The sequence below is a fragment of the Rhinichthys klamathensis genome, unplaced genomic scaffold, assembly GCF_029890125.1.
Source record: "Rhinichthys klamathensis goyatoka isolate OS25496 unplaced genomic scaffold, OSU_Roscu_1.1 h1tg000040l_1, whole genome shotgun sequence".
Lineage (NCBI taxonomy): Eukaryota > Metazoa > Chordata > Actinopteri > Cypriniformes > Leuciscidae > Rhinichthys > Rhinichthys klamathensis.
The window spans coordinates 10,689,169-10,925,001 of NW_026606587.1; the positions used below are offsets into that span (position 1 = coordinate 10,689,169).

A 235,833-nucleotide genomic window follows, 5' to 3' on the forward strand; every position below is an offset into this window, starting at 1 on the left:
CAGTATTTTCTTCAGTTATTGTGTGTTATTGTATGCATTATATGTTATGTTATTAAAAGTTCAATGTTGTGCACTGGCCGTGTCATGGTTGTCCAAGACAAATTTCCCACAAATGGGACAATAAAGTCTATTCTATTCTATAATAATAAACAAAAAAGATCACAAAATAAAGTGCATTACTTAAAAGTTGGGGGTTGTTAAGATTGTTAAATGTTTTTCAAAGAAGTCTCACCAAGGCTGCATTTACCTGATCAAAAATACAGTAAAATTAAGGAAAATTATTATTATTTTAATATTTTAAATATATATATATTTTATTATTATCAATATATTAATAACCACAATAATTGTTGCAAATAAAATTAGCATAGATTAAGCAAATACCATCATTACTAAAATTTTACAAATTGATTTATAATTTCAATAATATACAATCATTTTTTTTGCATTACTGAAGACTACTATTAATTCTTTTGACTTTTAGGATTTTCCAATATAATGCGGACATGTTTTTGACTTGCCATCAATCGTGCACCCATTTTGTTGTTATTTTGTAAAATTATTTGACCAAATACCCATGTACATGTGCTTAATCAATTCTCACATGTAGCCAAGTTTGGCCGGCAGCAAAATTGGTGGCTGTTGTTTGTACTAAATATTTTGTCTCCATCTAGTGTTTCAGGCTTTAAACTGCATAGGCAGTTTTCACAGTACTTTGCTAGGGTTTTACCTTGCATAAAGAGCTGGCTGGTCGAACACTGTGAAGATGTTGCATGTTATTGCTGAAAACAGAGATGAATTTAAAGGGTTAGTTCACCCAAAAATGAAAATGTTCCCATAATGTACTCACCCTGAAGCCATCCTAAGATTTTATATATATATATATATATATATATATATATATATAGTCATATGACTTTCTTATTTCAGCCAAACACAATCTAAATTATATATATAAAAAAAAAATCCTGGCTCTTCCCAGCTTTATAATGGTACCATTTTTTTTAAGCCCAAAAAAGTGCATCCATCCATCATAAAAGTAATCCATATGACTCCTAAAGGCCTTCTGAGACGAAGCCATGCGTTTTTAAAATATCATTATTTATAACTTTATAAACTATGATCACTGGCTTCCAGTAACGGCCGTACGTGAGTCTAGTTCCGGCAGAAGAGTGACTTCTGACCCGACGTATAACATATTGATGAATGCGGAAGTGCAGATGATAGAGCAAAACAAAACACCAGTCACGAATTAGAAGCCTAAAAAGAGAAATGATGGAGGAGCTTGAGTTTGTTGCTCAGCTCTATCTGTTTGAGCCGTGAGAGGCATCTACTCTCACCTAACCTTACGCTACCCCTACATCCTAGTCATGCATCGGGTCAGAGGTCACTCTTCCACTGGAACTAGACTCGCGTACGGCCGTTACTGGAAGCCAGTGGTTATAGTTTATGAAGTTATAATTTCGGATATTTTTCTTACAAAAATGCATCGCTTCGCTTCAGAAGGACTTTATTGATCCCTGATCAATAAATTGATCAGGTATGGATTACTTTTATGATGGATGTATGTGCTTTTTTGGGCTTCAAAATCTCTGAATAGTTAGGCTACTATTCACTCCCATTATAAAGCTTGGAAGAGCTAGGATATTTTTTTAATATAACTCTGATTGTGTTTGGCTGAAAGAAGAAAGTCTTATACACCTAGGATGGCTTCAAGGTGAGTAAATTATGGGATCATTTTAATTTTTGGGGTGAATCTCTCTGAGCACTTCATTTAAGCAGCTGCACATTATGTTTCTATCCTCTTTCAATCCTTATTCTGAGACAAAGGCATCAATTAAAAAGACTACAATGAATATAATAAACTTATATAATGTTTGCTTATTGCCATAAAAAAAACATTTTTAAAAACTGTAAGCTATTTCTAGTTTCTACATGTCGAAAATATTGGTAACAGGGTTAGGCCTAAAGTTAATCTAAAGTTACTGCTAATGTTAACCTCATTTTACTGATACTTCGATCAAAAAGAGTGAGAAAAAGACTTAATTCTTTAAGTTTTCGTGATTGTTTTTGTTTCCAACCCTTTTCGTGTAAAGTGTAAAAAAGGGAAAACTAAAAAGGCCTACTATTTACATTCCGTTGTTGTGGAATACATCGGGCAATTATTAGTGTGTCATCCAGTAGTAAAATGCTAAATATGAGTGTCTTGTACTGTAAACAATATTCTATTATAGTATTAGTTAATAACCCTGTTTTGTAAATTCCTCGTGACGAGCCGCGGCAAACTAAACGCCTCAAAGTTGAGAGGGTTTGTTTATTCAGCGCAGTTTGTGTAAGGGGCGTTTACTTCACTCACCGAACTCAAATTGTCAATGTACAAGCAAGATACCACAAGGTCTACTCACGTTGAAAAGTCACTCATAATGTTTGCTAAATAACATCTCTCTAGAGCAGCCATGGGGTCTGACGCGCAAAAGGAGAGACTCCTCGAGCTCTTCCACGCCTGTGATGTGGATCACTCCGGGCGCATTGAGAAATGGGAGTTTGTGAAAATATGTTCCGAGCTGAAGGTCCGACCCACCGAGATAGATGACATTTTCTCCAAACTTGACACCGACAAAGACGGCACGATCAATCTGGAAGAATTTATGGACGGGTTTCAAGAGTCACACTTGTTGAAAGACGAGGAGATGAGCAGCGAACCCGCCGGGGAAAGTTCCTCTGTCGCCTTGGAGGATTTTAAATCCCGTCTGGGGGATCAGCTCAAATTCATCCCCAGGTAAAACACACCTGGCTGTGCCATAAAGCTGTCAAATTACCTCAGTCAACCAAATCCTGAAGAATGCGTTGAGAAAATTCTACAGTATTCCTTTTTTTTTTTTTTTTTTTTTTTTATAATTAAAATGTATTCTTAAAGTTCCTATATGGAAAATATTTAGCCTAATAGGACTACAACATAACACAAAACCAAGTTAACAAAGCTAAATGTTTTTCTTGGTTATATGACTTTCCATAATATTTCTGATTACAAATCTCATAGGAGTTTAACTAAGTTTAAAGAACAGGGTTTTAAAACTCATCTATACTATACCCCTCTATGATTGCCTTCAGCTGTTTCTCTTTTCTTTTTCTAGTGTTAATGATATTAGTATAAAGGAATAAGACATTTTTGTGGGATTCCTCCCAGCAAGCAATTTTGCGTTTAAAAGACGTCTAATAGCCGTCCAAACACAACCCAGACGTCTAGGCTAAAACAAGGCAAAATTTGGGCTGTCAGTGAAAATTGAATAGACGTCTAACCATCGCCTAAGAATAGACTAATCATCAATTAGATAACCAAGAAATTAAATGAGTGAAGAAATGAAACCAAACACCTTGTAATCACTGTTGACTTTGCTTACATGATGGAATCTCTCGTAAGTTATTTTGGCAAAAACGACATGTAACCAAATTCAAGGTTATTTTGGCTAGAAGTGGGTTACTCATAGCCGGACTATATTGGGTCTATAGTTAACCTAGACGGTGAAATGATTGCTATTGCCTGTTTGCTAAAGGATTTTGTAATTGGAGTCTTAAAATATCCTAAAGGAAATTTTCTTAAAGGAAGTCCTTACGTTTTTTTTTCTAACATAACACAAAACCTGGTAAAAACCCACACAACATATTTAGGCACACAAGGCAAGGAAAGTTTATTTATATATCACATTTCATACAAAGTGCAATTCAAAGTCCTTTACAGAAAAATTATTTAAAAAAAATAGCAATCATAAAAACTTTCATAAGAAATATAAAATATTAGGCTACAATAAAAGTAAAAAGAAAAGAAATCATTTAAAATGAAATACGATTACATTAAAAAGGAATATGAGGGACATTAAAGGAAAAGAGGATTAAAGAACTATTCAGTGCGATTGGTACAGCACAGAAACAGTGTGATGTGTTTTAACAGATGTGTTTTAATCTGGACTTAAAGGAAGCTACTGACGGGACATATCTGACATCCTCTGGAAGCTGGTTCCAGTTGCGAGTGGTTTAATAGCTAAACGCCATCTCACCATGTTTTAAATTTACCCTAGGTGTAACTGGCTTGATCTTTCCGATCTGAGAGCTCTGTTTGGTTTGTATTCTACCAGGTTCCAAAGGTTCCAAAAGGGGGTTTTCGCTGCGATGACATAAGAACCTAAAAAACATAAAAGAATCTTTTTTTTACTTAGTGTAATGAACATTTAAATAACCCAAAGAAAAAAATTTCCACTATAAAGAACTTTTTGTGCAATGGAAAGGTTTCATGGATGTTAAAGGTTCTTCATGAAACCATCAATGCCAATAAATATATATATATATATATATTTAAGAGTTTTGATGTTAAAGTTTCTTCGTAGAACCATATATGCCAATAAAGAACCTTTATTTGCACCTTTAAGTGTGTAATCGGTGATGCAGCTACACTGCTTTTGCCAAACACTGTTTGGTAGACTGAAACTAAACTAATTAAACATATCTTTATTGTGGGCTGAAATGTTAAAATAAAAAAGTATCACATATCAAAATGAAAGGGACAATTACACTATATGCACTACAATAACTAAATATATCTGACCTAGTTTTGGTTATCAGCCTGTGCAAATATCCAAACAGGTACACTGCCACCCATTTACCACAATGTACTCCATATGTATGTAGAAATATGTGAAATTATTCCCCTAAATGTGGCTGATAAAATGATGAAAACATCCTTGTTTTATTGTAACTTTTTTAGGGAGATTTTATTTGTTTCATATTTGTGGCGAAAGCTGATGTTCTAAATCATGAAATCTTTCCCAAGTCTATTAATTGTACAACTTTAATTGTTCAAGTCATGAGAGTTTGAGCTTTTGTGTGGTTGATGTCGGTCCATGTCAGGACGGTGGAGTTGAAGCCAGAGGCTTGACATGAGACACATCACCGTCATGCCCCGCTAATGTCGACAGAACATCGGTTAGTTGTGGACTATCAATACCTCTCTTATTTCACTCATCAGCCATAGCATCTGACACCACAAGTGTTACTTCATAAAAGAGAACCGCAAAGTCATGAGGCTCAAAAACATGCAGTTATGAACAACCTGGCACCAATTTATTAGACTCCATTGGGTTGAATATTGCCTGAAAAACACATGATTGACCTTAAGTTTTTCCAATCTACATTTATGTAAGTTTTAATGGCTTGGTGTTGTTTTTATGTGTGTAGGATTGAGCCGGTATCAACTCTGTACCAGAACATCAGTTTGACGGAGCCCAGAATGGTCCCTCAGTATGAAAGAGTTCTCCTCAGTTTTATCAAAGAGATCCGAATACTGAACACTGAAATGGAACATCTGGCACTTGCTGTAAAGAGGTACACACTCTCATGCACATAGGCTACACACTCTTGTGGCCAGTTGTCTTATCCATTAGGAGCAATGTTGCATATGGTATAATCATGAATGGAGTTGTTTGTCTCTCTATGGACTCTTTCAGCCAAGCTGACAGTCTCCTTTCTTTTCTATATGGACTTCTTATTCTATTTGTTGGTTTCAGCCTATACCCTAGACTTGCTATATAGCCTAAACTATGGCACGGGCACAATAAAGCTGACTTTGAGTGAACTGCACTTCTGTGTTTGTGTCATTCTTGGTCCCCAGATCTGGTGTTTCCCAGATCCCCAGATCTCTGCTCTGCATTGATCGTTGACTTCGTTCTGATATCCAATTTTATCTAACACTCACTGAAATACTTCTGCTGATCAGCTGTGGGCCACTATTACCTAAAATTGTGTCCATTAATGCAGATTTTCTGTTGTTCTTACTACTTTAAGTAAAGATAAAGGATGGAGCAAGATTTGTTTTACAAACGTTTGTTACATCAGTCATTCACGTTAGTGCTCGGCCAACATATGCTGTTATTGATACAGTCAAAGTCCTTTTAGGCAAGTCATGCCACTCGGCCGCCATCTTGGCAACGCCTCCGGGCAGCTATTTCGGACTAACAAGACCAGGCTCCTATCTAAATGAATGGGCAGAGACCCAGAACTGCACTTTCACTGGTCACCGGGACATAAAAACTGCATGTATACAAACACTAATAAAATATGATAAAAATCGCTGAAAAAGTGTGATGACTTTGCCCCAAAATAAGGTTTAAAACGCCTTTTTCCCCACAGGTTATACTCTTACTGCGCATGCGCAAGGGTTCTCTCGGTCTCTGTCGTGCGCGCGCTACTGCTCGCTCGCTCTAGATTCCGGGAGATTTGAACTAATTTGCGGTCATCAGGGAGCCGCTATCAATCTGCGGGAGACTCCCGGAACTTCCGGGAGACTTGGGATGTCTGATATTTACACAACTAACACATCAAATCTGCCGCCTTTTCAAACAGTAACATATTTTCCGCTGTCGCAAACCTCAACTGTGCGCATGTGTCGGTGGAACCAGACGATAGGCTTAAATGTTTTACGGCTTGACTGTTAAAAGCAGACGATTGGCTTTCCAGCGGGAGGGGCGGGGCATGTGCATACAACTGCCATCTTTGGCGTTACGGGTTTTCCCTATATAGTTGTATTAAGGATTGGGGAAGTGGCATGTCTCTATATAAATAGTCTCTGATACAGTTCAATGAATTAGAAATATACAAATCAGTTTGTTGATGGACATACTCTTGTTAATGCTGACGTAGTCTCAGCCTCAGACGTAACGCCCACGGAACGTTGGCTAAACGTCTGCATATGGTACACTTAACTGGAAACACTTCAGGAATGTCGAAGTCGTCATCTGATTGGTTGAATTTTATCGGATTTCCGGGGGGCGCGAGTGTCACGTTTATTTTCGGTCCGCCGGGAAACAAAGCGCAGACGTGTGATTGCGGAAGAAAAACTGTTGTGTTTACATGAGTGACAATGAGCATTTATCAAGATCAGCTAAACGTAGGATTCTCAAAAGTATGCGAGGTTCACGGCATAGACTCTTTAAGAGATGTCCAGGAGTTTTGTTTGAGGCACTTAGTGGAGACAAAAAGAGATATTTTAGCCTGTTTGCCGACGGGATTTGGGAAGAGTATTATTTTCCAAGCCTGGCCGACCCTTTGTCAGCATTTAGAAGGATTCCCAGCAGATCCAATTTTACTAGTTGTGTGTCCCCTCCTATCTATTATGCATAGACATACACAGATACTGCTTGTTTTCTTCTCCTTCTTTGATTTTCTATGCTGACTGACTTGTTGCACGCCGGTCTGTTGGTGTGGGGACATTTCCACGCCCCGAAACGTGACGCTGAACGAAACGAACTGTAATTGGTTGTTTGACATGTCGGTCAAACGGCCTTATGGGCGGGCCTTGGCCAAAGAAAGCTGCTATGAATTCCAGACCTTCAGCCGTCAGTCTGAAGGTCTGGCTACGCGAGACTAATGCTGACGTAGAGGAATTACAGGTGCAACATCTCATGATGAACGTCAAACTGAGCAGCGTATCACTGAGAAACGTCCTGCTCAAGTCGTCCTTGTGAGGTTCGGGTTCAATAACTAGTTCTTCCAATGTTTCATCATCGGACTTGCGTTCGGACTAATATGGTAAAATCATGATAATGTAAACGATAGACCAATCACAACAGACTGGGCCATCTGGCCAATCAGAGCAGAGTAGGCTGCACAAAGAGGGATTTAGAGAGACTGATTCGTCCGTTGAGTTATTTGAGAATCATTGAAAAATGTGGTGATGGGCAATGTATATTATGAGAAAAAGAAACTGTTGTTTGACCTTTGATGCATGTAAACCTCTAAAACAATATGGCGTGATAATAAGGACACTTTAAAAAAAGAAAATTCGGTAAACACTTTATTTGAAAGTGTCCTTGTTACACGTTACATGTAGTTACTATTCTGTCATCATTTGCTGACCCTCATGTCATTCCAAAACTGTGTAACTGTCTTTCTTATGTGGAACAATTTTTTTGTTCATACAATGGAGGTCTGTGATAACCAAACGTTTTTGGTTACCAACATTCTTCAAAAAAATAATCTTCTTTTGTGTTCCACAGAAGAAAGAAAGTTTGGGTGAACTATTTTGTTAAGAGTATTGGATATTATTACATATGTGATGGCTAATGTTTGATATGTGGGTGTTTGTTCAGAGCTCAGGATCAGTCGGCTATACAGTTGAGTGAGATGGAGGAAGAGATGGATCACCGCATCCACACTGCAGAGAGAAACACACGTCTACAGGTGAGGAGACAAACACAAGACCTGGCTGATCCAACCTCAGGACTAATATATACTTTTAAAGGAAAAGGTCCTATATAGAACCTTAAAGGGTTTTGTCTGGCGCTTCATTTATAGACAGTTTAAGGCGTTCCCATAGTTTTATGGATTTAGTTTTATTTCATTTAGTTTTATTTCATTTTTAATTTAATCAGTTACATTTTTTGCCTAATTATTTTTATTTTCAAGAGCAACTGTGATTGTAGATAAGTTAAAGGATCAGGGAAGAAGAAGGTGGGAACCGGCAAACGTTTCAAACACACTTTAATAAATAAACAAACACAAAACGAAAGTAAAGAGGCAGCCCCGCACGTACGACTGCCGCACACACATAAACAAAACACAATGTAAAATCCAGGCCTGGTCCTCTCTCGTCCTTCACTGTCGTCGCTCCTCCTTTTATGCTCCCGAAGCTCCTCCGTTGGCGCCATTGTGCCTTTTCTCTTTTTACATTTTCAATCCCACACCAACAAACCCAGAACAGACCGCCTGAGAAAAATAATAATGATATGTGAAAATAAGGATATATTGATGTGTGTATGTATACACACACACACGCATACATTATATAAAGACAAACTTTTATGTTAGATGCAATTAATCACAATGAATCGAATTGACAGCACTAATTATAATATAATATATAACTTAAAATTATCAAAAGAATGGTTCCTTTTCATTTTTAAATGTTGATTTGTAATGATCGCTTATCTTAAAGGAACTGATTAGGCTGATATGTAACCAAACATTTGAATGTTTTTTGCAAGCAATCTATAGTCCAGAAATATTCTGCATTTTCTTTTTCATCATCACTGTAATCAAGCATTGAAGTAATATATAATCAATCACAATTTTTAGTGTTGGTATTTGTATTGTTTCTATGGATACAGTGCTCTGTTTATTGTGAGTTAGGAGTTGACATACACGACTCAAAAAGAATTGGCACAGGTGTTTGCTGTGATCTGGGTTCCAACCAAATCATGTGAGTGTCTTGGATCACTTTCAAGGCTTAATTTATCCACGACGTCACATTTTAGTTCAGACAATCTTCGACAGTCCTGTGTTTGTTCGTGTTCCTTATCTTAGAGCCATGTTCCGCGACTTCTTACGTTATGTAATGTAAAATGAACTGACTGTTTGTTTAACTGCACCTGTTCAAGTTCCTGTAAAAAGAGACAAGCATTTGTACCTATGAATGCATTCTGCAGCCTTTTGTTCCCTTAATTGTCTTGATCTAATGTTTTACTTTATGGAGCCTTTTAGGTCTTTAGGTTTTTTTTTTTCAATCCAACACATTTTACTGAGTGTATAATTTTTTTTTGTCCTTATAATGTTATAACATTGTATTATTTTTAACCCCAGCATATGGTTTCTGTCATTTTCCCCCCAGGAGTGTAAAAAAGCAGAGACGACTCTGAGCAGCATGAAACACCAGTACGAGTCTCAGATATGTGAACTTCAGCAGAAGATACAGACTCTGCAGATGGTGACTGATTCCTACTAACAACACGCTTATATAGTTTTAGCAGTATAAAAGTTGGTTTTAAAAAGTTGGGGTTTAATAGACAATTAATATTGAGTTATATTCAGACACTATCAGATGAGAACTGAAGACCGAATTAAGCTGGGAAACGACTCCATTGTTTTTTGTAGAGCTGCTTATAGCTGAAAATGAATTTGATGAAATGACGAGTTTTGCAGCATTAACACTGTTATTTTCCTGTTAATTACTGTGATGCTGCTTTGAAACAATCTCTTTTTTAGATGGAAAACCAGAACAGGAGTACCAGCCTCAAAGAGGAAACCTCAGCACTGAAACGACAGAACAATGAGCTAATGCTGGTATGGCTCCTATTTATCGAAGCTTGTTTCCACCACAGAATAAAACATAAAAAAGGTAATTGCGACTTTTTGTCTCACAATTCTGACTTCTTTTCTTGAAATTGCGAGTTTACATCTCACAATTCAGAATTGCATGATATAAACTTGCAATTGCGAGTTATACAGTCAGAACCGCGAGATATAAACTCACAATTGCAAGTTATAAAGTCAGAATTGCGTGATATAAACTCGCAGTTGCGTGTTTATATCTCACAATTCTGAGAAAAGAAGTCAGAATTGCGAGATATGGCAATTGCTAGAAAAAACGGAAACATTTCAGTTTATATCTCGCAATTCAGACTTTTTTTCTCACAATTGCGAGTTCATATCTCGCAATTCTGTATTGCAAGATATAAACGATCAATTGTGAGTTATAAAGTCAGAACTGCGAGATATAAACTCACAATTGCGAGTTATAAAGTCAGAATTGCGTGATATAAAGTCACAATTGCAAGTTAAAAAAGTCACTCTTTTTTCCCTCCGAATTGGACTATTTCTCCCAATTGCGAGTTTATATCTCGCATTTCAGACTTTTTTTATCTCACAATTTGGACTTTATATTTCACAATTCTGAATTGTGAGATGTAAACTTGCAATTGTGAGATAAAAAGTCGCAATTATCTTTTAAATAGGGCTGTCAAACGATTAATCGCGATTAATCGCATCCAAAATAAAAGTTTGTGTTAACATAATATATTTGTGTGTACTGTGTATAATTATTTTTAATACATAAATACCCACACATGCATGTGTATTTAAGAAATATTTGCATGTATATACTGTATATAGACTGAATGTAGCCTATATATAATGTATATTTTATGTAAATATAAACATTTTATATATAAATAACATATTTTTCTTAAAGATATACATGTGTGCATTTATATACAAAATAATTATACACAGTACACACACATATATTATGTAAACACAAACTTTTATTTTGGATGTGATTAATCGTGATTAATTGTTTGACAGCCCTACTTTTAAATAGTTTTCTTCCGTGCCAAAAAACAAGCTTTCCTACTTATTCAAATCTTAACAAAAATGATGTATGATATTATATAATGTGTTTTTGTCTTGTTTCTCTTTTTCAGCAAAACCAGAAGTTGAAACAGGAGCTTTTGGAGTCCCACACTAATGTTGCGTTCTTGCAGAGTGAGCTGGACTCTCTGAAGAGTGATCTCACAGACCAAAGCATCAACTTTGAACGGTACTGAGCATCTCTCTCTCTCTCTCTCTGTGTGTGTTGACTTAGTTATTGATGAATATGTAATAAACCCTTTGGATTCTGATCTTCAGACCAGGAATTTTTAAGAACCCCATCAAATATGTATTCTGAAGTAACCCAGACTATCTCTTCTGATTCTAACCCTCCCTACTGGATACGTCAGTGTCAATAATGAAAGAACATAATCATTCCCCCGCATGAGCAGCTGTAAACTGGTTTTGTGACTGTTTGCAGTGCTGAAATCGTCAGAGCAGGATATCCTGGTGTCACACATTACACTGCACAGGAATGTCTGAACCTTGTCACCTAGTAACGACAAAACAGAGCGCAGTTAACTTGTGTGTGAGTGTCCCGGCGTTAGTATAAGGAGTATTATAGTGTAAAAAACGTTGTCAGGTAACCCAAATATTGAATGACTAAATCAACCTGACTACATTAGGTTAAACCAACGAACAGCCAGACCTGAAAAAGCTCCTTAAGATAACAGTTGCAATTTGTTTTACAGTATAAAATTAAGAAGTGGTGTTTGCTAAGGCAGCCATTACCATTTCTTTTGTTTGTGCTTACTGTGTACATATGAATTTGAACAAACCTCAAACAATGAGTATTAAAGTTTGTTGATTTGTGTGCAGAGATGAGGCTCTTATGAAGTGCTTTTCTGAGGAGAGAGATAACCTGGAGAGACAGATCGAGGTGCTTCAGTGAGTTGAACACACACAACACTACATGAAACTGCTACCAATGACACTCCAGCACAGCTAGAAACATGTCAGGCTAACAGCAGAAGCTGTTAAACAGTTAAAGCTGTTTCTAAGCCACTTTTGGGATTAATTTGCAGGTTCTTTGTGAAAATGGAAAACAAGCCCAAACACTGTAAATTCAAACTGGAGATGCAGTTCAGCTAGTAGAAAAAGTCAAAAATTAAAGTCGAAAAAATCTTTAATCCCAATCTTTAATCTTTAATCCCAAACATCTTTAAAGTCTGCATGAAACGGAAGTTCAGTCATGACAACTCTTGGAGTGTTTGACATGGTAATGGATACGACAATGTTGATATACTACACAGCCCCCCCCCCCCCCCCAAAAAAAAAGTTTAAAAAGATAAATAAATGTTGTGATGTGTTTCCATCAAGAGGTGCATCAGTTTTTGGTCAAGATACTGTGAGCTCATTGGTTCCACTCCAACCAATCAGCTGTGCCCTACAGAGAATGATGTGTTAAGGACCTATCATCTCCTCCATCTACAGTTTCATGACAGAACTTTGTATTTGTGATAGTCTTTTCTTCCCTATTGTGATGTATATTCGAGTGAAACAGCTTCTTGAACAAGAAAAAATGTGGGGTGGGACTTGAACTTTAGTAAAGTTGTGAAGTTAGTTCTTGGTCGAGTATATTTTGTTTAGTTTTGGTTTGTAGCTTTATTGTTTTTGTTGTTATTGTTTTCCATATCCAGGGCTGCAAACAGAAAACTCCATGACAGTAATGACAGTTTGCGTACGGCCTTGGAGAACAGTCAGAGTAAGAGTAAGACTCAGGTAAGAAATTCTCCTAAACCCCTTGTGTCCAGAGCCTTTCTTTAATGTAAATGATGTTGTAAAATGGATTAAGCTATTTGAGAGCAATGCTTGCTAAACAGGGTAATGCTTTGATGGCTGTGTGTGTTTTTTAAGAGGTATGGATTAGGGTTCAAGTTAACTGTATTTACATTTCTGCTTATCCACTAGGACAGAACGATTTTTGTTATAGACATTTTTTTTTCTCTTACAGCGTGTTAGTGGACTCTCACCTGGAGTTTACGTGACCACGAGAAAGAATTCCTCTCATTTTGATCGGTAAGATATTTGCATTGGTATTTGCAGATAACATTAGAGTTTTTTGCTACATGCTGTAATATGTAGAACCCTATTGCAATGTATTGATATTGATCACACATTCTAAACCCTAAACCTTAGTATTAAACCACTGCATTTATTCAGCACAAACACATGTTTCTTGCACAAACTTTGTTTTGTGCATTTAGAAAAAGCGAATATAGATTCTTATAACTGTGATGTTGTCACAATGAAAACTTGCTTAGATGCTGGAACACATGTGCGGACGAGGACTATGATCCTCATTTTCGGCTGATGACTGATGATCCGAGCTGTGAGTCTCTGGCCCTGGCTCTTTGCGACCCCATGCGCAGACGCAGCTTTGAGGAAGACAGCCTCCCCGACAGCTGTGTGGACAGTGGCATGTCTACCCTGCGCTCAAATATGGGCTACGATTATGAGCATGGGAGATCTTCCTTGAACCTTCTCATGAACTTCCAAGCAGATGGCAACATCACCACTGTGTCTGGAGACACATCAGATACAGAGGTATGATGTCAGTAAATGTGCCCAACCAACCATTCAAACACTATGTTCTCCATCATGCACTATTAGAAGTACATACTTTTAAAAAGAGATTACGGAAATAATAAACCCCAAAAGAATATAGTTAAGTATGAACTGAATGTAATGGTTTCAGACACTTAGTTACATGTTAACTGCAAATCAATATATATATTTTTTAACTTATATTAAACGCAATTAGCTGTACATTGCTTTTTGCTTAAATACATCTTTTTATGTAATTTTAAAATTACTTCCATTGTCTCTGACATAGTTAAAGTGTACTGCTAAATGTACTGACAAGGATTTATGGTAAACTAAAATATACTTATACTTATAATACAGAATTATTTCTTTGCACAAAAGGTACAAGAGGATTACTAAAGCAATGTTTTACGTGTGAAAATATAGCAAAAGTAAAAAAACTCCCTGAAACAATCAGGCCTTCACTTTAACGGGTTAGTTCACCCAAAAAATAAAAATTCTGTCATCATTTACTCACCCTCATGTCGTACCAAATCTGTAAGACTTCATCTTCGGAACACAAATGAAGATCTTTTTAATGAAATCTGAGAGATTTCTGACCCTCCATTGACAGCTTCGCAACTACCACTTTGACGCTTCAAAAAGTTCATGAAGAGACGGTAAAACTAATCTATATGAATTAAGTGGACTTAGTCCAAATTTTCGGCTTTTAAAATGCAGTTAAATGTAAAACTTTCAATTTAAGTGTACTTATTCAAACAGTCGTGAATATGTACTCTCTTTAAGTACACTTAAAGGGATACTTCACCTCTTGAAAGATGAATATGTATTTAAAATGGGTCATTTATGTAGAAGAAATGTGAAATTATTTTTGAATTTGGAGCTTTCTAGACTGAGAAAAGCCAGAAAATGTATTTTTGGCTTATGTGGATGAAAGACAACAACTCCCAGAATGCACTTGCTTCGCTGCCCTAGTAGGCCACGCCTACCGGTAATGGAGCACAGTAGTTAAACAACAAGTCTAGGCTACTAGTGAGTCTCCGTGATGAGTCTGCCCGGGATTTCCAACGCATTCTCATCCTTTGGCGTCATATAGGTGACGCCATATGACATTTCGTCGAAATCTTACGCACATGGCATCCTTTAGCGTCAATATAACACACACTGTTATGGGTAGGTTTAGGTCTGGGGTAGGGTACGGTTATGACGCCTTGGGATCTGCGTCTCATATTGACGCTAAACGATGCCATGTGCGTTGGATTTAGACGAGCGTCACCTGTATGACGCCTTGGGTTCTGCGTCTCATATTGACGCTAAAGGATGCCATGTGCGTTGGATTTAGACGAGCGTCACCTGTATGACGCCTTGGGTTCTGCGTCTCATATTGACGCTAAAGGATGCCATGTGCGTTGGATTTAGACGAGCGTCACCTGTATGACGCCTTGGGTTCTGCGTCTCATATTGACGCTAAAGGATGCCATGTGCGTTGGATTTAGACGAGCGTCACCTGTATGACGCCTTGGGTTCTGCGTCTCATATTGATGCTAAAGGATGCCATGTGCGTAAGATTTCGACGAAATGTCCAAAGCGTCACATGTATGATGCCAAAGGATGAGAACGGGCTGGGATTTCGAGATCGCCCAAAATGTCCGGGATTCGGCTTTTGCGTTCTACAGTCGCCATTCATTATGTTTACTGTGGCGAGCAGGACGAGGCCGGTGGCGTGATTACCGATGAGAGACACCTGTGAGACGCACCGGTCTCTTACGGAGGAGCGGGAATTTTCTTAGCAATGTTAAAACGCACATCAACCGATCACTTGTTTAGCGTTCATGTAAACACTACATTCAGATTCACCAATCGGATTGAATTCAGTTAGATTGAAACAAAAGGTGTCCATGTAAACAATGAATGGCGACTGCAGAAAGCAAAAGCTGAATCCCGGACATTTTGTACGATCTCGACGGCCGGACATGTCCGGGAAAAAGAGGATGAATGGTAACCCCTACTACTCAGCTTTCTCCTACTAAGTTACTCAGCTTTCTCCACAGAACAAGAGCCTGCTAGCTTAGCTTCCAAAAAAAGATGTCTGACACTATGTGTACAATTTGTGAGTGAGATCCCACCCTCTATGGGCAGCTCCTTCTACTGACTGTAGTCTTTAGCCTCTGGCCAAAAAATCGTAATTTTGCGTCATCGGAGGATTTTTTCCAGACATAAAATACATAAATCTCTCGTCTCAGGGGGATATGAGGGTGGAAAGCACGGTCATTTGAAAATACTACTAGTTTTCCACTAATACAAAGCTTAATGCTAAATCCTGAAGTATCCCTTTAAGTGGCTTTTTATTTCATTTAAGTATCTTGTATCAAAATATCCAAAAACCACGTGCACAGTGTTATATATTTCTTTCAATTGTGTACTTACATTATACTAAATGTTTCCAAGAATTTGGAAATTCAGAGAAATTCACAATTTTAAATAGTGCCCATCCCTTGTCACTTGTCGCCTGTCAATGACGTAATATGGTACTGTAGGTTGCCATCTGTGAAATTTCCTCACTACTAAATATTCCACGGTCAACTGTTAGTGGTATTTTTACAAAGTGGAAGCAATTGGGAACAACTGCATCCCAGAGCAGGGTCAGCGGATGCTGAGGTGCACAGAAGTCGCCAACTCTCTGCAGAGTCAATAGCTACAGACCTCCAAACTTCGTGTGGCCTTCAGATTAGCTGAACACCAGTGCGCAGAGCTTCATGGAATGGATTTCCATGGCTGAACAGCTGCATCCAAGCCTTACATCAACAAGTGCAATGCAAAGCGTGGGATGCAGTGGTGTAAAGCACGCCGCCACTGGACTCTAGAGAAGAGTGTTCTCTGGAGTGACGAATCACTGGCAATCTGATGGACGAGTCTGGGTTTGGCGATTGCCAGGACAATTGTACTTGCCTGACTGCATTGTGACAAGTGTAAAGTTTTGTGAAGGGGGGATTATGGTGTGTGGTTGTTTTTCAGGGGTTGAGTTTGGCCCCTTAGTTCCAGTGAAAGGAACTCCTAATGCTTCAGCATACCAAGACATTTTGGACAATGTCATGCTCCCAACTTTGTGGGAACAGTTGGTTCCTTTCTGTTGGTGTCACTTTGTTGACTTTGGGTGTTCCTGTGTACCCAGGATCCCTGCATCTTCCCTTCTTGTAACACATTATTTGCCATTGTAAAGTATTGTTCAAGACATCCTTGAAAGGTACCCCTTATCGCACAACGTTGCCCTGAGGCAACAAAAAGAAAAACTGAATTTGTGAACATGCAAAATAAAAAAAACTTCATAAAACCTGCCAGAAGGCTTCTCTACACCTTCATACACACACACATATTTTTGTATGTACAGTTAATGTCATTTTAAATAAGATCACTAAGCACAAAATCTTGCTTTCAACAACATGTGCTCCTGTGACCATGTGCCAGAAAAGGACGTCCCACCTTCAAATGGTGCTTGATGGTGACTCCCAAACCTTATTGGACTGTTCTTTGATACTTTTTCAAACATTCTAATTGGTTGCAATCAATTAAAGAAACATTTACTGAACATAGGGCTTAAGAAAACTTTCTGTTGCCTGAGGGCAATACTATGTTGTAGAGGGTTAGCTCTCATTTAACTCTGCTTTAAAAAAAACTTTTTATTCTAGCTTAATGCATTCTTTTTTTATCAACACTTGAACGTGGGTAGTACTTGAAAGTTTTTGTCAAAGACTATACGTCTGGATGGGATTCAGAATGATGATCAAAACACAGATGGAGTAGATCGAGTCCATCAACACCCTCAAAGCTTCACAGTCCTATAGCTCGTCCTGGGTCGACATTTCATTCAGTAACATTAGGCAGTTTTGATTTAAATGCTGTTTAATGCTGATGATCGCGTTAATTTACATATGCATCTGCTTTTTTCCTTCTGTGTTTTGATCAGGAGATTCAGTTCTCTTTCAGAAGATTCCGCCCCTACCGTATAACATTGAAAACACGAAAAGCCGGAAAATTACACCAATGGCATGTTAATAAATAGTGAATATTATTAAGCACACTTCTTTTTCACAAGGGCAGAATGTCATGAATGTCGTAGTGAAGGAGAATAATAGTATTTTAAGACCTATTTAAAAAGCTAGAGACTTTCGACATGTTCCAGGTCTTATTGTGACTGATTCACTGGTGCATATTCATACAAAACCAGTCCAATCAACTCAAAAATTATCCCTAACAAGCAATATTTGCTTGTTTATTTGCAAAATCTGCTCAGGCAGCTGTTGTTATAAAAAAATTATGTTCTTAAACTGATGAAATAAATGGAAACAGTCCCACACGCTGTTGTGGCTATAAATCTTCATTTTCCAACAGTCAGATTCATTCTTCAGGTAATTGTTCTGTATGATTGTGATTATATGATCGCATTTTTATTTGTTTAAACATTGGCTCAATAATAAAAAACTTTTTGAGAATAAAAAAGACAACCAAGCATACTAAGTATGAACCGCTAATGAATAAATCAAAGGCATCTCCCTGTGTGTTCTTAACTTGCTGTCATTTCTGGATCAGTCAGATTCCTGTTTTAAAATATGCTGTTCGCTCAGGTTGTGGAAGTGCAAGAAGAGGCTGCGTTTGGGTCGGACAGCGAATCCGATCTGAGCTGGACTCTGTCAAAGCCTGTTGAGAAAGATGAAGTTACTGCTTCAGGGAAGAAATGCCTCTCTGCCATCTTCACCGAGGTACTGGATTCACCTGCCAGAAGTATCATAAAGGCTTAAATTTGACCGACGGCATTCTAGATCCTGAACTCAAACAAATCCCAGTCCTGAGACTCAAAGTCTAAAGCCCAAATGTGTGTGCATCTGTGCAGAGAGAGCAGGATGATTTGGCAGTGACTCAGCCTCCATCTGAGAAGGCTTACAGGATTGTGCTGGCAGGAGACGCCGCTGTGGGAAAGTCTAGTTTCCTCCTTCGCCTCTGTAAGAACGAGTTCAAAGGCAACACTAGTGCCACACTGGGTAAGACTTTCTAACACTTAACCCCACTTGAATTTAATTTTTAACTGTCACGAATATTGTAAAACGATGTTCATTTGTGTCTTTTTCCTGCAGGGGTTGATTTCCAGATGAAAACTTTGGTGGTGGACGGTGTTCCAACAGTGCTGCAGTTATGGGACACAGCTGGACAGGAAAGGTAAGATCCCAGTGCCCAAAGTCAAGTTAAATCTCCCCAAAACATATCTATACCCCTTGGTATAAACTCTAAAGGTTGTGACACACCAAACCGACATCATAGAACTAGCGGCCGGTGACACAAGCCGACTGTGATGCCATTTCGTGTCACCTGTGTCTGGTTCAAAAAATTGCGCTTGAACACACTGCAAAGACTACAGCGAACGAGCACGCACATTCTTCGCCTGTGTGAGAGGAAATAACTATCTATACCAGCTGGTGGCAGTAGTAATTCGTGACCAGGGCTTGACATTAACACCCGCCAACCCGCCAAATGGGGGTGTATTTCTGCAGTGGCATCTGAAATAATAAACTAAGTGCAATGTAGTGTCGTCAAAAATATTTTCGATACATATCGATACTGAAATATCTGGAATAGATAGACTATATCAGCTTGCACGTTCTTGCTCTCTCATCTCTCCAACAGCGAGTGACACACAAACCCGTCTCTCCTCACTCACTCGTTTCATTTGCTCTGGATGAATATTGTTGGTGTTACAGGGCTTGAATTTCGGCATGGGATTGCACCCATTGCACATAATTGTACTAATTTCCACAGATTTGGTGCCCACACCCAAAGTTTGCGCACATAAAAAAAATTTATTTATTAAAAAGTCAAATACACACAAAATAATGTAAAAATTCCGGTCTTGGCGAGTATTCATGTAAACACAGTCAGTTATGTTTTAAGTGAACAAACAGTTGAGAAAGAAAATGCATGTGTAACAGTATAATGCATCAGGTCTTAAAGTGACAGCAGCCTAATATACCATCTGTATAGTATACCAAATTATGAGATAATATTAAAAATATCTACAGTATATGGCAGTTTTTGCCCATGGTATCGATGTCAAAATTGTGGCTAGTAACTTTGGAAAAACACAAGCCACAGTGGCAGATGAGAAAAATAAGTTAATGTCAACCCCTGTTCGTGATTCAAAATGGGTAACCAAAACAAGGACTGCAGATATACAAACCGTAAACAAGGCAGTGCTTGCTTACCATTTTGAATATGAATCATGTTTTCAGCTGGTCTTCACTTTCTTCATTCCAGACGACCATGTCGTTATGAAGATATTTGTGTATTGGAATGCTCGGGTAAGATTATGAATAGACTCTGTGTGCACTCTTGACTATTCCTTTTTTTTTTCATCCACTGGTTATTCTTTTTGTGCACATCAAAGCTGAACTGCCAATCAGAGTGATCTTTCTCACCGACTGCCCAATGGCATTTCAATATACTCAATCAGCTTGTTGCAAGGGTGTGGAACACATCACAAAAACCGACAGTTGCGACTTTAAACTCTAAACTAGTCGACCTGTTCTTCTAGATCCAGGATTCTTCTTACATGAATGACCTCCTGAGATTTCTAGTTTTTCAATAAATACAATTATTAATATATGATATTATGATATGCATACCCTAGCATATGTAACGGACGTAGGCCAGTAAGAGCTGTGCATGTAAACCTCACTCCCCTGGCCTCAAGAGGCGTGCTAGCGACTGATGCTAGAGGCTGCGGTCTTTAGCGTCCTTGTTAGCACACTCGTCTCCCATGCCTGAGACCCCGGTTCGAATCCCGCTCGGAGCAGGTTGAGTAGGACTGGTTACACGTACAAGTAAAAACTGAAGTATAATTTGGGCTAAAGGCTAATTATTCTGGTGTCCCTTTTACAGGTTTCGGAGCATTGCTAAGTCTTACTTCAGGAGAGCTGATGGGGTCCTTCTACTGTATGACGTCACTTGCGAGAAGAGCTTTCTAAATGTGCGCGAATGGGTCGACATCATTGAGGTATTTTCTCGACGCTGTCCTGTCTAGCATATTTTTTTACCACAGTAATTGTAAACTTATAATGTTAGTTAAGGTTTCATACAAAACAGTCATAATTTAGTTGACTTGACCAACTTTCCAAATTCTCTAGGAATGAAATGTTTGTACCTAGCCTGGGAAAACCCAGACAACTTCCAGCAAATTTAGATTTGCTCTGAAAGTTAGTCTGGCAAAGAGCTCATTCAAGCTCATTTCCAATCCGTCGAAATCGCAGCACCAATCAGAAACGTTGGGGCGGGCTTTACACGATGACGACAGCGCTGGGATTTTGAAGCAGATTTTGTAGCCTACATTACAAAGATGGATGCCGCCGTCGAACATCACTCGTTCCAATCAGCTATCGCGTCTGTTTTAAGCCATTTGAACGTTTCCTTTTAGTTAAAAACCGAGCAAAGAACAACACGCGGAGATGTTTCTCCGCCGCTCTGCATACGTCATCTCCTTCATCGCTCTGATTGGGTTTAGGTCTATCCGCGACGTCCGTTGGTGACGCGCCTCTGGAAATGATTTGTCTATGACGCTTTGCCAGACCATAACTCAGTTACAACTGAGAATGGTCTGGTTTTAACCAGGCTAGTTTGTACCTGGCGCCAGGGGCGTCACTAGGATTTTCATTTTAGGGGGGCTAAGCCCCCAATATGATTTTTAAACAAATTATAAAAAAAGGTAACACTTTAGTTTAGGATCTAAAGATCACTATTAACCATTTTCATTACGATGCAAATGCACGGTTTTATAATAACTGTGGTCCCAAATGTGAGGCAGGGCAAATAGGGGGGTTCGGGGTCTCCCCGAGAAAATTTTGATTTCTCTGATCTACATATGTGCATTTTAAGATGTTCTGAAGGCCAAAAAACTTGGATAGTGGGCAGCTGACAATTTTTCTCTCCTCATCAGCAGCATCACTTTTTTTCTCTTTGTTTTTCTCTTGCCCTGTCTCTTCCCCTCCTAAAGCTGAGCTTTGACTGATATAGGCTTTTCATTTTGTCAGTGAAGAAAGTAAACATAGGGTCAACTGATAGGTTGATTTTGCCTATGAATCATTTTCTCAGACGCGTTTATTTACTGAAAGCTACTAAAGGTAATTAAGTTTATTAAATGCATTCACAATATGTAGGCTACACATTTATTATTGATCTTATGCCTAATACAGGGCCGTAGACAGGGCTTTATAATCACAGAGGTCCTAAATTTGAGATTGGTAGGGGGTTCAATTTTTTTATTTCTGATATGTGCATTTCAAGACGTTTGAAGACCAAAAAAAAGGATAAGAAATAGCTTTAAAACCATGTCAGTGGGCAGATTATTTGTCAATACCTCCTCTCTTCTCATCTCCATCACTCTTCCTTTTTTTCTCAGTCTCTTCCTCCCTTTCTCTTCCCCTCCTAAAGCTGAGCTTTTTTAATTTACTAAAGGCTACAATTTGTATTATATTCTCAATATGTACACATTCATTATTAATCTTGTGCCTAACATGATGAAAACGGCTTTGTTAATGTTTCTTGTAAACTAATTATTACATTACATGAGTTACATGAGTGTATAGGCCTATTTTCAGTTCAAAATGGCGAAATTAGACAAAACTATATTAGTTTGCCTGATTATTTTTTGTCATTCGTTTAACATTTATGACCTAAAAAAAGTAAAATATGAAATGTTAAGTTTAGCTACTTACATCTTATCTCGCACTTGACCGTACGCGTCGAGTCCATAGACTGTAAAAAATGGTCGAGTCGCACTGTTAAAATTCGCGCTCAGCAGCGTCTGTGAACATAAAGCCCGCCTACTTTGATTTGATTGGTCGTCTCTGACATTGACGAGCAGTGACAGACCAATGAGGCTCAGATGAACACACAAATGAACACACACACCCTGTCCTCTGTTTCTGACGTGCTCTCTGCACGGCGCAGCTGTGGATTGAGAATGTGCTGAATCTGATTATAACAAGACTGAAGCGAACACGAATTTGTGTAGCCTACATTAATCTCACATTTTTAGGGGGGCTTGGCAGAAGTTTAGGGGGGCTGAAGCCCCCCTAAAAAGGGCCTAGTGACGCCCCTGCCTGGCGCGACTGTAAAATTTTAACTCTCTCTGTTCCAAACCAGTAAGACTTTCGTTTTTTTCTTCAAAACACAAAGATATTTTAAATGAAATCTTATCTTATGAATCAAGCAGTTTAATCCAAGTCTTCTGAAGAGACTCGATCACTTTATATGATGAACATTTAATTTAGTATTTATGTATTTAGTATTAATGTTTATATTTACATATAAACATTGATCAGCAAACATAAACATAAGCTCAACTGTACTTTCTTCATGCACGAAAACAAACCTCATTGGTTCTTGCCGAAGCACAAAATGCTGCGTAACACAAGAGAATGAACCTCATTGGTTCTTGCGCATCAAGCAAGCATGCTGTTCCGAATATGAACAAAAGTCTTATGGTTTTAGAATTACATGATAGTGAGAGAATTATGTTTTTTTTTTTTGGGCGAACTGTCCCTTTAAGACAAGTGGGACAAGCCTAGTTGCTGAACAGTCATATGCAAACGTGTTCATGTGATTTCTGAATGAAGCGTTTTTATAGCTTTGTTTCCATTAATGTTCTTGGTGAACTTAAGAGGAATCTTCTGAACATGTCTAAACAGATTTTTCTTGATCTTTTGATTGACCCTACATTTTGAATATACACCTAAAGTTAAAAGATACTGATATATGGAATGTTGCTGGGTTAGATATAATAAGATAATTAGATGAATAAGATACTGATTGATATTCTTTTCTGATGCAGGATGTGTCCCAGGATGACATTCCCATCATGCTTGTGGGTAATAAGACAGACCTGAGAAAGGAAGCTCTTCTGGATGGAGTCACCTGTATTCCAACCAGCTACGGAGAGAAACTGGCCATGGTTCGTACCCAGACATCACTTACTGTGATTTACCATTGCTTTTTTACAGGGATTGTTCACCCAAAAATGAAAATTATAATTATTTACTCACCCTCATACAAACCGTTTGACTTTGATTCTCCCCTGAAACACAAAAGGAGAAAAACACACTACTGGCTGCTCTTTTCCATGCAGTTTACCATGAACAGAGACTGAAACTTTCAAGCAGCAAAATAGACACAAAACACCATGAACACCATAAAAATAGTCTATAGACAATAAACTATCATATGCTTCAGTAGACTGGACTTTTTGAACTTAAAGGGATAGGTCACCCTAAAATGAAAATTAAATCATAATTTACTCACCCTGGTGTTGTTCTAATGACGTATGCCCTTCTTTCTTTTATGGACCACAAAAGGAGATTTTTTTTTTTTTAAATGTTCCGCTCAAGCTCCTCTATTTAAAGGGGTCATATAATGCCATTTTTGTACAAGCTAATATGATTCTTTAGGGTCTAAATTAAAAGTTTGTAATATACTTTAATTAAAAATTCTCATTAGTATTGTAAGAAAACATTTTACTTGGTCAAAAACAGCTCTGTTTTCAGCACGCCGTTTCAGTGCATATGACTTTAAATGATAATGAGCTTTGCTCACTCCGACTCTCTGTTCTGTGCGTACACCGTTTGTAACACAATAACACAATAACCATAACGCGTTGTTCAGTATAAACGTGGGATTATGAATTATATTGAGAACATCATAGAAAACATGCCGTAATAAAACCTTAGACGCATTCATTGTGAAGCGTGCAGCTAGCGATTTGCAAAGATTAATATAAATATTAATATAAAGTTTAGTAAAACGTTACACTCACTTCAGTTGTTCTAGAGGTTCAGCAGGAACACGAATATCTGGTTCCGATCCTTTTTTCATGAGCAGCTTCTTAGCAAAACCAGCTTTATACTGACCCTCGTTTATAAGCAGTCTGGTGAGAAATGATTCGCGCAAACATGAGAGCATTGACGTTGCTCGTGGGGAATATTCCCTTCGAAAACAAACTCAGCCACTGCGTCTTCAGCGGTTCGGATTTAGGAACATTAAAATGACTCTGTTCGTTATTACACCCAAGAACAGAACACCACAATCGCTTAGACGCCATTCTGCTCATAGACAGTGCTCCAGCATATCAACAATGACCGCGCCGGTCCGCGCAGACTATGATTGACAGCTCGCTCACGAGTCACGAGCGAGGGCGGGTCTGTGTTGAAACGATGCTGTCAATCAACAATCGCGGGAGGGGCGTCCGACCGTGTGACGTCACAAAATCGAACGGCTCGATTTGAGGCAGGGGAAAACATATAAGGAGATTAAAACAAAAACACTGGATAGATTTTTATCATTTTATGATGGTTGTGTACAGGCACTGCCAACACACATTTCAGTACAATCAACTTGTAAAAGTGCATGTACCATTATATGACCCCTTTAATGGTAGTGAATTGCGACCAGCATCATAAAGACGCAAAAGTATCACAGAATTGTCCAATGTGACGTGTCGTATATTCCATGTGTTCTGGGGGTATACGATAGGGTTTGGTAAAACAAAACAAAAAAAACCTGAAATTCTATGTTTAATTTAATGTAAATCCTGAACTTGGCCATTGGTCTTCTGTGTTTTTATCGCTGTAAGTGTAACTGTGGCTGCTCTCTCCGTTCAGACATACAGTGCCTTATTCTGCGAGACGAGTGCAAAGGATGGATCCAACATCATTGAGGCTGTTCTTCATTTAGCCCGGTAAGCCCAGTCCACGATTCAAAATGAAATCACATTCTGTAAATACAATACTTCTGTCTGGTATACATTTTAAAGTCAACGTCTGACTCCCAAAAATGATACCCAAATAGACTAAAGGTGAAAGGTGCATTTTTACAAATACATGTCCAAATCACATTTCTCCCTGTATTCAATAGACCAAGTTATACATACATATTTTCCCCCAAAGACAGTTTATTTTATTTAAACATATTATTTGTTTTTGTATTTTCATGACAGTAATTTAATTTTATTCAATTGAAAAAATAAATGTGTAAAGCAGTGATACAATTCATGTAATAAAATACAGGAAAAAACGTTAAAATAATATTTTGGAGACATATTCTTGATAGGTTTTGTGAGATTCACCCATAAAGCGCTTTCAGAGGAACTGACTGCATACTGTAACATTTGTAATATTAACACAAAACACAAGAGGGCAGCAGATTTGAGGTTTATTGAGATTAATAATCTGAGCATAATGCGTTGATGAACCTTTGTGAAGTGAACGAAAACACATTATTCTGACAGTCAAGTCTCCTTGTGTAATGTTTTGCAGCAAATTTCAGCATTCAGTTCACATCCGAAAATGAGAACCTAGGGCTGCCCGATTATATATATATTTTTGAATGCCATTACTTTGCTTTCATAATCATTGGAAGCCAAAATCAAATTTGATTAATCGCCCAGCTCTACTGTTACCAAATTCACTTCCCAGCATGATACTTTCATAATAGCCTAATATTACATTTAAAACTCAAGACTTAAAAGGTTAAATGTTTTCTCTTTCCTGCACTTTAGAGAGGTGACCAAGCATGCTGATGAGTTCAAGAAGCCCGTATCAGTGGCCAAACTGTCTGTAAAACCTAACAAAAAGATGCCAAGCCCAAACTGCTGCATGGGCTGATGCGTGCGCACGTCACATGACCCGGCGACAGCCCGTGTGCAGGTGCGACGCGATGCTTCGACATAGAGCTAATCAAATATTTAATCATTCAACTATTTATTCAAGTCACAATACATGGGAGATGCCGGTTTGCGATTGTCCAAGTTGTTTTTACTGTGCTAAACGTGTTCAAGTATTGTCCTCAGGACTGTCTCATAGCTGTGTGTCATGGGTTGCCTTTAACAGCCCTGCATTTCACAGCTTTTATATTACAGCCGATTATTAATAGCTTATGAAGTGAACATACACTACGTCAGGAATTTAGTACGCTGCACTTTGCCTTTATTTATTTCATGAAAACTTCCTTTAGCTAAGAGAGAAGGAATATATCATAATAGTTCTGTAAGTGTGTGTGGTAGTGTGTGAAAGTTGAAATAATGTGAAAAGTTCTGTTTATGTTCTAAGAAGTTTTTTTTTTTAAAGAACTGGAAGTTGATGCCTGATCCAAAGCCTTCATTTTTGGCTTGTAGCTTTAAATTATAAAAAATACATTTAAGTGTTTTTTTTTTCTTCTTCCTTTATTTGCTCAGTGCTGAAACCATTTTAAAACAGATTTTATCTTTATACATTCATTGCTTTATGGATTTCTCAAGAGCACAGCTCATATATGTAACATTATATTGTGTAATAAACAGTGCACACTTTAAAAAAAAACATTTTCTTGCAGTAAAACATTTATTATATGTTAAATGTATTCACAATTATATGAATGACATGCTAATGTCTTATCTGTAATTCTTATTTCATGCTTATTCCACTGTATTTAATTTGCATTTATAATTGAGTGAATGTTGGTTTAAATGTGAAATTTGTAATACGCAAAAATAAAGACTGCAATGTTTTCACTCCAGTTTTATTGTGGCAGTACTAACATATAAAACAATTCAATTTTTTTGAACATATAAACAATCAAAAATCACTTTACAAATTTAATAAGGCGATTCCCAGTGAATCTGGGAACTGATTTCTTCTTTTTTTTTCTCCCAGAGTTGCATTTTTGGAATTAAGTGACAGACTGTTTTAAACTGAAACATTTATATTAATGCTGCTAAACATGCAAACAAAACACATTTCACATACGCTATGAAATCACCAAACACTGAAAAGATTTCAAACCTCTAAAGAAAAAAGTAAAGTTGAACACGCATTTCCAGATGTTCAGTTCATTTGCATATTTTCTTGCTTTGATGTATAATTATCATGTTTTTTTTAAAGGGCAACAGGTTGGGTTTATGTTTAGCCATGTTATGTAAGAATCATCTGGGTTTTGTTTTGTTTTTTTTGCCACAAAGCTCTGATCAAGATCTAGATCTTGAACAAGAATTGGTCAATGTTTTCTTTTTTTTAATCAGTGTAAAGAAATAACCAGGCCAGTCAACTCTATACTCTATACACCATCCAAAGAGGTGAATTTCACTTTTTTCAGATCATATTTCATCCTGGAAACATATGAAAAAGAAAAAAATATACATATATTTTACATAGTCTATTTAAAGGACCATTAAGATTTTGCATTGTGCCATTATGCTCATAATTAAGGACATTTCCCTTCCAAATCCTCATTACGGGAATGCATCCGGATGATTTAATTTGAGTTTGTTTGTAATTCTCATTATTCTCAATGATGATTCTCATTACTGTAATGAGAGCAATGAAAAACAATATTTTTGTTGTTTGATCACAAACACTGCCATGATGTAGAAATACTATACAATTTCATTCTTCTTTTCACAATGTTTAATACATGTAATTTTCTTAATACTTTCTTAATATATATATAAATATTTTAAATCTTTTGATTTTGGGGTAAATTATGACCCTGATATGATGTTCTTGACAGGCTTTGTAAAAATGATCCAAAATCATTACATTTAACAAACGCAATTCTGCAATTAATTTATTAATAAATAAATAAAGCTGAATATTTGAAAACATTGAAATAATTGCAATATTTTGCCTTTTGAATTTCCATTTCCATTCCTATCAATGTTCAGTGTTGTGGACAGTATTGTCCACTGGCAAATAAAATCACTTCCATCAAACATGACGAAACGAAGGGTTCCCTTGAAATCTTGGTGTCCCATCATGCAACAGAAATAGCAAGGCTACAAAAACAATAAACAGCAAATTCCAGTGCATGACATTTCTGAATGCTGTATGAAATAGGTTTACCCTCTGGCCAATTAAAATGAGTTTGGACATCTATATTTTGCCACACTACAATATACGATAGGAGATGTTCAGGATAATAGGCAAATTCAGTCAACCTGCTATTGCCTGCCTTAAAACGAATGAAGTTGGCTTTGTCTAGCAGTTTGACTGAACGTGGCCACTGGTTCTCTGGTTTCATTGGACATGGTAACACACATTAAAGCACAAAGCATGACTATCTATTATGTACATATTACACATACTCTATGTGATGGTTTTTTTTAATACAATGAGAACAACAACTTTCACAGCAGCATCAGAACAAAGTATTAATGTTGTATTTATATTATGGTCTGTTTCATGAACCCATTAATATGACTCAACCCTGAGCTGAAAGTCCAGAGAAACCTGAACACAGGTAGAAAAAAAGCCTTCATGTCTTTTCATAGTCCTATGATCATATACAAATAAGACTTAGATGAGCTAGCTGAATACACAAGGTCAGACACTTGAAATGAGAATGATATTTTCTTTTCACAGTATTTACAGAGGTATACATGCAGAGCGACAAAGAGTCAGCGGTTTAATGTACAGTGTATGTAGACACTACCGGTGAAAAGTTTGGACACACCTTTTCTTTTCAATTATTTTAAAATGTGGATAATAATAATCATTACCACTATGAAATAACAAATGGAATTATGTATTGACCAAATCAAATTTAAATTATTTCCTTAACCCAAATTTAAATTTGTGATTCCTTCTCTAGATTCAGACTCCAGATCAGAAGGTTTTGTGTTAAAATCATGTCGGGGTCAATCATTCTCTAAGTTTAGCGCAAGTCTTTAATACAATTCAGTAATCCTTGTTGCTAGACCCTATAACTAGCTCAGCAATTTGACAGAAGCGCAGGGCCTCGTGGTGCAACGGTAGCGCGTCTGACTCCAGATCAGAAGGTTGTGTGTTCAAATCACGTCGGGGTCAATCAATCTCTAATTTTAGCGCAAGTCTTTAATAAAATTCAGGAATCCTTGTTGCTAGACCCTATAACTAGCTCAGCAATTTGACAGGCGTGAAGGGCCTCGTGGCGCAACGGTAGCGCGTCTGACTCCAGATCAGAAGGTTTTGTGTTAAAATCATGTCGGGGTAATCATTCTCTAAGTTTAGCGCAAGTCTTTAATACAATTCAGTAATCCTTGTTGCTAGACCCTATAACTAGCTCAGCAATTTGACAGAAGCGCAGGGCCTCATGGCGCAACGGTAGCGCGTCTGACTCCAAATCAGAAGGTTGCGTGTTCAAATCACGTCGGGGTCAATCAATCTCTAATTTTAGCGCAAGTCTTTAATACAATTCAGGAATCCTTGTTGCTAGACCCTATAACTAGCTCAGCAATTTGTCAGAAGCGCAGGGCCTCGTGGCGCAACGGTAGCGCGTCTGACTCCAGATCAGAAGGTTGCGTGTTCAAATCACGTCGGGGTCAATCAATCTCTAATTTTAGCGCAAGTCTTTAATACAATTCAGGAATCCTTGTTGCTAGACCCTATAACTAGCTCAGTAATTTGACAGAAGCGCAGGGCCTCGTGGTGCAAGGGTAGCGCGTCTGACTCCAGATCAGAAGGTTGCGTGTTCAAATCACGTCGGGGTCAATCAATCTCTAATTTTAGCGCAAGTCTTTAATAAAATTCAGGAATCCTTGTTGCTAGACCCTATAACTAGCTCAGCAATTTGACAGGCGTGAAGGGCCTCGTGGCGCAACGGTAGCGCGTCTGACTCCAGATCAGAAGGTTTTGTGTTAAAATCATGTCGGGGTCAATCATTCTCTAAGTTTAGCGCAAGTCTTTAATACAATTCAGTAATCCTTGTTGCTAGACCCTATAACTAGCTCAGCAATTTGACAGAAGCGCAGGGCCTCGTGGTGCAACGGTAGCGCGTCTGACTCCAGATCAGAAGGTTGCGTGTTCAAATCACGTCGGGGTCGATCAATCTCTAATTTTAGCGCAAGTCTTTAATACAATTCAGGAATCCTTGTTGCTAGACCCTATAACTAGCTCAGCAATTTGACAGAAGCGCAGGGCCTGGTTGCGCAAGGGTAGCGCGTCTGACTCCAGATCAGAAGGATGCGTGTTCAAATCACGTCGGGGTCAATCAATCTCTAATTTTAGCGCAAGTCTTTAATACAATTCAGGAATCCTTGTTGCTAGACCCTATAACTAGCTCAGCAATTTGTCAGAAGCGCAGGGCCTCGTGGCGCAACGGTAGCGCGTCTGACTCCAGATCAGAAGGTTGCGTGTTCAAATCACGTCGGGGTCAATCAATCTCTAATTTTAGCGCAAGTCTTTAATAAAATTCAGGAATCCTTGTTGCTAGACCCTATAACTAGCTCAGCAATTTGTCAGAAGCGCAGGGCCTCGTGGCGCAACGGTAGCGCGTCTGACTCCAGATCAGAAGGATGCGTGTTCAAATCACGTCGGGGTCAATCAATCTCTAATTTTAGCGCAAGTCTTTAATACAATTCAGGAATCCTTGTTGCTAGACCCTATAACTAGCTCAGCAATTTGACAGATGTGAAGGGCCTCGTGGCGCAACGGTAGCGCGTCTGACTCCAGATCAGAAGGTTGCGTGTTCAAATCACGTCGGGGTCAATCAATCTCTTATTTTAGCGCAAGTCTTTAATACAATTCAGGAATCCTTGTTGCTAGACCCTATAACTAGCTCAGCAATTTGACAGATGTGAAGGGCCTCGTGGCGCAACGGTAGCGCGTCTGACTCCAGATCAGAAGGTTGCGTGTTCAAATCACGTCGGGGTCAATCAATCTCTTATTTTAGCGCAAGTCTTTAATACAATTCAGGAATCCTTGTTGCTAGACCCTATAACTAGCTCAGCAATTTGACAGACGGAAGGGCCTCGTGGCGCAACGGTAGCGCGTCTGACTCCAGATCAGAAGGATGCGTGTTCAAATCACGTCGGGGTCAATCAATCTCTAATTTTAGCGCAAGTCTTTAATACAATTCAGGAATCCTTGTTGCTAGACCCTATAACTAGCTCAGCAATTTGTCAGAAGCGCAGGGCCTCGTGGCGCAACGGTAGCGCGTCTGACTCCAGATCAGAAGGATGCGTGTTCAAATCACGTCGGGGTCAATCAATCTCTAATTTTAGCGCAAGTCTTTAATACAATTCAGGAATCCTTGTTGCTAGACCCTATAACTAGCTCAGCAATTTGACAGATGTGAAGGGCCTCGTGGCGCAACGGTAGCGCGTCTGACTCCAGATCAGAAGGTTGCGTGTTCAAATCACGTCGGGGTCAATCAATCTCTTATTTTAGCGCAAGTCTTTAATACAATTCAGGAATCCTTGTTGCTAGACCCTATAACTAGCTCAGCAATTTGACAGATGTGAAGGGCCTCGTGGCGCAACGGTAGCGCGTCTGACTCCAGATCAGAAGGTTGCGTGTTCAAATCACGTCGGGGTCAATCAATCTCTTATTTTAGCGCAAGTCTTTAATACAATTCAGGAATCCTTGTTGCTAGACCCTATAACTAGCTCAGCAATTTGACAGACGGAAGGGCCTCGTGGCGCAACGGTAGCGCGTCTGACTCCAGATCAGAAGGTTGCGTGTTCAAATCACGTCGGGGTCAATCAATCTCTAATTTAGCGCAAGTCTTTAATAAAATTCAGGAATCCTTGTTGCTAAACCCTATAACTAGCTCAGCAATTTGTCAGAAGCGCAGGGCCTCGTGGCGCAACGGTAGCGCGTCTGACTCCAAATCAGAGGGTTGCGTGTTCAAATCACGTCGGGGTCAATCAATCTCTAATTTTAGCGCAAGTCTTTAATACAATTCAGGAATCCTTGTTGCTAGACCCTATAACTAGCTCAGCAATTTGACAGAAGCGCAGGGCCTCGTGGCGCAAGGGTAGCGCGTCTGACTCCAGATCAGAAGGTTGCGTGTTCAAATCACGTCGGGGTCAATCAATCTCTAAATTTAGCGCAAGTCTTTAATAAAATTCAGGAATCCTTGTTGCTAGACCCTATAACTAGCTCAGCAATTTGACAGATGTGAAGGGCCTCGTGGCGCACCGGTAGCGTGTCTGACTCCAGATCAGAAGGTTACGTGTTCAAATCACGTCGGGTTCAATCAATCTCTAATTTTAGCGCAAGTCTTTAATTAACATTTTACTGCACATTTATCCATAGGCCATTAGATAATAAATGTAAATGTTTAACAGGGCTATATGTAAGAATGTTCATGTATTAATCGCTTTTTAATTGCCAAAGTGTGAACAGCTTGTAACGAAACTTGCAAAAAAACGAGACCAGCCACCAGAGCTTTCGCACCCGAGAAACTTTTTTATAGTTCCCAGAACTAATCGCGGAAGTACCCGTTTTTTGGTGTGTTCGCACCGCAGGAACTAGGAATGATTTTAGTTCTAGGAACTTTTTGGAGGAACTAATTTACCTCCTACTTTAGAGTAGGATCTAACCCAGCACTATTGGAACTACCAGTGACGTTAGTGTACGCTGATTGGCTGAACGCACCCGAAACACCACCACCCGCCATTTTGAAAAAAGTTGTGTAAACCATAGATATACATAATACATATCTATGGTGTAAACACACACAGATTAGTCTATATATTTACTCTATATTTAATACCTCATGATGGTATTAATACCACAACATGACGCCAGTGAATTGCAGAGCTGGTGCAAACATATCCACATCGCTAACATAAGATGCTTTCTTAACTGCTGCTTTCTCACCGCTGTCATTTTTGTGCGTTTATTTTGTTATTGAGAGTAAAGCGTACAGCACATATTTACATATTCATCTAAACATCGCTCTCAGCAGCGTGGGCGGCGTATGGATGTTCACTAACAGTGTATCGCTGCAAAGATATTTCCAACTTCTAATTAAATTTTTTTTTATATCGTGGCCTTGAATCACGTTCAGTCTCTTGTATGTTATGTGTGAATGAGTACGAGCAATAAGCTGCTGGCTGCAGTTCACTGAATGGCCACCGGTGTCGCTAATAACAAGGGTTTCTGAATTTTACATATAGCCCCTTTAAAATTAATAAAACATAAGGTCCCACTTTATATTAGGTCTCTTTAACTACTGTGCACTTATTTGTAAAAACTATTTGTACTTATTGTGTCCGTGTTGTTTTAAAAACTCTTTTGCTGCTATGGAGGGTAACAGTGTAATTATAGATGTAAGGTATTTTTAAATGTAAGTACAATGTAAAAACAGAAAGTGCCTTGGATCAAAGGATTTGTTTAAATATTAGTGCGTAGTAGCCAAAGACACTTAATATAAAGTGGGTGTGGGTCCAAATATTTTATTTTTTTATTTTAATATTAATATGAATTAATATTTATGAAATATCAGAATAAATTAATGTTAATAAATTATATTACATAAGATTAACTAATGATATTAATATTATGAAAAATTCTGTCAAGTGTGTCCAAGATTTGACTTGTAGTGTATACAGTATGTCATTTAATAAAAAAAAATTAAAAAGAAATTTACATTGATGAATAATGACTAAATCACAACCTTATGCATTATGTAGGTGTTACGTTATTCTGATATTGATTTGATGATGCACATATTGTAATGGTAATATATTGATTAAATATGAGCCGGTAGGAATATCAACCACACAATGAGCCCCAAATAACATACAATAGCAATCAAATATTTTCTCTGCGATAGCGTATCCATATAAATGCCTGTCTGCTAATATGCATATTTGTTTTCTTTACTTTTCTTTTTTATCAGAAAATAAACCGCTTTTTAAAGATCCTTCAGTATTTGACATGCGTTCCTGAGAGAGCCACCTGCTGTTAGACAGTAAATATCAGCGATCAGCGTTTTGTTTTTTTATATAGAACTCAATATAGTTGACAGAAATGTGTCATTAGCCCTTTTGCTATCACCTCAGCAACAGATGTGACATCACATCAGATTTGCATCACAAGTAGCCGTGTTAATTTGATTAGTTGATGTGGATGTGGTCAAAGCCCTGTGTCAGGCAGATCAACGTCAGTCTGATCCTGGAGCGCTGAAGGAAACACTAACATAATCATGCTATGTATTGTCATCTACTTAAAGGGATAGTTCACCCAAAAATGAAAATGATCTCATCAGTTACTCACCCTCATGCCATCTCCGATGTATATGACTTTCTGTCCTCAGATAAACACACTCATTTTTTAGGAAAATAATCCATCTCTGTGAGTCCATATGATGCAAGTGAATGGGTGAAAGCCAAGCGATAGGTGTAAGAAAAAGACTAATATTTTAAACTCTTTTAACTGTCAATCATTGCTTCCGGTCTACTTTCATACGAGCGATCATGAGAGAGACGTTGACACACTTACAGTCATGGTTGGAATTATTGGCACCCTTGGTAAATATGAACAAAGAAGCCTGTGAAAATAACATCTTCTTTGTTAATCCTTTTGATCTTTAATTGAAAAAATTCACAAAAATATAACCTTTCATTGAAGTAAAAGAATTAAAAATGGGAGGGGAACTCTATGAAATAAACATTTTTCTCCAATACACGCTGGCCACAATTAATGGCACCCTTTTATTCAATACCTTTGGCAACCTCCTTTTGCCAAGAAAACAGCTCTGAGTCTTCTCATATAATGCCTGGTGAGTTTGGAGATAAGAGACTATTCCTCCGTACAGAATCTCTCCAGGTCCTTCAGATTCCCAGCTCCATGTTGGTGCATCTCCTCTTCAGTTTGGCCCACTCATTTTCTATAGGGTTCAGGTCAAGGGATTGGAGTGGTCATGGCTTAATTTTGTGCTCAGTGACCCATTTTTGTGTTGATTTTGATGTTTGTTTTGTATCATTGTCCTGGAAGATCTAAACACGGCCCATTATAAGATTTCTAGCAGAGGACGTCAGGTTTTGATATTTTACTTATAATAATTTCTAAACATTTATTTCAATATGTGATTTTCCCCCCACTTTCAATTGTTTTACTTTAATGAAAGGTTAGATTTTTTTGCAAATATTTTGATAAAAAAGATCAACAGGATAAACAATGCAGATTTATTTTTACAGCCATCTTTCATCATATTTACCAAGAATGCCAATCATACCTAATAGTGTACTCTAATGAAAGTTATGTTGACATGTAGTTGCAAAGTTACTTATAGTAAGTAGAATGTCTGAATTGGACCATCGATATAAAGTGTAACCGATTCATCCACTGGAGTCATATGGATTATCGTCACGATCGCTGTGTGTGGTTTTTCAAGCGTCGACCGAGTGGCACCCATTCACTTGTATTATATGGACTCACAGAGATGAATTATTTTTAAAAAATCTTCATTTAAGTTTATCTGAAGAAAGAAAGGCATGTACATCGGGGATGGCATGAGGGCAAGAAATTGGTGAGGGAATTTTCATTTTTGGGTGAACTTAAATGATTCTCTTTAATAACATATAAAAAAAAGCCATCACAGGGTTTTTTTTCTGGTTTGGCATGCATGGGGATATAACAATAAATAAACAGAAAAACAAACTTCAAATCTATTTGCCAAACAAGTTATCCAAAGGGAAGTTAATCAGGGACAAAAATACATTTCATGATTCGATCAATTCCCAAGGAATAAAATCAAGTTGTGTGCTGCACGAGTGACTGAAACCCTTCACTGATACAATTTACACAATCAATACGGCCTGAAATGAAAAAAAGATATATAAAGATAACTATAAAGAAGAGCCAACTGTGCAAATGAAATGTAGATAAGATTTCACAACTTTTTTGGGGCCAAATGGACCATTTGTAAAGGAAATTTTATTAGCTGCACTTTCATTGTTTCAATACGTTCAATCTTTGGAGTTCCCCATAATGATATTGACACAACACATTTTCTTTAATAGGTGAATTTATGGCATTTCATGCAATTTGGTTATGTATTTTGTGTGATTACAGTGATCCGTTTCATAAGAGCCTCTCAAATGTACTAGCAACCTGCTGTTACATCTGCTCATGACATCTGAAAATGTGAAAAAACAAAATTAAAATCTGTTTTAAAGTTTGTGCTATTCTATATAAAAAACACAGCACAGCATTTTAAGGTAAACTATTGGTGATAATAAAAATATTTCACTTCTATACCACCTACTTTTTAGTGTAAATCAGTTTAAATAAGATAACTTAGGTTGTTTTTTTTTGCTGAAAAATATAACTAACTGTAAGCGTCACATAAAAATGTATAAAATTTTAAAAACAGATATTAAGTTTTAGCATGTATAGCTTGCCCTCGCTCTCATATCCGTGTGTGTGTGTGTGTTGCTCTGTGAGAGGCTGAGAACGTTTAATCCAATACAGTGTTATGAGGTCAAAATCTGCTTGTCTTTAATAGCTGATTTGATTTTTAAGAAAAATAAGTCGATTTAGGGAAGCGGGACCGAGCTCATTTCCTGCCTGTGCCTCTTCTACATTTTGACTTGCATTATTTGTGTTGTTATGGAGGTTGATTGAGTCAAAGACATCAAATCATTTGATATGGACTCTTCATATGAGTGTACAGGATTTCACTTGGAAACTGCTATAAGGGTCCAAAATGAACTTAAGCGTCAAATGTGAATAGAAAAATTGTCTTTGATGAAGGAGTGTTTAACTGGCCAGTTTGGCTAACCTTACGCATCGTTTAACAGTGACCTTCTTATGAAAGCTTGTTTCCGCCACGGAATAAAACATTTAAAAAGGTGATTGCAACTTTTTATCTCACAATTCTGACTTTTTTCTTGCAGTTGCGAGTTAATATCACACAATTTAAACTTTGTAACTTGCAATTCTGAGTTTATATGAGCCATAAAAAAGCCAGAATTGTGAGTTTATTCAAGACTTCGCAATTCAGACATTTTTATTCTCAGAATTTTGAGATATAAACTCAGAATTGCATGAAAAAAAGTGTAAGATAAAAAGTCGGAATTACCTTTATTTTTATTTTTTATTGCATGGCGGAAACAAGCTTCCATACCTTCCGACCCTCACTGATATAAGCGAATCAAAGAGATATACAAACTGACTACAGAAAAGAAGAGATTTAGCCTCTTCTAACAAATTTGCCATCAGAAATCAAACTAGGATGCCATGGTGCGTCACATTCCTGCCGTTAAGCCAGCAAAACAGAAATATGAGGAACAAAGTCGTAATGGGTCTAGATTTTTTGGTGAGAGCTGGCTTACAAAGAGATTCACTAGTATGTGATGCTTGAGCTGATGGGGAGTCAACTCAAAAGAGTCTAGGATAAGAATTGATTCTTTTTGTAAAATCATTGATTCCTCCAGTCTTCAGTGTCAAGAAACATTTCTTATTATTACCAATGTTGAAAACAGTTGTGCTGCTTAATATTTTTGTGGAAACAGGGATTCAGTATTCTTTTCCATTGAAGATTTCAGAATCCCACTATTGACAGCTAAGGCAAAAAGTTAATTTTGGACAAAAAGTTAATTTTGGACCCTTGATTGATACGTTTTTTTTTAACAGGCATATGAAATGAATGGAAAATATTGAAAAGGCATACATATCCACTATCAATGTTGAAATGTAAGATGCATTTCTTTTCGAGCTGTGCTTTTCGTTCGCCCTTCATGAAGTTGACTGAACTATCTGAGAATAGGCACATGCTGTTCTCTAATGCTACTTATAAAACTACAGCCGGGACACTGCCTCAGTTGCCGCTATGAAAACGTATTGGCATGATTTGCAAAAGATGTGAATGAATAAATCATGTAATGTAGGAGAGCAAACCTGCCCATTCCATTTCATTCCCGCCCCCGTTCCCTGTAGTTCCTGTAGGACGGTGAGCCTCAGTCGCCCCATAGCCGCTCCGTTATGAGTTCGAGTTTGCAGAGGAACCAGCGTCGCATGGGGCAGTAGTACTCGTAGTGGAACTGCTCGAACTCGGGCGTCTGGCGGATGTCATGCAAGAAGGAGATGTCCAGATCCGACTCCAGCAGGACGAGGAGGAGGGGAAGAAGAATCACGAGGAGACCGATGGCCATCACCACCAAACGTGCGGCACTGCTCAGACAGGCCTGGATCTGGTGCCGCCCGCTCGACGGGTTACACAGCGACTGCCGAAACGCCTCTCTGGCGAGTTCCCTCTCCCTCTCCGCCCGGAGCTCCACCTGCATCTCTGGATCCGCGTGCAGCTCCTTCAGCAAGCGCGCGGGACTCTGGAACAGCAGGTCTAGGCCGCCCTGACCCTCCTCCACCGGCGTCGGGACCATGCTGGCACACGGGCTGTACGCCGTGTCAGATATGGTGAGGGTGCTGCACCCATCCTCTTCGCTGTCTACACGGATCTCTCTCCTTTCCTCATCTGCTCTCGTCCTATTGGCTGCCTCGTCTTCTCGTCTGCCCTGACCGTGGTTTTCCCTCTCCTCTACCTCTGCTTCCTCAGGAGTGACCGACGCTTTCAGTGGGGACAGATGGACAGATTCTTTCAAAGCCGAGAGTCCTGCGGAGTGAACAATTGGTTGTGTTAGTCACTAAAAATTCACAGCATTCCGACGACATTTCCTGAAGGACATACGGGTCATTGTCAGGAGAGCTATTATTATAGCTAGATCTAAAATCGTGAGGATCACTTGTTAATAATAATAATTCATTACATTTACATAGTGCTTTTCTCAAAGCGTTTTACATGGAAAGGGGGGGATCTCCTTAACCACCACCAATGTGCAGCATCCACCTGGATGATGCGACGGCAGCCATATTGCCCCGGAACGCCCACCACACACCAGCTTATTGGTGGAGAGGAGACAGAGTGATGAAGACGATCAGTATATATGGGGATGATTAGGAGGCCATGAGGATGGACAGAGGCCAATGGGCAAATTTTGCCAGGACTTGCCAAAAAAAAATTCGAAGGACATCCTGGGATTTTTAATGACCACAGAGAGTCAGGATCTTGGTTTTAACGTCTTATCCGAAGGACAGATGTTGTATCGTCATTTTATATTGTCATATCGCCCAGCCCTAGCTTGCTCCATGGTAAAGCACTAAGGCATTCTTGAAATAACAGCTTTCCATATTGTGAAAAACGCTATAAAAGCAAAGAGAACGAAAAAGAAACACTGTTGACTTGAACATAGTCACATTATTTGATAGATTTGCAACTATTTTAAGAGTGGAATGCAAAAGAACTTTTCAAATAAAACATTTTATTTTTAAATATATTTATTCCTATATATATAAAATTCATCATATCCATTCATCATCGTTAAAATGAATAGAGTTTTAAAAAAATTACCAAGAATTTGTTTCTGTTTAGATTAATGAATTTCTATTTTCTATTTCAAGGCTGTTACCGCATAGTAATATGGATAATAGCTAGAATCTGACATTGGAAAACCTTTATATATATATACACAGAAATGACCCAAGAATGACACACATTCATAACATTCACTGTACACAACATCCTTTGAGCTAACTAAAATGTTATTATGTCATTGTGGCTTGCAAACTATTCCACAGTTTAAAGCTTTTGCTCTTGTAGTGTGCATGTCGTATGTGTTTATACAGCAGTTTAAAGGCACGGCTGCAGCCTGTGTTCTTTAGACAAGTCCCGTCTAAATATAGACCCAGCTGCCTGGGTAGTGTGGATTAAGACAAGTCTCCCGGCTAAGTTACCACTGACGTCGATGCTTCTCCATGCAACTATTCTCTAACACACACAGACCTCTGTAATGCCATCTAACATATCTTCTCATTTCCAAATGATATTTTAACTGCTATTGAAAAATAATTCATGTCTCTTCACATAGAAACTAGATCGTTGGATTGAAAGCATTAATTCCACAATTAGTAATTAAATGATCTATAATTGATAGGGCGTACTAGATTTCAGGGCATCAGCATTGACAGCCACTTAACAGTGCCTGAAATGTAATATTTGTCAAACTAATAGGATAATCATGAGTTATCTATTGAACACCTTATACAGAAACACACTTAAGCAAGTAGATGCAGGCATGGGCAAAAAGAAGATGTCACCATGGCGACATAGAGAGCCATTTAGCCCAGGAGGATGTAACAGTCATCACTAGCAACAGGCCATCATGGCTACCATGGCAACAGAAAGATGCAACAATAACTTAATATGAGGGTGATTTTTGTAAAGAATGTGAAAGATGTTAAAAAAGAAAAGAAAACGATGTCATTTTGCACAAAATGAGACATCCCCTGCCCTCCACTCAAATGACAAAGAACTAGATTTTTCCATTTTCTGAAGAAAATTGTTAATTGCCTGTGCAAAATGATTGCAACCTAGCTTTTATTTGAAAAAAAAAAAACCCAACTGTTAATTCATAAGCCACAGAGTTTAATTTGAACTAACCCTACCCCCATAACGCTTAATCATTTAATTTGGACCCAATCACTCAGGTTTACATCTAAAATTTTCCCCAGCAGTGTCATAGATTTTGTCTTTAGATAAAATATCCTTTAAATTAAGTCAGATTATATTTTAGTCAATTATACTCTAATGTAAATCTAAAATAATATCCGCGAAATGGAAATGAATACCTGAAAAATATTTGAATAAACATTTAACAAAAAATCCCAACATTTAACAAAAGCTCCTGAAATAACATTATAATGACCACACTATTGTACTACAATGTTGTGAATTCCTTTGGTTTAGTTATTCATTTTCTATGTTTTAGTGTTGGCTTAATCAGGCTTAATACGTGCATTTTTGTCAACCCTTTGGTCATTATTTTATTATATTATATTATTGGCAAGTTAAACCAAAGTAGGATCAAGACTTTTCAGCTGCCATTAAAGAATAATCTTCTATGTTATGTTCAAAAAGACAACATTGTATTTTGGGGTGACCGATTCCTTTAATTTTTAAGAATGATGCAAGGTTGCTAGTCAATGAAGAAATCAAGTAGGAATCATCATTTTAACCATATTTTGGAAGCTTCCGTACCGGTTCCTGAGATGCGGTTTCCATGGCCAAGCAACCGCACATATACGTCTCGTGCTGTGTAGTTGGCCATGCGGAGCTGCAAGTTGTGACGCGTGGTGATCTTCACCTGACAGCGAATGGCATCCGCCCGCTCTTCCAAACCTTCATCCAAAACCGCATTCAGAACCTCCTCTGCATCCTCTTGTAGACATTCCTCAGCAACAACTTCACAACCCACCACACTGTGAACACCGCTTCCACGCTCCCCCTGCTCTCCGAGAACCTCCATATCTGACCCCCTCCACACCTCCCTCTCAATCCCAACCTCACTGCACAATGACCTTCTCACAGCTTCTGTCTGGTTGAATGATGTCAAACACTCTCCCTAACTCTTCTGTCTGGGTTAATGCTGTAATAAATCACACACACCCACAGGATGGGGTCCTGCCGGCCCCTTTTCTTCACCGGATAGCGGGCATGTCGACAGTGTTAACAAAGTCGGGGCATTAGGGGTCGGATCAGCCCAAATGCAGGATGAGCTATTTATACAGCATCAGTCATAGCACAAGGCTTTGCTAATCACAGGGGCTGATTATGGTGCGAAGATCCACTCCGGAGTACAGTACAGCTAGCATACATCACACTCATCCTGATCTGAGGTGTCATGCTGTAGTCCCTGAACAATCTCTTTTTAATACTTTATTAAAGAGGCATGAACCCCCCTGTTTCAGCACCAGTTAGTTCTCACCACCGTTTTAAAAATGCTACAAAAGTGGGCGTGGCAAACTGCAGAGTCGAGAGGGAAGAGGGGAGACTGACAACACAACAATAACTTCTGATTCAGACATAGGGCTGGATTATAACAATATTTTTCATATAATATGATAGCGAGATTTATTACGATAATCATTTACCATTAATGGGAAAGGAAATGCTTTCCACATATTAGTTAGAGCTTGAAAATGAATGTGAACATGTAAACTTGTTTGTTCACAATTAAACTCCACAGAGTAGCTACCTGTCACGGGTGGCTGTAGTCACAATTTGCACCACGAAGGAGATTAAGGAATTAATAGTCTTTAATAATGAATGCAACTCAGGAGAACACAACCAAGGAATAAAGGATAACGCAGGGCTTATAAACACAAGAGGTAATCAGAGTAGAAACAGAACAGCTGTGGCAAACTAATTAACAACCAATGAGACTAATTAGTGAACTAAGGAAAACAGAATCACAGAAACTGAGCAGAGACAGAACATACATGTTACAGTAGGAGGTGGGTGTGGAGCTGGTGATGGACAGGAGTCGGTGGAGACAGAGAAGTCAGTGGAGAGAGACACCATGGTGGAGCCAACAGTGGGAGGAGCATGGACTGAAGGCCTGGCTGGAACCCAGGGACTGATTGACGAAGGTGGAACCAGGGTGCATGTAGTATGGAGAGGATGAAGGATCACAGTGATATCCACGGCCCAGAAGCCCAAGGTGGAGCTGCTGGCATATGGGACCGAGGCGGAGACAGGAGCTCAGCAGAATGTGGCTACGACAGCGGGAGTGAGGATGACAGGGAAGCCGGAAGAGCCTGGTGGAGCCGAAAGGGTAAAGGGTGGTAAAGGGTCGCCTCGAGATTATAGTCGGCGACTGACTGAGCCAGAACTATGAGGAAGCCTGGAGGAGTCCTTGGGCTGACAGACCACGGTGGAGTCGAGGGGGCGCAGAGCCAATGGGCTGACAGACCGAGGTGAAGACATGGGCCTAGAGCCTTGAGGTGAAGTCGGGGAATCCTCATACTAATGCCGAGCTGTTGATCGGGAGGCCCGAGGCGAATCCGATGGGCCACACAGAGTAAGGCGCAGGTAGAGCCGAGGAGAAGGGCGACACCGGTGGAGCCGACAGAACCAGCGAAGATGATGGGACCAGGAATCGGGTGGGAACATTAGAGGAGGAAGATTTCCAGTTTATTTGTATAGCACATTTAAAAACAACTGGTGTTGACCAAAGTGCTTATCAAAGCAGTAAAAAGGGTAGACAATACATGCACAAGACCAACAAGTACACATCAAAGAGAGAAAGACGGACTCATCAGGGTATATTAAAAGCTAGTGAGAAAAGGTGCGTTTTCAAAGAGGTTTTAAAAAGTGTCAGAGTTTGGGCAAATCTGATATTTGAGGGTAGGCTATTCCATAGCTTGGGTCCATAAGCTGCGAAAGCACGGTCACCCCTATTTTTTAATCTGGTCCTGGGGACAGAAAGGAAGTTCGAATCCCCCGATCTTAGTGATCTTGACTTAATTTCTGGGTGAAGCAATTCAGATAGGTACTGGGGAGATAAATTCTGTAATGATTTAAAAACAAAAAGCAAAACTTTAAAATCTATTCGAAACTTAATTGGTAGCCAATGAAGCGAGATCAGAACCAGTGTAATATGTTCAAACTTACGTTTTCCTTTGAGGAGGCGTGCAGCTGCATTTTGGACATTGTAGACGGGTGATATGTTTCTGAGGAACTCCAATATATAAAGAATTACAATAGTCCAATCTGGATGTTATGAAAGCATGCATAGCTATCAAAATGCTTACCAGACAAAAATGGCTTAACTTTAGCTAAGAGACGAAGGTGAAAGACGCAGGATTTTACCACAGCACTGATCTGCTTTTCAAGGTTAAGGTTGTTATCAATCCAGACCCCCAGATTTCGAATACAGGTGGTACTGTAAGCTGACAACATTTGAAGGTCATAAGCATGAGTACTGCGATCACTGGGGCCAAACAGGATAATTTCCGTCTTGTTTTCATTCAGACTCAAAAAGTTACCAGTAAGCCATAGTTTCAGTTCATTTATACAGTCCAGTAATAGCTCTAGGGCAAACTTATCATCACGTTTTAGGGGCAAGTAAATTTGGGTATCATCAGCATATAGGTGGAAAGAAACCCCATGTTTAGTTAAAATAGAACCCAAAGGTAACATATACAGATTAAACAGTTCTGGCCCAAGGATAGAACCCTGCGGAACGCCAGACCCAAGTTTCATTTTAGATGAACACTGTTTCCCGATGCGAACAGAGTAGCTTCTGTTAGACAAATATGAGCGGAACCATTCCAACACCATGCCCCTAAAACCTGTACATACTTCAAGACGAGAAATTAAAATATCATGGTCGACCAGGTCAAAAGCAGAGCTGAGGTCCAACATGACCAGAGCCACAGATTGCCCGGTATCAGTGCTGAGCAAAATGTCATTCATGACTCGTAAAAGTGCAGATTCTGTACTATGATGTGATTTAAAACCAGACTGAAAGTTCTCGTAAATCTGACTATCATTTAAAAAAAACTTGAGTTGGCTCAAAACCACTTTTTCTACGATTTTTGAAATAAAGGGTAAGTTTGAAATTGGGCGATAGTTGCTTAGAATTGATGGATCCAAGCTAGGTCTTTTAAGTTTCGGCAAGACCGAGGCATGTTTCAGACTGTTAGGAACAACCCCGGTGCAGAGACATTTGTTGATAAAAAACAACAAATCCGAACCGATAGCACATAGAACCTGCTTAAAAAATTTAGTAGGAATCACATCTTGAAAGAAGCTAGTGGTTTTTAGAGTTGAAACAATCTCAACTAAAGAGTCAAGGGAAACAGGTTCAAAGACAGACCATGTAGAAGAACATATAGGAACTTCAAGTGGCATATAAATAGACAACGACATTTGGGATCTGATCATTGAGATCTTCTCATTGAAGTATATTGCGAAATCTTCGCAGAGAGAATCAGAAATCTCTAGGAGCAGATTAATAGTGGGATTTAGAGCAGAGTCAATTATTGAAAATAAAACATTGGGCCTGTTACTGTTGATTCTAATCAGCTCAGAAAAGTAGTGGTTTTTAGCAACTTTAGCAGCTTGCTGAAATGCAGCAAGAGAATCCATTAAAATTTCATAAGAAACATGTAGTCTGTCCTTACTCCACCTGCGTTCAGCCCTTCTACGGGTCTGTCTAAGTGAATGAACATTATCATTAAGCCATGGTTGTGAAACATGATTAAAATTATTTTTCTTTACCCTGATTGGAGCAACAGCATTTAAAACATTAGAGCAGACAGAGTTAAAAAAGTTCAAGTGATCTTCAGCATCCAAGGAACTCAGTAATGGAACAGTGGCTTGTTCCGTAGCTAAACCTGGGTATAGTGCCACAAAGTCCTCCTTAGCACATTCATTAAAGATTCGAGTTGTCTGTGTGCAAGTATGAAGTTTATGTCTGGTATCATTGATAGGTAAAGAAAACAGAATCGGAAAGTGATCGGATATACCAGTATTACTGATACTAATATCTGATACCTGTAGACCACGTGATAGAATTAAATCTAGAGTATGTCCCTGGATATGAGTGTGACCAGACACCCATTGATCCAGGTCAAAAGAGACAATAAGATTCCGAAACTCTTTAGAGAGTGGCTTAGTATCACAGCACACATAAATATTAAAATCACCCAGGATTAGAATTTTGTCAAATCTGGTAACCAAATCCCCCACAAACTCAGCAAATTAATTAAAAAAATCCTTATTCAGTTGAGGCGGACGATAAACCAAGGCAAATACCTGAGAAATAGTTGATGTAGGTTGGACCAGTTGTACTTAAAAAGTACGGCAAGGGCTAGTTGTTAGACCACGGCAGGGATATTGTTTTAATAAGGCGGGGACCACGCCATTATTGGTCCCCCGCGGGGACCACGCGGGGACCACGCCAAGAACTAGACCACGGCAGGGATATTGATAGTGTCGCTAGTCCCCCTCCACGGCCAGATAGCCGCGGTGAATTTAGGAAAGCACAGTCCTGTGGAACTAATTCAGTGAAAGGACTTAGCTCATCCGGTTTAATCCATGTCTCAGTGATGAATAAGATATCCAAGTCCTGCATCGTGAAGAAATTGTTTATTAAAAATGTCTTGTTTACCACTGACCGGGCGTTAATCAGGGCCACTTTGAGAGATGGTGCAGCTATCTCCAGCTGTGTTGTTCGAGTTAGCGAGCGTAGATTGTGGTGTTTCACTCCACGACGTCGAAAGCTGGGGGGGATGATGCACGAAAGGTCGGATGAAAAACATCCAACAGCGGGTCGAAGCCACCAATAAGAGGGGAAGGACCATGCAAAAGCACCAGCGAGACGGCGCTCTTTGGTGAGCACAGGACCAACACACACAGCCGAAGACCGTGCCAGAAACTTCAAGCGAGCTGCAAATCCGCCCCGCTTTCCACGCTTTCTCCGACATATTGCAGTCCGAAGTTAGTAGCGACAAACATAAAAACAAACATAAAATCACGAATTTTAGGAGTGAGAAGGAGGGCAATAGACGGCAAGCCACATACAACGGCGCCATTTTGGTACCTCTTAATACTCTGAATACATTCAGAATCAGAAATGCAACTCAGGAGAACACAACCACATCAAACATAGACGATAAAGGACAAGGAACTAAGGATAACTCAGGGCTTATAAACAGAGTTAAAAAGAGGCAATTAGAGTAGAAATAGAACAGGTGAGGGGAACTATTTAACAACCAACTAGACTAATTAGTGAACTAAGGCAAATAATTTATTAGTGACATGCACTGACTGTGTCACGATACAGAAGGAGACAACACTGGTATCTCAAGTTCACAGAAGTTTATTAGCAGGTAGCAGACAGCAAGCAGAATAATTCTTGTACATAAAATAGATGAATAAGCAGACTTAGATTAACTGGTAATAGTCTCTGTCCTTTGTAGGTGCTGTGATGGTGACGGCAGTAGATAAATTGGTGGATCAGAAGACAAGAAGATGAAGGTAGATGACAGGCGGGAATCTCAATAGGTGAGTAGTTCAGATAAGGAGTCAGGTAAGCTGTACGGGTGGAGACAACACTGTCTTTCCATAAGGATTGACGAAACCTTACACCGGTACTGTGTGAAGTGCAGGCTTTTGTAGAGAGGTGCTAATGAGTAATAGATGGCGGGTGCAGGTGATTGTGGAGCGTGTACAGTTGGAGAGCAGGAAGGATTCTGGGAAGTGTAGTGCTGAGATTAAATGAGCTGGTGACTGTGACAGTACATTCCCCTCGCAGAAAACGCAACCTCGCGCAAAATGGATTCCAGCCGAGGTGGGAGGGTGGGCGTCCTGGAGCTGTGTCAGGTGACAGGCAGGAAACTATCTCCAGGACGACACTGGCAACCCAGGGAGGCGCTGGCAGCTCAGGAAGGCATGGCGGTGGAGATACTGTAGCTCAGGGGCCCATGGCGGTGCAGGTCGTTTAGGAAGCCATGGCGGTGCAGATAGCTCAGGGGCCCATGAGTCCGAAACAGGTGTCAAAAAAATCAACTAAAAGTGATTCCATCGGCCTCCGTGGCCATGACGAGGAGACTGGTGAAGGTCACCGTGACCGTAACGAAGGAGCAGGGTGAACAGAAGGTCAGATAATTTGTTTTGTCAGTACTCTCCGGGCTGAGTTCTGGTGCGTGAGCGGGCTCCTTGGTGTGCTCTGGGACGAGTGCGAGCTCAAGGCTGAACTTTGGTGCTGGAGCGAGCACTGGGCTTAGTTGAGACAAGCACTGGGCTGAGCTGAGCTCTAAAGCAGGTGCGGGCTCTGAGGCGGAAGCAGGAATAGCACTGAGTTCAGGGACTGGGGCGGACTCAGGGATTGGAGCCTTCACTGGACGACAGTCAGGGACTGGAGCCATCACCGGACTCTGGACAGAGACTGGAGCCACCACCGGACTCTGGACATGGACTGCTTGCATGACAGGTGTGAGGTGGGGCTGGACGATGGTGATTGTGTCTTCCTCCGCTCTGTCAACGAGGAATGAGGACCCATCTATCCATAGCACGAAGTTGATGTAATTCTCCAGCGTCCAGGATAGGACTCCTCGCGGCATCACAAAGCGGGTATCTCTGTCCAGCCCGCACCAAAATTCTCCATCAGGGTGAGGTCACTGCAGGTGGCTCAGTGGCTGATGTCAACAAACTCCTTTACATATTCCTCTAGGCATCTGCCACCCTGGAAAACAAAAACTGTCACTCCCTCCATGAGTTCCTTGCCATTCAAGGGGGCAACATTGATGGACGCAATTACCATGCTCCTTCTCATGTCTATGGTCTGGTCTTCTGTCACAATACAGAAGGAGACAACACAGGTAACTCAAGTTCACAGAAGTTTATTAGCAGATAGCAGAGAGCAAGCAGGATATTACGGTGAGTGTTCATCAAATAGATGAATAAGCAGACTTAGATTAACTTGTAATAGTCTCTCATTGCAGGGGCTGAGATGGTGGTAGATTAACCGGTGGATCAGAAGACAAGAAGATAAAGGACAATGATGGGCAGGAATCTCAACAGGTGAGTAGTTCAGGTAAGGAGTCATGTAATGAGTCAGGTCATTTGTATGGGTGGTAACAACACTGTCTTTGCATAAGGATTGACGAAACCAGACACCGGTACTGTGAGAAGTGCAGGCTTTTGTAGAGAGATTCTAATGAAGGTAATAGACAGGTGATTGTGGAGTGTAAGCAGTTGGTGAGCAGGAAGGATTTTTGGAAGTCTAGTGCTGAGAGTAACTGAGCTGGTGTTTGTGACAGACTAGTCTTGCGTAGCCAGACCTTCAGACTGACGGCAGAAGGTCTGGACTCTATCGCAGCTTTTCTTGGCCAAAGACCGTCCAAGAGGACGTTTGACTGACATGTAACGCAACCAATCACAGTTCGTTTTGTTCCGCGTCATGTTTAGGAGCGTGCCAGTATAATCTCGATGTCCCTACAATAACAGACCAGCGTGGATCTAATAAATTATTAATTCAAGAACGTTGTGCAAGTTTACTGCAACAATGGAGTGGCGAACTTCACATACTTTTGAAAATCCAGCGTTTAGTTGATCCTGGTAAGCCCTTAATGTCACAGTTGTAAACACAATGGCTTTTTTATTCCACGAGGGGTTTTGGAGTCACAGCATTTGTTTCCAAAAAAATGGACCGATAAAGAATGCGACACACACGTCTCCCGGACATCCTGTAAAATTCAACCAATCAGATTGCGAAACTCCTGAAGTGTTTCCAGAAAAGTGTGCCATATGCATCAGACGCTCACCCAATGGTCCGTGGGCGTGACGTCTGAGGCTGAGACTAGTGACAGACTGGCTGTTGTCATGTTTATTTTTTGGTGTGTGATAGGCTGTTAGATTAATCCATATCGAGAAAAAATGTCCAGAGGTTTTTCCAGAGTAAATTTTATCGCCATTTCGATATGATATAGTTTATCACCCAGCCCTATTTAGACAGTTTTATTTCACTCTCAAAATAATCAAAGCTGCAGAACACAACAAAACGAACATATATTATACATGGTTTTGTAAGCTCACTGTAAATTACACAAGTACTGTAGCGTAGCCTACATTTCCTGTGACAGCTATAATTTAATGCACAAATAAATGCACAGCTGTTCACATTTGTACTCTGCATCGAAAATATATATAAAAGTACTGTCGCAGCATTAATAACTTTTGGTGCTTATTTTGCGGCGTTTTTATAAGCCATTTGATTGGTAATATCGGTAAAACAATGTTGATGAATCTCGCTTGTGTCGAAGACTCAGAATCTATTTATGAGAGCTTACTGTGTGATGCAGAAACTCTTATAAAGCAAAAACAAACACTCATTTCTGATCCATAAATGCATTTCTCACTTAATGTATGCAATCTTACAGTTTGAAGGACGTCATAGGAAATCATGCTGTAGTGAATAATTAAGCAAAGAATCTTCTCATAGGATAAGGACACACACACAGTCTCATGAATAATTATGAGTCATCAATGTACTATGGTACAAAAACGTAGACATGAAAACGAATTAAACTAGGAAGGTAAAAATAGTGCCAAAAAAAGCTTAAAATAGACTAGTTTTCTCCTACAATTAAAATAATGGATGATAACATTATCTTCTATGTTGCTCAACACGCACACAACTCTGTTGAAATCTCAGAGAAATTTAGTTTAGGGTTTCATGACCCTTTGATATTTCATGAACAGATATTAAAGGAATAAAACATTTAGGTTAAGTAAGTTAAGATCAATTGTTAACATTTGTGGCATTATGTTGATTACCACAAAAACATTTTAACTCATCCATCCTTTTCTACAAAAAAAGAAATGGCAGTACTAAATGGGAGTACCAAGCTGAACTTCAGAGAGCTTTTTGACCCACTTAAGTAGGACTTAAGTACATCTTTATATGTACTACTACTTCTATTGTCTTTGAAATATGGCTATAGTGAACTTTAATTGTATGTTATGTATATCATATTTGTAATTACACATTTGTAATAATGTTGTAGTTAAGTTTAAACAAAAATTAAACTTATTATGCTTTTTTAACATTTTCAACTTTCTATAGAGTGTAATGTTGTTATTCTCTATATCAGTGCACACCATTTCTGAACTCCCTGAAACGCCTCCATTATAGTCTTGAGTTTTCTTCTGGGAACGAACACTTCGTAATATTCCTCATTTAAATTATTTCCACCCAAGGCAAACGCAAAAAAGCGGCAAGGCCGGTTTATTTAAGTTAGAAGTGTGTTGAAACCCGCGTTTGTAAGTGGTGTGACATTTCCCAAACACGCTCAAAGCAGTTGACCAATCACAACACACTGGTCCAGCCGACCAATCATTACACTTTTCTGAAGGAGGGGCTTCATAGAGACGGGAACTAAACAGAATGTTTCTGACAGACTTGCAAGAGAGGAGCTGCAACAATATCAAATATGTGAAAAATAAGGTGTTTTTTTAACATTCAACATTCAAAACCTGTTCTAGAATAGCCCAAAAAGAAAATCAGTAAAAAAATAAAGTAGGTAAATAGGTTTATAATGCATTTCGTTTTAGCATGTTAAAGTTTAGTGAAATAAACTAGTTTATTCCAATCTCTATATCTGTCTTAGCAAGCACATTATTTTAATACAGGATGAACAGGGAACTTCTGAGAAGGGCCAGTGTGACATCCAGTTGTTAAAACCTTGTCCTCTCCTCCGGTAACTTGATCTTTAAGGGGCTTAGTATTGATGAACCAGCTTCAGGACTCCTCACATGGACTACACGGCTTTATCTCCCCAGACTCGCGTGACTAAACCCTTACATGAAACACTCTGATCATGCTCCTCCTTCACTCTGTTCCGAATGATCTGAGTTTAAACAGCTAAGTGATTCAATCCAAGGACATCATTAAACCAGCAGCTTCTAACTCCGTAAGCATGTGTACTTGAGTGTCATTGCTTTAATGCACACCTCTAATAGCACAAGCCCGAGCAGGCCTCTTATCTAATCACTGCTAACATGCTGTCTGCTGGGAAATTCACAAGTATTTTTAAAGCTCTGATTGGAGTCTCCACAGATACCAGCACCTGATCGGCTCACTTTAAACGTTTCCCTTGAGAATGGGGGGTGTTATATCTGGCAATATAACGTCTGCACTAGGTCAGTTTTTCATGCAAAATATACAATGGGCGATACAAAAGTGGTCTTGGACTTTATAATAATACTTATTGGTGTGAAAAAAGCATCACGTGAGATTACAAAAGTCTATTTCACGCTGTGCGCTGCACGTTTGGTTTTTTTTTCTGGTTGCCGAGAGTTAAACAATGTTCAACTTTGGGTTAAACGCAGTGCTCATCACTGTAACTTTTTACCCAGTCGTCCAATCACAGTGTAGGAGGGGTGGGATAAATACACATACTGCTTGTACAACAACAACAGATGGCAAAAAGACAGAACAAAATCATTTAAAACAGAGGCCAGAGCAAGTACTTCAGTACAAGCACAAGTACAAGTACAAGTACACATTTTTATATTCAGAAACAAACTATGAAATCAGATACTACAAACAATCCCATGAATATTTCATATCATAGCAACCAAATGCTATGAAATGGAATACTATACTAGTCATGTTAACTGAAAAAAAAAAACCCTGCTTGGCTGCCTGGCGTTTTCAGCTGGAAAAAAATGCTTTGGTGGATACACAGCATTTCTAAAATAAGACTAAATTAAGTCATTTTTATCAAAGGTCAGTGAAAAGCAGTGCTTAAACCTTCAGATGTTGTTCATCCACACCTGACTTAGCTATTTCTCTCAAAAGTGATGATCTACGCATTCAGTCGTATCTGACTCTCGGCGACCTTATGGACAAGCATTCTCCATGCCATTGAGCTCTGCTTTTTTCAACTGTTTAATGTTCATATTGGTGTCCGATTTGATGGTGTCGAGCCAGCATGTTTGTTGCCGTCCCCTTCTTCTGATACTACTGACCATTCCCAACTTTACTGACTTCTAAGTTTGCACCCGTATGTGGCCAAAGTCAGTCAGTTTGTTTTCCTGGCTATCCATGGTATTCGTAACAATTTCCACCAGCTCCACATTTCGAATGCATTGATTTTCCTTTTATCGGCCTTTCTTAATGTCCAACTCTCTCACCCAAAGACGAAGGTTCTGACTGATCTGCTTTTGGTACGTCATATCTTTGCTCTTCATTATACCAGATCAATCAATCACCCTCTTGTAGAATAAAAACATATTTTTCTAGTATATTAATATGGCCAGCTCATGTGAATGAACAACATTTTAATCAGAAGTCATAATCATAAATGATCATAATCATTTGTTAGTTTTTTTTATTCATTTTCATTTCAGGGGTCCAAGTTTTTTACAGTTGGAGGGGTTTATCTTTAAAGGGATACTCCACCAGTTTTTCTTATTAAACTATGTTATTCCCTTAACTAAGACGAGTTGATACATACCTCTCTCGTCTCAGTGCGTGCACTATATCGCTCTGTATTGCCGCAATGTCACGTGTCTGTCCTGTCCTGTGTGACACTTGGGTGTTTGTTATGTTGGGCCATGTGCTCATGTCATTGTCTGATCCCTCCCCCTCGTTACCTGATTATTGTTTGAGTTCAACCACCTGTTTCCCTCTTGATTTGTTCCCTTTATAAGTCTCCCCTTGTATGCAGTCTTTGTCGGATCTTTGCTTTATGTTTCCCCGGTTTTCCTTGTCATGCTTATGTTGTTCCTTGTCAGGTTGGTTTTTTAGTTTGGTTCTGTTTTATGCTTTATCTTTTATGTTTTCCCGCTCGTGGGTTTTTGTTTTGTGTTTTGTTAATAAATATACCCCTTATGCTGCACTTGAGTCCTCTCCTTCACTTTTGGTAACCGTACCGTGACAGAAAGATCCGACCACTAAGGGACTCAGCAGCATGGAGGACGAGGAGTCTTACTGGGCGAATCTGGTTGATCATCACATGGATGACGAGTATTTGGATTGCCCGGACTACTTCATCGCTACGTTTTGCTCAACCAAATTTTCATCGGTCCATGGGGACAATTCGAGACCTGCTTCTCGCCGTCGCGGACGGAGAAGGAGGAAAGGCCCGTCTGCCCAGCAAGAGACTGTTCACGTCCCGTCTGCCCAGCGAGTGACTGTTCCCGTTCCGTCTGCCCAGCGAGAGACTGTTCACGTCCCGTCTGCCCAGGGAGAGACCGTTCACGTCCCGTCTGCCCAGCGAGAGACTGTTCACGTCCCGTCTGCCCAGCGAGAGACTGTTCCCGTCCCGTCTGCCCAGCGAGAGACTGTTCCCGTCCCGACTGCCCAGCGAGAGACCGTTCCCATCCCGTCTGCCCAGCGAGAGACTGTTCCCGTCCCGTCTGCCCAGCGAGAGACTGTTCACGTCCCGTCTGCCCAGCGAGAGACTGTCCCCGTCCCGTCTGCACAGCGAGAGACTGTCCCTGTTTCCTCTGCCTTCCTGAACGGGGACTACCTGGAGCGTCTGGCTCGGATATTGGATATGCCAGTCTCAGCCGTTCCTGAGCCGGAGGCAGAGCCAGTGTCTGCGGGTTCTGACCCGGAGGCAAAGCCAGTGCCCGTTTCCGAGCCGGAGGCTGAGCCAGTGGAACAGTCAGTGCCCGTTCCTGAGCCGGAGCCGGAGCCGGTGCCCGTTCCTGAGCCGGTGCCCGTTCCTGAGCCGGAGGCGGAGCCGGTGCTCGTTCCAGAGCCGGAGGCAGAGCCAGTGCCTGTTCCTGAGCCTGACCCAGTTTTTGTGTCTGTGTTTGTGTCTGTCTTTGCGACTGTGTTTGTTCTAGTGTCTGTTCCCGAGCCGGTGTCTGTTCCCGAGCCGGTGTCTGTTCCCGAGCCGGTGTCTGTTCCCGAGCCGGTGTCTGTTCCCGAGCCGGTGTCTGTTCCCGAGCCGGTGTCTGTTCCCGAGCCGGTGTCTGTTCCCGAGCCGGTGTCTGTTCCCGAGCCGGTGTCTGTTCCCGAGCCGGTGTCTGTTCCCGAGCCGGTGTCTGTTCCCGAGCCGGTGTCTGTTCCCGAGCCGGTGTCTGTTCCCGAGCCGGTGTCTGTTCCCGAGCCGGTGTCTGTTCCCGAGCCGGTGTCTGTTCCCGAGCCGGTGTCTGTTCCCGAGCCGGTGTCTGTTCCCGAGCTGGTGCCTGTTGCTGCTCCCGAGCCGGTGCCTGTTGCTGCTCCCGAGCCGGTGCCTGTTGCTGCTCCCGAGCCGGTGCCTGCTGCTGCTCCCGAGCCGGTGCCTGCTGCTGCTCCCGAGCCGGTGCCTGCTGCTGCTCCCGAGCCGGTGCCTGCTGCTGCTCCCGAGCCGGTGCCTGCTGCTGCTCCCGAGCCGGTGCCTGCTGCTGCTCCCGAGCCGGTGCCTGCTGCTGCTCCCGAGCCGGTGCCTGCTGCTGCTCCCGAGCCGGTGCCTGCTGCTGCTCCCGAGCCGGTGCCTGCTGCTGCTCCCGAGCCGGTGCCTGCTGCTGCTCCCGAGCCGGTGCCTGCTGCTGCTCCCGAGCCGGTGCCTGCTGCTGCTCCCGAGCCGGTGCCTGCTGCAGTTCCCGAGGCGGTGCCTGCTGCAGTTCCCGAGCCGGTGCCTGCTGCAGTTCCCGAGCCGGTGCCTGCTGCAGTTCCCGAGCCGGTGCCTGCTGCAGTTCCCGAGCCGGTGCCTGCTGCAGTTCCTGAGCCGGTGCCTGCTGCAGTTCCTGAGCCGGTGCCTGCTGCAGTTCCTGAGCCGGTGGTTGCTCCTGTTCCACCGCCCTGGCCGCCCGATGGGCCGTCTCCGCCCTGGCCGCCCGAGGGCTCTTCACCGCCCTGGCCGCCCGAGGGCTCTTCACCGCCCTGGCCGCCCGAGGGCTCTTCACCGCCCTGGCCGCCCGAGGGCTCTTCACCGCCCTGGCCGCCCGAGGGCTCTTCACCGCCCTGGCCGCCCGAGGGCTCTTCACCGCCCTGGCCGCCCTATGTTCCTGTCTCTCCCGTGCCCCCCTGGTGTGTCCCTCCCGTGCCACCGGATGGAGCGTCTGGTAGCCGCTCCGTAGAGAGGGGGTAGTGTCACGTGTCTGTCCTGTCCTGTGTGACACTTGGGTGTTTGTTATGTTGGGCCATGTGCTCATGTCATTGTCTGATCCCTCCCCCTCGTTACCTGATTATTGTTTGAGTTCAACCACCTGTTTCCCTCTTGATTTGTTCCCTTTATAAGTCTCCCCTTGTATGCAGTCTTTGTCGGATCTTTGCTTTATGTTTCCCCGGTTTTCCTTGTCATGCTTATGTTGTTCCTTGTCAGGTTGGTTTTCTAGTTTGGTTCTGTTTTATGCTTTATCTTTTATGTTTTCCCGCTCGTGGGTTTTTGTTTTGTGTTTTGTTAATAAATATACCCCTTATGCTGCACTTGAGTCCTCTCCTTCACTTTTGGTAACCGTACCGTGACACGCAAAACTATGTTAGCACTTAGCTTAGCCCATGCATTAAATATGGGCCAAGCAGAGAAGCGACCAAACACTTCCACGTTTTCCCTATGTAAACACAGTTACTCGAGTAGTGTAACTTGACCTGGGCTGGTGACACAAAATAAACCGTTGCGCTTTTCTAAGCGTTTAAAATTGATGACTATATTGTATGGCGGAATACCATAACAAGTGCTTTTGAGCACTTCGACTTGGCGCAATAACATCTTCACTTGTGAAAAGTCCTCTTACCGGCTCCCGCTTCCTCTCCCCCTCCCTCTGACATTTCCGTCAATACAACCAACGTGACATGCGCCGGTAGTAGTAGTTCGAGCGGAGTTGACGAAGTAACAGGTTTTTGGAAGCTAGTTTGTGTACAATAATGGTTAAAGCGTGCATCGTAAAGGGTTGTGAAAATAAGGAGAATGTATTGCTGTCATTTTTCACCGAATTCCAACACACCACATACAGCGGAGAGCTTGGTTAGCTGCTTTGAACAAGAATCCCAAAACACCATTGATGACTCTGAAGAAGTGGCGTGTTTGCTCCGAACATTTCACAAAGGAGGACTATACCTGCACAGGAACACGCCTAAAGGATGAGGCTACACCAACAATATTCAGATCACTTACAGAAAGCCCGTGGTCTTTCGCCAGCTCCGGTCTGTTCTGGATCATATCTTTCTTGCCTCTCACGGTCCATAAGAGCTAATTCCTCCTCCGTGTACTCGGGTTCAAACAGATATGGCTCTGGCCTGGGTCTTCTACAAAGAAGTCATAATCATCTACAAAGTCCGCCATTGCAAATGATCTGCAGTTTGCTAATAGCACAGGTAGTAAAAGTCACGATGGTTGTATTGACGGAAATGTCAGAGGGAGGGGGAGAGGAAGCGGGAGCCGGTAAGAGGACTTTTCACAAGTGAAGATATTATTGCGCCAAGTCGAAGTGCTCAAAAGCACTTGTTATGGTATTCCGCCATACAATATAGTCATCAATTTTAAACGCTTAGAAAAGCGCAACGGTTTATTTTGTGTCACCAGCCCAGGTCAAGTTACACTACTCGAGTAACTGTGTTTACATAGGGAAAACGTGGAAGTGTTTGGTCGCTTCTCTGCTTGGCCCATATTTAATGCATGGGCTAAGCTAAGTGCTAACATAGTTTTGCGGCAATACAGAGCGATATAGTGCACGCACTGAGACGAGAGAGGTATGTATCAACTCGTCTTAGTTAAGGGAATAACATAGTTTAATAAGAAAAACTGGTGGAGTATCCCTTTAAGGTGTGTATGCATGCAGGTGTGTGTGTGTGTGTGTGTGTGTGTGTGTGTGTTACCAATGTCTGCTGAGGAGTCTCTGTTTTCCCTGCTGGAGCTCAGTGCTGGTAGGAGGGGCTCCATGTTCATTATGAGCTGTTTATGACTGAGTGAAGTAAAGCTTCTGCTTTGGCCAAACTGAGATCTGAAACACCCACAGAAGCAGACACAGAAAGACAACATTTCATAAAACATAGTTTTTTAAATAAAATAGTTTGACTATACATGTCATGTTCAAAATTCAAGGCATCATAAGCATCATGAGCATCGTAAGCCTAAGTAGATTGTTGCCACCATTAGTCTCTATGATTAACTTATCACGATGCTTTTGAGAAATGCAGGGCAGATCAATCAGAAATCAACATAGCCAATTAACTAATACAAATATTTTTGTAGTGCTTTATTTCCATAACTTATTTTAAATATAACACTTGAGAAGTGTACTTAATTGTATTAAATTTACACTCGTATGTATTTAAAATCTTAAAAGTATATTTTTAAAACTGTACTTGCAGATAGTATAGTAAAATACTACTGAAATAAAGGACTACTTAAACTTTTAAAAGGTGCACTTTGTAATAATGTCAAATTAACAGTTTTAGCTTCAAATCATACAAATTTTAACATTTTAATTTACAATTAAAGTTAATATTTTAAATATACCAAATTGTAAGTTTATCATTACAAATGTATGATTACAGTTTTATTTAAAATGACTTATAAATTATTAAATACATCTTAATACATTTTAATTTAATTGCAAATAACATGCAATAAAATGTCCAAAAACATAACATTTAGTTCGAACCTAAGTAATATTATTTCCATATTAAGTGCTAAATGTAAACAAAAAAAAAATCCACAAGGGAAAAGAGGTCATTACATACATACGTCTCAAAAACACAGTATCCAAAATATAATTTGTTTAATTGTGAGGGTCAGCGTGAGGATGGAAAATGGTCAAAGAAAGCATGGATTATACAGTAAGTGGACTTTATACAAAAAAAGCTAAGTGTATATTATGACCCTTTAAACCCATATAACCCCCAAACCATCTAACCTACAAACAGTATGTCTGAGTGAAGTGTCATCAGATACAGTAAGAAAAGTATTGAAAATGGATGCTGACCTGTGTACAACAGGAGGTTCTCTCTGGATCTTTGAACTGGCTTCAATCACTTCTTTAGCCACCCGACCACTGGAATCAAACCAGAAACAATCATTTGATCCACTTAAATAATGTGAAATAAGATTAAACAATAGTCATATTAGCATGTCTGACTTATGATTTACTCTTATCAGGTAAGAGGTTGATAGCGCATGCAGGCAAATCATCTCACCTGTAGCGAAATCGGCTTCCCTTGAAAAATATACTGCTGCTGGACACAGTCTTTATCTGACTTGACTTTGCACATCTAAATCACATAAATCAGAGAAATGCAATAACATTTAGTTATGACTGAAATTGCGTTGCTTAAACTCGAAATTGTGAGAAAAAAAGTCCGAATTGTGAGATAAAAAGTCACAAAGTATGTGTTTATTATCTTCCACTCTTACAAGTTTTCTCCTTAAGTTGAGACCTTTATACTGTCTTAAAACCTATTTTTGTAGTTTGGAGCAATGAAAATGGTGTTGTTAATGCATCTTATTGAATGTATGTATGCGGTGTAAAAGTATGTATTATGTTTGGTAACATATTTTTTGATAGTCCACTTTAGACATTCTACTAGCTATTTGCAACATGTCAACTAACTCTCATTAGAGTATTAGTAAATTATCTTCTTAATATCTGCTAACACTTTATTTTGATGCTCCTCAACTGTTCTACTGACTAACAATTCTACTGACTATAACCAAAACCTAACAGTCTACTAATACTCTAATGAAAGTTAGTTGAAATGTAGTTGCAAATTAATGAAAGTCAGTCCCGAGCCGGCCGTGTTGTTGCAAAGTTACTTATAGTTAGCAGAATGTCTAAAGTGGACTATTAAAATGTAACCTTATTTGGTAAAGCACTTTAGACTTTCTGTTTTTAAATGTACTTTAGAAATAAATGTGTATTGCATTTTTTTTGTAATGTGTGTATCTTTGTTACCAGCTTATCTTACATTGCATGTCCTGTAAGCAGGACCATACGGAGTCTGTGCCTGCTGTTTCTTCCAGCTAACAGACTGCAGTATTCTCATTTCCATTTAACAGTTTTTGCTATATATAAATCCATTCAGCATAATTCAGCAGATTTTCGAGCAGATAATCAGTGTAGAAAGTGTACTGATACTGTGTGGCCTGCTCATGAGAGCAGTTTGTCATTGATTGACTGATGTGTGTGTTGTTAATATGAAGACAGGGATAACTGCCAGTGTACTGGTTTGATATGTGCAGGCCTGCTGTCATTAAAGCTCTTAATTAAAGGGCTTTCTACAGTAATGTGACACCACTCACACATAGTAACCAGAGACAGAGAAAGAGACAGAGGCACTTATATGAGGGTCATTCTCAGGAAGCGGCGCCATTCGTGTGCTGCGTTTGTCCTCATGACCTCATACTGATATAATCACCAGGATCTAGAACTTAGTCACATTATATGCAAAATCTATTTTCAAAAATGTATATTTATAGGTTTCATTGAATTTTAACTCATGGTTTCACAATGTATTTTTTTTCTTCTAAAATGCTTTATGCACTTTCTGTTCAACTCTGTTATGTTGTGACATTCTTTAAAAGAAATATTGATTTGAGGAGTGAAATCATGAAAAACAAACCAAGGTAAGTTTAAATTACATTCCATATTTCATTAAGTAACTTACATTGTCACAGAAGTCCATCAAAGTGAAACATTTTTACTAAAAATATCACTAAAATAATAACTGTAAATTATGTGGTGTACTATATCAGACATTTTTTTCACTGATCTAAAAACTCCCAAAGACTTTGTATTTAACAGGGTTGGCATGAAGAGAAAAGTCATGGGTTACACATATACATACATACTGTACATAGATACATACATACATATAATTATTTTAGCATTACATTAGAACTATTTTCAGAGATTGACCCATACACCACTGTTCCAAAGTTTTTAAGATTTTAAAAGTCTCTTATGCTACAGTAAAACGAGTAATATAGTAAAAAAAAAATGCTATTTAAAATAATTGTTTTAATTTTGAATATATTTAAAACGTAATTTATTCCCGTGATTCAAAGCTGAATTTTCAGTATCATGATTACTCAGTCTTCAGTGTCACATGATCCTTCAGAAATCATTCTAATATGATGATGATTTTCTGCTCAAGAATTATTTTTTATATTATCAATTTTGAAATTTTTAAAGTTATGCTGCTTAATATTTTTATGGAAACCATTTTTTTCCAGGATTGTTTATTGAACAGAAAGAGAGAGAGAAAAAAAAAACTTTGAATAGTGCTGTATAAAAACACCAAACCACAAGCAAATGCTAGAGAGACACACATACGAAGTGTGAAGAAGAGAGAGAGAGAGTGAGTAAGAGAGAGAGAGGGAGAGATAAAAGGACGGCTCTCACTTGTAAAATGCCTGATTTTCCACAGCACATTTCCACAGATGTTTACAGGCTGCTGGTGTGGAGGTGTGGAATGTCAGAACCAGTTTCTTCTGCAGAGAGATGAAAAGACAGAATGAATAACTTAAGCGTGGATTCTTAGCAAAGGTGACAACAATCAACTTAAGTGAACGGGGAGGAAAAAAGGACATAAAAAGATCTATAAATTACACGGAGATGGAATCTGAGCACAATGTCATAAATAATGAGAGCTGAACAAAATGCTGACCCAAATCTGTGTGCATGTTAGTGAGAGTGATGGCTACTGAGTGCAGGACGGCTTTACCGGGAAGAGTGCAGGGAACATGAGAGTGTGGATCAATATAACACGTCATAACGGCACAGTCGGTTAACCGGTTAGCAGCACATTGACTGGAACGAACATAATGTACAATACAATTATTAACCTTCATTTACACTACAGATACTGCAATATGTTTTACAAGGACATATATTAGTGTAATAAAGGAGTAAATCACAAGGAGCCGTGCACCACCATGATTTTACAAAGATTGTGGGTTAGTCACAACAAATAATGAAAGTCTCAAATGACCAATAAATAATTATATTTATTATGATTTATAATCTAAATAAACAATTGTCATAAGTGATAAAGCTGCAAGCAGCAATTATCGGGGTTCAAGCGCTTTAAGGCCTTTAATCACATTTGTAAAAAGGTATAATGTTTTATTTAGCAAACATGTAACCACTTAGATCATGCATGGAAAAGACCATTTACAGCTAATACGGGCAATTTACTAAGGAAATATAGTAGTTTTAAAGCTTTTTAACAGTTATCGAGGTTGAGCCTAGTTCGTGAAAGTAGATTTTTAAAATAATCTCCGATATTTCACAAACAGTTCCATTGACAGCGGTGGTCCTAGAGTCAAAGTTGCTCAGAATGAGTTCTACCATATGGTATGAATGTCACGGGTATGTATGAAAAACCGTGTGATATATAATACTTTACGCATGACAAAAAAGTGAAGGCGCCCCCCGGAGGGCCGATTTCTTTCGGATTCCTCACAAGCCTCTAGGGCCTTGAGTCAAACAGGCCCAGCGAATTTCGTTCCGATCAGCCTCCGTTAACCTCGTCTGACAGCTGCTCAAAATTCATGGGCCGACGGAGTCCGTGTTTTTCGAGATACGTGAATGTCCTCGAAGACCATGGTGGCACCTTGGACAAAGACACCGCATGCCGGTTTTCAAGTCAATTGGACTGACTGTTGCATAAAGCCGTTTTCGTGGGGGATTTTTTTCACTCTATTGCGCCACCATGTGGCCAATCACCACGATTTTTTTCACGTGACAAATTTTTTTGCCCATAAACATGAGTACAGAGTCTAAAGAAATTATCTCATACTGGAAAATCCAAAATACCCAAATATTCCGCCAAGGTGACAATCGAATCAGAGACATTGTTTGTTAAGGATTCCAATGATACAAGACACTTGAGTTTGCGACAAATGGTGTAGGAGTTATGAGCCATTTTTGTTCGCTGCAGCGCCCCCTATCAGGCTGATCGGGGTGAGCCTTGGTAACGTTGCATGTGAGTACTACAATCCTTCAAAGTTTTAAGTCTCTACGACTTACGACTTATCTGCCTGATCACTTTTATGGGAGAATGCTGATCCTTTGAAATTCTAACAATTACAATAGAGTTTCAGCGCGTTCATTTGCCTGTTAATTGTGTGTTTACATCAGTTTAATGGTTAGTAAAAATAAATGTACGTCATAACTGACAAACTGGGGATCTCGCTTGAGAGACTACTTTGAGCGTAAACTAAACGAGCCAATGCACATTGGCATGCAATAATTGCACCAGCTGCTGCGTCACATCTTTGTTTTTCCGCTGAGGAGCTGGTCTTGTGACTCGGCTGTATAGTGGAAGCTCAGCAACTGTCGCGACGGGACATACGTCTCCGTTCCCTCCTCGGGGAACAAGGCTTACCATACGTAAACGAGACGTTCCCCTTTGTCAGTTCACTATGCCATACGTCATAACTGACGAATTGGGGATATCTACCAACACGCCACGGCTGCTGGCCCTTCCAGCACTCCGCTTGAGACTCCTGGCCTGACCGTAGTGTTGGGTAGAAAGTAGGAGCTCTAAGCAGAGAAGGTCAGTCACTGCTGTTCCGCAAGACCCACTCAGTGTGACTTGTTGGATAACGCTGGGAAAGCGTGCCCTTGGGGAAGGGGACGCTGCGGAAGCCACATCCTACCCCGGAGGGAGGCACTGTTACGGTACACATATGGACTAGCCAAGCAGGGTAGTACAACATATGGCAGTCTCTGGGGTGGTTCCAGCCTAGTTCTAGGGGGGAAAGAACACCAGCAGAGACGACAGAGCGGACTCTGTCGAGGGGAAAGACACGGGCTCGTCCGCAGAGGAGCTGATTGTGGAGGAATATACATATGGGGTCGCCGCAGGGACCACTATATATGGACACCCAGCCTAGCACAGGTTCCACAATGCATACGAGTGTAGGCCTGGCGTCAGACACTACTGCCGCAGGGGTGATGGAGGAACTCAACAGGGTTAGCCATTTCTGGGGAACACTACTGGAGCAATAGACGTATGTATCCGGCCCAGCGGGGCGGGAGTGGGGAGTAGAATCTAGCGAACTTGTTGGGTGTCGCCCATCCCGCAGCTCTACATATATCTGTCAGCGAGGCACCTTGAGCCAGTGCCCAGGAAGACGCAACACTTCTACTTGAGTGTGCTCGCAACCCGAACGGGCAAGGTATGTCTTGGGACTGGTATGCCAAGACAATAGCATCCACTATCCAGTGGGCTAACCTCTGCTTGGAGACAGCCTTTCCCTTCTGCTGGCCTCCGTAACAGACAAGAGCTGGTCTGAGGTCCTAAAGCTTTGCGTTCTGTCCACGTATAACCGCAAGAAGCGGACAGGACAGAGAAAAGCCAGGGCTGGGTCTGCCTCCTCCGAAGGCAGCTTTTGCAGGTTCACTACCTGGTCCCTGAAGGGAGTGGTAGGAACCTTGGGCACGTATCCAGGCCGGGGTCTCAGGACAACGTAAGAGTTGGCCGGCCCGAATTCTAGGCACAATTCATCGACCGAACCTGACGATCAGTTCATGCTTTCCCAATGATTTACCTTCAACTGTATCGTGATGTGCGGCGATAGCAGCAACATACACTTTGAGGGTGGAGGGAGACAGCCTTCGCTCCAACCCATCTAGCAGGAAAGAAAGCAAGACTCTGATCGGACATCTTCGGGGGTCTTACCGGTGGGAAGAACACCATCCAACTAACAGGTTCCACTTCAGTGCATAGAGGCACCTCATTGAGGGGGCAGTTCCTTGTTCTGTATAAATAGAGGTTATTGTTAAGACCTTTATCTTTAACTATATTCACAGGATAGCACAGATTTATGTTCCTTCTTGCTTTTGTAATACAGTTACTTAATAATAAATAATCAAGCATTTAAATTTACATCAAAGGGTTTATAGGCAGTTTAATGTTCCAAGGCTGATTTTTATTAAAACAAACCTTTTTTCTTTTTGTTATTTAAGGATCTCATTAAAAATTTCTTGGAGTGAATCATATGTCTTCAGAAATCATACTGATTTGCTGCCCAAGAAACATTTTCTATTATTATTAATATTGAAAACAGTTCCTGTTTAATATTTTTGTGAGAACCAGGATAAAGGTTTTCAGGATTCTTTGAATAGAAACTATGAATAGAAACTTCAAAAAGCAGCATTTATTTAAAAGAGAACAGAATGCAAAAGTCTGTGACTTTTGATTAATATAATGCATCCTTGTGGAATAAAAGTATTTACTTTCAAAAGAAAATCTTACTGACCTCAAACATTTGAACGGTAGTTTACGCAATGGCTAATGAAAATGTGTTTCACATCATAAATGTTTCTATATTGTGTTTTATCACCACTAGACTGCTGCATTAACCGCTCAGGAGGACAAGAACTGGTTCGTAATGATAATTATGTTAGATGAATCATCATGCATGAGAGGACGAAAGCTATATCAGTGTTGCAATGAAAGTGTATAGCGGTATTGGCTTTCTTCTGGATCGATATGCATCAGATTCCTGGTTCTCTCGTTAACACGATGAGATTACAGTGGAGTGAATGTGCTAATCTGGCAACCGAACTATGTGACACACTGACCCCATCAAATATATGTGCTGGATTATACGACCAGGTCTGTAGCGGAGGTGAATATGTATGTTTAAGGCCAGTGTGACAGAGATATATATAATGTCTGAAAAAGTGCTGTGAAAAACAGAACTGTCAGGAGAATAAGTTCCATTAACCCTACGCGTGTGTAATCTGAGCCAGGGATCAATAGATGGAGTACTAAGCAGAACAGTGAATCCAGGCAGAAATCAATACAAACCACTTCCAGGCCGTTTAGCATCAAACTGACGCCCCCAGCAATTCACTGCTGTACGCTCAGACTGAGCTTAGAGTCACGTCATAAAAACAAAACTAAATGTCAGAGCGCTCCCCCATCCAATGCTCAGAGAGATCTGAATTTGACAGTCAACTACTCATTTGAGCTTAGAGCGGGAATCCTGCAGTAAATTAACTGTGATTACAAACGGTGTTCTCAAACTGGGGTTCGCAGAGTACCCTCAGGTGGTATAGCACAAACCTAAAATTAACACTAAAAGATTATAAAAATACAAAATAGATTTGATTTAAATTGTTATTTTTTCATGTTTCATTTCTAATGGCTGATTAATTTTAATAAATCTTTATAGATATGTAAGTGTTAGGGTTATGTTGATTTGTCATGGACTCTTAGTTTGCTTTTTCTTGTTTCCTGTGTTTTTGTTCCTGTTTCCTTTTTTCCATATGTTTCCCGACACTCATTTGTTACAATGGTTACAGGTTATATTCACCTCCCCCTCCTCGTTATTTCCTTTTTATTTATTAAGCCATCAGTTTGATTCTAGTTTTGGTAACACTTTATTTTGATGGCTTCCACTTTAGACATTCTACTAACTATAAGTAACTTTGCAACTACATGTCAACAAACTCTCATTAGAGTATTAGTAGACTGTCTGCTTAATATCTGCTAACACTTTAGCTTAATATTCTGATTGTTCCAATCCAATCTGACTTCTGACCTATAATGCTCCCTGAATCATAATCATACACTGTTTGTTCGTTGGCCAGATGAGAACTACCCCCAAGAAACAATCTGTATTCTAAAAAGCGCTATATAAATAAATGTGACTTGACCTGACTTTATTTTGATGCTCCCCAAACAGACATTCTACTGACTATAAGTAACTTTGCAACTACATGTCAACTTATTCTACTAACCCTAAACTAACAGTCTACTAATACTCTAATGAGAGTTAGTTGGCATGTAGTTGCAAAGTTACTTATAGTTAATAGAATTTCTAAAGTGGACTGTTGAAATAAAGTGTAACTAAAGCGTAACCCTAGTTTTCGTCCAGTATTGTCTTTCCCACTGTTTGTAAAGCTGTTGTGTTTGTTCCTATTATCCTGGATTATTGTCTTTGTTTTGGTTTTTGAGCAATACATTTAACACAGCTGTGATTATATCCACCTCGCCTGCACATAACAATAAGACACATGGATAGCCCACATTTTTACATTGCAATGAATAACCTGTGGGAAAACACTGTAAAAAAAATAATAATAATCTTTTAACCGCAACATTAAAAAAAAAAATCTAAAAATACGAGAATAAAGTCGAAATATTTCTAGAATAAAGTCGAAATATTTCTAGAATAAAGTCGAAATTTAACGAGAATAAAGTAGAAATATTTCTAGAATAAAGTCGAAATATTTGAAAATTAAAGTTGAAAAATTTCAAGAATAAAGTCGTAATATTTTGAGAATAAAGTCAAAATTACGAGAATATAGTCTTCCGTAGAAGTCCCCCATCAGTCGCTCACGTTTGACGTTACGTCAACGTGACGACGTAATTGGGATCACACTCTGTGTGTGTGTGTGTGTCAGTTTCGGTGGGCGTTTCCCTGAGTGTGTATACATTACACCGTGGCTATCCCTGGGTGCCTCAGTTTTTTTATTTTCTCTTTTTTTTATTTTCTAACTGAATGAGCAACACAAGCATGACCCTGCGTCCTTTTCAGGATGTCATTCCACTTGTGCGTTTCTGGATGCGGTCGTTCCCTGGCGCCAGCAGACGGCAATAGCTGCCTCTCGTGTTTGGGCATTCAACACGCTGAGGCAGCCTTTGTGAATAGCTCATGTTCCCATTGTGGGAATATGACTATGGCACCGTCAAAATCGAGACTCCCTTACCTCAAAATCGAGACTCGCTTACCTCAAGGAAGGTGCAGTCCCCTCGCCTATGCCCCGATCTAGTGCTTATTCTGGACCTCAGAATAGGCCTACTTCGGTGCTTAGCCAGGAGCTCCTTCTGACGATCAGATGTCGGTTGCAGCATCGGAGGCGGAGCTTCAGTCCTCTGGAGATGAGGATTCGGCAGCGTTAGTGTAGCGTTGCCCGAATCCGATCCAGAATGCTTCCCCTATGCTCCCCTATGATCCCCTATGCTTTCCTGGGCCGCCGAGAAGGTTGGGCTTGCGTGGAACCCTCCACCACGTCCCGAACCTTCCCGGTTGCACGATTGGTTTCTCGGGGCAGGCCGCGCTGAGAACCAGCACGGTGCCCCGGTACCATTCTTTCCGGAAGTGCATGAGGAGCTCACTAGGACATGGACGGCGCCGTATAGTGCCAGAAGCCGTCCGAGTGGCTCCTTCCTCCTCACCACCTTCGATGGCGGAGCAGCTAAGGGGAATGTGGATGTCCCACCAGTGGAACGTGCCGTTGCGATGCAGCTGTGTCCAGTGTCCGCTTCCTCTTGGCAGGGTAATCCACGCCTCCCGTCCAAGGCATGCAAGTTTTGTCCGGTCTTATGGCGAAGGCTTACAGAGCCTGTGGACAGGCTGCTTCCGCCCTCTATGCCATGGCACTTCTGCAGGTCCACCAGGCCTATGCGCTCATGGACATGCACAAGGGTGGTTCTGACCCAGAGCTCCTCCGGGAGCTCCGTGAAGCAACTGACCACGCCCTCCGGGCGACGAAAGAAGCCGCACGTTCTATCGGTCAGGCGATGTCCACCTTGGTGGTCCAGGAACGCCACCTTTGGCTCAACCTGGCGGAAATGAGGGACACTGATAAATATCGGTTCCTGGATGCCCATCTTTCCCAGGTTGGGATATTCGACGATGCGGTTGAGGACTTTGCCCAGCAGTTCTCGGCCGCCCAGAAGCAGACGGAGGCCATCCGCCACATCCTGCCCCGGCGGACCGCTGCTGCCTCCACCCGTCCGCCGGCCGCAAACCCTCTGTCTGCTCGTCACCGTGGTCGACCTCCTCCCCGGGCCAGTGGTACCCACAATTTCAATAAAAGAGCAGTTTCTGAAACCTCTGCAGCCGCAGTAACGCCGCTCGGATTGCTTCATGTTCGGCCGCTCCAACACTGGCTCCACGATCGAGTCCCGAGATGAGCATGGCAGAGCGGCTCGTGCCGGATCCAAGTTACCCCGCACTGTCGCCAAAATCTCAGCCCATGGTCGGACCCTTTGTTCTTGCGGGCAGGTGTTCCCCTAGAACAAGTGGACTGTGGACAGGGCCTCAACTGCATTGGCACATCAACTGCTTTGAGTTGTGAGCAGTACATCTTGAGCTGGGCCGCTTCAAAACACCGCTACTAGGCAAGCATGTACTGGTCCGTACGGACAGCACTGTGACCGTTGCGTATATCATCCATCAGGGTGGTCTACGCTCCCGCCGCATGTCACAACTCGCCCACCATCTCCTCCTTTGGTCGCTTCGTGCCATTTATATTCCGGCCCTGCTCAACCGTGCAGCCGACGAGCTCTCACCGCAACAGGTGCTACCGGGAGAATGGCGACTCCATCCCCAGGTGGTCCAGCTGACATGGAGGTGCACAGGTAGATATATTTTCTGCCCCTGACACGTCCCACTGCCAGTTGTTCTTCTCCCTGACCGAGGGCACCCTCGGCACGGACACACTGGCACACAGCAAGTATGCGTTTCCCCCAGTGAGCCTTCTTGCACAGACCCTGTGCAAAGTCAGGGAGGACGAGGAGCAGGTCTTGCTTGTTGCGCCGTATTGGCCCAACCGGACCTGGTTCCCGGAACTGGTGCGACTCGCGACAGCCCCTCCCTGGCCCATTCCTCTGAGAGAGGACCTGCTCTCTCAGAGACAGGGCACCCTATGGCACCCGCGTCCAGACCTATGGAAACTCCATGTCTGGTCCCTGGACGGGACGCGGAGGTTCTAGGTGACCTACCCCAGGAGGTAGTCGACACCATCACTTCCGCTAGAGCCCCCTCTACGAGGCGCCTCTATGTGTTGAAGTGGAACCTGTTCTCGAACTTGCTCGATCAGAGCAAGTAGAGTTCCTCCGCAACCCTTCGGCAGTCGGACGTTGTGGAGCGTCCGACGCCAGGCCTAGTGCTCGTATGCTTATATAACTTGTGCTAGGCTGGGTTCCATATGTGGTGATCCCAGCGGCGATCCCATATGGGTATTCTTCCATGACCAGCTCCCTGGGGTGAGCCCGTGTCTTTCAATTGGCAGAGTCCGCTTTGCCGTCATTGTCCGGTGTAGCCTCCCCCTTCTCAGGCTGGAGCCACACCAGTGACATTCCATATGTTGTACTGCCCCTAACCGGCCAGTCCATTCGTATATTCTCCACATGGTACCCCTCTTCGGGCAGAATGTTGCTTCCGCAGCGTCCCTCTCCCCTGGAAAGGCACGCTTTCCCAGTGTTATCCAAGAGTCCCACTGTGTGGGGTATAACGGAACAGCAGTTTGAACTCTCTACTCAGGCCTTCCGCCTCAGTCAGTTGGGGGTCTGAGAGTCTTGCGTAGGGCGCTGGATGTGGCAGCAACCGTGACATTAGTAACCGAGACATTCTTATTTATTTATTTTTTTGTAAAGAAATGCGCTCGTGAAGTCGAACTGCTTCTGACATGGATCTAAATATAATAGTAGCTTTTTACTTTTATGGGGGCTTTCAACAAAAGGAAATTCTACAGGTGCTAATCTACCAACATGGCATTACCAATTTGTCTTAGGACGCCTATGAACGAGCACGAAGACTCCGCCGGAGTAGGTACTTGCAGGAGGGGGGGCTTCTGTTACATGTATGTCCTGTGTTTCCCCCTGCTTAGTGTTTTTGGTTTAGTCCTGTCAGTTTTCCTGCTCCTCGTTAGTGTTCAGTTCATTCACCTGTGTTTAGTTAATTTGCCCCAGCTATGCCTTGTTTCCATAATCTGTTCTCTGTGTATTTAAACCCTGTGTTCTCCCTCACTCCTTGTCCGTTCTCGTTTATGTAAAGTGTGGTTCCTGAGTTCTTTGTAATAAATTCCTGTTTTCAGTTATTCCTCTTCTCCTCATGCTTCCTGGTTACCACGTACGATTACACACACACACACACACACACACACACATTATTCTCGAAATATTCAGACTTTATTTTTTTAGGGATTTTTTTTTTTTTACGTTGCGGTTCAGGGCTTCCATAGGAAAGACTGTAAAAATTATACAAATAAAAACTTGTTAATTGATTAATTCTAAGTTACTTTCAGGATTATGTTAGATTTGATTGTGTTTTCATTTATATGCCTGTGTTTCTTGTGTTTCCTTGCAGTTTAGTCTTGTTAATACCCTTGTTAGTTTCCTTGGTTTCTGATTATTACACCTGTGTCTCATATAGTCCCATTTGTTTGCTTCTGTGTATATATACTTCCTGTTTTGTCAAGTCAAGTCACCTTTTTTTATAAAGCGCTTTATACAATACCGATTGTTTCAAAGCAGCTTTACAGTGATAACAGGAAAATGATTCAATGATGCAAACAGTTCATTTGGGCTGTACAGTAGATCTAAAAGAAAATAGTGTCATTTTTCAGCTGAGGTCAATTCGGTGTTGATTCAGTGTTAATTTCAATTGTAAAATTAGTTAGCAGTTCTGCAGAAAAACAGTAATGTCGTAATCCAGTTCAGTTCAGTTCTCATCCAATAGTATCAATGCAGTCAAGTCAATAATATTGTCAATATAATATTAATTGTCCCCAACAAAGTGTCATGATGTGGGTTTTTGTGTCTTGTCTTTTCGTGTTCAGTGGTTCCCTGTCCTGTCTTTTAGTTCTCCCAGGTGTTTCTCGTTATTCCCGACGCCCCCTTGTTATCTTGTTAGCTCGTTTGTCCATGATTATTTAAGCCCTGTGTTTCTGCCCCATCTTTGTGTGTTGTTGAATGTATGTTAGATGTTAACGTTGGTTATTTCTGAATCCTTGAATCCTGTTTCTAAGTCCTTGTATCCTGTTCCTGTCTAAGTTTGTAATTTGTTAATAAAGACACACTGCGTCTGGATCCAGCCTCATCGCTATTTCTACCGCAGTACGTTACACTAAGCAAGCCAGAGGTGACAGTTAGGCTACACACATTAATAATTGATTAAAATGAAAAGGACCTTCCCAGACAGCAAGACAGTGTCTGCCCAAATCCGGGCCACATCCGGTACACATGGATTCCAGGAGGAATCCAGGGCTTTTCAGAGATACCAAATGTTTGGAGGTATTTTTGGAATAATACTCAGTACTTAAATGTATATTTACAGTCTAACAAAAACACCTTAAAATAAAGTGTAACCATAAAAACTCATAATTTTGTAATTATAAATGTTAAACACAATGCTAGGATGCTCTAGGTGGTTGCATAATATAGAGTTCACCCCTAGTCTTTAGAATATTCAGTGTAATATTACATGTTGTAATATTATGTTATAATATTACAATGTAAGTCTATGTGATTTTTTGCTAACTTTATTGTCCACAAGCAAAAAAAAAAGTAATAGCACAAATCTACTCAATAAGCCACAGGTATTATTATTATTCACGTCAGTGCTGCACAAGGTCTTTAAGGTCTGGTTAAATGCCTGACTCTAAGTATGAGCAATAAAACAGAAATCCTTCTGTGAGATTTGAGTAGCAGAACAGGTCAGCCATTGCTCAACCTCTTAGAATAGTGAACGGTCTGCACTCCAACACTTCTGAGTGGAATAGTGAATATAACAGACGTGTGCTTGTGTGAAACACATTCACATGTCCAGTATAAGTAAACACACACACACACACACACACACACACATCTGTTCGAGTGTGTGTGAACATGCAGATAGGAGCAGACTTCCAGCATACAATGGTTCTTACTGTTCACACACATACAGTATCAACCCAGAAACTTTCAGACTTGCATGTGTGGTGAACCAGACAGGCGATGACATGGTGTACAGAATTAACACACACAGGTTTAGACATCGAACGACACTTTAGTTTCATACCCATCATATAATATGCATAACTTCAGAAGCAACCTAACAAATATGAAATACTTTTAAACAAATGGTTTTCAATCTTTTTGACTCAAGGGCCTAATAACTTTTGCAATTTAATGAATAAGGATTATAAGGATTTTTAAAAACACGTACCACTGTAATATTCAGTTTATAATATCTATAAACGTGATACATTTTTTATTTATCCCTAAAAAAAAAGCTTTTAGGAATTATTTATGATTTGCTAGCATTAACATAACTAATTATATGAGATTATTCTGAATTGTGCAGTATCATTGCTTAAATTTCATTAAAAAAATGTATTCCATTAATCCATATTATTAAAAATATTTATATAATATATAATACTAAACATATTTGAGAATATAGTAATAAAGATTATGAGTAATAAATACATTTAGGAAAATCACCAATTACTTTTTACAGCCTAATAATATGATGTGTCTGCCTAACACAAAATAATTACTTTTATCAACGTAAATTCTAAATTAATCATTTTAATTAGAAAATCCAGTGAAATACTTGATAATTATGATGTTTATCACAATTATGCAGGTCCTGACCGTGTTGCTCATGAAATTCCTATGAATACTCTATGTTGGGCACAAGAACTAAAGTCTTATTAAAATCAGGACAGATATGTGGGTGAGGAACTGTAAGGCTGTATAATAATAATAATTCATAAGTTAATCAATGGCCATGATGTATATGTTTACTCACCAGCAATGGAAAAGTTCACACAGAGAAAAGAAGACAGAAGCACATGTAAAACTAGATTTAAAGCGTGACACAAACAGAATGACAGGCACAGGACGCTGAATAAAGGCTCGTTCCACCAAGGATGATAATAATAACTAAACCGCTTTAAATGCTCAAGTTTTTTAAAGTCTGATGAATTCTAATTGGCTTTTTATTATTCATCAGCTATAGGGGAAAAATTGTTCTGAAAGTTATTTCAATGATATTGTTCCTCTGTGCAGTTATCGTTATAGATGTGGTGTGGGCTCTATTATTATATAATTACAATGATTTAAATTGTATACTTATAGTTATCCTTATAATTATTGTCCTTGGTGTGAATGGGCCTTATATCTGTTCTAATCGGAAATCTGTGTCAAAATGTTGAGTTGAAAGAGCCATTTAATAGGTTTTATTATGTATAAATCTTTTAAAAAATCTTTTCAGCTATGTATAATGAAGAATAGGGACACGGGAATGTTAATACATATATAAAAGACAATGCGAGTGAGTTTACCTAAGGTCATAAATGAATGTAAGATAACATAAGATTGTGTTTATAACATCCTCATGATGTAATGCACAACATAAAAAAAAAAAGCCAGAATGGTTTTAAGTCAAAGTAAATTGCCGTTGCATGGTGGGAAAATGCATTATGAACCATATGACTACAGTGAACGTGAGCTTTAAAAGAAAAACAGTTTACAAGATATTATATCCTACCTCTCTTTGCACACCAATCACATAGAATGTTTTGCCTTCGAACTTAAATTTGCTGACATCTGCCCTGCAAGAGTGAGACATTACAAATGAAATGTTACAAGCGAGACATTCAATGCAAAAACTTCATGTCAACAGTCAGACATAAGAGAGAGAGATTAATAGACATAAAACTCTTCAAACGTCTAGCCTAGAGTGCATTTATCTGCTTGTTGACTGTGGGCAGGTGTTAACAACACTACAAAACCTTATGTCAAAGACCATGAGCACTCACAGAACACTCATTGATCAGCTGATGTATACTCCATCTGATCGACTGGCCTTACATAATGTCTGTGAGTCAGCGCGCACAGGCTTTAAACTGTGTCGGGAAACAGTTTGGTTTACAAGCTCAGGCTGATTTTGAGGACGAACAGCTAGTTGCAGTTCAATGTGCAAGGTTCATGGCAACAAATCTTTGAAAGATATTCAAGTTGCAAGATATCCTTAAGCACTATGTACATTCCTCTTTGTTTCTGTTCACACCAACGATGATAACTACAACAATAACGATAACTATAGTTTTAATCATTCTTAGCATTTAAAATGGCAGACAGTAAAACTGCAGCGCATCCCTACAATAAACAGAACGTTATCAAGAATGGTTATATACCACACTCAGATAGGCATAAAGTATGCATGTTACCGGCCAATGTTTTATTCTACTCGCATCAAATTCAAAATACATTATTTATGGATGTACTGGATATTATTCAGCGCCGTGCTGGACATCGCAGTGCCGGGTTTGCCTACGCTGCCGTCGCGTTCTTTGCTCCGTCTGGATGTGTTGACAGAGTTTTAGTTTAAAAATTTCAGAATAATGACCTGGAATTCATTCATGAATGTGTGTGAACAACACACGGCATCCGTCTATGTCCGAGCACATGCGCACTTTGGTCAGAGCAGTAATAATGTGATTAAGGTGTTTACATGCCTGTTCATTGTGCTTAAAATCAGCATACGCCACATAGTTTAATGCGATTATGGTTACTACGATTATGAGCTTAATCACATTAGTTTGATCAAAGTATTGCGTTAATAATCCCATTATAAGGGTGCATGTAAACGCACTCATTGACGATAATGACACCAAACCATGAACAGAAAGATCTGAGGGCTTAAATACACAGAGATGATCATTAAAGGGACAAGAAACAGGTGCGGGACTTAATTACTATGGCAACAAACTAGAAATGAGAATTAGGCCAACAGAAACAGGGAAAACCATGAAAACTAAACTAAAGAGAACCTGACTATGACCTTACACTCCAGCAGAGGAAGGAGGGAGGGGTTCTGGAGATGGGCGAGGAACCGAAGGATGAGCCTTGGATGGGCTGGCAGAAGGGAACACCAAGGTGGGACAATAGAGGGAGGAGCTAGGGCAGAGATGGGAGGAGCCAGAGGATGACCCAGAGCAGAGCCAGGACGAAGGCCCATGGCAATACTGATGGAGGGAGGAGCCAAGATGGAGCCAGGAGCCCTGACTGAGGTGAAGTTGTGATTAGAGACCCAGGAGTAATCAAGGAGACATGGGCCCAGGGTGAAGCTGAAGATCTGGGGGGCCAAGGTGGAGCCGCAGGTGTGCATTACTGAGGTGACGGCGTGGGCTTGGCAGACTTGTCGGAGTCAGTGCGACCAAAGGATAATAGTGGAACCGGAGGGAAGGAGGAGCCTGGCTGAGCCAGAAGGGTGAAAGGTCGAGGTACAGCAGGAGATCCGCAAGTCCAAACCAGAACCAGAGTGACAAAAGTCCAAGGAGAGCCAGAGGGACGAAAGAGCCCGGTTGAACCTGAGGGATGACAGACCAAGGTGGAGCCGATGGGTCGGAGGGCTGAGATGAAGTCCGGGGCTCGGAGGCTTGAGATGGAGCTGAGGGCGGAACTGGACCAAGGTGGAACTGATGTCTGGGAAGCCCAAGGTGGATCCGCGCAGCTGGGCGGAACCACAGAAGGAGAAGCCGAGGGGCTGAAGGGAGACAGTGGAGGCAAGGCCTAGGAACTGGAGGGATAGGCAGAGGAGGAGGGAGAGGGAGGCTGGGCAGGACCATCCGTGTCGAAGGATACTTGGAGCTGGTAAGAGCCTATGGTGATTAAGGAGACCTGTAGCTAGGCAGAGCCAACAATGATGAAGCAGACTTTGAGCTAGTCTGATTTAATGACACTGATGGTTCAGTCCAGTCCCAAGTCATATTCAGAGATGAAGATGACTTGTAAATGAAAGCCTTAGCATAAGTTCTGCCAGTAAGACTTAATTACTACGTCACTTATTACCTTCACATCTATCCAATCATGTCCTAATACTTGCTGTATAAAGGATCGGCACTTACACATGTTTGAGTTCGCAGATGCTGACGCAACAATTACCTGCACCCTCCCCACCACCACCAGGATGGTCCTGTCCATGCCTCCCCGGGGGTCGGCTGCACCCCTGCCTTCATCTTCAGGCAGGAAATGCAGATCCGCAGCTCTCGGATTATGCACTACGGACGGGGCCTTTATAAATAATTGCTTGCTGGGCTGTCAATAAATTAATGCTTTGTACATTATTCTATCTCACGAGTCTTTCTGGTAGAACTGGGCTGAACCAGCAGAGATGAAGATGACTTGGAACTGGGCTGAACCAGCAGATACAAAGACAATTTGGGACTAGACAGGACCAGCGGAGACTGGGGACCTTGAAACATTTCATTATCCAGCTCATCAAATTATAATTCCTTGGGAACCCACCTCATTGATTGCCTCTCAGCAACGGGAGTGTGGGTGGGGCTCCAATCCATCCCCTCAATGGAAACTAATATTTACTCAGTGATGGATGCTGTTTCCAGCTCACACACCTGTTCAGACTCTGTAATAGGCTCGGGCTCCAGGACGAACGTGGCCTCTGGCAATCACTCTGGCTCTATCTTCGTAGCGTGATACAGCATGGCTGAAGGCTGGCTGGGCTCTGGGTCCGGAGTGGGACTGGCGATGTCTTCATCAGCGAGGCAGACAGTGAATAGTGAATTAGTCGCATCTGACAAGTACCCACTCCACATATTCGCCAAAACTCCCTCAAGGACCTTACATGGGCAGGCATGTCTTGGACCACTTGTTGAGGCTGGTGTGTTATAAAACTGCAGAGCGAGTGGTCCTGATATTGAGTCAGGCATGGCAGATCTAAAAAATCCCTTGTGTGGTCCTCGAGGGAACGATCCTCTTGTTCAAGGAGAAGCAGGTGTACAGCTGGAATATCCATTCCTTTTTTCCATTTAAATCCTTTATTCTGTCATGGTTGCATGCAGCGAGTCGAATAAAGATGATGCGTGATGCAGAATACACAAATAAATACACTTTTAATAAACACCAGAGAAAGAGAAACACACTACACTTAAACATTCTTTAAATTTGGGTGGATTCTGATTGGCTGTCAATGTTTGTATTCATGCCTTTTATGCCTTTTTAGTGATTCCAACTATATTGTACCTCAGTTTCATTTTTGTTATAGTTGTGATGTGGACGCCTCTATTCTCAAAGAATTAGAACGAAAGAAACTTTACAGTGATAGTTATCATTGTAGTTATCATGTGAACAGTCTATAACTGGGTGTTTCTTTCCAGAAAAAACTGGAAAGTGGACACTAGACTTTTTGCAGAATTTTTGCAGGTGAAATCCAGTCAATTCAATAGGAATCCACGTGATTGGGAATTTCACAACAGGGGGATTTGCCACGTTGACCAACAGAAAGCTTCTTGTTTTAAAAGTGGCTTCTGTGTGAGCTGTGCTACATCACTACACAACTGACAATAGACAATGGACCTTTTTGACATTTTTGTGACCGCACCTTACACTAAACTACACTGAGTAGGATGAGGTGGAGATGGAGAGTGAATCTGAGAGTGCAGCTAATGATAAGATGTTTTTTAAAGTTACCATTTTAAAAGATGTATCCTCTTATTTCCCTGGAAAACTACAAACCCTCTTGCAGTGAATCCCAGGAAAGCTGTGGATCCTGTGAAATCCTGAAACAAATTAAATCAAAGATCAGATTTATGATGTTTTAGCTATATATATTGTATTTTATATGTATTTAATACTAGATATTTCGTAGATACTAGATGCAGTATATAATAGATATTTTGTACGTTTCTGAGGTGAGTCAGTACCTTGCACGGGTGTGGGTCCACTCCATATGTGTCTAGTGTGTAGGCCCTCTGAAGAAGGTTTAACTCGGCGAGTGCAGGACACTGTCCCCTACAGAAACAATGGTAATTTTACAATCTAAGATCTCCAACTACATAAACCCCTGGTTTCACAGACAAGGCTTAAGCCAAGGTCCAGACTAAAATGCATGTTTAAGTTGTTTTAACTGAAAGCATTTTAAAATGTAATAATATTTCACAATATTACTGTTTTTGCTGTATTTATGATCAAATAAAGGCAGCATTGGTGAGCATAAGAGACTACTTTCAAACATGAAATAATCATACTGACCTCAAACTTTTGAACAGTTGTATAGCACAAATAAATGTAGAACTCCAATTGGCAGACAGCTTAATTTTTGTTCTCTCACCTCAGCTCATTTTGGTGGATCTCTATGATTTTGCGCTCTAGTTTGAGGGACTGTTTGGGGAAGAGCTTGAAGTCGCTGATGTAGTCAACAGGATGTTCCTCAGGATCATAGTCCCCAAGTTCAGCTAGAACAAGACAAACAGCCTTAAAAATCATCAAATAACCACATGAAAAAGCTAAAGAGCCTATTAAGATACCTGTGTATCTAGAACAAGAGACTCTCATCTGTTCCTGGTCTAAATGAGGTTCATATTCATTAGAAACTCTCTTTGTTGTTCACTTTGAGCAAGAAAATATGGAAAGAGGTTTGAAATATGACTGCTCATTAGTTAAAAAGCTTCCAGAAGAAAATTGCTCAGGAACACCATGCTACTGGTGCTATCAATCAAATAATATTCAAGCTTTGGTTGCAGAACACAATGTAATGAAATGTGTGATTGGTTGTAGATGAAGTTGTATTCTTACCCTGCACTATACAGGCTCCAAGATACGCAGCATCGGCGAACGGACATAAAAGCCTACCGTGGTACACGTCTCTCTTCAACTGTAGGTACAGAAGGTACCTGACAGAGAAACAACAAGAGAGGAGATATTTCAAAAGAGTCTTAGTGTTATTTCAACATGAATCATTCACCATGGATTCTTTCTCTTTGGCTGCATTCACACTAAAAGCCTTGTGAAAAAGAAGTCCTTTACTTCACTTTAGCATTCTTTCAAAAAGAGCACTTATTACGTAAACAATAAAGTTTCAAAGAATATACTTAAGTGCAAACTTTATGTTTTTGCAACGTCATACAGTTCAATTCATAAATAATTTTATTATTAAGGGCAAATCATGTGCACGGTAATGATTGTCAACTTAGAATGACGTAAAAAAAAATAGAATTGAACATAGTTGAAAACGTCAGGTTCAGTGTGATTTTTGCTGTTCACACTTGGATCTAAAAAAAACCAATGTGAAGGACATAATGATTTCCATTACACGAGAGTAGATGTTAAAAATTCATGCTGGTTTGTACTCGGCTTTCGCCAAGATCAGCACAAACTAAGACGTAGCTTTACAGTAACCTATGCTTCTCCATCCATTTACGCTTCTTTCCATATGGTGATGTGAATCTCCTTCTGTCCGGCGTTAACGACTGCAGTGTACTTGGCGCGTCAGCACACACGACGGCTGCAACTACAGTGTGGTCTCCCCAGTGGACCAGCACGACAACCGTCTGGATTGAGCCGAGTAGGGGACATTTCTCTGGGCACCTTCCGTCCTCAGTGTTTCGTCGACTAGCCCACAACACCTCAAGAGGGCTCGACAGTGACTCTGGCGTCCCAGAGTCACCCCCCTCCGTCCCCCACTCAACTCAGCCCAGCTTACTGACCTCTACATCCCTCCTGCTGCTGAGGTTGCTCCTTCCTCGTAGTTCACATGTGACCTAACCACAATCTCACAATCCAACTATACGCGCCAACCCGTTTGACTAAGGCTGTCGAGCCCCACTGTCTTCGTTAAAGTAGGTTCAGTGGCAACGGTTCCGTATGGCATACTACCTACCGCAAAACACAATATCTGCCCAAACACCAACCCTCATTCACGCAATATACACAGGAACGTAATAACTGTACTTACTATGCAAACTATACAAATAAACCAACAGACTCTTTGAGTTTTTCAAGAATTCTACGAAACCGTAGCGTGGCGGCCTGTACACAGCCAGCCAGAATATTTCCGTCTCAACCACAGCCAGTTGCTGCTCCTCTCTGCTGCTTCAGATAAGTTCTTTACTGTGCGACGCAACTCTTGGCCACTGAATCCGACGTCTCTGAGGAACCGGGTTGTAGAGTGTGCCACAAAACCTCGACAACCCACTTCCACTGGGTAAACCTGGACTCTCCATCCTCGCTGTTCTGCTTCAGTGGCCAGATGAGCATACCGCAGTTTCTTCCTCTCATATGCCTCATCTACCGCATCCTCCCATGGCACTGTTAACTCTATCAGTTGAACAATGTGTGCTGATCCAGACCACAAAACAATATCTGGTCGTAGGTTAGTGGTGGCAATCTCAGGTGGAAAAATAAGCCGTTGATCAAGATCAGCCAGCATTTTCCAGTCCCCAGCAGCTTCCAGTTGTCCTGGGCAAGAATTGTTTTTAACACCTTTTCTTGGTGGTTGCTCGCCTGGGCGGAGGAGTATTGTCTTCTGTGTGTAATGTTTTGCTAGAACAGGCGGCAACTTGTTGGTCATGTTACGCTTGCCTTCCGATGCTAAAGCCAAACATCGCAGTACTTGGTCATGGCGCCAAGTAAACCGACCCTGGCTAAGAGCCACCTTACATCCTGTCAAAATGTGCCTTAATGTGGCAGGTGATCTGTCCTGCAGAGTAATAAGCACAAACACACCAGTAACAATAACAGCACCCCAAAATCCTACTGAAATGTGTGGAACATCTAAAACAGCAGTTTACTGAACAGGATGCTATGTCTCAAAGTTTGACAGCTGTAGAATGACCTTCTAGTTTCGCAATTGGCTGGTATTTAATAAAAATAACATTTTGATACCATTCAGTTCTGGCATCCTCTTCTGATTTTCAGAGCAGAGAAGTCTACCAGATGGTCTGTGCTCACTGGCAAACTAGCCCTGCTTTAGTACACTAACATAACTGAGCACTCAACACTACTGTTTCCTTTAAGAAATGTTACGTTTGTAAGGCCTAAAAATAAGTGCACATGACACACCTCACAGAGGTAAGTCTGAACTGACAATGACATTTAAGACGGAATACGGACATGCACTTATAACATAAGTACAGCATGATATAAATAGAACATAATCCCAATGAGAATCTGTACTTCATTTTTAACAAAGTACCAAAAAAGTGCATTTGGTTGTGTTCTACGTATGTACAGTAGGAGCTCAATATACAGTATATGTATTTTTTTTGAATTATGGTCAAACTTTAAAATGCACAATGGCTCTACATTATTTAAGAGAGGACAAGTGCAAACGGAATTTAAAATCTATTTCACTTCCCTTTGAAAAAAAAGAAGTGCACTTTAGCATACATTAAAAAAAGAGTACTTGTTATGAAAATAATCTACATTAAACGAATATACAGTACTTAAATGCAAACTGAATACAAAGCTTTTAGACACTTAATTACATGTTAATTGCAATTAAATTAAATTGTATTATAATTTAGCGTTTTAATAAATGCAATTAGTTGAATTTTGTAGTAACCCAAATAGAACTTAAGTAGATCTTCTTCATATGTAATTCTATGATAACTTCTATTGTTTTTAAAACATGGTTAAAGTGTGAATGTACTGACAAGCAATCATGGCAAACTATATACTTAAATGTCTACTGAAACTTCTAAGTCATGTATTTCAATATATTTGTAACTACACATTTGTAAATATGAATTTGCAATTTAGTACATTTTAAAATATGTTAACTTTAAATTTAATATTTAATAACAAACTAGAGATAAAATTATAATTAAGTACTAATGTGCTTTAGTATGTTTGTCAACACATCAAAATAAGTGTACTTTTTAAAGCATGAGAAAAATATTAAAACATTATGATTGAAAAAATACTTTAAAGTAAAAATTTTAATTGTACATTATTACAAAGTGCACTTTTTTTCAAGTGTGAAAACATTATTTCATTAAAATGACATTATCTGCAAGTACAGGTTTTTTTTTTTTAAACAAGGACATTTGAAATACAAGTGCACATTCAATACAATTAAGTGCACTTCTTGGCAAGGTGATGAGACACATTTCCAAGTGAAACATGATATTCAAGGAAAAAATAATTAGGTCAATAGAGGGGCTTGATATTATCCAGTGAAGTAATTTCAGAGGTGGAAGCAAGTTCTTTAACTAAACTTTTTTTTAGCATTGGAATAATGTGCACTGACCATATATTAATCATTCACAATAAAAATAACAGGGTCCATTTGGATTTCATGGTGATTTCTAAAGTTTGTATGACGGAACTGCAATGCATTTGCCAAACGTTTGCATCATGCTTTTGTGCACTTGCATGTGTCTTCTCCATTCTCGCTCTGTGTAACCCACTGCTCTCAAATCCATTCTTTATATTAAATATTAAAGAGAGAGAGAGCGGTAGGACAAATATATATAGTTGTTTTCTGTGTCAAGCAGCTTTAACAGGAAAAACTCTAGTATGGAGCGGAAAATAGCATGAACTGGCACATTAATGCATCTCTTGTCCATCTCAAACCCTTGCTTTCTCTTTCACAGGATGAAACCATTTAAACTCAGACCACCTGGGCTCCCTCTCACACACATACGCCTCGCTCTCTCTAAAGCTTCTGTCTGGCCACAGGAACATTCTCGTTTTCCAGCGCACAGAGAAACCGTGGAAGATCGAGAAAGACAAACACATTTATCTTGACAGTTCAGATGGTGTACATACACTGAGCACCATGTTGTGAGACCAGCACTAATGATTTAGTCACACCAACAATCTGTGAGTGTGTGTTTGTGTATGTGTGCAGATGTCTGTGCGCGCACGTGTGTGTGTGTTTGAGAGAATTAGTGAGATGGAATCAAAGCTCGTGCTTGGAACGTCGCTCTCTGATAATGTGAGAGGAATATGTGACACACATTGACACTGACAATCTATTCAGAATATTTTTTTGCTTCCTTTTGAGGAAAAAAAATCCTATTAACATAAAAATTGAGGAGCAAACATTTTTCATATTAATTTATGGAAAAATAAGGATGTCTGAAATGATGAAAAGAAAAATCTTTTACAAATCTAGCTAAAAACAAGTTCTTGACTAATTAAAAATTAAACTTGGTGTTGGAACTTTATTCATTTTCTTCGTCTGTTTAGCTGCACCCACCTGTGACAATATACACACACATATACACTCACCTAAAGGATTATTAGGAACACCATACTAATACTGTGTTTGACCCCCTTTCGCCTTCAGAACTGCCTTAATTCTACGTGGCATTGATTCAACAAGGTGCTGAAAGCATTCTTTAGAAATGTTGGCCCATATTGATAGGATAGCATCTTGCAGTTGATGGAGATTTGTGGGATGCACATCCAGGGCACAAAGCTCCCGTTCCACCACATCCCAAAGATGCTCTTTTGGGTTGAGATCTGGTGACTGTGGGGGCCATTTTAGTACAGTGAACTCATTGTCATGTTCAAGAAACCAATTTGAAATGATTCGAGCTTTGTGACATGGTGCATTATCCTGCTGGAAGTAGCCATCAGAGGATGGGTACATGGTGGCCATAAAGGGATGGACATGGTCAGAAACAGTGCTCAGGTAGGCCGTGGCATTTAAACGATGCCCAATTGGCACTAAGGGGCCTAAAGTGTGCCAAGAAAACATCCCCCACACCATTACACCACCACCACCAGCCTGCACAGTGGTAACAAAGCATGATGGATCCATGTTCTCATTCTGTTTACGCCAAATTCTGACTCTACCATCTGAATGTCTCAACAGAAATCGAGACTCATCAGACCAGGCAACATTTTTCCAGTCTTCAACTGTCCAATTTTGGTGAGCTCTTGCAAATTGTAGCCTCTTTTTCCTATTTGTAGTGGAGATGAGTGGTACCCGGTGGGGTCTTCTGCTGTTGTAGCCCATCCGCCACAAGGTTGTGCGTGTTGTGGCTTCACAAATGCTTTGCTGCATACCTCGGTTGTAACGAGTGGTTATTTCAGTCAAAGTTGCTCTTCTATCAGCTTGAATAAGTCGGCCCATTCTCCTCTGACCTCTTGCATCAACAAGGCATTTTCGCCCACAGGACTGCCGCATACTGGATGTTTTTCCCTTTTCACACCATTCTTTGTAAACCCTAGAAATGGTTGTGCGTGAAAATCCCAGTAACTGAGCAGATTGTGAAATACTCAGACCGGCCCATCTGGCACCAACAACCATGCCACGCTTAAAATTGCTTAAATCACCTTTCTTTCCCATTCTGACATTCAGTTTGGAGTTCAGGAGATTGTCTTGACCAGGACCACACCCCTAAATGCATTGAAGCAACTGCCATGTGATTGGTTGATTAGATAATTGCATTAATGAGAAATTGAACAGGTGTTCCTAATAATCCTTTAGGTGAGTGTATATGTACATATAAATGCATACATACACATATACAGTATATATATATATATATATAAATATCTCACGAATAATCGATTTAACAGCACTAATTTAAATACACGATATACAGTGTCTGTATAGAGAATACATTTTCATTTCAAATGACAATAGATTATAGCTGTTATATAATAGTTATATACAGTAGCTGTTATATATTAGTCTATGTGCGTAAAATTTATGAAAAAAGCTTTGTAAATTTTTTTTAACAAAATATATTTTCGCATTTCTTCTGATTTTGGAGTGAAATATGAATGTACATGTTCTTGACAGGTTTCGTGAGATGCACTGTAATGAGATCACATTGGTTACTTTGACATGAAAGAAGCCACCGATCAGCCGTTCTGGCTTCAGCTACAAAGTAAACATGCTCTTTCAAATGAAACTGGAACAATCTGCTCAGGAGGCGTTTTAAAAATGCAAATCTCTTCCAGAAAATCCTCAATCTCATATACTTGACTTGAGCGATTCAGGGCTGTTTATACTGTGACTGGCCGGGCTTGTTTTTATGTCCTTCCAATGCAATTTGAACATTAGATCAGAGAACTGTTACCTTGTCAGCTCTTCCTTGATCTTGATTGGCTCCTGAGGGTAGAACTTCACCCTGAAGCACATAGTGTATGGCTGGTGACCTGAAAACAGCACAACATCAACAAACAGATGAGGGGAGAGAGAGACAACTTGAGCGTAAGCCAGTAAGTGTGAGACAGATTATGCAGAGAACTGTAACCAAGGGCATGAGGAGAGCTAAAATGATTATATTAATCCATGAGATGAGGGAAACCCCTCTGGTGAAGAATGAAATGAAGCCTTCAAAGATAAACGTAATGACTCTGAGAAGTTTAGAGCTCAAAGGGAAAGATTGACTTCATTGACGTCACTTTGTCTACGATCTCTCTCTGTCACTTGTCTGCTACGTGTTCATTCACCTCCCTTCTGTAATTCGACATAAAACATCTCTGAATGCGAGTGATGTTTTACCTATGTAAAGACGCGGTCACATTGGCAAAAAAGTCCATTGTTTATTCTAAATAGCAATGAGAGATGCACAGTTTAAGTCACTTTCAAACCAAGCAGCTTAATATTGGTCAAAGCAACCATGTGACCAACTTGAACCCTTTGTGAAATATGCATTGGAAAATGTTTCCACCTTATGCAAAATTCCTATTGAAACTGGTTTCACCGTCAAAAATTCACGAACAACAGTAAGTAAATGTGACTTGCTGCCACCTTGAGGGCAAGAACGAAATAAATGAAACTTACATTTCATCTGTTTCACTACTGGTTTGCTCGGGTCCAACCAATGCTGTATAAAATGACAAGAGAAAGAAATTATTCACTTCTGTGCACTGACGAGTAAAGATGGTGACAAATCAAAAATGTTTATGGTAAGCACTTTGGATAAGCATCCTGCTCGGGAAATGATCGTAAACAACATTCCCACTGATGAACGATCCCTTTTTTCTATAGCGAGCATTAATATTACAACATAAATGACTGTAAATAATTCACTACAGTTCTGCTGGGAGGTTTTCTGCTCGACTGAAGAAACATTGTCGTGCATACAGTAGGGTAAAACCCCTTGGTTGGTTGTCATGGTAACTTTTATCAGAATTTAAAGCCAGTATGATAGGCTACTTAAGGATACAATATCTGGTGATAGTACAGAAATAAGTACATGTAAGATTTGCGAGTGTTTATATTACTGTTCAAAAGTTTGGGGTGAGAAAGATTTTTAGATGTTAAATTGATCAAAAGTGTCAGTAAAAACTTTTACATTACTTTTACAATTTTTAAAAATGTTTTCAAATATAAAATTTCACAGTGTTACTGTTTTTTCTGTATTTTTGAAAAAATAAATGCAGCCTTGGTGAGCATAAGAGACTTTGGTAACACTTTAGTTTAAGGTGTAATTAAAGGTTACATATACTTAACAACAGTAAATTCTGCATAATTATAAGTAACTAACCCTAAACCAAACCCTAAACCTAATCTTAACCCTAAAGTAAGTAGGCATACATGTAGTATGCACTTATTTGTGTAATTACACTATAACAATGTCACCTTAAAATAAAATGTAACCAAGACCTCTTTCAAAAACAAAATCTTACGGACCACAAATTTTTTAACCGTGTTGTACTTGCCACTCAGGAAACAGGATTTTAAGTTGTATGTATGTTTGAGGTTTAGTTATTGTAAAAGCTTGTGCAGAATTTTATTGCGGATTCCACTTGATTCCACAGATTCAAACATGAATTGGGGCCCAGGTCAGGAAGCAGACAGACTGGCTAAACCGACCGTCTGCTAGCTGTCTCACGTCACTGAGGTCAGATAAATCCCATCACATAGACTCTTTCACCTAGATATCATCATATAGACACTGTGTCTGTTCCCCGAAATAGGAAATACAAAAAACTCCCATACCCATTTAAGGGTAAAAATGTAATTGATGTTAAACAAATAAAAACAGATATAATACAAATGAACAAATGATAAAGCTCGGGTTACTGAATATTCTATCCCTATATATTACTTCAAAAGCACTTATTGTTAATTATATGATTACAGATTATAACCTAGGTGTGCTGTGTTTGACAGAAACCTGGCTAAAACCAGACGATTACATTACTTTAAATTAGTCCACCCCGCAGGGTTACTGTTATAAACATGAGCCTCGTCTGAAAGGCAAAGGGGGAGGTGTAGCTGTAATTTATAGTAATATCTTCAGAATTACTGAGAAGTCTTGTTTCAGATATAATTCATTTGAAATGTTGGTGCTTAATGTAACACTATCTAATGTAAATGATAAATCACATTTAGAATTTGAGCTGGCTACTGTATACAGGCCACCATACAGACTTTATCAAATAATTTACTATTTTTCTATCAGAGTTAGTACTGGCTGCAGATAAAGTCCTAATTGTTGGTGATTTTAATATACATGTAGATAACGAAAAATATGCATTGGGGACCTACTCATTGTCGTAATCATACTCTAGATCTAATATTATCACATGGAATCAATGTTGATGCCGTTGAAGTTCTGCAGCAGAGCGATGACATCTCAGATCATTATCTAGTCTTGTGTATACTTCATTTAGCCAAGGCTGCAAAGCCGACTCCGTGTTACAAATATGTTAGACCTATCACTTCTGCTACTAAAGATAGCTTTATTAATAACATTCCTCATCAGTTTCATCTCCAAAGCATCCCAGATAGCTAAAAAGAACTCAATATTGCGACAGAAACGTTTGACTCTCTCTTTTCCAGCACTTTAGTTGCTCCTTTGCGCTTAAAGAAGATTAAAGAAAATAATCCAACGCCGTGGTACACCCTCAGGCCCTTAAGAGAGCAGCCAGAAAAATGGAGCGCAACTGGAAGTTTTTTTGCATTTCATGGAAAGAGAGCACGATTGCGTACAGAACACTTAAACACTGCTAGATCTGCTTATTGTTCATCCCTATTAGAAGAAAATAAACATGTATTTATTTGAAACAGTGGCTAAATTAAGGTTAAATAAAGCTTCAACCCCAGACATTTCCAAGCAGCACAGCAGTAATGACTTTATGAACTTCTTACAAGATTGATAATATCAGGGAGAAAATTATAACTATGCAACCGTCTACTACAGTTTTGCATCAGCCAGTGCATTGCAGTCTCCCTGATGAAAAATTCGATTCATTCATTGCTATAGGAGAGGAAGAATTTTCTAAACTTGTTAAATCATCTAAATCGACAACATGTATGTTAGACCCTATTCCGACTAAGCTATTGAAAGAGATGCTTCCAGAGGTCATAGATCCTCTTCTTGATATCATTCATTCATCTTTGTCATTAGGATACGTACCAGAAACTTTTAAGCTGGCTATGATTAAACCACTTGTTAAAAAACGCAACTTGATCCTACAGAATTAATCAATTACAGGCCGATCTCGAATCAACCTTTTCTGTCGAAGATCCTAGAAAAGGCAGTATCCTCACAACTGTGTTCCTTTTTAGAAAGAAATGGTATCTGCGAGGATTTTCAGTCAGGATTTAGACCGTACCATAGTACTGAGACAGCTCTCATTAGAGTCACAAATGATTTGCTCTTATCATCCGATCATGGCTGTATCTCTCTATTAGTGTTACTCGATCTTATTTGATACCATTGACCACAACATTCTTTTAAATAGACTCGAAAATTATGTTGGCATTAGTGGAATTGCATTAGCATGGTTTAAATCATACTTATCTGACCATTATCAGTTTGTAGCAGTAAATGAAGAGATGTCTTGAGTACCAGTATGGAGTACCACAAGGCTCAGTACTAGGACCGTTGCTATTCACTCAGTACATGCTACCCTTGGGAGATATCATTAGGAAGGATGGCATTAGTTTTCACTGTTATGCTGATGACACTCAGCTCTATATTTCTTCACGCCCTGACGAAACTTACCAATTCACAAAATTAACGAAATGCATAGCCGATATAAAAAATTGGATGACTAGTAATTTCCTACTACTTAATTCTGAAAAAACAGAGATTCTAATCATTGGACAAAAAACGTCCTTACGTACTAACCTAGAATACTGTATAACACTTGATGGCTTCCTTGTCAAACCTTTGTCGTCGGTTAGGAACCTGGATGTGCTCTTTGATACCAATCTTTCATTTGAAAGTCACGTTTCTAGTATCTGTAAAACCGCATTCTTCCATCTTAAAAATATATCTAAATTACGTCAAATGCTCTCAATGACAAATGCGGAACAATTCGTTCATGGGTTCATGACATCAAGGCTAGATTATTGTAATGCACTACTGGGTGGTTGCCCTGCACGCTTAATAAATAAACTACAGCTAGTTCAAAACGCAGCCGCTAGAGTTCTTACCAGAACCAGGAAGTATGACCATATTAGCCCAGTTCTTTCAACACTGCATTGGCTCCCTATTAAACATATACATTTTAAAATATTGCTGATTACTTAAAAAGCACTAAATGGTTTGGCTCCCCAGTACTTGAGCGAGCTCTTAACACATTATAGTCCTTCGCGTCTATTGCGATCTCAAAATTCTGGCCAGTTGATAATACCTAGAATATCTAAATCGACTGCTGGCGGTAGATCCTTTTCCTATTTAGCACCAAACCTCTGGAACAATCTTCCTAACATTGTCCGAGAAGCAGACACACTCTGTCAGTTTAAATCTAGACTAAAAACACATCTCTTTGACCTAGCATACACATAACACATTATAAACTTCTATAATTCAATGTTAGGCTGCATAGATTAGGTCAGCCGGATCCGGGAACTCTCCCCATAAATCCTGATGTACTCATTACATCATAAGAAGAATGGCATCTAGGCTAATATTAGTCTCTCTGTTTATCCCGAGGTTTACCGCAGTCCGCCGGATCCAGGCCGCATCCAGATCTGATGAAGGACCTGCGCCTGGACACGACGACAACTCAGCCCTGAAGTTTCAACTAGTCTCTCCCCTGTGAAGGAGAGACTTCTCCACTTCTCCTTCCCTTTACCTCTGTACAGATAAAACGTTGTCAAAATAGTTCTGGTTCACATGGCTACTCGGAAGCGATAAATAATTTGGTATTATAAATTTTTAGAGCCAGAAAAGTAATTTGTTGAGGACAATTTGTAAAGAAAGACTACACGCCTGTGCACATATATATTCAAACGCGCATACCTATAGACTAAACACGTAATATGCATGTGCACGCCATCAGCGTTTTCACAGGTTTGAAAAAACTTTTTTTAAAGCTTGCGCAGAGATAAAATATATATATATATATATATATATATATATATATATATATAGACAGTATATATGTATATACAGGTCCTTCTCAAAAAATTAGCATATTGTGATAAAGTTAATTATTTTCCATAATGTAATGATAAAAATTAAACTTTCATATATTTTAGATTCATTGCACACCAACTGAAATATTTCAGGTCATTTATTGTTTTAATACTGATGATTTTGGCATACAGCTCATGAAAACCCAAAATTCCTGTCTAAAAAAAATTAGCATATTTCATCCGACCAATAAAATAAGTGTTTTTAATACAAAAAAAAAAGTCAACCTTCAAATAATTATGTTCAGTTATGCACTCAATAGTCAATACTTGGTCGGGAATCCTTTTGCAGAAATGACTGCTTCAATGTGGCGTGGCATGGAGGCAATCAGCCTGTGGCACTGCTGAGGTGTTATGGAGGCCCAGGATGCTTCGATAGCGGCCTTAAGCTCATCCAGAGTGTTGGGTCTTGCGTCTCTCAACTTTCTCTTCACAATATCCCACAGATTCTCTATGGGGTTCAGGTCAGGAGAGTAGGCAGGCCAATTGAGCACAGTAATACCATGGTCAGTAAACCATTTACCAGTGGTTTTGGCACTGTGAGCAGGTGCCAGGTCGTGCTGAAAAATGAAATCTTCATCTCCATAAAGTTTTTCAGCAGATGGAAGCATGAAGTGCTCCAAAATCTCCTGATAGCTAGCTGCATTGACCCTGCCCTTGATAAAACACAGTGGACCAACACCAGCATCTGACATGGCACCCCAGACCATCACTGACTGTGGGTACTTGACACTGGACTTCAGGTATTTTGGCATTTCCTTCTCCCCAGTCTTCCTCCAGACTCTGGCACCTTGATTTCCGAATGACATGCAAAACTGAGCAACAGTCCAGTGCTGCTTCTCTGTAGCCCAGCTCAGGCGCTTCTGCCGCTGTTTCTGGTTTAAAAGTGGCTTGACCTGGGGAATGTGGCACCTGTAGCCCATTTCCTGCACACGCCTGTGCACGGTGGCTCTGGATGTTTCTACTCCAGACTCAGTCCACTGCTTCCGCAGGTCCCCCAAGGTCTGGAATCGGTCCTTCTCCACAATCTTCCTCAGGGTCCGGTCACCTCTTCTCGTTGTGCAGCGTTTTTTGCCACACTTTTTCCTTCCCACAGACTTCCCACTGAGGTGCCTAGATACAGCACTCAGGGAACAGCCTATTTGTTCAGAAATTTCTTTCTGTGTCTTACCCTCTTGCTTGAGGGTGTCAATGATGGCCTTCTGGACAGCAGTCAGGTCGGCAGTCTTACCCATGATTGCGGTTTTGAGTAATGAAACAGGCTGGGAGTTTTTAAAAGCCTCAGGAATCTTTTGCAGGTATTTAGAGTTAATTAGTTGATTCAGATGATTAGGTTAATAGCTCGTTTAGAGACCCTTTTCATGATATGCTAATTTTTTGAGACAGGAATTTTGGGTTTTCATGAGCTGTATGCCAAAATCATCATCATTAAAACAATAAAAGACCTGAAATATTTCAGTTGGTGTGCAATGAATCTAAAATATATGAAAGTTTAATTTGTATCATTACAGTATGGAAAATAATGAACTTTATCACAATATGCTATTTTTTTGAGAAGGACCTGTATATATATATATATATATATATATATATACTGTATATATAATTTATTTATTTTTTCTTTAAGGCTTGCACTTTGGAACCTATTTCAAGGTTTGCGCTCTCGAGCCACCAGGCACTGTTGTTATGCGGATGAGCGGGCCGGAGCACGTTAAGGGTTTCTGTTAGAACTGTGACGTGTAAGCGGCCCCTAAGTTAATAACTAATGATCTTTGCATCGGAAGGGAATCGATCAAAACTAACTTTAGCTGGACAATAACTTTATTCTAGAGCTGCTGTAAAGCCAAAACAATCTCTGTTACTTTAATTTCCTATTATCAATGTAAAGCTGCTTTGAAACAGTCCATATTGTTTAAAGCGCTATATAAATGAAGGTGACTTGACTTGTTTTGATGCGTTTTATGTTGGAGCCACAGTATATCTGCTGAAGTTATAATGAACTTTTAGGTCAGAATTTATTTAATGAATATTGGGCCCCCGAGTGGTGAATGTGTAGTTACCCTTTGTTTCTCTGGATCCACATATCTGATGCCAAAGTAATCTTTCTCCAGCAGGCTGTAGTAGTTACACACATGATCCAAGAGAAACTGCCCTTTAGTGTCTCTCTGTGGAGGAAAGAAAAATCAAAGGAATAAAAATCAAAACCAAATCACATGATTACAGCAGAGATTTAAGATAAAATATAATAGTGAGCCAGCTAGTTCTCGTGAATATATTGACAGTATCATAATATTGACCGTTGTGTGTAAAATAAGTTCATTGATTTACAAGAGGGGAAAAAATACACTAATATACAGGGGGAAAACCAGAAAAAAAATTTTTTATATGACAGGTCAATATTTCTTAATATACTAAATATGATTGTTATGAAAAACATTTAACTACAGCACAATAAAAAGCACAATGCTTCAACCAATGTAGTCCGATTAATGAAAAAATGACTTACGAGCAGGTTCTTTTATTGAACAGCACAAAAGACTCACTTTATTGGTTTGAATCAGTCTGACAAATCCTTTACTGAATGAACTCAATGAATCCACCAGAGGCTCTGGTCCAGAGCTGCTACTGAATCAACATCTGACTCTCTCACTGAACCACAAGTATTTATTTTCAGCAATGACTGACTGACCTCAAATGAAGCTAGAAATGCTTTATGTTCATAAAGTCCAAATGAATTCAAAAATGAAGATTTTAGGCTTTTATTATGTTATCTATAAGCTAGTATTCTATAAACTTACAGTCTCTCACTTACGCCAATATGGATCAATGATTCGAAATGCTCTCTAGAATATGAAGCTCCGCCCCCTACATTATAAATAGGCATTGAAGCTGTGGCGAAAATCATCACTTGTTCACACATTTACTATTTTCTACATGGTGAATGGCACATAGTGCTCTATAGGGAATGATTCAAACATTGTGCTTTCCATTGGGGCGAATGAAGTCTGGTTTCACGTTATTGTCAAGCGAACAGCCGCAGCTCCGGTCCGGAGACATGATAGCACAGAGCGCATCATATGTGGTGCAGACCACAAAACGTATCGGACCCATTTAAATTCTGCACAGAATGCTGTATTTTAAAGCGATGGAGGAGAAACGATTAGACATACTCGATAAGTAGAAGAGATAACACCAACATAAATTACACTTTTCAAACAGCACATTCTTGATTATGTTCACTGTTTTGCTTTACTAACAGTTTCATATTAAATATTAAAGGGGAATCTATTAGACTGTGGCTATCATACGCAGTCAAATGCGGCTTTACTGAGATCAACAGCTCTTGGTCAAGCTGTGATATAAACGAAACGCTATTGGCTATTTTAAAAAAGGAGGAGATGCCTTCCTGTCTTCCTGTTTCAGTGGAAATTACCTCAACACATGGAATAATACTGCACGTTTCAAGGCACTTCAGTGGGCCTTTAATGTTTGGGAATCTCATGTTGGAAAATGTGTAACTGAAAATACATTTACAATTTTTGCAATACATTTTATATAATTATAATTTAAAATTACATGTTTAAAACATTAATATGGTTTAGATTTAGATCCAATCAAGGGGTTGCAGGGTCAGGACAGGCAGCTCCCCTGCTCCAAACACATCATTCTGCAGTGAGTGATGATGGGCTTATGGTCTCATACAGGACAGTGTCTCTGTGTGCTCGACTGAGCAGCTCTGGTTCAGCTCTGATGACCATCAGCTTTTGACCTTGCTGTTATTACCTGTGACGCAGGCTGCTATAGCACACTTCAATTTAAAATGCACATTTTAAAATGTGAAATGTGGATCAAGCATTACACTGGATCGAATTAAGAAGAGAATGTCTCATATCATTACAATATTTCTTCTCTTACAATGACAGAAAGAACTACATTTGGTAACACTTTATAGTAACACTTTATTTTAAGGTGTCATTGTTACAATGTAATTATATATTTAAGTACTGAGTAATATTAATTAAATACATACTTACTGAAGAAGGGTTAGGGTAGGATTAGGATTTGGTGGAGGGTTAGTTGCATGTAATTATGCATAATTTACTGTTATTACTATGGTAAGTACTCTCTTAAGAAAAATAGTTCTAAACAGTACCAAATTAGGGTTCTTCGAAGAGCAGAAACATTTGTGGTGCTAAATAGAACCCTTTTTTATAAGGTTCCATAAAGAACCATGATTTGAAAGTGCAATATCAGACCTTAATGGTTTTATATTTATAAATAAACCTTTCAATTATATTTATTTTCATTAATATTAGTATATTAGAATCTTCATATTATTAATATTTTAGCCCTCTATCTGCCTGGTCTTATATCTTGTTGCCTCTACTTGGGTTTTACATTTGAAAAAAAAACAAAAAAAAACAGCATGTTGTGTCAATTAGGTACTTTTATTTTTCATTGGCAGTGCTCTAACAACAGAGGTTAGCTGAATACATTAATAAATAACAGTTGACATTGAACACGATATAGATGTAATGAAGACCAAGTTCCAGTGAAATATCTTCACAATCGCATATGATGTCTTTACGTCCTTCATTATGTGTGTACTTTCTCTCTGCAGATGATGAGGTTATGATACGTGACAGCATCTGAAATGCACAATTGAGTTTAGTTACATTGTGTCTCTTCTTTTTGATCATGTAAAAACAATTATGTTAATGAAGGCCAAAATTTGCAAATATTGACAGTATGAGCCCTTTACCATGTTAAAAGGAAAAAGTGATATAAAGTCATCATGGTATAGCTTTAATGTTTTTTTTTTGTAACTGGGTATGTTTAGGCATAAAGTCGTAATTAAAAAAATCAAACAATATGGATCATAAATTCATTGTTCAAATTATAATTAAGTTATAATTTATAGACATTTTAAGAAAGGAATAATTTACCTGTTGAGAGTATGTTGACAGTCTGTGTAGTTGTATAGCTGAGCTCCAGAAAATCTGTGACAGTTACAGATTTAATAATAAAGAATAAAGAACCCTAAACTCAAACACAAAGAATCATTTCAGCATATAAAGGGTTCTTCAGGACGATACGGTACTAAATAGAACTGTTACTACTTGTATGAACCTTTAAAGAACCATCTTTTTTTAGAGTGTACATGTAACATATGTAATAAGGACACTGTAAAATAGTGTTACCCACTTTATTTTACAGTGTCTTTGTTACAAATGTTACATGTAGTTACTACAGTAATAACAGTAAATTATGCATTACAAGCAACTAACCCTAAAAACTCTACTCCTAACTCTAACCTAAAATCTAGTTAATTAATATCACTATACTTACAAGGACACCTTAAAATAGTGTAACCCTACATTTTTACATTGAAAGAACTAGTTTATACATCTGCATCCTTAGAAATATGAGTGGTGTTTGCCTGTGGAAAACCTACTGCCCACAATGATATGGTGGTATTTGCGGTTTCTAGGGTGTTGCTATGTGCTTGTTATGTTTTTCTGAGTGACTGTTAGTGTCGCCACAATAAATGTGCTATTTGTGGTTGCTAATGTGTTTTGAGTGGTTGCTAGTGTGTTGCTATAATGCTAAGCTGTTATTTGAGGTTTCTATGATGTTGCTATGTGGTTGCTAAGGTGTTCGGAGTCATTTTTGGTGTGTTTCCACAATGCTAGGATGTGATTTGTTGTTGCTAGAGCGTTGTTATATGGTTGCTACGGTGTTCTGAGTGATTTTTGGTGTGTTGCCACTATAGGGTGTTATTTGTGGTTGGTAGAGCGTTGATATATAGTTGCTAAGGTGTTCTGAGGGATTGTTTGTGTGTTGCCACCAGGCCAAGGTTTGATTTGTAGTTGCTAGGGTGTTGCTATGTGGTTACTAAGGTGTTCTGAGTTGTAGTTAGTGTAGCCATAATGTTAGGGTGTTATTTCTGGTTGCTGGGGTGTTGCTAAGGAGTTCTGAGTGATTTGTTAGTGTGTTTCCACAATGCAAGGGTGTTATCTGTGGTTGCTAGAGTGTTGCTATGTGGTTGCTAATTGGTTCTGAGTGATTTGTTGGTGTGTTGTCACAATGCTAGGGTGTTATTTGTGGTTGCTAGGGTGTTGTTATATGGTTGCTAAGGTGTTCTGAATGATTGTTGGTGTGTTTCCGCCATGCTACGGTTTTATTTGTGGTTGCTAAATAGTTGCTAAGGTGTGATTATTGGTGTTTTGCCACCATGCAAAGGTTTTATTTGTGGTCGCTAGAGCGTTGCCATAATGCTAAGGTGTTATTTGAGGTTTCTATGGTGTTGCTATGTGGTTGCTAAGGTGTTCTGAGTGATTGTTAGTGTTTTGCCACCATGCTGGAGTGTTATTTGAGGTTGCTTGAGCGCTGATATATGGTTGCTAAGGTGTTCTGAGTGATTGTTGGTGTGCTGTCACCATGCAAGGATGTTATTTGTGGTTGCTAGGGTGTTGCTATGTCCCTATAATACTCGGAGGTGCGTTTTAAGTACCGTGATGGACCACCACACAGGTGGTGGAGCAAAATACTTCTGATTATTTATCGATTTGATTTTTTTGTCAGATTTTTATCTTATGCCAGATTATTGATGTAAATCAACGAAAACTATCAGTCTTCCTCCGTAAGAGAGAACCAACCACAACTTTCAGGCGCCATCTTTATTTTCTAGCTCAACTGTCACAAATGGAAAGCACAGGATTGTGGGATATCAAACGCAGCGACAGAAACATCTATTATAAAATCGATCAGATGATGGTATCTCAGGAGACAGGAAGTGAAGCTAACATTGGGTTCGGACGTGCCTTGATGCCTTCCTACCATGGAATGCGTCCTCCGAACGCAGCATTTATAAGCTTTTGGACGCAACCCATGTCATACTAGCAAGAAACTATGAGAGCTGTAGTTCCAACCACACAACTTTGTGATGCTGGTAACACAGTATTGTTAAACTATGTTGCTAACAAGAGAACTTGCAACCATAGTTGACAAATAATGTTTTTAGGAAATGGAAAACGCACCCCATGTCTCTATGGTTCAGGTCCCTTTCTTCAATGTAAATCTGTTTAAATGTTTGGCCCGTTTTATCATCAAGGTGAAAATTGCACATCTTTGCTCTTTGTTGAGCTTCGCTTCATGTCTGTGATACAACTGCTCTAAATAATACAAAGACTTTGTTCAAATGACTATGTATGTGCAATAGAAGGCAAATAGTGATGCTTGCTTTAGCAAACACTTATAATGAATAAGCATGCATGCATGATAGAGAGAGGGAGGAAGTATGGGGGAGAGATTATCAATTATTAAGGAGTCTAACAAGATGACAAGTTTTAACAACACAACCACACTGCATTGCTGCTCTTTCTTTAACTCTCAACCTTCCAAAATCCCTCCAAGATTCACTTAGCAATGCTTCGGTCGGCCACTCTAGTCGGAACAAGCAGAGTTTAGGACCGTGAAAGCTTTGCCCTAGATAAAATGTTCAGTAATTAATACCCATGCCATATCAATTATGACTGCGTCTTCCTTAGAACTAAACACAAAATGTTTGCTAATCCAGAGGTCACAAGGCAGATTCATATCATAAACAGGGGAGAGGGAAAATTAATGAGATTTATGTGAGCAAGTAAATCAGAGGACACTTTCTTTATGCACTTTCTTTATTATCAAAGTTAAAGTAAAAAAGTTAATAAGATGACACTGGAAAAGGCAGATGTTAGCATTCTACAGCATGCATACTTGCCTTATTTAAGCATCTGACCATGTGTGAAAGACGAACCCCTTGTCGATTCCCATTAACCCCTAATTTTCTCAAAATCGTTTAGTCTGTCCTTGGCCCAAATACATAAGGACTGGTCAATGTTAAAGACTTGAGGGTATATGGTGACATATATACGTGTAAATAGCAAATCTTAAAGGACCCAAATCATTCAGGATTCACTAAACTTCCGCAGTGCGACAAGAATCAGACCTAATCGGTGAGGATGCCGTTTAGAAGACTGAACATGGAATAAAGTCTCATATTGTCTCCAATATGTTATGTCTGTGTCAACTAAATGTTAAAATAGTGTGATTAATATGCACACAAAAAAATTAAATGGATAGATCACTCTCATCCAGAAAACACATTTAAAGGTATTTTGAAGAAAGATTTCTAGTTCCAAAAAGGACAAAACTCCAGCGGTTTAATACAAGTTTTCAGGTGCGGTCAAATTAGCGAAATTTTGTGAGTATAAAAAGTATATTTTTCAATAGTGTAGTGTGAAGCACAGCTTTTAAACAAGCTTTCTGTTGGTCAATGATGTACATTCACTTGAACAACCCATTGTGAAATCTGCTTTGGGAAATTCACTTGGAATACTGTTGAAATATCTGGATTTCGCCATTGAACACTAAAGGTAAATGTGACCACATTTTTCAGAATACAATCATTTTGTATGATTTGTATGCCGAGCAAAGTTTAAGTGGAATCAAATCATTGATTCCACAAACCTATGCAAAATCCAAATATGGTGAACTTCATTCATTTTTGCATTTCACATGACTTAAAGTAATTGTGTCATGACACAAACACTAAGGTAAAATACTTTTGTCTTTTTTTGGAGCTTGAAACTTTTGGACCCGATTGACTTTCATTGTATGGACAAAATTAGGTAAGTTCTTCAAATATCTTCTTTTGAGTGAACTATTCATTTAATTAAGCTGACCTGTATGTAAATTCCTCAATAAGGAATTGTCCAAAAATAAAAGATATTCAAGATTTAAGTACCACCATGAACTATTTTTAAATGGACATATTATCTAAAAAACAAGGTCCTCATTACGCGAGACACTGAAAAATAATTATTTTTGCAATTTTGTTTAGTGACGCCAATGTTCATATTTCATACTGCAGTTTCAGAATCCATTTAACAGTCCTCCAATATTGGTGTTGACCTGACCCTTATGACCCGCACAACGTGTATGCGTATAATGAGAGCAATCTTGAAACCATAGAAGCATTTCTCTGTTCGCCCTTTAAGCCTGAGTACAGGAAAGTGGATTATGCTGATGTGAAACTGATCTGGTGCGGTATGACGATGCCTTTGTCCAAGTCTTTCTTCTGTTACCGTTTATATCTCATGCTCAATTTATAATTAAAGATCTAAACATATTCTAAATATGACAGCTTAATTTCATCATTAACTCCTACAGCTGTCTTACGTGTTGGAAGGAAAAGTGGACTTTGATGCATTCAATGAATTTGTCCTTTTTGCATGATTTACTGTGCAACATAAATTGTGCCATGTGCAATGATTAACTTTACAGTTCAGTTGGCAATGCTGTTTTGAAGTCTACCATGTGACTTGATGTATGTAGACCTGTAGTCTTTATATATCATTGTGGCTGCATATGAAAAATTTGTGAGAGCATAACGCAATTACATAAGAAAAGATCAAAATGATTAGTGTGCACAAATCTGGATGGGATGTGATTGGTTCTGATGTGACTGATGTGAAGATGGCTTGATGTCACAACTTCAATAATCACAGTGTTATTATGGATGTTAAAAAGGTCGATTTGAATACAGAAACTAATCAGCAGAGGAACATTTAGGAGGACTTATTTAAGACAAATCAGAAAAATGTCCGAAAAATGTCCAACAGATGTCTTATTTTAACTATTTATTGTGAATCTTCAAAGATTAAATTGATTGATTATACCAATTAATGATTACAGTTTGCATTTTAAGAGTAAATGATCCTTAATACTTCTTATTAAGCCGACAGGATGGTGAAGATTGCAAATGTGGTACTTTTGTTCTTAGAGTGAATGAAACTGTACCGATCACAAATGTTTGTGGTTGGATCATAAAACATTTATTCATTTTACACTGACAGCTTAAGTGAAATTTCCTGTTGTTTTCTTTTGTTCCCTTGTGAAAAAGAAGCACACTTTAGCATATGTTTATAGAGAGCACTTATTACAGAAATAATATGCTTTAAAAATATACTAAGATGAATTAAAACGCATAATTATGGAAGCTTGTTTCAGCAACAGAATAAAACATTTAAAAGATAATTGGGAGTTTATTCCTCAGAATTGCGAGATATATAAAGTCAGAATTGCGAGATATAGGCCTAAACATGCAATTGCGAGATATAAACGCTTTATATCACGCAATTCTAACTTTATAACTCGCAATGGCGACTTTACACTCACCTAAAGGATTATTAGGAACACCATACTAATACTGTGTTTGACCCCCTTTCGCCTTCAGAACTGCCTTAGGTGGCATTGATTCAACAAGGTGCTGAAAACATTCTTTAGAAATGTTGGCCCATATTGATAGGATAGCATCTTGCAGTTGATAGAGAATTGTGGGATGCACATCCAGGGCACGAAGCTCCCGTTCCACCACATCCCAAAGATGCTCTATTGGGTTGAGATCTGGTGACTGTGGGGGCATTTTAGTACAGTGAACTCATTGTCATGTTCAAGAAACCAATTTGAAATGATTCGAGCTTTGTGACATGGTGCATTATCCTGCTGGAAGTAGCCATCAGAGGATGGGTACATGGTGGCCATAAAGGGATGGACATGGTCAGAAACAATGCTCAGGTAGGCCGTGGCATTTAAACGATGCCCAATTGGCACTAAGGGGCCTAAAGTGTGCCAAGAAAACATCCCCCACACCATTACACCACCACCACCAGCCTGCACAGTGGTAACAAGGCATGATGGATCCATGTTCTCATTCTGTTTACGCCAAATTCTGACTCTACCATCTGAATGTCTCAACAGAAATCGAGACTCATCAGACCAGGCAACATTTTTCCAGTCTTCAACTGTCCAATTTTGGTGAGCTCTTGCAAATTGTAGCCTCTTTTTCCTATTTGTAGTGGAGATGAGTGGTACCCGGTGGGGTCTTCTGCTGTTGTAGCCCATCCGCCTCAAGGTTGTGCGTATTGTGGCTTCACAAATGCTTTGCTGCATATCTCGGTTGTAACGAGTGGTTATTTCAGTCAAAGTTGCTCTTCTATCAGCTTGAATCAGTCGGCCCATTCTCCTCTGACCTCTAGCATCAACAAGGCATTTTCGCCCACAGGACTGCCGCATACTGGATGTTTTTCCCTTTTCACACCATTCTTTGTAAACCCTAGAAATGGTTGTGCGTGAAAATCCCAGTAACTGAGCAGATTGTGAAATACTCAGACCGGGCCGTCTGGCACCAACAACCATGCCACGCTCAAAATTGCTTAAATCACCTTTCTTTCCCATTCTGACATTCAGTTTGGAGTTCAGGAGATTGTCTTGACCAGGACCACACCCCTAAATGCATTGAAGCAACTGCCATGTGATTGGTTGATTAGATAATTGCATTAATGAGAAATTGAACAGGTGTTCCTAATAATCCTTTAGGTGAGTGTATATCACGCAATTCTGAGATAAAATGTCAGAATTGCGAGATGTCAACTCGCAATTGTGATAAAAAAAAATCTGAATGGCGGAAACAAGCTTCCAAACATTGGAATTGTTAATTGCATGTTATGGCATGTTAATTGCAGTTAAATCGAAATTTATTATAGTTATATACTATAACTTTTACTGACAATTATTTATGGTAAAAATATACTTTTGGCAACAAAAAAAAAATCTTTTAGGACAATGTAAAGTGACTAGTTAGGGAAATGGGGAAGGACATGGTAACCCAGGCCGGAACTGAACATATACAGGAGGTGTTGTGGGCAAGTGTGATACCCTCTGCACCACTGAGCTCAAATAAATGAAAATAATGCAGCTGAAATGTAGTACATTTAAAATATTACAACCTTAAATGTAATATTAAATTACACACTACATTTAAATCAGAGTCAAGTCATGTGCTTTAGTATGTTAGTCAACAAAGAAAAACGTTTAATTTTACACTACAAAGTGCGTTAAGAAAAATAGTCATGAAAGCTGATTTGTTTCACAAGTGCTTTATTTGCACATGGAAGCATCTAGTAAATAATACTTACGATGTAGAGCATCAGAAAATAGCTGAATGACTGAATGAGTTCTGAGCTGCTGTGAGTGACAGATTTAAGTGTGTATCAGTGTGTGTTTGTGTGTTTAACAGGTCATTTATCCCCAATGGCCAAACATGCTTTTGTCTCTTAAAATATCTATCACACACCACACACTGTCACTGCACTGCCTCCGGCTAGTGGTGTACAAACAGAACGGGAGGACACTTCATCTCACACACACACACATGCGCACATACACACACACTCGAAAAATAAGTACAATGTACTTATTGTGTTCAGGTTGTATTGTAAAACACTTTTGCTGCTATTGAGGTGTGATACGGGTAAGGTTAGGGTCAGGTGTGTGTGGTATGAGTAGGTATAAGGGTGGGTTAAGGTCAACTGTGGGTCAACATAAATTAAAAGGGTCAACATAAATGAATTACAGCTGTAATTACATGCTGGTATTTTTAAAATATAAAGTATAATGTAAAAACATGAATACACAATAAGTCCACTGTATCAAATGATTAAATTTCAATGTAAGTACATAGTACTTAAAGCCACTTAATATAAAGTGGGACCAATAATATAATGATAATAGCTATAGAATATTGACTGTCCCTTTTTTAAATGAAAAACAGATTATTTTATGTGTGACTACATTTTTCAATATCCCAAAAATGTCACATTTCCACAAAGAAATGTTTCTGAGCAAAAGAACAGGACCAGTTTGTGAAATAAAAAGTGTTGCAGTCTCGGCACAGACACACACACACTGTCTTTGAACCGCAGCGGTTAAACATATGCACTGCACATCACTGAGACATCATTCAACACGAGTCCAATGACGTCATTCATTTACACCCCCCCTTTCTCTCTCTCTCCTCCTGTTTTATTATCTCTTTTTTCTTTCTTCAGTCATTCTTACAAAAAAAAAGCTCATCAAAGGCATGGAGGAGAAGGATAAGAATAGCATGAGACTATTTATAGTGCCCATCACAACAGCACCTTCTCTCCTTCTTGCTCGCCGGACATTTATTGATTAAAAGAGGGAATGAGAGGAGATGAGAGATATATTTCTGCAGATGGGGCGATTTGCATTTGGTGTATTACAAAAATAGAAATGTTTAATCGATGATGACATTGCTGCATTTTTAAGAATAGCAAAGACAGTGAGTGGAGAATTTTTAATGTGACTAAAGCTACGGCACACTGGCATCTTAATAACCATTACGAAACAGTACTGTGATGGTAAAACCATGGTATTTTTATATATCATGGTACTGAATGATAATGATTTTCATACTCCAAAAAAGCATTCAAATGACACCATGGTGTGTCCAAAAGTGGTGTTTCTTGTTAGTGACTATATCTGGGCTCCTTTTCTTCTGTTTTAATTGGTAGATTTAAACTTTCATTTATATTTTAAGTATTACTTTTTAATTGTTTTCTTTGAACTTTTCTGATAAAGGTCTGAGTAGCCAAAATACTTCAATAAAGTTTAAATTCTTTAATCAACAAGTGTTTCTGGTTTACCTTCTCTATAATGGCTTCCAATTTCTTTCCATCCATATACATCCATCCTTGTTTGATAGTGTTATTTTAGTATCATTTATATACTATTATAGTACTTTTGACATTTTTATTCGTTTTTTTAAATATTTTTTTTTTATTTACTTCCTGCTAGTAACTAGTGCTTCAACTAATCCATTGACTTAAACATGACATTTTGTAGTGGAAAGACTGTGCTCCAATAATCCAATAAACATACTCCAATAATCTTAGATTACAATTTATTATATAAATAATAATCACCCTTGGTGGTTTGATAGTGAAGTTGCACCTGAAAAACCTAGTGAAGACTATAGTCAAGATAAAATAAATAAAAGTCCATTAAGACAGCTACGCATAAATACATACGTATTATCAAGAAAATCAATATGTAATATTTTTATATGTAAACAATTTTTTAATTGTAGTCTTTTAAAAAGCATCTGAAATAATAAACTAAGTGCAATCTAGTGTTGTCAAAATATAGATTTTTCAATATCGATACTGAATTATCTGAAATACGCAGAATAGATACACGATACCAGCTGCACTTTCTCTCTCTCTCTCCTCTCTCCGCCAGCGAGTGACACACAAACCCGTCTCTCCTCACTCACTCGTTTCATTTGCTCCAGATGAATATTGTTGGTATTACAGGGCTTGAATTTCAGCGTGTTATTGTACGTACCTTTACTCATTCTCGTTCACACCCAAAGTGTGCGCACATAAAGCCGCCTCTCAGCACTAAATTTAGTTATTTTTCGCTGCTTATTGCACTTAAACTAAATAATGTCAAAATGCCGGTCTTGGCGAGTATTCACGTAAAGTGAACGTAAACAGTTGAGAAAGAAAACGCATGTGTAACAGTATAATGGATCCGTGCGTCAGGTCTTAAAGTGACAGCAGCCTAATAAACCTGCTGCTAAATTATGAGATAATATTAAAAACATCTACATGGTTTTTCCCCATGGTATCAATGTCAAAATTGTGGTTAGTGAAAATGCTGAGTGGCTAGTAACTCCCACAGGGGCTGGTGAGCTGGTGAGCTGGTGAGCTGGTGAGCTGGTGAGCCAATCAGCATTAGGGGGCATATGATGGTGGAGGAGAGAGAACCATAGACAGTATAAGAAGTGGACAGAGCCATCTCATTGGAACTCAGTTGAGACAGTTGAAGCCCATTTTTAGCGATTTTTTAGCACTTCCGTTCCTGACGCGCAGACTCAAACCGACTCAAACTAAGCTTGATGACGTGAGCAACCTGTCTGACAGACGTTAATCTTCTAGTAGCTGTGCGTGAAAATTGCCAACGTTAATCTTGCAGAGACGGGGAACTTGAGCAAAGAGTTATTTGGCGTGAGTGAGCAGGAGTAAGTATTCCGTTGCTTTTATGGACTCTTTATCTATGGGATTCTCCCTTGACGGGACGTCCCCCCGATTGCCTGCGAGCTTCTCCTCCTGTCTGTACGGTAATTTCTGTACAGCGCGACAGAGAGTCGAGTGGTTATGACGCAATCGTTAGCCTATTTTCACTAAATCTGTTTCTACGGGGCCATAATGTAACATAGAAGGTAATGGAGCCCTTTATACATTGTCGTGTTTCTTTAGAAATAAATAATGGACAAATGGAGTCTTTAAACGCCTCAGATGTAAAGTTATTCGCTGTCAAAGTGACGCCAAAATGAATGGGAGTCAATGGAAATGCTAACGCAAGTGAAGTTCTGCTACAAGATGGAAGCTTCAACTTCCGGTTGATGGATTACCCCCTTGGAGAGAACGAGCAAGAGGGAGATCTGAAGAAAGACTGCAGAAATAGAGATGAGACTCAATACAAAAGAGAAAAGCTCAGAAGAAATCCCTGGAAAATGAAGGGTTATGCCTGGGCAAGAGCTTAGGACGCAGGTTAATAGAAGAAAAGCTTTCCAGCGCTGGAGAGAGATAAGCGGGAAGAGATTTTCTTGAAGCAGTATTTTGTTACGCTTCTGCTATGATAAACAGACATCCACTCTTGGATTGATTGCATAACGGAGGACAGCTAGTGAGAGTCGCACTGACGACTGCTTGTGTTTAGCATCATTGTTAGAGCACTCGCCTCGCATGCCGGTGGTCGGGGTTCGAGACCGACTCTGAGCAGGGCGGTTAGGATTGGAGGGTGAGCTTTGGAGGCGGAGCAATGAAGAAGGGGTGTGTTTGTTTGGGTTGATTTCAAATATCAACAATGTCCAACAGCGTTTTTGAAATATCGCTTACCCCACCTTTAATCAGTCAATGCATTTCTCTCTTCTTTTTATTCAGCTACAGAGATAGCTGGATGCCTTTGTCCAAATCAGGGATTTCCTGTAACATCAAGTTATAGTCCTTCTGTGAGGCATATTTGGAGTTTATGCACGAGGGCGCTCTCTAGCTTCCAGTATGAATGAAACAGACATTACGTGTTTATAGTGCTCAATAATGCTCACTCCATCCTATTTTGGATAAAGGTACGAAAAATAATAAGGCTCATGTTTATATTAAAGGCAGGGACTACCTCTAAAATAACTGCCCCCGTTTTTTTTTTGGTTTGGGCCACTGCCCCTCAAAATGTATGTGCACGGCCCTGACCATATTCATATAACACATTTAAAAGGTACTTCAAAGAAAACCATGGTGTTGCCATGGTGCATGTTTAAAATGGCTATACCATACTACTCCATTTACTTATTACTGAAAGCCATTAAAACAGTTGGCTTTTGAAATTCTGAAGTTCCAGCTTGGGAAAGGCTCACATTAAAAGGCACCTCAAATGTTCTACGTGACTTAATTCTGTCCAGTTTGGCCTACACGGGGAAGTTTAGCAGCAGAATCTGAGCGCAGCATCAGTAGCACATGAGTGATGCAGCAGTCACACTGAAGAGCATGATCTGCCTTAATAATGCATGGCCTATCTGTCCTTCAGACACTGAGAAGACACTCGGTACGCCTGAGCCAACGCTGAGAAATGACCCAGAGAAAACACACACACATCCCATTTACTTTAAGATAGAAATATGCTGGTAACGTTATCACTGATCCAAACTGGGCATAACTTGACATGGTTTCAGTCAGTCCAAAACAGGGAGACACAAACGACTTATTTCTCATGACTTATAACTTAAATACACTGCCCCAAAGATCTATGACAATCGAAATTTTTTAAATGATTTCATGGCAAACAGATCAGATTTTTGAAAAACATTCATTTTTCTTCTATTTCTGAACACAAAAAGAAACTAGATTTTTTACTTTTTTCAGTGGTGACTAGGGTGTTGTGAGTGGTTGCTAGGGTTTTCCTCTGTTGATAAGGTATATTTAATATACTTTTTTGCAGTTGCTAAGGTGTTTAGGGGATGTTAGGTGGTTGTGTCGCAAGTGTTGCTATGATATGATAAAAAAAAACCTAACATTTCAACCCATTTCTGAACCCATTTCAACCCATTATTTCTGGAATAACGTGACTACGGAGCCCCGCATATGACATGCGAGAAAAAAAAGTCAATCGTGTGCGCGAAGGTCAATTGAAGTTTTCAAAAGTCAAGGTATATGGTCATTCACCATGTTTTCTTCCTATGTTTCATGACTCACATGAGATTTTGTTCACTGCAGGTGATTACAGCCATGCTAATATTAAGACCAACGGCATGATTGTGATATGACATTGCTTTTATACAAAAGTTTAATAAACCAGAAGTTAAAGGTACAATATGTAGGAATTTTGTAATAAAATATCCAAAAATCACTTTCACAGTGTGATATGTTTCCTGCAGTTGTGTACTTACAATATCCCAAAAGTCTCCAAAGATTTTTTATTTCAGAGAAATTCCAATTTTAAATAAGTGGCCGTCCCGGAAAAAAATGTCGCCTGTCAATGACGCAATATCCGCGCTATCCTCGGTTTCCGCTCGTACTGCCATAGCCATGACGTAACCATGGCGACAGACGCGGACAACTGCATAGTGCGTAACGTTTAGCTGCACGCTGTTGTTGTTTCGTTCAATCATTATGGACCATGGCAAGCAGACTTTGGGACAAAAAAAAGGAGAACTAAAATGAGGATCAATATCGGCGTGGCGTTTTCGAGATGCTGAGAGCTCCACGTCCGCGACTAACTTGGAGCAACACCGCTCTTGCATATACTTTATTAGACAGGTGAGCAAATGTACATAAAACAAAAGGATGTATCTGTGTTTCCTTGCAACACATGCAACTGTCAATAATATCACTTATAAACAATGCGAGATACATAGTGTCAGGTGTGGTGGAGGTGAAAGGAGCGAGGACTCAGGTGCAGAGATGATGGGTTCTTTAATGATAATAACAAAACAAAAATACAAACAAAACTACCCCGTAGGGGAAAACAAATGACTTGACTGACTTGACCCTGGCTGACTTGACACAAGGGGTAACACACCAGGTATATACGACAACGAAACAGCACAGGACTGCAAACACAGGGAGAATAAATAGGGAGACCAAACAAAGGAGGTAACGAGGGAGGACAGGTGGGGCAGATGATTCAATAATCAGGTAACAAGATGGGAGGGGCTAGACAATCAACAGGAGAGCACATGGCACAAGGAAACATGCATGACAAGCCATGTGCTCACACCAAACGTGACCTGAACACAAGCACATGGCCAGTAAAACCAATCACCAGCCATGTGCTCACACAAAACTAGACATGAACACGCAGCTAATGAAAACACTCAGAAACCACGTGTTCACACAAAACATGACAACAAAAGCACACAGCTAGTGTAAAACACAAGCTGTGTGCTACACAGCACAAGACATGAAAGCACATGAAACAAGGCACAGACAAGATAAAACAGGTGTGTCAGGGCTCTGTCACAAAACCAAGAAATAGACTAGACAGAAGTGACAGAACCCTGACACATAGGCCTTTATGACGTGACAGATCAACCATTATGCATATGTTGATTCACCTCAAAAACTATCAAGTAATTGTTATGCTGATGAAAATTCACCGTTATGATGCGCTTTGTACTTGGGTAATGCTTTTTATCACTTGTGTTTTGACCGAGATTATGGCAGTGCAATTAAATACAATCGGATATGTGTTGTTAAACAATATTTAGCCATTACTTGCAAATGTTCGTTCAAATTTACTCTGAGTACGATTGGTTTGAACACGTAAAACAACACGGCATTAACGATAAACACGTAAAACTGCGCAGCATTAACCCAACAAATAATTTGACAAATAGCTGTAACAGGATAATATAGTAGAATTTCGCGTTCCTTGCAGTTAATTCATTATGGTGACATAAAATATTGCGATAAGACGATAAGTACCTCATCCGTGATCATGATTCATTAATTCCATAACATCTCTGGATGGTGAAAAGACATCTCCCATCGTTCAACTCTCCCTCATGGCGTCACCAAGCTTCGCCTTTGTTATTGTTGGTAACTGCGCCCTCTTGTGGCGAAAAATTCCTACATATTGTACCTTTAATATCGACAAAATTACATTTTTACCTTGTCTGTGTTTGCCAATAAAAACAGTTCTAAACTAAGTCAAAGCAGCAACACACAGTAGTTCCTAATTGAATAAGTGTTATGAAAGAATCAGTGAATAATTCAATGACTCACTCAAAAAGACAGTCCTACTGCATCAACTTCCATTTTTCTTAGTGATTATTATCGCCGATTTTGTTCTCTTCGACTGACTGGATGAAATGGTGCTTTATTTGCAAATATTTTATGCGATATGCGCATGAGTTAAATTCGCAACTTTGGATGGAAACATAGCTAATGTAACCTGCTAAAAGAGTCCTTGAAACATCCCCAATAATTCACACATTGACAAACGCACTTTCATAGCAATTAGAAACTATTTACGTTTTGGCAAATTGGTGTTAATTCATATGAATTTTTTTGTAAAAATTTTTACATTTTCAACTGATCCCAGCACTGAGAGTTAGGTTAAGGGATGTGGTTAGGGGTGGACCTTCACGCTAACTTTTTCCGAAATCGACACCTCGTCAATCAGTTACGTTTTCTCATGAGATTGGGTTGGACTGACAGTCTATCTGGAATGCGGAAACACAGTGAAAAGTCAAAGGTCTGTACATCAGCACTCTGTAGGCCAATCAAATCCAAGCCCCAGAACTAACTGCTGACCTGCACTGTACACGACACAGCAAACATAAACTCAGCATTTAACTCCTCGTGTAGCTGATAAAAAAGTAAGAGCTGAGTGCTTATAACATGTACAAGTGCACCGATGGAGGTGCAGCCTCTGTCTATGAGGATAGTCATTAAATATGCAGGAGAAAGCCATCACAGAACAAGAAGCCATTAGAACCTCGTGGCTTTCTAAAATATTCATAAGACCAAACAGAACGTTCCATCCTTAGCTCAAAAGTTTATAAACACAACACCGGAGAGAGATACGATGTATCCGGGATGCACGTCACTCTTTCTGTCATCTCTTTCTTACACTTGACCTCTTTCACTTTGTTCCATTAGTGCAGATATACATAAATGGACCATCAGAAAATAACTCAACAGATACTTTAAAAGTTGGTAGAAACTTTTGAGCCCTTTTCACTGATCTAGGATGAGCTTGAACCACCATAAGAGGACAGTTTCCTGACTTCAACATCATAGTGGTGTTTTCTCAGAAGTAAAGAGAGGAAATGGTGGTTGATTCCATTAGACTGCATATACATTAGTGTGTAAGGTGGGTACTAAAGCGATACTGTAAAGAGCTGGACTACACATCCACATCATCATCAGTTATCATCAAACACTTAAGCGTGCAGTGGAGCTGAAGGACAATAACCGCATTAAGGCTGCCTCATGACCTTTATAGATTCAATTATATTTATATTAGCAAAACTACAAAGCAGATTTTTATAGTTTCCAAGAATGTTTTGAAAGAAAATGCATTGTCAAGAGTATTTCCCAGAAATGGGTTTGCTCATTTATCTTGACTGGAACATAGAGAGCACGATGGGAAGAAATCCATTGGCTGCGTCTCAAAATTTTGCGAGCTGCCTATACCCAGACAGGATTTTTGGCCATCATCAACACATTCAGACATTATGAGGTGTTTCCATTAGCTTTCCAGAGATCTCAAAAAGTGGCATGGCAATGCCAAAGTCTTGGTGATGAAGTGAGCAAGTCACTATCCGCATATTCACGTCTTAAGTGCTATCTAACATCCGTCCTGCATTTATTTGATCAAAACTCCAGAAAAAAAACCCCAGTAATATTGTGAAATATTATTACAATTTAAAATAATGGTTTTCTATTTTAATATACTTTAAAATATAATTTATTCCTGTGATGCAAAGCTACATTTTCAGCATCATTCCTCCAGTCTTCAGTGTCACATGATCCTTCAGAAAAAGATTTCTATTTTAAATAAATGCTGTTCTTTTTTAACTTTTTTTCATCAAAGAATCCTGACAAAAGTATCACAGGTTATAAAAAAAATAATATTAAGAAGCACAACTGTTTCCAACACTGATAATAAATCAACATATTAGACTGATTTCTGAAGGATCATGTGACAATGAAGACTGGAATAATGATGCTAAAAATACAGCTTTGATCAAAGGAATACATTTTATTTTAAAGTATATTAAAATAGAAAACTACCATTTCAAATAGTAATAATATTTCTTCTGTATTTTGGTCAAATAAATGCAGGCTTAATGAGCAGAAGAGACGTCTTTCAAAACCTTTATTTTATGTAATGTTTCCAAACTTTTGACCGGTACTGTATATAGAAGTACTTCTGTCAAAAAGTTCAACTAATTACATTTAATGTAAATTTAAACTATAATAGATTTTCATGTAGCCTAAGTAATCATAAATAACACGCAATTGAGTGTCCGAAAAAAAAATACATCACGTTCACGCTTATATTAAGTAGCCTACTGTTTTTGTAAGTATGCTGAAGTGTACTTCGATTTCACATGTGCTAAAGCTGCTGTCAAACCATGTGTGTTGTGAAATGAGCTATTCAAATAAAAGTGACTTGACTTTACTGATGAAACATCCTTCCCATAGCAAATAGTTTTCCATCAAAGACTTTTTCAGTAATCCTCCATCACTTTGGAAAGAGAGATGAGACATATATGCCATTACCTTACATCATGTTTATGTTCACAAACACTGCAAATTAAATTACACAGCAAAAAAATATCCAACAGTTATAGGCTATGTTCAGTAATTCTATTAGGCCTAACGTTATTTATAAATGAAACACGTTTTGCACATTAATCTTTCTCTAGTAGGCTACAAAGAAAGTCAAGGGCGTAACTGTTTAACAGTCAACCCAGTGACGGCAATAATGAAACGAGCAAACCATAACCAAAGCGTCATCACTCCCTAGGCGTCTTCCACCTAAACAAACACGAGTATACAACTCAAAGAGGCCAGTAAACAAGAAATTGTCAATTCAACACGTTTAATAAGCATTTTGTCCTCTCGGCATGTTTATAATCGCAGTAAAGAGCATCGCATCACTGAGCGCGCGCACACCGGAGCACACGCTCGCGCCTACCTGGATGCAGCACGAGATCTCGGAGTCGTCGAGCAGGCGAACCGTGCACTGGACCTCCTGCGCGAGGGAGGACATGCTCGGACTCCGAAATCGAAGCATTTTCATGGCTCTTGGTTCCGCATAGCAAAGCAAAAAAAGCGCCTTTGGTTTCAGTGAGGACGGCGTGTCGGTTACGCGTCGCTTATGTCGCCAGCGAAGAGGAGGATATGAGATGTCGCGTTATATGACCGGGAGAACGATCCCCCTTTTCTTTCTCACCCCTCCCTCCTGAACGCGCGCGCCTCTCTCCATCAGTTCAATCACATCAGCGATATCAGCGGGCATCACCTGTAATGAACAACTACACACAATGTGTTGCCATAACAACGGGAGTTACAGGACAGTTTCCGCCTGCAAATTAATAGTTACCACTACTAGGCTATATTGTCCTAGCCTACAGCAAACCCATATGGGAAAATAAATTCACATGTGATCGAGCTTTTAAAATTATTTCTATATTTCACCGCGTGGTTTATAGGGAACAGGGGTCTCAAACTCAACTTAACTGGGGGCCGCTGGAGGTAGAGTCTGGGTCAGGATGGGCCGCATCAAGTATTCCACAAAAAATAGTATTCAAGTATTCCAAAAAAGGAGCACAACTGATCCAATCTTCTCAATCTTTATTATTAACGTTTCTTCTGAACTGTTCCTCTGAATTTGAACATTCCTTTCTGTACATGATTGGTTCTTCATGAGCTGTCCTTCTGACAGTTGAAGTTAATTTTACAAACTTTCTTTGTCTATAACACATATTTGTAATATTTATATTTGCTTATGTCCTTTTTATTTTCTTTATACAACACATTAATGATATTGAATGTTTTTTTTGGAAGGCACATTTCCTTTTATTATATACTTAGAAAAACAATTATTGCTTTTGAAATACAAATATTTGCAGTCATGTCTGCCCGTCTTATTGAATTCTTTCTACACATGTATAGTGTCTCAGGCAAATTACTGACTGCACAAATCAAAGCAAACCTTCTTATCAACCTGTTAGACACATATTACAAGCTCAAAATGATTATTCTCACATTGTTTTAAAGCAGGGTCTCTCTCCAACACGTCGCTCGCGAGCTACCAGTAGCTCGCGGCCTGGTTGGTGGTAGCTCGACAAGGGGCCGTTCACATATCGCGCTCACATATTTTGCGAGCTCAAGTTCGTTATTTCAAATGTAGGTGCGCGTGCGCGGCAAGCGCGCTCATAATTGAAGCCACGCGCTCATTTTTTCCAGGCGCGCAGTATTTAGCGGTTGTCTATGGCAACTATTGACAACAAACCCACCGTATGGTAGCCCATTTAAAACGCGGCATACGCAACGACGGGCCGCACTAACATTACACTTTAATGTCAAGTAGGGGGCCACAAAATATCACCCCGCGGGCCGCAAATGGCCCGCGGGCCGCGAGTTTGAGACCCCTGAAAGGCAGTAGGCTACCTTAAGAAAAATGGTGTATGATTGCAGAAAAAAATATACAGTAGCCTATAATAATGTTTGTATTGCACATTGATGGAGCGACAGATTTTGTATGACAATAAATCATAAAAGGGGTTGATTTTGTTTAAAATATGATAAATGTACGAGCTCATGGGGCAAAAGGCACACGTTATTGATACAAATACTTTGTCTATTTACAAAAACCTCTGACTCCTCTCGCAAAATGAAACTTTCGCCTCAAAACAGTTTTACCTGTGTTCAAAATTCAACACTGCTCTCAAACAAAGTGATCAAAATGATATACACTATCAAGCAGTCAGTAATACACCAAAAAAAATTGAAAACACATTGTTCAAAACATAGTTCTCAGGGAGAAGTACATTTTTTATCTCAAAACAAATTTTATATGTTTCCGTCATTGTCTTTTGATGAACGAAAACATGTTCTATAGTAGCTCAAAATTGATCAGAAATTACTAGGTAGGCCTACTCTGCTGTGCTCTTTGCAATTTTTTTTTGTTCTTCCTCCTCCTTGTACCCCTATTTTTACAGTAACCTACTGTATACCCTGCATCTCACAAACTTGTCCTTTGTCTCTGTGATACTGTAGGCTAATTCTTGTTCTTTGTTGATATGAACCTGCAACCAGTCAAAATCTATTGAGCAGTCAGTACTGTCAACAAATGGAAAGCACAATGTTCAGGGTCATACAATTTTTTTCTTGTACAGTATACAGCCTACAATGCACTGTACTACAGTATACAATACTAAAAGGGACAAAAATCAAAGGAGTAAACATGTGATCGATGTGCTTCTTCTTGTCTTTGGGCTGACTCAGGCCAGAGCATTTCGTCAACATCACAAGCAATATTGTCCCTGAGGCAACGGGGGAAGAAGCCTCTTGTGTGCCGTATCCATCCCTGACATGATTCCTCACCTATATCACCACAGGCTAAATCCATGCTTGCAGCAGATTTACTCTGGTGTAGGGTTGTCTATCATATACTTTCCATCTCCAAGAGGAGAAAAACTCCTCAATCGGATTCAGGAAAGGAGAGTATGGAGGTACAAGTTCATTGATGTTAAACCCCCTTGAGCAGCTCGGTGGAAACTGACATTGTCCCACACCATGGGAATGGGATTCTCATTTAGCTCTTGACCCTGCTGCTCTTGAACCTGCTGCTCAAATAAAATATCTCTGAGATTGGCAATAAATCTTAGAAGGTGCTGGGTGTTATATGGCCTGAGTGTAACATGGTGATGTAGAACACCATGGTTGCTGATAGCAGCACAGATTGTGACGTTGCCATCTCGTTGACCAGGGACTTCAACAATGGCCCGCATGTTTCGGCCTCACCTTCTCCTCCTCCTCCAAATGATATTTTATTATATGATAATATGGTTAATTACTGTGCCTTTCACCCCAACAGCAGGGGCTCCTTTTACCCAAAATACTTTTACATAACCTTCCGTTATTGAAAAACTGTTGCTTACCTTGAAAAAACTGAAAATCATTTGTCTCAAAATATATCGTCAATCACTTTAGCGATTCTCATTTGCTACTTCCACAATATTTTAAAAGACATCAAATATTAGATCATTAGCAAAGAATCTGATTTCTGCCGTTGCCCGCGATCGGATCAAGGATCAGACAAATTTCCACGTGCATCTTGAAAAGCAGAGGTTTTAGAAAGTGCTGCGGCAAGTTTTTGTGCCATCTAGTGATTTAGATGAAAATAAAACCATGTGCTTTTTTACCCCAGTGTGCCTTTAGCCCCGTTGTACCCTACTATAAAGTCACAGGTTTTACTGTGGTAATAAACTCTGTAGTATGCAATTTTGGTGGGAAATATTGTGTAAAAATAGTACAGTTCTTAGTATGGCTGTAAAATACGGTAAAAAATATTTTAACTATTAAAATGTAAATTGCTGCATATTATGGTATTTCCCAGCTAACAGGAAACGTTCTCAGAACTATGAATAACGTTCTGCCAAGGTCTCTCAAAGTTATGAACAAATGTTCTTCCAGTAACGTTAATGGAATGTGTGTTCATACTTATACTTCAATAATGTCCTCAGAACATTAGCATAAAAACTTTTAAAGGTTTTAGTTGAATGTTCATCTAACGTTTTTTAAATGTTACTCGTTTCAAAACATTCAAAAAGTAATCCCATGATGTTTGTAAAATGATAAAATGGAATGTTCCCTTATTAATGTTTTTGCTAGCCTTCGCATAAACAAGAAAAAACCTTTTTTAAACATTCTGAAAACATCCATTAATGACATTTCCACAACTTAATTGGAACATCATCAAAGTGTTCTTAGAACATATTTTTGTTAGCTTGGTTAATACTGAGTAACTTACATTTTAGACACAAATATTTAGTCCAAATATGCCTCCTTTTCTATATTACATGTGAAAAGCAGTACATGAAATATGACAAAATGGTTAAATGAATAATTCAATGACTCATTCATAGACATATAAAGATTGATTAAGACTTGTCGCCACCTCCTGGCGCAGTGATGTAACCTGCAGAAAGAGTCACTGAAAAATGCCCAACGCTGATGCACAGACTGAGTGTCTAGAACACTGTATTTACACACTACATGAGTACATTTTGAGAAAGACTAATGAACATGTAATATATAGCCTACTTATTACCTGTACTATATATATATATATATATATACAATATTGGCCATTTAGGATACATTTATATAAGATCCCCGTCAAACAGATGCTGTTAGAATCATGCTTTTAAACCAATATTAAATATACATTTAAACAAATATCAATAAACAATTTCCAAAAAAGAATATACCTTCAATGTACCTTAATAATCCCAAGCACACATATAAACATAAAATATCTGAATATACTGTATATCAAATTAGATCACATGTACAGTGATTAAATGTGTCAATTTCAATGTTCTCTTAATTTTTATTATGTGATTGTCTTAAAGTATATCCCACTGATCATTATGGATTTATTGAGCGAAGTAAACGGGCTGAAGACATTCATTACACAACAATACTTAGTAAGAACGGAATAACAGATTATTTCATGCATAAACAACTAACACACTATGAAAAATAAGATGAACATCTTTATTCAAAAGAATTCAAGAGTGTATGCCTTTCTTTGTTAGTGCACAGAAGTAGATTTATTCTACAGTGAAGAACACATGAGAAGATCATCTTCTGTTGCTATCATAAGCTACTGTGACCAGGCTAACAGAACTATGCAGCAATAAGCAGGAATACAAAATGCCTGTATGATGGTGGAAGTTTGGTTAAGAGTGTATGTGGTGTTTTTGAACAGATATTAAAAGAAATTAGCAGCTTGACAAAAGGAGGTGGAACATTCAAGCTGTCCTTTAACATGCCTCTTCATACATCCCCTTCTGATGCTTTTTTACCCTTCCGGTTCCCCTGTAAAACAAGAAAATGCAAACATTGTCAATTAAAATATTGGTGATGTCATGGTTTTTTTCTAGAATGTGACAGTCATTGCCGGTTTGGATGCATCATACCTGATGTTTCGGTTGCTCTGACTGTAAGCCCTTCACTTTTGACCTCTCTTGCTCCAGGGCTGTGTGTAACTGTGTCACCTTAAAAAGGGGGAAGCAAATTTAGGTATGCACAAACCATCACAACACTAAGATTAAGGCTCAACCTCCAGGGTACAGCACGCACCTGCGAGGACAACTCCTCTTTAATGTTCATGAGCTCCTCCACCTGCAGCAGGATTTCAGCTTTGTCCTTCACTGAATATAAAGAAAGTTATATAAATAACAAGAATAAATGCTTCAGTCTGTCAGGTGCGTTTGCTGTTCTGCACTCACTCTCCCCCTGTTGAAGCATTTTAAGCAGCTGACCGTTTCTGGCCTTCACTTCCTTGTATCTTTCCTAAGGAAGACAGCAAATAATCAGTAAACAGACAGATACTCTTAATCACACTGAAATCGTCAGCTGTTAATTTAGCATTAGTCAAAACGACAAGCCACAAACACATTTCACAGACAGGAGAACATCAAAATCTTCAGAACAGTTATTTACTAACGTAATATTCCTAATTCACCCAAAACGTCTCATGTCGATTATTGCCCTTGAGATTGTACTGGTCATTATTTATGTCAACTAAAATAATTCACATTAAAATATAACGTACGCAAGGCCGTAACCAGGGTTTGAAAATTAGTGAGGTCCGGGGTGTTGTGTAAAGAATTGTGCTATAATAATGGTTAGGCCATTGGACCCATTCCCCCATGGACATTAAGCTGTGACCCTTTTTTTTTTTTTTTTTTTAGGAATTTGCCATATATATATATATATATATATACAGGGGTTAAATTTGGATTTAATTATGTGTGGGGTAGTCTCTCACTAGGGTGGTCCGGGGGTATGCCCCCCCCCCCCCGGGATTTTTTTTGGAAAAATAAACCATTAAATGGCACTTTCTGGAGAGTTTTGTGCAAAGAAATATAGAAAAAAAGTAGGTCTAGCAAGTCTTATATTTCTGTAATTCACACAGATCAAAACACAAATATGCTGGCTGAATAGATTGCTAGTTACTGCTTTAATTAATGTTTTTATGATGACTTTGTGAAAGGTTAACTAAACAGCATGAGCCGTCTTCCAGATGGCCAGTAAGTTATTTGGCAGATTTAATTCTGTAACATATAGATCTGTATTATGCTATTGTTTTTGATAGTGTTATACATTTCTTACAGATAATCACGATGATCATTGCGTTTGTTTTACCGAATGTGGTAGCTTTATGCAATTACAGTTTGTCTATAAGCTTTTTTTTTATTATTAATGCCGACAGTAAAATGTTGCCAGATATTGCTACGAAAAACAAGCAAAACAAAACAAAACAAAATAATAATAATAGTAATCCGAAATAAATCCAAAGCTTGTGTTTTGGAAATAAGATTAATATATCACTAACCCTAACACACAACTTTCCACTTTAATAACTTCCTAAAGTGTCACATTAAATCAGAAAAACAGGTCCAGAAGACTACTGCCACCTTTCCATTAGTGGATCTGGCAACATGGAGGCTGCACTCGCGCCCTCACTCACAACGCGCTCTCAAGCCCCGTTCACTGCGCTAGCTTCTCGCAGCAACATGAATTGCAAACACTCATATGAGGTGGTTTAAACACAGCTAATTAATCATTCAGAGAGCTTGACATTTTATTTTTGAATGTAAAGAAATGACCGAGGTCCAGACCTCGGTGACCTCATAGCTGGCTACGGCCATGCGTGCGTGGCAAATGCAGGCCAAATTATTTATGTTAATCACTTTAGTTCAACATGAGTTCTGCACTCAAAATCAGTTTTTTGAGCTTGTGACGTCACAACATGCAACAAACCCTGGGGTCATAGTGCACAGAACGCGATTACGTCTTTACGTGATTCATTTGTGCAGACTCAGAGTGTGAAAACAACGCAACAAGAGCATGTTGGAGGCTTTATCTGAACGTGTAACGTCTAATTATTGAGCTAGCCATTTGGGTATCAGTTTCTATCGGCTCTTAAACAGAGACACGCAAAGGGTTAAGATCCGAATATGCCAATGAGAATAAAAATCATGCCACACTGCATCTCTCATCACAACTTCTTACCTCCCATTGTGAAATTGTCTTTTTCAACTTTCCAATTTCCAGGTCTTTCTTTTCCAGTTCATATTTTAACTGCTCAGTTCTCACATCCTGAGAGTTTTGAGAAAGAAAACAAGAGCAACAGTTTTGGTGTTGTACTGAGCTACATTCTACATTATGGTACATCGGACGACAAATTCTGCACAGGTTTTTCTCCTTTATCTGGGTGAAAGACTGAGTGAGGTCTGACCTGCTCCTGCTCTGAGGAGCTGTTGACCTCGTGACCGGCGCTGTTGCTGTACTGCTCTCTGCGTTTGTCACGTTGGACGATCTTGCTCACATCATCCTCTAGCTGGTTAAAAAACTTCTCATCACGCAGTGCAGGATTCACAGGCTGAAAAAATAAACAGGAAGAAGTCAGTATCACTAAGTCAAGTGTTCACTAATATCATATAACACACTTTATGATAATTTATCAGAAGTGGAAATCATGAAGAGTTTACAAACAAAGCACCCCAAATAAGCCAATCCCCTTGCGAGGGACCCACATCATAAAATATAAGGACAGCTGTATATTTCCATATATATAAATACATTTACACCAGTGTTGGTATTGTTGTCTAATACCAAAACTATATAAAAAATAAAATAAAAAAAAAGCTAAAATAAAATTAAACAAATATTAGATGAAAATCTTAAAAAACTTAAATGATAATTAGAAATGCTGCCTTGGCAACAAACTGAAATTAAGTGCGTTTAAGTTCAAAAAAGAAGTACAAAACTTGCTAAAACTGAAATAAAAATATAGAGCCAGTGTTATTTTTGTATTATTGAGATTATATATATATATATATTATCTATTTATTTTTTGTCAATGTTTTTGTCATTTTGAATAGTTTTTTTAAACGCCTATATAATTTTATTTTTTTTATTACAATTTATTTTTAGTTATTTTAGTTCAAGTTAAATTAAATGAACATGAGAAATCTAGTTTAAGTTTTATTTTATTTTATTGTATTTCAGTTAATGTTTATTTTACCTGAATTAACGTTTTTTTTATGATTTTAGTTTCAGTTTTATTAAGCACATAAAATGAAACTACAATTTAAATAAACTGAAAATATACCAATAAAAGCTCATTCAAAAATATGAATAAATACTACAATTACATAATAAAAGATGTATACTGTATGAGAAAAACATTAAGTGTGATATTACGAAGACAACATTTTTCTAAAATTAAGCTATTATAAATAATTCTAAGTAATTAATGTCGTCATTGGACCAAAGTCAAAGAAAGTTAATTTATAATTAGAATATTATCTGGAGAACCTTTATTTTGTATTAAATTGACACTATATTTTTCTACTCGGAGTAATATAAGATTTATAAACTCATTTATGACCAGTTTTTGTTAATGCATTAAATATATTTAATTAATATCTTAAGGTAACACACAACTTTGACAGCCCTAAAAATACATGCAGTAAAATTCGTTTTCTCTCATGTTTCCTGTGGAGTCCCCTAGTGGCCCTCTGGCTGTCCCAGACCCTCGGTTAAAAAACTCCTGATCTAAATTACACCGAGAATTAAGTGTTTATTTGCAAACGGTGTTTGCTTCAAATATATAAAACTTTATATTCAGGGTATATAATTACTCATCAGTCCCATCGTGCTTCAGAACCGGAGTAACCCACTCTCCCCTAAGCTTGTGTGTTTCATACAGACACTCACCTCTTTGTCAGGCTTCTTACTCTGCTGATCTGCAATAGAGACAGTGAGTTAGAGCGGACACACAGCAGTGTAGTAACAGTGGTCTCTCTCGATAAGAATATGGCGTTCTCACCCTCATGCTGGAAGTCTTTGAGAGATACAGTGACTCGTTTGTCCTTCCCCTGCTGATTCTTCTTCCTGTCCTTCTTTCCTCCCGCCTTTGTCTTCGGTGACGCAGTCTCTGTTTTTTCAGGATCCTTGAGAAATTATAATATTAAAAATTAAGAATCTCGCAAACGATGAAAATGATCAAATAAGTAGGGCAATAGTTTCCATTAATAGTTTCATAATCAATTGCAGTTATATTCTATTATACAAGGTATTATTGACCATTTAACTTCTAATATACCACTGTAACCACAAGAGGGAGTAGTTACACTTGTCACTACATTTTAAAGAGCTAGAAATGAACCTCCACAAGAATGAACATGTAGGAGACTGGTGTTTCCACTCGGTTCCTCAAAATACTGTATGACATTAACCCTGTAAAGCCTGACAAAGGAAATGATAGTCAGAAAAAAAAGATTGTATGTGTTTTATGAGTATCATATTTGAAACCTCAGTCTTTTATGGCTCATATAATATGATATAGGAGAATACAAAGCTCATCCTCTGAATGAAACTTTTTTAGTTTTTAGTTAGGTAGGTGCTGATATTTATATTTCACTTTAAAAAGTAAAGTGAAATTCTGATACCTTGTCATGTAAATCAATGAAATCTTTCTAACATTATATCAGACTACTTACATAAAATGTTTATAATAAAACTTTTCAGTGTCAAAAAGCTGTCACTTTATATCTCCCAATAATATGTCTTAGTAAGATATTATTTAAATGCTTAGTTTTATGATCAAAGTTCTGTAGTTGTTATTGTAGAGGGCAAAACATTTAATATAATGCAATATAACTATGATTGAGAGATGAACAAATATGTTCCTCAAAAGCCTGTTGTATCAGATTTGATATTCACATTTTAACATGATTTTTCTAAAAAAAGAAAATGACATGGATAATCAAGTAAACCTAAGTTGCTTCAGTCCAGTAAATGTTCTTCTTGAAATATCACTAACAATATAAGTTATTATTAATATACAATAATATATATAAGTTATTTTTACATTTACTTACTAAAAATCAGTAAAGATTTCACATTAAAATATCACAAGCTGAAGGGGGGAGTGTTTACAATTATATTAAAAAACTTTTACTTGCTAAAAACGTATAAACTATCAATCAGACAACAGAAGAAATGTAGAAGATTGAGTGCAAAGGGTTTTTCCTCAAAGTTTGACCTATGATGATACATTTGGAGGCCTTTGATTGTATAGAATATTTGATTGCATACTTCTAGTAGTTTTGCATGGCTATGTCCATCCCCACTCATTTTGATATCACGGAGAGGACCCCCGCAGATTCTGTGTCAAGTTCATTAAAGTTGTGTCCCGATTCACATACTTATGCACTATTCTAAGCTTTTGTAGTATAAATAGTGCGAGTAGTGTGTTCACACTGACAAATTACAACAAGAAAAAGTGCACTTTAAATCTGTGAAAGACACACTTATTTAACAATTTTTTTTATAATAATCAGTGTGGAATGTTGGACACTTCATGCACTCAAATGTCCCAGCTTTAATCACGTAGCGGAAGAGAAAGGGCGACCAGACCCCGATGTTAGATGAGTACATCATAGACTACACTAGATACGGGGTTCCCAACCACGTTCACAACCTTTGAACTAAACCGCTCAATTCATATGGATTAGTTTTACGATCTCTTTATGGACATTTAGAAGCGTCAAGAGTGGTAGTTGCGTAGCTGTCAATGGAGGGACAGAATTCTCTCAGATTTCATCAAAAAGATCTTCATTTGTGTTCTGAAGATGAACAATAGTATTATATGTTTGGAACGGCATAAGGGTGAGTAATTAATGACAGAATTAAACATTTTGGGTGAACTATCACTTTAATAATTATTTGAAACTTAGCAAACTGGCAGCTCCAGTAATAAGATTTAAAGATTTATCTTGAACTCTGTCATGTAAACTATATATAAACCTTAATTAAACAATTTAATAATCAATTAAAAAGGAATTTATACCTGTGCCGTAAGGTGCCAGTGCCATATTGGGACATTGGCGACTTAACTTTTTTCTACAATGGAAGAGAGTGAATGTGCGTCGTCCATCTTTTTTTTACAGTCTATGGCGTTGAGTGTACATCAGTTGTACACTCGTTATTGCGGTGCATTGTGGGATTGAATGATTGGACTCGATAATGTCCACAATGGTTTAGGACACCACTACTAATGGCTGAAATGCCATTTCGGACACAGCCCAGCAAAAGCAGTGTTGGGGGGGGGGGGCTCCAGGTACGTGATGCGCCTGCTGCACTCATGGTACGGCAGTAAAGTTTCTTGATTATTACGCAGGAATGAGAGTAGAGTTCCTAGCCATATCAGCCTATAAGATCCCAACTTTACATTTTCCGTCGGTCTTAGTGCACGATGTAACTACAGAATAGTCAAGTTTTAAATAGGAAAAATATCGAAACACTTTGGTCATTTTTTTTTTAGAAATGCTAATGGTCTTGTCCACTTCAATGATGTATGCTAAGCTATGCTAAAAGTGGTACCGCCAGAACCGGAGATCGGCTGAATGGATTCAAAAACGGTAAAACTCAACAGTTTACCTCTGGGGGAGTTGTAAAATGAGCCTATTTCCAAAAAAAGTGGAGTATCCCTTTAAGTCTTATCCTGTTTATACAGTCAATTCAATAGAATTAATTCTTTTTCGCATCTTTTGGCGCTTTTCCATTACCAGTACCAGCTCGACTCGCCTTGGCTCGCCTCGGCTCGCTTTTCGCTCCGTTTTCCATTGCAGAAAGTACCGCCACAAATAGTACCCGGTCGTCATAGCGACGCCTTTCGTTCCTCGTTGCCCCATCAAGCTCTCGCTGGATCCTCTCTTCAGCAACCAAACAAAGGAATGTCTGCACCTCCTCGTTTGACCACGGCGTATTCTTCCGAGTTGCCATAATAATAGTAGTAAGTTTAGTAACTATCTCTGGCCAAACTATTTAAAAATGACGGGGTTATTCTGGATACTCCGTCTGGCGCGTGCAATGATGACGCAGTGAATAGTGACGATTCTCTCTGACCAATCAGCAGTCGGGATTGTTTTCACGTCACATTTTAGTATCGCCTTAGCTCGCTTAGAACCTCGCCGGAGGTGGTACGAAAAAAAGTACCCGAAAGCAGGTACAGGTACAACTTTTACACAGTGGAAAACCAAACAAAGGCGAGTCGAGTCGAGCCGAGCCGAGCTGGTACTGTGTAGTGGAAAAGCGCCATTACTGTGCTTCTGCACACTTATATGCACACAAAGTTATGTCAAAACGCCTGTCTCAGTGAGTATTGTTGGGAGGTGTCAGTATATTGGATCTGAGCATTACATCTTAAAGTGACAGCAGCCTAATAAACCTGCTGCTGTCTGTGTCCTTAATGATAATTAAACTACAAAAGAAAAAGAGAGAATGATTCATTGCTCTTGACTGAGTAACTTTAATAATAATCATTAATATTTAATGCATACAGTGAAGATTTTTTTTTTTACATGTATTACTTTATTAAATGTCTGTAGTATGCTATTTTCTGTAGTGTACTGTATAGACTTGAATGAAAACGGTTTATTTCATTGCATTTTTGATTAATATATTTGTCCTTTAGCTTGTAATAGACTGTTAGACGTTTACCTGCATTCAGTAAGCTTGAGAAATTTTTACTTTTACTAATTAGTTTTTGCTGTTGTAATAAAATTATTATTTTTTAAACATGGTGGCAGCTTCTAGTTTCAAAGAAAAATAATGTTTCTAACATCTTTAAAGCAGTAGTTCACATGGGTCAAAATTCAAAAACAACAATAATAAAAAAAAATCCTTAGTGTTTCATATACTAATTCCTATAGCATTTAACTATGATAAATATGGAAATATACAGTAATTATATGCAGGCGTAGCTCATGTATATAGACAGGCAGGACAAAGCCCTGTTCTGTTCTCAACTTGAAAACAGAACTATACAATAAACTTCCAATAATGTAATTTGTTAACCAAACAGTTTTGATTTGGCCCCGAGTTATGGAAATTACATGTAGGACCTTTATACACAATGCATGCCATTATAAAGACTGTAGGTTTTTCCTCTCACAGCCTCATTTTCATCCACCAACCCTGACTAAGTTCTAACCACCTGTCAAATAAAACCCACACAAAATACACAGCCTCAAACAGAGAGAAAAGATGTGCATTTTCAACTCTTCAGGCCCCAATGAGCTGTTCCAATTCACCAAGTGACCACCCACTGCCTTGAATTCATACATTTGGAAAAGTCAAGTCCCACCTGTGGCGAGCAGGACAGGGCTGAGAGCAGTGAGAACGGTGCGAGGCCAGTGGAGCGATTGCTAATGAGCGTCACACACCGGTCTCGAGTGTCTCACGGAGGAGCGACAACGGTGAAGGACGTTGTGTTTAGTTTATGTTTGTGCGACAGTCATCCGTGACGGGCTGCCTCTTTACTTTCGTTTTGTGTTTCTTATTTAAGTGTTTGAACGTTCCCTGGTTCCCGCCGCCTCCTTCCCTGAACACTAACCTCGTTACACCGTCCTATAGCTTTTTACATTCGAAAAGCTGTTTCACACAGAAATATGTCACAACACAGAAATCAGTCAGGTCATAACTTCCATTACATGACTAAGTTTGCTGAACAGGATCCTAATTATGAGATGACGTGAAATCAAAAATCAAAATGGCAATATGCAATAGAGGTTTGCTTTTGTTACATTTAAAATTGTTGTTAGGGTTTTTTTTAGATATTGACTTAATGAAATACAATTGTTTAGTTGGACTCAGACTGCCACTTTTGGACTCTATTCGACTAAGGTGGACTTAGTTATTAGTTTTATCTTGATGGTTGCATGAGATGACATTTTTAGAGTCAGTAAAAATGTACCTTTTTATGTTCCTCAAATTCCAATTTACTCAGCATCAAGGCCTTCTCCAGATCTGCCTCATACAGGTCACTGGTCAGCTGTGACGAACACAAACATGAACATGTTTGCATAAAGCAAAGAGAGAAATGGGCTGTAGGAAAGTCAAATTCAGTTGTTGTTTTTTTGTGAGAAAAGTGTACCTGTTCATCTCTCTGTTTCCACTCCTGCCAGTTCTCCTGGGGCTTGGCGCCACGCTGGACAGCTGCCGGGCTGATCAGATCATTCGCTAAATCCTGCAGCGTGAGGGAGGGAGGTGCCGTACACTTCTGAGGGATCTTCTTAAAAGCAAGACTCCTGAGCTACAGCGTGTGACGACAAAGACTCTTTGTAAGTAGACATTTTGCTGAAGGTGACTTCAGCCCAAAACATACCCACTACTACACCACCCTCTTCACATATAAGGATGTTAGAAATGTCAACACTGACTCATCATCATTGTTGTTTTCAGAAACAAACGTGGGGCCCAACAGCCTTTTTAGAAAAACAGACAAATGGACAGACAGATAGATAGAAAAACAGACAGACAAGTCAAGTCAAGTCAAATATATTTATATAGCGCTTTTCACAATACAGATTGTATCAAAGCTGCTTCACAGTATCAATCAAAACAACCTAAGAGTGTTTGTTTATTACTGGAAAAAAGACATCCAAGTTTGGTAGAGCTAGTCAATGGTATGATGGGTCATTTAATTTGAAAATCCCCAAACTGAGCAAGCCAAAGGCAACAGTGGCAAGGAACCGAAAAACTCCGTCAAGTGACCTGATGGTGTCCTAAAACTCCATCAGATGACCCGACAGAGAAAAAAAAAAACCTTGGGAGAACCCCGACTCAGTCGGGGCCAGTTCTCCTCTGGCGTTTATGAAGTAGAGGCCGAATTTACAGTAACTGTAAGATAAAAAATGTATATGAATGCCTGACTAAAAAGATGGGTCTTTAGTCTAGTTTTAAACTGGGAGAGCGAGTCTGAGCAACGAACAATATCAGGAAGGCTATTCCAGAGTTTTGGAGCTAAATGTGAAAATGCTCTCCCTCCTTTGGTGGATCTGGATATCCTAGGAATGACCAGAAGCCTCGAATTTAGTGATCTTAAAGAGCGCGATGGATTATAGGGCGATAGAAGATCCGTTAAATAGACTGGAGCTAAACCATTTAGAGCTTTATAGGTCAAAAGCAATACCTTGTAATTAATACGGAACTTTATAGGTAACCAATGAAGTGACGATAAAATCGGTGTTATATGATCATATTTTCTTGATCTAGTAAGAACTCTAGCGGCTGCATTTTGGACTAAATGTAGCTTATTTATTGAGGATGCAGTAAGACAGAGAGATGACAGACAGATAGAAAAACAGATAGATAGATAGATAGATAGATAGATAGATAGATAGATAGACAGATAGACAGATAGACAGATAGACAGATAGACAGATAGACAGACAGATAGATAGATAGATAGATAGATAGATAGATAGATAGATAGATAGATAGATAGATAGATAGATAAACAGACAGAAATGACAGACAGATAGATAGATAGATAGATAGATAGATAGATAGATAGATAGATAGATAGATAGATAGATAGATAGATAGATAGATAGATAGATAGATAGATAGATAGATAGATAGATAGATAAACAGACAGATAGATAAACAGACAGAAAAACAGATAGATAGATAGATAGATAGATAGATAGATAGATAGATAGATAGATAGATAGATAGATAGAAAAACATAATAAAACAGATAGACAGATAGACAGATAGAAAAACAGACACAGAGAGATGACAGACAGATAGACAAACAGATAGATAGATAGATAGATAGATAGATAGATAGATAGATAGATAGATAGATAGATAGATAGATAAACAGACAGATAGATAAACAGACAGAAAAACAGATAGATAGATAGATAGATAGATAGATAGATAGATAGATAGATAGATAGATAGATAGATAGATAGAAAAATATAATAAAACAGATAGACAGATAGACAGATAGAAAAACAGACACAGAGAGATGACAGACAGATAGACAAACAGATAGATAGATAGATAGATAGATAGATAGATAGATAGATAGATAGATAGATAGATAGATAGATAGATAGATAGACAGAAAGAGAGATAGATAAACAGACAGAGAGATAGATAAACAGACAGATAGATAGATAAACAGACAGATAAACAGACAGATAGATAGATAAACAGACAGAGAGATAGATAAACATAAACAGACAGAGAGATAGATAAACAGACAGAGAGATAGATAAACAGACAGATAGATAGATAAACAGACAGATAGATAGATAAACAGACAGATAGATAGATAAACAGACAGATAAATAGATAAACAGACAGATAAACAGACAGATAGATAGATAAACAGACAGAGAGATAGATAAACATAAACAGACAGAGAGATAGATAAACAGACAGAGAGATAGATAAACAGACAGAGATAGATAAACAGACAGATAGATAGATAAACAGACAGATAAACAGACAGATAGATAGATAAACAGACAGAGAGATAGATAAACATAAACAGACAGAGAGATAGATAAACAGACAGAGAGATAGATAAACAGACAGAGAGATAGATAAACAGACAGAAAAACAGATAGATAGATAGATAGATAGATAGATAGATAGATAGATAGATAGATAGATAGATAGATAGATAGATAGATAGATAGATAGATAGATAGATAGATAGATAGATAGATAGATAGATAGATAGATAGATAGAAAAACAGATAATAAAACAGATAGACAGATAGATAGAAAAACAGACAGAGAGATGACAGACAGATAGACAAACAGATAGATAGATAGATAGATAGATAGATAGATAGATAGATAGATAGATAGATAGATAGATAGATAGATAGATAGATAGATAGATAGATAGATAGATAAACAGACACAGAGAGATGACAGACAGATAGACAAACAGATAGATAGATAGATAGATAGATAGATAGATAGATAGATAGATAGATAGATAGATAGATAGATAGTTAGTTAGAGACAGACAGATAGATAGACAGATAGACAGAAAGATAGATAGATAAACAGACAGATAGATAGATAAACAGACAGATAGATAGATAAACAGACAGATAGATAGATAAACAGACACAGAGAGATGACAGACAGATAGACAAACAGATAGATAGATAGATAGATAGATAGATAGATAGATAGATAGATAGATAGATAGATAGATAGATAGATAGATAGATAGATAGATAGATAGATAGATAGATAGAAAAACAGATAATAAAACAGATAGACAGATAGATAGAAAAACAGACAGAGAGATGACAGACAGATAGACAAACAGATAGATAGATAGATAGATAGATAGATAGATAGATAGATAGATAGGTAGATAGATAGATAGATAGATAGATAGATAGATAGATAGATAGATAGATAGATAGATAGGTAGATAGATAGATAGATAGATAGATAGATAGATAGATAGATAGATAGATAGATAGATAGATAGATAGATAGATAGATAGATAAACAGACACAGAGAGATGACAGACAGATAGACAAACAGATAGATAGATAGATAGATAGATAGATAGATAGATAGATAGATAGATAGATAGATAGATAGATAGATAGATAGATAGTTAGTTAGAGACAGACAGATAGATAGACAGATAGACAGAAAGATAGATAGATAAACAGACAGATAGATAGATAAACAGACAGATAGATAGATAAACAGACACAGAGAGATGACAGACAGATAGACAAACAGATAGATAGATAGATAGATAGATAGATAGATAGATAGATAGATAGATAGATAGATAGATAGATAGATAGATAGATAGATAGATAGATAGATAGATAGATAGATAGATAGATAGATAGACCTCATTGGCTTCACTCTGCTGCTGTTCCTTCTTTCGTCTTCTCTTCTCTTTCTTTTTGTCTGTATTTTGGTTGGTCTTCCCGCTGGGAGATTTCCCCGAGCGAGGCTTCCCTGCTCCACGACCTGCCTTTGTCTTTCCTGCATCCGAATCAGTGTCCGAATCCGAGTCGACCTGCAGCAGAGCGAAGCGTGACGCCGTGGTGGGCACTGAGATCACTGTTGATGCCATCCTGAACCTGCCAACGGGACAACCAACACATGATGCCTGTATATTAGTGTGAGACAGTTCAGTTCAGTGCTGCTGGGCTCTGGGACCAAGACAGAGAAACATTGATATATCATGTTCTTATTTGTAACTGTTTATTTTAAGTTATGTTATAATATCTTCTTCTATTATTTTGATGTCTTTACTATTATTATTATTATTGTCATATATTCCAAGCTTTTGCAATACTCCATTATCTACAATTATGCCAATAAAGCAATTTTGAATTTTAAATATCATAAATAGCATTCAAGAATCAGTGCAATGTAACAGTTAACACACTGAGAATAACTCTTTACGCACAATATATGAACCTGTTAATATAATACACTCAAATACACAAAGCCATCTTTAATCTGTAGGCTATTGCTCATTGAAAAACATAAATCTGTTTGCTGCAGTTAATAGCACTTATCAATTAACGTTATAAGGCGTAGTAAGTCGGTTGGTGCTGGATTCGTGAATATAGCGCTCGATATTTATTCGTTGTTATATATATTTTAGTCTATTCAAAATGAACTGCCTAGATAGACTGCAGATTTGGTTATTACATCATTTGACACCTAAAATGTCGCTAGCTTAGACTTTTTTTTTTTAGCTCGCCAGTGCTGAACACACAAGTAACAAACGAGCCCCTCATTTTTCCTGAACATGTTTCACCCAGTCTAACATGTCTTGTGTAACTTAAACCTGCCGGACTTTTGAGAGGAGGCGCCGTTAAAATGAACTAAACAAACTTTCACCTGGTTAAGAGGACTGTCGGTCTCTTCGTCTTCGTGCTGTAAACTGCAAACACAGACGAGTGTATGGCGGCCTGAACGGACACAAAAGCTTCAATGCTACCATGCATTGAGTGGAAAACTGTTAATAACCGGTGATATAGTAGTACTGACTCCAGAGGGCGCTCTGCGGCTCGGCGAGCAGAAACTCCTTTAAAACGCGTTCAGATATCAGGATTGTTTGTGTCACTGCGACATTTGTATCCTAAAACGTATTTAAATATATGAATGTATATGCCTGACACATAGTAGTACCTGCCACAGCAATCTATAGAATTATTTAATAAACGTTTTATCCTGTAATCACAAATTACTGTGAAAAAAAGTCTATCCTAATCAACGATGAGAAAAGCCATGCATATCACGTGACAACGCCAAATGATAATTCAGCAGAGGTCTCGAAAATAATTTAAACCTGAATAATGACACAGGGTAACTTTTAAACATCCAAATTAAATGACACAAGAAGTCAAAAACTCAAAACAGATTCCTGACCCAGAAACACCGTCCACAGCCAAGCCCCAAAATCTTATTTTGTTTAATGAAATACTACAGTATTATAATTATAATTTAAGCCTATTTATCTGTGCAGATTTCCCCCCTCTTTTTTTATTAATGTGCCTCATAATCTTTGATAAACATAACTTCCCCTCTGCAGCAACATCTCTTGCATCTCTTTACTGACGCAAGGGCGGGACAACCTGTCACTCACATGAGATCTATTTTAGTGTCACTCCTTCGTTGCTGTAATCAATTTGCAACCTCAAACCCCAGCCAAGAAGGTGGAGTTGATGGAGAAATGCCAAAGAACTGTCATAGGACAGATGTAGGCAGTGGAACCCTTATTCTGGCACTGATTGGTCCGATTAAATGAACATGATCCCCACAAACTTTTGTTAAGAACTCCATTACATCTTTTGAGTGAGTTGTTGAATTATTCAATCAATAGATTAATTGAAACCAATGATTCATTCAGGAATAAAGCGACGTTATTGTGTATTGCTCTGAGGTTCTCAACATGATTATTCTGATGACAGTAATGTTTCAAATCTACGTTACTCAATACTTCTTGTTGAAAATGTAGTATTGACTGTTGTGTTGATATATAGGCATAATGACTGTTTCCCCTCTATTCTCTTGTTAACAAAAGGATTTATACCAAATGTAAATCACCACCTCTTCATAACTTTATTTAAAGGTATAAACAGAACGATACAAAAAAGAACGTGGAAAAAGATGATGATGCTGTCAATAGTAGATGCAGCGAGTGTGATGTATTGGAATATGTGCCATTTCTTTGTGGTGTTTTTTAGCATATGGCCACAGGTAAAAATCAATAAGAGCAGAGTTGATGTGACAGCTCTTCCCATCTCTCTCCTCCACAAGCTTCCACAGATGGTGTCGGATTCTCTCCACACACCAGATGGAGCAACCCCGGATCTCCACCTCTCGTCTCTCACCGGAGCTCAACAATTCACCTGTGAAACAACTAATCATCACTACAACAATACTGCCAAGAGCATCTGTCTATCATGTAAGGATTCATCTCACAAAACCTGCCTGAGCAAAACTAAAGATATTTTTTTGTGAAATTCACTCATAATCACATGGATGTTGGAGTCTTTCAAACTGGACAAAGGTGTGTTAAAGATTTAACAAAAAATGTCCAGACTAAATAAGTAGGACTACTATAATAAAGGCACAACAAACCGTTTTTCAGTGTCTTCATTAGGGCATCAGAGTAGCGTAAAGCCCCAAGGTACACGAGGCCTTGTGGTACCCTGTAGTCAGCAAACATGGTCAGGTAGTCAAGGTTCGGGATGTTCCCCTCCCCTCGGGCCTCCATGATGCCCCACACGTCCGCCACAAGGATTTGAGCCCTCTTGTGAAACGAGATCCTCTTACCCTACAACAACAACAAAATATGACATATGTCATGACGTGGTACACCTTACTTTTAAAAAGAGCGCTTATTACAGAAATAATATACTTTATTATAGTTCCCCTATTATGCTTCTTTTCAGATATTAGCTTTCATAAAGCGTGTTATAGCTGTCTGTGAATGTAAAAGTTCAAAGTGAACGACAAATAAAGCTATTTTCTCCTAAAAGAAAGAATCGATTCTGAACTGCCGAAATGAGTCATGAGTAATTCAGTTCTTACTTCCCGTAGGTTTGTAACATTTGAGTAATGCCAGCCTATGGTCTTTATTGGCTGCCCACAAACTATTAATCTACTTTGACCCGGCATCAAACACTAGTTGTGGCTGGAAAGATGGAGAAGATGCTGTTTGCTGCACTTCTAAAGGACGAGGACTCCCGCTGGAATGGATACGGTAAAGCCAACACCATCGTTACTGTTCGACGTATCAGTGTATCAAGCGCTGAGAAACATCCAGAGCTGAAATTCAGATATGGTAATGGAGGTTTCGTTTCCGACATGTGCTGTAAGCGATGGACCAATCACAACAGACTGGGCCATTTGACCAATCAGAGTAGAGCAGCTCTCAGAAGGGAGGGGTTAGAGAGACTGAATCTTCAAACAAACCGTTTTCAGAAATGAGGCTATGTGCAATGTATTATGAGAACAATGAAGTGTTGTTTGATCTTGGGTGCATGTAATGTAAACCTATTTTAGGACACCCTTAAAAAATAAAATGAGGAGCCTTTAAAATAGCATAAGGGACACTTTAAAAAAGAATATACTTCAGTACAAAGACTAAATGTAATATTTCCAGACTCTTAATTGCATATTGTTTGCAATTTATTGAAAATGTATTGTAGTTTACATTTATATTAAATGCAATTAGTTGAACTTAAGAGTGCTTTTTTGAAGTAGGACTTCAGTACTTTATGTCATTCCATAACCACTTCTATTGTTTTTGAAATATGGATAATGCCAAATGTACCGACAATCATTTGATCCCAACTAAATGTAAAGTAATTTCTATTTAAACTGTATTTTCATACATATTTGAAATTTACACATTTATAATGATAGAGTTAAAAAAATAAAGTACTTTACATTTTCTATAGTTTGTTAGTAAACACATAAGTGTACATATTTAAAGAGGACTTGTGCTTTTTAACTTTATTATGTAATGTTGCTGTTTGAGCATGAAAAACGTCTGCAAATTTAGAAAGCACAAAGTCACTAGTTATTCTCTATATCAGTGTCCCTGTTTCTGAACTCCTTGAAACGCCTCCATTGTAGTCTTGTAGTAGTTTTTTTCTGGGAACGAACACAATATCCCTCATTTAAATAATTCCCGTCCAAGGCATAAGCAAAAAAGGGGTGAGGCCTGATTGAGTTAGTTAGTAGTGTGTTGAAACTCACGCAAGGAGGAGCTTCATAGAGACAGGAACTAAACAGGGGTGCGTTTCCTAAAGCCAACTATGGTCGCAAGTTCCGTCGTTACCAATAGAGTTCAATGGAAATTGCGATCATAGTTGGATAACGATGCTTTCGGGAAACGCACTCCAGAGTGTTACTGACAGACTTGGAAGAGAGGAGCTGCAACAATGTCAAACATGTGAAAAATAAGTTGAACATTCAAACATGAAAATCTATTCTTAGTAGACTGCAAAAACCAAATCAAGACTTTTGAAAAGGGGTCTTCTTTAAAGCACAACAAAAGTTTGTGAAAAGTGTACATCAGGTACACTTAAGTGACCTTTTATTTCATTAAAATTATATTTGAAAGGACAGTTTTTCTTAAATACACTTTTAAGATTTGAAGTACACTACAAGTGCACATTCAACACACTTATTTTTCACAAGGCATCTAACATGCAAGTGAAAGCTAAGCAAGTTTAACTAAAGTTCTTCGAAAGCCATGCTTTAAATGGCTAAACTGAAATTGTACTATTGATTTCAAATGTTTGATGTGAATATTTTTACCTCATACGTGGCTTCATCTCTGTATGACGGTATATTCTGAACAATATACTTCACCATCCTCTCTGCATCATTCTCACAATGACTCATGAACATCTGGAAGGATCCACCATTCTCCATGAGCACTCGTCCGGCCTCTGTTAGCGCCTGGTGACGCTCTTTCAGCATGGGCATGCTAGCAGCGCTGTCTGAACGCAGGACTTTCGCCAGCTGGGCCTCACTGATCTGAGAGAAGTAGGCAGGGCTTGTAATGGGCACTCCTAAATAAAGATATCACATACACATATCATAGAGTTGAACTTTCACAGTCCATAAAAAGTATTCTTATAAAATGAACAGGATGTAAATTCAGAGAGATACACTATATTGCTAAAAGTTTTGGGACGTCTGCCTTTACATGCACATAACCTTTAAAGACATCCCATTCTTAATCTTAATCTTAATCTTAATATGGAGTTGGCGCACCCTTTGGAGCTATAGCAGCTTCAACTCTTCTGGGAAGGCTTTCCACAAGGTTTAGGAGTGTGTTTATGGGAATTTTCGACCATTCTGCTAGATGCGCATTGGTGAGGTCAGGCGCTGATGTTGGACGAGAAGACCTGGCTCACAGTCTCCCCTCTAATTCATCCTAAAGGTGTTCTGTCGGGTTGAGCTCAGGACTCTGTGCCAGTCAAGTTCCTCCACACCAAACTCGCTCATCCATGTCTTTATGGACCTTGCTTTGTGCACTAACCCCTGAAAAACCATAGATATCCATAATAAAGGCTAGATGTCTCGTCCGCGCTGCTGGCCAATGGAGGTCGACGTCCGCACCTGGCGGCCATCTTGTCACAGGCAGCTCGCTCACTCGTAACATTGTGTTTTAATGGTGCATGTACTTTTTAAATAACCATAACTTGCTCAATTTTCTACCGATTTTCAAACGGTTTGGTTTGTTATAAACGTCAAAAACGTAAATCATCCAGAATTATAGCCACGTTAATAACGTTTGTAAGAAACCAAACCGTTTGTAAACCCGTCAAGATTTCAACGAGATAAGAGTATTTGTGTTCGTGCTGATCACTCATCTTACATCAGGCACCACAGAGCCCGCCAGAAAGCTTGCCTGTGACAAGATGGCCGCCGGTGATGACGATAGAGACTCTGCCGTAAGACATCTAGCCTTTATTATGGATATCTATGTGAAAAACAACCCCACACCATAATCCCCCCTACACTTTGCACAATGCAGTCAGGCAAGTACCGTTCTCCTGGCAACCGCCAAACCCAGACTCGCCCACCGGATTGCCAGACAGAGAAGCGTGATTCGTCACTCCACGTCTCTAGAACACGTCTCCACTGCTCTAGAGTCCAGTGGCGGCGTGCTTTACACCACTGCATCCCATGCTTTGCATTGTACTTGGTGATGTAAGGCTTGGATGCAGCTGCTCGGCCATGGAAACCCATTCCATGAAGCTCTACGCACTGGTGTTCAGCTAATCTGAAGGCCACACGAAGTTTGGAGGTCTGTAGCTATTGACTCTGCAGAGAGTTGGCGACTTCTGCTCACTGTGCGCCTCAGCTTGCGCTGACCCCGCTCTGTGAATTTACGTGGCCTGTCATTCCTAATTGCTTCCACTTTGTTATAATACCATTAACAGTTGATCGTGGAATATTTAGTAGTGAGGAAATTTCACGAATGGACGTATTGCCCAGGTGGCAACCTATCAACCGCTTGAATTCACTGAGCGGTTGACATCTTTCACAAATGTTTATAGAAGCGTCTGCATGCATAGGTGCTTCATTTTATACAACTGTGGCCATGGAAGTGATTGGAACACCTGAATTCAATGATTTGGAGGGGTGTCCCAATACTTTTGGCAATATAGTGTACATATTCAGTCACCTTCATCCATAGCCCTGGTCACAGCAGCACAGAGAGACATGTACCCTCGATAGGTGTTTCCCCTACACGTGACCTCACACTGTTCCTCCTCCTTCTCAGGCCAGAAGGAGAAGTTCAAGGTGTCTGTCACAAACACCCAGTTGATGGCATCATCTGAGTCTGGTGAAGGTGCCAGCGGATTCATCTTTTTCCAGCCGCTGGCTGTGAATTCTTCACTTTCACGGAGCTCATAAATCATCTGCGCCACACGTTTAACACCATCTTCATCCACAAACACATCTCGACTCCGCTCGGCCACAAACTGACCAGACTCTCGAGGGGACAGTGGCTCCTCCATTGTTTTCTGTTTTGGGAAGAAACATTTTGAGACTCTATGTTCACAACTGAATACTTAAAGCTGAACTGAATTGTGTTGGATAATGAAACCACTGTACTTCTGCAGTGCTGCTTTACAGCCAATTCAACATTGTTTCATAATTGACAAATTTTGCAACATCGACACTGTTATTGAACTTAGGTGAATCAACATTGAACTGACTCAAACTGAATAACAACACTATTGTCTTCTGTAGAGCTGCTCATAGCCAGTGCTGGATGGATTACTTCTAGATTCCTAATTACATGACAAAAATCCATTACATTGCACATTTTAGGTAATATAATCTGACTACGTTTTAGATTACTTTTGACCTAACTCGTTTATCACATTTAATTGAATAGGTTAATATTGTACCAAATTGATATAAAAATACAAGGAGAAAGAAAATACATTCCATTCTTTGTTATCAACAATATAAAGTGCACTAAAAATTACTTTATGTCAGGGTTTCCCAGACTGGGGTTCGTGATGGAACTGCAGGAGGTTTGTGAATTTAATAAAAAGCTATTTATTAATTACATTTTAAAATTAAAAAAGTAAACTGTAGTCTGAATACAAGTATTTTAAATTTGTATATAATCTAATTACAAGTACTTAATTTTTGGAATCTGATTAAGTAATTCGGATTACATGTATTCAGTTACTACCTGCACTGCTTATAGCTGAATCAAACTCATTTCATAATTGATGAACTTTACACAGTTATTGAACTGAACTGAATCAACACTGAATAATTACACTATTGTCTTTTTTAGAGCTGATTCACTGCAGAATTGAACTCTGTTTGCAGCGTTCATAATTTTCCTGTTTATCCCTGTAAAGTTGATTTGAAAAAATCTGTATTGTATAAAGCACTATATATAAATAAAGGTGACTTGACTTTTGCCAAGTAGGGAAAAAATAGTATGGAAGTCAATGGGTGCCGTCAACTGTCTGGTTTCCAACATTCTTCAAAATATCTTCTTTTGTGTTCAGCAGAAGAAAGAAACTCATACAGATTTGGAACAACTTGAGGGTGAGTAAATGATGACAACATTTTCATGTTTGGGTGAACTATCCCTTTAATGCACAGGTCATCTGAATATTCCATGCATACAGGAAAGTTATACTACTGCAGAAATTGAGTAGTAGCCTATGCTATTCCATCTTTGTGTTATTAAAAAAATTAATCATTAGCAATTGAATCGTTCTTTTAAAATGTTTCAGATGTCTCAATCCTTATTTTATGACCATTTTGCAACAGTTGTAATATTTATCATAATTCTAAAATTCTAATTTCTAGAAACTTGCATTCTGTGCCTCTTTAAATTGTACTTACTGAAAAGCCCGTGTCCAAAAATCGTCCTTTTTAAATCGTGTAATCGAGCAATTTTCAGACCTGCTGGAATACAAGTTAACGTTACAGTATTAGTGAGGAGAGAGAGAAGGAGGGTCTGTGTGAGAATGTCTCTTGGTAACGTACAAAGTACATAATGCTGTTTATTTACTGCAGATTTACTGCCTTTTCTCCTCGCAAGTAAACCTATTGCACATAGTAACAATTTGAATTTGGAAATAAACCCGCTGTAGCTTTTAATTTCCATGTTCGCCAAGCAAACGTTAGTTACCTCTTACCTCTTGTTTTAATGCTAGAACTCGAGCTATCAGTTTCTTCCCAGTTCCCACTTCTGAAATCGTGATTTGAGCTCATCGCATTCAAATTTTGACTTGAGAGGGCGTTCATGTCCTGTTTTTTTAACTAGGAAACTATAGTTCCGATAGCACGTGAAGGCAGCAACATCATGCGGATTTTGTCTGGCCGTTCTGGCTTCAAGCTGATTATAGATGCGCAAAAATGCGCAAACATATTATTTCGGGTAACGTTAGTTGGAATGTTGCTATAAAACAAAACAAATTTAGTTTGCCATCTATACAGAGTAGTTTTTGTACAATGTGTAAAATTACTGTTTGTTCCTTACTGTTATTGTGAAGCGTCCACCTTGAGCTTGGGAAATATGCTATATAACGTTAAATACATATAATAATAGTTACACAACTTTGTAAAACAATATCTAAACTTTAGCACAAACAAGGTGTGAAGCCATCAAGATTACTGTCGACCAAAGTGCAAAAGTGTCTGAGGCAACCATTTAACTTCACATTTTGCAAGGCCTGCATAAATGTTAAGAGAAAATGGAGTAAGAACACAGGACAACATTTTTAATGTAGCTACTGCAATAGGTTAAATATTGTTTTTGAGTAATATAGCTTACTACCACTACATATTAGGCACATATGTGAATATATATTTTAAATATAATATACAACATACTATTAAAATAAAACAGCCAGTTATATATTTATTTTAGAATTAAGTAGTCTGTAAATCAGTCTCATTTAGATTTCTGAAAATACACACACATGTTGGTATTTTTATTTTATTTTTTTAAATGTTTGTCCAGGCATGATCATTTTAATTTTATATAAGGGATTGGACATTAACTGTACTACTGACACGGTTTAATAATCAAACCACACTGAAAAAAAACGGCAATTCCTTTATTATTTCAGACAAATGACAAACTCTACAAATGTGCCTGGTTGAAGAACTTCAGAGAAAATTTGAGTAAAAAAATAAAGATAAGAAAAATAAAACAAAGAAAGGGAGAGTGAGAATTACCATCCTGCTCTGACACAAATATAGTCTAAAACTTCTAATCCACTTGTGTTTTCTTTTCTTATTAAAAAGAAAAACACACACAATGATTGTGAGCCTTCTTTTAGGATGGCAGACCTACAAAAAATTCCAGAGGTAGAGTACTTTTTTTATTTTATTTTTAAAACACTAGATTTTAAAAACCCAGCAACAGACAGGAGACAAGACATAAAAAAAAAAAAAAAAAAAAGTACTGCAAGCCTTCAGTACCTGGTGAAAATATCTGTATTTCTGAGGAAACCATCACACGAATGAAACAGTGTAAAGGATATATTCATATGTCCATAGTAATCATTGGATATTTACATTTTATTTTCTATCAAATGCAGTTAGAACACTCAGAAGTAAAAAAAAAAAAAAAAAAAAAGGCGGTAAGTTTGCGGGGTGTGAATGCGTACATTCTGGATCAAGCTTTTGGAATAGTGGAACATTTTCCTTACCCATAAAACCTTCACTCCAAAAGGGAAAATACAACAACAACGTCCTGTTGAAAAGCAGCTATCTGCTCATCCAAGATTTCTGAGAAGCGATAGTTGGCCCGTATAAAATTAATATAAAAACAACCAAAAGAAAGAACAATCCCACAAAATCCACAATCAAGGACAACCAGAGGGCTCGGGCTCGTATGATTCTATGAGGGATTAATATAAAGGTGGCAGACAGGGATGTGTCAGGCCATCACGCGGGGACGAGGACTTCAGCTGCAGTTGGATGGATATCCTGAGAAGGGCTGGTTAGTTCTGGCGTCCCAAGAGGTGTAGAGCGCTGAAGAACAGAGAGAAGATCAGTCAGCAACATAATGCTTCAGTCCACTGTGACGTGATCATCATTCTGTGACATACCTGTTCTGTAACAGGTACTGGGCGTTCTGGATCTGGTCTTGGGTTCCTGTGATGGTGATGATGCGGTCCTCTGAACCCTGTAGGGGCTCGTCGATTTTGATAGACGCTCCAGACTCGTGACGAATCTGCTTGATCCTCTGACCCCCTTTACCGATGATGGATCCGGCCAGCTGAGAATCACAGCAGGGGTTAAATACACGTTTCATGTGTAAATCGTATCGTTTCAGGAGTGCTTTACTCACATCTTTAGGAATAGTCACTTGTGTGGTGATCACAGGCCCTTCACTGTAACTACTCCTTCCACCTGAGCATAAGGAGAGAGTGAAATGTATCATAATGGGAGATTTATGAAGGAGTCTATATGAATTATGGCCTCTATAGCCTGGGACACACCAAGCCGATGGTCGGCCAATGACGGCTTGTTTTTGAGCGTTGGTCTGCGTAGTTTTCTTTCAGTGTTCAGCACCGTTGGCTCTAGTCGGACACCGCTGGTGGTTTTACGCCCAATTCTGCGTGTCAAATCAGCGGCAGAGCTTGTAGGTGAGAGCGATCACTCTGATTGGCTGTTCAGCTTAGTGAATTAGCAAACAAAAAAATAAAATGGAACTGACAAAAGCAAATAAACGACGGAGGAAAGAGGGAACACTCCAGACACTTGCCATTTCATCTCATTTGAACAGTGAATTATTTTAATAATAACATGGCTTTGTGGAATCAAGACGTTGAAGCTATACTGGTGTAAACTGGTAAATTGCTGCTTGCTTTGTATTTCCACAGTTCTTGCTCGTCCAGTTTCCCTTTTCGAACACAGACTACTTCCACAAGCTGCTATGGGAGAGTGTGTCCTCTCACGCAGGTGCCTATTCTGTGCAGTGTTCAAGCGCAACCTTTTTGCCCCGACGCCAGTCGGCTTTCATCAGCGCTAGTTCTTTGCCATGGGTTTGGTGTGTCCCTATCTTATTATAACAGGGTGCCGTACTTACCAGACTGATAGGAGGAATCCCAAGATGAATTATTGTCTGATTTGAGAAACACAAAAAGAAAAAGTAAATTATCAGTGGTTCCCAGCCTTTCCCAACTCACGGCCCACTGCAAGAATTTTAACGGACATGAAAAACTCTGCTGTTTTGAACGGTTAGTGGATTCTGGCTAACTTAAACACCTCTGATTGGCCATTGCGTTCCAGAAATTAACATTGCTCAACACTGCAAAAAAATGTCCTGCACTGTATGTCGGGCTAAAAAGAAAAATGTTTCAAACAGAGATCAGGCTTGACTTCAAGCCTATTCCGGTCAAATAATGTGTAAAGTAAAACTAAAATAAGCTAAATAATGTAAATCTTCATTGCTGCTTGTTCTCCGCTAACACACATGTGAAGACTGCGCTAGGTAGTCGCTACTGTATTTTCTTCGCTCAGCTATATTTTTAGTATTTTTGATGTCAGGCGTTGCTGCAGATTTATCCTTACTTGTAGACGGAGAAACATCTGCATTTGTCCTTTTCAGCGACCCTGTTGATAACCATTTATCCATGTTTAAAACGGTTGTAGCCTACAGTAACTATATGCAGCAAAATTATGGTAGATAAGCTGGTGGTTTATTCTTAACCAAACAGTGAGCTTAAATATTGAACACACAGTGAAAGTTTAATGTTTGTTATTTCATTTTATATTGAATCATATTTAATAAGACATTTTTACATGTATTAAAATTTTTTTTTTTTTATTAATAGTCAATGGCAGCCCACTGCATTATTAAAAACCACCCCTGTACAGTAAGATATGTAAATTGGGCCACTCTTTTGATAGTCTTGAATGTCAAAAAGTGTCCCGGTTTACTTGAATTAACTCAGTAAATATTTAAATATACAGAGCCCCTAAAAGGACATGGTGATGGTTAAAAAAAAAACACGTATACATATGTATTTTTTTTTTCAATGCTTTTGCATTCAATCAAAAAAAACATTTTCCTATCTCCAAGAAACTTTGTTCACTCGCAAAACTTTTGTGATGGAAATATGTCGTGGAAGAAAAAATATATATATCAGTGAATGCAGAGTTTCTAAGGGGAATGCAAGTTTCTCAACAGAAAAACTAGCATCATTAAGAGATGATGATTCATGATGATGATTAAGAGAATGCTTTTTTTTTTTTTGGTGAGAGAAAGGAAAAGCAGTGAAATATAATTTCCCCTTCAATCTAATTCAAACAGCATGCAACACATAAAATTGTGGTTAGTTGCTTCACACACAGTCAGATACTCTTGTCTAAGTGTGCAGTACTCAGCCAGAAGTCAGATAGTTAGTCAGATAGTTTCTAAAACGTTTCAAAGACTTTGGTGAGACTGAAAGGTGACAAAAGGGTGAAACATTTTCCAAAAAAAAATATATATATATTTCAAATGCAAAGAAATGAAACACATTTAAAGAAAAACTTACCATATCCATCATTCTGTAAAGCAAGAGAGACAGAACAGAAGGGTTAGAATCAAAAACCTCAAACACAAATGTTTGAAGGCAACTTACAGAAAACAATGTGTCCCTCTCTTTATTTCCAAGGCACCTAGCTACTCAAACATCATCTGCTACCAGGCAACAGTTGAGCTGCTGTTTTAGATGCTATTGTTAAGGAAAATTAAAGTCAGCATGAAACGGAAATTGTGATGTACATAAGATATGTATATGTATTTTGGCTTCTCAAAAGATAAAAGATGTGTAGGGCAGTATTTGATTTTGTCAATCTGGAATTTATTAGATCACTGTAGTTTACTAATTGCTGCAAATGTTTTATGCAAGTCTGACCGAAAAAATTATTGCTGGAGAATTGAAACTCATCTGTCCATTTGACAACCTCATTGAAGAGATGTGGCAGCAAGCAGGTGGGCATGTTAATGTTTTTGATTAAGTATTACAAGGGCAATTTTTTTTAATTAAAACTATGTGCACAGATTTTAATTAACTTTTAGTAATAATAATCATAATATAATACATTTTTAAAGGGGGGGGGGGGGGGGGGGGGGTTGAGAATTGGCCATTTTTCATTGTGAATAATTGGCATGGCCTTTGGTTTTTAAAATGTAGATTGAGTCATTTCTTGAAACTGAACCATCAGAAATTGCAAAAAACTGAATACTGACCATGCTTCCTCCATAACGATCATTGCGTCCTCGTCTTTCCCCACTGGAGAAAAAAAAGAAAAACGGCAAATATGGTATACAATGATTAACTACACATCACAAGCAAGCATTATAGCTGATAACGAGGGAAATCTTGAACAGCACTGATCCAAATAAAGAACTTACTGCCGTCTTTCTTCCATGTGGCCACGCTGGGAACTGTAGGAGTACTGGTCATCGCTGTAAAGTTAGAAACACAGCATCCAAAAACTTATTCAGCAAGAAGACAAATAAATTCTTAACGATAAACCAAAATTAAAACTCTTGGCAGAAACCAAACAAACATTCTAAAGCTTTTTAGACCCTATTTATGTTAAGGCTGGAATACACTACACAACTACACTCACCGGCCACTTTATTAGGTACACCTGTCCAACTGCTCGTTAACACTTAATTTCTAAGCAGCCAATCACATGGCGGCAACTCAGTGCATTTAGGCATGTAGACATGGTCAAGACAATCTCCTGCAGTTCAAACCAAGCATCAGTATGGGGAAAAAAGTTGATTTGAGTGACTTTGAACGTGGCATGATTGTTGGTGCCAGAAGGGCTGGTCTGAGTATTTCAGAAACTGCTAATCTACTGGGATTTTCACGCACAACCATCTCTAGGGTTTACAGAGAATGGTCCGAAAAAGAAAAAACATCCAGTGAGCGGCAGTTCTGTGGGCGGAAATGCCTTGTTGATGCCAGAGGTCAGAGGAGAATGGCCAGACTGGTTCGAGCTGATAGAAGGGCAACAGTGACTGAAATAACCACTCGTTACAACCGAGGTATGCAGCAAAGCATTTGTGAAGCCACAACACGCACAACCTTGAGGCGGATGGGCTACAACAGCAGAAGACTCCACCGGGTACCACTCATCTCCACTACAAATAGGAAAAAGAGGCTACAATTTGCAAGAGTTTACCAAAATTGAACAGTTGAAGACTGGAAAAATGTTGCCTGGTCTGATGAGTCTCGATTTCTGTCTAGACATTCAGATGTTAGAGTCAGAATTTGGCGTAAACAGAATGAGAACATGGAACCATCATGCCTTGTTACCACTGTGCAGGCTGGTGGTGGTGGTGTAATGGTGTGGGGGATGTTTTCCTGGCACACTTTAGGCCCCTTAGTGCCAATTGGGCATCGTTTAAATGCCACGGCCTACCTGAGCATTGTTTCTGACCATGTCCATCCCTTTATGGCCACCATGTACCCATCCTCTGATGGCTACTTCCACCATGTCACAAAGCTCTAATCATTTCAAATTGGTTTCTTGAACATGACAATGAGTTCACTGTACTAAAATGGCCTCCACAGTCACCAGATCTCAACCCAATAGAGCATCTTTGGGATGTGGTGGAACGGGAGATTCGCATCATGGATGTGCAGCCGACAAATCTGCGGCAACTGTGTGATGCCATCATGTCAATATGGACCAAAGTCCCTGAGGAATGCTTCCAGCACCTTGTTGAATCTATGCCACGAAGAATTGAGGCAGTTCTGAAGGCAAAAGGGGGTCCAACCCGTTACTAGCATGGGGTACCTAATAAAGTGGCCGGTGAGTGTATAAAGTAACAGTTATTGAAAAACTGGACATCACACAAAACAACTGAGGATTACAAACTAACAGACTTTCACGTCAAAGTTGCTCAGACTTTGAACTAGTTTAAAGTTGTTCCGAACATAAACTTGCGCCTCAATGCACGAATGTTCTATAATCGGCTAAAAATATCAAAGATGTGTGATATCCTATGACACTCTGTGCCCATCATACACTACGCGGTTTTCTGTGAAGTCTGTCAACGCCGACTGCCCAAAATCTGCAGACTGGCTCTGACTTTCAGCAACTAGCGTTGACTTGTCCAGACTGCAAATAAGGGGAAAATCAAGGCAAAAGGCATGTAGTGTATTCCAGTCTTTATATTTCAACGGAAAAAATATATAGATAGATTGAAGTGACTCACCCTCTCCTGTGGTGTGGGGGTCCCATGGGCATGTTTCGTGGGGGACGGCCCCCTCCTCTTCCCCCTCTCTGGGGTGGAGGGGGGCCCCTGCGTGGGCTCATGTCATCATAGTCTCTCCTGTTCTGCATGTGGTGGCCACCACGACCTCCACTGGGGGGCATTCGATCAAAGCCTCCTCCGCTGCCACGGCCCCGAGAAGAGAAGCCTCCCATTGGCCGACGGCCCCGCTCTTCATACATCGTACTGAAGCCACCATAGTCGTAGGTCTCATCATAAAAGTTAGGGTCATACTGCTGTGCTCTACCTTTAATGGGAGCCTAGAGAGAGAGAGAGTGGTAATGAGAAACATGTCTAACAACACCGTGACAAACAGCACTGTCAATTTGAAGTGTCAATCTGACCTCCACAATGAGCTCTAGCATGGTCCGAATGCACTGCACCACCCGCTCTGCTTTGCCCCCCACTAGCACCACACGGTCAGTGGACTGAGGACAGCACTCCTGAAAGAGCTTGATGGTGGTCTGGGTGCTCTAGAACAGAAGTTTTTTGATCAGCGCTATAAAATTCATATTTTATAGTTTAAATTCTCATCTTAGTGTCTTACTTCACGAAGTTCCTTGATCTTGGCACCCTTCACGCCGATGATGCTTCCAGCTAGACTCTGATGGATGAGCAGCCTCAGCTCACAGTCAAAGTCCACCCCCTTATGATGTTGATACTGCTCCAACCAATCAGAGAATCAGAGGTGCCATTTAAGTATACAGTAACAGCTTCAGTGAATGTGCAACTTCTCATCCAGGGGTGGCTGATATAAATGACAATATTTTTTTAAATACGTTGGTCAAAAAAAAAATTATACATGGGTGTAAATCGGACAGTTCATCACGATATGATATTGATTCTCATAGCCAGCGGTACGATATTTGCTGATACCTCAAAACATTATGTGAAACGATTACGTTTCGGGGGTATATCGATTGATATATCTATATTATGATATTACATGCCAATTTTACACAACCAGTAACATTTTTATTAACTTACAAATGCAACCAAAATATGTAACATGAACATCTATCTAAAAATTGCACATCCAATAATGCGAAGAAAATCAAGTCACACATGAGTTCAGTAATGATGAAAGCTTATATGACATGACAAGTCATTCAGGCTTCTGTGCTATTTTTTTTGTTTTGTTTGTTTTTTGGCTGCTAGTACATCACAGTCTGTGGCACACGCAGGGCTCAAAAATAAATGTATCACCCACCCCTACTCCCATCTCATATGAATTGCGAAAAAACCCTGAAAAAAACACTCACCTCTTCTAGAGTAGGTATGATCTTGAGCAAGATCTCAGCTACCGTGGGAATATCAGCACTGACGCTTAGGATTCTGTCAATGTAATGAATTGCATTCCACAAGAGAAGGAGAAGAGAGCGTATATTAGACACACAAACAGCCTGAAGAAAACGGTCAGTGCTTTTTTTTTAGCACATTTAAATGCGAGGGGGAACAGACCCCAAAGAGAGTCATGCACTCCTTTGTCAAAAGGGAGTGAAGAACACAGGAAAACAAAGAAAAACAAACTGAAGCTCCTTCCCGTTGCTGAAACGTGAAGATACAGGGAAGGTCAGATATGAAACGGATAGAGGGGTGAAAAAGTGCAGAGAGAATGGCACAGATGAACATGAATGAAGCAGGTCCCAGATCCAGTAGAGAAGGGAGAGAGAGAGAAATAGCAGAGATAGATAAGGGGGGGAGGCAGAAGAGCAAAGTTCAAAAGTCAAATGCCACAGTAAACCAATGCAACAGACAAAAGGGAGAAATATATTTTGCACTGCCCCTTCACCATAAATAACTAAATTCAGCCTTGTATTAGCAAGAAACCTTTAAAATGAAAACTGTGGAAGGAGGACATTTCCCAGTCGGAGAGGGAAACAGGGTGGGAAAGGGCTTTCTTACATGACAGAAAAGGCATTTGAATATAGCACAACAGCATTTTAAATTCATATTGCTCGTCATGGCAGCATCATACTCATGTTTCATGGCAGAAAGGGAGCAGTTTGTACATTAAGGATGTTAAAACAGTTCTGATATTGGCAGTAACAGAGCTGATATGACTTGGAGGTTGGAGTATCTGAGTGGCACGTACCGCTCGGGCCCACTGCTGTCTGGGACTGACACAGTGGCATTGTACTGCAGGGGGCGGGGCCAAGTACCCAGAGCAATCAAGCACACGGATGTCAATCAAGTAAGCCGCCCAATAGGAAGGGCGCGATTATGGGTGTGGCCAACCAGGGAGTCAGGAGGTCAGGCGGCAACGCAGGTGGGCGGTACGAGTCGATCCGGAATATGGGAATTGGCCAAAAATGAACAGAAAAATAAAAACAAAAAACAAGGAAAAGGGGAGAGGGAGTGGAAGAGGAATACATTTTTTAATTGGAAACACTTTCAGTGTGACTTTCAATTCTCATAATGTTGGAGGAGAATGGAGAACAGGAGAGGAACAGATTATGAGAATATCTACTAGGCCAAATACTATTTTAGCCAGTATCAAAGATTCATATACTCTTCAATCAACTAAAGAGTACAGTAGAATGTGGGGTGTTTATAACACAGCACTGTTTTTGTAACACAAACTGCCTTGGCTCCACAAAATCTATCTTTTTTTCTTGGATGATGAAATTGGATTTTTATACATACTAGCATTAGCATATTATAACCCAGTTCTACAGACATCTGAGCTCCATCTACCACAGTTTGTGTGTGTGGAAAGAGTGAGAATGTGCAAGCTAAACAAACGAGTACTCACATCGGTGCGCAGAGCTTTAATATTCTTCCCACCCTTTCCGATCACCGCTCCGGCATTCTGCAGAGAAGACCCAATGAGCATTGAGGTACAAGAGGAGAAACGAAACTCAGAAGTGATGGGAAACTCAGGGACTTACTTTGCTCTGTAGCAGAATTCTGAGCTCCACCATGTCGTCAGAATTTCGTGATCGCTTATGGGGCATGTCCTCCTCAGTATCCTCAGCAGAACGCTTACCTGAAATGGCATTCGCAAACACGTACATTTATCACATAAAAGTTGCAATGATCCGGAACTATCGACAGATCTTTTCTTCTGTATTGTGACATTAGATTGTGTTTCCCAACCCTGTTCCTGGAGGCACATCAACACTGCACATTTTGGATGTCTCTCTTATCTGACCCATATATTTCTGGTCTTGGAATCTCTACTATTGAGCTGATGGGTTGAATCAGGTTGTGTTTGATAATGTGTAGTGTTGGTGTGCCTCCAGGAACAGGATTAAGAAACACTGCATTAAGGCCTGTTCACACCGGGACGAATTTTGCGCGCGTTATTCGCTGACGTTTAACGCCTCGTGACTAAAAGGGCGCCTATGTGAGTGCACACCGACGCGAAAAACGCCACGCGTAAAAGCGTAATTTTTTAAAAAACGCCTCGGGTTCGTTTTTTTGGTTTGACGCGCTACGTCAAAAACTATCCGACCAATGAGATTGGCGCTTTTGCTCACGTGTCTGGAGCTTCTGAAGTTACAGTAAAACACAACTTGGGGGCGCTCAAACACAAAACGGTCTTGCCGAGCACACAAACGTAACGGCGAAGAATATGCGCCAAGTAGCGTCTACACACCATAGATATCCATAATAAAGGCTAGATGTTTCGTCCGCGCTGCTGGCCAATGGCCTTTATTATGGATATCTATGGTCTACACTGCCGGGAAGAAATAAGACTAGGAAGATGCAAGGCAAGATGAATGTAGAGCTGCTGGTCTCGTTAATGTGTCGGAACATAAAGAACTATATGACAAACGCGACAGCGACTACAAAATAGGACTATTTCTGTTTTACATTAAGCACCATCTAATGTCAGGGAATGAATTTGCATGTTCACTCGGCTCAACGTCAGCGAAAATCGCTTGGGTGTGAACACAAAAAACGCGTTGAAAAACGCCGACGAATAACGCGCGCCGATATTCGTCCCGGTGTGTACGAGCCTTTAGAGTGCAACATTATCGGAAAAAGAAAAATGTTGGTTGGGGAAATGTAGGGTATGCATTGGTTGTTAATTGGATCTTGAGATGTGGGCGTGGCACTCAATAGGCACTTTCAAACTGGGTTGTTCTAGGAACTTAAGCTGCGTTTCCACCGCAGGAACTTTAGGCTGGTACTCCGTGTGTTTCGACTGCAGGAACCAAGTTTTAACAAAAATGTGCCCCTCTGAAAAGGTACTACCTCGTCAGCATGGACTTTCTACGTTTAGGAACTTTCAGGGGTGGGACTTGGGTGCTGAACATGCCGATTGGTTGAGTTCACCCAGCATTTCATTTCAACCACCATTTTTTAAAAGTCTGTTGCGGTGGCGTGCAGTAAGAGTTGTTTGCCATTCGAATCAACAATGTTAAAAAAATACGACCAATGGACAGATGACGAGGTTCAGGCTTTATTAAGCTTGAGTTCAGAGAATGAAATCCAGCGGGAACTAGAAAGTAGTACGCAGTCTTACGTCACCGGACTAATTTGCCTAATCTTTACGGTACTTTAGATCACAATGGAAATGCAGACAGCAACAGGTCTGGGGGGGGGAAAAAACGTTCCTGTGACCAATTATTCTGGGAAATTTCAATGGAAACGTGGCTTTAGTTATAGGAACTAGCCACCAGGGTGGTTACCCAATAACTAAATGTTGCCCTAGGGCCATTTTCCTGGTTGCATTCACACCGCCAGTAGAAACTCTGAAGTGACTTATGACTTGTTGTTGTGACTTTTATTTTGACAGTGCGACAGACGTTTATTTTGACGGCGCTAAGAATGCCAAAGCCTGAACACACAGCGTTCCCATTCGCCATCGTCATTAGTTTACGACCTGTTTAACAGTCCTGTCAAATAAGTTATTAGATAGAACTTGTTATACAAATAAAGTAGACAGTATATAAAAAGTATTACTTTTTGCCATGTGGTTGATGCCCAACGTCGCAGAAATACATAATGTTTCATTTGGTGTCCGCAAAGTTGCATTGGATTTTCTCCTTAGCCTAAAGGTATAGAGGTCTATCTATCAGATTTCCTTGTTAGTAGAGTTCGTTCATGGAGTAAATATAGGCTATAAACTGTGTACACGTTTTGGTTTGGTTAAATGACAGGTGCTGGTGTTTGCGCGTGCGTTCGGCCCATCGGTGTACACTTACGTACACCTCCGGTGCGAAAGCCCCTAATAGTGCAGGCCAGAGGTCTTCAACCCTGCTCCTGGAGGCTCACTGCCCTGCAAAGTTTATATTCAACCTGCTTCAGTTTGTGATTTTCAAGCAATCCGCAATCCTGAAGACCTTGATAAGCTGGTTGAGCCTGGTTCAGGTGTGTTTGATTAGGGTTGGAGCGAAACTCTACAGGACAGTGGGCCTCCAGGAGCAGGGTACCTAGTACTAAAATACCTATTGTAAACGCAGATGAACATGAATTTGCAGGTTTAAGGGGACTAAATGACTGGAGAATTTGGCATATGTTACCAAAGAGAAGTCCGCCATTTCACTGAAAGATCCAGTTAAGACACTTTGATTAATTTACGAGATCAAAACAATGTTTTAAAAATTAAACCTATACATGAATGAACCGTTTATAATAAGATCTATAACATGCATTTAGAAAATAGATGGGGAAAAAAATATCCTGAAAAACATGTTGTACAGCATCTACTGCATGCCTTCTGTTGTCCCACTTTAGGTTGTGGTTCACATGTCTTTTTGCTGTGAAATTTTTACAGATTTTTATAAAGTAAACAAAGATATATGTTATATTGTCAGCAATATTTCAAGATGGACACTTAAGGCCCGTTCACACCAATAAAGATAACTATATTAGCGTCCACACCAGTGGACGATATCATTCTGTTTATTCTAAGCACGTGTTTGTCTGTCACTTTAAATGCTCAAGCATTTATAAATGCCTGATTGGTTTTAAAATATTTGGTCTAAAGGTCAAATAGACAACTCCATTACAGAAATTTGATTACCGTATCAGAAACAAATAAACTTTATTTCAGAATCTTTAGTAAATTACATGTTATTTTGTTTAGTTGTCTATTCAGAATTCCTATTAAAAAAAAAAAGAGATCCTCAATTTATCCAGAAACGTGCAGCTCTAGAGTGAGAACATGAACACAATGATCAGTGGTGGAATCGGTTTGCGATGCAATAGGCACCAGGTAAAATCTTGCAAATTGGTCCGGGGTGGCCCTGTGTCTGGCTTTAAAATGTTAACCAGATACTGCACAAGATAAAAGCAGGATTTTATCCGTTGGGAAGTGGATGGTGAAAATCGGATGAAGATTTACCTTTTTTTTTTCTTTGAAAAGAGTACACAATTTTCAAATCCAAATTTTGGTTCCATTTTAATTTTACGCTGCTTTTAAAAATCACTGGATCTTACCGTTACTCTCATTGTTGCTGTAAGTGTCCTCTTCCTGCGGGTCGTTTTCTGGCTCCATTATCTATCTACAACAAGCGGAGATGAACAGCTCTCTCTTTTCTAACGGATGCCTAAAGGAAAATACAAATAGTACATGAAAGAAAATGTTATATGATCTAATAGGATGCTAGTCCCAACTCTAAACTACTTTTTAATAACCATTCTATGAATCTCATCAGAATGAACACTTATCTTTGTCAATGGAGTATGATTTAGCGAAAAACACATTATTTTAAGTGAAATTATAATTAAAAAAAATTAAGTATATGTATATACATATATGTGTGTGTAAGCAGAACTGAAACTAAATGTTCTAGCAGCTATTCTCCAGTATTGAAAAAAAAACCCTGAAACATAATGTATTGCAATATACCTAAAATTAGCAAGAAAATATTAAGAACATTAAAAACAAACCTACAATTGGGTTGTGTGTCTCAAAAAGTATTAGGCTGCCTAGTGCCTACCTAGACAGCATTGTGCGCAACACAAGGGCTTATGAACGGTAGAACGCGCCTGTGTTGCTAACGAACTATTCGCCAAATGATTCCTAGCGATGTTGTTTAGACATGCAACTTACAGTGCTTTGAAACACAGGATTACTGTTAAATGAATTGATTAGCCGCCATCTTCTTGTACGGAATCAGCTGCCTGCCTGGCTAATTAACAATAGATAGTTTCAGGGAGCTAACGAGCTAGCTAACTACCATAAAGTATTTTTTCACTAGCAGTGCTCGTAGATACTACGCATTCTGCTGAAAAAAACAATAAAATAAATAAATACAACGCCAACACTTTCTTCAACGCATGTCAAACTGGAAATTACAGTAGAGGAAATAGCTTATTAGGACTGCTAGCTTCCTTTAGCTAACACAGAAGAGGCTAGTTATCTAGCAAGAAAAAAATAATGCAAACTGCGACAATAATCCGTGTGCACGAAAACGTATATCGACCATTTAAAACTGTGAACCTGTTTAACACTATTATGTATTGGTTTATTGTGTAAAACCGATAATAAAATGATTTTTGTATCAGGAAATGTACCTACCGACCTGTTCCTGTCTTACTCCCCCTTCGTAAAAACAATGACGCACTAACGTTAAATCTATCTTTCTACGGCGATGTAGCGCCGACCAATGAAAGCACCTCCCTCCACAAAAGAAACGCGCTCTGATTGGTCCATAACCCAGCATACCCGAACTCCAGCAGCGTCACGGACAATCATTGGTCAACTGAAACGCCAATCATTTATGACCGCTTTCATGATTAGCACGACTAGTTAGTCATAGAAAGTAGTTGTGTTGTGTTTTGAAATGAGATAAGTCTACTTGCGATATTTCTTAGTACTTTATGAAATATCAAAACTTAATTTAGTCGCTGTAAGGGAGTCACAAGAAGATCCGTATAGGCAACGACGCTATAGGTTATGTTCGCAACACATTTATCAGAGCAAACCATGCAGCCTGCACAGGAATAAAGGTGGAATTACTCATTTTCTGGTAAGGTATCTACTTTAACTGAACACAAAAATGTTGTACATAGTATAGTGTAGTGTTATACAGTTTAGTAAGTTGCAAATTATGTGTTTTTTATTTCGAAACAATATTTAAAAATAATAATAATTCAACACACACACACACACACACACAGGTGAGAGATGTATTATGCTAATGAAGCCTGCATTTATTTGATCAAAAATACAGAAAAAACAGTAATATTGTGTAATGTTACATTTTGAATGTACTATATAATGTATTATTTATTTCTGTGATGCAAAGCTGAATGTTCAGCATCTTTACTCATTCTAATATGCTGATTTATTATCAATGCTGGAAGCAGTTGTGCTGCTTTTTTTATAACCTGTGATACTTTTTTCAGGATTCTTTAATGAATAAAAAGGTAAAAGAAAATCAGCATTTATTTCAAATAGAAATCTTTTGTAACAATATACTACCGTTCAAATGTTTGGGGTCAGTATTGTTCTTTCTTTTTTTGTAAAGCAAGGCAAGGATGTGTTAAATTGATTTTAAAAAAAAAGTGATAGTAAATATTTATATTGTAAGAAAAGATTTCTATTTCGAATCAATGCTGTTCTTTTAAACTTTTTATTCATCAATGAATCCTGTTTCCAAAACTGTTTCCAAGATTGATAATAAATCAGCATATTAGAATGATTTATGAAGGATCGTGTGATCGTGTCGAGTAATGATGCTGAAAATTTAGCTTTGCATCACAGAAATAAATTCTATTTTAAAGTATACTCAAATAGAAAACCATTCATTTACATTGTAATAATATTTTTTTCTGTATTTTTTAATAAATAAATGCAGGCTTGAAGATCATAAGAGACTTCTTTCAAAAACATAAAAAATAGTAATGTTTCCAAATCTTTGGAACTATATATCATAATTTGAATGTGGGTTTTTTTAATCATACAATGACATTTTTAAGATAAATGTATTATTTAATCATAATTGGATGTGGAAATGAAAATATTTTAATAAATGCGTTCATTTAAAAAGTCTAAATCTTTACTACACATTTGCCTCTTTCCATGTTTAAAAGGTAAAGCTCTAGTGTTTGGGACAGTGAGAGGATGTCAGTGGGTGAAGTCCAGGTTACCCAGGCTTGGCTGCGCTCCGAATGCCACGTCCAAGTCCCTCATGCCTGGCTGGACGCTTGTGTGAACTGGATAAAGGAGGAGGCGGATAGAGAATCCGTGCCTCAGTCGCAGCTGAATCAGCGTGTCTTGGAGCAATGGCTGCTGACTGACCTGCGAGATCTGGCCCACCCGGTTCTCCCCGAAAGGATTTCGGAGGTGGTGAAGACAGAACTGGACAGCTGTTACTGTGTTCAGGTGGACTCTCTGCTAGACATCAGCCAGCCCGCCTACACTCAACTACAGCGTATTCGGGGCACCGACCGCTCCAACGATCAAGTGTCGGCTGTTACGCAGGAAACGCAGAGGCCGTGGGAGGCCAAGCCCACGCGTGTGTTGATGTTGCAGCTCACGGATGGAGTGCAAAGTCTGGAGGGTATGGAATACCGGCCCATCCCGGCTCTGAGTACAAACCTGGCTCCCGGCACGAAGCTACAGCTAGTCGGGCCGATCGTCGTACGTCTAGGGGTGTTGCTCTTGAAACCTGAGAACATGAAGGTGTTGGGTGGGGAGGTGGAACAGCTTTTGGAGATGTACTCTCAAGGCAGAGTGCTTTGTGGGACACTTGGCTTGCCTGAGGAGAACCATCCACGAGGCGAGGAACCGGATGACCGGGAGCTTCTGGCTGTGGTAGATCATCAGGTAGCTGACAGTGGTTATGGCAGCGTGACTTCAGAAGCCTCAATCAGACCGACTCCCCTTCACTCGCAACCCCGTCCGCAAGCGACGCCCATATCCAGGGAAGACAACTGGGATAACATGGATGAAATCCCAGATGATGACTTCAGAAGTATTCCAGACAATTTTGACGATGTCCCGCAAAACGCCGCTGATGATATGATGGACTACGTTCCTGAGGACTTTGATGACATCCCGTTAGAGGAGCTGGACAGTGTGATGAGCCCGATAGATTCGCAAGTCTTGCCAAGTAATCGGGAACACTCTGAAATCAAGCAACCTGACTCCAAGACACCAACCCATCCCAAAACGAAAGAACTTAACCCTCTGAGTTTTCGGTCCAGGACTCCTCACCAAAGCAGACCCTCACCCTTACATCCAGAAGCTCTGGATACATTTGGTGCAAGTTCCTCTACAAACACAGGTGGATCTTCTGGTTGCGAACGAGACGCTCCAGTTCCCTTGTACCTCTGCACACTACAGGCATGCAGTTGGCCGCCCGTCAGTGTTCAGGTTTTACGACTACAAGCTTTCATTGTCACACTTCTGGGAAATTTGCGCGTCAGTGGCGGTGCGTGGAAACTGGGAGCCACCATATCAGATGGAACCGGGTACTTGGACGTGGATCTGTCTGACGCCATGCTGACCAATCTCATCGGCTTCTCGGCAACAGAGGTCCGAGAACTGCGGAAAGACCCGGCGAGACGCAGCGAGGCCGACAGTGGGATCCTGCACTGTCAGAGAGAGCTGGTGGATATGTGCTGTATGATGAGTGTGCAGGTGGATCCGACGGGAAGAGGAGTCGTGTTGAGTGCCAGTCCGATCTCGGACCGAGAATGCTCTGAACTACAGAAAAGAGTAAAAGAGAGAAGGAAGTAAGCGCTACTTATTCTCTTAACCTAACCTGACAGTGTTTGTACTGATTCAGTCTGTGGTTTCAACGAGATTTGAGTGGAATAAATTGTTTCGGTTCACTCGGTCTCAAGAAAATGGCTTCAAAATGCATACCACATTACATTTCAGAATTCATTGTATTCTTTTTTTTAAATACTTTTGTTCGATTTTTGTGGGTTTTACATGTTAATGTTTTCTGTGATTTTAGTAATTTACAAAATAATAAAGCATTTCAACATCAATTTTTTTTTTTTTTTTTGCTGTGTTCTGAGAGGTTTTAACGTGTTTCTTAGCAAACTATTCCCCAATAAACCAGATGATTTGAGGTATTACTATATTAAGTAACAGGGTGCTGGAGTAACTCAGGAAATCTTTCCAACTTTTTACATGAGATCCTTCCAGAAGATGTTTTAGAATTTTTATTTATGTATAACGTCGTCTTATGTTATTTTAATCTATTGTATTTTTCTATTTCATTTTGATTGGTTTATTTTTGTGTTTATACATGATATTACATTTTTTTACTACCTACCCAGAAATCTGTCCTTCTCATGCAATTTAAAACTCTCGTCATCTGTGTGCACGTTCACATTAGCATCTTCTCTTTGCAAGGAGCATTTGAAGCATGTGGACCATATTCCTGCGAATGTGGGTAAGTTTCTTGCATTATTCCTGTCTGCCTTGCAGGGGTAAAAAAAAAATCCCAGCTAAAACCAGCCTAAGCTGTTTAGCTGGGGCCTATACCATGGAGCCGGTTTAGGTGGCTAGCCCGATATGTTTCAGTTTAATTTGCGCCAACCCTGGGTTTTAGGCACCATGAAAGTGGTAACTTGCCATAGTAACTTGCGCTCCACGGCTAACCTGGGGCCTGTACCATGATGGTAGTTGAACAAACTCAGGGTTACAGGATTAGTTTCGAGTTGACCAAACCAATACAACCAGGCTTAGTTGGTACCATGATGCTGATCATCAACTTTCTCTGTCAACTTAGGCTTTGATCCTAAGTTTAGGAGTGACATCAGTAGCCAACAGCCAATCACATGCGGAGAAAGAGTGAAACTGCGATTCATTTCTCGTGAGAAGCAGCGAGATTCACTTCTCTTCTGCAGAACATTACAAGATTGAAACATATCAAGTATTTAAACAAATTTACACAGCAAGAAGAAAATAGCTGTCTTATGATGAAACACGACAACTAAAAGAAAAAGTCTTGCTATATCGGTGCAAGTAAAAGTGAAGCTAATTTGTACAGTTGATAAAGGTATAGAGAGAATTGAACATTTAAGCTCACATGTAGTCATTCTATAGCTTTATCTATTGATTCTAAAGCGTATTTAAATTACCTTTATATACTTATTCATTTAAACGGCATAATAATTGATAAACTAAAATTGTACGTGCGATCGATTTAACGGTATAATAATTACATAATATCTAAATCATACAAAATTATTATTCTAAATAAGCATTACTAAAAGTCAGACAATTTTGTCTTTAAAAATCATTTGATTTGTAGTGATCTTTAATTTGGTGTAGAAACAGGTGGAGTGACTTTATCGCGTCAGACATGTGTCACTTTGCTCACAGCTGATTGGCCCAAGTTCAGTTTGCAACCTCTTACCTGGAACATAACCTGTCTTGGTCCAAGTTACTATGGCGATGAACACTGCTAAAAGCCAAACCACTTTCATGGTGCCTAAACCCCAGGATTGGCGCAAACTTAACTGAAACATACCTGGCTATCCACCGAAACCGGCTTCATGGTACCGGCCCCTGGTCACTTATCCTGTTTCCACTCTAAATTAAAGATCACTACACAGCAAATGATTTTTAAAGACAAAATCGGCCGGCTTTTTGTAATTTAGTAATGATTTAGTATGATTTAGATATTATTTATGTAATTATTGTACCCTTAATCGCACACATGTACAATTTTTGTTTAAGTATTATTACACACTAGCCTGGTTAAAACCTACTGTCTATGGCTAAAACCAGACCATTCTCAGTTGTAACTGAGTTATGGTCTGGCAAAGCGTCATAGACAAATCATTTCCAGAGGGGCGTCACCAACGGACGTCGCGGATAGACCTAAACCCAATCAGAGCGATGAAGGAGATGACGTATGCAGAGCGGCGGAGAAACATCTCCGAGTGTTGTTCTTTGCTTGGTTTTTAACAAAAAGGAAACGTTCAAATCGCTTAAAACAGACGCGATAGCTGATTCGAACGAGTGATGTTCGACGGCGGCATCCATCTTTGTAATGTAGGCTACAAAATCTGCTTCAAAATCCCAGTGCTGTCGTCATCATGTAAAGCCCGCCCCAACGTTTCTGATTGGTGCCGCGATTTCGGCGGATTGGAAATGGGCTTGAATGAGCTCTTTGCCAGACTAACTTTCAGAGCAAATCTAAATTTGCCGGAAGTTGTCTGGGTTTTCCCATGCTAGTTACACACAGTTTAATTGAATAAATATGGTAAATACGCTTCAGAATCATAATAAAGCTAAAAAATGACTACATGTGAGCTTAAATGTTCAATTTTCTCTAACTTCACAACTTGGACTGATATAGCAAGACTTTTTATTTTAGTTGTCCTCTTTCATAGACAGCTATTTTCTTCTTGTGGTGTACATTTTTTTTAAATTCTTTATATTTTTCAATCTCATAATATTCTGTAGGCTAGTGAATCTCGCTGCTTCTCTCGCGAGAAAAGCAGTTTCACTCTTTCTCCGCATGTGATTGGCTGTTGGCTACTGATGTCACTCCTAAACTCAGGATCAAAGCCTGAGTTGACAGAGAAAGTTGATGACCAGCATCATGGTACCAACAAAGCCTGGTTGGATTGGTTTGGTTTTGTCAACTCGAAACTAATCCTGTAACCCTGAGTTTGTTCAACTACCATACGGGCCCCAGGTCTTCCAGCCCGATCACAGCTGGATTAGCAGGCTGGTTTTAAATCAAATCAAAATGTATTTATAAAGCACAATAAAAACAACAGTAGTTGACCACTGCTGTATAATACCAAACTAAAATAAACATAAAAAGTAAATATGAACAATAAAGACCGTAATGCAATGAGGAAAAATGAGAACATCAAAACACCAATGCGATGAGGCCTCAACTCTAGGAACAGTTCTATACCTGGGAGAAAATATAGGGTTTTAACCTTGATTTAAATTAAGATTCTGATTAAACTAATCTGAGGGAAACAGGAAGACTATTCCACAGTTTTGGCCCAACAACAAAAAGCACGGTCGCCTCTCAACTTTAATCTAGATCTCGGGACCATCAACAATCTTTGTTCAGAAGACCTCAGAGATCTAACAGATGGATTTGGATTTACAAGTCCACAGATCTATAAAGGAGCTGACCCGGTCAGAGCTTTAAAAGTTTTTGAGGGGGGGTTTAAGACCAGACTTTCAGGAAGGTGATCATGAAAACAAGCTGTGCCTGTTGGAATTACTGCTTTGTCTTTCTCAAACGATTGTTTTTGGGAAATTTTTCTCCCCGGTTTCACAGACAAGGCTTCAGTCTAGTCTCAGTCTAAAGTGCATGTTTGAGCTGTTTTAACTGAAAGCAACTTGCACTGACATATCTTAAAATAGATCAGTCATTGTTTTGTCTCAAAATGCACTACTGTTTTTTTTCCTAAGGCACGTTTATAAAAGTTAAAAATGTCCTAATTTAACTAAGGTTTAATCCTGGCTTTATCTAAATCCTGTCTGTCAAACCAGGCCATTAGAAAATCAAGCAAACGTCCAACATAGTCAGCGGTAACAGCACTGATGGTGGCATAATGTATCGGTGAAATGAAGTCACAAAAATACTGAACTAATACATATACATACATGCACACACAAACACGCACACATTGAAAACCCTTTAAAACAATCAGATTATAAACCCTGTCAGTATTAAATAGGCCTACCACATTAAAATCAGTGTAGTATAGTAGGCTAATACTAAATCAATTAATTATGGACAATAGGAAATATGTAGCTTTTGACTTTATTTTGTTAGTACACAGATTTCAGGCATTTAATGGGAAAAAAAACACCTCCATAATAATAGTCTTTGTGCATAGCAAAAAGCAACAAATGCTACAACTGTACTCAATCTACACACACATTCATGTCTAGCACAAACGACTGCGACTTTCAAATACGTCATCCTAAATATAAGAAACAATAGCTTAATTGTGATGTGTGCCTTTAGCATAGACTGCTTAAAAGTCCTTAAACAAATACCAATGTGTACCGGTAGATGGCAGCAGTGGAATGTAATTCTGCATTTCTACATCCCAAATGGACCATTTAATGAACCAGCTTAGATGTTCTTCTTTCTGCTGGTTACAGGTGCAAAAAAATAAAACATTCTCTGTAGTGGAAATTAAGTATGCACTATTCAAGACCACAACAAGGCAGGGCTTTCATAATGAAGTAGCATATCTGGTGTAAAGTAGCCTAATCCCAAACTCCATCTGTTACATTCGGTCCTGGCTTTATTCACAAAGCCTACATTCTACAGCTTTATCTTTATGGTTTATGCGTTTATGGTCCTGGGGCCTGCCCTAAAAATACTTGAGTGTCATTAACTGAGTGCACGTAAACTGCACACTTGTGCGCTCATCTAATTCTCCTTTGATTTATTTTCCCGCGTCGTGCGTCAGTCTTGACGTCATTAGAATGATGCTTGACCCGGGCAACGAGCTGCTTTTCTGAATCGGTTCATTAAAAACGATTCGTTCAATCACCAGGTGGCGACATGTGAGTGCCCTTTTGTGTTATGAGCGAGTCATCATTCGATTAGTTAAAGTCCCCATGTAGTCAATAGTTTCATCCCTTAAAGGGATACTCCACTTTTTTTGGAAATAGGCTCATTTTACAACTCCCCCAACTGTTGAGTTTTACCGTTTTTGAATCCATTCAGCCGATCTCCGGTTCTGGCGGTACCACTTTTAGCATAGCTTAGCATACATCATTGGAGTGGACAAGACCATTAGCATTTCTAAAAAAAAAAATGACCAAAGAGTTTCGATATTTTTCCTATTTAAAACTTGACTCTTCTGTAGTTACATCGTGCACTAAGACCGACGGAAAATGTAAAGTTGCGATTTTCTAGGCTGATATGGCTTGGAACTATACTTTCATTCCTGCGTAATAATCAAGAAACGTTACTGCCGTGCAGCAGGCGTAATGATATGACGCAGCGCCTGAAAATAGGCCACCTTCCTTCAACACAATGGAACTATTTTCAGGCGCTGCGTCATATCATTACGCCTGCTGCTCTTATGGTACGGCAGTGAAGTTTCTTGATTATTACGCAGGAATGAGAGTATAGTTCCTAGCCATATCAGCCTAGAAAATCGCAACTTTACATTTTCCGTCGGTCTTAGTGCACGATGTAACTACAGAAGAGTCAAGTTTTAAATAGGAAAAATATCGAAACTCTTTGGTCATTTTTTTTTTGAGAAATGCTAATGGTCTTGTCCACTTCAGTGATGTATGCTAAGCTATGCTAAAAGTGGTACCGCCAGAACCGGAGATCGGCTGAATGGATTCAAAAACGGTAAAACTCAACAGTTTAACTCTGGGGGAGTTGTAAAATGAGCCTATTTCCAAAAAAAGTGGAGTATCCCTTTAAAACTCATTTTTTGATGAGCAAAATTACATATTTAAATGTTTTTTTCCCTTGGAAAAAATCTCTTCGTGCCTTAAAATAGCTTGAATGTAGGCTACTACACCCTTGCTTCATTTAGTATACTCGGTTCTATGAATATGCTAATTAGCCCCGCCTCCACTCATTCACAGCAGCTCAGAGATCAACTCTTTGACGATCACACGTTGACCTGATTGGTTGCAAGGTAGTTTGTGACGTCAGAAACACCAGCGATTTCAAACCGTGTTTTTGAGACTGTCTTTTGAGAAAATACTCAGCAATGGTGTTGACTTATGAATTTACACATGGTTTGTTCATATTTAAAACACACCACATAGACATAAATAAGCAATTAGCCTATAAATTTGCAACTAATGCCGCCAACACTACACAATTTTAGCCCTGATTTTCTGCTCGCTGACAGTTAAAGACTAAAAACATCATCTGAGTGACGATCAGTGTTTGAAATATCAAAGACATGAGCCGCTGATACAAGAGAGAAATTTATATCAAGTTTAATATCTAGACTAGACAACAAAGCATAGGCCTATCGTCCATTGAATCATCATCATCATCATCATCATCATCAAACAGATAATAGCATAAAATCCATTATGATTCAGCCTACAGTAGGCTAGCCTGACACTTTAATTGTGTATGGTCGTTATTTTATCACAATTCTTGTAACACAATTCTGAACAAATCGTGTCATTGCAGGTTTCTATGTTACATTATTACGCTATTTTTCCTGCTCAATTTATTGTGTTAGATCATTTTTAAGGTGTATTATTTTTAATCAATTAACATACTTATTTTGTCCGTTTTATGTGTTGCATTCAATTAATTTAGAAATAATTTATTTAGTTTAATCGAATTTTTTATATATATATTTTTTACACTGCTTTCTTTAGACTTTCCCACGGACACCCTAGCACCCCTTGTGGCCCCATACACTCAAAAAAGATTGAGCCTTTTTTCAAGATTTATCAATTAATAGTAAAATTCCATCAAATTGAATTGAATAATCCTTACATATTATTCCTACTATAAATTAAGAACATAACATGAGTAAAAACAACTAAAGCTTAATTAAACATTTTGTATAAATCTTGAACTTACATTTAAACATAGGCTATGAATACGAATCACATTCCCCATTCCATTACGATTTATACAAAATGTTTTATCAAGCTCTAGTTTTTTATTTTATTTTATTTTTACTCATTTAAAATTCTTAATATGAATAATATGTAAGGATTATTCAATTCGATTAGATGGAATTTTACTATTAACTGAAATGAGTAAATCTTGAAAAAAGGTTCTCTTTTTTGTGTGAGTAGAGATCCCGGCCGGACCCCAGTTTGAAAACGCGCTTCAAAAGAGAAATACTTCTTCAGGGGATGAGTCGAAAACTATAGTGAGCAATTCGTTCATTTAAAAATACATTCCAAAAACGGATTCATTCACCGATCACGAAACGGTGCTATAGATTTCCCTCTTGTCTCAGCGGCTCCTGATGTCACTCAGATGATGACGTAGCTCCGATTTGCCTCCCTTTTTAGTCTTTCAGGAATCGTCCTGTGCTAATTAGTGGCTGTCATTACCATAATCTGAGCAACATTCCTGGAAGGAGATAAAACAACTGTCCTGACTTGCATTGACATGATGATATAGGCCTAACGGAATCACAACATGGGCTACGTATGCGATTTATCCATACGCCTTAACTTAAACTCTCAAGTCTGGATCGGTGTAAGGATGTCACACGTTGTCAATAATCAATAAAGTGTCTTAATGACCTGTTCTCCTCCTCTCCTCTCCTCGTCTCCTCCCCTCAGATGCGCATCATCCAGCGCTCGCGCTCCCTCACTTCAGCACTCGCGTTTCTCAAGTGCGCGTCTTCTGCATTTAACGCCAGCATCATTCGAGGTAGAGCGACACACACAGAGGCGAGAGGGAGAGAGGAATACGGACACTTCGAGTAGATAGACGCCCGAGACAAGGTCGACTGAGTCTCGCGATCCGTTCTGCGTGTCTCGCGCTCGGACGCTCCAGACGCGGGCGCGTGTGTTTTGCGCTGTCTCCTCTCCACGCGTCGGTTTCCAGGGGTCTTAAATCTGGAGGCGAGGACCCGGGGATGAGCCTGCTGTCGAGGGGCTTCGGCATGGCGGGCTGGGGGTTCCGTTGGGTTCTGGTTCTGGTGCTGCTCGCGCTCTGGAGGCCCGGGACCGCTTGTCCGGAGCTCTGCACGTGCACGGGCGTGCGGATCTCGTGCGTGGATGCGGAGCGCAGTATTATGGCTTTTCCAATGTTGCAGTCCGAGGCAGAGATGGAGAATATCACAGACATGTAAGTCATACAGGAGATGCCAGGGGTCACTGAAGGTGGTCATGCATGTTGTGTCAACTCTTTAAAACAGCCAGCCAATGAATCACAGCGTCATTAACTTGCATAATCGTGTCTATGATTTAGTCAATTTGATTTATTGTACTTGAATTACTGTGCCAAAGTAATTTTATAAGTGCAAACCACATTATTATTGTCATTATATTCTCTTCAGTGCTGGTTCTTGGTATGTTCACACAACATGTTTGCAAAAATAATGATATGAGCCAGATGCCAATGAAGACATTTTGATGGACTTTAGGTTACAAATCACACTGGATGATCTTTTTTAAAGAGAATGTTCTTGTTGCTGTTTACAGATACATTGCAAATCAAAGCAGTTTCACATCCATTAATGAAAAAGATCTCAACTTGTACCGCAACCTCAGAAACTTGTGAGTACTAAAAATGTGGAACAACTTGTATGTTCTTTATATGCGGTGAGATGGAAATGACATCGGTGTTTGTCTTATCCCTCAGAACTGTAACAAACACGAAACTCACATATATTTCGAGGCAGGCCTTTCAGAGCAACCTGAAACTACAATATCTGTGAGTGTTTTGGTTTTGGACGAGCTGGAGGTTCAATTTAGCATGTTTCGATTGTTTGCAAAGTTACAATTATCTGATATTGTGGGGATTTAGTATGTGTCTTTATCAGTGCTGATCATTGCCTCCTTTTTCAGGAATCTCAAAGAGAACAATCTGTCGTATCTATCCTGGAGGACTTTTCATCATTTAAACATTTCATCCCTGTGAGTCTCGGAGTGTTTGTTGAAGATATATTACAGTTAGCATGCTGTGTCTCCAGTGTGACGTTTTGGTGATTTAAAATATTTCATTTTCTATGACAGCAAATGATGCTTGCACACATTATACAATTGAATAATATACTCCAAAACTATTCAAAAGTATTAAAAAAAAATTGAAAACAAAAATAGTCAATTTTCAAGGTTGTTGGTAAGTTTGATAATTTTTGGAATCAGTCAAACAGGACTGGTTGCCAGCCACTCTTGAAAATATTGTCTGATAAACTGGACTTGCCAGTTTTGCTTTTCGGTATGGTTGAATCGGATCAGGGAGGTCAGCAGAAAAGACATCGGTAAATAAAGTGAGATTAAATGCATAAAGTATATCAATGTGATTTAACATTTAATTATTGCAGGTTTGCGTAATATTCTGAGTTTGCATGTCGCTGTTTTTATTCATTTTGAGGAATACTGAATCTGCTTTTCTGCAAGTGAGATGAGTAAATGCATGTTCACATTTACAATACCCATCATGTTCACACACACACAACGCACTCACTCCCGATTTCTCTCACATGAGGACAGGAGAGCTGTCAGTCAATACAGGTGAAAAAAAGTATCTCAGATATTTGTTGCAAATTTAAAAGTAATGCATTACTTTACTAGTTACTTTGAAAAGTAATCTGATTACATAACTCGTGTTACTTGTAATGTGTTACCCTTAACACTGTCCATATCCTTATGATACATCATTCGGATTATGATGCAGTCTAACCAGGTTGCATGCAGAGTTATTTGTGTGAATACTGCATGTTTCAGGGCACTGTTATGATACACTTGTATGCATTGGTATGTGGCAGGTTGCTGGCAGGCAATACTTTGCAGTGCTCGTGTGAAAACGTGTGGTTGAAGCAGTGGAGAGGAGAGGAGTCCGAGGAGCTGATGTGTGTGGAGGAGGGAGGGAAGAGGAGAGCTCTGGCTATGCTCACACTGCCCAACTGTGGTAAGAATGGCTTGATAAAGAAAACATATGGACAACACAGTCTAGACTTTCCTTTTACAGGGGTCATATCACGAGCAATCAAATCATCCTTGATCTTTTAAGTAAGATATACAATAGGAGCTCTATGAAAATGTACTGTAACTTTAAGAACTCACATTTTTAGGCCATTTATTGAAACAATGTTGAAAAAAACCAAACATTCCACGAGTCCCCAACGTTCTGATGTAAGATAGTCACAGTCCTGCCCAGACACAGTGAGATAAGACGAAGCTGGTTAGATTATTGTTAGACGGTAATTCCTAAATGAATGATAAGCGAGTGAAATAAGCAAAAGTTGGTTCTCTGCAAATAGTTCTGAAGGATCCTGATGTTTGAAACCAGTGGCTGAATTAGATTTTTAACAAGAACCGTGATCGTTCCAGTCTGATTTTAACTGTGTTTACTGTTCATTTCTGTCATACTGGACTATATTATAGACAAAGATGGGACAGTTAAAACCTGGAACCAGCATTAACCCTTAGCTTGTGAGCGCAGGGCTGTATCGTGTTTCACGTGTGAGAGGGCGTCAACATTGAATTATGAAAAAGGACCGCAGCAAAAATGCTACTTTATTTGAAGAATCAGAAAGAAAAAAAAGAAGGGGAAAAAAAACGATCAGGAAAAAATGTGATTGTGGCTGTTTTGGTGAGAACATGAGTACACCTGAGGGGGTAAAAATAATGATAATAAATCATATCTATGGATCATTTGATTGATAAGAGGCACTCAAGTGTGTCTTTATCAGTGCTAGTTTAGTATTGTTTACTATTTTAGTATTTATTAATAGTAATTTATTAATATTAAGTTTAGTACATTGCTTTTGTCATTTGCTGGGTCAAAAATGCTGGGTTGTTTCAACCCACGTTTGGGTAAAATGTGGACAAACCCAACCGTTTGATTTATAATGAAATTTAAAAAATGTAAAGCAATGGTTGGGTTTGTCCGTACAGTATTTGACCCAAACGTGGGTTGAAACAAGGTGTCTAGCTTTAATTTATTTTTATTTCATTTTCAATGTTAGTAATTTTATTACTATTACTATTATTAACTTAATTTATTTCAGCTAGTTGCAAAGGCAACAATTCTAAATATCATTTAATTGATTTACATATAAAAAGAATTATATAATATTTATATTCTGTTTTATTTCAGCATTATTTCAATGACCAAAAATGATTTATAACAGGTTTAATTTTACCTAACAACACCAACACTGGCAACCTTTATTACAAGATTGTAAGAATTGAATGGATCCCCTAAAACTGATTGTCAACCAAGAAGTATTTCTGCGATGAAGCCAGTTGAAAGAATTAACTAAGACATTCCACTATGGCCTGGATAACAGAGAATCCGCATATTTGAAAGGAAACTTGCGGTTTCACTCATATGATATTCCAGACTGAAGTTTAGGTGTGTTTGTTTGGTAAGATGTGATTTGTCCAGGCTGTAGTTTTATGGCTGCGGCTTGAGACGCGGATCATTATTGATCCAAAGATCAGCCTTCAGCCAGGCCTATTTTAAGCCATACCACAGCAGAAGGGCCTCGAGGGAGGAAGAGAGGACAAGAGAGAGAGGGAGGAAAAGGGAAAAATAGAGACAGACGGGGGGGATCCCCAGAATGCAAAAACACTGAGACATTTAGACTCTGCTGCGAGCGTCTGCTGGCCTGTGGCCAAATGCTGCCTTTCTTTTCCGTTTTTTTGTGCCATGAAAGAAAATAAGCTGCTCCACTGACTCGTTTTAACTTGCCATCGTTTTTGGAACATCTCGAGTGCCAGATGTACATTAGAGATGTTTCGCCAATACAATTAAGAGAAACTTGATGCCTTTGAATCCCAAAAAATGATTCACTTGCCCTTATGTCGTTCCAAACCAGGGTGAATTTCCCATACGACGCCGTACCTCGCTGCTTCACTTCCATAGTATGATGCATCGTTGAAGAAATCAAGCTTTCGGGAAACGCACCCCTGTATGACTGAACACAAAAGAAGATATTTTGAAAAATTTATCTTTTTTCTAAAGTCAATGGGGTCCAGTGACATTTTAGACTCCACTGACTTTCATTGTACGGACAAAAACAATTCTTCAAAATATCTTTTTTTTTGTTTTCCGCAGAAAGTCACTGAGGTTTGGATCGACGTGAGCATGAGTAAATGATGAAAGAATTAAAATTTTTGGGTGAACTCCTTTTTGAGATAGGAGCTGCTATGGGAAGATCCAGTCGGAACAGACTGAAGGTGTGTGTTATTGTGTTTGGTGGATATTTAAAAAAAGTATACAGTCTTGAAATGATCATAGCTGCGTGACCTGCAGTGTCCGGGAGCAGGAAGAGGTTCCCGGGACGCGGTGATAAGGATGTAACCTGCGGCCGCCTGGTAGATAGAGATCTGATTTGGCTGTCCATTCATGACAGAGACAGTCTGAGCTGTCTGCACTCGATGGCCTTGAGTTTAGTGGGAGCGCCTGGCGGGTTAGAACGGTGCTCCTGTGATGCCGATGGAGAAGTACGAGTTATCGGATATCTGAGCTAAATTCACTTTAAAAATAATTGGCTGTTAGAAAATAAGAATTTTTTAAGACTATTTTTATATAATAATATAACATAACATAACAATATAATATCAAAAATGATTGTTTTTGAGAATTGGTCAAATGTTTAAAAAAATTAAGTTACTTTAATTTAATTTATTTAAAGTGAACACATTTCTGAACTAAAATATCAAATACATATCTCAGTGCCCCTTTAACTATACGCGGAAAATGTCCAAATATTTGAAATACAATTAAAGATTTCTTTAAAAGTTATTCAAAACAATACATAAAATTAAATATACACACAGTAGTGGCCAAAAGTGATGTCCGAAAGGGTATATTTATTTTTAATGACCTTACAAGTTCAATTAAACCATCAAAATATAAGGTAAAATATTTTATATACATATTTTGTAATATTTTGAATACGAGGGAAGAATAAAAATGGTTAAGGTGTTTATCTGACAAAATGATTTGATTAAAAAAGGCAACATATAGCTAGGTTTTATTTTACTATTCAACAAATGCATAGAAATACAAAACGCTCACAGGAAAAAAGCAAACATTGACTACAACAAGCAACATAATCAGTTATTAATATTTCGTTGGTTCTCTCTTACGTGTTCTTAATATCTTTGTATGACAGCCTGCCCAAGTTTGACATATTTCATTGCGTTATCACACGACTCCAAGCACAGTGCAAATTTTTAATAATACTTGAATAAAGGGTGAAGATTTAAATTTTCTTATAGATCACTAAAAGGATTTGGTTTGTTTTTGAGAATTTGAAAAAAAAATTGTAAACCCTATTAATGTTAAAACTAATTTACTTTGATTACATTTATTTAAAGTGATTCAATTAAAAATAAATCGAATAAATGTATACATTTTAAAAGCTTTTAAAAGGATCAAATACATATGTGTCCCTGGACCACAAAACCAGTCACATGGGTCAATTGTCTAAAAAATAAATGGTTTATATATTTACGATAGGAAATTTACAAAATATCTTCATGGAACATGATCTTGATATCCTAATGATTTTTGACATAAAAGAAAAAATTATAATTGTGTGACTTGTGACTGGTTTTGTGATCCAGGGTCACATATCTCTGTGTAACTTTAAATATAACCTGAAAATGGCTAAAAAAAAATGAGTCATTTGAAACGATATAATATACAGATATATATATAAATATATGGAAAACTGGAAAGTTCACTCGCTCACTCAAAGATTCAGACACAGATACAGATAATATTGTTCCTTTTTTATGTTGTTATAAGTGTAATGTCCTGAATGGCAAACTACTGCCAATCTGACCATTCAGACTTAAACGCATTTTGAAAAACAAATTATGTTCTTAGGACCTTTTAGATATTTTTTTTAATCAAAAACCAAGACAACGATACTGATTCACAATATAACTTTTTTTCTAATTAATACTTTATTGTTAATAATTAGTGTATAAACGTTCTGGTTGGTGGTCTGTTGTTCTCTCTAGTTCTCCCCACTGTGACTCTCAAACCCACAAAAGTGACCATGCGGAAAGGGTTCAATGTGACGCTGGTGTGCAACACGTCAGGAACGCCCACGCCTAATCTGAACTGGAACACCTGCAAATTAAACTCAGCGCACCAGGTAAATCTGACCTTCATCTCCAAGTTCTTTCAGTTGTAATTATTAGTGGTTGTTGCGATTTCTTTTCGTGTGGATGCCAAAGAGGACATCCAGACTGGAGGAGCATGGGTAACAACACTGTTTCATTTCACTGTTTTCTCTAGATTGTTAGGTCTTGCCACAGCATTTTAAAATTGTATTGCAGACCAGTATTGTTCAGTCATTTTGATGATGAAAGTTATGCATTGTGAAAGCCATTCCTTATTTATGACATTTGCATTCGATTTTGCTGAGAGGATTGCTTAATTATTTAACAGATTTTGTTGATTTTTAGCATTTTAATGTAAATACTTTTTTGCCTTTTGGTATAAATATGTTAGCCTTACTGTTATCTATAAGCTAGTGTGTTCTAAAACAGTGATAAGATTTGCATTTAGAAGATATAAGCATTCAAAACTTACAATCTCTCACTTCCGTCAATCATGGCTCAATGATTTTGATGACATCACTCTGCACTTCAGCTTCTAATCAGGTTTTCTGTCCAATCAAATGCTCTCTAGAATCTGAAGCTCCGCCCCCTGCATTATACATAGACGCGGAAGCTGTGGCTGAAATCGGTCACTTGTTCACACATTTACTATTTTTCTACATGGTGATTGGCACGTAGTGCACTATAGGGAACGATTCAAACAGTGTAAATATGCTTTCCATTGGGGCGAATGAAGTCACGCGAACCACCGCAGCGCTCACAATCTGCTCCGGTCCAGAGACACGATAGTACAGAGCGGATCATATGATGGAGTCGGCGCAGGAATCGGACCAATTTGAATTCTGCACAGAATGCTATATTTTAAAGTAATATGGTGTAGATTGTGAGAAGAAACGGTTAGAGATTAGGAGGGAACTGCGGCTTTACTGAGCTCAACAGCTCTAGTCGAGCTGTGATATAAACAAAACGCTATTGGCTATTTAAAAAAAGGGGAGGAGCTATTCGATATGTCCCGCCCTGTCTTCCTGTGTGTAGAAATTACGTCAAGACATTGAATAACGCTGCGCGTTTCAAGGCACTTCAGTGGGCCTTTAAAGGGATAGTTCACCCAAAAATGAAAATTATTTCATTAATGACATGTCGTTCCAAGCCCGTAAGACCTCCGTTCATCTTCGGAACACAGTTTAAGACATTTTAGATTTAGTCCGAGACCCTCCATTGAAAATGTATGTATGGTATACTGTCCTGTGTCCGTGTCCAGAAAGGAAATAAAGACATCATCAAAGTAGTCCAAGTGTCATCAGTGGGTTAGTTAGATAGTTTCGAAGCATCGAAAATACATTTTGGTCCAAAAATAACAAAAACTACGACTTTCTTCAGCATTGTATTGTCTTCCGGTTCTGTTGAGGTCTTACGGGCTTGGAACAACATGAGGGCGAGTCATTAATGACATAATTTTAAATTTTTGGGTGATTTAACCCTTTAAGGCTTTGATTGATGGAACAGGGCAAAAACCCCTTAATAAACTCTTTTCCACTATCGGGCCAAACCGTTCTTAACCGTTCCATTCTGTGCCGATCCGGCCAAGATGGCACGGATAAGATTTCATTTTCTGATATCAGAGCTCCTTGGCATGTAATACAAATGCGTTAGTCATTGCCTTTGAAATGCAAGAATTTACAGAGGTATGAGATGTAAATAGCGACCGCATTATGGAGGATGATCAGATATTTCTATTATTAACTTGTGTTAACTTTGCTCAAATAGCATGCTTGGCCAGCTACAGAGAAACCAGTTTGTATAGAAATAGAAATATGTGCCGAACCAAGCTCAAGTGGAAATATAACCGTAACCAATTCCTAAACCGTCCGTTGGTGGAAAGGCGGCTGATGTATATTGCAATTTGCAAACCATTTTCTTAATGAGGTGAAACAGGATATTCCCCAAAAACAACAATCCCCGAATAGCTGTTGGTTAACATTATCCAATTGGCCATCCGCCTAAGTGACGCCAACGGAAAAGATCAGTCATTTCAGAGGGAGAGCTACTGATTACATTTCGATTAAAGACAAATATTTTTTCTTTGGAATGACATGCGACAATGAATCGTCCACAATAAGGCCAGGAATCTCTATTATCTGTATTAAGGAGGAGTTCTATTGCATAGACTTTAAATAGAAATGACATTGACATTGCTGTAACTCACACCCCCAGAAAGAAGGCTCAGGTCAGATGTCAGAGCTCAAGCTCAAGCTCTTGGATGTCTCCTCTCTGGACAACGGATGCAAAATCACCTGCAGATCTGATAACATGGTGGGAGAGTCTGAGGCGTCTGTGCATCTGGACATACTGTGTAAGTTATCGAGAGAAACACACATTTGTAAAACCAACAGATACCCACTGTTTTAGGAGAATTATTGCACGATACTGCTATAATTGCTACTCATTTATACCGGATATTACATTTATAAATTTTTTTTGTATACACTACCCAAGTTTTAACGTTTTTAAAAGAATACCCAAAGGGCTACATTTATTTGATACAAAAAAGAATATATATATATATTTATATTTTTAATGTAATTTATTCCTGTAATGCAAAGCTATTTTCAGCATCATTGCTCCAGTCTTCAGTGTCACATGATCCTTCAGAAATCATTCTAAAATGCTGATTTACTGCTCAAGAAACATTCATTTTTTTATTAATGTTAAAAAAAACAATTGTTCCGCTTAGTATTTTTGCGGATACCGTTATACATTATTTGAAATCGTTTGTAACATTATACATTTTTTTTTTACTGTAACTTTTGATCAATTTAATGCATCCTTGCAATTTAATGTGGTATTACTTTATTTTAAGGTGACATAGTTACACGTAACTACATGTAGTAATAGCAGTAAATTATGCATAATTACAAGTAACTAACTAACCATAAACCAAACCAGTAACACTTTATTTTACAGCCCTGATCCCCTGAACTTATAATAGAAATTACAATAACTGGGTAATAACTAGGTATTAACCCCGCACCCATCCGTAAACCTAACCTGTAGTTACTTTATATTACCCAGTACTTTCTTAGTTAAGTACACTGTCATGCTGTAAAATAAAGGAGAACCACCAAACCCTAACCGTAACTATAGATATTTAATATTACACAGTACTTATTTGAGTAGGTACAATGTAACTAGGAGGGTTGGAAATGTAAAGGGTTACACTTTATTTGGTGTCTGTGTCACAGTGTAATTATGCATTTAAGTACTGTGTAATAATAATTAACTACATGTACTTACTATTGGGGTAGGTTTTGAGTTAGGGTTTGGTTTAGGGCTTGTTGCATGTAATTCTGCATAATTTATTTATTACTACAGTAACTACATGTAACATGTGTAACAAAGGACACTGTAAAATAAAGTGTTACCAAATAAAGTGTAACCAAAAAATCCTACTAACTCCTAACTCTTGAAGTAAGTAGTGTAAGTCCACATTAATTCAACAATTTGTTCACCAAAATATCTGAGTTTAGTACACGATTGTGTACCTTTAAGATTTCTGTATATAAATGATCTTTGTGTACTAGATGTACTTTAGAAGTTTGATTTTTGGTTACACTTTATTTCAAGGTGTCCTTGATACAGAGTATTTTATGTACTGAGTAATATGAATTAACTACATACTGTAGGTTTAGGTTTTGGTGTAGGGTTAGTTGCATGTAATTATGCATAATTTATAGTTATTACTACAGTAACTAAATGTAACATCTAACAATGACACTGTAAAATAAAGTGTTACATAATTATTTAATCAGCAAATAATACATTTTAATAAGACCAAGCCTGTAATGCTACTATAAATCATTAAGTATTTAAGTTATTTATGTTTGTTTACGCTTGTCTTGTCCATTTATTATGCCAGTTGCCCCTGTGATCAGCAAGCTGATGGATGCGATCTCAGACCACCATTGGTGCATTCCCTTCAGCGTGGCGGGTAACCCAGAGCCGAAACTGAGCTGGTTTCTAAACGACCAACCCTTGGAAGAGGGCAGCTTTATCCATACCATGATCCACGATTATTCAGAGGGGGAATACCACGGTTGCTTACAGCTGGACAGTCCCACACACATCAACAATGGAAAATACACGCTGATGGCCAGGAATACATACGGAGAGGACAGCAAGGCAGTATTCGCTCATTTCATGGAAGAGCCGTGGATCAACGGTGAGTTGAAATTAGGATGCAGCCAAAACAAAACAATTTCTATGAATGTGTCTGCGAAGTTGCCTTATTTGTTTTCTTTTTCATGTTGTTTCATCACAATCAGTTACTGATCCGCTGTATTATGGTGAGTCTAGTTTAAGAACTTAGAATTAAATTATTGAATATTATGAATGAATATAGCCATCGTTCACCCCAAAATCTTTGAATTTGTGTCATTTCAAACCCATTTGACTTATGATTTTCTTGTGTTCCACCCAATAAAGTCATATGGGTTTGGATCAACACAAGTCAATGTTGACAATTTTCATTTTGGGGTGAACTATTGCTTTTTAGTCATTTATTACATAATACACATATTAATTATAATGTTATGAAATCTTTATTGCAAAATCTTTGTTAAAAAAAGTGATAATTTATAATTCTTACATTTTCTTCTTCTGTTTGTCTTCTCGTGTGTGAGATCCCACTACAGGTATGAACAAAAGACACAGGGACATACACAATTATAGATGATAGATTTGTAATCTATGCACATATATCTTATGTGTTTCTTCTCTTCCAAACAGATGACACTCCTCTTGGACCGCCTGAGGACAAAGTTGCTGTGAGTGAAATTGAATTATTCTTAAGTTTCATAATTTCATACGTTTTTACTGCATCAAAATAAAAAAAAACAAGTCTGTGCGTTACAGTGATTTTACCACGAGTAGGATTTTACGGATAATGTAGGGTGGAGTTCCTAAAACCCCTTAACAATGTTAAAATCATTGTAACAATCTCAAGTGGCTTATAGACTTTGTTTTTCTTTTTAAAATGGCAGCAACAGCAATAATTGAGACTGATGTTTTATAAATAGTTACTTTTAGTCATATGCTGTGTACTCGTACAGTGACAATAAAGGCTTTCAATTCAATTCAATTCAATTTTATTAATATTAATAATTGGAATAAACAAGTAATATAGTCAATTAAGGCTGTTCATGCTTGACAAGCAAATGGAATAGCTTGCCACAATTATATATAATGTATGTTTATCATCATTTTACAACAGCTTTGAATGCATTTCATCAAATCAGATATGGTCTAAACCTTTTTAAAATAAATACACTTTTATAAATTGTATTACTTCACAGTGTTATGGCATTGTTATGTTGTTATTGATATTGTTATGTTCCAAACCTGTAAGACTTCCATTCATCTTCAGTCCACAAATGAAGATCTTTTTGATGAAATCTGAGAGATTTCTGTCCCTCCATTGACAGCTGCGCAACTACACTTTGACGCTTCAAAAAGTTCATAAAGGGATCGTAAAATTATGAATTAAGTGGTTTAGTCCAAATTTTCTGAAGAGACTCGATCGCTTTATATGATGAACAGATTTAATTTAGTCTTTTATTCACATATAAACATTGATCAGTGAACACAGAGACAATTTATATAGAGCATGCCACTTCCTCAATCCTCAATACAACTATATAGGGAAAACCCGTAACGCCAAAGATGGCGGTTGTATGCACATGCCCCGCCCCTCCCGCTGGAAAGCCAATCGTCTGCTTTTAACAGTCAAGCCGGGAAACATGTAAGCCTATCGTCTGGTTTCACTGATTCATGCGCACAGTTGAGGTTTGCGACAGCGGAGACGAGAACCCTTGTGCATGCGTAGTAAACGTATAACCTGTGGGGAAAAAGGCCTTTTAAACCTTATTTTGGGGCAAAGTTATCAAACTTTTTCAGTGATTTTTATCATATTTTACTGCTGTTTCTATACAAGCTGTTTTTATGTCCTGGTGACCAGTGAAACTGCAGTTCTGACACTCTGCCCATTCATTAAGATAGGAGCCTGGTCTTGTTAGTCCGAAAGAGCTGCCCGGAGGCGTTGCCAAGATGGCGGCCGAGTGGCATGACTTGCCTAAAAGGACTTTGGTGAACATAAACCGAACCTGCTTGTGGCGTGAGAACGAACCTCATTGGTTCTTTCTGAAGCTCAAACGTGCTGCGTAACACGAGAATGAACCTCATTGGTTCTCACACGCCAAGCGAACATGCTTGAGATTCTTTTTACCACAACTGATGTGTGGGTTGATGAATGTTTATTAATGTCTCTTCAGAAAATTTGGACTAAACCACTCAATTCAAATGGATTAGTTTTACGATCTCTTTATGAACTTTTTGAAGCGTCAAAGTGTAGCTGTCAATGGAGGGACAGAAACCTCTCAGATTTCATTAAGAAGATCTTTATTTGTATTCCGAAGATCAACGAAAGTCTTACTTACGGGTGAGTAATTAATGACAGAATGTTCATTTTTTGGGTGAACTATCCCTTTAAGCCATCTGTGCTGTATGTTTGTGACCTCTAGATGCCCAATCAGTTTTTAGTATGGTAAACTTGTAAAACTCGTCAAAATCTCTTCCTCATGGAGAGTAAGTATTTTTACCCAATGAAGCTTTGAATGCAGTGACTGCTCTTTGAAGACTCTTCATCCGGTTTGTAGGTGTACGTGGTCGTGGGAATCGCAGCAATCACATTCACAGGCTTCATCTTGATGCTTGTCATTCTGAAGTTTGGACGCAACTCAAAGTTTGGAATCAAAGGTAAGGACCTCTCAGCTCTGTACCCGCGCGGCTCTGCCAAACCTTCATTAAGGACTGCTTTGGAAAGACACATTGTTCTGGGTGGAATAAGTGGGTTTCCTTTGTGGAAATTGAAAAGAGAAATGCTTAACGAAGGCTGTGCTTCGACTCTTTAATGAGCTGAAATAATTACTAATACACACTTAATCTATTATAACATTATTTCTCATGGAGAATATTGAAGAGGACTTATTATGCTTTTTTGCATTTCCAACTTTCTTTAGTGTTTTGCTGTTTGAACATAAAAAGTTCCAAAGCACAAAGTAACTCCAGCAAGAATTATTCTCTATATCAGTGTCACTGTTTCCGAACTCCCCGAAACGCCTCCATTGTAGTCTTGAGTTTTCTTCCGGGAACGAACATTTCACGATATTCCTCATTTAAATAATTCCCGCCCAAGGCATATGGAAAATAAAGGGGCAAGGCCTGTTTGAGTTAGTAGTGTGTTGTTGAAACTCCTAAACATTTAGGATTTCCTAAACATGCTCTAAGCTGTTGACCAATCACAACACACTGGTCCAGCTGACCAATCAGAGCACATTGTGCTTTTCGGAAGGAGGGCCTTCATAGAGACGGGAACTAAACAGAACGTTACTGACAGACTGGGAATTGGAGGAGCTGCAACAATATCAAATATGTGAAAAAAATAAGGTGTAACATACAAGCATGAAAACCTGTTCAAAAACTAAACCAATGTAAAAGGGCATAATAGATCCTCTTTAAAAAGTGCACACTAATATATTTAAGTTTGCTTAAATAATCTTTGCTGACTACTAGATACTAAAGCGTTTTCTTGCATTCTTGTTTGTCTCTCCCAATGATGTGTGCGATGCTTCTTGACTAAACATGACTCCTCTTAGGGAATAAACTGTTGTGTTTACACATTGTGTTGTGGAGGGGTGATTGTTTTTCATTTAGTAAGGTTGTTAGAAGATACATTTTCTTAAGAAAGGATTGTGAAAGTGCAGATGTTGCTGCCACAATGTTAGTGTGGTTGCCAGGGCGTTGCTACAGTGTATGGTGGTTAAGGTGCTCTGAGTAGTTTCTACTGTATTTCATTGTTATGTTGTTGCTAGGGTGTTTTGGGGGGGTTGCAAGGTGATTATTTACTGGTCGTGGTATGATATTCTTGATATTCTGATCGCTATGCCTTGGGTCCTCCTTCAATGTAAATCTAAGGGATTTTTCACCCATTTTATCATCAGAAATTGTAAATCGTAAATTAATTGCACACCTCTTCTCAACAAATTGCACAGTTTTTTGTCTGTTGAAAACAACAACACGTGAAGAGTTACATGCCAAATGTTAATTACTAACAGCTTGTGCCAGCGCAAACCCCCCTTTTGTGTTAAAAAACTCCTGTCAGGATTGACTAAAGACATGCAATGAAAGATTAGCACTGAAAAGGCATGGACAGGGTTATTTTTTGCAGATGACCTTATTGCATATGCATTTGTTGAAGTTTCCCTTTCAGGCGCATAATTTATGGGAGGAGAGTATTTAAATGAATCATGCAAGGTGATTTACTAAGGTTTGCTGTAGTCAATTTACTGGAATTTACGCCATTATTTAACGCCCCCCAAAAAAGACCAAATTAAACCAGACGCTAATTTGTACTGCTCTTGTTGGATTGCGTTGGTCATTGTGGAAATGTTCCGGCTGTGTTCTTTAATTTACTATCAGTAGATCACGTGCAGAACTTTCCATTCCCATCGGCCCTTTTTTGGAATTGCTCTGTCACGCTTATTGACCGTTCGCAAAGACCCGCCATCTTTAGTTACTGTTGCTATGTCCAACAAGCCACGCCGCTCTCACGCCACACATCATGTTCTCACGCAGAGAAAAATACATCTCGGAGCAAAGATGACACTGACAGCGCGCCGACAGACAGGACAGAGCAGGTTACTTTTCATATGAAACAGTCTCAAATTTCAAATTTAGTCTTTTCTTTAAGAAATTTAAACAATAAATACAGTTTTGTGGCTCTTTAATGTGTGGTGGTGACAGATCGCTGTAGCGCCTCAGTTAAAGCTGCTCGTGAACCGATCATCTTAAACGTGAATGAACATCAGAAGGAATGTTGTTTCAACCGCGGAAAGACGTCAGTATACAGTTTTCAAGTTCAAGTCCACCGACGTTAATCTACTAACTCTCCTGACTGCTTTGTCGGACCAAATGGCGGATTCGGCAGATGGTGAATTATGATTGGTCAGATCGGTTGTCAATCAAACTCCTGGCAAAGAGTGAATTTGCCCTCTTTAGTAAATCTGGCCCTTACTGTTAAGGTGCAGTCACATTAGCGAAATTTTGGTAAAAAGTGTAGCCGTGTATAGGGCTGACTTCTAATAGTCGAGGATTCGAGGATTCGATTCGGAGATGTCTGATTCAACTATGAACCTCATAGTCGAATAGTAGGGAAGTGTTATGTAACCAATAGGGGTGTGACGGTTATTATATAACCGTGAGACCGACGGTTATAGTTGAACACCATCATTAGAACTCTATAACCGCCAAAACCGTGCTATTAAAATATTTTTTACAAACATTTTTTATCATAGAGAATGTTTAAATACTAATATCATCTTACGAGGGAAACGGAGGTGGAGTTAGTGTATGGAGCGAATTATGTGCCAAAACCTCACACACACACAAAACGTGTTTTACTCACACCCAATGATTCACAAACAAACTCAATGTGGTTTGTAAATACAAAACATCACTCACAAACTAATGCATATTGTTCTGCAAATAAAAAACGTACCTATCAAACAAATACAGTATGTTTTACATATACATAGAAACGTATTTCTTCAATGACAAAAATATCATCCAAGTACAAACTAAAATCTTTTAAAGTACAAAACAAAATTCTACAAGTACAAAACAAAATTCTACAAGTACAAAACAAAATTCTACAAGTACGAAACAAAAACCTTCATGTACAAAACAAAATTCTACAAGTACAAAACAAAAACCTTCAAGTACAAAGCAAAATTCTACAAGTACAAAACAAAATTCTACAAGTACGAAAAACTGTCACGTGACTTTTGACACAATTTTTCCGCGTCCAGGCATATTTTCTCACAAATGCAGTTGAGCAACTTCCTCTTCTAGAACAGTAGATGGCGCTAAGATAGGGGATCAATTTCGCGCTAGTCTCTCGGGAGAAACACTGATGTGAAACGCATGCTTGCCTTTGCCCATGGGAAAATGAGCGGTGAACAGGTGTGTTTCTGTCTTACTTTATCTATAATTTACCTTATTGAGGTTTTGGTAAATGTTTATTATATAGACTATATAGACAGAAATCCACATTAGCACTTAGTAGCACTCCACTCTAGGGAATAAAACTGAAAGCTCTGCCAAAACAAACAATATACAATTGATTCTTAACTTCCCTGTGACGTATTGCCCAAATTATTATTTTGGACAGACAAATGAAACCCTCCTTTCAATTAAATTAAATGTTCTCATTAATTTATGGAGAACGAAAGAAATAGATTCGTTCAGTGTACATAATCACCAATTTAGTAATTTCACACGCGTCTTATGTAGATTTTTTTTTTTTTTAAAGCAACATATGATAGAGCTTTCAGCTTAGATTCCCCTATCCTATAGAGAGAGAAGTGCTACTAGCGGTAATATGGATTTTTGTCTAGATGTAATAAACATTTTGCAAAAGAAAACCTCAATAAGGTTAATTAGATAAAGTAAGACAGAAACACACCTGTTCACCGCTCATTTTCCTCAGCTGTAGGCAGTGTTGGGAAAACATAGGCTATTTCGTTACAGAAGTACATGCCCAAAAATGTAATTTGTAACGTATTCCGTTACATTACTCAATCTGAGGGATTATGTCCGCATTGAATTGCCTTTTATGAATGTAAGAATGCGGCAATCTTATCCTGCTTACTAAACAGGCCTATTCTGGTGGGTGCGGTGGTACGCGTGTACCATGTAGGGTGGCACTGCCAATAAAGCACCTTAAAGCTGTCACAAAGAACCGGCAAAAGATTATGAATATGTAAAATATAGCAAGGAGATATTTTAATTGTTTATTAATAAACAAGTGTATTCTTTGTCAGTGTGTCGGCTGAAAACATGAAGTTGACGATGCTGACTCAGGATTACATAAGCAGAGAGCAGTCTGTAGTCTTTTTTCTTTCGTTTTGAATTGTTCGTTTAAAAGTAGACATGTCTGTGAGAGAGGCTACCTTATAGTTTGTAGATTGAGTAATGTAACGGAATACGTTACAAATTACATTTTTGGGCATGTATTCTGTAACGAAATAGAACACTGCCTAGTACAGCTGAGGAAAATGAGCGTTGAACAAGTGTGTTTCTGTCTTCTAATTAACCTTATTGAGGTTTTCTTTTGCAAAATGTTTATTAGGCCTACATCTAGACAAAAATCCATATTACCGCTAGTAGCACTTCTCTCTCTATAGGATAGGGGAATCTAAGCTGAAAGCTCTATCATATGTTGCTTTAAAAATAAAAATAAAATCTACATAAGACGCGTGTGAAATGACTAAATTAGTGATTATGTACACTGAACGAATCTATTTCTTTCGTTCTCCATAAATTAATGAGAACATTTAATTTAACTGAAAGGAGGGTTTCATTTGTCTGTCCAAAATAATAATTTGGGCAATACGTCACAGGGAAGTTAAGAATCAATTGTATATTGTTTGTTTTGTTCATTCATTATTTCATTACATTAACAGTTACGCTGACTGAATTCAACTAAATTAATGAATAAGTGGGACCCTTTCAATTAAATTAAATGTTCTCATTAATTTATGGAGAACGAAAGAAATAGACTCATTCAGTAAATGAAACGTTTTTACAAAAATGTAAAAAGCAACATGATGGCAGAGCTTTCAGTTTATAGATTCCCTTATCCTAGAGTGGAGTGCTACTAAGTGCTAATGTGGATTTCTGTCTATATAATAAACATTTACCAAAACCTCAATAAGGTAAATTATAGATAAAGTAAGACAGAAACACACCTGTTCACCGCTCATTTTCCCATGGGCAAAGGCAAGCACGCGTTTCACATCAGTGTTTCTCCCCAGAGACTAGCGCGAAATTGATCCCCTATCTTAGCGCCATCTACTGTTCTAGAAGAGGAAGTTGCTCAACTGCATTTGTGAGAAAATCTGCCTGGACGCGGAAAAATTGTGTCAAAAGTCACGTGACAGTTTTTCGTACTTGTAGAATTTGTTTTGTACTTGTAGAATTTTGTTTTGTACTTGTAGAATTTTGTTTTGTACATGAAGGTTTTTGTTTCGTACTTGTAGAATTTTGTTTTGTACTTGAAAGATTTTAGTTTGTACTTGGATGATATTTTTGTCATTGAAGAAATACGTTTCTATGTATATGTAAAACATACTGTATTTGTTTGATAGGTACGTTTTTTATTTGCAGAACAATATGCATTAGTTTGTTAGTGATGTTTTGTATTTACAAACCACATTGAGTTTGTTTGTGAATCATTGGGTGTGAGTAAAACACGTTTTGTGTGTGTGTGAGGTTTTGGCACATAATTCGCTCCATATTAGTGGTGCTTCGGAGGCTGAGTGCTGGAGATGATTCGGGAGAGGTCTGTGCACCTTTACCGATCAGAGCGCGCGCTTGACACGGAGTAAAGCCTTTATACTCGACGAGTCCGCACGAGCGCAAGGTGCGCACGGCAAAAAATGACGCGTTGGGTGCGCAAGACCGGCAAGACCCCATTTCGCTTGGCTGTGTGCACAGCTTTTTTTGTAACAGCGCGCGCGACGCCGCATCCGAGGATGAACGACTTCAAGCCGAATCTGCCCGAGCATGGCTACGTCTCACCGCACCGGCACGCAGTTTGCGCGTCTAAATTGCAAAGTTCATTGCAAAGTTTTTTTGTTAAGGTTTTGTTTACTGTGTGTGATTTATTTAAAACAAAGCACGTTCATTGCAACGTTTTTTTTGTTTTTGTTTTTTTGTTAAGGATTCATTTAATGGAAAGCACATTCACTTCTAGTTGTCTTGCTGTTCATTTTAAATAAACGTACACTGTAAAAAAATTGCTGTAGTTATGCAGCTGTTTGCCAGTAACTTACTGTGGATTTAAATTGATGTATATTTACCGGCAACAGTTTGTTCAAAGTTAAATGAACATTAAACATTAACAAGTCTTTGTCTTTACAGAATAAAATTCTAAAATAACAATCTAATGCAAAGCATTCTGGGAACCAGAAATCTTCATCAACCTTTTTCTGTTTTTTTCCTTCAGATTTTGGTTCCCAGAATACTTTGCATGAGGCTGTTATTTTAGTTTTATTCTGTAAAGATAAAGACTTGTTAATGTTTAATGTTCATTTAACTTTGAACAAACTGTTGCCAGTAAATAACATCAATTTAAAACTACAGTAAGTTACTGGCAATCAGCTGCCAGTAATACTGTAATTTCTACAGATTTTTTTTACAGTGTAGAGCGAGCTGTCCTATAACAGACGAACAGTTATTCAACCGAACGTCTAGCTGCTATCAAAAAAAAAAAGAAAAAAAAAAAAGGTTCTACTATCAGTCGACTACGGCAAAATCTAACGAATCAGATTCGACTATGAAAATCCTTAGTCGAAAACAGCCCTAGCCGTGTATGAAGCACAGAAGACACTTTAAAATGAAGAGGCTTTCGTTTGGTCCGCGCGATGAATCCACCCGTTGCAAAATCTGCATGGGGAAATGTTTCGCCTTTTGCTAGCGAAAATTTGCCGAACATCAGTAAATGTGACTGCACATAATCTCGGCACTTTCTCTGTTATTTACTAATGATCCTCAGATTTTCATTGTTTCATTCCCCACATATACGCGTGTTTGCGTTTGTCTTGCTCCTGACAGCTTGATAGTCAGTTGGTCTCTGAGTGAGAGCGTGTGATTGTTTTTGTGGTTTCTCTGAGAGGAAGTGTCGAGTTAGATGTCCTAAGGGGCTTATTTTCGCACAGTGGTCTTGAGTGTGTGTGTGTGTGTGTGTGTGTAAGTGCCTCCTTGGTTGTCCACAAGGACAAAGTGCATGATTATTTACTTATATGAAGGTTTCGTGCCCATATTTTTTTTATCCTAATTATGCTGTAATCACTGCGTGAATGTGTTTTCTCTCTATTTTTATTTTTTATACGAATCATTTAATGAGGATAAGGATTCAAGTGATAACTTTATTTCTAGATTCTTTAAACCCAGTGTGTTCTCAAACTTTCGGACCCGACTGTAGATACACACACAAACACATCTCCATGCACCATTGAGAGAGGAGCGGAAGTGGAGTGGGAACGAGGAACGAGGTGAAATTGTAGCCCTCGGGTTCAGGAAGTGTGGGTGTCTGCAGAGATGCAGTTCTCCATCTGCCTGACAGAGAGAGTCAGCAACCTTGTGCTTATCAATGATTCAGAGGCCAGGTATCAGTTTTCTCTGGTTTGGACGAATCAAAAAAATCAATAAAGCTTGTCAAGGTCAGAAGTATCATCAGTCCTTGACTCGTGGTCTTTGGTTAACAAACTAAAGGTGCTCCTCACCCTCAGCCACCATCCCACAATTCTCCTCTCTCCACCATCAGACGTGAAGGTTTTTATAGGAATGTCCCTGTTCAAAACAACATTTTAATACTTTGAACATAGCCCTAACAAACCAAGAACCATGTTTAAAATAATGCACTTGTAATAGAAGTCTGGGGAAAGGCACTGCTCTGGAAAAGACTGTTTTGAAAGTTATATCCAATATTTCAACTTGACCATGACCATGGAAATCTTGTATACCAGTAACTTTCACATGGATATTAGTAAGAGTCTGTTTACATTGGTTACACTTTACAATAAGGTTCCATTTGTGAACTGCAACAGTTAACTACTACAAAGTAAACATTTTATAATCTATAATATTAATTTCAACATTTACTAATAAGTTATTAAAATCAAAAGTTGTATCCTTTCATTGTTGTTTTTAATGGACGAGCTAACATTAAACTAGAAATTAATTTACTTTGTTATTATTAATGTTAACAAATATTCATACTGTACCAAATGCATAGTGCATGAACTAATGTTAACCAACGGGACCTTATTGTAAAGTGTTACCGCTAAGAATTATGTTGGTAATCTAGACCAGAATGTCTAACCCGATTTCATGAGAAAACATTATTTTACGAGGTGGCGATTTGTATAATGTGAAGAGTCAAACAAAGTATGATTTTTTGGGGAAAAAAGCAAGGACGAAGGTCCACCCCTAAACATAACCGCCACTGGGGTGTAAGCATATCGTATATCAATGATGCATCACTTATACGTTTAGTCCTGATTCACTTAGCGCTCACGCTGTCATTTTTAAGACAGATCCTAAAGATGTCAAAAAAACAACAAACTATATATATTTTTTGTGATAGAACTTGCTGAACATCCAAAACAATGTGTTGTGCTGGGCTAATGCGCTGTATGTGCGTAGCCTCCATATGATGCTATGTTGACTGGCTGAGAACTCATGAAGTGCTTATAAAATGTGTAAAGGGGTCAAAACAGCGGCAGGAATCCCTCCGCCGCGAGGAGACACGGTTCTGATGCCTGTACTGAACTGTGATGGGCATTGTAGCTCCTATAACGAGAAAACACTGGCAACTGCCGCATCTTCTGACATCACTTCCTGCTTTTGGTTCGTTTAGATGTCTTCGTTCTGTGATGCATTCATATTTCAGTCGAACCGCTTCAGAGTTCGTTTAGAAGTGGACTGGGTATGTGTTCACACTTGCCATGTTTGTTTGGATTAAAACGAACCCTGGTGCGATTGCTCTGTTAGCGCGGTTCATTTGAGTAAGCGTGAACGCTGCCATCCGAACCCTGATGACACCAAACAAGCGGACCGAGACACTGAAAAGATGGCTCTCGATCCGCTTCCAAACAAACTCTTGTGCGGTTTGACTGAAATATGAACGCAACACGGACCAAAGACCACAAACAGGACATGATGTCACAAGATGCAACCCTAAAAAGGACAGAATTATACCTCAAGCATACCTGATTTCTCGTCATAATAGCAATGTTGCCCATCACAGTTCAATACAGGCATCAGAACCGCAATTTTCATTTTTGTGTGTGACGGAGGGATTCCTGCCGCTGTTTTGACTCCTTTACACATTTAATAAGCTCTTCACGAGTTCTCAGCTGGTCAAAATACCATCATATAGGCTACGCACATACAAATAGCACATTTATTCCAGCAAACAGCATTGATTTGGATATTCGGTAATTTGCGATATACATAGCCTAAGTAAAAAAAGCCGACCAATCAGGTTGTGAACATATTCCTATGCCTTTAGGTTCGGTATCTTTAGGTTCTGTGTTAAAATGCCAATGTGAACGCTAAGCTAAGGTCCAGGACTAAATTTTTTTTTTTTTTTTTTTTTTTTTTTTTTTTTTGGTCTGGACCAAACAAACCAAGCGAATTGAACTACAAGTGTGAACACACCCTGAGACCAATCTTTTCAGTGTCTCAGTCCGCTTGTTTGGTGCGCACCAGGGTTCGGGTGGCAGCGTTCACACTTGATGAAAATGAACCGCACTTACAGAGCAGTCGCTCCAGATCGAACCAAACCTGTCAAGTGTGAACACAGCCTAAAATCCTTAAACAGTTAGTCGAAATGAGTTTCTGTGATAGTCGACAGCATGCCAGAGATGCTATATTTTGAACGCAGAACATTCCTTTAAATAACACAAAATACACAATGAATCTTGGGCTAAAGCACCAATGTGCGTTTTGTAACTGTAAAACAAATATAATATCTAGGTTGTAAATGTATAAGAAATTTCAACTCGTGTTTTTGATCACATTATTTGAAAGAACTATTAAATCACAACCAGTGTCACAGATCTAGATGAGGTGCACGACTGCTGTGGATGTTGAGTTTATTAAGCGGATCCAGTACCACGGTAAAACGTCCAGCCGGTAGGTCAAGGGCACATTACAGTGTTTCTGAGCGCATTGATGGTTCATTATTGTGGAGAGAGCATTCAATATTCAAGTGCATTCAAGCATTCAAGTGGCTGACATAAACTAGATGTCTAGAGAGCATGGAGGCCGTTATAATGTCAATATTTATATGCAGGAACACAATTTAATGACGACAAGAGATGTACACTATTGTTTAAATTAAATGAACACTTATTGTACACAATACTTAAATTCCCTTAAAAAAAAGGGCTTTGGCAGATTTTGGAACTGACACAAGAGTGTACTATCAAATCAAGTGTGCAGTTATTTGGCTGTGCCAGTTTCACAATAGAATATTACTGATTCAAGTAAATGTTGATTACTTAAAAAAATATATTCTGTAAAACAAAGCAAAAGTCTTGTTTATAATGAGACATTTACACTGGAAGTGAATGGTGCTAATTCGTTAATGTTCAGATTCTCACATTTTCAATAGTATCGCCACAACATGTTAACATGTTTTTTAGTCTGAGTTTTTTCTTTGTAAAGTTGTTATATACAATTTTACAAAACAATGGCCGTAAAATTAAGTATTATACTATTATAGCCATTAATTAGTATTTTAAATTAAATATTTTATTTTTATTTTTCAGTTTTCATTTTAGTTTTAGTAATTTTGTTATGTTTTGTCTTTTTTTTATATATATATATTTCTATTTAGCTTTCAATTTTGTTTTAGTCATTTTAGTCTAGCTTATTTCAGTTAGGTGTTTAGGTTTTTCATCTAATGTTTACATTTTGTTTTATTTCTGCTTTATTTCAATTACAATGTTTAAAATATATATTTTTTAGTTTTAGTTAACAATAACAACAGTGCAAGTCAAAGTGCCTCAATGTAACCTGTTTTTTTTTTAAGAAAATGAGAGATGAGTCAAAATTATTTTTGACTCATAGCAAAAATATTGTCGATTTAATGTAACTTGTATTGAACCCAGAATGTTCTACATGCAACTTAGTTGAAAAGAATCCATTAGCTTTCATATTACTATGTGATTACATTGTAATTACTAGTTAATTACAACATATAACTAAAGTACATTTTGTGGATCTGCTTGTAATTAAACATTTGAATAATTAATAGCATGTAATATGTGTAACGGGCACTGCAATGTAAAGAGATGTCATTTAAAGTAACCCTTTCATTCTTCCGTTTCATCTGTGATTAGATTGCTAGTGGTATATTTGTCTGGTAAGGGTTAAAGGGCTCATTTCATTGAATTCTTTAAGACGAACAGAATAAGCCCTGATTTAGCGTTCTGAAAACTCTCATTACCGAACGGCGACTTCCGCCTGTCATTCAGAGTGCGCTCGGTTCTTAAAGTGTGTGTGTGTGTGTGTGTGTGTGTGTGTGTGTGTGTGTGTTAAGAACTTGGGGGTGGACCTGCCTTCCCACCACATGCATAGTTGCCATAGTTGCAAGCGTCATAGTTACTCTGTTCCAACGATGAATCATTCTCACAGAGCATGAATCACCATTAGCTGAGATCACACACACATTCACTTGTGTAACATGCACAACACGCACAAACATGCCTAAAAATATGACAGTTATGTATCTGAGTTGTCTTCTCTCTGGTTGGCGATCACTAGGGCTGCGTTCCCATAGTCAGTCCAAATCCCATTATTTGTGTATCCGATTAGAATCTGATCTAAATTACGGACTGTCCACACTGTGTTGGGATGCGACACTTTGCAACAACACAACTTTGTTTCTGCAGCGACTTTCAGCATGTTTAGGACTAACTATCCCTCTTTTGTATGTCTGCCACACAGCTTTTGACTTTAACCTCTAGATGCTAATAACATTTTAGCAGTTTGATTATTATAATGATGCATTCCAAAAGGTCTGAAATGATTTGTTTTATTTACCGTTTTCCCTTTTTCTCTGTTTTCATTTATTATTAGATAATTCAGTTTACAATGTTTGATATATTTTCTTGTTTTTTATGTTGTATTGTGTTGTGTTTTTTATGTTTTGTTTTGTTGTGTTTTGGTTTCTTTTTAGGTTTTGTTTTATTTCACAATGTTCCCGTCGAGGTTGTGGCGAGATAGGAATGACTGCGGTCACACCAGACTGAACTGGACCGAGAATTTATGGACCATTTTGGGAGAGAGGTTTATGGCTGACCCCACCTGCAACACGCCAAGCCATCTAGCCAATCATACGATAGCTCATTATACAGGGTGGATTCTAATTGGTTGTTGCAGAAGAATGGTTCTCTAACTAACCCATGCAGTGGGGGAATGGTGTGACCTGGTCTCGTACTTGTGCCGAGTGGAATAAATGGGTGAATCCATCACTGGGTTTACTGTAAGCTGCTAGAATCTGTGTCAGTGGGCAAATGAACCCTTGATGCTTTAAGAGAGAAGGACAGATCGCACCCAAATGGAGTCGCTCATAAATGAATCATGCCAGATGGGCCTTTTTTCACCCTGTTCACACATTTAATGACCAGATAGCAAAGTGACAGCTGAACCATAAAGATTTGCACGTACTGGAAACAGACACACATATGTGTGAAGAGAGACAGTGTGCTCATTTTAACACACACGAAAAAATATGTACGAGACAGTGTCTTGTTCATCCTTTCATATTTATGTATGGTAAAAAGGCAGATAACACACTTTTAATATATATTTTTAATTGTGAAGATTTGTGGCCACTATTACTAAAACAGTATCAGCTGACACTCAGGATGTTCAATTCATTTGAGGCAGAAGAATCCTTCAAGTCAGCATGAAATCACTGTCGCTTTAATTTACTTTCTTAACACATTTTCATGGTCTTACTGGGAACGATTGATCAGACGAGAAAAACATATTTTTGGCCTTTATTTGCTTATGGCAACTTTCTCACAAACAAATCTTGTGTTTGAATATGCTGTTTCGTGCAGACATTCATCACATTATGGAAGTAAAATGGGGACGAATAACCTTTCAAACAAAACTGCATTTGCGCAATTGTTTAATGCCTGTATTTTGCGAAAAGTGTACACGTTGTTTATCAGTACAAACAAAAGTTTTTAATTTTAGACATCATAGACTCACTAACATACAGTAAGTGTAAAATGTAGTTCATTTTAACTGGACATGCACAGCTGCATGATTTTATTCATAAAATGATTTTATCTTTATGTTTGTTTTTGTTTGATTTACTGTGTCGTGTATATCTATAGACTTTTGGAGTTTTGATTTTTGTTAGATATAACAACCCCCAAGCTCATCAGGAGTTTTGTTATTTCTGCAAAATCAAATGATTTATCAAAATATCATGAAAACAAGCAAGAGATGGTGCTGCATTTAATAAAATGCATTACTTCAAATAACACACTGCTGCTTTCTTGTGTCTGGACGCCATCATCGCTTTAGTCGGCCTGACAGAAAAGCTCTTCAACGCGCAGAAAAAACAATCCGTCTCATGTCCCAAAGTGGAGGTGGAAGAATTTCCTCTTTTGCCCCCCCTCCTACTCTTTTTCTCTCTTTCTGTGCGTCTCTCTCTCACACACAAACACAGATGTCAAGAATGAAAGGCGTAATGCAGTGTGGTATTGCAGCTCGGAGGCAGTGATTGGCTTAGACTTCACCTTAGAAACTGTAAGGTGAAGTTTTCGGCATTTCTGCGAAGACCTTTGGGTGACTTTGAATGTCCAAGATCCCGGGTGCAGCTCGGAAAAATGAGAAGCTCTTTTGAAACCAGCTTTTTGTCCCTTTTCACTTCATTGTGAGTGGCAGTTTGATAAAGGCATGGCCAGGACCGTCCTTTATCAAAGGGGCTTTAGGGGACACGCGGCCCCCCTTCCTCTTACTCACACTGGGTCCCTCCTCATGCTTGGGACGGCCCTGGGCTTGGCATTAACACAACCGGCCTCATTACAGCTGGGCAGATACTTGGTGGTTGTAGGTAAAAAAGAGATCAGTGTTATCTGGGCAGTTCATCTACGCACGCAATACGTGGCGGATAACAACGCTATCTCACGACCAATTCGTACAAATTCGTGGATAATTTGTACGAATTTGTACAATTTGTCTAAACCCCAGTGATGGGTAGGTTTAGTGGCGGGGTCAGGGGGAGGTCATTCCTACGAATTGGCCATCTTGTAAAATATGTAGCTACAATTTTGCTACAATTTTACAAATTAGCCACCTCGGGATGCGTTTGAGGTTGAAAATCACTGTAACTGTAGACCTGCTGCTTCACAATGAAAAATATGGATGTCAAAAAAAGTGAGGTGTGTTTATGGACAGTTTATCTTTTAATCTAATCTTCTGTAATCCTATTTCCGTCGTATAATGTGTTGTATTATGTATAAACCTGCTAGGCAGCCCATCAGCCACTCCCCAATGTCCTGCATGACACTTTTATTTAGATGGTTGCCGTCCTCCCTTCTGTTCACAACATCTGTTCTCTCGATATGATTTCTCTTTCCATTCCTGAGAGCCACGGTCCCTCCTCTGACCCCTGCGAACATGCTCTTTTTACGGCAAATATTTTCTTTTCTATACCCGGAAAATATCCAAAGGGTCTCGCGTTGATTTAGAAGTCGAGACAAATCTCTCAACAACTCTGTGACCAAAAACAAGACAAGTAAAAGTATATAGTCTCTAAAAAATATCTTAAATCTAACTTTTCACCTTTGGGCTATGTGGTTGCCTTCAAACATGCTGAGTGATGCAGTCCAGTTTAAACAACCCCCAATGTGATGACACATGGTTAGAAAAGAAAATCATTAGTACCGTCACTTTAAAAGGCTTAGCTGGATAACATTCCAGTTATTTTATGTTTGGAGTGAAGGATGTTGATGATTTTGAAGTTTGCTTTCAGATTGCCCCGCTGAATCTCTGTCCATCTGTGTTTTCATTGGACATGTTCTTTCAAAGAGAAATGCTCATGGGGGAATGCTGGGCTATGTTTGGAAAAGCACACTGCCATAGGTCTCTTGGTCTCTACTCACAGTATTTATACGTCAAAAGTTTAGGGTCAGATGGATTTGTTTTTAAATAAATGAATAATTCTATTCAGATAGGATCTAATTTGACCAAAAGTTTCAGTAAAGAGACTTACATAAGTTACATAAAAAAGAAAAAAATCTATTTCAAATAAATGCTGTCCTTCTGAGGTTTACATTCTTCATAGAATCCTTAAAGTTTTGTGGTTCCACAAAAATATTAAGCAGCACAACTTTTTAGTGTCTCTTAAAGCAGGAAATCAGCTAATTAGTATGATCTCTGAAGGATCACTTGACACTGAAGACTGGAGTAATGATGCTTAACTGAATTCACACGAATAAATATATAAAATAGAAAACCGTTATTTTAAATTGTTGTAATATTTCACAATATTATCCTACTTTATTTTTCATCAAATAAATGGGTAACACTTTACTTGAAGGGGTGTACATAAGACTGACATGACACCTTCATAACCATGACATGACATATGTCATGAATATGAAGTAGGGTTTATGCATGTTTATGACAACTGTCATTAAGTTTCTTTCGCTCAATAATGACATTTTGAATGCAAATATGACATTGTTTAAGATGTCTTTGTTATGACACCTTGACATAAACCATAACATCATAACCTGTCAGTGTCTTTGTCATGACAACTTGACATTAAATTAAGTTAAACTGTCATGTGGTTGGTTTTGACATTGGCTGTCATAAGGCCATTATAACTGTGTCATGAATATTTTTCGTGACCTCAACTACAGTGGTACAAATTGAATTTGTCATTAAACAGTTATAATGGCTTCATGACAGCCAATGTCAAAACCAACCACCTGACAGTTTAATGTAATGTTAACCTAACCAATAAAGCTAAGTGGTTTCTTAAATTTGATAATTAATCTGCTAGGTCATGTTTATGACAGGTTGTGTTGTCTTAGTAATGTCAAGTTGTCATGACAAAGACACTGACAGGTTATGATGTATTGGTTTATGTCAAGGTGTCATGACAAAGACATCTCAAACAATGTCATATTTGCATTAAAAATGTCATAATTGAGCGAATGACACTTAATAACAGTTGTCATAAACATGCATAAAACTTCCTTCATATTCATAACATGTGTCATGTCATGATTATGAAGGTGTCATGTTAGTCTTATGCACACCCCTTCAAGTAAAGTGTTACCAATAAGGGTAACCTTGATGAGCATAAGAGACTTCTTTCAAAAACACCTAAATATTGTATATTTAGTATAATCCCCATACTTTTGAATGGTAGTGTACACTTGCCAAAATGTGCATCCCACAATGCAATGCATCTGACTTGAACTTCCATTTCCAGTGTAACAAGTGAACCAGAAGTAATAACAGCCAAGATTTTTTTTACACTTGCTGTGTTCGTGACAAGGTCATGTGACAGGATTAATCATTAATAGTGTTTTTCATACTGTACTAGTATAACCAAATAAAGTATATACTATGCAATAAAGTATATATACATACTGTAGTATGCTAGTATTTATTGTGAACACAGCCCTGGTCACCATTCACAGTGTCAAATATGAGTAAGATCAGAGAGCAGTTTATTTTTAACTTTCTTAATTTAGGTTTATGGGAGTTTAGGATAGATTTTCACCCCAGACCAGTGAGAAAATGTGAATGCAACACATTAGGAAGAAAGAGAGAGTGTTTTCCGTTGTTTCTTGAACTTCCTGTGACCTTGGGGTCTTCAGAAGGAAGAAGGGCTGGAGTTTTACTGTCACACGAGAGGATGAGGGTGTTTTTGGTCTTTAAAAATAGCAGCGGGCATTAAAAGCGAGAAAAGCGATCAATCTCTGTTATTTTTGGGAATATGATATTTTCCTCTTCATGTTCTGGCTTGAAAGAGCGCTCGGCACAGGGGTCCCAGTCAGTATTGCTGTGTAACCGAAATCCAATCCTGAAAACAATCCATCCGCTGCTGTCCTCTCTCGACGCTCTTTCCTTCCCACCCCTCATCCATCATTCCATCCATCCATCCATCCATCCATCTCTTCTCATTAACTCCTCGGATCGATAGATCACTTCCTCTCTGCTAGCAAGAAAAAGAGTTTAAGAGTGTGTAGACTGGCTGGGTTTTCTTACACACACACACACACACACACACACACACACACACACACACACACACACACACACACACACACACACACACACACACACACACACACACACACACACACACACACACACACACACACACACACACACACACACACACACACACACACACACACACACACACACATAAATGTGTGCAAGACAAGAGCTCTGGATTTTCAGCCTGAGAGTATCTGTGTGTATTTTGGCCCATTCACTGAATATGCATCTGAATGTCCTCATTCAAAACAACTGAAAACAAACCAGTGATTTTCACTTGTGCTTGTTGCATTTCTGTGTTCGAACATGTAGTCTATTTTACTTTTTTGTGTGCTTTACATGTAAATAAACATATCATGTAAATATTTAATAGTTTATATTAACATATTTCACATATTCACATATTTTAGCTAAATTTGCTGGCAAAAATTTACTGTCGATAGTATAGTAATGCATGAAGCACCACACACCAAAGCCACTTTCAAACCAAGCACCATTCTGTTGGTTTCGGTTCATGAGTCGCCGGTCCTCCTCGGCCCCTTGTACGGCCCGTCCATCACCGGTACACCTCAGCCCTTCACCCCTCTGGCTCCAAACCCCCAGCTCGGTCCCCCAACCCTCTGCCTTGGCCCTCAGTGCCTGCAACATCGCCCTGGTCCTTCATCCCTCCGGCTTCGCCTTGGTTTCTGGCCCACCTGACTCCGCCTCGGCCTGCAGATTCGTCCTGGTCAACACTGCCCTCAGCCCTCCAGCGAGCTCGGGTTTGCCGATTCCACCATGGCCTCCACTGGCCCCTTAGTGGTTCCTCCTTGGTTTCTCCCTCCATCAGTCCTTCCCTAGAGTCTTCCACCTGGGGGTCCTGGCCCTCCTTCCCACCCCTTTGGGGATAATAGCACCTCCTCCCACCACTTCGGTGTTAACAGTGCCAGGAGGCACTATCCGGGAGGGGGGTGAAATGTACAGTGGCCTGATCGGTTTTTGCTTGCTTTGGTCAAGAACTTTAAGTTAGTTAGTTGTTTTCCTGTATCTTAGTTACCTTAAAGGAATAGTTCACTTAAAAATGTAAATTCTGTCATCATTTACTCACCCTCAAGTTGTTTCAAACCTGTATGAACTTCTTTCTTCCTGAACACAAAGATATTTTGAAGATTGTCGGTAACCAGGAACATCAACTGTCTGGTTACCGTCATCCTTCAAAATATCTTAGTGTTCAGCAGAAGAAAGAAGTTCATACAGGTTTGAAACAACTTGAGGGTGAGTAAATGATGACAGAATTTACATGTTTAAGTGAACTATTCCTTTAACTTCTCATCAAAATAAACATGTGAGTTACAACCTGTCACTCACGTGAGATCACAGCACTAGCAAACCACAACCATCCAATCAATTCCCCAAGGATAAGATCAAGTCTCGCCCGACATTTTTTTATTTTTCGAACGTTTTAATACGTTCAAGTCTTGCTGCCGCATTTTGAACCATTTGAAATCAAGAGGAATGGCTGAGTCCCGAATACAGGGAGTTGCAGTAAAGTCTAGAAGAAAATAAGTGTGAATCACTGTTTTAAACTTCTTAAAAGAGAGAAGTGACTTCCCTTTATCCAAAGCTCTTGGTATAGTCAAGTCAAGTCACCTTTATTTATATAGCATTTCATGGGGGCTTTAATGAGTGAATATTTCATATAAACCCATGCACAAACCAAAGCAGTGTTACAAAGCTGATAGCTTTAACCCAATGTAATTGTATTAGGTGTATTATCATGTTTGAATAGGACAATTGTGAGTTTCGATTCAAAGACAGCATCATGTAAATCACTGAGTGTCATGTATCTCAAGAGACCTTCAACATTCAATTACCCGGTGAACAGCAGAGAGAATCAATACACTGGCCTGAGTTCTGTCCGGCCTCAGGCTCATGCGCTGTAATGTCAGGACCCCTGGTCACTTGGTCACTCCTGATTGTCTCCTCTTTCGTCTGCTGCCTCTCTCTCATTATTTTGCCCTCTTCACCCTCACCAGACTGCGCAGTCTGACCCCTGTCGCTTAAGTCCATTTGCAATGATTTTTGCAGTGAAACAAGTACTTAAACCGAATTGGCAATCAATCAAACCCATGTGAAGCCTTTGTGTGTTGATAAAAAATATATATAAATATAAACATTAAAATGCTTCATTTATAAATAATATATAACAATGTATGCCTAATATATAATATAATAGACTATAATATATTAATATAACACTAAATGAAGGATGATGTGTCTGAAGACTGGAGTAATGATGCTGAAAATTCAGCTTTGCATCACTGGAAACTGGAATCATTTTAAACTGCAATAATATGTCACAATATTGCTGTTTTTACTGTATTTTTTGTATTTTTGATGAGTTGGAAAGACTTTTTTAAAATCGTTATCTCCAAAAAAAAATCGTACAGACCCCAAACTTTTGATCGGTAGTATAGCCTACTCTCCAAACACAGACAAGTGTAATTATAAAAACAGTGAAAAGTCGCAGTGCTGTTGGATTGTATATCAGCACTGCTGGAACGCCACTCGGCCAATCAAATTCAAGGACCAGAACTTGCCACCCTGGCAATGAGCCAATCAATCGCCCCATTACTACAGCTATCAGTGTCTTCTCCAGCTCTAGATGATGTCATAATAGCTGTAAAATGGTGTTGACGTCCTGTAAAAAGTGTTCATTATTTTCACAGACACTTTTGCTGGTAACAAGACGCTTGGGTTTTCTAGTAAATGCTTTAAGCTGTCATGTGCTATCAGAGGAGTCATCGCAACATGGCTGATCTTCAGTTTCCTGTTTTATTTTCTCAGATATCAATGAGGCTAATGCACCTCTACCGCCGCTATATCATTCAACATGCCACTGACTCTTTAAGCCAAATATTCTGTCTTGACAGTCTCTATCTTTTACTTACTGATGGATAACTCTAAGTTGGCAATCTAAGAGTAGAGAAGGAAGATGATGTCAAGGTTAATGTGATTTACCCACGTAAGACAAGTTCCTGGATCACTTAGTTGGTCATGGAACAACCGGCTTTGGTCTGGAATTACTGGCTTCAACAATAAGTTTTACAATATCAGGCCGGGTTACGGATGGATCTACTTGTGGCGCTTTTCCATTACCAGTACCAGCTCGACTCGACTCGCCTTGGCTCGGCTCGCTTTTCGCTCCGTTTTCCATTGCAGAAAGTACCGCCACAAATAGTACCCGGTCGTCATAGCGACGCATTTCGTTCCTCGTTGCCCCATCAAGCTCTCGCTGGATCCTCTCTTCGGCAACCAAACAAAGGAATGTCTGCACCTCCTCGTTTGACCACGGCGTATTCTTCCGAGTTGCCATAATAATAGTAGTAAGTTTAGTAACTATATCTGGCCAAACTATTTAAAAATGGCGGGGTTATTCTGGATACTCCATCTGGCGTGTGCAATGATGACGCAGATTCTATGTGACCAATCAGCAGTCGGCATTGTTTTCACGTCACATTTTAGTATCGGCTTAGCTCGCCTCAGCTCGCTTAGAACCTCGCCGGAGGTGGTACGAAAAAAAGTACCCGAAAGCAGGTACAGGTACAACTTTTACACAGTGGAAAACCAAACAAAGACGAGTCGAGTCGAGTCGAGCCGAGCCGAGGCGAGCTGGTACTGTGTAGTGGAAAAGCGCCATTGGTCATGTGTTTTTAGTTATGGAATAGCTACCCGTTCATGCAAACAACAAGTGTAAATGGCCACCAAGAAATATTTCACATGAATAGCAATCAAACTCAAACTTTGGTGCTCTGAGGCCCTGTTTACACGTCGTATTAAGATGCATTTTGGTCAATTGGATCACGATGCTAAATACAGGTGTAAAGGGTTTCTAAAACTCTTTGAGCTTGTCCACTTTCGACCACTTCCAGAGGTAGTCGAAAACACATTCGACCGGATTGCTTTCGTACTGTAAACGCTCATGTGGCCGAATGTGTTCGAACAGCCACAATAGACCGTCTTCTCTCCGCCTACTGACTTAATGCATTCATTATGGGAAGCGCGCTAGCCAGACGGGATTTAAACTTTGTCGGCTGAAGATCTAAGTTTGGTTTGAGGACAAAAACGTACCAAGCACAATGTTCTCTCGCCATTCCTGATTTCTAACACACATTAACACACACAACGTTCAGCTGGTCTTACGGCTGTAAGAACAGAAATGAAAGCTGCTGCTCTCTGTATGTTTCCGTCGTCTCCAGTCGCGTTCATATGTAAAATGCGTGAGCTTATTTTGTCCATTAGATCAAAAGATCTGAAAAAGTTCTTTCATTTACCCACCCATAGACCCTCCCCCTGATTAAATCAGGACAGAAGTGGTTGAAAGTGGACAAAAGAGACGGATTAAAGCAGCAGGTTTAAATGGGAATGTGTCTCCCTCGTCTACTTGTCACCCGATCGACCAAAACGCATCTTAATACCGGGTGCAAACTGGGCCTAAGATGCATACAAAATGTTTCTTTGTCTCTTTCTTCTGCAGAACACTTTTTTTTTAATGAGGTATCGCTCTAGGACAATGCAAACATTTGAAGGGACTTCATGTCTGTTCCTCAGTCTCATTTACATTTCCTTCATATTAAATATGGCATCTGACACCTGAGGAACATAGGTTTATTGAATGATTGGAAATGTTCCAGCGTGATTTCTGTCTTCTATTCATCCTACTGTTGTGCAATGTTACTGTTATGCAACTTAACATTTAGATGTTCAAGTAGATGTTCCAAAATCAACATCCTGTTGTTCCTGGAACAACATATCAACCCCTTTATGTGCACTGATTTAATGGATGGGGTTCGGGTTATGATTGGTGGATGTCCTGTTTTTCTACAAAGACAGCCAAACCACTGATCTTAAAGGGATAGTTCTCTTTGAAATAAATTTTTGATATGTTTTAGCTTACCTTAAGGGCATCCAAGATGTAGGTGTCTTTGTTTCCGCAGTAGTTTCAATTTTTATATTTTTAGGTCAAACCGTTCTTGTCTGTCAGTCATATAATGCAGGTCTATGGTCACCACCTCAAAGAGCATGCACAGAGAAGTCCAAATTAAACATGATTTAATGACTCGTAAATGTAAGTACACATTGATGGCCTAAGACACGAAACGAGCGGTTTGTGTGAGAAAACGAACAGTATTTATATCGTTTTTACCTCTTGTAACCACAGCCACGTCCAAGTGATCTGAGGGCGCGGGCGCTTCGGTCTGTGCGTTCTCACACAAACCGCTCGTTTCGTGTCTTAGGCCATCAGTGTGTACTTACATTTACGAGTCATTAAATCATGTTTAATTTGGACTTCTCTGTGCATGCTCTTTGAGGTGGTGACCATAGACCTGCATTATATGACTGACAGACAAGAACGGTTTGACCTAAAAATATCAAAATTGAAACTACTGCGGAAACAAAGACACCTACACCTTGGATGCCCTTGAGGTAAGTTAAAACATATCAAAAATTAATTTCAAAGTGAACTATCCCTTTAAGACAAGACACTACAAGGAAAACATTACCCTTATGATGCATTATAAATGCAGGCTTTATCTGGTGTTATAATGCATTTTACTCTTAAAAGTTATAACCACAAATAGGCAAGTATGATGATGTATTGTACCTGTTGTTATGATTATTTGTAAGATGATACAACGTATTATAAGGTTGTTTATAAGACGTTATTCATGTATTATAATGCATCAAGAATACCTGTATAATGCATTATAAACAGGGGTGCACATAACTGGTGCGCATGTGAGGTAGAAATAAACGACCGATTACTTACTGGAGTTGGATTTTTTTCCATCTCTGGTAATATAGCAATCATGATGATAAGTGTGTTCATTAATTATAAGGGGTGCAACGGAACACAGTTGATCCATGATCCGTACGGATCAAGTCCCACGGTTCGGCACGCATGTGATTTGTGGATAAACTGGTAAGTTTAACCACCATAGAGTGAAAGTTTATCATTTGGACGTGTTTTGTCTTGCCAATTTACACATTCGAACGATTTTAAATGCGGAAGAAGAGGTGAAAATCGGGACTCGCGTGCTGTTATCTGTGCGCACAACCTCACACACTCGAAGAGCGCAGAGAGAGAGAGAGGCGCGTTTCAGACAGTGCTCGAACATCGAATTGATTCCTCTTTCGCGTTTACTTGCGCTTGAACTGACACATGCACACAAAATGATGTCAAAATACCCGTCTCGACAAGTATTCTCTTGGTTATGTCTTAAAGGAACACTCCGACTTTTTGGGACTTTAGCCTATTCACCTTATCCCCCAGAGTTAGAAAAGTCCATACATACCTTTTTCATCTCCGTGCGTGCTATAAGTCTGTTTGACGCACCCACCGCTAGCCTAGCTTAGCACAAAGACTGGATGTAAATGGTTGCAGCTAGCATACTAATCCAAATAAGTGACAAAATAACGCAAACATTTTCCTATTTACATGTTGTGATTTGTATAGTCACAGAGTGTACAAAAAACAAAGTCACATGAGACACAGACATATTTTAACCGTATAAATACTGGGAACTATATTCTCTGAAGGCGAAGCACTGCTACTTGGGCGGAGTGATAACCGCAGCACCGAGACGCGCCGTGGTGAGGAGCAGAGAGCGCGTCTCAGGTGCTGCGGTTATCACTCCGCCCAAGTAGCAGTGCTTCGCCTTCAGAGAATATAGTTCCCAGTATTTATACGGTTAAAATATGTCTGTGTCTCATGTGACTTTGTTTTTTGTACACTCTGTGACTATACAAATCACAACATGTAAATAGGAAAATGTTTGCGCTATTTTGTCACTTATTTGTATTAGTATGCTAGCTGCAACCATTTACATCCAGTCTTTGTGCTAAGCTAGGCTAGCGGTGGGTGCGTCAGATAGAGTTACAGCACGCACGGAGATGAAAAAGGTATGTATGGACTTATCTAACTCTGGGGGATAAGGTGAATAGGCTAAAGTCCCAAAAAGTCGGAGTGTTCCTTTAAGTGAACAGTTAAGAAAGAAACCGGATGTGTGTCAGTATATTCGGTCCGTGCATTCGGTCTTAAAGTGACAGCAGCCTAATATTCCTGCTGTTGTCTGTGTTAATAAAATTAAAAAAACATCATCATCATCTACCATGTTGGAGAGAAAGAAGATAACGAGGAGAGCAGTCAGGAGGAAAGTGATGCTGACAGCTTGTAGGACAAGTGTGCCGCGTAAAGCGTGAGTACCAAGCAGCATCTCCAGTTGCTCACTTGAGAACCAGACCAAAAAAGTTATGTGCACCCCTGATTATAAATACAGGCTTCATAGAAAGTGTTACCAAATATTTTTTATATATACTTAAAACTAATGTATAGTAGTTTGATATATTGATACACAGGTTTCACAATAAATAGAAGCATGGAAGAAAATGAGTTATAGTCTCAATAAAATGCAATCTAAAACTTTTTTTTAAAAGGGGCCCTTGTGGTTTTTTCCAACTTTCTTTAGTGTGTAATGTTGCTGTTTGAGCATGAAACATGTCTGCAAAGTTCCAAGTCACTCCAGAGGAAGTTATTCTCTATGTCAGTGTCACTGTTTCCAAACTCCATGAAACACTTCCATTGTAGTCTTGATTTTTCTTCCGGGAACAAACACGTCACAATATTCCTTATTTAAATAGACAGGGATTAAGGCATACGCAGAATAAAGGGCCCCGCCTGGTTCGAGTTGAGTTAGTGTGTTGAAACTCACAGTTATGGTAAGTGGCGTGACATTTCCCATACACGCTCGAAGTGCTTGACTAATCACAACACACTGGTCCAGCTGACCAATCAGAGCACATTGCGCTTTTCGGAAGGAGGGGCTTCATGGAGACTGGAACTACATTTCACAAAAGCATCATAAGCCTATGAGTAGATCGTAGAACCATTGCCACCAATGGTCTCTGTGATCAACTTAGCTTACGATGCTTTTGGGAAAGAAAGCCCAGAGTTTTACTGACAGACTGGGAAGAGAGGAGCTGCAATAATGTAAAATATGTGAAAATAATGTGTTTTTGAACATTCAAGCATGAAAACCTATTCTAGTAGACCCCAAAAACAAAATCAAGACTGTAAAAGGGCATAATAAGTCAACTTTAAAACTATTTCCAGCTAAAATGCTTTTTCGCAAAGTATCATTTCCTGGGAATAGTTCATGATGTATTGCTAAACATTGTAAACCTCATGGAAATGGATCAATTACACCCTTGATGGCGATTCTGTTGAAACATTTTGGTTTTCTTGGCTCTTGAAGATGTTTACATGTGCACTATTAATTTCTTTTAGTTGGTTCCTTGTGTTTTATTCCAATTTCAACAGAAAACCGATTTCAGACACTGATTGAGTATCATGACTGCTGATCACTGTGGTTTTAGGGGTCTTGTCTGTATAGTATTATTAATCTTGGAATTAGTTATGTTCCCCTTTTGCTTTAATGACAGCAGAATTTGAGCTGCATGAACTTTTATAAAAGTTTATATAAAACCTGATGATCTTGTTCTCCATCATGATTTGAGAATGATTCAAACATCATTGTGTGATTCAATTGAATCAAGAACATCTGACGGTCTGAAGAAAAAAAAAGTGTTAGCATGATATCAATGTCTCAAATTACTTGATTAGTGCACCAAGACTAGATATTTTATATTCAGTCTTTGTCAATGAATAAATAAAATCCAGAAGTTTGTGTTGGTCATGATGATCATGTTTTCCAGCATAATTTGAGAATGATTCAAAGAGTATCTTGTGCTTCAGTTAAATCAAGAACATCTGACCATCTGTACAAAGAGTCACAGGATGTCAGTGTCCCAAATGTAATTAGTGACCAAGAAATAGTGCAGAACTTTAAAAGTATCATAATCATATTATATTATAAAGGTTATATGATGGTTCAGAATATTTCCAGCTTGTAATGACCAACTTGTCCCAAATTTTCATTGTCGTCTCAGAGTTTTGGACCCTACTATACATACGAATATCCTGTCAGACAGGAAGCCCCCCACTGTTTTTTTTTTTTTTTTTCTCAATGTATTACATTTTTCCTTTCTGGTTCTGCCAAAACGTTTGACTTTAAACTGGAACAGTGTCAATCTTTTCAAATGGGCTTGCTGTCCCGGAGAGACCTTGCAGTGATGTTTTTAGTTAAACATTTCTGATGGTTTTATTGATCATTTTTGTTGTTTAATTTTGTTGGAACATTGGATCAAGCGATTGTTTATTGTGGCACAGAATATTAAACTTCCCTTGCAAATGTGTATGGGGGCAAAAAAAAATTATAATCTTGATGCCAATAAAAATGATATTTTAATAGCAGTATACTCTTGCCAGGAAAGAAATGTTTTGGTTCTGAGTGCAAATCTTTGTCTTTGACACAGGTCCTTCCTCAGTCATCAGTAATGACGATGACTCTGCCAGCCCTCTTCATCATGTGTCCAATGGTTCTAACACACCCTCGTCCTCTGACATGAACGCGGACGCCGTCATCATCGGCATGACCAAGATTCCCGTCATAGAGAACCCGCAGTACTTCCGCAGCACCAGCAGTCTGCTCAAATCTGATACCTGTGAGTACCTGTGTCTGTCTGTCTTTGTTGTTTCATTTGTGTCTTGCCAACCTATGAAACAATGCTAGCCCAATTACTACAAAAAATAACAATATGGATTTTTTTTTTGTTGCAATGAGACCATTTCAAATAAGTACATTCCCCCCTACATATTGTTTTAAACTTTATTTCGATGGTCCACTTTAGTCATTCTACTAAATATAGGCTAAGTAACATTGCAACTAGATGTCAACTAACACTCATTATTCAGGGAATGATTATTATTCCCTTAGAGTATTAGTAGACTTTTAGGTTAGTGTTGGGGTTAGTACAATAAGTTGACATGTAGTTGTAAAGTTACTTATAGTCAGTAGAATGTCTGTTGGGGAGCATCAAAATAAAGTTTAATACTACTAATAGTAGTATACTTGTAGTGTACTAACACTCTAATGGTGTTTAAACATAATGTAATATTAAAAGGGAAGTGTACTGTAGAGTAAATTAAAGGCAATAAATAATTGACTATTTAAATAAAGTGATAGTTCACCCAGAAATGAAAATTCTGTCATTAATTACTCGCCCTCACGTCGTTCCAAGCCCGTTAGACTTGTGATCATCTTCAGAAGTTTAGTCCAATTTTTCTGAAGAGACTCGATCGCTTTATATGATGAAGAGATTTAATTTAGTCTTTTATTCACATATAAACATTGATCAGCGAACATAAACAGAAGCTCAACCGAACCTGCTTGACTCGCAAGAACACATCTCATTGGTTCTTGCAGAAGCTCAAACGTGCTGCGTAATGCGAGAATGAACCTCATTGGTTCTCGCACGTCAAGCGAATATGCTTGAGCAAACTGATGTGTGAGTTGATGAATGTTTATATGTGAATAAAAGCCTAAATTCAATCTGTTCATCATATAAAGCGGTCGTGTCTCTTCAGAAAATTTGGACTAAACCACTCAGTACATTTCGATTAGTTTAACCAATCTCTTTAATCTCTTTATGAATTTTTTGAACATCAAAGTGGTAGTTGCATAGCTGTCAATGGAGGGACAGAAAACTCCCAGATTTAATCAAAAAGATCTTAATTTGTCAAGAAAAGGTCATGTAAAGTCAAGAAAGGTTTGGAACAAAATGAGGGTGAGTAATTAATGACAGAATTGACATTTTTGGGTGAACTATCCCTTTAATTTTTTTTTTTACATTCTGGTAATGAGAATATTGGTGGAAATGTGCTTGGCTTAATGGCCCTACAGTAGGTATCATTTTCTTCAGGAAAATTGAATTAGGGGGAACATACTCAAACATTTATTTGGCAGGTTTATATGACTGTGCATCTGCATACACAATCACACAGCATCTTAAATATTTATTTTATAACCCTCATCACTTGCCTTTCTCAGTTTTTACGTTCTCTGTGTCCTTTCCTTCCCACTCTGGTTACTTTTAATATAGGGTTATGGTGTACAGTGAGTTACTGTAGATCGATGCAGCCTCATCATCTAGCTCTCGCTAATGTAATCGGCTGACTGGCTAGTTTTTCTTCAAAAGCATTTCTTAATCACATTAAGGATAAATCTCTAAGAGTGCAGTGTCTGTTCAGAATCTTCTCTCTCTCTCTCTCTTTATCTCTCTCTCCTCCAGCACACTAAACGACTGATTAATCTCGTCGTCTTATCTCTGCACTGTCCTCACTCTCTTGAGGGACGTCTGGGATAAGAAACGTCTCTTTTCCACCAAATCTGAAATAATCTCTAGTACACCTTTTATTAAATTATGTCCAATGTCTGGAATTGCATGTGTCTGATTATAAATAAAGCTCTTGGAAACCCATTATTTAATAATAATTATTTAAAAAACTTGGGATGCCATTGGGATGTCTATCGAACAAACACACACACGAAAAATAGATATTTTGAAGAATGTTTCAGCTGTTTTTGTCCGTACGATGAAAGTCAATGGGGTCTAAGCTCAAAAAGGGACATACTCCAGCAGTTTAATCCAAGTCTTCAGAACCATTGCGATCCCTTTGTAAATCAAAAATGGTGACACGTCAATAACATCAAAGTTTGACATGTCAGCATATTTTATTTGAGCTCTGTTTTGTTGATCAATGATTTGATCTGATCAGAGAGTGAATAACCACGTAGTGAATTTCAAGTGAATGAAACTATAAAAGGAGTGTGACTGTCTGTATACAACTCCTGAACATGCTCATGATGTGTGATGTCTGCGTGAACAGGTGCGTGGAGGTATGGAAATACATATGTTGACAGATCATTGCATTTCGTATCATCCATCCTAGAATGACCTGTACCTGAAGACCTTGTTAATGTTTCCTGTTTGAGAGAATGTTCCGGATTCTCCTGTTACTGAGACTATTACTCAGTTTCATATTTCTGAGACTTTAGTTTTGCTTAGTTCCTTAAGTTTCCTGATTTCACCGCCCCTTGAGTCTCCAGTCTTCAGGAGTCATCAGCTTTTGAGTCTTCGTCCTGTGAGCCACAATCTCGATCCCCAAGGTCACAACCCATGTCCACCATGTTTGGCTCCAATCCCATTATACTATTTTGGGATTGAAGGTTACAGAGTTGAAGGGCAGTGCAAAAAGGCTAAATGTAGCATTAATGTGTGATTGTGTTGTGTTCTTTCGACAGTTGTTCAGCACATTAAGAGGCACAACATTGTACTGAAGAGGGAACTTGGAGAAGGAGCGTTTGGGAAAGTGTTCCTGGCCGAATGCTACAACCTGTCCGCAGAACAGGAGAAGATCTTGGTGGCTGTCAAGGTTGGCTGTTTAATTTAGCATTTGATGTTAGCATACGGATCACTATACGTTCAGTATACTCATTGTATTTGTACACATTCTGTGTTTGTAGACATTGAAAGAGGCCAGCGAGAACGCCAGGAAGGACTTCCATCGTGAGGCCGAGTTGTTGACCAATCTGCAGCACGAGCACATCGTCACGTTCTACGGAGTGTGTGTGGAGAGCGATCCGCTTATTATGGTGTTCGAGTACATGAAGCATGGCGACCTCAACAAGTTCCTCAGGTACAGCTTCCTGAACGTGTCTGTGCGTGTTCGCATTGGAATCCAATAGTGCTTAGTCACATCTTTTCTTTAGTTGCTTTGTCCTTGTAGGCTAATCATTTTTCATGTAGCTATTGAAAATCTGTCACTAATACAAAGTAAACCATAGGACTTTCATTGCTGCTTTTTAAAGCTAGTTAAGAAAGTGTTCTGGTTGGTAAACAAATCCAAATGATCTTTCAGGATGCTGATGGCCAGTTATATAATGTTTTAGTTTATCTCTGAGTTTAAAATGAGTGTTTTTGAATTGTGGTCTGGTTGAGGTTGTTACGTTCTCTGTTCGCCCCAGGGCTCATGGTCCTGATGCGGTTCTGATGGCTGACGGACAGGTACTGCAGCAGGCAGAGCTCACTCAGTCTCAGATGCTTCATATTGCGCAGCAGATCGCCGCAGGCATGGTGTATCTGGCTTCCCAGCACTTTGTTCACAGAGACCTGGCCACACGAAATTGCCTAGTCGGGGAGAATCTCCTGGTGAAGATTGGAGACTTTGGAATGTCCAGAGATGTCTACAGTACAGATTACTATCGGGTAAGATTTGCTTTATAGTTGTAAATTCTAATTCTAATATGTTTACATTATTAATAGTAATATTACTATTACATAATTATGTTTGTAACGAGGTTAGATGTTGTGGGAAGGAGGAGGCGGGAACCGGCGAATACATTTAACAGACTTTAACAGACTTTTAATAATACGAAAGTAAAGACAGCAGCCCCTCACGGACGACTGCTGTCACATATAATAAAACAAAACATCAAATAAAATAGTCCAGGCCTGGCCTCTCTCGTCCTGCTCGCCACAATGTTACTGGTATATTATAAGTTAATATTTATTTTATTAAAAAATACTAATAAAGTCATGTTTTATTACTGTTTTGATATCTAATGCAATGACGTTTAGGCATCCGGATGTCCTCATGTCTGTATATATATATGTGTGTGTGTGTGTGTGTGTGTGTGTAAACAGCTTTGATGTCATTTTAGTTTTCAGTGCTATTATTATTAATATTATTTACATGTAACCTAAACGAACTCCTCCGTTAGGAAAAAAGTGGTCAACTTAATGAAAAAAAGCCCAACAATATAATTTAATTTAAAAATAAATGTGTGTGTGTGCTATTATTATTAATATTTCTTACATGTAACCTAAATGAACACCAAAAAGTGGTCTACTTAACGAAAGTTCACAAATATAATTTAATTTAAAACTAAATGTGCGCGTGTGTGTGTGTGTGTATATATATATATTAGGTCAGATTAAATCAGTATTCACATTCCAATGTATTAGTTAAACTGAGATCGAGATGCATTACCTTCAATTCAGTTTCAGATTCATTAGTTAGAAATGATTGCTGACTTTACAAGGACACTTAAAGGCGATATTCAAATCCTTTTCCCAGTATATGTATAAATCAATATGCTTCTCATGTTTTTTGCTATACAGATCACTGAATACTAGCTATTCGAACACCTTGACCCTACTGGCTCTCCTCCTGTATGATGTCAGCAGAATTTCAGTGTGTGTGTCTGTGTGTGTGTGTTGATTAATTCCCGTCAGTTAGTCTCTCCCAGATTAGGAGTCAGAGAGGAAGGTGGCGTGGGAACAGGAAAGAGGGGTTACTATGGCAACAGCAAAGAAAAAGAATCGAGCGCTTGCGCCATAAGACAGAAACTGAGAAAGTCATTAAAGATCTCTCATTAGTATTCACCCCCAATTTCAGCATGAGGGCCTACCGAGAAGGAGAGGGGTAGGGGAAGTTAGGGGGAAAAGACTGAAAAACAAATCAAAAAAATCAAGAAATCAAACCTTACACTTTGGTAAATAAAGCATTTGAAGAGAGACAGACAACTTAATTTATTCTATGATAGCATGATGTTCTTCTATTGTGTTCCAGTCATGTATTCAGTGTGAATCATCTATCCAGTGTTTGAAAATGGGTTGAATGATGTTTATAAATGCAGAGATGTGCTATTAGATAACTCTCTTCATTGACAACTGTGCCAACAAGTTCATTCAAGTTCATTTATCTCTGAATACTGATGAATATCATGACACATCTCCATTATCCGAGTCTCCATTGAGATTCAAATGCAGGTCAGTAGATTTGTGTGTGTGCGCACTGTGTGTACACCATTGATTAGGCCTATAGAACATCAGTTTCCATAGAAACAGCTGGTCAGGCAGAGGCTGATGGGTGGATTTGAAGTTGTGAAAGCATGTTGTGTAACCATAGAACTTCTTATGAAGCCACATTTGTGCATAATAACCTATATTCAAAAGCTTTAGTTGAGAATCCTCATAGACAACATATTGCCTTTGTCTGCATTTAATTCTTTAATAGAGAGTTAATTGTCATAATTGTGCACCATTCATCACTACACATTATACCAAAGATAAAAACATGTATTTTTAATCTTTCATTTAAATGTTATAACTTGCTCTGTCTCTCTACACATAAACGTTTTGGCAGATGTCACCAATCCCTCTTAGAAACACACAGTTTTTATTAAACAAAGATTAGGTTGTCCTACCTTTTTCCTCATTGAATATCCAGATTTCCATAATTATGAAAGAAAAATGGTGTGTGAACAGCTTTCATGTCATTTTAGTAAAGTGTAATATCTTAATAGTCATTCAGTTCTATTATTGTTATTAACGTAACCTAAACAAACACCTCCTTTTTAGGAAAAAAAGTGGTCACCTTATTGAACAAAAATTCCAAAAAGGTATATATATATATATATATATATATATATATATATATATATATACATATATATATATATATATATATTAATAAGAAAATTTAAATGCAGTATATAAAAAAAGAAAAAAAGTACCCTGCTGAAAACAACAGCTTTTGATCCTTTGTACATACTCATACACTGAGGCACTTTAACAGGCTATTTGACAGTGTGAGCAAAAACATGTTATGACCTGCAACAATAACCAGCTTTGCCAGTAATTGCCCACCTAAAACCAATTAAAAGAACCTTGGATTTTAAACTGGTGCAAACTGGTCTAAGCTTTTTAGCAGGATGTTGTTGTGTGTATGAGTGTGTGTGTATTTGTGTGTTTGATTGCAGGGGGAAAAGGTTTCTAATAGTGCGTGTGCAGTAGACCTCTTTTTAAGTGACCCTTCCAGTCTGTAGCTCCACTATGGGACCAGTGAAAAAGCCTAAAAGCTTTTGACCTTAATATTTGATGAGTCCAGTATGTTAAACCAATTAATCTGAGACTAATCCACATACTGGACCACAATCTCATAATTAATATTTCAGAGGCAGCGCATTATGGAGAAAGCTAATAAATGAAATGATTGGTTTTGGGGTTGAGCTCCAGGCCAGACCAACTCCCCAAGCTTACAGCATCCAAATCCTGAGAGGCGCAACTTACGGCACCATCTGAGGTCCTGAACTAGAAATACTGTCAGCATTTGCCTGAGAGCTTTTTGGATTGAACAATGCTCCAATATCAACAAACTAGTATCCACTGTCTACTCTTGCTCTAAAAGTCTGTATGGATCTTATCCATTAGCGCATGCATTAGCAATTTGCATTAGCAAATGCAGGGAGTTTTGTTAGAGTAGCTTGAATTTATATATCTTCTGTTTTTATTGATTTGAGCACACCTGGTCATCTTAATGTCAAACCACAGTCCAACATATATTCTGTACATAAGTTTCAGTGCCATTCTATTGTTGTAATTAATTACATTGTCCATTACCACTTTTATTGATTCGACAGATTCAAACTCACGTCACCTACATCAGCACCATGACTCAATATGTCGGATGACTCAGTGTGTGTACTTACTGTTTCACATGTCTAGGTTGGAGGTCACACCATGCTGCCAATTCGCTGGATGCCACCAGAAAGCATCATGTACAGGAAATTCACCACAGAGAGTGATGTCTGGAGTCTGGGAGTGGTGCTGTGGGAGATCTTTACCTATGGGAAACAACCCTGGTACCAACTGTCAAATAATGAGGTATTGATGCATAACATACACACCCATGTGATCTCCATGCAGTGAAATGCCTTTTTGGGGGGCAGCCCCGTCTCCAGCACTTGTTTATTAAAAAAATTGATCCAACTAATCTGCTACTTGATCAGTGTAGTATTACTGCTCTGCACATTTTGGATGTTTTGTACAGTTCTTTAGGCTGTTCTAAGGAGTAACCAATGCCCCGGAAACCACCCAGAACACCATCGCAATCACCTTGATTAGCACATTAGCATCCAAACAGAAGACCCCAAAGACCACCAAGAATACCCATAGACACCACCTAGAACACATTAGTCACCAACCTGAAGAAGCTAGAGCAAGGGGTAGCCGACCCCGCTCCTGGAGAAAGGTTGCCTACCTCTGCCTTAGAGATCACCCAGAACACCCTAGCAGCCTCCTTGAACACATTATCAAATGCAATGAACACTATAGGAAGCATCTAGAACACGTTAACAACCAACTAGAAGACCATGAGGCAGTGTTTCCTTACCCTGTTCCTGAAGGCACACCAACAGTAGACATTTTGGAACTCTTCCCAATGGCTTGTTGTCTAAGTCAAGGGTTTTCAAACCATTCCCGGAGGATCCCCAAAACTGGACATCTCCCTTATCTGTCACACCCACTTAGGTCTTGCAGTCTCTTCTAATGAGCTGATGAGAGGAATCCGGTGTGTTAGATGACAGAGACATACAAAATGTGCAGTGCTTGGGATCCTAAGTCTAAGTGGTGTTCACAGAATAGCATAGGATTCAGACTTTTTGGGGTAGACCTGACCTGCTTCTTCTTAGTGTTATTGCTTGACTATCCGGGGCCCAGGTCAGAGAGCAGACATACTTGCTTGACCATCTGCTGGATGCCTTGAGTTCCCATGTAGCTCATATAAATTACAATATTATCATATATATGTGCCTCCTGGAACAGGCTTGGGAAGCTGTGCCATAGAGACCACCCAGAATACAGTGGTGTCACTATCCTGCAGAGTTTGGCTCCAACCTCAATTAAACACACCGTAACCAAATAATCAAGGTCTTCAGGATTGATAGAAACTTCCAGGCAGATGTGTGTCGGGACAAGTTGGAACTAAACTCTTTCTGACATTGGAACAAATTAGCACCTAACCCGAAGACCCTAGCAATGACCTGAGTAAAGCCTGCATTCCTTCAAACCTCAGACTTGAAGTATTCAAACACATAAGGCTACACTATATACACTTCAAAATGCTATATATTCAAACTCTATCACTCCTTGGATGGTGGTTTATCTTAATAAACAATCCTTTTCTACATTTATAGCAGTTTGACTCACACATTTCTGGACATTTAATTTGTCTGACCTTTCACTCTTTGCTCTTTATTAGGTGATTGAGTGTATCACCCAAGGTCGTGTACTCCAGCGACCCCGGACCTGTCCAAAGGAGGTGTATGACTTGATGCTGGGATGCTGGCAGAGAGAACCCCACACCCGACTCAACATTAAAGAGATCAATAACCTCCTCCTCAACCTGGCCAAGGCATCACCGGTGTATCTGGACATCCTGGGATAAGAGAGCATATGCCGCATTTGGGACTGCGAGTGGATCCCGGAAATTAACCCCCCTCTTCTATCCCACCCAAAATCTCTTTCTTCTACAGCTTTAACACCTCCTCCCTTCCCCTTCTCCTCATCGACTGCTCCTCTTCTCAATGTAAACATCTAGATACATTGGCAACAGGATTGTGTCCAATGACTATGAATTATGTATTTCTGAACAAAAATGGATTGAATGGAAAGAGCCGTACTCAACTGACTATAGTTTTACTTACAGTGATCAAGATCCCCAATGGTCGATCACCCTCAACTTCTGGACCAAGTTCACACCTGCAAATTCCAGTTCAGTGAAAAAATGGATTCGGGACTTGAGGAAGGGTGTCCATCTTAACAAAGAGGAAATATCAGCTCTGAACAATGACCAAACTCAAATGAGAGGAGAAATAAACAACTTTTCTGCCCACTGGACAGATTTGGTCCTTTCAGCTCCCATCTGTTACGTCATACATCCGATACAAAGCACAGAACGTGAAACTAGCATGGTGATTAACAGTGACAAACTGCAACTATATCTATACGTGTACATGTGTGTTTATAAAACTGGATGTTACCGACGTAGTTTCACAGTTCATTCGCCTCTAATTAAATGCTTCTGGACGCTGACAGGATGTTGGTGCTGCCGAGCAAATCTGAAATGCAAAGTAGTCCATTAAAATGTGTCGAGAACATGGGTGTTATTTATAGTGGGACATGTCCCCACTACTTTTGCCATTGCTGATTTTGTCCCACTACTTTATGAAATAGTTTGCAGCGGGTTTATGTCCAGTGCAGTGAATGCATCTCCAGTTGTCCAGCAGGGGTTTATATTTTGTTAGTATGAGTAGCGATCTATTGGTGGAATTAGCTATGACAGGGATGGGCAACTTCGGTCCTGGAGGGCCACTGTCCTACAGAGTTTAGCTCCAACCCTGAAAAAACCACTTGCCTGTAACTTTCTAGTAATCCTGAAGACCTTGATTAGCTTGTTCAGGTGTGTTTGATTAGGGTTGAAGCTAAACTCTGTAGGACGAAGTTGCCCATCCCTGAGCTATGATGTATGATTTTTGGACATTTTTAATCACTGTCATTGTTTCAGTTTTAACTTGGAGAAAAGCTCTACTACTGACCTGCTTTCCAGATCGATGCTTCATATTTATAAGATCACGTTAAATTATTTGTGCATAACCTTATTAATATTCATAAGCTGAGCCTTCTCCATTTTGTGATGTCACAACCAGCGTGTCTGTTTTCCGCCACTGTGCCCTCGACCGAATCAACGGCCATAGTCTGTACACGACGTGCACCATGGAGTCATTTGAGACGAGGCCATGCCTCAATACCATTTCTTACAGGAGCTTAATTATACAGAGTGGCTGATTATGATGGTGTGGGCTAAATTACGACCTTTCTTTCTCTCTTTCTCATTCGCCATGTTTTACTACTGAGTTGAAGCACTAATGTAGTACTCAAGCTTCGGGTCGTACAACTGCTATAGTGTAATATATATTTCATTACAGGACAAATGTCTCCTATTAGCAGCAACTCCCTCTAGGCTCATATACGCTATCAGTGGGGAGAAGAGGAGAGACGGGAGGGGACAGGATGGAGGGAATGAGACGTGGGGAGGAAAATAATGTTAAAGAGAGATAAACTTGAGTCGCCTCACTAAAACCCGCATTTCTTCTTCCTTTTATCATACATAAATGATTATATCTATTTATCACTATAGAGATCCTATCAAAGCATCCTTTTTTTTGCGTTGATTGTTGCACTGTCAATCTCCTAGAAGACTTAGCACACTTTACTCAATGCCGTGAATCAGTCAATCAAATATCTTCTGTGAGCATAAAATCCCAAAAGTAGTTCACACAAGTTTGGAGTTAATTACTTTTTTGAAATAATCTTGAAGAGATGTAACTTTTAATTTTATATTTGATTTATTTTGTATTTAATGTGAAGCACTTTTGTGTTTGTAAATTATTTTATTTATGTAAAAATAATAATTATTGATATTATATTTTTTTCATATTTGGTTGAGGGTTGTGGAATGGGATGTATTGATGAAGAAAAATATAGAAAGATTACATATTTTAGGGGGAGAACGTTAAGAAAACTACATTTAAAAGTTACATTGACTGCAAAAGCAATGAAGCCTATAATTTTGGATTGTGACTATTTTTCATGAACATTAAGAAAATGTTCTCAAATTCTAATTAACACGATGTATTTTTTATGTTGAATTTATGTAATGAAGTAATTTCATTTTTTACAGAAGAACAATGTTTTTAATGTTTTTAACTTAGCTTTTTTTTTTTACAGTACAACAAACTACCATGAAGTATGAATATTGAAATGTCATTACTTTTTTGGCTATGATTTTTTTCTTGTCTTATATATAAATGGAAATGTAGAGAAATCTGCTTAATTGTCAAGAAAATAATACCACAATGCAACTTCTTATTTTCATGAGGTTTTCATGAGGTTGTTCAAAGATATCAACCTGAATGGAGAGATTAAGTGGTTTAGATTAGTCTGCGACAGAACAATGAACTGTGACTGCGTATCAAATACTGTCTTCTACATGTACAGAACTTCTTCTGATGTTTCAGAATGTCTATAAGCTAAACTACTGTCCACAATTAAACCACATGAAAAGTGTTAAAGTCAACTTGACAGCAAAATTGATACTTTACTTTCTTACACTTTCCTAGTCTGAAACACCTTTCCTTTTCAAGGAAGTAAAATGAGTTGCAAAGGCTGGTTCATGTTGACTTTGAATCCAACATTCTTAAGACCCTTCCCAACTAGTATACTTTTCTTGATACGTTTAAATGATACATGCCTACTTACACCTGGAAAGAAGATTTCTGCTAAGTATCAAGTAGTGTGTCATACAGTTAAACGCTCAGCTACAAAAGTACAATCAAACGTCCTTGTCTGTATGATTTCTCTGAGGTATATGGACAAGTCAAGTTGTCCGCCATTGTATTTAATAAAAGTGTAATGTCTTACCTCATCACGTGTGCGTGTGGAGTGTGTTATTGTGACAGTGAGTTATGCGTATAGGTCCATGTTTATAGGTGGGTCAATAGAGGTTCATACAGAGTGCTTTGACAACGTGGGCCGAACGTATTGACCTGTTCAGGCACTAAAATGCTTTATTGACGGACAGCCATGTTTTTTATGTCTTATTGGCTGTCAGCCTGAAATTTTACCTCATACAGAAACATGATGGAGACCAGAGCAAGTTAAAAACAATTTATGATGACATGACACAATCCATAAAGTTTATGTAGCATTAGCGTTGATAGTAGATCAAAACAAGAGTTTGTTCCAATTCCCATTTCACTGACATGGACAGAGGGGGAAAAGAAAGGGAAGACTGATCAATCAGTGGATCGATGGCTAGTTTTGACATTGTACATTAAGACCTAACTAATTGCCAGAGGGCTAAATGCTTTTAAAAAACACATCCATGATGCTCAGTGGAATTGGGATTTTTCACAGCATGCAGCAGAAATCTCGAAGGGCCGAGTGAGTGTGCAAAGCTCTGAACAAACAAAGATACACTCTTCTGATGTCATCATTGCAAACCCAATCTTGCCGTTTTATATACATACGGTTTATACTTATTACAGTTTTAAACTGTACGACCGCGCTGCAATGTTTGTGCAATGAGACCTCAAAAATGTGGCTTGTTGAGGAGAGGTGTGCTGCACTTTTACACCGCATTTACACTGCAGGTCTTGATGACTGATTTGAGAAGTACGTTCTATTGTATGCCTACAATAGTAACATATTTCTGTCATAATTTCTCCTAGTTAAACCGAACTTTTATTTTGACGGGTTGTAGTGTAGACCTGTTTCAAAGTGGATTTGACAATGGTTTTTCTCAAATAAAATGATGAAAATGCTCATTAGGCGTTCTCTCAGAGCAGCTCTGGAAATGTTCATGTATTCATGTCCTCAAATTGTTTGAGACGCTGAAAACACCATGAACGTCACGCGTACTTGAGTCAGATGACTCAGATGACTTGATGACTGAAGTCGTCGACTATATTCATATTGTTTTGTTTATTGATGACCAGCTTACATCTTCTTTTAAAAGTGACCCATATCGGATATCTGCATTTCCACTATGCACTTCCGAAACAACCCAAGGTAGACGTACTGTCTAGGAAAAACGAATGCCAAAAAGGAAGTAAAAACAGCAAGAGTTGCAATGAACGTGGATGAAATGATAATACAAGCTTTTGCTTTCCGCACCATCTTTAAAGGTCAGCAAGTCATTGGGTTGAGCCTTCATCCTCCATTGCGCCATTGACAAGTGTCATGTGATCGCGGTTGGTGTCCACTTGAGTTGACGTCTGAGAATATTGTGTCCTGATCCGAGATCAGTGAATATTCGTGTGCTCTTTTCGGCTTAAACGTTCGTGGATCATATCTGATCTGTGCCACATGGGAGGAAAAAAATGAAAGGACATTAAGTCCCTTGGACCATGCAATGTAAATGTGGCCTAAGTGATCAGACTAATATTTTGGCCTAGAATACATTGACTAATAATACATTTACTATAATGGATCCAAGGCTAGAGACCACAAGTGGGATAAACCATTTATTCCAGCATAGTTCACCAAAAATTGTCATCATATTTCTTTCTTCTGTGGAAAAAACATTATAAAAATTCTGAAAATGTTTGTTTTTTATTCAGTGGGTTTTAATATTGTTTCAAACCCTATTGTATGGACAAAAGCTGCAGAAACATTCTTTAAAATATTTTCCTTTTTGAATGAACAAACCAGTTGTACAGAACTTTTAACAGAAGGTAACTACCCATGTTTGGTAAGATGGAAAAAAAAGATGGTTTCATCAAAATTGTAAGAGAGATGGGTTTTTTTTATGACAGGGCCCCTCCTCTTCATCCTTAATTGATTTTTCCCACCTTACTTCCTCAGAGATATTAACTTTTAAATGCCACTCCAGTACATTAAGTGGACAACTGTGAGGTTTTGTGGTCTGTTAAATACTAAACACAGATTCATCCTGATGTCAGGGCATTTTTTCTGGGAAAGCATTGAAGATCATTTGGGATATTAGCAAGTGCTATTCATCAGATTGACCACATTAGCAGCTGTTTAGTGTCAGTGTGTAGAGAGAAAACAGTCGCTGACAGAAGGCTTTGGGTGCTGTTGGTCAATGTGTTTTACGACAGTAGTAAATCTGTGTTCTGGTATAATGCTGTTTTAAACTATCAAAGCCTACATCAATTTCTTGTTAGATATTATAGACCACCTTGAGCTAAATTATTAGCCAGGGGTGTACAGTAGTTGTTGATTTACAATTTAAGATACAATTTTTAATGGAATATTTTTTTATATTGTTCATAATTTGTACGTTATGGAGTAGGGTAATTTCTCTCCATGAAGCTGGTGGTTTGTGTTAGACTGCAGAATGTCTGTAACCAAGAGGTTTGTGTCACGTGTGTAGCAGGGACGAAGAGAGGTGAGAATCTTATGCAAGCAGTTTTTATTTAATAGTCACACAGTACAAAAGATAATCCAAACCTGAAGACGAGATAATAATCCAACTGGGGAACAGTTGTAAAGACAACAACCGACAAACACTGACTGAAACACAAGGGTATAAATACACTGGGTAAGAGGCTATAATGAGGGGCAGGTGCTAACTAACAACCATGTGTTAACTAACAATTGTAACCATAGAAATCCATAATAAAGGCTAGATGTCCTGTCTGCGCTGCTGGCCAATGGAGATCGACGTCCGCACCTGGCGGCCATCTTGCCACAGGCAGCTCGCTCACTCGTAACATTGTGTTTTAATGGTGCATGTACTTTTTAAATAACCATAACTTGCTCAATTTTCTACCGATTTTCAAACGGTTTGGTTTGTTATAAATGTCAGAGATGTAGTTATGACACTGCTTACTTATGAATAATAAGTGTATAAATAAATAATCATCCAGAATTATAGCCACGTTAATAACGTTTGTAAGAAACCAAACCGTTTGTAAATCCGTCAAGATTTCAACGAGATAAGAGTATTTGTGTTCGTGCTGATCACTCATCTTACATCAGGCACCACAGAGCCCGCCAGAAAGCTTGCCTGTGACAAGATGGCCGCCGGTGATGACGATAGAGACTCTGCCGTAAGACATCTTGCCTTTATTATGGATATCTATGATTGTAACTACTAAAAACACAGACAGACAGGAACTAAACACAGGAGGAGAACATAGGCACAGCAAGACAAAAGGATTTCAAAATAAAAGTCTAGAGACACAGACAAGAGGGAATCATGTTTGTCACAGTCTTTATAAATTAATTTCATAGATGATTGGTCAGGGCTGCATTTCCCTAAAGCATCTTAAGTCAAGCTGATTGTGGAACAATTGCCACCAATGGTCTCTGTGATCGATGCTTTTGGGAAATGCAGCCCAGAATGTTTTGAGGCTCACATTTTTAGCCCAAATTAAGCTGAAGAACAAATACATAATGATATACCGTGTCAGAATTTATTGGTAATTTGACATTTCATTGGCCCCGTTTACAAAATGTGCAGAGCGGTTGGTCCCCAGGACCAGAGTTTAGATCCACTGATGCAGGGTATGACAAACTCCTATCACAACACAAGTGGTAACAGGAGACGTATTGGAGAAGCATGTGAATACCAGGTAAAAACAGCAATACGCCTTGACTCAAATCTTAATACTGGAAGGAAACAAGGCCATTGAAACATTCAAGTAGGCCAGGGGTGTCCAATCCTGCTCCTGGTGGGCCGTCTTCCAGCTGAGTTTAACTCCAACACTAAGCTGAGAACTAAACTTTGCAGCCCATTGACCCTCTAGGAGCAGGATTGGACCCCTGAAGTAAAGCGAAGCTCCCGTGTAAGGAACAGAAGTGCTTATTTTGTCCTGACAATACCCTGTACTGATGGCCAACATAGAGCAGAGGTGTCCAGTCCTGTTCCTGGAGGGCCAATGTCCTGCAGAGTTTAGCTCCAACCTGCCTGAACACACTTGCCTGGAAGTTTCTAGGCTGCATTTAACTCCACTTTTAGACATACATGCAAACTTTCCTAAGCACTTCCCCTTGGGGGGAACCCCACTGCTGTTTTGAAGTGCGTTCAACAAGTGGACGAGGGAAGTTTATTTGGACAGACTCTCGACCCGATTTTAACCGAGGGAGCGAGTCTACTCTAGCCTAGAAATCTAGACGCACCCTAGCGGCAGCAAAAATTATTTTGCAGCAAAGTGTGGTCCAGCAACTCTCCGTTGGCTTTTCGAGCTGGAAAAACCAAACTCTGGTCAGGCCAATCACATCGTGTAAAGAGTTGGTGGGCGGGGTTAACAATGACGGCAGAGATGTGACGGTTCCGCGTGATTTCCATAGGTGATTTCCCTGCTAACGTTACTTGAAAACAAAGAAGATGCTGCTGGCGAACAGCGGTCTTTCGAATCGGATTTGGCCGCGACTCTGGAGGACTTGGAGTTAAGAGAACGTAACTTAAGTCATTCTTAAAAAAGGAAGATGTGTTCGGAGTTTTGACGATCGGATACGGCAAAAGTTTAATATATCAACTAGCTCCGCACAGCCACAGCCGTTCGTTGCTCTGGTTGGTTGTAGCGCTATCCTATTGCGTGCCGAGGGATATTGAAAGACAACCGTTTATCCCGCCCCTCGGATTGAGGTATGCCAATTGTGAGTTCCCAGACCTAACATCTTGATGTAGGTCTGGCTTGCCAGGCTAAGTCTACTCAATATGTACACTTCAGGCAGATCTATAGACCCCAATGCAACATGATTGTGACATCACAGCATCTCCACACCCCATACTGCTCTAGTGTATGATATTGGAGTTATTTTGATAATTAAACGCATTAATACTTGTAGATGATTGTTATAGTTTAATGTATTGAATTATCGTTTGTGTTCGTTACCTTTTTTATATTTTTTTCAAACAGCCCAAGCATGCATATAGGATGGCGCAGAATGGTGCGTGAAACAAATTCATAAGGAAAAAAAAACTGTAAATAATGAATCAGCTCCATTGCAGATTTTAAGTGATCAAGGGTTTAGGGCGTTCCATTTAAACACATTGCAAGGGTTTCGGCAGTAGTGCGCACTCGTGCAACATAAGCAGTGGTGTCTTGTGAACGAGATGGAGGCAAGTTAGCGAAAATAATTGGACTTGAACGCAGTCCCAGTAATCCTGACGACCTTGATTAGTTGGTTTACACACCTGACGTAGAGTTGTTTGACAAGTCGTTGACATGATTCAAACTGAGTTCATAATCAGGGACGAGATGTTATCCTGGCATTCATGTGTGATGCTGAGCAGTTTCATCATTAGCACTTCTTGAATTAGCTGTCATCAGCTAATCAGTGATGTTTACTATTGCTGAAATGAAACCTCTTCCAGTTCCTGCCCCATATATGCCACGTAAGTGAATGATACCTCAAATCCTGCTGCTAATTGAGAAGTGCGTGCTTTACTATTACAGACATGATTTTTGCATAGCTGCTTAAAATAGTGCTCAATAGACAATGAATTAAGGACCTAAGGCATATCTGCGAAATAAAATGTTATCTAGTTTGATAATACTGTGATTTTATTTTGACCTTGTATTGTTTGTGCATTTTTGTATTGAAATAATAGCTTTTACAGAGATTATTTCTACCTTTCATCTGATTAACTAAAAGCCTGTCTGTCTACATCTGTTTTTTTCTGATGAACACCAACAGCACATAATAAATAATGGGATCTTATAGCCTGAGATCGTCCTGCACATCCCGTCCTGTATCTGATGTCCATGTTCAATATTGGTCTAAATGTAAAGGATGCAATGTCACCGTTTTTCTGTAGGTCTGGTTGGTACCAGGTTTCACTTCCTGTGGTTGACCTCTACCCATTTTCCCGTCTTTACCTCTATATATTTCCCACTGCATGGCTTATTTTTAAAAGATACAGACACACACACACACATCATGTATAAACTACACCCCCACACCACCCCCGACCAGCATCTTCACAAATTAATAATTCAGAACACAGATAATCAGTCAATAACGTTCTTTTATATACAACTAAATAATTCACTCATCCATAGAGGACATCTGTGTTTATGTGAGTATGTGTGTGCGCATTATTGGTGAGGCAGGTTTTATGTGTGAGAGCAGCTCTATCTATGTATGTATGTCACGGTAGATGTATTCGCTGGTTCCTTCTAGTCTTGTGTTTATGTTGTTGTATGAGTGCACGTGTGCAAGGGGCGTGTCTGTATGTCATTACCTGATCCACTCCAGCTGTTCATCATTACAATCACCAGCTGCAGTTCATCTCACCACACTTCTTAAACTCACCGCTGTTCTCTCACCTTTGTCAGATCGTTGTTTAATGTTCCCCTGTCTTCTGGTTCGTGTTCCTGCCTGGTGTTTCCTGTTCGTCGTCTTCCGTGTGGATTTGGATCGTCTCACCGTTTGTCTGCACGTCACCGGTATTAACCATCGAAGTCCCTGCGTCACCTATCTCCACCTGGCTCACTGCACCCTGGACTTGTGTGTTTTGTGCTTCAAATAAATATTGTATTATACTCGCGATTGCTTCCTGTGTTTCTGCCTAACATGACAGAACGATCTGACCATGGTATGGAAGCAGCGAGCGCCTCGTCATCCTCACTCGAAGAGTTCATCCATCACAGCATCCGTAGAATGGACTCGCAAGAGAAGGAGATTGGAGATACGGGCCGTGCAGTTCAAGCCCTGGTGACGCAGGTGTCCGAGCTCACCCAGCAGATCCAGCGCCTACGACCTCCCACTGCGCCACCCACACCGGCCGTTCCTCCCGCACCATCAGGAAGCCCCTCCCAGTCAGAACCCCGGCTACCCACCCCAGAGGCATACTCAGGTGAACCGTCATTTTGTAGAGCTTTTTTGACTCGATGTTCTATGCACTTTTCCCTGCAACCTCACACTTTTCAGACCGAGCAAGCCAAAGTGGCGTTTGTGCTGACGCTATTGACTGGGAGAGCGGCACTCTGGGGAACGGCGGTGTGGGAAAACCAAAATCCATGCTGTGCCTCGTTCCAGACCCTCGCCGCCGAGATGAGACTGGTTTTTGACCGTGCGGTCACTGGAAGAGAGGCGGCCAGAACATTGGTCGAGTTACGGCAGGGAAGAAGATCAGTGTCCGAGTTTTCCATCGAGTTCTGGACCTTGGCGGCGGAGTGTGGATGGAACGAGGAGGCGCAGTGGGACATGTTCCTGCATGGGCTGGCTGACCACGTCCAGAAGGAGATCTACGCCCTGGATCTTCCCACTACCCTCAACGGACTCATTGATCTGGCCCTGCGGGTGGACGCTCGGCTGTCCAGAGTCGAGCGTCGAGCCACGCCCACCCGCACACTTGAGGCAGCCGACGGGCTACGATCCAGCGGCAGGGACGTGGTCAGCCCCGTCTACGATCACAAGCCCATGCAGGTGGGTCGAGCTCGGCTTTCCCGGGAGGAGAGGGAGAGGCGGAGGTCCCAGGGCCTTTGCCTGTACTGCGGAGGAGCCGGACACTACGCCTACAACTGTCCGGTAAAAAGGCCCAGCCCGATAGTAAACATGAGGCTACTATCGGGTGGGATCTCCGCCAGGAAGACCTCATCCACGACAAGATCTACCTCCACCCTCCTCTCGGTAAGACTAAGATGGTCAGTCCACCAGCACGATTGTCAAGCACTGTTGGATTCGGGGGCCGAGGGTAATTTCATGGACCATAATTTTGCACGCAGATTTCAGATTCCCATCAAACCCCTCCCACAGCAGATTGCAGTTCATGCACTCAACGGACAAGAACTTCCCACCATCTCATTATCCACTGAAGAAATCACTCTCATCACCTCTGGCAATCACTCGGAAACTATTTCATTTTTTATTCTGGATTCACCCCTGGCACCCGTTGTTCTAGGACACCCATGGCTCATTCAACACAACCCCCGAGTGGACTGGATACATAGATCTGTGCTGGAGTGGAGTCAGGAATGTCATAGGTCTTGTCTCGTGTCTGCTTGTTCATCTGTACCTGTTTCTCTGTTTCAGGAGGAAGCAGGGGATTTGTCTAACGTGCCCGCGGAGTATCTGGACCTGAAGGAAGTGTTCAGTAAGTCTCGTGCTGCTTCTCTCCCTCCGCATCGTCCCTACGACTGTGCAATAGATTTACTCCCAGGTAAGTCTCCGCCTAAGGGCAAGTTATATTCGCTTTCGATTCCTGAAAGAGAGGCTATGGAGAAATATATTTCTGATTCTCTAGCAACCAAGTTCATTCGCCCTTCCTCTTCTCCAGCGGGGGCGGGGTTCTTTTTTGTGGGGAAAAAGGATGGTTCTCTGCGACCTTGCATTGATTACCGAGGGCTGAATAACATCACGGTAAAGAATACTTATCCTTTGCCGTTGATGTCTTCAGCCTTCGAGAGGTTGCAGGGAGCATCCATCTTCACCAAATTGGACTTACATAACGCTTATCATTTGGTCCGCATCAGGGAGGGTGATGAGTGGAAAACTGCGTTTAACACCCCTAGGGGGCACTTTGAATATTTGGTCATGCCGTTTGGGCTGTCCAACTCCCCAGCAGTTTTCCAGGCACTGGTCAATGACGTGTTGCGAGATATGATCGATCAATTCATATATGTCTACCTGGATGACATATTGATTTTTTCTGCATCTCTCCAGGAGCATGTGCAGCACGTCCGACGAGTGCTTCAGAGGTTGCTAGAGAATGGGCTTTTTGTCAAGGCGGAGAAATGCGATTTTCATGCACAGTCTGTTCCTTTTTTAGGATACATCGTGTCGTCTGAGGGGATGCGGATGGACCCTGAGAAGATTAAGGCTGTGGTGGATTGGCCAAGTCCAGATTCCCGCAAGGCCCTGCAGAGGTTTCTGGGGTTCGCCAATTTCTACCGGCGATTCATTCGCAACTTCAGCCAGCTGGTCGCGCCTCTGACTGCCTTGACCTCCCCCAGAACTGCGTTCAGGTGGTCCGACACAGCCGAGACTGTGTTCAAGAAACTCAAAGGCCGCTTTGTTTCAGCCCCCATTCTAATTACCCCTGATTCATCACGTCAGTTCGTGGTGGAGGTCGACGCATCAGAGGTGGGAGTAGGGGCGGTGTTATCTCAGCGTTCACCTGTAGACGACAAGATGCATCCTTGCGCGTTTTTGTCCCATCGTTTATCTCCAGCCGAACGTAATTACGACATTGGTAATAGACAGTTGTTGGCAGTCAAGTTGGCGTTGGAGGAGTGGCGTCACTGGTTAGAAGGGTCGGGGGTACCTTTTATCGTCTGGACTGATCATAAGAACCTCGAATATATCAGAACTGCTAAAAGATTGAACTCCAGGCAGGCTCGGTGGGCACTTTTTTTCGGTCGTTTTGATTTTTCTCTCCAATATCGTCCGGGTTCTAAGAACATCAAACCCGACTCACTTTCTCGTATATTTGATTTTTCCGATCGCCCGTCCACTCCCGAGTGTATTTTACCCGAAACCGTATTTGTTTCAACACTCACATGGGAGGTCGAAGCGAAGGTCAAAGAGGCCTTGGAAGGGGTTACGCCTCCGAGTCCACCGAACCGATTATTTGTGCCGGAGGGCTTACGGTCTGACGTTATCCAGTGGGGTCACAGCTCCAACGTAGCTTGTCATCCAGGAATTAATCGCACTGGATTTCTAGTCAAGCAACGATTCTGGTGGCCACTTATGGCTCGTGACATTCGCGATTTTGTTTTGGCTTGCTCTGTTTGTGCCACGGGTAAGTCTTCCAATCGACCTCCAGATGGGCTACTTCAACCGCTGCCGGTGCCTTCGAGACCCTGGTCCCATATCGCTCTAGATTTTATTACCGCCCTCCCACCCTCCCAGGGTAACACAGTAGTTTTAACTGTGGTGGACCGATTCTCGAAGGCAGCACATTTCATTCCCTTACCCAAATTACCTTCAGCTAAGGAGACAGCGGCTACGGTCGTAGATCATGTCTTTCGGTTACATGGCCTCCCGATAGACGTGGTCTCCGACCGGGGACCCCAGTTTGTGTCCAAATTTTGGCAAGAATTTTGTAGATTACTGGGGGCGACGGTTAGTCTGTCATCTGGGTTTCATCCCCAGAGCAATGGTCAAACAGAGAGAGCCAACCAAGATTTGGAGAGAATGTTGCGATGTTTGGTTTCCAGAAATCCTTCGTCTTGGAGTCAACAACTGTCTATGGTGGAGTACGCACACAACACGTTGCCAGTGTCAGCGACGGGCCTATCTCCGTTTGAGTGTAGTGTAGGTTACCAGCCACCAATTTTTCCCAGTCTGGAATCCGAGGTTGCGGTTCCCTCCGCTCACGCCTTTGTCCAGAGGTGTCACCGCACCTGGACTAGAGCCCGGGAGACTCTACTCCAGGTGGGGGCGCGCACCAAGACCAAGGCCGATCGCCACCGGTCAAAGCCTCCCGTATACGTCGTCGGTCAAAAAGTGTGGCTTTCAACTAAGAACATTCCTCTTCGCACCGTTTCTAATAAACTTGCTCCCAAATTTATTGGCCCGTTTCCTGTCACCAAGATTATTAGTCCGGTGGCAGTCCGCCTCAAACTACCTCCTGCGTACAGGAGGGTTCATTCCGTGTTCCATGTATCTAAAATCAAGCCCGTTTTTCATTCTCACATTAATCCGCCTGTCCCGGTTCCTCCCCCACCGCGGCTCGTAGATGGGGAGACCACATATTCGGTCAACCGTATTCTGGACTCTAGGCGGAGGGGACGCGGATTTCAGTACTTGGTGGACTGGGAAGGTTACGGTCCGGAGGAGAGAAGTTGGGTTCCTGCTAGGGACATCCTGGATCACTCCCTTATCGATGATTACAATCGGCAGGTAAGGGAGTCTGAGAACGCCAGGAGGCGTTCTTAGGAGGAGGGGTACTGTCACGGTAGATGTATTCGCTGGTTCCTTCTAGTCTTGTGTTTATGTTGTTGTATGAGTGCACGTGTGCAAGGGGCGTGTCTGTATGTCATTCCCTGATCCACTCCAGCTGTTCATCATTACAATCACCAGCTGCAGTTCATCTCACCACGCTTCTTAAACTCACCGCTGTTCTCTCACCTTTGTCAGATCGTTGTTTGATGTTCCCCTGTCTTCTGGTTCGTGTTCCTGCCTGGTGTTTCCTGTTCGTCGTCTTCCGTGTGGATTTGGATCGTCTCACCGTTTGTCTGCACGTCACCGGTATTAACCATCGAAGTCCCTGCGTCACCTATCTCCACCTGGCTCACTGCACCCTGGACTTGTGTGTTTTGTGCTTCAAATAAATATTGTATTATACTCGCGATTGCTTCCTGTGTTTCTGCCTAACATGACAATGTATGCATGTGTTTATGAAGCTATGAATACACTGTATCCCATTGTAAACAAATGTAGTGGCTCTAAATAGTTTGTAAGGTCTAACATGATTTGCATATGCCACATGGTTTGATTTTGTTATCCAAAGAGATATGTGTGGCAAATTACATTTTGGGGCCACTGTACAACAATAAATTGGGGATGTCCTGGATTTTGAACCCAAACCAAATCAAGCAGTATTTTGCACCTATTATAACCAAATTAGCTTTATTTATGTATATTATGCCATGCTCAGGGAATCGGGATCAGTGAACACTGTGTAGGGACCGTGTAGCTCATTTCATGGAGCTCTCTCCTAGTTAGCAGATTAACTAAATCAGGTAATAAGGGAGACTTACAAAATATGCAGAGTGTGGACCAAAATGAATTGGGCAACCACTGTAGGGTAGAGATTTTTAACTGTCCTGCAAAGTCTATATCCAAACGGCTTCAGCACAACTGAATTTCACACCAATGTGTTTTCCAAGTGATCCTGAAGAGCTTGATCAGCTGGTTCAGGTGTATTTGATGAGGGTTGTAGCTAAACTCTGCAGGTCAGTGGGTCCCCAGGAGCAGGGTTATAGTGCCCAAATGATGCTTTTTCAGATATTATCTTTCATGCAGTGTGTTATATAGCTGTTTGTGAATGTAAAAGGTCTGCAAACGTGCATGATAAATATAGTTATTGTTTTCCAAAACTTACATACGTAACAATGTAACAAATTTGAATAATGCCAGCCTATGGTCTTCATTCGCTGCACAGGAACAATGTCTACATTGACCCGCCCTCAAACACTGTACAAGATGGCGGTGTACCTTCTCTTAACAAAAATACAGCAAGGTTTTTAAAATCTACTTCTAGAAAATGTGGGGGTCATTTAAGTACAGTGAACTCATTGTCATGTTCAAGAAACCAATTTGAAATGATTCGAGCTTTGTGACATGGTGCATTATCCCGCTGGAAGTAGCCATCAGAGGATGGGTACATCGTGGCCATAAAGGGATGGACATGGTCAGAAACAATGCTCAGGTAGGCTGTGGCATTTAAACGATGCCCAATTGGCACTAAGGGGCCTAAAGTGTGCCAAGAAAACATCCCCCACACCATTACACCACCACCACCAGCCTGCACAGTGGTAACAAGGCATGATGGATCCATGTTCTCATTCTGTTTACGCCAAATTCTGACTCTACCATCTGAATGTCTCAACAGAAATCGAGACTCATCAGACCAGGCAACATTTTTCCAGTCTTCAACTGTCCAATTTTGGTGAGCTCTTGCAAATTGTAGCCTCTTTTTCCTATTTGTAATGGAGATGAGTGGTACCCGGTGGGGTCTTCTGCTGTTGTAGCCCATCCGCCTAAAGGTTGTGCGTGTTGTGGCTTCACAAATGCTTTGCTGCATACCTTGGTTGTAACGAGTGGTTATTTCAGTCAAAGTTGCTCTTTTATCAGCTTGAATCAGTCGGCCCATTCTCCTCTGACCTCTTGCATCAACAAGGCATTTTCACCCACAGGACTGCCGCATACTGGATGTTTTTCCCTTTTCACACCATTCTTTGTAAACCCTAGAAATGGTTGTGCGTGAAAATCCCAGTCTCTGAGCAGATTGTGAAATACTCAGACCGGCCCGTCTGGCACCCACAACCATGCCACACTCAAAATTGCTTAAATCACCTTTCTTTCCCATTCTGACATTCAGTTTGGAGTTCAGGAGATTGTCTTGACCAGGATCACACCCCTAAATGCATTGAAGCAACTGCCATGTGATTGGTTGATTAGATAATTGCATTAATGAGAAATTGAACAGGTGTTCCTAATAATCCTTTAGGTGAGTGTATTACAATGCTGGAATTAGTTTGTTTTGCTGTACTGTAAATAAAAAAGCCTGGCAATTTCACTGCTAAATACCTAAATATTGTTGTTTTCCACCGCATTTCTCACTGACAAGCCCCCAGGCTTAAAGAAAATCCCGAGCTTCCCACTCGTATTTACGACTTTGTGGTGGCGTTCATGTGGGTTTTACTCGTAAATACAATCTTTTTGACATAACTTGAACGCACCGTTATGGCAATGGACATTTAGTTTCCAACACAAGCTGTAAGCGGTGGACCAATCACAACAGACTGGGCCATCTGGCCAATCAGAGCAGAGTAAGCTCTTGGAAAGAAGGGGTTTAGAGACACTGAAGTTTGTGTCGTTTGTGAATCGTTGAAAAATGTGGTGATGCAATGAATGAGAAAATGAAAGGGTTTTTTGACCTTTGATGCATGTACACCTGTCGTAGGAGACCTCCAAAACAAAAGTAGGGACCTTTAAAATAACATAATAGGGGCACTTTAAAGTCCTCTGGCCAAATACAAACCTAAAATGTAGAAAATTAACAATTTTTGCATTCAAATGTGCATTTTGGAATGCCTTCACCAAGTGAGCTCCAAATGGCCACATTTTTTGACAAATGTCTTGCTCCTACTTCAGTTTTGAGAGTGAGAGTGAGAACGGCATGGGAATTCTCATTTCCAATTGGAATTCACAAATAAATTGGGGGCTTGTGCGGGATTTATATCCCAGAACCTCTCACACCTAAAGTAAGAACAATGCCCCAGTGTCTACAATACTGTTCCTGGAGACATACCAACAGTACACATATTAGATGTCTCCTTTATTTGACCCATTCATTTCAGATCTCAGAGGTTACTACTGAGTCGATGAGTAAAATCAGGTGTGTTTGATTATGGAGATACCTTGCCCCTACTTTCTGAGAATCCATTTGGTTTGTGACAGTCTAAATACGTAAGTGATGGCCTAGAAGACAATCTTTGCAGCATTCCTTTTTTAAGTGTTACACTCGACTAGGAAAATACTTGACTAATGGTGAAAAACATGGTTATGTTGGCTTAATGCTGTATTCATTTGTCCTAAGAATGAATGCATCTGCATGGTAGCCTATTGCTCTGGTTTTATTTATGTAGTGGAGCAACAATCTAAGTCATACAAACTCTGTTTTGAAAATGATAGCAATGTGTGTGATTGTTCTTTGCATAAAAAAGTATCTTCTGGCATACACACACAGACACACACACACACATGCACGCACGCACACACAATATGCAAGCAAGAAAGAGAGAGAGAAAAGAGCTTTTACAACCTCAGTCTTTGATAAAGATCTGCACAATGAATGGGTTACATGAAAGCCAATGAATGGTTTTTAAATGAATAGTCAGGAGAGCATCAGATTGTGTTGACATATGCATGTCAAATGTATTGGTGTGGTTAATTAGGGGTCTGATGTGAATACAGCTGTCGACGAGGGCCAGCTGGGATTGAGTCTTTTGTTTCTGCACTGTGGAAAATGAAGGGATGCTGAAGATAAAGAGGAAGCGATGGAGCTGAAAAGACGGGAGCTTTCGTTTGGAATGCCGACTGTGGATTAGCATTCCTCCGCCGCTTAAGACATGCGTCTCCCGCTCCCACTTACTCATTCACTCATTTGACTCTTTCCTGTCTGACAGTCCACTTGTCCACAGTGTTCCGGGTTCAAAACAAGTTAAGCTTTATGGGCAGCATTTGTGGCATGTTGTCGTGCCTCAGTTTGTAAAAACAAGCTAAAATAGCATTTGCAATAATGTACAAAAGAAGCCTATGGCCAAGGCATTTAGGAGCGTTTAAAAATATAAATGTGAAGCAAAAAGTGTTGTTTGAGCTGTAAAGCTGTCAGTCAACATTTTAGCAGTAGGGCTCTTTTCTGCACAGATGAACTTACACTATGTAATCATGTAAAGATGGTGTTCCACTATGTAAAGTAAGTGTCAGGATTTTGTTCTGTTTTGTCTTTGTTTTCATTGTGTTCACCTTCATCTTCAGTTTATCCAGCTTTCCCATGTGTTTCTTTGTTTCATCTCATTCACCTTTTGCTCGTTAATTACAACCCGAATTCCGGAAAAGTTGGGACGTTTTTTAAATTTGAATAAAATGAAAACTATAAGACTTTCAAATCACACGAGCCAATATTTTATTCACAATAGAACATGGATAACATAACAAATGTTTAAACGGAGAGATTTTACACTTTTATCCACTAAATTAGCTCATTTCAAATTTGATGCCTGCTACAGGTCTCAAAATAGTAGGGACGGGGGCAAGAAATGGTTGAAAAAGCAAGAAATTTAGAAAGGATTCAGGTGGGAGAACATCTAGCAACTAATTAAGTTCATTGATATCAGGCCTGTAACATGATTAGCTATAAAAGGGATGTCTTAGAGAGGTAGAGTCTCTCAGAAGTAAAGATGGCCAGAGGCTCTCCAATCTGTGAAAGAGTGCGTAAAAAGATTGTGGAACACTTTAAAACCAATGTTCCTCAACGTCAAATTGCAAAGGCTTTGCAAATCTTATCATCTACAGTGCACAACATCATCAAAAGATTCAGAGAAACTGGAGAAATCTCTGTGAGTAAGGGACAAGGCCGAAGACCTTTATTGGATGCCCGTGGTCTTCGGGCCCTCAGACGACACTGCATCACTCATCGGCATGATTGTGTGAATGACATCACTAAATGGGCCCAGGAACACTTCCAGAAACCACTGTCGGTAAACACAATCCGCCGTGCCATCTGCAGATGCCAACTAAAGCTCTATCATGCAAAAAGGAAGCCATATGTGAACATGGTCCAAAAGCGCCTTCGTGTCCTGTGGGCCAAGGCTCATTTAAAATTGACTATTTCAAAGTGGAAAAGTATATGGTCCGACGAGTCCAAATTTGACATTCTTGTTGGAAATCACGGACACCGTGTCCTCCGGGCAAAAGAAGAGGGAGACCTTCCATCGTGTTATCAGCGTTCAGTTCAAAAGCCAGCATCTCTGATGGTATGGGGGTGCATAAGTGCATACGGTATGGGCAGCTTGCATGTTTTGGAAGGCACTATGAATGCTGAAAGCTATATAAAGGTTTTAGAGCAACATATGCTCCCCTCCAGACGACGTCTATTTCAGGGAAGGCCTTGTGTATTTCAGCAGGACAATGCAAAACCACTTACTGACTCTTTAATATACAGAGCTACCGCAAAAACAGAAGTTCAAACACAAAGTTGTAAAGACGGCTGCACGCTCGCTATAAGACCTTATGTAGCCACGCCCCTTTTCCGCACTGAGCTCATTGTCTTTTGACTTCCGGTCTGTATTTTCACAGCGATCTTGCCTAGTTATGAATGAACGGCTCGTTAAAAAAAATTCCCAAGGTCCATTTGTTAAGACATAAACATTACAATGCTAATGATAACTTTCGTTAACTCCACAATAAGTAAATCAACTTCACCAGCTAATTACTCCTGGACAGCGATGCCATAGAAATATACAGAGCGACCGCAAAAACGGAAGTTCAAAGACGATATTCTAAAGATGGCGGCGCCCTCGTTTCTCTGGTGCATAAGGTCTATAGGTCAAAGCTATGTTGTGGAATATAACAAAGCTGGTTTGTTGAAATAAGCAACCAGAACTGGAACTATACATATCATCACAGTTATTTTAATTTCATGCTAGCATGTGAAACGTTTGAGTCTTGTGATAATAATTTGGAAACAGTGTGTAACTAGTGGACCAGCCTACATGGATGGACATTTTAATGAGAGCTAAATTTGTGAATTTAATTGTACTTAATATTTACTCACAATCCACTAAAATATCTATAAATAAATAAATAAATTGTGCAGTAGGCCTATCTATTTGCAAGGCTTTTGGAAGAATTTGGAAATTAGACTAGATGGTCATCGGTCATTGAAATGGCCAAATATCATCTGTTTAACTGGCCTGGCTGATGTCAGTCTATCCTGAATGTTTATCCTGGTTAGGTGCCTTAATGTAGAGAGTTCCATTGCTGTACACACAATTTTTGCTTGTTTTTATAGATGAGAATTATTGTTTGTGTGGCAATCAAAGCCACAGATACTGACCATTGAGTCTAAGTCGTATTGAACCTGGACTATTCAAACACATGGTCAATCAGTAAAAATTACAGACGCACTGATGTATCAGGTGACGATATTCATTGATGGTTTTAATTAATTAACTGCGTGAAGGCACTGAGTTGTATAATATCTGTTACATAATCCAATATTTTCTCTGGGTAAAATAATGAAATACTTGCCAAAACAAAATGAACAATCGACAATATGGACTCCCTGGTGCCAGCGTGAACAACGCTCAGGACAATTGACAGAACTGTCACTTTCCCAATCGGTTCATCCATGTGTTTTTAAGCCTTACCAGTTTAAATATTCAATTTAGTACTCGCTGTGTAAGATGATTTGTGTGTGCACTCATTCAAAGCACGCGTCCAGAAAGCCGCGTCTCAGGGTTGAGGACTGAATTGAGTTCTCTTTCCATTTTTCTTGTGCTTGAACAGACAAATTCTCACAGAATTATATCTAAAGGCCATTTCGGCGAGTATCCTAGTAAACACAGTCGGTTAGGGCTTAACTGAATGTAAATAGTTGAGAAATAAGAAACAGGTGTGTATCAGTACTAGATCCATGCAACTCTTAAAGTGACAGCAGCCTAATATTCTTACTGCGCGCAGTCTGTTTTAATGTTAACCAAACAACAAAAGACCAAAAAAAAAAAAAAAAAAAATAATAATAATATAGGCCTATATTTAATTTATACAGCAGTGTTCTTACATTTGATTACTTTATGTACCTGAAAACTACTGTAAGACCTACCTGAAAAGCACTGATAATCATCCTCTTTGTTCTGTTGCATTAATGTTGGATGTTAAATGGATCCATGTTCAATGAAGATGATTTGATGATGCAGCAATAAACTAGTTTACCTTAACGCATGCATCTAATTTAAAACATGATCAAAACAGTATAATTACAAAAGTTATTTTGTTTTTGGAATCGGTAATACTTGTTAAAATCGGTGTCGAAAAAAAAAAAAAAAAAAAAAGTAAAATTAAAAATCCTATTGGTGCATCCCTAATAAAATTAGTGAGCAATTTCTTAGCACTCACAATAGCCTACTGTTCAGTTTGGGGTTGATGAGAGTTTTAATATATATATATATTTTTTTTTAAGTTTCTTATGTTTAAGGCTGCATTTATTTGCATATCAAATATTCAATACAAACAGGAATATTATTACAAATTAAAATAGCTCATTACACCAGTTTTCAGTGTCACATGATCCTTCAGAAATAATTTGAACATGCTGATTTGCTGCTCAAGAAACATTTCTTATTAACATCAATGTTGAAAACAGCTGTGCTGCTCAATTGTTGTTTCTAAATGTTTAAAAATTCAAAAGAACAGTATTTATTTGAAATAGAAATCTTTTGTAACAAAAATGCCTTCACTGTCTCTTTCGATCAATTTAATGTGTCCTTGCTGAATAAAAGTATTATTAAAACAAAAATCTTTCTGACCCCAAACTTTATTTTAAATGTTTTTTTTTTTTTTTTGGGAGGCAAACATTTAGTCATTTAAATACAAGTTAAGTGCAAAACGCAAATGCGACGGATCAGCTTAACTTAGTTGTTTATTACCCATAATTTCAATCAAAGATTGACAAACATTCAAACAACCAAACTATTTTCTCTACCCCATACATACATACTTTGGCCAACTGCTGACATCAAACAAACACAAATACAAACAAGCACACTAACACACTGTCGAAATCAAGTTGTACCCTTCTTTTCTCCCAACAAACAAATAAATCTAATAAAATAAATTAAAAAGGCAAAGACTTTCAAAAAAATCATGCACTAATTATACAAATGCAACAAAGAAATATTAACATCAAAATTAAAATACAGAAGCTCTCTGACTTAAAAACCAAACACAGCCACAAAATGTACCGTGAACACGCACTCCCACGAATACAGTAGTGATCTAGCGCTGCGACGTCATGGTGGTCCTATCAGGACGCCACAGGAAGCACAGAGGTGAGCGTTCTCGTGAGAATAAGAGTGATGTTACATTCATTAGATTGCATTGTACTGTGAGGTGTTGATTCTATCCTCATGGTGAAGTTAGGTGACATTGTGGTTCATCATTCAGTATCAGG

General features: G+C 39.3%; 7 protein-coding genes and 16 non-coding genes across 28 annotated transcripts; 19 read left to right on the forward strand and 4 right to left on the reverse strand.

Annotated features, from left to right (window-relative positions):
* Positions 1 to 2,342: 2,342 nt before the first annotated feature.
* rasef (RAS and EF-hand domain containing) lies at positions 2,343 to 26,880 on the forward strand. Its single transcript, XM_056246832.1, has 17 exons — positions 2,343 to 2,779; positions 5,230 to 5,376; positions 8,139 to 8,229; positions 9,656 to 9,751; positions 10,030 to 10,107; positions 11,247 to 11,362; positions 12,013 to 12,081; positions 12,834 to 12,915; positions 13,148 to 13,212; positions 13,458 to 13,740; positions 18,363 to 18,497; positions 18,629 to 18,776; positions 18,870 to 18,951; positions 20,668 to 20,782; positions 23,615 to 23,734; positions 25,437 to 25,513; positions 26,333 to 26,880. Exons 1-17 carry the CDS (start codon positions 2,457 to 2,459, stop codon positions 26,436 to 26,438), a joined length of 2,133 nt encoding a protein of 710 aa, XP_056102807.1. The 5' UTR covers positions 2,343 to 2,456; the 3' UTR covers positions 26,439 to 26,880.
* Positions 26,881 to 29,540: 2,660 nt separating this feature from the next.
* On the forward strand, positions 29,541 to 29,612 carry trnaw-cca (transfer RNA tryptophan (anticodon CCA)). The gene has a single exon. It is a non-coding gene; the product is annotated as a tRNA-Trp (tRNA).
* A 259-nt stretch (positions 29,613 to 29,871) lies between these two features.
* On the forward strand, positions 29,872 to 29,943 carry trnaw-cca (transfer RNA tryptophan (anticodon CCA)). The gene has a single exon. It is a non-coding gene; the product is annotated as a tRNA-Trp (tRNA).
* Positions 29,944 to 30,037: 94 nt separating this feature from the next.
* trnaw-cca (transfer RNA tryptophan (anticodon CCA)) lies at positions 30,038 to 30,109 on the forward strand. The gene has a single exon. It is a non-coding gene; the product is annotated as a tRNA-Trp (tRNA).
* Positions 30,110 to 30,203: 94 nt separating this feature from the next.
* trnaw-cca (transfer RNA tryptophan (anticodon CCA)) lies at positions 30,204 to 30,275 on the forward strand. The gene has a single exon. It is a non-coding gene; the product is annotated as a tRNA-Trp (tRNA).
* Positions 30,276 to 30,535: 260 nt separating this feature from the next.
* On the forward strand, positions 30,536 to 30,607 carry trnaw-cca (transfer RNA tryptophan (anticodon CCA)). Its single transcript has one exon. It is a non-coding gene; the product is annotated as a tRNA-Trp (tRNA).
* Positions 30,608 to 30,867: 260 nt separating this feature from the next.
* trnaw-cca (transfer RNA tryptophan (anticodon CCA)) lies at positions 30,868 to 30,939 on the forward strand. The gene has a single exon. It is a non-coding gene; the product is annotated as a tRNA-Trp (tRNA).
* A 94-nt stretch (positions 30,940 to 31,033) lies between these two features.
* trnaw-cca (transfer RNA tryptophan (anticodon CCA)) lies at positions 31,034 to 31,105 on the forward strand. The gene has a single exon. It is a non-coding gene; the product is annotated as a tRNA-Trp (tRNA).
* Positions 31,106 to 31,199: 94 nt separating this feature from the next.
* On the forward strand, positions 31,200 to 31,271 carry trnaw-cca (transfer RNA tryptophan (anticodon CCA)). The gene has a single exon. It is a non-coding gene; the product is annotated as a tRNA-Trp (tRNA).
* Positions 31,272 to 31,365: 94 nt separating this feature from the next.
* trnaw-cca (transfer RNA tryptophan (anticodon CCA)) lies at positions 31,366 to 31,437 on the forward strand. Its single transcript has one exon. It is a non-coding gene; the product is annotated as a tRNA-Trp (tRNA).
* A 93-nt stretch (positions 31,438 to 31,530) lies between these two features.
* On the forward strand, positions 31,531 to 31,602 carry trnaw-cca (transfer RNA tryptophan (anticodon CCA)). Its single transcript has one exon. It is a non-coding gene; the product is annotated as a tRNA-Trp (tRNA).
* A 94-nt stretch (positions 31,603 to 31,696) lies between these two features.
* trnaw-cca (transfer RNA tryptophan (anticodon CCA)) lies at positions 31,697 to 31,768 on the forward strand. Its single transcript has one exon. It is a non-coding gene; the product is annotated as a tRNA-Trp (tRNA).
* A 94-nt stretch (positions 31,769 to 31,862) lies between these two features.
* Positions 31,863 to 31,934, forward strand: trnaw-cca (transfer RNA tryptophan (anticodon CCA)). Its single transcript has one exon. It is a non-coding gene; the product is annotated as a tRNA-Trp (tRNA).
* A 94-nt stretch (positions 31,935 to 32,028) lies between these two features.
* On the forward strand, positions 32,029 to 32,100 carry trnaw-cca (transfer RNA tryptophan (anticodon CCA)). Its single transcript has one exon. It is a non-coding gene; the product is annotated as a tRNA-Trp (tRNA).
* A 93-nt stretch (positions 32,101 to 32,193) lies between these two features.
* Positions 32,194 to 32,265, forward strand: trnaw-cca (transfer RNA tryptophan (anticodon CCA)). The gene has a single exon. It is a non-coding gene; the product is annotated as a tRNA-Trp (tRNA).
* Positions 32,266 to 32,358: 93 nt separating this feature from the next.
* On the forward strand, positions 32,359 to 32,430 carry trnaw-cca (transfer RNA tryptophan (anticodon CCA)). The gene has a single exon. It is a non-coding gene; the product is annotated as a tRNA-Trp (tRNA).
* A 94-nt stretch (positions 32,431 to 32,524) lies between these two features.
* On the forward strand, positions 32,525 to 32,596 carry trnaw-cca (transfer RNA tryptophan (anticodon CCA)). The gene has a single exon. It is a non-coding gene; the product is annotated as a tRNA-Trp (tRNA).
* A 5,531-nt stretch (positions 32,597 to 38,127) lies between these two features.
* frmd3 (FERM domain containing 3) lies at positions 38,128 to 113,086 on the reverse strand. The gene is made up of 14 exons (XM_056246840.1): positions 112,794 to 113,086; positions 92,738 to 92,842; positions 86,085 to 86,127; positions 85,375 to 85,453; positions 79,130 to 79,227; positions 78,666 to 78,789; positions 78,259 to 78,346; positions 78,026 to 78,114; positions 74,082 to 74,145; positions 61,201 to 61,289; positions 58,997 to 59,071; positions 58,786 to 58,854; positions 57,677 to 57,801; positions 38,128 to 39,129 (listed from the first exon to the last, which is right to left on the reverse strand). The coding sequence occupies exons 1-14, from the start codon at positions 112,896 to 112,898 to the stop codon at positions 38,477 to 38,479; spliced, it is 1,806 nt and encodes a 601-aa protein (XP_056102815.1). The 5' UTR covers positions 112,899 to 113,086; the 3' UTR covers positions 38,128 to 38,476.
* Positions 113,087 to 117,371: 4,285 nt separating this feature from the next.
* Positions 117,372 to 131,737, reverse strand: gkap1 (G kinase anchoring protein 1). The gene is made up of 12 exons (XM_056246841.1): positions 131,617 to 131,737; positions 130,610 to 130,844; positions 126,846 to 127,004; positions 126,666 to 126,743; positions 121,734 to 121,857; positions 121,622 to 121,650; positions 120,138 to 120,281; positions 119,912 to 119,998; positions 118,123 to 118,186; positions 117,974 to 118,044; positions 117,811 to 117,888; positions 117,372 to 117,709 (listed from the first exon to the last, which is right to left on the reverse strand). The coding sequence occupies exons 1-12, from the start codon at positions 131,721 to 131,723 to the stop codon at positions 117,668 to 117,670; spliced, it is 1,218 nt and encodes a 405-aa protein (XP_056102816.1). The 5' UTR covers positions 131,724 to 131,737; the 3' UTR covers positions 117,372 to 117,667.
* Positions 131,738 to 132,817: 1,080 nt separating this feature from the next.
* Positions 132,818 to 139,529, reverse strand: qng1 (Q-nucleotide N-glycosylase 1). Of its 2 annotated transcripts, none has more exons than XM_056246842.1 (5): positions 139,428 to 139,529; positions 137,435 to 137,777; positions 135,553 to 135,809; positions 133,363 to 133,558; positions 132,818 to 133,130 (listed from the first exon to the last, which is right to left on the reverse strand). In XM_056246842.1, exons 2-5 carry the CDS (start codon positions 137,769 to 137,771, stop codon positions 132,901 to 132,903), a joined length of 1,020 nt encoding a protein of 339 aa, XP_056102817.1. In that variant the 5' UTR covers positions 137,772 to 137,777; positions 139,428 to 139,529; the 3' UTR covers positions 132,818 to 132,900. The 2 variants fall into 2 exon arrangements, with proteins under 2 accessions (XP_056102817.1, XP_056102818.1); XM_056246843.1 differs by lacking the exon at positions 139,428 to 139,529 and adding an exon at positions 139,132 to 139,186.
* Positions 139,530 to 140,330: 801 nt separating this feature from the next.
* On the reverse strand, positions 140,331 to 154,085 carry hnrnpk (heterogeneous nuclear ribonucleoprotein K). 5 transcript variants are annotated; one of them, XM_056246844.1, is made up of 18 exons: positions 154,005 to 154,085; positions 152,921 to 153,030; positions 149,419 to 149,516; positions 149,283 to 149,339; positions 148,623 to 148,666; positions 147,790 to 147,862; positions 147,075 to 147,188; positions 146,872 to 147,000; positions 146,471 to 146,787; positions 146,281 to 146,373; positions 144,650 to 144,703; positions 144,485 to 144,527; positions 143,787 to 143,799; positions 142,819 to 142,860; positions 142,334 to 142,369; positions 141,593 to 141,654; positions 141,351 to 141,520; positions 140,331 to 141,273 (listed from the first exon to the last, which is right to left on the reverse strand). In XM_056246844.1, exons 2-18 carry the CDS (start codon positions 152,976 to 152,978, stop codon positions 141,243 to 141,245), a joined length of 1,434 nt encoding a protein of 477 aa, XP_056102819.1. In that variant the 5' UTR covers positions 152,979 to 153,030; positions 154,005 to 154,085; the 3' UTR covers positions 140,331 to 141,242. The 5 variants fall into 5 exon arrangements, with proteins under 5 accessions (XP_056102819.1, XP_056102820.1, XP_056102823.1 ...); XM_056246845.1 differs by having other exon boundaries at positions 154,009 to 154,074; XM_056246848.1 differs by lacking the exon at positions 146,281 to 146,373.
* Positions 154,086 to 154,197: 112 nt separating this feature from the next.
* Positions 154,198 to 157,289, forward strand: rmi1 (RMI1, RecQ mediated genome instability 1, homolog (S. cerevisiae)). The gene is made up of 2 exons (XM_056246850.1): positions 154,198 to 154,455; positions 155,522 to 157,289. Exon 2 carries the CDS (start codon positions 155,553 to 155,555, stop codon positions 157,170 to 157,172), a length of 1,620 nt encoding a protein of 539 aa, XP_056102825.1. The 5' UTR covers positions 154,198 to 154,455; positions 155,522 to 155,552; the 3' UTR covers positions 157,173 to 157,289.
* Positions 157,290 to 164,670: 7,381 nt separating this feature from the next.
* On the forward strand, positions 164,671 to 214,174 carry ntrk2a (neurotrophic tyrosine kinase, receptor, type 2a). Its single transcript, XM_056246851.1, has 18 exons — positions 164,671 to 165,192; positions 165,549 to 165,623; positions 165,709 to 165,780; positions 165,915 to 165,983; positions 166,838 to 166,980; positions 171,054 to 171,190; positions 173,373 to 173,511; positions 175,075 to 175,377; positions 175,481 to 175,501; positions 175,838 to 175,849; positions 175,944 to 175,981; positions 177,869 to 177,968; positions 204,522 to 204,710; positions 207,350 to 207,480; positions 207,572 to 207,744; positions 208,073 to 208,313; positions 211,617 to 211,775; positions 213,151 to 214,174. The coding sequence occupies exons 1-18, from the start codon at positions 164,981 to 164,983 to the stop codon at positions 213,334 to 213,336; spliced, it is 2,400 nt and encodes a 799-aa protein (XP_056102826.1). The 5' UTR covers positions 164,671 to 164,980; the 3' UTR covers positions 213,337 to 214,174.
* The last annotated feature ends 21,659 nt before the right edge of the window (positions 214,175 to 235,833 follow it).

Bases quoted from the DNA above. Each gene is read 5' to 3' on its own strand.
- rasef (XM_056246832.1), top strand. From the start codon at position 2,457: ATGGGGTCTGACGCGCAAAAGGAGAGACTCCTCGAGCTCTTCCACGCC. The intron at 18,952-20,667 runs GTAAGATCCCAG...TCCCTTTTACAG, and splicing joins GACACAGCTGGACAGGAAAG to GTTTCGGAGCATTGCTAAGT. The intron at 23,735-25,436 runs GTTCGTACCCAG...CTCTCCGTTCAG, and splicing joins ACGGAGAGAAACTGGCCATG to ACATACAGTGCCTTATTCTG.
- frmd3 (XM_056246840.1), bottom strand. From the start codon at position 112,898: ATGAAAATGCTTCGATTTCGGAGTCCGAGCATGTCCTCCCTCGCGCAG. The intron at 92,843-112,793 runs GTAGGCGCGAGC...TTTCCTCCACAG, and splicing joins AGATCTCGTGCTGCATCCAG to AGAGACACTAAAGGGCAGTT. The intron at 78,347-78,665 runs GTGAGAGAACAA...TTGTTTCTGTAG, and splicing joins ATCCACCAAAATGAGCTGAG to GGGACAGTGTCCTGCACTCG.
- gkap1 (XM_056246841.1), bottom strand. From the start codon at position 131,723: ATGCATGGTAGCATTGAAGCTTTTGTGTCCGTTCAGGCCGCCATACAC. The intron at 120,282-121,621 runs GTGAGTGTCTGT...TTATTTTTTCAG, and splicing joins GTAAGAAGCCTGACAAAGAG to CCTGTGAATCCTGCACTGCG. The intron at 119,999-120,137 runs GTCAGACCTCAC...CAAAACTCTCAG, and splicing joins GCTCCTCAGAGCAGGAGCAG to GATGTGAGAACTGAGCAGTT.
- qng1 (XM_056246842.1), bottom strand. From the start codon at position 137,771: ATGGAGGAGCCACTGTCCCCTCGAGAGTCTGGTCAGTTTGTGGCCGAG. The intron at 133,559-135,552 runs GTAAAAATATTC...TTGTTGTTGTAG, and splicing joins GAGATGAAGCCACGTATGAG to GGTAAGAGGATCTCGTTTCA. The intron at 133,131-133,362 runs GTTTGTTGTGCC...GTTGTTTCACAG, and splicing joins AATGAAGACACTGAAAAACG to GTGAATTGTTGAGCTCCGGT.
- hnrnpk (XM_056246844.1), bottom strand. From the start codon at position 152,978: ATGGAGCCAGAAAACGACCCGCAGGAAGAGGACACTTACAGCAACAAT. The intron at 147,863-148,622 runs GTACGTGCCACT...TTACATTGACAG, and splicing joins GACAGCAGTGGGCCCGAGCG to AATCCTAAGCGTCAGTGCTG. The intron at 141,521-141,592 runs GTGAGTAAAGCA...TGTGATTCTCAG, and splicing joins AAGTGACTATTCCTAAAGAT to CTGGCCGGATCCATCATCGG.
- rmi1 (XM_056246850.1), top strand. From the start codon at position 155,553: ATGTCAGTGGGTGAAGTCCAGGTTACCCAGGCTTGGCTGCGCTCCGAA.
- ntrk2a (XM_056246851.1), top strand. From the start codon at position 164,981: ATGAGCCTGCTGTCGAGGGGCTTCGGCATGGCGGGCTGGGGGTTCCGT. The intron at 207,481-207,571 runs GTTGGCTGTTTA...CTGTGTTTGTAG, and splicing joins AGATCTTGGTGGCTGTCAAG to ACATTGAAAGAGGCCAGCGA. The intron at 207,745-208,072 runs GTACAGCTTCCT...TGTTCGCCCCAG, and splicing joins GACCTCAACAAGTTCCTCAG to GGCTCATGGTCCTGATGCGG.